This window comes from Malaclemys terrapin, chromosome 1 (genome assembly GCF_027887155.1).
Source record: "Malaclemys terrapin pileata isolate rMalTer1 chromosome 1, rMalTer1.hap1, whole genome shotgun sequence".
Classification (NCBI taxonomy): Eukaryota; Metazoa; Chordata; order Testudines; family Emydidae; genus Malaclemys; species Malaclemys terrapin.
Genome location: NC_071505.1, coordinates 43,706,360 through 43,994,717, shown reverse-complemented (window position 1 = coordinate 43,994,717; position 288,358 = coordinate 43,706,360). Strand labels below are relative to the sequence as shown.

Here is a 288,358-nt window from a genome sequence, read left to right as displayed (position 1 = left end):
CGTGGGTACCTGGATGGAGGCCTGAGGCTGGATCATTTTAAGGGAACTGTGTTGTTTGGATTTCTGAGTAACCAGTAAGGTAATAAAGAAACTGTTTTATGCTGTTTTAGTGAATCTAAGTATTGGAATATCCACCAGCTTTATGGGGATTGTCTGCCCCATTCTTTGCAGTTCACCCTAATTGAGTGACCATAGCTGGCCCCCATTAGGACTCCAGTCACAGATGTATTAGAATTTGAAAAGATACAGACAATGGCAACAAAAATGACTAGGGGCATGGAATAGCTTCCATATGAGGAGAGATTGAAAAGAATGGGACTTTTCAGCATGGAAAAGAGATGACTGAGGGAGGGCTATGATAGAGGCCTGTAAAATCATGACTGGTTTGGAAAGTGTTATTTGCAAACAGGAGCAGTTAACAGGGGAATTTTGCGATGGAGTTTAGAGGAGGAATGTGGGGAAGGGAGGCTAGATACACTTAACATTTTTTAAACTTAAAGCCAAAACCACCCCCTGACAAAAACAAAACATCAACAAAGGAACGAGCTGCAGGAGTAAAAAGATAATGCGGGCAGAAGTTCAGCAACAGATTGGGGGCTATCCAGTTTATTGCATCCAATGCCGCATGTATGATCCTATGGGCAGGTGGCGTATGTATGCATTCGGTGCAAGGAGCTCCTGGCCCTCAGAGACAATGTATGGGCTTTGGAGACCAGAGTGGCTGAACTGAAGGAGCTAACAGAGACAAAGAGGTACATAGATGAGACTTTCTGGGACACTGTATAACGGTCCCATCCCTGATCTGATAGCCTCTGTGCTGTTGAGGAGGATGGTAGTCTCAGGGAAGGAGAACATCAAATGGGATCAGAGGGAAATGATCCCATAGTTGGGACCCTCCTTCCAGATGATGATGTGGTATTCTCTTGCACTGAGGATACCTGTCCGGGGAAGGGAACTCCAGTTATTAGGAAGGGACAAGTATTAATAATGGGTGATTCGATCATTAGAAACATAGATAACTGGGTTTGTGATGACTGGGAGAACCACATGGTGACTTGCCTGCAGGGCCGGCTCTAGGTTTTTTGCCACCCAAAGCAAAAACAATTTTGGCCGCCCCCCCCCCCCCTTATTTAATTACCCTACCCCTGGCCCCGCCTCAACTCCGCCCCTTCCCCAAATCCCCAGCCTGCCTCCTCCCCCCAGGCCCTCAAGCCTAGGAGGGAGGGAGGGGGAGCAGCGGCGCGCGAAACGGCCGCTCGGGATCTCCCCCTCCCTCCCAGGTTTGAGAGCCTGGGAGGGAGGGGGAGACCCCCAAGCCGCTGCTCCCCCTCCCTCCCAGGTTTGAGAGTCAGGGAGGGAGGGCGAGTAGTGGCGTGCGAATCAGCTGTTTCGCGCGCCGTGGCAGCAGCAGCGGAGGTGAGCTAGGGCGGCCGGGGCACATTTTTAGGGGCAGCATTCTGGCGCCAGCCATGCCGCCCCTAAAAATGTGCTGCCCCAAGCACCAGCTTGTTTTGCTGGTGCCTAGAGCCGGCCCTGCTTGCCTGCCTGGTGTAAAGGTTGCGGATCTCCCGAGACATCTAGATAGACTTATGTGTAGTGCTGGGGAGTAGCCGGTAGTCGTGGTACACGTAGGTACCAATGACATAGGTAAGGATTGGCGAGAGGTCCTGGAGGCAAAATTTAGGCTGCTAGGTAAGTGATTGAAGTCCAGGACCTCCATGGTAGCATTCTCTGAAATGCTTCCAGTTCGACACGCAGGGCTAGTTAGACAGGCAGAACTGCAGGGTCTCAATGCATGGATGAGATGATGGTGTAGGGAGGAGGGGTTTCGATTTATTAGGAACTGGGAAAGCTTTTGGGAGAGGGGGAGCCTATACAGGAAGGATGGGCTCCACCTAAACCAAAATGGAACCAGATTGTTGGCACTTAAATTTAAAAAGGTCATAGCAGTTTTTAAACTAAGGGCTGGGGGAAAGCCAACAGGTGCAGAGGAGCACGTGGTTCGGACAGAGGCATCCCTTAGGGGAGGATCTATTAATGGAGATTCTCTATGTCCTAGTAAGGAGGAGAGGATGGAAAGATGACAAAATACAGGTATCAGAGGGGTAGCCGTGTTAGTCTGGATCTGTAAAAAGCACAGAGTCCTGTGGCACCTTTAAGACTAGTAGATGTATCGGAGCATAAGCTTTCATGGGTGAATGCCCACTTTGTCGGATGCATGTAATGGAAATTTCCAGGGGCAGGTATAAATATGCTGGCAAGAATCAGTCTGGAGATAACGAGGTTAGTTCAATCAGGGAGGGTGAGGTCCTCTGCTAGCAGTTGAAGTGTGAACACCAAAGGAGGAGAAACTGCTTCTGTAGTTGGCTAGCCATTCACAGTCTTTGTTTAATCCTGATCTGATGGTGTCAAATTTGCAAATCAAGTGAAGCTCAGCAGTTTCTCTTTGGAGTCTGGTCCTGAAGTTTTTTTGCTGTAAGATGGCTACCTTTACATCTGCTATTGTGTGGCCAGGGAGGTTGAAGAGTTCTCCTACAGGTTTTTTTATATTGCCATTCCTGATATCAGACTTGTGTCCATTTATCCTTTTACGTAGTGACTGTCCAATTTGGCCAATGTACATAGCAGAGGGGCATTGCTGGCACATGATGGCATATATAGCATTGGTGGATGTGCAGGTAAATGAACCGGTGATTTTGTAGCTGATCTGGTTAGGTCCTGTGATGGTGGTGTTGGTGTAGATACGTGGGCAGAGTTGGCATCGAGGTTTGTTGCATGGAGTGGTTCCTGAGTTAGCGTTGTTATGGTGCGGTGTGTGGTTGCTGGTGAGAATATGCTTAAGGTTGGCAGGTTGTCTGTGAGCGAGGACTGGCCTGCCTCCCAAGGTCTGTGAAAGCAAGGGATCATTGTCCAGAATCTCATCAGTGATCTACAACCCATCGTGGACAATGATCCCTCGCTTTCACAGACCTTGGGAGGCAGGCCAGTCCTCGCCCACAGATAGGGTGACCAGACGTCCCGATTTTATCGGGACTGTCCCAATATTTCCTTGTTTGTCCCGCGTCCCGACCAATGTTAGGTCGGGACACTGGACAAAGAAGCAAATACTCCGGAGTCCGGAAGTGCTCGCGACCCTCCCCGCCCCGACTCCGGCCCCTCCTTCCCCCATTGGCTCCCTCCCTGAATCCCCGCCTCTTCCCCAACTCGCCATTCCTCCTCCCTTTGGTGCTTGTGGAGGGAGGCCCGGGAGATGTAGGGGAAGCACGGGGCCAGGGTGAGTGAGAGTCCGGCCTGGCCCCGAGCGCAGGCAGGACTCAGTTGGGTGGTAGGGAGAGGAGGGGGGCGGCCTGCGGGGCCAGGCAGCGACTGTTCTCTCCCCCTGGGCAGCGGGACTCGGGAGCAGCCACTGCTGCAGCTCCCACTGCTGCGGGGGGAGGAAGCGGCCGATGGCCAAGCTCGGCGGCTGAGGCTCTGGAGCCCCCGAACCCCCTGAGCCCGGGCCTGTTGCGGGGACCCAGCAGCGCGCACGCTGCGCCTAGCCCCTGGCCAGTCGCGTCTGGGCTGCTGCCCAGCTGGTGCAATCCCGCGGTGGCCCCGGGGCGGAGGCATCGGCAGCCCAGCCCCGTTCGTTCCCCTGTGGGACCCGAGAGGGACGGAGGGGCTGGGGCCTGCTGCCCCCATTCCAGGGCCGCCGCAGGATAGCACCAGCTGGGCAGCAGCCCAGACGCGACTGGCCAGGGGCTGTGCGCAGTGTGCGCACTGCTAGGTCCCCCCAGCAGGCCCAGGCTCGGGGGGTTCAGGCCCAGGCGCCAGAGCTGCAGCCGCCGAGCTTGGCCATTGGTCACTTCCTCCCCCCGCAGCAGTGGGAGCTGCAGCAGCAGTCCCACTGCCCCAGGGGGAGAACAGCTGCCCCTCCTCTCCCTACCGCCCGACTGAGTCCTGCCTACACTCGGGGCCAGGCCGGACTCTCACTCACCCCAGCCCCGCGCTTCCCCTGCGTCTCCCGGGCCTCCCTCCAGCGCTTGGGGAGGAAGGGGTGTGTGTGTGTGTGTGTGTGTGTGTGTTTTTTTTTTTGCCTTGCCCCCTCCCGCCAAGCCTCCCCTCCTACCCCCCCACAGGTCCCGATATTTGACTTGAGTGATCTAGTCACCCTACCCACAGACAACCTGTCAACCTTAAGCATATTCTCACCAGCAACCACACACCACACCATAACAACTCTAACTCAGGAACCACTCCATGCAACAAACCTCGATGCCAACTCTGCCAACATATCTACACCAACAACACCATCACAGGACCTAACCAGATCAGCTACAACATCACCGGTTCATTCACCTGCACGTCCACCAACGTTATATATGCCATCATGTGCCAGCAATGCCACTCTGCTATGTACATTGGCCAAACTGGACAGTCACTATGTAAAAGGATAAATGGACACAAGTCTGATATCAGGAATGGCAATATAAAAAAACCTGTAGGAGAACGCTTCAACCTCCCTGGCCACACAATAGCAGATGTAAAGGTAGCCATCTTACAGCAAAAAAACTTCAGGACCAGACTCCAAAGAGAAACTGCTGAGCTTCACTTGATTTGCAAATTTGACACCATCAGATCAGGATTAAACAAAGACTGTGAATGGCTAGCCAACTACAGAAGCAGTTTCTTCTCCTTTGGTGTTCACACTTCAACTGCTAGCAGAGGACCTCACCCTCCCTGATTGAACTAACCTCGTTATCTCCAGACTGATTCTTGCCAGCATATTTATACCTGCCCCTGGAAATTTCCATTACATGCATCCGACAAAGTGGGCATTCACCCATGAAAGCTTATGCTCCGATACATCTATTAGTCTTAAAGGTGCCACAGGACTCTCTGTTGCAAAATACAGGTAGGATCCGATGAGAAACAGTAAATTAAAAAAGGTCCCATTCAATTACATCATGTAATTGAAGACAGCTAAAAAGAAGAGTTTTTAAAGTGCTTATATACCAATACTCGACTTCTAAATAAGTTGAGTGAACTAGAGTGCCTCATATTAAATGAAGATACTGATATAATAGGCATCATAGAAATTTGGTGGAATGAGGATAATCAATGAGACACAGTAATATCGGGCTACAAAATATATCAGAAGGACAGAAGAGGTCGTGCTGATGGGGGAGTGGCACTATATGTGAAAGAAAGCGTAGAATCAAATGAAGTAAAAATCTTAAATGAACCAAACCGTACCATAGAATCTCTATGGATAGTAATTCTATGCTCTAATAATAATATAGCACTAGGAATATATTACCAACCACGGGAGTAGGATGGTAATAGTGACGGTGAAATGCTCTTGGAGATTAGAGAGACTATTAAAATAAAAAACTCAATAATTATGGGGGATTTCAACTACCCCCAAATGTTATGCTTATACAAAGCACACGAGATTTTTTTATAGGGGAGAAGACAACACGCCGCATTTATTTAGAATACAGCAGTTCGCATATGCTTTTTAGTCACACATATACATGCCATGCAAACTGTCCTGCCAGTCGATGTTCTAGTTATAAGTCCGGATCAACCTAGTGGCCAGCTAGGTTGATCACCGGTAGGGAGAGCCGGGTTCCGTCGGTCGCAACACGATGCTTTGGGGAAGTCTTGCTAGGACGAAACGAAAGTTTCATGGCAAGGCAAACTGTTTTTATAGTGATTTTTCTTCATCGGGACCAATGAGTTTTGCTCAGTTATGCTGTAATTAATTGTTGTTTGACAAGTGCTTGTTTTCTTAAATTGTTCTTTTTATTTTTTTATTACAGCTATTTTGTCCCCATTGGTAGGTGCCTGTCTCATTTTTAGAGTTTTAATCTGCCCTTCTCTGACATTTCAATAGGAGTGTGGTGCAGCCTCCTCGCGCCCTTGCGTCTGTCTCTGGTTCCCTTCTTGTAATCTGGTTCAGCGATGGCCTTTACATTTATTTCTAAACACATACATTCCTCATTTACACACAAAACAGAATTAATTTACACAGAACATTTTGAACAGGAACATCAAATTTCAATGCAAAAGAAAGACAATCATTGCATTTTTTTACTTATTTTAAAATGCTAAACCTACAACAAATTGATGACCCTCAAAGATCTGCTACTGCCTTGAAATCAGTCCAGACACAAATTCTGGCTGATGTGTTCTGTCACTATTTTAGCCACTGATCCTACCTCATTTTCACTGGCATTCACTATGTTAGATGTCCAATAACCACCAACCTTCTTGGTGAAAACTGAAACAGATAAGTCATTAAGCATCTCTGGCATTTCCACATTTTCTGTTATTGTTCCCCCCCACCCCCACCCCACATTGACTAACAGGCCTACCCTGTCCTTGGTCTTCCTCTTGCTTCTAATGTATTTGTAGAATGTTTTCTTGTTACCTTTTATGTCTCTAGCTAGTTTGATTTCATTTTGTGCTGTGGACTTTCTAATTTTGTCCCTGCATACTTGTGTTATTTGTTTATATTCATCCTTTGTCATTTGACTTTTTGTAGGACTCTTTTTTGAGTTTCAGATCATTGAAGATCTCAGGGTGGTCTCTTGCCATACTTTCCTACGCAGTGGGATAGTTTGCTTTTGCACCCTTAATAATGTGTTTTTGAAAAACTGCCAACTCTCTTGAACTGTTTTTCCCCTTAGACTTGCTTCCCATGGGATTTTACCTACCAACTCCCTGAGTTTGCTGAAGTTTGCCTTCTTGAAATCCATTGTCTTTATTTTACTATTCTCCCTCCTACCATTCCTTTAAATCATGAACATTACCATTTCATGATCACTTTCCCCCAAGCTGCCTTCCACTTTCAAAATCTCAACCAGTTTCCCCCACTTGTCAAAATCAAATCTAGAACAGCCTCTCCCCTAGTAGCTTTCTCCACCTTCTGTAATAAAAAATTGCCTCCAATACATTCCAAGAACTTGGTTAATCTGTGCCCTGCTGTGTTATGTTCCCAACAGATGTCTGGGTAGTGGAAGTCCCCCATTACCACCAAGTCCTGTGCTTTGGATGATTTTGTTAGTTGCTTTAAAAAAGCCTCATCCACCTCTTTTTCCTGGTGAGGTGGTCTGTAGTAAATCCCTACCATGACATCACCCTTGTTTTTACCCCTTTTATCCTTACCTGGTAGAAATGGTTTCCTCACACACAACTTGAAATTGCCCCATGACAATCCCCCAAGTCTGTACAGGAACTCCTCACTTAAAGTCGTCCCGGTTAACATAGTTTTGATGTTAAGTTGTTAAGTTCCCTGATCAATTAGGGAACATGCTCGTTTAAAGTTGTGAAATGCTCCCTTCTAACGTCCTTTGGCAGCCACCTGTTATGTCCACTGCTTGCAATCCGTTGCAGCTAGCTGGTGGGTGGTTGGAACCAGCGTGGACCAGCAGCCCCCCCCCCCATCAGCTCCCCCTATCAGCTCCTCACTCCCCTAAATTCCCTGTGCAGCAGCTGTCCCTCCCCCCCACTGCTATGTGCTGCTCCTGCCCTCTGCCTTGGAGCTGCTCCCAGAGACTCCTGCTTGCTGTACAGGGGGAGAGGGGCTTATGTCAGGGTGTCTCCCCCTCCCCTCTGCTCCTGCACCCTACTTACCCCATCTTCCATGGAGCGGGGGGGGGGACACACAACTAGGGTGACCAGATGTCCCGATTTTATAGGGACAGTCCCGATTTTTGGGTCTTTTTCTTATATAGGCTCTTATTACCCCCCACCCGTCCCAATTTTTCACACTTGCTGTCTGGTCATTCTACACACAACAGACACGGAGGGAGCTTCTAGGCAGTAGCTGCCGGTCTCAGGTCTCAGCAAGCTGATTTAATTAAAAAGGCAGTGTACTTAAGCCAGGGGTCAGCTACTTAAAGGGGAAATGAGCATTTTTTCTCTCACACACAGGGCCTGTGTCTCTGTCTGCCCTCCCTCCTTTCCTGCTGCCTTGTAGAGTGTTGTGAGGGCCCTCCCCCTGAGGGCTCAGTCAATTGCTAGTTCATTTAGCAGTAAGGCATTCCCCGGGAAATATCCCACCCTTTTCCACTCTCTAACTTCACCACCTCAACCAAACTTCACAATCATCACTGCTGTGTACCAGTATTAAATTGTTTATTTAAAACTTATGCTGTGTGTGTGTGTATATATTATTTATATATATAAAATTTCCCTGGAACCTAACCCCCTCATTTGCATTAATTCTTATGGGGAAACTGGATTCGCTTAACATCGTTTCGCTTAGTCACATTTTTCAGGAACATAACTACAACGTTAAGTGAGGAGTTACTGTATTATGTCCCTAGCCCTAAATATCAGAAATTGCACTTGGAAGACTGGATAGCTCAGAGGATTGGAGTACAGTACTTTTCATCTCTAAATCTTCTGGTTGATAGTGACTGAACGAATTACATATATCAAATGTTAATGTACCTATATGAAATTAGTTGATGGTCTCAGACAAATATCCACACCACGACAACCATAGCTGGCACTAATTGTTACTTGTTCACAGACTAGCTAAAGACAGAATGAGTATGGAGACTGATCACCTAACTGCAATCCTTCCTGAAAGAGCTAATGCTCATTGTCAGGGCAGCATGGAGACGCTTCTATGGCCCATGGTGATATAGAACTCTTCAAAATTACTTAGCTTTTTATATATGGGCTTGGTAAATGTCCTTTTCTCCCCCCCAGTAAATGTCAATTTCACCATACACTAATAAATCCAGGAAAAAAATACTGTATATCCATTAATGATAATTGAAACTTACAGATAGGTAATATAAGAAAAATGATGCTTGAGAACTTATTAGGTTATGATTTAGGGATATTTACTTTGTATATTTTGACCTGTGATGTTAACAGTTTGTATTTTAAGTTACAAAGCTTTAACTTTTTGAATCTCGTCTGTCATTAAATAATTATTAACATCCCTTATTGTTGGATCCCTTTATAATTTCCTGTAACTGTGAATTGTGAATAAAAATAAAAAATGCTTGAAATAAACAAATATCTATTGAAATGATAAAAAAAAAATTCTGCCAAGCCTATATTCATGTAACTGAAATCCAGCTTTGAAGGGTTTCCACTGAAATTTTCATTATAGAGCTCTTTACCCCTTCTTTTGATGCATTTGGTACAAGTCACTGGACGGAAACAGGATAATGTACTGGGTGGACCACTGGTCTTGCGCTGGTATGGCAATTCGTATGCTGCTAACAAACCAATACCACTTGCAACTCCTCCCCTCCCCCGGCAAACTCCAACTATTTACATTGTAAGTTGTTTGGGGCAGAGATCATCTTTTTGTTCTGTTAGTACAGTACCTAGTGTAATGCGGACCTGTTACATGACTAGGGCTCTTAAATTCTCTGGTAATAAATAATAATTAATAATAATAATAATAGAAGAGCAAAACCCAGTGTTCTTTTGACTGAGATGAAAACTTCATTCCAAAATAGCAACAAAGAGTCCCGTGGCACCTTAAAGACTAACAGATGTATTGGATCATAAGCTTTCGTGGGTGAATACCCACTTCGTCAGACACAGCACCCACGTATTCACCCACGAAAGCTTATGCTCCAATACATCTGTTAGTCTTTAAGGTGCCACAGGACTCTTTCTTGCTTTTTACAGATCCAGACTACCATGGCTACCCCTGTGATACTTCATTCCAAAATGACATTTTTGTAGAAAATGAATGAAAGATTATAGTGGAATTGAACAAGTTTTATTACCTTTGTGGTAGGACCATTGTTTCCTATACATAGGACCTGACCCAGAGCTCAGTGAATTCAATGGAAAGATTCTCACTGACTTCAGTGGGCTTAGGGTTGGGGCCATGTCATATTTTATATAATATCTGAGTATGGACAGTGGCAGTTTCATATTAGTCCATTCATGTGATAATATATGGAGTTATGTGCATAATACACTTGGTGCTTATACAGTATATTTATTTGTTACATATACATTGTGGACCCATGTGGGGTTAGCGCATTATTGCTAACTCCAAGTATTCAGAAATGAAGTCATGCCCTAAAATATCCCTAGTTTGGTTTAAAAAAAAACATGAGGTTTAAAATAAAATACATTTTTATTTGCCATCTGTTTTTGGGGCCTTTTGAGACACACCAAGGTTACATTGTCAACTTTTTTTTTTTGCCTGCAACCAGAGGGCGAGAACTATACTTTTTTAAATTATGAAAAAAGGCAGCTGACATTCTTATCAAATACCATGACTCCAGGAATCGAGGCTTTAAGAAAAACAGTAAATACCATGAGAGTTGGCAATGATAGGGCTGCCTCTGGCTCGCATAAGTTTTTAGGAGGGAACGTCAACGTGTGACACAAGCCTCTGTTTGCCTTGTGGCCAATAATGCCATGCACCCAGTGATGCCCAGGGGCGAGGAGGCACAGCGCTGCCCGTTCAGGTTTGGGCCGTGGCTCTCCGACAGCACTGAGAGACAAGAGAGAGCGACGGGCACTGGAACCTAGTGCACGAGGCTGGCGCGCCTGCTGAAGGACAGGGCGGGACAGCGAGCCGGGGCGCAGGCTGAGCGCAGGGGGACGGGGCGCTGGGGCCAGTGCCGGTCCGTGTAACGCCCCCCAGGGCTTGACACCGCCGCGCCACGCGCTCCTGATCCCGCCAGCCTCCTTCAACGCAATGGAACTTCTAGTTGGCCCCGCCCTTCAACCCAAGAGCGAGCCCGCTGCTGCTGCTGGCGGTGCATTGTGGGACATGTAGTCCCTGCCCCCTCCTTCACACGGCAACTACGTTTCCCAGGATGGTGCGGGCGGGCGCCAGCCGCGGCGTACGTCAGAGGCTCAGGCAGCCAATCGGCGCTGGGCCGGAGCGAGCCCCGTCCCCCGCCAATGTTGTTTTCGCCGAGTCGAGCTGCTGGTGTTGTTGGCGGCGGCGCCATATTGGAAGGGACGATCCCCCGTTAGCGAGAAGCCCCTTAGCGCTGGCCTCGCCGCCGCCATGCTGTACCTGGAGGACTATCTGGAGAGTGAGTGTGCGCGGGGCGGGGGTCCCGGCCGGCCGGGTGGCCGAGCGGGGCGGGGGCGGCAGCGCGGGGGGTTCCCCCTCCCCCTCCCATGGCGGTGATTGACTCCTCTCTCCCCCCTCCCCTCTGTGTCCCCGCAGTGATCGAGCAGCTACCCATGGATCTGCGCGACAGGTTCACCGAGATGCGCGAGATGGATCTGCAGGTGCAGAGTACGTGAGCCCCGCCCTCCTCGCGCCCACGCGCCCAGCCCGCCGGCGGGGGCGGACCAGCGCGCTCAGCCCCAGGCGCTGCGGGCCGCTGGCGGCAGTGTGACTCGTACCGCCTCCCGGGAGCGGCCCGGGCTGACCCCGCGGGGCTGAGCCGGCCCGGAGGGGGGAGCGCGCCGCGGGCCGAGCCCGGGGCACTCTCCTGCCCAGCGAGCGGTCGGCGGGCGCTGCGGGACGGGAGCCCGCGCAGCGCATGGTCCGCGCGGGGCTGGGGAGCAGCCGGGGCTCCTCACGCAGCGAGGGGCGGAGCGTGCTCGGCGGAAATGTGCCGAGCTGTTTCCCTTCCGTCACCGGCTGCCTCGTGACCCCGAGCAGCCCGCGGGGCCGGGCGAGCGCCGGGTGTGTGGAATTGGCACCGGGTTGAATTCGGGTCGCCAGATGCCCAACAGCAATGACAGTGGGCAGGAGTTTCACTGCTGGGTCTTGTGCTGCTCTCTAGGGCAAGACAAGGTGGCACGTCCCAAACTGCATTTCTGGCCCTCAAGTCCCTGGCAGCGGGCTGGAGCTTCAGCTGCCCCCCCACCCCAGCAGGAGGCTGAGTGAAGCCTCTGAAACTTTCCTGGCCATGCTTGGTGCAGGAGCTCCCTGCAAGTCCCCTTCCACTTCTGCTGGCACCCTACCTGTGCTTTGTCAGACATCCACACTTCTTTAGGTATCTTCTTGGTATTCATTTTTGCTGTCCACTTATGGCTCAGTCACTATATTTCCTTTTTTTAAGGCTGTCAAGTGGTCTAAAAAAATTAGTTGTGATCATGCAATTAAAAAATTAATTGTGATTAATCACACTGTTAATATACCATTTAAATATTTTTGGATGTTTTGTACATTTTCAAATATATTTATTTCAATTACAATACAGAATACAAAGTGTACAATTCTCACTTTATATTTATTTTTGATTACAAGTATTTGCACTGTAAAAAACCCAAAAGAAATAGTATTTTTCAATGCACGTAATGCAGGTACTGTAGTGCAATCTATTTATTATGAAAGTTGAACTTACAAATGTACAATTTTGTACAAAAAAACTGAATTCAAAAATAAAATGTAAAATTTTAGAGCCTGCAAGTGCACTCAGTCCTACTTCTTGTTCAGCCAATCGATCAGACGAAAAAGTTTGTGTGTATTTGCAGGATTTTGGAAGGCACTTCAGATTCTTAAATCTTCGGTCGAATGCTGTAGCTGTCTTTAGAAATGTGTGTCCCCTGCTCTGTTTTACCCACATTCTGCCATATATTTCATGTTATAGCAGTCTGGAATGATGACCCAGCACATGTTGTTCATTTTAAGAATGAAAAACTTTCACTGCAGACTTGACAAAACGCAAAGAAGGTACCAGTGTGAGATTTCTGAAGATAGCTACAGAACTCTACCCAAGGTTTAAGATCTGAAATGCCTTACAAAATCTGAGAGGGATGAGGAGTGGAGCATGCTTTCAGAAGTCTTAAAAGAGCAATACTCAGATGCGGAAACTACAGAACCCAAACCACCAAAAAATAAAATCAACCTTCAGCTGATAGCATTTGACTCAGATAATGAAAATGAACATGTATCGGTCTGCTTGCTTTGGATTGTTATCAAGCAGAATCCATCATCAATATGGACGCATGTCCCCTGGAATGGTGGTTGAAGCATGAAGGGACATAAGAATCTTTAGCGCATATGGCATGTAAATATCTTGCAATGCTGGCTACAACAGTGCCATGAGAACACCTGTTCTTACTTTCAGGTGACATTGTAAATAAGAAGAGGGTAGCATTATCTCCCATAAATGTAAACAAACTTGTTTGTCTTAGCAACTGGCTGAACAAGAAGTAGGACTGAGTGGACTTGTAGGCTTTGAAGTTTTACATTGTTTTTGAGTGCAGTTATATAACAAAAAAATATCTACATTTGTAAATTGTACTTTCACGGCAAGGAGCTTGCACTACAGTACTTGTATGAGGTGAATTGAAAAATACTATTTCTTTAGTTTATCATTTTTACAGTGCAAATATTTGTAATAAAAATAATATGCACATTGATTTCAATTACAACACAGAATACAATGTATGAGACAATGTAGGAAAACATCCAAAATATTTAATAAATTTCAATTGGTATTCTGTTGTTTAACAGTGCAATTAAAACTGCGATTAATCACGATTAATTTTTGTGAGTTAATTGCATGAGTTAACTGCAATTAATCAACAGCCCTACTTTTTTGGTTTTCCGGGCCTCTGCCTTTTGGACTCCCTTGAGCAGTGGTTGTCTGTAGGGCTTCTGTGACAGGATACCACAGAGAGATTTTTGGCATAATTCTTCACAAAGCCTCTTCTTTCTCTGTGACAAAGTTGTGAAGCATCGTGCTTTAAATAATTTTACTTTGATTTTTCAATATGTTGTCTGTTGATTCCTCAGAAAGGGAGGAAGACAACTCAGTAGCATCAGAGTACATCCTTGAGACAGACTGTAATGGATGAGCAAGTTAACTGGTTTGGGCATGCAGTGTAGATGTGTTAAATCCATTTGCAGATGTAACCAGTTAACTCAAGTATGGTGGGGAACATCACCTTGAGGCAGAACCCTGAAGATTTCTATAAGTCTAGCAATAGGTCAGACCATAGGCTCTTGAAGTAAAAGCCTGAGCCAGTCTTGATCTGTAAGCATTGGGACTTCATGTTGCCTGGTGAGTCTGGTTGGTCAATTTCAATCTGTTGAAGCATGCTGAACCAGCCCTCTAAAACCAGGGACTCTGAGGTGTGTCTCAGCCTTAGTGCTCTCTAGGCTTCATGGCTTGAAGGCATTGGTACAGAATTATGGCTTGTTAAGTAAAGCATTGCTTCTCCTTAAAATGTCAATAGGTGGCACCAAGAGAGAACCAGCAGCCCTTTGACTTGGGCAGTTTCAAATTGAGACCACAAATATCTTTCTCCCATTCATGATCAGGTGCTGCTTTGGAAGCTGGTGAATCTCTTCACACAGTTAGAGCATTTTTATACCAAGATTAGCCTCAGTGTTCTGGGAGTCAACAGAAAAAACTTTGACCCAGACCTTGGTTACCCCAGTGAGTCTTGTGCAGTTGGTGTCAAAGCCTCCCAAAGCATTGTAGAAATTCCAGGCACTCTTTTTCTCTCTTCCAGTCCAGCTGCTTGTGATCATAGTTGCTAGTTGGACATCACAGATAAACCAGAGGACTGTTGGAATGTGGCAAGACAGTGACTCAATGCGAGGGTCCCACTTTCCCAAAACTTTTAAAACTGCTGTGTAAGTCAGCTGACTTGAGTTGGTGCTGGCTTAGAAATTTACAAGAGCCACAACTGAGACATACCTGGGCCAGGAACCCCCTTCTGTTAGAGTTAAAATTACTCTTGCACCATATCTTTGACCTGGGGGACTGAGGACCTCTCATTACTAGGTAGTCATGGAAAAAGTATAACATGGCTGGCTGTTTTGCACATCACCCCATGTGAGGCAGTCATGGCCAGAGCAAAGAACAGCTGAATGGTGACCAGACTCCTGAGCCTCAGCATGGGAATTTGTTCAAAGTGAAGTGTTTAAAGTCTTTAACGTCAATCCTTCAAGTCATGGATTACCAGGCCTATGTAGCCAAAGGCCAACGTCTGGAAAATGCCTCTGCCCTGGTAGAATCCTTTACCCAGGAGAAGTGCCACAGCCTTTAAAAAGTTGGCCCATAAGGGCTGCTATCAGAGGATCAAGAAAAAGTTGGAGGATGTTTCCTGTACCAGGCCTCTTTGAGGACTTAAGAAGACAAAGGATGGAAAGGCCACCCTTCATTCTCTTGGGCCCCCTCCCACAAAGGAGGGATGGGAAAACCTGTGTTTCAAAAGCAGCCTTCTATAACCAGGATGGATTTCAAGGCAACTTAGCTTCACAGTGAACATCAGCTGTGGCCAAAAGATACTAAACAAGCAAAAAAGTTGGCTTTTTTAATGGTTCTGGAGTATTTAGATAGCTGGCCTCTTTATTCCTTTGAATACATTTATTGTCTTGGTGAGAAAGGGAGAATAAGACCTTTGGGTATATTGGTCATGAGCCATTGTTGTCTGGGCTATAAGACTAGGTTTTCAAAAGCCCTTAATATATAATGGGATATTGTCTGCCTGGCATCTTAAAAGCCATTTCCCCAAAGCATTTAAAAAAGCAAGTGGAAATTGTTTGGTTTACACATAGGCATGCATAGATCCCTTGATTTGCCCTGCACAGAAACTACTTGACTACATTTTTCTTCTATTTAAGTTCAATTAAAGGCTTATCCAGTCTGGGTCTATGTGGTAGCTTTTTCAGCCTGTGATAAACTGCTGTCTCTGCAGCTGCTTGTCAGGTTCTTGTAGGGCTTGACACTCTTCGGAATCTCCTTAAGAAAGGTCTGAAAAAAGCTGATGACGTTTCTTCTTGAACCATTCAGTACATGTGAGTCCAGTTTAATTATATGAAAGTTGACTTTCCTGATGGTTGTGACATCAGGCTCTGGTGACTGGAATACCTTACCCCAAATTTTAGAAGGTTGTGCTATAGACTCATGTGAGACTCCTTTCTGAGGTGTTGTCAGAGTTCTATACTGATGAGCCTCTCATCTTTCCAGCACTATTTCCAGGGCTCGTGCCCATCTTTGTGAGACTCTTTTCTATATGCTGGATGCCAAAAGATCTCTCTGGGGTTTTACATGGAGTGACTAAATCCCTTAGAAAGCCAGTTCCGCTTCATATTTTGACTCCATTTTCTGTACAATCCAGCAATTAGAGCTGGAAATTGTTTGCTGTGAGATCATATTTTGCAAGTGGCTGGCATGAAACTGGAAGTGTGTGGCCAAGGTTCATGCTGTTGAGACTGGGTGACCTCAGCTGTTGCACCTGAAAATGTTTCTATCTCAGATCATGTGCAAAGTAGTCACATTGTTCTTGTTCCATATGTTTTATCAAATGCTGTAACTTGGATTTGGCCTGTTGGTCTCTAGGTCTTGCAGAATCTAATTCCAAAATAAGGAAACCTGAACTTTTCTTGCCCTCTTGATTTTTGTTTGTTGTTTTTTTGGTGGGGGCTGTCCCCTATTTCAGCTGATCAAATGCTTTTGAAAGTTTTTGTTCGTCTAATCACTACCTGGGGCTGAAGTATTGAGCTTGATGCTTTTGGGAGATTTCCATTCCTTGTTTTAACAAGTAAACCAAACACGGCATTTTCCTTGTTCATTCTGATGGCTGTGGAATTAGTGGCTTTAGTTTTTCCTTTTGTGACTTTTCTCTCAAGCTGTAGATGTCACATAAGTCCAAATCCTTCCTCGGGTGGTATCTGGCAAGAATGGGGAATTACTTCGCAATTCTACTTCATTGAGGATACCATTCTGGCAGGACTTTCACATAGTTTCCCACTTCCTCGCATAGTTGGAGAAGAACTTCATTTGAAGGTGACGGGTTTTCCTCGTCTCTGTCTATTGCTCTACTTTTTTGAGGCACTCATTTTTAAATTATTTGGGTTTGTATCTGACTTGATTTCTTAGGAGGATACTTTGTTTCCTGCTCAAATTGTAATTGGCTGGAAAGTTCCAAGGTCAGCAGTTCAAAGCTGGGTGAGGAGTTTGGGGCTTGCTTCAGCTTGCTGCCACTGGTCTTAAGGACAAAAAAACCCTTTAGAACTTGGAGCCCTGCTTGTCTCATGCTGGAGAGCGCAATATCCTGGAGTGAGAATCCTACCCAAGTGACTTCCAAGAAGCAGAATTGCAAGGCAAATAATTCTCTCCCTCACTCGGCTGCTTGTTTTTTCTCTAGTGGCTTTGATTAAAACATGCCAATTCTTCTTGGTTTAAGGAAAAACCCACCAACCTGTACAAAATGTATAGCATTTGTATATGTGAGATCGTAACACGCTTTTAATCTTCTGTGTGCTGCAGATGCAATGGATCAACTAGAACAAAGAGTAAATGAATTTTTTATGAATGCAAAGAAAAACAAACCTGAATGGAGAGAAGAGCAAATGACGTCAATCAAAAAGGTAAGGACATTACAGGAGTGGGGCATGTTTTAAAAAAACATATAACTCAGAGATTGGTAGTTTAATATTAATTTCCCTTAATTTTGATTGTAAAGTGTTGAGAACCGTGACCTGAATTAGGCTTTGAGTGTGGCAAATTGCACTTGCTAAGAAAAGGAAAGTTAGCACTAATCAAGAAGCTTTCCTCCAATTTTTTTTGTCAGTACAGTCTAGTGTTTGTTTGAAATGCTAGGAATATGAAGTGACATCAGCCAGTCCGGTCAGTGATACGGTGATTATTAATAATAAGAGCCACATCATCTCACCTTGTTTTTTTTTTTCTCTCCGTCCCCCTGCTCCCATATGTGTAAGGGATGAAACAGAATAAATGGCCTGGCTTTCTTTGGAGGGACTTGTGCTGAGCTTTAGTAGAAGCGTCTTTCCTTAGATGCTTCAGAAACCCTTATGTAAGGTGGGGCATGGATGCTTTCTGTCACTTTTACTCCACCCCAAATGACATCAGTGTTGTCAGTGTCAGTATTACATCCAATGGGTTGTATTCTTTGCCAACCTTTAGATGGAGCTGAATTGCTATAGGGTGATACTTTACCCAGAAAGTATCTGAAGGGACATTTGGTGAGGACCAGACCCAGGATCCACGGGGGGGATTTTTTATGGACCTAAGGTCATCTGGGGTTGTGGTGGGCTATGCTTTCATGGGAGCCAATCTTGAGTCCCAACTGATTACAGATAAATTGCGTTTCAGCTTGTGGAGTTCCTTAGCCCTGCTTGGAACACAGAGGCCATGTCTATACTGCAGACCTGCAATGCTGCAGCTGTGCCACTGTAGTGAAGGTGCTTCTTATATCCACAGAAGGGGGTTTTCCATCCACATAGGTAATCCACCTGAGTTCTTCTGTCGACCTAATTACACCACAGTGGCAGTTAAGTTGACCTGATTAGGTTGCACAGGGCTCCCCAAGATGAAACTCGATTTATCCGTAATCAGTCAGGGATCGAGGTTATGAAAGCATAACCCACTCATAGCCCTGGATAACATGAGGTCCATAAGATTTTTCTCCTCTAGATCTTGTGTCTGGTCCTCACCAAATGAAATTTTTTCACAGCCCAGAGTGATGTAGTTAGGTCAATGTAATTTTTGGATGTGGACCAGGCCTCAGTGGTGGTTTGGTTCTATGCTTTTTTCACTGATGGAGTGAGAATGTCAGCTTCAGTGGTTTAGATAGAAAACCCAAATGTAAATATGTAATGAGACCACGTTGATCTGAGAGCAGGAAGCTAAAGGTCTTCTGAATTCTCTTTGTTCCTTAACTAACATGAATGGAATCCTTTATAATAGGGTGAAAACTTGATTCCATTGAAGTTAGTGGAAGTTTTTCCATTAACTTCAGTGGGGCCAAGACTTCACCCAATATGTTTGGCTAAGCAGGATAGTTTTCAGACTCTCTTGGACCTTTTTGCCGAGGAGGGCAGCTAAGTATTTGTGCTAGGAAGTTGCACTAGTTTAACAAATGTAGATTTTAAATCTGTCTAGTTAACCTGGTACAAATCCCTGTGTAAAGTTTACAAAATACAGCTAACTTGATAAGCAAGGCTTACACAGATTTTAAGTGTCTGTTTTTAGGGGTTTATACCAGTTTGACTAGATCAGTTTTAAACGTATTTAGTTAAATCAGTGCAGTTTTCTACTATAGACAGGGCCTCATGGCAAGTCTACACTACAAAATTAACCTAAGTTACGTCAACATACAGCCGCGGCAGTAATTAAATCTTTTTTGCATGTCCACACTATGTTCTTGTGTTGGTGTGCGCATCCTCACTAGTAGCGCTTGCATCGATGCAGAGAGCAGTGCAACATGTGTATCTATCCCACTGTGCAAGTTGCCACCATCTAGCGCAGGATGCTTTGGAAAAGCAATGCCTCCTGGGGCAAACAAATCACGCAGGGGTGAATGGGAACATGTTTTCAACGTTTAATGATACAGTTCTCTCCATCCCATAATTCTGTTTGCATCCCATAATATTTCGTGCCGGTTTCAAAAGCCCCGCAAACCTGCTTGTCTGCCATCTCTGTGAGAAGCATGGATCCTGCACAGCTCTACGCTTTTGTGATGAGGATTGTGAGCACAAGCCTGATCCTGCAGTATTTGCAATCTGCCAGTGGAGCTGTGGGGAACATGACGATTCCTTGGAGGCTAGCTTGCTGTGGGACATAGAAAGACACAATTCAAGGTTGTTGTTGGCATTCATGGAGGAACTGCGGACAGTGGAGCACTGGTTTTGGGCCCAAGAAACAAGCTCTAACTGGTGGGATTGCGTTGTTATGCAGGCCTGGGACAATGAGCAGTGGCTGAAGCACTTTCGGCCGTGCAAGGCCACATTCCTGGAAGTGTGTACGGAGCTTGCCCCAGCCTCTGGTGCAGCAATGCCAGAATGAGAGCTGCACTGATAGTGGAGAAGGAAGTGGTAATAGCTGTGTGAAAGTAGGCAATGCCCGATTGCTACCCATCAGTCAGAAATCAGTTCGGAGTTGGGTAATCCAAGTGGGGGTTGCTGTGATGCAAGTGTGCGTTAATCGCGTCCTGCTACAAAGGATTCTGACTCTGGGCAATTTGCAGGACGTAGCAGATAGTTTTGCAGCAGTGGAGTTCCTGAACTGTGGTTAGGCGATAGATGGCATGCATATCCCTATTTTGGCACTGGATCACCTTGCCATAAAGTATATCAACAGAAAGGACTATTTTTCTATCGTACTGCAAGCGCTAGTGGATCACCAGGGATGTTTTATCGACACAGGCTGGTCAGAAAAGGTGTATGAAGCATGCATAATTAAGAACATAGGCCTGCTCTGAAAGCTGCAAGCAGGGTCTTTCTTTCCAGACCAGAGGATTACCACTGGGAATGCTGAAATTCCAGTAGTGATCCTGGGAGACCCAGCCTACCCCCTTACTCCCATGGCTCATGAAGCTGTACACTGGCCACCTCGACAGCAGCCAAGAGCACTTCAACTAGAGGCTCAGCAGATGTAGAATGACTGTTGAATGTGTCTTTGGCTGGTACTGTCTACTCAAGAGATTAGACCTCAGTGGAAAAAAACTCAATGATTATAGCTGCCTACTGTGAAGCAAAGGGAGAAAAGTTTCCGCTGCGGTGACGGGCGGAGGTGGAGTGGCTGTCTGTTAATTTTGAGCAGCCAGATACCAGAGCTATAAGAAGAGCTCAACAGGGAGGCTTTGAAAGACCATTTTAATAGTGAGCCACAGTAATATGTGTTGCTGTAGTGTGCTCTGCCTGGCATTGTTTTTTTTTGTTTGTTTTTTATTGTTTTTTGTTTGGTTTTGGGTGTTTTTGCACCCTAGTATGAACCTTGTAATGAGTATGTAGTAAAATAACATTGCAAATGCACTTATTGCTATTATCTGTGAATCATGTTAGCCCCAGCCACCCTATATTGTGAATTAATAAAGATTAATTAAGTTTCCAAACCCATGCAAACAGACACATTTCTAACTGAATGAAACTTTGTAAACAGAGGGAAAAGCACCTTTGAGGGGGAAAGAACAGTCATTTTCATTTCCCAAACACATTCACCAACTGTGTGTGTCTCAGGTCAGTGTATGTGCAGCCGGGATAGTCTGTGATCTCCCCTGGGGTGGAGTGATACAGGTATTGCTGTGTTCCCCGATGCCATGTAGAATGTGGGGTGGGGAATAGGGAGGTTCTGGAATGCAGTTATCAATGGGCTGCAGAGGGAGACCAGGTTCAACAGACCCATGCTTAAGGTCAACAGGAGTCTCCAGCATGTCTGTTTGCCGCTAGAAAAGCGCTAGCATCTCCTACTGCATGTCTCTCTCTTTTTCCTGTGCTTTTCTCCTCTTCACTCTATCCCTGTCCATGCTGTCTTCAAGGGTGATCCTCCAAGCCCTGTGCTAGGTATCTGAAGCACCAGAGGCTTGCAGGTTCTCTTTGGAACATGTCATCCCATGTCCTCTTCTTTCTCTTTCTTATCTGGCTGAGCCATTCCGCTGGTGTGGATGGAGAGAACCACAAGACCACATTTCTAGCTGCAAAAGATACAGTGCACAGAGGGACTGTTGTGAGTGTATTCACAAGATAAATGGAAATGTGGTATAGTGAATTCACTCCCCTTGTTCCTGGGCATGAATATATGTGGATAGGGCAGTTGAACAATTTTCCGCAGGCGGTGGTTATTTTGCCTGAGGTTGTACTCCTGAGGGTAATGGAGGTTGAAAGGGAACAGCTCCTACACGCATCCGCCTGCACACCGGGTCCATATGCCGCTAGCCTGCGTGCTCCAATGCTGCCTGCTAAAGTAATTGCTCAGTGGTGTAAGAAAGTGTCCTACCGCAGTGGAAGAAATAAGGCAGCCTTCCCCAGAAATCTTCATCAGAGGATTACAGACTACCTCCAGAAAAGTTTCCTCAAGAACTCTGTGGAGTATTCATGGGGCATCCCAGTGCACATAAACTGTTCTGCAGGGCCCTTTCTACTGTACAGGGGAATGAGAAGCAGTGACTACCTCTGTTGGTTATTTCACCACCTCTTCTAGCATGAGTAAATGAACAGACCTGTCCCTTCAATATTAAAACAAACTGCATACTTACCAGAAGTTCCTTCCCCTGCATCAGGCTCGCCCGTGCTGGATTGTAGGGACTGGCTTGACTGCTCTGCAGTCAAAAACAGGTCCTTGCTCCCTGCACCACTGGATTCCCCAGTCGACTGTCCCCCATACTTCTCCTCCTCCTCTTCCTCATCCAACGCCTTCTCCTCACTGTTCACTCTGGAAGCCTGTGACACCAGCTACCCTGAAGTATCCTTTGGGCTTGGTGGGCCACCGAATATGGCAAGCAGCGCTTTGTAAAAGTGGCATGTCTGCGGCTCCACACCAGAGCGACTTAGCCCTCCATGCGTTCTGGTATGCCTGCTGCAGCTCTTTGGCTTTCGTGCGGCACTTCTGCTGGTCCCTCTTGTATCCCTTTTCAACCATGCCCCGTGCGATCTGATCGTAGATATACAGCGTTTCTATGGCTGGATCAGAGCTGTGCCTGCACAGCCTCTTCTCCTCACAGACTCTGGAGATCCACCACCTCCTGTGTACTCCAGACAGGAGTGTGTCTGCAGCGTGTAGCCAGCATGTTCAGCTGGGCAATTGCTAGATGAGCTCTCCAAGTGGAGGAAACAGAAAATGGAATTTAAAAAATTCTTGTGCTTTAAAAGGGGAGGGGCATGTACCTCTGTACCTGGCCTCTGGACAGCAAAATTCTAAATGGTGACCAGATTGGTCATAGGTGGGGCATTGTGGGACACTTCCTGGAGGCCACTAAAGTCAATGTAAGTAACGCAGTGTCTACGCTGACACTGCGTCGGCCTCACTGCATCTGCCTAACTACCTAAGCGCTATGCCTCTCCTGGAGGTGGAGTTACTAACTTGATGTAGTGGATGAGTTACATTGGCGGGAGCAACATTTTAGTGTAGGCGCTTACAAAGTTAGGTCAACATAAGTGCCTTGCGTCAATCTAACTGTAGTGTAGACCAGGTTTCAGTGATGAATGCAACTCCCTTCAAAGCTTTATTCAGTTTGCTTTTTGAATGGCTAGGGTGCGGAACATACTATTTTAGAGGGTCAATCAGCAATCTACAATGAGTGATAATTATTCACTTTTTTTAAAAGATCCTTTTTGAAATGGCACACAATTTAACATGCTGGATATTAGCTATTCTATCAGTTTATGTATGTGTTAATATAGAGTGGAACAAGTTGGCCCAGGTTTCCTTTCTCACAGCAAACTAACTTGTGTAATGACACCATAATATAGCAGGGAGAATACATCAGCACTTTTGATACCCTGGTTCTGTTCTGTTGTTTTTGCTCTAGAAAAGATTAAAAATGTCAAGTAGGTATCACTTAAAAATGTAGGTGAATTAATCGTTGAGAGACTTGTCTTTATAGAATATTTTTTAAAGGCTAAGCAGTAAATTTTATCGGATTTGTAATTCACTATGAAATATAAATCAAAATGAGGAATTCAGTAATTATTCATAGAAGAACCACTCAAGTTATTTTGATCATTTTACCAAAAATCTCTTAACAGGATTACTATAAAGCTTTGGAAGATGCAGATGAGAAAGTACAATTGGCAAATCAGATTTATGACTTGGTAAGTAAACAAAGGGATTAAAGTGAATAACATGATTGTCTTAAGGAATTCTAAACTTTGTCATATGGGGTACCCTTTTATTATCTTACCTGCACATTACAGAAGTATTAACAAAAAGTTGTTACTATAGTAATGTATGAAAGGTAAACCTAACTTGTTTTAAAAAGTGAAAGTCACAGTTACAACTTAAACATCCATGTTTCCACTTCATTTAAAATATTTTGTTCTGTTTTATGCAAAAAGTATAGTGGTGTGGGTGAATGATGGACTGTCTTGCACTCTCTCTCTCTCTCTCTCTCTCTCTTTTTGGAAATGCCTCTGTGAATTTTCATTGCATGTGTGCACAAGACAAACCTTTAATTATGGCTGTAATGTTGAATTTATACTCTTTAAATACAAAATAATTTAAAATCCTAACTCCATTAACAGAATAATATGGGGAAGATGAGGATAAATCAGATAAGTGCCTTTTTAATGTGTTGTGTGGGCTGGCAGAGTCTTAAATATCCTTATTATATATCCCTTGGAGGTACAAAATAAGCAAACTGAAAACCTGTACAATATGTTACAAAGGCACTTAATGATTTCTTGTCTGCCATTCTCTTTGCTGTTTTGTTAATGGATTTATAATCTTAAACTATCTTGGTGAGTTGATAATTGCTAAAATAGCTTTAATCTGCTAATATAATGACATACATTGTTTGTTAGTTCTGCTGTATGATTACAGATGGAATACGGTTTTTAAGTGCAGTGTTTTTTCTAAGGCATTGTATTATGCAGATTCCTTTTGTAAGTCCCTACATCACTGAAGTCTATCAAACTTCATTCTTCTAATGTATCTCATTAAATATTCAAAACTCTTAAATTCTCTGAAGAGTTGTAGAGTTTTATCACTGTTAAACAATTTCAAGTTTTGGAGGTCATCATTGATCTGCTTTAAAACAGGTAGACCGGCATTTGAGAAAGTTGGACCAAGAACTAGCTAAATTTAAAATGGAACTTGAGGCAGATAATGCTGGGATTACAGAAATACTAGAAAGACGTAAGTATACGCCATTATCTTTTGAAGAAAGTAACATTATGTTTGTCAAAAGAAGATCTTGCTAAAGGTTAGCAGTTTGTTTCTGCTTGTTTCCAAGATCTGTTTTGAGTTTAAACTTAAATGCTTTGTTTCTTATATTTTAAAAAGAGTTTCACGCCCTATCTAATTTTTTAAAACATCTTTATATGCTTAGTCATTGCCGCCTATATTACTATTTTAGTTATCTGAGAACTAGGTGTTTAGTTTCTTACATAACTAGGTTCAAATCAAGTTAAGCTAAGGCATTATCTATTAAATGTATCAGGTAATATGAATCATACATAAATAATAATTATAATAACATATAATGTTGCACAACTAAAAATTTATATTTGCTGTATAAATCAAATGTGTTATTAATTTAAGTTTTAAAAAACTGATCATTCTAGAAAATTCTACTGTCCAGAAGCTCAGGCCAATCAAACACTTCACTTGTCCAGAGCAGGTTAACTTACTTATTGCATATCAGACAACCTGCTCACCTGTACTTAAAATCCTAAATGCATTGACTGACTAGTGCATGTGACCCAAAGCGTAAAATGAAAACTAGCATTATGTCCATTTTTGTAAAGGGTGCTGAATGGCAATAGAAGTGGTTAAAAGAAATGCCTCGTTGGCTAAATTTCTTCTCTGGGTTGCCTCAAAGTTGTTATGCCCCCAAAAGCATTTTACAGAGTGCACTTGGGTAACTATTGCTACAAAAAAAAAAACCTCTAATAATTTTCTTTGATTATCAAACTTAAGCTCCAGTCTGTCTTTGGACAAGTAACTTTACTTTTTTCATTGACTGGACTTAATCCTTTATGTTGATACATAATGCTTTTTGCTAGATTTGTTGCTAATCAAATGCTTAACAAACAGTATAATAGTAGCAATTATTGGTCCAGGAAGAACACTACACTAAACCCGTTTTATATATTTTGGGAAACAATTTGACACTTACAGTAAAAGATAATTGTTTTGTTTAGCTTGCAGTAGGACAACGTATATTAAAATCTTAAATGACTAAATACAACTACAGTAAATCTTACAGGAAAATTACTGTTTTAATTGTGGAACAGTGATTCAACATCTGCTTCCTTCAATCCTAGAACTAGTAAGACAGTAACTTAAGACAGATGAGAGAGGGATCAGAAAGATGAGCTTTCTGTTACTCATGACAAAACTAAATATTAAATATTTAGAAATCAAAATGTGCTTTGGCAGGTTTTATATCTCAACTTTTTTACCAAGTATTCAAAAATGAAATGTCAAATGTTCTAGTATTTTAGTGACCAAAGAATAAAGATGTATAGTTGAGTGTTCACAAGAGGGCAAGCACTGAGCTAGTCCGTTACATGAGTAATGCTAGCATACCAAGAATATCCTAAAAATGTAACTTTGATGCTTAGTCCTGTCCTGTTAAAATGAATTCATTGGGTTTGTCTCAATCATCTGAGCACTGCTGTGTTCGTTCCCAAATACCTACATTTAAAAAAAAAAAAAAAAAAAAGTGGTGGAAGTGGTAGAGTAATTATTGAACTATAGTTCTTTTCTTGGATTATTTAGACAACTTTTCAGACTCTAATCTGTTGTCCTGTAATTAAATAAGTTAAAGTAGTAACTAACATTGATAGGATGAATAGATTCCAGCCCATCCAAAATGATATTGCATACATTTGAACACACTCAAATGTTTTTTATTTTGTATATCGTCTGAACAATTGCTTTGTCATAAAGCCTCCCCTAGCACTTGATCGTGTGGCTTCCTTGAAGTCTAGTGCTACAAGAAACTTTGAGTCTTAAATATAAGATCTGCATCCTTTAGTTATTCCCTGAACTTGGAAATTCTTCCTTTTTTGGACCTATCTTTCTTTTCCAGCCAAAAGCAGATACTAGCTGAAGGTTTGCCTTAAAAATGCAGTTGTGTCCTAGTGTTTATCCAGTTCAATAGAGATTTTGGCTTTTGAGTGGTTTTTAATGGATTGAGACCTCTGGGACACACTGTGAAAAGTATTGTTGCTAAGGTCCTATGTTTTTGTAAAAAAATCTACCACAAATAAAAAATCCATGACCTATCATAAAACCATCTCAGAGCAAACCAGCAAGTACAGCATAGTAAAATGGTTTATCTGAATCTTCCAACTTCTGAGGCCTGATCTGAAGCTCACTGTAGTTAGTGGAAAGGTTCCCTTTGGTTTCAATGGGCTTGGATCATTTCAGTGGTGTTTCAAATTCACTTGACCCTGAAGGTTGTCTATTTAGTGTTTTGGAGCGAGTGGAAACTCCTCACAGTTTGGATCAACAGACTTGTGCTCTCCTGGGGCTTGTTCTGGTGCTCTAAAAATAGCTGCATAGACAGTGCTTTGAAGTCCAACTCCTTTTCTAGGATTCCTGGCTAAAATGAATATAACTGTTTTTGTGGAGTTATTCTTTGTATTGTACAAAGAACAGGAGTACTTGTGGCACCTTAGAGACTAACACATTTATTTGAGCATAAGCTTTCGTGGGCTACAACCCACTTCTTCGGATGGGTTGTAGCCCACGAAAGCTTATGCTCTAATAAATTTGTTAGTCTCTAAGGTGCCACAAGTACTCCTGTTCTTTTTGCAGATACAGACTAACACGGCTGCTACTCTGAAACCTTTGTATTGTACAGCTCTTAAAGATGCATTTTATATCTAAAAGTGAAGATGACTTGAAAGAAAGTTAGCTACACTGCATTATTTTGTGGTTGGCATTTCAATTGTACTGCTTTTTTAACTGTATATTAGGTTCTCTGGAACTGGATACACCATCACAGCCAGTGAATAACCATCATGCCCATTCACACACTCCAGTAGAGAGTAAGTTTCTGGAATTGAACATTTCATCTTCAGTTTTACTACATGTGTTGGTGAAATATTTCAAATGTATAATGTTTTGTTCAGAATTAGGTATTTCCTGAGTTCTCCTCATAACCCTTGTTTGCCTACATTTCAAAAACCCCACCAGCATTTGGCACAACTTAGTGGTATTAATATTTGTTCCAGGGAGGCCCAAGAATGAAATGTCAGGGTTTTTCTGTTGGGACTGAAGTCAGTTAATAGAGTTGTATGGTTATAGTACCTGTTTATTCTTTCCCAGATTATGGTCAAGGCTATTGAGTTCTTCACTTTCATGAGTACTACCTTCACTTTCAAATCTAGTAAACATTACGTTTGTTTTTTTCATACAGAAAGAAAGCATAATCCATCTTCTCACCATAGTACAACAGATCATGTTCCCGAAAAGAAGTTTAAATCTGAAGCTCTTTTGTCTACTCTCACTTCAGATGCCTCTAAAGAAAATACACCAGGTAATCTAAATGCCAAATTCTATTTTATTATACTTCTTGGAGGAGGGACAGTAAAAATTTCAAATTGTGTATTCACAAAAATTAAATTTTTCTCACTTTGAAAGTAAAAATAGTCAAACATTTTTTCCTCAAAGTGGTGGGGAAGAGGTTGGACCACAGCTGTTAAATGGCAGGTCTGACCTGCTTCCTAGCAGCAGTGAGGAAACAATCCATTTGTTGGATTGTCAGATATTTTAATGTAGTGGAAAGGAAGCTACCATGTATACTGTAAATTCAAAATGTTTCTGAATTTCTATTCATTTTCAAGATGCGTGCATTCACAGTCCTTTTTTTCCTTGGGGTGGAGGAGTCAGCACATCAAATTAAGCTCTAACTGAACTGTTTTGAGTCATATGCAAAACATCAGATCAATTTCATTGCTGCTTCTGCCTTTTATCTCCTTTAATTTGAGCTTTGTTGTCTTGTAAACTGATCCTGGTTTTGTGAATAACACTTATCAAGCCTGCTGATGGGCTGTAGGAAAACTGTGTGGTCTTGGTGACATTATTTCAAGGGAAAGAAGTGGATTTGTAAATATGGACTACTTTTACTTAATTGTAAGTAAGGTTTGTGGTGTCTCTAACTCTTTGGTAACTATAGTATTTAGTGCTTTGCTACTTTTAATAGTCTACTATTCATGGTCATTTATTACTTTTTTTTTTTTAAATGCCCTGCTACTTTTGGTAAAGTGTATGGTAGCTAAATATTAGGAAACTGCACTTTCTTTACAAAGCGATTAATTCACAACTGCAACCAGCAACAGAGGGTCCTGTGGCACCTTTGAGACTAACAGAAGTATTGGGAGCATAAGCTTTCGTGGGTAAGAACCTCACTTCTTCAGATGCTTGCATCTGAAGAAGTGAGGTTCTTACCCACGAAAGCTTATGCTCCCAATACTTCTGTTAGTCTCAAAGGTGCCACAGGACCCTCTGTTGCTTTTTACAGATTCAGACTAACATGGCTACCCCTCTGATACTTGACAACTGCAACCAGGTATTGTGTTAAAGTTCTAGTCCTTAGCTGCTTGGATATATGATTTATTTTGCTTTTAAGAATGGTATGGTTGTTACAGTAGTATTAAATTGCACTTTTTTGAGGATGTGTACTGTAGCCATCAAAATTGCAACCAAAAGACTGGACTGGACTCGGATTACAGAGCAGCCGCTGCTTCTTAACTGGAGAGATTAGTGAGGATTGACATGAGGCACAATCCCTTCCACAAGACCACATTATCCTGATATGCAGTGAGGGGGTAAACAAAGATGGAAAATCAAACTGGCTGTTGTGCATGGCAGTAATAAGCAATGTGCCATGACCAGTCCTTCCTGTAGCATTGTTATAAGTTAAGAGAAGTTTCTAATCTTTGGTTGTTATATGTAACTTTTTCTGCTTACTAAATGTAAAGCAATTTTTAGTTTCACTTTAAATTTCATAAAAGTGTTTTGTTCATCCAGGGTGTCGAAACAGTAATTCATCATCCTCTTCCAACAATGCATACAATGCAAACGCTTCTCAGCCACTGGCATCATATAACCTGGGCTCATTATCTTCAGGATCTGGAGCTGGTGCTATTACCATGGCAGCAGCTCAAGCAGTGCAAGCCACAGCACAGGTAACAACCTCCCCATAAAATATCTTAAGGAAGTTGCCATCCAATTCAGTGGAGAAAGGCTTATGCTTTTATTTGATTTGAATTCTCATGATCACTTTTTCAGTTGACTTCTCTTTATGTTGTGGTTTCATGACATAAGACTTGCAGGAAAAGGGGGTTTGGTGTGGGCTTTTTCTCATTAGGCTGTTTGTACCATGATGTAAACTGGATAGTAGCTACCATTTTAAATAAAATATTTGCACAGCTAGTAGTTCATAACATGGTGATTTCTATAGGCCTATAGGACCTGTATAGTATCCCTTATTCTAATATCGGTGTTTCCTTTAGATGAAGGAAGGAAGAAGAACATCCAGCTTAAAAGCCAGCTATGAAGCCTTTAAGAACAATGACTTTCAACTTGGGAGAGAATTTTCATTATCCAGAGACTCAACTGGATATTCATCATCAGCTCTGGCATCTACATTAACACAAACATTAAGTTCATCAACCACAGATTCACGGAGTGGTCGAAAAAGCAAGTATGTTCTATTTTGTTCAGCTGTGTTTAGCATGTTATCCATCAGTTCAGATAATGGGGGGAGAATACTAAAATGTAGGGCCCAGATCCAGAAAGGACTTAGATACCTAAATTTTGGCACGTCTGACAAAACCCCTGTTCAGCTGCTGCTTAGCACTGGAGATGCCTAAAATGCCTAAACTTTCACTAGAAGTTCTCAACTGCCTAGTTTCAGCCACTGTGCATGTGCCCAATGCCTCAGTTTAGTTGCCCAGGCACCTATATAATGCCTAAGCCCCAGTGCTATCCTTAAATCAGGTGAAGATAGGCATGTCTCACCTGTGGAGCATTCTCAAAGCACAGCTAACTCCACGGAAAACGACCAGAGGATGTGGGGGGCAGAAGGAGTAGCACTTCCCTTTTATAATATTTAGCCCAATGGTTTGGGAATTCATCTGAGATTTAGGAGACCCCAGTTCAGTTCCTCCCTCTGCTTGATGAGAATGGATTTGAACATGTTTGCCATCTGCCCAGTGAGTACCCTAATCACTGGACTATGGGACATTCTGATGTGGGCCTTTCTCAGTCTCTCCTGTTGAAGCTGTTCCACGGTTTATAAATATTTAAATAAGTATTTGGACAGGGAGCAAGTGAGAGTGATTCTACAGTTCAGTGGTTAGGGAACTCACCTGAGAGGTGAGAAACCCATGTTCAAATCCCTTCTCCTCATCAGGCAGCTGGGGGAATTGAACCAGGAGTCCCATATCATGGGTGAGTTAAAATGAGATCTTGGTAGTTCAGGCTGTTTGTTAACTTGTACCTAAACATGCTCTCTGCTAAATTTGTTTTCTTTTGACATTGCAATTCTCTTTTTGTGGTGTGCCTTGGAATGCATACAAGTACTGCTCAGTTTACAATTCTCAGTTTAAGTAACAGCTTTTCTTATCTTCAAAGAGCTTACAAAGATCGCTTTTCTGCTTGTTGTAGAATGTCGGTTTTATTTCAGGGGAATGGATGTAAAGATGACTATTCAAAAAACAGCTGTTTGTTACAGATTACATGTGCAATATAGATTAATGTATATACAAATTCCCATTTATTTCATTGGTTACTTGTGTATTAACAATGTGTATTGTTTACATTGACCTATGAAGGCTATTGATGCAATGATTGTGAAGTATGAGCCAGTTGTTTTTGGCAGCTTTAACACGTTAAATTCAATCAGTTGGAATAATTGGCCTCCTTCTTGTAAGGATACCAGAATACAAAGTTGCTCTTATTCTCTGGCAAAGAGAAGCAACATATCCATCTGAACTCACAGTACTTGCTGAATACAATCTGTTTGAGAATGACACTTGATTACTATAGCATGTGGGCCCCTCATCAACGATTCTTCCCAGCACTCTCCTGAGCCTTGTTTCCTCATATTTCATTGAGTTGGCAATAGAGTGAACAGGTCTTACTTCAGAAAGTATTTAGTATATTTATTCATTTTTCAGAAACAACAACAAGTCTTCAAGCCAGCAGTCCTCCTCCTCCTCATCATCTTCATCTCTGTCATCGTGTTCTTCGTCGTCTGCTTTAGCACAGGAACTATCTCAGCAAACAGCAGCAATACCAGAGTCTGATTCTAACAACCAAGTTGATTGGACCTATGATCCAAATGAGCCACGTTACTGCATTTGTAATCAGGTAAGTGCTCTGTATATACGAGTCTTAAACTCAGCAGCTTCTCAACAGATGCGCTGCTTCACTATAATTCAGCATTTCAGCCCATAAATGTTAGTTTGTAAAGTGTGAAACTTGTATAGTTTCAGTTAATTGATGGATCTCAGCTCAGTTCAGATCTTTGTATCTCTTTGTGTGTTTGGTTATTTTAAAAGTACAATGTATACATATTTGTTCTGTGTTGCCCAAAATCATACTGTATACTATAATTAAAATAAAAAAGTGCAACTGAGGATATGTAGGATATACTGCTTATTTGGAATAGCCAATATTAGTTTACCCCTGCTTCAGGTTGTCAAAAAAAAAAAAGTATAAACTAAATCACAATGACGTTAGGTAATTAGTAATGGCCATGTAGTACTTCGAAATGGCAGATATATTCAAGCATACGAGGACCAAATTTTAAAACCTATCCCTTTTTTTCAGTTGCTTTTAGTCATCCCCATGGGCACTGTAGGCATCTACTTTGATGGGGTTCTGAAGATATTGTGGATAGGTAGCTTTCTGGGAATTTTTCTTTTATGCTTCTGAAACAGTTCAGAATTCCAGGGCTAGAATGCTGTCAATATACACTCGTAAGTGACATGAATAATGGAATTGACTACTGAATGACTTTATTCTGTGACTGTTCTCATGTGTGAAGCTCTCTAGATGCTTTGCTAATGGCTACATCAAAAACTTGGTCAAGCTGCCTTTTTACAAGGCACACATCCCCCTTTTTTATAGGGATGCACTTAATTTTACATGCTGAACTTGTTTAAACACACTTTGTTTACTAGTTAGGAATATTAAGCAATTTGTGCAGGTAAATTTCCCTTATATTTGATCAGTTTTGCTTTCAGGTTTTTGGATGATTTCTACAAGATTTGCGAAGTCCATTATTACTTAAAATAAGAGGGAAGGTTGGGGAGGTAGAACTGGGAAAATGGTCCAAACATATTTGTATTTCAGAGAAGTGAGTTTTTGTACAACTTAAGATTAATAGTTGTGCATCTAAAATTTTATAAATTCAAATGAAAACATTTGGTTGTGTTTCTATTGGTGTTTGTGTTTTGTTTTGTTTTTTTAAACAAGTGTGCCATTTGGTACTGTTTGAAATTCTTGACTCTGAAAGTGGAAACTGATCATAAACAAATGTGGAATGGACGTTATTGAGGTTTCAGGCAGATGTTAGAAGCGCTAAGCACTGAGTGCTGGCCCTTCATGTCCAACTTGAGACATGCATGAATTTCACTGTCTTTTTGCATAAAGACAAGCAAATTGGACTCAAATATTTATTTCTCTTTTAAATAATCTAAGGTTGAAAATAAATGTCATTGCAACATATAGGTTGTCAGTATCTTGTTGTTGTTTATTACAGAACTTGTATAGGAAAACTGCCATAGAATTATTCAGTAATTGAAGAGGCTGATTATTTACTATATTAATAGCTTGAATTTTATCCTTGAACTAGGTGTCCTATGGTGAAATGGTGGGCTGCGATAACCAAGATGTAAGTAGCAAAATGCTAAAGACTTGGGGGATGAGAATTTGTTTTGTTTTCTAAGATAGCCCAGTGAACATGCACTGGAAGTAGTTTTTATTATTTTTTTCCCTCTGGCTAAAACAACTTGTATATTCCAGTTTTCAGTTTAAAATGAAAACTGATAAAACTCTCAGTAATTTTTCAAGAATCTGTTTTGGAAAAGAAAAAAATTGGGTGCGGGAGAGGAAGAACCTGCAAAACTTCTTGAAAGGCACTTGTGATTGAACTTGTAGCAGCCAGTGACCAGAACGCAAGTTCTAGTCTGCATTCCATCTGGCTCATGTTCTCCATGGTTTGCTCCTTGGTCCTGTAGAAGTTTGGTAAGCAGCTTTGTGTGTGAATGGAGAGATTGCACACTTGGCTACTTAACTCTTGCTACCACTTGTATTTCATGCTGCTCCACTGTGTCATTGAGCATTCTGACACTTAACACAAGTGACAACCAGAGAGCTCAGAGGTTCAAGAATAAATAAAGCAAAATCAAGAGATTAGCACAGTAGAAATTGGGGCAGGTAATAGTGCAAATTCAGAGGTAATAGTGCAAATCCAGAGGTAATATAAAAGCAATGTGAACGAGATGTTTGATCACAATGTAAAGGATAGTCTACATGGCCTGCAGTTTGGACTTCAGGGTTGTGAATTGCATAGCATGCTGTACTATAACTCTCCCATGTGGATGCCACAGGCATGAAGTAAGAGGTACCAGTTCATGTTAATGTAGTGCTGTTTAAAGAGGACTACATTAATGCAAACTAGATACCTTCTAGTTCTCACCCAGAGTATCCACATAGTGGAGTTACAGCACAGCATGCTAGTTTACACTGCATTTTATAGTCCGAACTGCACAGCCACGTGGACATAGCATCAGACATAAGTAGAAATTCAATGTGCTTGTTTTTTTAAATGTATAATATCAGTAAATGTGTATGCCAGTTCAGTCACTGTTAAATCTTTTTTTTACTGTGTTTTTGTATTAGTTCCTCTTAGGAGTTGTTAGATTCTACGTATTTAAACAACTCACCTTATATCATTCTAGCGTAGTGCTATTTTACTTGTTGATGTCATGTGAGCTATCCAAGTTCAACTATTTGTTTTTAAATCTAAGATAGCTCATTTACTCCCCATACCTTTATAAAAGATGATAAATCATATGATTTCAACCATGCTTTAACATGGAGCTTGATTGTTTAAAATGCACTTTCGAAGCATGGTTTAAATTTTTACCTTTCTTGGTGCATGGGTCCAGGTTTGATGGTTCAAATTTTCTATCATCTTCTGTACTTATTATAGGAAGTGAAGTTTTTTCATTCATCTCTCTTGTTTTTGCCCTTCTTATTGTCGCTAGTAACTTTATGTGGAGGACAGGATGTCATTTTGCTGATTCCATTTTCATACTTCATAATATCCATTTCTTGCCACAGGTGCAATAAAACTTTCTCTGTATATTTGTTTTATAGTGCCCAATAGAGTGGTTCCATTATGGCTGTGTTGGATTGACAGAGGCACCAAAGGGGAAATGGTACTGTCCACAGTGTACTGCTGCAATGAAGAGAAGAGGCAGTAGACATAAATAAGTTTCTTCAATTGGAAAACAAATGACATCCTAAAGATTTTATAGAGGACTTTAACAAATCACATTTTGCAACCACTTAAAGAAGGATTAATATAGCAATCATAAGATCTTGAACTATTAGTTTTGCTAGTTGTGTTTTAATATTGTAAGTAAATTATTTATGCACTACTGATGTGCTATAAATATTATTCCAGTTAGCCTTGGATTCTTCCAGTGGCCAACATATGCAGACATTTGTACTCTCAAACCATTTTCTCAGAGCAGTGGGCATTCTACAATAATTCAGTCTTCAAAGAATTCTAACAGGAGAAGATTTTAAATGTATGTTTTATATTCAACAGGCATATTCTGCTGCATGTACTGTACTCAAGAGCTGTTATATAACAGTATGTATATAAATGGTGCAAAAAGTCAGTGTATCTAAAAAGAATATAAGGCAGTTGTTTTTATAATGCCTTTATAGCTTTGTTTCTTTGTGAAACTAAATTCAGCAGGCTGAAGAAAATGGTTCTTGTATAAAGCGGGCTGGTGTCCTCTAGAGTACTTGGGTACATAAAAACAAACTCCTGTAGAGTAAAAACAAATTTGTGCCATTAGTCTTTATATGTCTCTGCACCGAACAGGGTGCAGATCATAAGAAAAAGGGTGTTAAAGTGATAAATTTTTTATACCAAATGTGTTTATTTTTTTGTGCAAGTAATCCTTTAAATTGGAATTGTATTAGGTGTTAAAATTAAAAAAAAAACAACAAACTCAGATGTTGATATTGATGCTTTGCATACTTTGTTGGAAAAGAATAAAATCTCAGAATTAATCTGTCACTCTGTCTTTGAAGAATATAATTTATATAACCATTCCTTCACATACAGCCCAAAAAGCCTAGTTGAAGGAGTTATCCTTCCTCCAAATTCCATCATATGTCAGATGAGCCTTTAAGAGGACTTCTTTCTGTGGATTGGCACGTAAGCATTACAGTATTTGGCCATATGACTTAAGCGTTTGAGGTGAGAGTGTCATGGGGTCGTGGCTGGAGATGCAAGAGAAGTATCAGGAGCAGCGACACAGCACATAACACTGTGGAGGTTCCAGGTTCAGGCAGCACTTCAACACGTAGAGAAGCCTGGGAGGCTGCTGTAACCTAGACAGGCCTCCAGGGGTTGTGTCAGTTCAGGATTGAGAGAACACAGATGGCTTAAAACTACAATAGCCCCACTCCCTCCCTCTGGACTGGAAGTTCTGTGCTATGCCTCTTGGAGAAGCAGTACAGAAACTCATTGCTGAATTTAATAATCATACTCTGTCAAAAAAGTTCTTTACCTAAGACACACAACTGAAAGAGAAAATGTCTGTATTTGTGTCCAATTGTTTACTTTCAACATAGTTTACATAATTCCTTTTACAGGCAATTTTCTCTTTTGTTCATGCAGCAGCAGGGAAGAGAAAAACATAAAAATAGAAAATGTGATTATAAGCCTCTCAAAACTCCCATCTCCAGAAGAGGAGTGTGTTTTACATTGGGATATCCCATACTTGCCTGCAGGCTTGAATATTGTGTTTTTCAGCCTTAATTTGTAGGATCATTGGTTATTTGTAGTGCAGTAGCACATGGATCAGGTCCCCATTGTGCTGGGCACTGTACAAATACATAACAAAAAGATGGTGCCCGTTCCAAAGCGCTTACAATATGTATCTTACTCTTCATTATATTATATTTTATATATTTTATATATAAATGACAGACAAAACACTTAATTTTTGCACTGCAGGTTTTACTCATGAAGGTGTAGGGACAGGGCCGTCCTTACCTGTACGCAGCTGCGCAAGGCACCAGGAAATTTGGGGCGCCAAATTTCCTGGTGCCCTGCGCAGCTGCATGCTGCTCCAGCCCCTGCTCCGCTCCAGCCCTGCCTCTTCCCCAAAGCCCCTGCCCCTGCTCCGCCTCTTCCCGCCCCCACTCCCCTGAGGACTGCGGCAGGGCTGGGCCTGCAGTCACCGGTGGCGGGAAGTGCAGCAACCTAGCCCCAGCCACGCTGCTGGTGAGTGCTGGGGGGTGGTTCCCCCTATCCCCCAAGCCAGCCCCTCCCCCTGCGTGGAGGCCTGGGGCCCCACCCACACCCCCCCATGGGGGGGCTGTATAGGGCCCCAGAATAGCTAGGGATGGTCCTGTGTGGGGATATATTTTGATTTACTTGCTCTCTGGGAGTGAAAATCCTGCCCAGGTGGTCTCTTTAGAGAACTGTAAAATAACTTGGGTTATCACTCTGCTTCTCTGCAGATATCTTGCAGGATCTCATTTGCCTATCTGCAATGTAGAGGTTACCCTTTTGAGGTTTTTCACCCCGCACTTGTTTTTCCATTTTTCAAGGAGGTAATTGTTCATGTTACATTGATTGTGAATTGGCTTCTCTTTCTGGAATCCTCACTTTCTGCCACATTTGAGCAAGCTGCCTGGAATGTTTGAAGGGTGACATTGATTCTCAATAGAGGTTGGTGTGTGACAGGAGGAGCAGAGATTCCAACCCTCCCTAATTTCCATAATCCTGATCTTTACATGAAATTACTAATTCAGGATTTAATTACTAATTTTGCATGCACATGCACTGTATGTGTGCGTGTTCCACTCACCACTACTGGGGTCTGACGAAAACAGCAAACAACTATATACAAGAAACCCATGGATCACCACACCTACCTTAATAAATCCAGTAACTACCCCAACAAATCTGTTATCTACAACCAGGCAGTCAGATACCATAAAATAGGCTCCGAAGAGAGAGCCCGGGATATACACCGTAACACACTCAGAACTGCCTTCACCAAACAAGGATGCTCTACCAGAGAGGTAGATCGCATCATGGAATGGGCCACCCAGTTACCCCGAGAGAATCTGCTTCAATATAGAAATAAAACCCCCTCTGATCGCGCGCACACACACCCATTGTCCCCTACTATCCCACACGGGACCCCATATGGGGTATCGTTAAACTACAACAACCCATACTTGATGGGGATCCCATCCTGAAAGAAATCTTCCTTGAAAACCCTCTACTGGCATTCAAACAAACCCCCAACCTTTCCAATTGTACCATCAGAAGCAAGCTCCCCACTGACAAGGATATACCAACTCAAAGCAACACAAGAGCCTGCCAGAGCAACAGGTGCAAAACCTGCAGACATATCTCCACTGCTTAAACGTAAACTGCTTCCAAAACAATGTAAGCTAAACTAGAAAAAGGGCACTGTATATCAGAATAAATGCCTACACAGGGAATTCTACCATATAGCTATAGCAATTTAAACTAACACCTTACCTTATACCTGTATAACTTGTGCAGACAAGCCCTAACTTTTCTTTCTATATCTCCTCTCTTTATCTGAGAGACAATCTGTTTGAGGATCTGAAAGTTAACAATCCAGAAGTGTGCTTGGTTACTTTCAGATTTGTTCTTACATTCAACATGCTTTATGTTCCAGAACAGTAAATTGCCCCTTCAAATGTTAGATTTGAGCTCTTCATTATAAACCTATTGTTTTAACAGTTTACTAATTATATTAGCTTAGGTTTATTTTTTAAATTCCTTTGTCACTAACACATTAAACTGAATTTATATATATAAAAAAAGTATAGCAATGGTTTATGTACTTGCACAATAGAAGTACACAACAGATTGCAAACTACAGGTCAGTGTTTAAATCAATAGCTGTTTTTAATAAACTTCATTGTCTCTCATACAATCTTTGAGAAAACCAAATATCTGGCCTTATACTCTTAAAAGTTCTGAGTGCTGGAAACAATACCCTCCCTTTTTTTAAAGATTTCCAACGATGTAAGGCCTGGTCTACGCTGCGGGGGAGGGGATCGATCTAAGTTATGCAATTTCAGCTACGTGAATAACGTAGCTGAAGTTGACGTACTTAGATCTACTTACCACGGTGTCTTCACTGCGGTAAGTCGACAGCTGACGCTCTCCTGTCGACTCCACCTGTGCCTCTCGCCCTGGTGGATTACTGGAGCACTCGGCGGTCGATTTATCGCGTCTAGACTAGATGCGATAAATCGACCTCCGCTGGATCAAGCGCTGCCCGTCGATCCAGCCGGTAATGTAGACAAGCCCTAATACACATTTAACAGAATACACATCCCTATCAATATAGTATTAAAAATAGCCAGTCAGATTAACTGGCAGAAGTAAAACAAACTTCATTAAAGAAGTGTACTCTGAAGAGTACGTCATGGCGCTCTTAACAAAAATATGAAATGCAATAGGTCTAATTATTGTTGAACTACCTATACTCTTGTTCAGCTAAACTCTTGCTTGTTTTTCTTGTGGATACACTTTACATTACTTGCACTCCTTTTTAATGTCCCTATACAGCTGTTTACTACTGAATACTATTGTTACTTATGATATCACCAGAAAACGTATCTTTCCTGAGCAGTATATCACTCAACTTTCTTCTGTAGAAATGTGAATAACTATTTTTGACCCCTTCACACATATGCAGATGAGTAAAAAATATGAGGTACAATGTAAAGGCAATTTTAAATTGCCTCCAAGGGTGAAATTCTGGGCCTATGATCTCAATGAGTGTGTTGCCATTTACTTCAATGCAATTACACCAAGCCTTGCTATGTATGTAATTATGTAATTGAGAATTTAATTTCCTTTTAAAATAAATGCTTATCATATATATATTACATATATATAACTCATGTTTAACTAAACCAAGTACTTAATGATTATTCTGTCTGGTAAAAATGGTAAAAATTTGTTGTGATTAATTTATCTGGATGTGGTATTCTTAACTAAATTATTCCTAAATAATTTATTGAATTACTCAAGCAGAAGTGTAGATGGCTGAATAATCTTCTATAGCTTTTAAAGTGAATGCATTCTAGAGATGGTCAAATTATTTGATCCATTTGTCAACTGTTGAATAAACTATTATTGACTATTTGTTACCATTAGATCCTGTCTAGAAAAAGTAGATTTTCAGCTGGCAATGTGAGGCATGTATGTTACCTGCAAGTGGTTGTATATCCTATTAATTTCAAATGGATTTTTCTTATTGCATACCACATATTGTATGGGGAGAGGAATCAGGAGAAAATACAAGCTAATATAGGAGATATTTATGTTTAAGGGGAAATCTAAAATTACTACTGAGTCTTACTTGCTTTGTGTGATAACTGTTTTAACCCAGTTTAGGTATTTCCTTAAAGTACTTCCAGATGTGCTGCTTTTTGTGTATGAAAGTATTTATTCCAAAAGTAATGATTATCTTTTGAGAGAGTAATTTCTTCATTCAGTGCTATCCAGCCCTTCCCTGCTATGTATTATTTTTGTTAATTCTTGCAATGCTTTAAGCCAAGCATGTAAAATATGGGCTATGAAAATGTACAAGTGATATTTTACGTAAGGAATCTCAACATTCAATGAGCTCCCGCATTCCTCTGTTAGTACACATACATTTGGAAAAACCTGAAAAATGTTATGGTGGGTTCTCCCACATATGTGCAACATTTAGCACATCTATCGTGCTTTCCATCTTTAAAACACTTTCCTAACACTCATCTATTTACTACTCTTTACTTTAACATTTCTGCTAAGTGGCTGAAAGATATGTGATGGGAACTTCTGTTGAGAGTGAAGGAGTTGAGGAGCAGAATAATGAACAATTTAAAGAAAGGATTCTAAATGTTAGTTCTTCCTATTGTATTTAAATGTAAGCCTGCAAATTTTATTTTGATGAGGGGAAAACATATTCTAGTTGTTTAACTGCAGCAGATCATTCTAAAACATATCATGGAACAGATTTCATATCTTGCTATCTAACAGCTGGAAGACTTTAAATGGGCTCTTAACTCTTTTCTTAAAAACTTAAAATACAAAAATCTTCCACGTTCCACATGTACATATAACAACTCATGTGGTTGACATCTGGTTTCATTTGTTTTTTTCTCTTTGTTTCAATATGCTTCTTTTAATGTAAACTTTTTAAAAGCATTACTATGAAATCTGATCAGTCAAGATTAATACCAAATTAAAACCAAAATAAATCTGTTCATCTAATTTGTGAATAAAAATCCATCATAATGTATTGTAAAGGGATCCTTTAAAGGTCACATTTGCCCATATTTTAGTATTTTGCCAAAGCAAGCCTTTGCAAAACATTTGACTCTGTGTTTATACAGTAAGTAGTGCATGTTTGTGGAGCTATTAAATGATTCCACAGTAGAAATAATAATAATACAACCCATAAAATGGTTCTATTAACATTTTCAATTCCACTTGTATTAAAACTAAGTATTAAATGGAGAAAAAGAAGGTAGGATATGTTTTAGGCCCACCAACCTTGATATACACCTCTTAGACATGGTTTAATCAAAAGACTCTTGCCTTGAATGACAACTTTACACATGTCCCATTCAATCAAACTGACTAAGATCACCCAGTGACAACTTAATGTTCAACTTCCTTGCAAGTATTATCTCTGCAGTTCAGCATGACATCACTCCATTCCTTTCTGCTTTCAGTCTGTTTTCTCCCAGCCAGGTTCAATAGCTGGGTAGTCAGGCATGTTGAGGGTAGCACTCTGTGTAATTCAACATACCCTCATTGAGAAGGCATGTAGTGATTTACTGTGGGACTGGAAACCAGGAACTGCTAAATCTAATGCCAGTTGTGCTAGTAACTTGTTCTGTGGCCATTGGTAATTTACTTACCCTGGTTGCTTCAGTTTCCTTATCTGTAAAATTAAGACAATAAAATGTAACATTCCTGTAAGGTGGGTCATTGTGAGGATTGATTATTTAAAATTAAAGTGTTTTATAAATGTAATATACCTTAGAGGATTATTATTTCTCCCCCAATAACCTCTATCCCATACATAGTTCTCCTATTCTATAGTAATAGTTGGATGCAACCAGACTCTGGAAAGAAACTCTATAGCTGTACAGAATGTTCTGATCCTTAAATCAGAACTCATTTTAAACCGATTACAAAACTGCTCACTAAATGTGGAAACGGCATTATCTTCCTTTGTTTGATCATTAGGGCGACAAAATGGCATATCCTGCAGAGTGATCTGTATCTCTAAATCTTGTTTCCTTGTACTATAACTTTTTTCCAATCCTCAGCTTCCTGTTCTTATGAAGATCTCTGAACTTTTTTTTCCCTATGATATTGGCCGTGTTTGTGGTATATGCTTGAGGCAAGCTTCTTAAATGCCTAACATATCAAAAGACACATTTTAATTATTATGCTTTGCTTACCTTATATTCTGATCATAATATGATTAGATACTTTAGATATCTTTATAGATAGGATACTGTTGGTTAATGCTGTAATGTGAAAAATAATAGCTTTTCATAAGGTTGGATGTACAGGTATCATGAGAGCTGGGGATGGATTACAGGAAAATATCATGACCATGTTTAAACTGAGCACAAGTAAGGTGAGCAATGGGGGGGCGGGGGAAAACATTCAGTGTGCCAGGAAAAAAAAAATCCCAACCTTGATGCTATCAGAAGACACTGCAAAAAACACAATGAATGGTGTGAAGGAGTACATCGGTGCAGAATATTTAGGCCCTTGTCCTTCAGAGACACACATGCAGTCAATGGGTCTACTGACATGTTTAAAGTTACTCATTTGTGTGAGTGTTTGCTAGATTAAGGCCTAGAGCATGGAGGATGGAAGGTGTCCTTGAAAATGATTGAAGCCAGTGAAGCAAAAAAAGTTTTAAAGTGGGAACCAGAAGAGTAAGTGTTATAAGATAACTCTAATTTTGAGAAGTTAGGTTATAAATTCTCTTCTTTGTACCAAATAAAAAGGTGATTAGATAATCTAAAGTCTTTTTTTCTATCGATTCTATGATGATTTTTAGGATGGAAGATAAATGGGTGACATCAGTGTCAGCCATGACTCGAGCCATAAGAATTGTTTATTTGGGATTTTTTCCCCCTGGAAATGGTGTTGGAAGAACTAAGAAAATGCAGGTTATTTGGATCAGAAAGTATGAAGTTTATTTGCCTATCTCAGCTTCTGAAAAACAAATGCTATGATGTGGATTAATTTACCAAGAGGACAATATAGAAATAGATGGCATTTCATACAAAGGTGTTCCATGTCATTTTATAACTATTACTTTTTATACATAAAAATGTGTGCAACCCAGACTGTATCCGTCTTCTGTTTATACTATGTTTCCTCCCTCCCATACCCTAAACAAAGCAGAGAATTACTGAGCACGGGGAGACCGGGATGCTAATTCAAGAGTTCAATGCTTTTATTTGGAAACACAATCTGCTAATGATGGGGAGGATGTTCCTGATCATGGGAGCAGTGAAGGAGAACAGACAGAAAGGCAATGGTAGATAGGTCAGAAAGAAATATGATATTCAAGGCGTACAGGGAATGAGCTGGTGAACAGGAAGAGACCAGGTCAGAAAGGAGGATGGAAGAGGAAAGATAATCTTGTTGTTTTTCTGCTTCAGTGTCTGATATATGGATTTCTTGAAGCAAAGCTATGCCCAGTGCTGGAGGTCCCTCGGGGTAATTATGTAGAAAGTCAAGTACTTGCTGGCATGGATTTTCTAGGATACAGAGCCGGCTCTAGGCACCAGCAAACCAAGCACGTGCTTGGGGCGGCACATTTTCAGGGGCGGTATTCTGGCCATCTTTTTTGGGTGGGGGGGCGTGCATGCGTGCGCGTGCTTCAGCTGGCAAAAGCCTAGAGTCTGTTCTGGCAGCAGCAGCGCATCATGTGTGGGGGGGCGCACTGGGGCCGCTGCGGTTTGCGCCACGGGGGGAGCAGCGCCCGCACCTTGTGGCTGGGCTGGCAGGCTCCAAGCGGGGGACACTTGGGCTGGCAGCTGCCTGCAGATGCTGCAGGGCGGCTGCCCCCCAGCGCTACAGCCGGGGCTGAGCGAAGCAGCCTGAGCCACCCAGAGACTGCGGCAGGGCGGCCAGAAGCAGCAGCGGGGCCATAGAGGGTAGGGCGCTGCCGTGCGGGGCCTGCATCCCACTCTCCGGGACTCCGCTCCCTCTGGGGCTACCCTGCCCTGGCTTCTCAGCCCCCTGCCGGAGCAGTCCCGGCCGGTCCTGGAGGCAGGAGTCCCGGCTGGAGGGACCCTGGGCTGAGGCGTGGCCCGGGAGCTCCGCTGCTTACCCCAACCCTGCCAGCGCTGGACCGGCTGGAGGCAAGGGGGGAGCGGGTGGAGTCAGCACTGGTGCAGGGGAGCCCAGGGCTGGGGCAGCAGGGGGTGCGGGTGGGGTGGAGGGGCGAGAGCCCAGTGCTGGGGCGGCAGGGCATGTGGGTGGGGGAGGGCAGTGTGTGTGTGGGGGTGAGAGCCAAGGGCTGGGGGGGCAGCCAAACATTTTTTTTGCTTGGGGCAGCAAAAAACCTAAAGCCGGCCCTGTAGGATAGCCTGAATTTTCTATATTTTTCTAGGCGTTATGGGACTCTTGTAGGGGCTGCCTTACTCTGCCTTTCACATTGCTTAGCAGAACAAGAGAAGCATAGGGGCTTGTCTGCCGTGTTGTTGTCCACTTAGACTGTGACTGAGTGAGAGTAAGTGGGGTGGAGTACCAGTTTAGTTAGCACTGGAGGAGAGAAGAGATGCATGATGTGCAACCCCCCTTTGAGCAAAAGAGGAAAGAAATCATCAACTTATGAGGCCTGTGTTTCATTGCTTTTCCCAGTAGCTGCTACAGAATGGGTGTTTCAGTGTGTACTTGCTCTGAGTAACAGGCAAGACAAGCTGCAAGGAGATGCTAAAGGGCTGCTGGGGGAAACAAAAACATATTTGGAGGTCTGCAAGAATGAAGAGGTTAGCAGGGCAGTTCTACACCTCATGAGAGGGCAGAAGGTAGTGGAAATGGGTTTGGGTGAAGAGTAGGAAAGCGGAAACTGGAGGAAGCTAGAGTTTGGAATTGGGAGATGAGATGCTACTAAGAAAACTTCGGGTTTATGAGCTTAAGACATATGGGGCTATCCACTGAGATAACAGGAGGGAAAGACCATGAAAGAAATATAGAGCTGGTGTTGGGGAAAAAGTATAGAAAAGGGCTAGAGGAAGTTATGAGAACAGAAGCCATAATGTTTTTCTCTGGTAGAAGAGGGAAGGAAGGAAGAGGATGCAAGAAGGGAGAGAGGAGATGTAGCATGGAGAAATGTAAACATTCACATAGAAAAAGACACATTAAGAGCTAAATTAATATAAATGCCAGTTGAGGGCATCAGATGCTTCAGTTCTTCAAGTGCTTGCTCATGTCGATTCCAAGTAGGTGTGTGTGTGCCACATGCACAGTTATCAGAAGGTTTTTTCCCTAGCAGTACCTGTCGGGTTGGCTGTGGAGTGCCCTGGAGTTGCACCTTCATGGCGGTGTATATAGGTCCCTGCCAACCCGCCACCTCTTCAGTTCCTTCTTACCACTAGTGACAGTCATTGGAGCAGCTCTCTTCTCTTGCTACGGCAAGCCAAACCCCTACTGGATTTGTTGAATCTGTAAATAGTTAAAAACTTAGTATTAGTTTTCAGTAGTTCATAGTTAAGATAAGTTTTAGTTGTGGGGTTTCCCTCACCATGTTTTTGCCTCCCAGGGACCGGGGCATGACTTGGTCTCAGGGGTTCAAACCATGCAGGTCCTGTCTGAAGCCTATGCCAAAGGGAGACCCACAGGACTCCTGCTTGGGAAGCCCATCAGACTGAGAAGTGCAGAATCGGCAGAGGCTTCTGCCAAAGGACTAAGAAGGAGAGGGACTTTAGGCTAAAATTGCTCCTGATGGAGTCAGCCCTTGTTCCACCGCTGGCACAGGAGGTGTCCAACGCCAAGCCCAGCACTTCAATGAGGAGCATGCCGGACTCAGTAAGAGAGGCTGCGGAACTGAGAAAGGACTCTGGCTCCAGGTACCCTTGGGACCACCACTCCCCAGCGTCGAAGACCACCTCCAGTGCAATGCCAGGCACCGATCCCATTTGCCAGTGCTGCACAAGAAAAGGAAGACTGGCAGAGGTCGCTCTCCCACTAGAGCAGTGAAGCAAGGAGGCACTAGCAGGGTGCGTCCTGCACCAGGACACTCTGCTGTGGCTCAGACTCAGCCGGCACCATCAACTCCAGCCTCACAGGGAGGTCCGTCAAGTCCGGTTCTAGGAGGACTTAGACCTTCCCTCCACGCCGGACACCTTTGGTGGCCAGGGACCGTATAGTGATGACAGCATAGTACCCCGCACGGGCACCGGCACCGTGCCTTCTAAGAGCAAGCCAGCGATGATGTGGCACTGCTCACCCTCACCTCAGCATCGCTCCCCGGCACTGTCTCACTCCACGTCGCCAAGGTTTGAGTCCTTGTTGGACTCGGAGGCAGAGTCGTATGCCTCTAGGCAAAGCCGGCACCGTTCTCGACACCGCTCCAGACAGGAGGAAGGGCAGCCATTGCCTATGATGCTGTGGCCACCGCAGTGGCAGGCGCCAGCTCAATGGCCCTTCTGGACCCTGGAGGCCTACCACCAAGCCCAAGAGCCGAAGTCCAGATCATTGTCGGTGGTATTGGAGGCCTGGGCCCCTCCATCATCGTCATCATCATCTGTAGCTCGGGAACCTCTGCGAGGCTAGAAGTTGGGCACAAAGGCCGGCACTGAGACCATAGTGAGACCCGGCACTGAGACCGGTACTGGTCCAGACACCATGCAAGATGTGTTGGCACAGGGGGGTCTCCGCAGACATCCTCCTCATCCTTCCCTGATGAGGCAGTGGTGGGCACATCCACTACACTGACAGCCATGGACAACAGAGCCCACCTGGAGTTACTCAGAAGGGAGGCTCAGAATTTTGGCATGCAGGCAGAGGAGGTGTTGGAGTAGACCAACCCAATGGTCAACATTCTGGTGCCTGAAGGTCCACCAAGGGTGGCTTTGCCCCTCATTAAGACTATCCAGAACACTACTAAAGCATTGTGGCAAACGCCTGCCTCCCCAGCCCCCACAGCCAAAGGGGTGGAGAGGAAGTATTTTGTGCCTTCAAAAGGGTATGAATACCTGTTCTCTCATCCTCAGCCTGGCACTTTGGTGGCGGTGGCTGCCAATGAAAAGGACAGGCAAGGACAACCAGGACCTATTCCTAAGTCCAAGGAGGTGAAGAAGCTGGATCTCTTTGGTAGGAAGGTGTAGTCTACTAGGTGGCTCCAGCTTCACATTGCCTACCAGCAGGCAGTCCCCAGCCACTACAGTTTTAACTCTTGGAACATGTCCAGATTCAAGGAGCTACTTCCGGTGGACTCTTGCTTGGAGTTTGCTGCTGTTCTCGAGGAAGACAAGGTGGTCGCGAGGATCTCCTTACAGGCCTCCCTAGATTCAGAGGGCTCAGCAATCTGAACTGTGTCAACAGCCATGGCTATAAGAAGGAGCTCATGGCTTCAGGTGTTGGGGCTCCTGCATGAAGTCTAGCAGAAAATTCAAGACTTGTCTTTCAATGGCTTAGGACTTTTCTTGGAGCAGACAAACTCTAAGCTCCACAGCCTTAAAGACTCACGGGTACCACTGAAGTCCTTGGGGCTTCATACACCAGCCCTGCAGAGGAAACATTTTAAGCTGCAGCCTACCCCTCACTTCTACCCTGCTCCCCCTACACAAGTCTATAGTAGGAAGCGGGGCAGGAGTAATAGACGGAGACCCTTTCAGTCCTCCTCTAACCAGGGCCATGGTTCAGCAAAGCAGCTTTCAGCTCCAAGCCAAACTTTTGAGGTGCGCCTGGGGGCAACGCACCAGTCCAAATCCCAGATCCTTCCCCTCCTTTTGTGAATCATCTATCCCATTTCTACCATGCCTGGGCACAAATTGCCTCAGATCAATGGGTCTTGAGCATGGTAGAATTGGGATATTCTCTCTAATTCTGTTCACTCCTGCCTTCCCACCCTCCTTCCCCGTCTGTCTTCAGGGACCCTTCTCATGGGCAATTTCTCATGCAGGAGGTGCAAACGCTCCTAAAACTTGGAGCAGTAGAGGAGGTCCCTCTGGAGTTCAGGGGCAGGCAGTTCTGTTCCCAGTATTTCCTAATCCCAAAGACCAAGGGTTGGCTCAAACCTATTATAGACCTATGAAACCTCAATAGGTTGATGAAGAAGTTAAAGTTCCACATGGTCTCCCTGGCTTCCATTATCCTCTCCCTGGATCCAGGGGACTGGTATGCCGCATTCAACTTGAATGACGTGTACTTTCATGTGTCCATAGTCCCATCCCACAGACGGTTCCTCTGCTTCGTGGTCAACAACACTCACTATCAGCTTACAGGTTTACTGTTTACTCACTATCAGTTTACAGGTGCAAGTATTCCTGTACCTAGATGACTGGCTAATCAAAGGCCGCTCCAAGGCCCGAGTGGAGGACCATGTGAGCCTAGTTCGGATGATGTTCCACAGGCTCAGCCCAATACTGAACATGGTAGGACAGAGTTCATCGGCATTCCTTCTGGAAACTCACTTTCTTGCCATGGGTGCCATCGTAGAGGAACTCAGGCGATACTCCACTACTATGGTACAAAATTGCCTGAAGCTGCTTGGCCATATGGTTGCTTGTACGTATGTAGTACAGCACTCCAGGCTGCAGCTCCGACTCCTTGGCTAGCCTCGGTATACAGGCCAAACCGAGACCGCCTAGACAAATTGGTCATACTCACTTCTCCAGTTATTGAGTCCCTCCAGTGGTGGCTCGACCAGCAAGTGGTGTGTACGGGAGTGCCCTTCTCTGAGCCCCAATGCTCCCTGTCTCTAGTAATAGATGTGTCAGCAATTGGTTGGGGGGTTCACTTAGGAAGAATCAGAACTCAAGGTCTCTGTTCCCAAGCAGAACTTTCGCTGCTCATCAACGTCAGGGAGTCACATGCGGTTTGCCTTGCTTGCCAGACGTTTCAAACCCATCTAGAGGGCAGATGTGTATCAGTATTGACAAACAATACAACAGTGATGTTCTATATAAACAGACAGGGTGGTGCTTACTCCTCTCCCCTGTGCTCACTCCTCTCCCCTGTGCCAGGAAGCCCTCAAGCTGTGGGACTTCTGCATTGCCCACTGCATACATTTGCAGCATTGCACCTTCAGGGCTGTCAATCAGCTCAGCAGGTCTTTTCAGAACCACAAGTTGTCCAGGTGTCATGATCAGCATCTTCCAAAGGTGGGGATTTCCCACTTTCGTTCATGACATGGCGCAACAGGAAGTGTCAGCAGTTCTGTTCCTTCCTGAATCATAGCTCAGGCTCGCTTGCAGATGCTTTTCTCCTTCCTTGGAAGGGGCATCTGCTTTATGCATTCCCACCCTTCCCTCTCATACACCTGGTCCTGCTGAAGGGCCAAAGGGAGGGAGCATCAATGATCTTGACAGCAGCAGCCTGGCCATGTCAATTCTGGTTCACCACGCTTCTAGACCTGTCATTAGACACACCTATAACACTGCCCCTAGTCCCAGACTTGATCCTGCAGGACCACAGCCGCCTCCAGCATCCCAATCTAGAGTCTCTCCACCTCATAGCATGGAAACTTTGTGGCTACATTTTTTGGAACTCACATGCTCAGACTCCATTAGGGAGGTTCTCCTTTGCAGTAGGAAACCATCCACTCAAACCACTTATCTGATTAAATGGAAGAGATTCTCGATTTGGTCACTGCAAAAGGACACTCCACTGTTACATCATTGATTCCTTTCATCCCGGACTATTTACTGCACCTAAAACAGCAAGGCCTGATGGTGTCATCAATAAAGGTGCACCTGGCCACCATCTTGGCTAATATTTTTTTAATTAATTAATGGAGATATCCTATCTCCTAGAACTGGAAGGGACCTTGAAAGGTCATTGAGTCCAGCCCCCTGCCTTCACTAGCAAGACCAAGTACTGATTTTGCCCCAGATCCCTAAGTGGCCCCCTCAAGGATTGAACTCACAACCCTGGGTTTAGCAGGCCAATGCTCAAGCCACTGAGCTATCCCTCCAACCAATGCTCTCTCTCCTCCCCTGGTTCTACTGGCTGGTCAGTATTCACTAACCCCATGGTTGGTCGCTTCCTCAAAGGACTAGATAGACTGTACCTTCAAATAAGAGCCAGTTCCCCCAGGAAATCTTAACCTGGTGCTCTCAAGACTGATGGGCCCTTCTTTTGAGCCCTTAGCAGCATGCTCTCTCCTCTACCTTTCCTGGAAAGTGACATTCCTGGTGGCTGTAACTTCAGCCAGGAGGGTGTCTGAGCTTAAGGCTTTGACGTCCAAGACCCCTTATACTGTGTTTTACAAGGACAAGATATAGTTGCAGCTACACCCAGCTTTCCTCCCAAAGATAGTTTTGCAATTCCACATGAATCAGGACATTTTTCTTCCAGTGTTCTTCCCTAAGCCACATGCTAGTAACCGGGAACGGATGCTTCACTCCCTGGATGTCAAAGCGTTGGCTTTCTACATTGAGCAGACAAAGCCATTTCAAAAATCAACACACGTCTTCATTGCAATTGCTGAGTAGATGCTCCCAGTGTCGTCCCAAAGGATCTTGTCATGAATCACGGCCTGTATCAGGGCCAGTAGCATAGCTGGGGGGGGGAGCCGGGCAGCGGACACTCCCCTACCGAGCACAAGTGGCGCCTTTTTAATTTTACTCACCCAGGAGTGGAAAAAAAAAAGGCGCCACCTGCTGTGGCACTTTTACTGACGGGGCGGCGCTCCGGGTCTTTGGCGACACTTCGATGGTGGGCCCTTCACTAACTCCGGGTGTCTTTGGCGGCATTGAAGCTTCATCGCCGAAATGCCACTGAAGACCTGTGGAGTGAGTGAAGGTCCCGCCGCCGAAGTACCGCCGAAGACCCAGAGCGTCGCCAGGTGAGTAAAATAAGAGTGCCGCAGCGGGTTGCACCTTTTTTTTCCGCTCCCCCTGTTCCCTCCACCTGGTTATGCCCCTGATCAGGGCGTGCTATGATCTAGCAAAGATACCTGTACCAGCATTGACAGCGCACTCCACAAAAGCGCAGGCTTCCTTGTCAGCGTTCCTGGCGCAGGTCCCCATTCAAGACATCTGCAGGGCGGCAAAGTGGTCATTGATCCACACCGTTATGTTACACTACACCATTACACAGCAGGCTAGAGATGATGCCACATTTGGCAGGGTGTGCTACAGTCTGCGATCTGACCCCTCCTTCTGGGAACTGCTTGGGAGTCACCTACTTGGAATCGACATGAGCAAGCACGCAAAGAGGAAAAAACAGTTACCTATCTTTCATAACTGTTGTTCTTTGGGATGTGTTGCTCATGTCCATTCCAGGACCCACCCACCTACCTCTCTGTTGGAGTACTCCGGCAAGAAGGAACTAAAGAGGTGGTGGGTTGGCAGGGACCTATATACAGCACCATGGAGGCGCAACTCCAGGGTGCTCCACAGCCAACCTGATGGGTACCGCTAGGGGAAAAACCTTCCAATGACTGTGCACGCGGCACTCACGCATCTACTTGGAATGGACATGAACAACACATCTCGAAGAACAATAGTTATGAAAGGTAGGTAACTCTTTTTTTTTCTGCTTGTAATCAGAGTATGCTCTGGACTTCTGGTTGGCTCCTTTTGATTGTCTCAGTCGTTCACCAGCTCTTTGTTACAAAGTAAGAGTGGTTACCCCTCTCTGAGACCCACTACTCCCAAAAATCCCAGTTCACATATAGTTATGGTGACTTCCCAAGTGTCACTAGAGGAATTGTGGGTAGGAGTGTATGCAAATAAAGTTCTCTACAGCAACACTTTCCCCTTTTTGCTAATAAAGGATGTCTGGAGCTTCTGGTCATAGGGCTTTCAATAGTACATACTCTGCATAATGCAACTTCATCGTCTTTGGTCATTTCCCTTTGTAACAGGAGTTTGAACCTGTGTTGATTAGTGAGTTCACTACTTTTAAGCTGTTGTGAAAAGAAGTAGCTAGAGCAAAGAGTCCTGTGGCACCTTATAGACTAACAGACGTATTGGAGCATGAGCTTTCGTGGGTGAATACCCGAAGTGGGTATTCACCCACGAAAGCTCATGCTCCAATACGTCTGTTAGTCTATAAGGTGCCACAGGACTCTTTGCTGCTTTTACAGATCCAGACTAACACAGCTACCCCTTTGATACTTGAAGTAGGTAGAGCTGAACTTGCCTTCTGCATCTTTGAAATCAAGTCTCCATTACTGTCTAGTGTGGTTAACAATCCAGGTTGAGAAATATATGGACAAATAGGGAGGAGTTTATTTTTCCCGTATGTACCAAAGAAATCAAGTTGTGGGATTGGTGCCTCCAGCATGACATTCTTCCAGTAGATCTTTCTTCTCCTTTTCATTGACAGAAGGGGTACAGAGAAAATTAAAACAGGATGGAATCAGAATGATTTTAATTGCTCTGACGTGGCTGAGACAACAGTGGCATACGGACTTACTTCAGTTGTTGAAGGGAGGTTACAGGATGCTTCCAATATTACAGGATTGACTGTTGCAGCAACAGGGCAAGATTTATTATCCAGATCTCCTGTCTCTCCATCTTGCAGTGTGGGCTACAGCATTTGAATGGACCTTGAAAGATCTTTGTCTTTTAGAAGTGCAGAACATACTAATTAATTGTAAGAAAAAATCAACCAGAAGATGTTACCAACTGAAATGGTTAAGGGTTGTGATCTGGATGCATAACAAACCTGAACAGTGTGGTACCAATTCAACACCTTCTGGAATACTTACTTCGTTTAAAGACTGGGGGGCTATCAGTTTTCTCATTGAAGGTTCATTTAATGGCTATATCAGCATATTGTGTTCTTATAGATAATAAATCTGTATTCTCATATAGTATGGTAAAAAAAAATTATGAAAGGGCTTTCCAACTTGTGCCCACCTGTAAATGACCTGGTTCCATCATGGGTTACCTATTTAGTCTTAACACAATTGGTGAAGTCATACTTTGAGCTCTTTATTTTTCTGTTACATCTGCTTTTTTAATAGCTATAACTTCAGCGAGGTGAGTTGGCGAATTACACACTGTCATGGCTGGACCTGCCTTTCACTATTTTGCATAAAGATAAAGTTGTACTTAAGCATAACCCAAGGTTTTTACCTAAATAGTAACAAACTTTCATATCAATCAAACCATAAATTGACTAGTTCTTCCCTTTCTCCTACAGTAACATGGATGAATTGAGTTTACACACTTTAGTTGCTAAGAGAACCCCATCTTATTACCTGAATGGAGAACTAAGAGATTTCACATATTTACTTATCTTTTTTTCCTCTTACAGAGACAATCGTCAGGGCCAGGTGGTATCCGCACAAACCATTTCTAGATGGGTTAAACAGTGTATTCAGAAAAGTTACAAGTTAGCAACTTTCAGAGTAGCAGCCGTGTTAGTTTGTATCCACAAAAAGAACAGGAGTACTTGTGGCACCTTAGAGACTAACAAATTTATTTGAGCATAAGTTTAGCCCATGAAAGCTTATGCTCAAATAAATTTGTTAGTCTCCAAGGTGCCACAAGTACTCCTATTCTGTTTTTGAAGTTAGCAACTGTGTCTCCCCATTCTGGTACCAGATCACATTCTACTAGGACAATGGCTCTGGCCTTGACTTGTCTTATACTTTTGGAACTGGGATATGTCTGTAAGGCTGCCACATGGAGATCTGGGCATAAATTTAGGAAACATTACACATTAGACCAGGCATCTTCCATTTATCTATTAAGTTTAAAATGAAAATGGTGTATAAGTCTGTCATTCTAGTGAATTAAGAGTATATAAACTTTGTTGTAAAATATTTCTCAATCAATGCTTTTTACATATTATTTGCTGGTATTTTTAGTAACTACCACCCCTTTTTCACTTAAATTATTGTTATCCTAGTTGTTCTGGAAAAGAGTTGTGAACATGTCTTCAAACCTATTCTCTCCCTAGCAGTTTTGTCATGGTGAAACATTCATTGCTGCAAATGAGCTGTTATTAGTGACTAAGGCCCAATCCTGAAAGCACTTATGTATGTGCTTAACTTGATTCATGTGAAGTTAGACTACTCACATGAGTAAAACTAAGCTGGTAAGTGCCTAAATGCCTGAGCCTGCAACTGCCCAGTATGTGCAGATCCCTCTGCCCATCTGGAACCCCCACTAAGTCTTTTCAGAATCCCAATCCCACTGCTGCCAATTCTTGTGAATTGTTAGTATGTCCTGTGATTTCCCCTTAATTGTTATCAGTTATTCTTGGCCTCCGATTTCAGGCTGAGTTAGATGTGGATGGAATTCCTGCTGGGGCCACCAGAGGCCACTGCTGGCAGATTTTGGGAGCAGAGGCCTCTAGGCCCAGGAAACCTGAGCTGTCCACTCAGTGCAGAGGAGGGAAATAGACTGCTGCTGGGGGGAGCAAACAGCAGGAAATCCCAGGTGAAAGGGGGTGGGGGGAGAGAGAGAGGGAGCCAGCCGAGAGAGCACCAAGCAGGTGCAATAGGAGCTGTAGCAGGAGGGAACTGCCCATATTAAGTGGAACAGCAGCTCCAGCTTCTGTCTACAGTTGACCAAATTTTCAACATCAAAATGGTAGGGGTTAGGGGCTAGCCTCTTGCTAAGAGTTTGGAAACTGGATGACATTACATATGCACGGGTGTACATATAAATAATGTCTTCTAATTTCTGATCTGATTTGTCCTCTGATGTTATTTATATACCATATTGTAAAGCTGTGGGCAATCGCTCGCAGCCCCATGTGGTGCTGTGAGCGTGACCCACCTTAATTTCCCCTCGTTGGCGTAGCAATAGGTTCACTTTAACAGCCCAGGACAAGAAGAAGCCAACACACACTAACAAACAGCAAGTATCAGGGGGTAGCCGTGTTAGTCTGTATCTACAAAAACAACAAAGAGTCTGGTGGCACCTTAAAGACTAACAGATTTATTTGGGCATAAGCTTTCGTGAGTATAAACCTCACTTCTTCGGATGCATAGAAGAAGTGAGGTTTATACTCACGAAAGCTTATGCCCAAATAAATCTGTTAGTCTTTAAGGTGCCACCAGACTCTTTGTTGTTTTTTAACAAACAGCACATTCCCTTTTAATAGGGTTTGAGGACAAAAGCAACTTTAATATGCAGTTCATAAGGATCTCACCTCAGGACTCTGGTTCGGCTCCGAGACTTAAAGTTCACAAAATCTCTAGTTAGGTTGTCTGAGACTAGCCTAAGAGGAAACAACTCCATGGCTTCTACTCCCCTCTCTCTTGCTCAGCTAGTGTCTTCTTTCTGTTTATACAGCCTAGCCCTAGGGTGGGGCAGGGATTCCTTGATTACAACCCAATCTGCCACTTAATGGGGTGGTACAAGCAGTACACTCCTTCACACATATATCTAATAAAATAAATCTTGTGATGTTTGGACTCCCGAGGCCTGCTTCTGATTGCACTTACCCCTGTTATCTATGCTCCCCTGTATGACTCCAGTGGAATTACCCCTAATTTACATTTGTGTCAGTGTAATATCTGAAGTGTAAAAAAATCAAAGAAATAAACAAGGTGAGAACCAGGCCCATGGTGTGGAGTTGGAATCCTGTGGGCAGCTGTAAAAATAACAAGAATCATGTTAGTTTCATTCTGCTGCTGGTTGAGATTGCCCTGAGCAGCACAAGAGGCAGGCACTCAAGCTCTTCTCTGGGAAGGAAACTACAAAAAATAGAGAGAGAAATATTGGAGATGCTAGCCCACTCCTTGCTCCAGCTGGACAGAGTAAATTAGCAGAGAACTGCTCCACAGCAGAATCCAGGAGGTGGAGTGGTCCAATCTGTTCTCTGCTCTTCCCTATCCCCATCATTGCAACACCAGACCCGGGAAAGGGGAGAGGGAGTGAGTAACCCCTGCAGTTGTCCCCCCTACCAAGCCTGGAAGAGAGGACTGAAGAACACCTGGAGGAGCAGAGGTGCACTGAGGGGTAAGGAGTTGCTGGGAGGGGTGGATATTTAATTAATGGGCTGGAGGAGAGAGAGATGGGGAGGGCAGAAATGATGTGGGGGTGGGGAGAGTGCATAATTGCTGGGTCAGGCAGATATGGGGTTTGGGGAGCAGGGATGACACAGAATTAATTCATTAGAATTTTGGGCTTTGGGGTGAAGCTGAAAGCTCTGCCCCAGCATTTTATACAGATCATTGTCATTTGATCACAGATGGGTCCTCCCATTAGAAAACCTGCCGCAGAGGCCGAAATCACCTTACTCCATACATTTGGGAGAGCTGGCAACACTGTAACTACCACACACACATTCGGGGTGGGTAGGGGGAGTTCAAAAAATCAAAAGACGGACCAAAAAATTAGATTAAAAAATCTCACGATTTCTAGGGCCTGACTCATGATTATTGAACTTTTAGGATTGGCAATATTGCTAACGAGGATTCTGTATATAGGGACAACATGGAAAAAAGGCACAGGGATTGGAGAGAAAAATGAACAGTGCATCAAGGGTGGCATTTTGTTCCTGCTGCTGGGGTCTTATAACTACAGTGACAGGTTTCAGAGTAGCAGCCGTGTTAGTCTGTATCCGCGAAAAGAATAGGAGTACCTGTGGCACCTTAGAGACTAACAAATTTATTAGAGCATAAGCTTTCGTGGGCTACTGCCCACTTCTTCGGATGCATATAGAGTGGAATATATATTGAGGAGATATATACACACATACAGAGAGCATGAACAGGTGGGAGTTGTCTTACCAACTCTGAGAGGCCAATTAAGTAAGAGAAAAATTTTTTTTGAAGTGATAATCAAGCTAGCCCAATACTAACAGTTTGATAAGAAGTATGAGAATACTTGCAAGGGGAGACAGATTCAATGTTTGTAATGGCTCAGCCATTCCCAGTCCTTATTCAATCCTGAGTTGATTGTATCTAGTTTGCATATCAATTCCAGCTCAGCAGTCTCTCATTAGAGTCTGTTTTTGAAGTTTTTCTGTTGTAAGATAGCCACCCGCAGGTTTGTCATTGAATGGCCAGACAGGTTAAAGTGTTCTCCCACTGGTTTTTGAGTATTATGATTCCTGATGTCAGATTTGTGTCCATTAATTCTTTTGCGTAGAGACTGTCCGGTTTGGCCAATGTACATGGCAGAGGGGCATTGCTGGCACATGATGGCATATATCACATTGGTAGATGTGCAGGTGAACGAGCCCCTGATGGTATGGCTGATGTGATTAGGTCCTATGATGACGTCACTTGAATAGATATGTGGACAGAGTTGGCATCGGGCTTTGTTACAAGGATAGGTTCCTGGGTCAGTGTTTTTGTTCAGTGATGTGTGGTTGCTGGTGAGTATTTGCTTTAGGTTGGGGGGTTGTCTGTAAGCGAGGACAGGTCTGTCTCCCAAGATCTGTGAGAGTAAAGGATCATCTTTCAGGATAGGTTGTAGATCTCTGATGATGCGCTGGAGAGGTTTTAGTTGGGTAGTTCAACTATAGTGAAATCTAGTGGTCTTGCAGTATTTTCTGGAAATGCTGCAAGAAGACAAACACCCAGGTTCTTAGTCTGCATCTACCAGAGTGCAGCTGGAGGAGGAAGGCACAGAAGAACTTTGAGATCCTGGGGCTAGGTCTAGGGCACTCAGGGTTTCTCCCAGGCAAGGACAATCCCCAGCTAGACGGATTCACTGGCTTTCCAACTGTTTGGCTGGAGCGGCATAAGGCATCTGGAGGGAGTGGCTGAGGATCTGAGGCTGTAGTGATATACTGCAGCAGTGCACTGGAACTGGCATTAGGAATGTTTCCCTGGGGAAGAGAAGGGTGTTCTTTGTATGGAGGGAAAACTTTCTCCAGTGGAGAGTGTGGATGACCTTTAGAATCCTTTTCTTGTTCCCAGTAACCTGGGAATCAATTTAAGACAATCTATATGATTATAATGCCAGAAATGAGACTAAAAATTCACATAGTGTCAACACACCATGCAGTAAATATTACAGGAATTGCTGTGACTAAGAAATAAACCAGAGACATCAGTTTTTAAATTTGCTTATATGGCATTTTTTAATATGCAAAGTGATTGCTTTAACTCAGGCATTAGAAAAAATAGACTCCAAATCCAAATAAACACAACTACTTCAGACACAAGTATAAACATCACTTCCCACAGCTGCACAAAGTGCTAATCTCAGTAAGATACTAGAAAGGTGGTATTGCTGTTCTGTATAACAGACTGACTCTCATTTTTCATATATATGAGAGAGTTTGGGTCCTGGGATTGTCCTTGTTTCTTTTTTTCATATATAGTTAAGAATACAGAACAAAGTGCATGCGATATATATGCAAATATTTTTAGCAAAAGGAACGTTATCATATAAGCAGCTTAGGTTTGTGATGATAATGCTGAGCCCCTAAACTGTTTGAGTCTGTTCAGCCCTTGTCTTGTGTCAGCAGGGGGAAGTAGTAACCAGGCACTTCTGTAGTTGAGATACTGAATGCTTTACTTGGAGTCTTTCAGGCTGTCTTCCTTTCTTTCCGTCTTTTCTATTAAATAGGGGACATTTTCATGCAGTGATATTAAATACACCGTACACCACTGAGGTTCACCACATATTGCCATGGCAGTGCTGGAAGTGATAGACACAAGTAAGGCTGGCTTATTGAAATGTTAACAATATGTTTGTAAAATTGGATTTAAATGCTGCATGTGATGGTCAGATTCTCCACTACCTGCAAGGTTCTTTTCAATCGGAGTTGTTACAGTAACAGAAGACTTTTAAATAACTGTTGTGTGACTGTAATTTGGAAATACACATTTTATATGAGCAAGGACACTTCTTGTTTCTGATTCAGAGCTAACATTGCTTCTCCAGTTCCCAATCTGTGCCTCTTCAGAGCTGAGTGAAGTTAGCCCCACCCCCTGTGCAGTCCAGCCTTTCTTTATATGATGTCTGTGGCCCAATTGAGTTCAGATGGTGTATGCAGGGCTGTGTGTATGTCTGTCTGTCTATGTGAGATGAGCTGGAGTCATAAGGCTGAGTTGTTCCAAATGGTTTTAATCAGCAACCCATTCGGGGAGAATGGAAAACTTCTGTCAGGATAAGAACTGAGTAAGTAAACATAACTTTGAACTCGAATTGGAACAAAACAAACCCAAAGGAAAGTCTTCATAGTCTGGCAGATGCCAGATAAATGCTCACTGAGTGCGGTGCGTGCTGACAGGAAAAGGGAAATTTAAAAAGGACTTTGGAATGAAGGAAACGGTAAAAACAAAGTGGGGATTGAAAATATAATAGAAAAAAAAATCATATGATTGCTGGCAAAGCCTGGACAGTCTTCAGCTATGCAAGGCATATGTTAAGTTTTACTTATTGCTTCCTTGGATGCTATTGTGTGCCTGTAGTTTCTTCTGCAGAGCTGGAGTAAAGATTTCTGTTCCTCAGCTGATTGCGCGTAGGTCTATTCTGCAAACTATGCATTGGAGAAAGGCTAAGTCTGGCTCATTAGTGTGACAATGATTGCTATTTGTTTGTGTTTTGCGCAGGTTGGATTCTATTCCTGTAACCTTTATGAAGAGCTCTTTGGAGTGCTCTCTGCCTTTCGGACCTATGACTTCTTGTTCGGTACCATGGGGGAGTTCAGCAGCAGGAATGGGAAGAACTTGAATTAGTTGTGGAAAAACACTCCTTTGTCTTTTTTGTGCCGATGGAAAGTGGCTGCTGCGAATGTTCCTGTGATGTGGAAAAGGGCAAAGTGAGAAAGGCGAAGTGGTCATGGTTTGTTGGCAGATTCCCTCTTGCCGCAGGCTTTGTCGCCCTCGGCCCTTCCTTCTGGTGCTGGTGGTGGGTGTCTATCTTTTCTACCAGATACTTCCACCTATACGGACCAAACGATTCTTTTTGGCAGTTGATAATGGGAGTTCACCAAACAAACTAGCTGCGACACAGCAAGAGAGATACAAGGAGGTCTCCTCAAGGAACACTCATTGCTTCCTCCCTTCCAGTAATTCACAAACAGTGAATAAGGTAAGTCAACCCAATGGGTGTGCTGCAATTAGGGTTGCCAACCCTCCAGGATTGGCCTGGAGTCTCCCAGCATTGGCATCGATCTCGCGGTCACTATTGAAAGCAATCCAGGAGATTTTAATAGGCTATTTTAAGAAAATGACATTGTCGAGTTGGGAAAAAAATCTCCCGGAATACATTCAGTCAGAGTTGGGAACCCTAGCTGCAATAATGGCCTGGGATGAGTCCAGCAAGACCATTTATGTCCAACTAAAATTAACATTGAGTTTGAAGTGTGTACAAATAAGCATGTGAGTGACCTAGTGACAATGAAATCCTTGTAAACACAGCCCATTAACTAGTTCCTCAGCACACTTTTATTGTCAAATGAATCCCTAATGCTTTGATTGAAGCATTGCATTATTTTTTGACTCCATGGAAACTTTAGTCCTCTTCTACTTGCTGTGCAGCACATATTTTGTTTAGTCTTTAGAAATGGGGTCAGGAACTGTACAGTACAGACACATAAATCAAATGCCAGTGGGACTTCATAAAAATGACTGAGGCTATTAATTAGCATAGACTCTTTCACTCAGACATTTATTAGCACTGAGAACATGGCTGTATTGTTTTGAAGTTATCTGCTGGTGCTTTTTGAACTTCGCTGGGATTCCACTGAAAAGCTAAAATAAACTGCATTTCTAATACTTGTTTTCAAATTACATGGACATTATTTACTCAGCAGTCTTTTGAACAGCAAATTTCTCTTTGACCTTATGTTACCTGATCACATGTTTATTTTGTATAGGGTGGCTGAGATATTAAATATTACATATTAAAACATTAGACAAATGCAGACCCTGTTACTTTTTTTGTTGGTGGTTATTAAATACGGCTTGTCAAGTGGTCCAGGCTACGCTAGTTGTATTTATTTTGAAATCTGTGATTAGCACTAGCACAATTGTATCAGGTTTTGTTGAATCCTGGAGGGTGTTGGTAATAGTTCAGGATGGATTTTGTTGTCAAATTACCATTATGGCAGCACTCAGAGTATAAATAGAAATTATTATTGACTGTAAATATTATTCTAGGATGTATCTGTTGGGCGGCATCTGCATAAAGCAGTATAGCTCAGATCTTTAAAAATAAAATATATTATTTAGAAGATCTTTCACTGGTTTGCTCTGTTATACTTTACTCTGAAAGGTCAAAGAATTGACTTTATGACATCTGTTGTGACGATTAAAAACAGATATGGCCCAATAGCTTGTTTGAACCTTTTACCCACATGTGTGGAAGAATCTTCAAATTTATTTTTCAATTGTGAATTCAGATTTTTCTCATGGCTTCCAGAAATCTAGTCCAGAATTTAACTGCCATAATTTTATATTTTAGTTGAATTTTAACTACTCTCCCTAGGTTTTCTGCAGCTATGTAACAAATACAATTAAACTTACAAATGGAATTAGTATATTTTGCAATGTAGTTGCATCATCTTCTATTTTGTGATTTCACGATTACATATCCATTCTCTTTTGATCACTGTATCTATAAACACTGATGATCATTTTATTCTAAACAGCTTACTATTTGTAAGAGCTGGCGGAGCAACTGTGAAACTTCGTTAACATGTTTGATTGATATTTCCTTTCCTGTTTTGCTTTAACAAACATGCAGACTTAGCAACGGCTTCTGTGCTTGGGCTGTTTGGTTGAGTGAGAAGTTTATGCTATTACAATATGCTGCATTTATTATCTTCCCATATCCATAGATGTGAATACTGCATGCACATACTGAACCTATCGTATTTATTTAAATGCATCTTTTAACTCATAAAAATGTTTTTCAAGCATGTGCTGTTTTAACATATGTTCTCCTTATTATTCAGAAGAACATCCACAGCTTGTTGGCTACACGTCTAAGAAGTTCCCTCGTGAGCCTTATGGAACGAAATGTCTTGCATGTGTGGTGGATGTTCTCGGTCTTTCTATAGAACATCTTTAGATTGCACGACTAATCTCAGAGACTAGGAACAATGAAATCAGCCTTCTCCAAAAAATCTGCCATTGTGCTGCTGTGGTGTACTCACAAATTGTGTACACATTTTTAGCCGAGAACAAATTGTGATGGATGAACTTTTACATTGGTTTATTATGATAAGTACCTGGAGGTACCCAATGCAAATTTGTTATACTTGAAATGTTACACTGGTTTATTATACAATAGTATGTGCACCCATGGTAGTTAAGGTTGCAAAACAGTTTCAATTAAATCCCCCCTATTTTTTTGCATATTCATGAATAAAGCTGGGCAAATACTGCAAAATATTGTCCACATGCTCAATCACATTAATTAATTGACTTCAGTTGTGTGCACTTACTGTGAATATTCTAGAAAATTAGCTTACTGACAAGAAACTTATGTTCACTAAAATGGCAATTTTCAGCAAATATTGTAAGCAGGACCCTTCGTGAATATCATGCATAAAACTGAAAGAAAATAAAAACTATGCCTGTGATGTTGTCCTTTAAATAATAGCAGGTGATTCTGATGCATCTGGGATGAGGAAGCATCTTGTGTTGTGCTGCAGAATCTCCTCTGGCTGGTTTAGGGATAGTGTAGGTATTGGGTCATACTTTTCTTCAGACAGAAAAACAGCGTGGTGTCGAACCTGGGTGTGGCAGGTTGGGCCTTGGCTTGTTATTGCAGCAGAGGACTCCCCTCCCCAAGTGTTATTAAACAGCAATGGCAACAATTCCATTTGATTACTACACATGCTATGAAATGTTACCTTGATTTTTGGGTACGGTTAGCACAAATGGCTTTAAGATGAAACCTGGCATCTTTTATGAACCAACCAGGGAAGGGCATTGGCAGATTTCTGGAGATGTGCAATTTTGCTACTTACATCTCAGAGACTGGAATCTCTCTCATTGTTTAAAGCTGTTGCTTCCAAAAATGTGGATCAATATGATGCTAGAAAGTTGATGTGTCCATTTAGTATGTAAATATGTCTTTAAACCCATGCAATAGTCACTGATTTGGAATCACTACTGCCTGTCAGGTACATAATGCAAACTATTTTTTTAAATTGCCAAAACACAGATTTGGGTAACAGTCTGGAAAGCTTGCCAGATCTCAAAGGCTGATCCTGTAGACCAGCGTTTCCCAAACTTGGGACGCCGCTTGTGTAGGGAAAGCCCCTGGCGGGCCAGGCCGGTTTGTTTACCTGCCGCGTCCGCAGGTTCGGCCGATCGCTGCTCCCACTGGAGCAGCTGGACAGGGAGGGAGAAAGCAGGTCTGATCTTGTTCACTTCACTCATGTGAGTAGTTCTATTAAAATCCATGGAACAACTCTTGTGAATAAGCCAAGTAGTATTTGGCCTGTAGTCTGTCTGGGGTATAGCACTGGAATTTGGTTCCATGATCTGTATACAATTGTGAAGCAAGGGAATTTTGAATGAGAGCACTATGCTTCCATCTTGGTGATCGACTGTGCCAGCAACTCAAGCTTCACTTTTGTGGCTTATGATATCATCAGAAACCAACTATCAAAGTAAATCCCCATAATTTACTTGCCTGTTCTATATTTATTCAGGAAACAATGGGAAGCAGAATCACATTCCAACCATTTCAATCCAAAACCCACTTCTTCCTGAGTGGGAAATCTCGTAGCATGTAAGCCAAAACATTTTAAATACTTCCAGAAAGTGAAACAGGAAATTAACTTCTCTGTAACAATGCAGGAAGTGTTTGAACTTAAAAGTAAAATAAAACAGTAACAAGAACACCTTAGTATTTGTATGCACTATGGGGAAAGTCAACAAAATGTGTAGAAGACTCCTTCGGAATTAAGGAAGACTTTCACCATCCTGTAGGCTGAGCATTTGGGGTGTTAGAAACTAATTCAAAGTTTTCTGTTATTTATTTATTATTATTTGTGTTGTGGTAGTGCTTAGGAACCCCAGGCATGGACCAGAACGCTGTTATACTGAATGCTGTCTAAAAATCTAGATGGATCCACACTTACGCTGCTGGTTCTGGAGCTTAGTCAGTTCTCTGACCCCCTGTCTGTGTAATTGAAAATACTGTCATTGTTCACATAGGGCTTGATTCTCTTTCACAGTATGTTTCTTTCAGCAGTTCCCGGTGTGTAAAGGGCCCATAAAGCCTATTTAACTGGGTGACATACAGCTGGCACAGAGGATCTTTGCCACCCCTTTGCAGTATCCAACTCAGGCAGCATGTCAGGCAAAAGGGAATGTGGCCAGAGTGCTACTGTGCTCAAACTATTTCCAGTTGCTGGAACAGTCCCTGGAGGTTGCGAGCAGCTGGATGCCAGAGAGAGCAATCCTGAGGCTCCCTGTAATTTACATTGTGGGGTAAAGTAGCCAAAATCAGGTAGTTGAAAAGATGATGGGTCCTTTGGGTCCTGCACTGAGAGCAGCTCAGCCAGACCTGAGAATCGGGGCCATTGTCTTCAGAAGAAGAGTTTACTTTGTCAAGATGAAGTCATGATCAGTGAAATTCTGTAGTAACCATTTCAACTGTTTTTGCTTGCCTGCCAGACATGGACAATGCCTCAATATTTATGGTGTTACACAATAAGCCAAGAATCTCAAAACCTCCAACGAACTGATTTCCCCTTTCAACTTTAAATATATCAGCTAATTTCTTTTTGGCCAAAACAACAACAGTATTTATATAGTGTCTGAGCTAATTGCTGACCAGATTTCATATTTTAAACTGGAACAGCTTTAGGGTTATGTAAGCTAAAGAAACAATCTAGTGTATTTTTACACTAGCATAACTTAAAAGAAGCCAAACCAATTTAAAGGAAAAAATGACAAAGGATTTTCTCCAGCCATTCTATAATACACATAAAGTAGATACTCATTTTACAATAGAAAATATTTACATCATTTAGAGCTTTAGTATTATGTGAACTTAGTTGTTTTTGTAGTTCATTAAAATGCTAAGCAACATACATTTTATTTTGGTTTTTAATCGAGCATAAACTTTTGAGAGTTGACTGAATAGGACACAATATTTTCTTTCATTTCCATCCCTCCCCCCAGTCCATTATGTACATATAAAACATAATTACAAACTCTTCTTTTTACATGCATTTTATTTACTTGATAGTCCATCATGGTTTCTTTAGAGCTCACTTTGCAGATCATCTAAAACTGCATATCAAAGCCAAAGTAGGTGTCAGTGACTGAGAAGAATGTAATGGCTTTGTAAGGCTGTAACACCAAGTACACCGTGTCAAAGCTGTCAGGGTGGTTAAACACTGGAACAAATTGCCTAGGGAGGTTGTGGAATCTCCATCTCTGGAGATATTTAAGAGTAGGTTAGATAAATGTCTATCAGGGATGGTCTAGACAGTATTTGGTCCTGCCATGCGGGTAGGGGACTGGACTCGATGACCTCTCGAGGTCCCTTCCAGTCCTATAATCTATGAAAAAAGCTGACTTCAACCCCATCCTAAATCATATGGGCAGACCTATGCTCCCATGCAGAGCCTCATTAATTTCAATGAGTCCATGCCATCCATGTTGTTCTCTTTGTAGAACTGGGGCCAGAGATGCTGTTCATTAGTTCCTTATACATGGGTGCCCTGCATGTGTAGTAAATACACTTGCTAACAAAGAACCTGACATTTCTAATTTGGGAAGAAAAATCTCTATTAAACTAGCTTTAAAACAGAAACTTGTCTTCATTTCAAAATTATTTTTAAATATTCCATTTATATTTAAACATTTATATTATATTTAAATATTCCAAAGGCAGTTCTGGACTAATCCCCCACCACACAGTCAAGCTATCAGAGTACCAAAAAGAGTCAAAGCAGTAAAATGATATAGTATTTGAACAGATTATTTTAATTGGTTGAGTTCTGCTCCTTTTATGCCAAATCTCAGCCCAGAATGAATTTTTATGGCTGAGAAAAAGGGTTTATAAAAGCAAAACTGGCAAACCTTAACTCTAGAAATATGAATGTTGTTGCAATAATATTGGAAATTCTGACGGACTCCTACTGGTAACTAGATCAATATGGATAGTGATGTAATGTATTTTATATAGAGTACTGGAAACAAATATGGGATCACTTGCTGCATAAAGGAAACATCATTTAATTTGGCCAATTTGTTTTTAATACAATGCAACTAAAGTATAGTTTTAAATAAAAAAACATCCTCACTTGGTAAGAAAACAGAGAGGAAATTGTACATGTGTATAGGAATGCAGAGCGCTCTGAAAATACAGGGGTGAGGAAATACATTTGGGAGCACTGCACATGGGTCTTGAAAAAAGGGTGGGAAATAGCGTTGAGCTTTCTCTTATATTATTGAATAGCATCAGCTTAAACGTCAGGTCATGCTGCTACATTCAAAAGCCCCAAAATCTGACTCCCACAGATCCCATCATCCTAGACTGAATTTTTGTAAAAGTCAGTTGACAGAAGTGCCATTTATTTAATATTTAAACAACAGGAGTTGGGGAGGGCTGCACTTCAGAGCACATCACTAGCTAGATTCACTTGGTTCTTGTTGCTTCAGTTTTGGCTGTACGTGTGTAGTGGGAAATGTTAGCGACCAACAACCTGAAGGACTTATTTTTTTGAAAGTTTCTCTGATGTGTGTAGCCTGAAAAAGATCTCCAAGGCAACTGGACATGTCTGTGGTGGTAGATTCGGTTTGTGTGGAAGATCAATATCAGCACCCTTTGGATTACTGGTTTCCAGAGGCAGCAATGAGTATGGAAGGTTTCTGTCTAGGTACTTTGGAAAGGCAGTGCTGGATGTTTTCCCCAGAAGTGCTTTTTTATGTAATGGTTGTTGTTTGAACTGTTTTTGATGAGTATCCGTGTCCCTAATGAGCAATAGGAACAGTGTCTGGCCATCTTCCAATTACAGCACTTAAAAAAACCATTTGCCTAAGAACTGAAGCCTGCCTCATTGCTCTGTTGTAACTGCAGTCTTTCTTCTCTCTCTCTCTCTCTCTCTCTCTGACTGTATTGTGTTTAATTGGTGTATTTGCATAGTTGTAAGATTAGTGTGTTATAAATATTCTTGCTAATCCATAGCCTAGGAAAGATTCCATGTGCATTATAGCTGAAGTCCAAGAGGGAGGGAAGAGAAGTTTTGCAATACCAGGAGCCTGCTTGCCCCTTCTGATGGGAGCATATCATTATAAGGAGGGTTTAGGATGGCATCAGAGTTGACATGGGCTGAGGTCTCCAAGCCCGAGGATCAGGGAATTCACCAGAAAGAAACTCCTAGATCTATAGAGACAGAAGATAGCCTGTCTGTGTCTACCACACTGGAGCCCTCTGCCCCTTGAAGCATTGCTCCTTCGGGAGCCATGTGGCAGACTTCCCATGTATCTGTTTCATAGCAGACATAGAGCGGACTCTGCAGAAGCATAATCCTTCTGTGGGAGTTTCAGACAGAGCTCTCCTGGCTGAGCAGGGAATGGTGCTACACAGATTCTAGTCCTCTGCCCCATTCTGACTGAGCAGTGTTTGATACAGGCCTATTCATTTTCATTGCCCTCCGCTGGAGACTTTCCAATTTGTCCACATCCCTTCTATAGTGGGGGGACCAAAACTGGACGCAATACTCCGGGTGTGGCCTCACCAGTGCCAAATAGAGGGGAATCATCACTTCCCTCAATCTACTGGCAATGCTCCTACTAATACAGTCTAATATGCCATTGGCCTTCTTGGCAATGAGGGCACACTGCTGACTCATATCCTGTTTCTCGTCCACTGTAATCCCCAGGTCCTTTTCTGCAGAACTGCTGCTTAGCCAGTCAATCCCCAGCCTGTAGTAGTGCATGGGATTCTTCCTTCCTAAGTGCAGGACTCTGCACTTGTCCTTGTTGAACCTCATCAGATTTCTTTTGGCCCAATCCTCCAATTAGGCTGGAGGGTAGGGATAGGTTCCAGACAATCTACCTCTCCCCCCAGCTTAGTGTCATCTGCGAACTTGCTGAGGGTGCAATTAATCCCATCATCCAGATCATTGATAAAGATGTTGAACAAAACTGACCCGAGGACTGATCCCTGCGGCACTCCCCTTGACACTGGCTGCCAACTAGACATCGAGTCATTGATCACTACCTGTTGAGCCCGACAATCTAGCCAGCTTTCTATCCACCTTATAGTCCATTCATCCAATCCATACTTTTTTTAACTTGCCGGCAAGAATACTCATTCTCAGATCTAGCACTAGCCACTGTTCTCCCTCAACCACATCCACAGATAATTCATAGATCTCCACAGGTATCTAACATGAGGTTACATCACCCAACATAACACTCATCCAGCACGGGGGATAAAATACGGAAGCTTTACCATTGGTGTAGCAGATAGAAAGTAACAGCTCTATGCTCACTAATGTTGGTCAGTAGGGCTTAAATTAAACAGCATAAATAACATTAAAAGAGAAAACAGTTCTCAAAACTACCAGCTAATAATAGTTGGCTTTCTGGTTTAGTATCTAGAGTGGTTCAGACTCCTATATGACCACCTTCCCCTTCAGAGGGCATCAATGATTTAATAATAGGTTACACCAAAACATCTTGGTCAAGTGGATAGGATGCTAGACTCTGAAAACTTGAGTTCTGTTCCTGTCTCTACCACCAAGCTGATGGATGACTGGGGCAAGTCATTCACCTCAGTGTGCTGCAATCTTCAAATCTGTAAAATGGGGATAATGATATATAGTCTTCTTTGTCAAACTCTTTGAGATCTCTGGAGGAGAGCAATATAAGGAGCTAAATATTATCAGCATCATATTAAAAAGACCTCCTTAAGCAGAGTTTCTGAAGTGTAAGGGCTCAAAGTTCCTCTAAGGAACTCCTGAACAATTGTTGGCAGGGGCATCAGAAAGCAGGGCGCAGCAGGGAAATGCAGTGTGAGGTCCATGTCGACTGTCATCTGTGGATGTGGTTGAGGGAGGACAGTGGCTAGTGCTAGATCTGGGAGTGAGGGGAATAAATGGGCGATAAGGAGAGGGTAGGATCTGCAGCTGGGACACTGGAGTCGGGCACTGACTGGGAGGAGGAGGTGCTGACTTGGGGAAAGGACACTGGCTTTTTAATAGAGAGCAGGAGGAGGTTCTGAATGTGTGGAAATGGAAGGAACAGTAGTGCTCCTGAAGACAAGAGAGGCTGCCCAAAGTATAGGGTTGCCTGGCATATTAGTGGAGGTAGGGGTGGACTGTGAGGATGAGGTACATCCCATGCAATATACCTGGAGTACCCCTGAATTTCAGGTTAAAATAGTTTTGTACTTGGGTATGTGGGAAAAACTATTAAAATCTGCTTTAAACAAAATACTAAAGGCATCCTCTGGTGTTGCTGCAGGGGAATTACCTTCCATTGTGAAAGGGAGAGAGATCTTATGGTAGGGACGTGTTCAGAATGTCCTCTGATGGAAAGCACACAAAAGGGCATTAAATAAATGTTATTTCTTGAGCACTGGGATTGTGTGTGGTGGTGTCCAGACAGAGGAAGACATAATCCTTACCCAAAACAGCTACCAATCTAGATCAGAAAGGAATGGACACAAACTGAGAGAAGACAGTGATTCCAAATTAAGTGCCAGATCCTGAGCGTGGCTCTGGATCTGGCCCCAAAGCTCTCTCTCTATCTGTCCTTAATTCACCTTGTTGGGTTTACAGTGGCATGGAAAATGGTGTCCTTGTACAAAGTGGAGCGAGGAGTGGCTCCCTTGCATTATGTACATGAAATGGAAGGAGTAGGGGATGACTGGCTTAATTACCTCTGATGTTAACACATATTGGGCAGGAGTAGGGGAGAGACCCAGTGTACAAAGCAAGAACCATATGGTGGGTGGGGAGGGGATGGAGGTGGGGAAAGAGAAAATGGGGAGTCAGAAGGAGTAGAGCAGCCACAAGGGGGAATGTGGGGAGACATGACTTCTAATAGTTACTGTAATTATATAGGAAGTACAGAAGAGAAAAGATCAAGAGGGAAAGATGGAAGAAAAGAAAACAGAATGGGGGAGAGGAGGAGGAGAGAGTGGAAGGCGTATTATAAGGCAATGTAGCACAGGTCATGCCAGTCTAACTGCTAGACTAATATGTTATAAAAATACTACAAGGACAGGAGAAGGATCTATTACAAGTTTATGTAACATAATTCTTCAGACCTGATCATTTCCTATGTATTCTTGTTCCTTTATGCATGTGATCCGAATTTGTTATCTGAATATTCTAACATCTAAAATGTTCTTGGATTACACGTTCATTAAATATATCTAGATGACTCTCGTAGTATTATAGACATATTTCAGCATGTCTCGTTATCAGTTATGCTCAAATCACTCATAGGGTTGTGTGTTCTATAATAAAAACAGAAGAGTACTAGTAATTCAGGGATCTAAAATAGTTTATACTTCTCACTGCTGCAAAGAATTTTACACTTGAGCCAAGTGTAACATAAAGCTACATCCTGTGATTGGGGAAGAGACTGCAGTGAGAGTGACTTACCAGATCCATAAACAACTGGAAGCATCTTGAATGACATTTGTTTATACCAAAAATCTGTCCCTTTTTTTTCAGCATAGCCTCTTAATAAAGACTGATGACTCTTCAATTGTATAGCACTTCCTGTGTGCATTCCAATGTAAACTTACTAAAACTAGACAACTTTCAGTTTTTAAAATAGATTCTTTTTTTCAAATGTCAACTTAAAATTCATGTACTTGCCAGTAGATAACTTGATAACCCTGCATTAAAGCCCTCTAAATAGAAATACTTCTCACAGGGAGAACAACCAGTTTAATAAAGTAACTTTGCTATTATCCTTCTGCAAAACAGCATCTAGGAAGCTCCAAATACAGTCACATTTTTTTCCATGCAGAACATGCTATTTTTATGTATCGAGTGACTCTCTCAGCATTTGTAGTCCCCCCTCCCCACACATATTGCTGTGCACACACAGTGTGTTACTCAAATACCAATAGAATCAGATTGCTATCGTGACATTCTGACACATCTGGGTAATGTTAGAACAATGAAACATTCAGCCAGTTGGGGAGGTTCATGAGTGCGGGACACTGAACTTTCATAGGAGCTGGCTCTAGATTAATGAAACTCACTCCTGCAAGGGATAAGAGTGACCATAGAATGAACTGCTTCCAAAACAAAATGCTAAACTCACAACATAAGTCTTAGTCTATGGAGGTGAGGGGGAAGTTTCTCTCTCCCCAGTCTCCAGGTACCCTGGCACCTAGATTATTTATTTGAGTTTAGCAGAGGGAGAGTGTTTATCCCTACATACTGCTGGCACCAGCCTCTGTGTAGAAGGATGTCAAACATCAGAAAACCTGTGAGGGGTGTTGCCTGTGTTTCACGGGTGATACTATCCTACTGCTCCTCTGCTGGTGCATACAGGACTCTCTGCTGCCCCTCCATATGACTAAGGGCATGGAGCACATAGGAAGCATGGCTAGCCTATGTGGAAAGAGGATGAGTCTGGTGACACCTGTCTCAGGTGAGGTTGCTCATTACCCTGTGGTGAATCCCCGATAGAAATGGCCCTCATGCTTTACTCAGGCTATTTTAGCATGGTTTCTGAGCTTCTCTTCTCCCTTAAAGTAAGTTACTTTACTGGCCCAGCACAGCTGGCATAAAGACAGTGTCACACTCTGGTGTGTCTGGCTGTTTGCAGAGTAGTGCTGCTGCCTAGTGTCCACTTGCACCCGCTCCCAGGTCAGCATCCTCCTCCCCTCAACCATCTTGAATACTAGTCTTACTTTACTCTCCCACTGCACCAACTGGGAAGACTTTAGTCCAACCTCTCCTTTCATCTGAACAACCACATCTCCTGCGCTAGTTCTCAGCCCTCCCTCCCCCCAGCTGCTCTCTCTCCTCCTCTATGCTGCCTGACAGACTTGACATCAGTGGTAGTGGGTAGAGGAGCCTTTCCTGGCTCCTTCCTTCTGCTCTCTTGACTTCACTTCCCAACCCCATAAAAGTTACATATCATGTTATTGTTTATTAAGCACTGGCCATATGCTTGTACAAAACACGAACAAGGACATAGACCTTGCCTTGCGAAGCTCAGTCTGTGAAGACAAAGTATGGGGCTTTTGAGAACCTCTTGAATTCTGAGAGATTGCGTGACTGAATCTTAGTGGACCAGCACCCATAGACACCTCCCATTGTCCTCCCTCCTCTTATTCCCACACCAGCTGATGAGAACAGAATCCCTTTTACTGGGCTCTTAGGCTGTTTGTACATCTTCGGTTTTTGATAGTGGAGAGGGGAGCAGTTGTAGAAAACTTTGCATTGGGTCTCATGCATTTGGTTCTACTTCTTTGGCCTGGTTCTGTGTGAAGATCCTGGGCCTCAGGAGCATTTAGCCCTAAAGATCTAGTGTTTGAGAACTAGACAATTAAGTACCTCAATCCTCACTTTTATATTCTTGAAAATCTCCATTTGGTTTGGTATCTAAGATGATAGCATGGTTTTGTGAAAAATAACAACAGTGTCTCATGATCCTACCTTGTCTTATGGGTGTTGTCTTTGCATTCTGTTTTCTGTTAGATCGAAGACTCCATTCTTAAGTACTTTGGGAGTCATACAAGAAGAGCAATTTTGTACGTTCCTCCTTCCCGTGGTAAAAAAGAACTTCAGCTATATCAGCGCATCCTAGCACAATACGGATATACAGTGACAGTCCTTGAAGACAGGAAACTGATTGTAGGCCTTGGACATGAGCACCACTACGAAGGTAAGAATGATGAGAAACAAATTATTACTGAAGTTTTGTCAGTAATCCCATTCATTCAGAATATCCATCATTGAATCTAATTTATAAACTTTATAAACCAATTTGACTAGGGGCTTAAAGTCACAATCTGGTCTTGTCCAGTCACACAGATGCTTACTTTTCCACATAGGGACGCTCCTTCTATCAATTGCTTGCTTTTTAACTCCACCCCAGCTCTGTTATTCATCTTAGCCCAGGAAGTCAGTTCTGCTGTAGTATCTGAGTGCCTTCCCTTACAGCATTAAGTGTCAATCTGTCAGGTGTGGTTCTTTCTCTTACCCCCTCACGAGGAGAACTGTGTGTGCAGTATACATTTGCTGTTTGGGTAGGATTTTTGTATGTTTTTAAACGTGCACACTGTTTTGTGTTTGTTAGAGATGGCAAGGTCAAAGAAATGTGCCTTGCACATGGAGTGGATGGTGGTGGGTTTTGTAATGGTCCTTAGTTCCTGTGGGAATTTGTTTCACAATTTGAGACTAGCCCTTGCACAAATGAGCTGTACTCTTATGGTAGAAAGTTTCATTGTGCCTGAGGGGGGGACAGCCACAGTCTTCAGCCTGAACCTTTGGATGGTATTTTAGGTGTGTGGGGCCCAGGCCATTGAGGGCCTTGAAGATAAGGATCAAGACTGTGATCTTGAATCTCTATTCTATAGGAAGCCAGTGTAGAAGCTGGAGAAAGAGATCACCCAGTACTCTGTCAATGGAAGAAAATGACAGTTCTGGTATTTTTATTATGTGGTTTGTTGTTCCTTATTGTAAAGAATAATTATATTCTTGTCATTCATACTTGCAGAAACTTCCTGCAGTTATCAGATACCTCACTGTTGCTTTATTATTTAACTAATCTCAGTTGGATAACGTGAAAATTATTCTGTATATTCTGTGGGGCTGCTTAGAACACACTGTATTGAACACAGCAAATTTCCAGTATTATTTTAGGTTAAGTTTTAAAGATTTTTTTTAAGGTAAGGTGTATACATTTTCCCTGATGAGCTGCCTCCTGTATTAGAATATGGAGCGTTAGCCATGTCTTGCTTTTAAAAAAAAAATCTGGTTTCTCAGCTCTGACATCTCCCACTCACTACCTGCCATCAGTACACATCACTTCAGTGACAAGACACAGCACATCTGCAGCCCACGCTGATGCCAGATGGATTTAGCTACAAAGTGGTGTGCAGTTCAGCCAACATCCCATTCTCTGGGGATCATGTAAAGCACATCTGTGACATCCTTTTTTTGGCTTAACTGGCTGATGGCGCAGGGTTCACTTAAAACTGCTGTAGAGGTAAACAAACCAGCTGCAGATTTCAGATTTTCTGTAGATATTTATATTTTTACATCCTGTGCCAATAATCCCTGCACTATTTTTTCCCAGTAATGGGAACAAAAATAGCAAAAGTGCTTTATACACTTTCCATCACTGTCCAGATGTACCTGCAACTTTCAGCATATGTTAGCGGTATAGAATAAATGGAACAACCAGCAGTTTAATGTAAAGAGTAAGAGCCTTCTAATTCCATTATATAGCAGCATAGACTATTTTAACTGCTTCCAGGATTGTATATATTCCTAGCTTTAAGGTTATGTTGTTATTGTTTTTAAAGTAAAAAGTAAAAGAACATGTCTGCATTCCAAACTGATGATCTTAGCCTAGAACTGAAGAAGTTATAACTGGAATTATTTTCCTCTTGCTGGTAAATGATGTTTTCTAGTGTTCTGTGTGGTGTAGTACTGTACACTGTATTCTGGAGAAAGCTATTTTGAATTATGTTATGTCATAACATTTTCCTAACAAGACTGCTATAATTTATAAAAATGTGTTCCTTGGAGGCACTATTAAAAAGATACAGATAATAGACTGAGAAATATAGATCACAAATATTGTGGAAAAATCTATAAAAAGAATCACTCCTCCTTGTTCTAATTTAGTACCGTGGTCTGGTGCTTTTATTTTTATGCAGTTTCAGGTTTTGAAAATCTGTGGTGTTCCTGTAACTTTCATAGTTCAGACTGATTTCTTTAGGATTTCTGTTTATGCTGGCTGTGAGCCAAAGGGCCTAGCGGTAGTCATATATGGAAAAAAATCACTACAAAACATTCCTAACTTTTTTGTTCTGATTAATAATTAATTTTGGGGACAGTTATACTCCCATGTGAAGTCCAAATACAGCTGATAAACTGGAACTCCATAAGGGTCAGAGTCCTTTTCAACACCTGGGTGGCAGTCGCTACTCCAGCTTCCTGACTGCTTCGTAGAGAAGGTAGAAAAAATGGTTTCTTTTTGTGGAAAAGTCTGGCTTTTTGTCAAAAACCAAAATGTCTCTGGCATCTGTAAAATATCTGGGTTTTGGACAATTTTTTTGGCGGGGGGGGGGCAGGGGGGTTAGGGTTTCTGATGACAAATCCATCAGATACTGCTTTCTGCAAAAAATGTTTATTTAGTCAAAAACCCAATTTTCCATTGGAAAAAAAGTTTTCAACTGGAAAGAAATGTTCAACTATCCATGCTGCACTAGCTTCACTCTTTTTGTGCCTCTAACCCCACATGAAGGGAATGGCCAGTGGATCCATGAAGTCAGGGATCCACTATTCTGCTTCTGCCCACGAACTGCTTTAAGTCTTCTCTCTGCACCAGCCCAGCATGAGCCCCTACACACGTAAAGGATACACACATCCTGAGTGAGCTCCTGCCTTGCCTCACTGCTGCTCTCACCCCATATGACCGGGCCCCCGGTGCTGCTGAGGAAGGGCAGAATTTGCTGTCTTGTTTCCAATGGGATGTTCAAGTTTTGTTCAATATGTCTGCCACAATGAGCTCGCCTCCCTTGCCTGTCAATCAGGCACATGGTAGTTGTTGTAGTAACCAAGCAAGGTACTAACAAACTTCAACAGGACTTTATTTTTAAAGTGAAAACCTCTTTACCAAGCTGCTGCTGCACCCTCGGTAGCTCTCACTCAGCCTCCTTCACTCCTCCCCCCTCCTTCTGTTTCCTGTCCTTTCAGACTCCCAACAGCCAGTGCTCCCAGTTCTAATAATTACAAGCAATATCTAAACACCACAGTAGTCTCTTTGGATAGAACTTTTCATTGCAACCAGATCTCCTCCTTCAGGCAAGTTACCTCAGTTACTTCTTGCCTCACACTGAAGGAGCAGCCTCTGGCTGAAGTGCCATTTTTGCCACAGCCTCAACCTGTGTTTGGAACCAGCATCTTGGAGCTGCAAGGAAAAGAGTAAAAGGATTAGAATAAGCAGGAGAGAGTGCTCCATCCATGCCTCTCCTCTCCAGCTTTCCACATTGAGCCTTTCTGCACTGTGTGCCAGGGGCCTTCTTCTCACAAGTGCAGAGCTGCTCAACTGCAGCGAATAGGGATGAACAGGGGACTGAACTACACTTCCTTCCCTCCCTTCCTTGTGGGGAAATCTCTTATCCTTGGAGCTATAATGAGAATTAACAGGGCCTGTGTGGACTCAGTGCTTAGTGATGTGCTGCCAAAATTTTAACCAGGACCTCCTTCAAAAACGCTCTGCCTCACACAGCAATTCATGAGACTACAATGCATTTCCATCCTCCATAAATTCATTTGTTCCATATTTTCCTCCTGCTACCTGAAAAAAATCAAATCTACACTCTCCCCTCCTGTCTCATCCCCTAAAATTAATAAATTACGTGAGTCCCTCCTCCCAAATCCATCAGTTTTTTCATACTTTGATCAGTACTTTTGCAGCCCCCTTTTTAGTCTGCTCCCTTCCTTTATCAATTTTGCACCCACAGATCAGACATCTGTGAGTTCACATGTCTCAGGTCATTTTAGGCTCAGAAAGGGAGACTGGATTTAAGCTGCCTGGCCCATCATTTTTAATGTACCTTTTGTAATAAGCTGCAAAATCCCCACATTATGTCTAGCCTTTGGATTGGTTGAGATGTTGCGTGTCCCTCATGTTAACCAGTCAGTTTGCCCATGCGAAAAAATGCATCCCAACTGACTACAGCTGAGTTTAGTGTAATTCTAACTTCATCATCTCCCCACCTCATTTGAATGTTAGTTTCACTAACCTGCAGGAAGTTTATGCAGTTATAATGGGTACCTTTAAAAAAAAACAATCAAATACCATTCCATGGTACTGACTTTACAATACCATGACAATTGACTATGGATGCCCGTCAAAAAGTAAATCTAAGTTAGGTTTACTTTATGAGTCCCTCCATAGTTGAGGAAATTCTAGCCCAGCTTTTGGAATGATTATTACAATTTATATATTGACTTCTTTGTTGGTTATTTATTGTCCTGTAAGGCAACTATTGACTTGAGCTTTGCTTTGATTGATATTTACCTCTTACCTCTTGGGTCATTGAATCTTGATGTTCATTGCAACCAAAATCAATATCTGCTTCAGATTTTATTAATTCATTTGGGGTAGTTCAATGGAGATTCCGCACCATATATATCTTTAAAATTTACATGTGTTGCAGACTGTGTTAGGGTTTTCTTTTCTAACTTTGTCCTTCCAGTGATTTTGTTATTCTCCCTCATATTTTCTTCCAATTTAAGAAAGCCCTGTATGACTGTGTACAGCAGCTTTGTACACAAGCTCTGCTTCTAACCACCAACTCTGGGGAAGATCAGATCTGGTGCAGATGGTGGGAGGAGTGAGATTGTGGAGCTTGCTCTGAGCAAACCTGAATTAATTTTGGCCTGTCTCCATTTCTGGCTGAGGCCATGGAGGTCGTTGTGGCTATGAGGTAGCAGTAATTCCCCATCTCTCTCTTGGTATTATTTAGCCCTTTATCAACATTATTACCCCTGTAGTAATTATTTAGCCCTGTGGTAGGCAAATGTTATTATTTCCATTTTAGAGATGGAGACATTAGGACAAAAGTTAAGACTTGACTAATGCCACAGGAGTTACTGTCAGAACTGGGATGAAAACACATGTTGAAAACACATCTTGCTCTAAACCTGTATCTTAGTCCTCTAGATTGCATCTCGTGCTACTGAGCTTTTCTTACCCTGGGGCCATATGGGCTACTCAGCAGAGGATCCAGTTTAGTTGCAAACATCTGGCCAGCGGCAGGGAGAGAGCTTGTAAAACCACTAGTTTCATCAGCACAGCCAGCGCAATGCTTTCTTCACAGCTGATGCTTAGTCTGGCAAGGGAACTACAGCCGGGGGTTTCACAAGCCCCCAACACCATCCCAGGGCAGCTATCAGTGGTACCATGAATAACCCATGGCCAGTTCCTCACTGTAGCACTCAGTTTACGTTTTCAAGGCCACATCAACAGCAAGAGGGCTAGGAATTTAATTTCTTAAATGAAAACTGAAATTAGAAATGAGGAGGGTAAAGGACTGAATGCATGCATTGTTAATGTGGGTAACAACATGCATTGTTAATGTGGGAAAACACAGTGGTTTCTAAAGATGTAGCTGATTCCCAGGATGATGAATAAACTGGCTGTGGCCCAGTACTTGGGCGCCTAGACAAAGAAGGGTCAAGATACATCTTTATTCTAATGCAAAATACATTAAGAGAAGAAATCTGTATGAATATGGTCCTGGGGGCCACATGGAAAGCTCCTCTGGATGCTCCCATCCTTTCCCCAAGTTGATGGCAGTTTCCCCACATTAACAATGCATGTTGGTAGTGCCACTACAAATAGAGTATAGATGGCCAGAATGGGAGAAGCCAGAAAGCAAATGCTCTATGCAACATGCTTCCCTGAGACAGGGACAATTTCAGCATGAAAACATGCCTAAAATAGTACCAAGAGTACAAGAAACATGGGCATAAACTAGTCAGATTAAAAGGATTAGAGCTACCCTGTGAGTTCAGACTTCATCAAGGACTGTAGGCAGGATTAACTGAAATCTTCAGTCTTTATTTTTAATTGTCCATAGTATTGTTAGGAACAACGTCTTACTTCTGGACATTCCAGTCACGAGTCAGTTTCTGTGAAATCAGGTTAATTTTGGCAAACAATTTTAAAGACACAAAAGGCCCAGAGGAAAACTGCTGTTCTGTAAACATCTGGTTGCCATTTTCAATTACAAGGACCAACCCACTTAAGGAAGTATAGTTTTTTTGGAACAGGAATGAGACACTGGGTTTTTTGTTCTTTGCACATAGTGGAGGGTAAAGGAAATGTCAGGACTAAAGAGGTCACTAGAAGCTCAGCTTTTATAAATAAGAAAGTCTCTGAGAAAATTAAAGTAAATTGAACCCAAGTTCTAGCACTGTAAACAACCCTGTTGAGTTAAGGTTAAATAAACATAACTAAAGACCCAAGCATGCCAATAAAAGCACAAACTCTCTCCTGTCATAAATAAATGAGTCATTTTAATATTGTGCAAAATAATGACAATAAAGTTGGCCACAATGTGACTGTGTGCGTGTCACAGTCTAAATAAAGAAAATCTTCTAAGGTTTCCTCAAAAGCATTGTAGGTTCGGTTAACTAATGGCTTAAAAGCACATCGGACACTGTACAAAATATATTAGTTTCTTTGGGCAAAATTTATGTCGTGTGTTCCTGGCAAAGCTTTGTCAAGTAAAAACATACACTTCAAATGTATACTGTTCTCCTGTCTTTCAGCAGAAGAACTTTGTAGACTCAATGCACAAAAAAGGCTCATAGAGCTGTAATAACATCCATTAGAGCTTACCAAATTACTAGCATATTTAAGGCGTTTGTTCCACTTCATTATAATGAAAGCTCAATGTGATTTGAGAAAAAAATATGTTACAAACACAAGAAAATAACATTTTGGTCATGCTTATGTTGCTTTTAATATTGCTGCTTGTCTGTTTGCTAACTACTACTAAGTGTGGGTCTGATTCCATACCACTGATGTCAGTGTAAGTATTGCCACTTATTTCAGTAGGAGCCATATTAGTCCCTAAAATACCCATATAATTTTTATTCTTTAATGGGATTCTGCATTATCATGCTAGTGTATACTAGCATACTGTGTACTTTTCAAAAACATATTCATTCTCCTTGCTTATTTTGAACAGAACATGTTGTTTCTTTAACCTAAGCGCACTGAAAACATTTCTGTAGATCATTGTTGAAAAAGGGTGGAAAAAACCCTCTGTAAAATAGTAAGTTTTTAAAAAATAAGATGAGCTGTTTGCCCCCAAAAGGGAAGGTGTTTACTGATTATTTCAAAATAATTTTGAATATTGCATTTTACCAAGTTAAAAACAAAATTACAAAAAACTGATAGTTACAATAACAATGTACATTTCTTGGAATATATATTCCAAACTTAATCACATGCATGAGTGCATCCCAGAGCCAGTACTGTGATAAATTTTTATGTTGAGTTATAGCTTAAAACAATTACAATATTTTAGCAGTCTGAATACACTAGCTAAAATTATTACTTTTCTTGAACAAATTATGCCATGTTAACAGAATATGAAAAACAACATTATCCAGGCTGTAAAGCGGGGCTATGGTCTGAGACTCCACTGAAATTAATCGAATTATACCAGGGATGAATTATCCTAGGTGGTGTAAATACATGTGATTTACCATGTGATGTTCATGTGAAAGTCCTTTAAATTGGGGTAAGAATTAAATTAATAAATGTAGCAATATGGTAAGAAAGTTCCAACAACAAATAGTATACTAAAATAGCATGGAGCTCCAATCATGTGTACTGGGACATGTGCTCTTCAGCATACTCAAATAATCTGGAAAAAGGGGTGCACAGTGAGGTGGCAAAATTTGCAGATGATACAAAATACTCAAGATAGTTAAATCCAAAGCTGACTGCGAAAAGTTACAAGGGAATGCAGTAAATTGGGTGACTGGATGACAAAATGGCAGATGAAATTCAGTGTTGATAAGTGCAAAGTAATGCACACTGAAAAACATAATCCCAACTATACATATAAAATGATGGGGTCTAAATTAGCTGTTACCATCAAGAAAGATCTTGGAGTCATTGTGGATAATTCTCTGAAAACATCCACTCAATGTGCAGCAGCAGTCAAAAAAGTGAACAGAATGTTGGGAATCATTAGGAAAGAGATAGATAATACAGAAAATATCATGATGCCACTATATAAATCTATGGTATGCCCACATGTTGAATACTGCGTGCAGATGTGGTCGTCCCATCTCAGAAAAGATATATTGGAATTGGAAAAGTTCAGAAAAGTGCAAAAAAAATGATTAGGGGTATGGAATGGCTGCCATATGTGGAGAGATTAATAAGACTGGGACTTTTCACCTTGGAAAAGAGACAACTAAGGGGGGATACGATAGAGGGCTATAAAATCATGACTGGTGGGGGATAGTAAATAAGCAAGTGTTATTTACGCCTTTTCATAACACAAGAACTAGGGGCCACCAGAAATGAATAGGTAGTAGGTTTAAAACAAACAAAGGAAGTATTTTTTCCACACAATTCACAGTCAACCTGTGGAATTCCTTGCCAGAGAATGTTGTGAAGGCCAAGACTATAACAGGATTAAAAAAAGAACTAGATAAGTTTATGGAGGATACGTCCATCAATGGCTATTAGCCAGGATTAGTCCCTAGCCTCTGTTTGCCAGAAACTGGGAATGGGTGACAGGATGGATCACATGATGATTACCTTTTCTGTTCTTTCCCTCTGGGGCACCTGGCATTGGCCACTGTCGGAAGACATGATACTGGGCTAGATGGACCTTTGGTCTGACCCAGTATGGCCGTTCTTATGCTCTTAGGGGTCAATAATATTAATAAGAAGCAGGTTTAAAACAATAAAAGGAAGTATTTTTTCCACACACTGCACAGTCAATCTGAGGAACTCATTGACAGGGAAATTGTGAAGGTCAAAAGTATAACTGGATTAAAAAAAGAATTAGAGAAACTCATGGAGGGTAGTTCTATCAATGGCTATTAGCCAAGATGATCAGGGACACAGATCCAAGCTCTGGGTATCTCTAAACCTCCAACTGCCAAAAACATCTGGCATTGGCCACTGTCAGACAGGATACTGGGCTAGATGGACCATGGGTCTGACCCAATGTTACTGTTTTTAGGTTCTTTTGTAGTGTATTTTTCAACATTAACTTTATTCAATATATGAACGAAAGCCAGGGCTCTAGTGTGGACTTTGCAAAGAGCCTGACAATGTTCTGTTAAACATATACATTCTTAAAGCGCCATATACTACCGATAAGGATGTTTATTTTTCATAAAATATTAAGTCCTCCATTGAACCATGTTTATTATAGTCTCACAAGCTGTAATTTTAAAACAGAATCCTGAATATTTTAATATTATATTGAAAATCATGTCAAAAACCCTGGACGTGTATATAGATGTAAAGCTGGCTTTCATAAACAGATTTTAAAAAAAGAAAAAAACTTGTCTAACTTATTTAGAAACCAGTACCTTTGAGTTATGCATGATGTTTCTCAGCTTTCTGGAAAAGTTTATTTATACAGAAAGCCAACTTTAATGAAAGTAATGGCAACCAGTAACAAAAAATAACTAATTATATCAATCAGTCTTTGCAGACCACTCTCCTGTGGCTCTGGAGCCGCATGCAGCTCTTCAGAAGTTAATATGCGGCTCCTTGTATAGTCACCGACTCCAGGGCTAGAGCTACAAGTGCCAACTTCCCAATGTGCCAGAGGGTGCTCATTGCTCTGCCACAGGCCCTGCCCCCACTCCACCCCTTCCTGCCCCCTCCCCTGAGCCTGCCGTGCCCTCGCTCCTCCATTGGTAAATTCTGGCTCCTTCGCAGGCTCAGGTTGGCCACCCCTGCCCTACGAGATTGATATTTGACGTGCTTCAAATTGTTAGTACTCCAACATAAAATAACCAAGCAAAAATGAGACAGATTGCTAGATATTTCGCATCTTATTTTTGAAAGGATCTCAATCCAGGCTTCAATTTTACAAGCACAATTAGGCAACCATTGGGGCCTTTTCTGAAAGTCAGCCCTTTCATATAAAACTAAATGTCCAGTCTGCCTCTTGTTATCAAGCAGTTATCCTCCCAGAAATGGCTGAAAGTTGAGAATGAAAACACACATCTTTCAACTGGCCCTTTTCAACCAGAACTCCATCCTGACGGAGGTGGAAAAGAGAGCCAGCTTTAGGAAATTCTGCAGTTGTCCAAATATGAAGAAAATCCACATTACTTTCAAGAAAATCCCAGGCAAAAAGTATAATATAGATTTGGGTGATGTCTACCTCCCTGCCTGCATACTTCTAGAGAGTTTGAAGATCACCTGATTTACAACATAAACCTTCAAGTATCAGAAGTGTTAATCAAGATCTGTAAAAGCAGCAAAGAGTCCTGTGGCACCTTATAGACTAACAGACGTATTGGAGCATGAGCTTTCATGGGTGAATATGTCGTGGTATTCACCCACGCAAGCTCATGCTCCAATACGTCTGTTAACATAAATATTATAGCCCAGATGGAATATTATGGAGGAAATATTGACAAAGTCACTCGTTCATAGCACTATTCAGATCAGTGGAAGTTTTGCTATTTACCTCCATGGTGAAAGATCAGTACCTAAGTTTCATTAAAAATTCTTCAGGGATGATTTTACTATAAAACCATGGAGTTCATATTCTATGGAAAATATGTATGTGGAAATAGCATCTACATTGCATAACTTTTGCATAAACAACCCCCCCAGAAAGATAGTTCAGAATGACAAGGAGGAGAGAATAAACTTAATTTAAAAATGTAACTGGGGAATGTAAGAAAAAATGGAATACAATAACTGGGGAGTTGTCTTTGTATTAGCCAACACCAACACTTGTGTGTAGCCTTGGTATAATCACTTGGCTTATCTGGGCCTGAGTTTTCTTATCTGTAAAATGGTGATAATGATACTTGCCTACTTCACAAGGATATTATGTGGCTTAATTATTTAATATTTGTATATTGGTTTTATGATGCAGTATGCCAATATTTTTAAAAAACATGATTTGCACGACCATAATCTAGGGTTGCCACCAAGCCATTTTATATTATCTTGGCTTCTTGTAAAAGTGATAAAGTAGCCAGCTTTTTGTTTTGAATCAAATAAAAATTAAGATAATGTATATGAATAAACCCCCCCCCCCCACAGACCGTGGATGTTATTTATCACTGGAGATCCTCGGTACGCTCTCGGAGGTGCAGTTTTCTCATCTGTGGGGCCTATTCCTTCTACCATTGAAGTCAGTTGCAAACTTTCATTGCCATCACTGGCACTTTCTTAGTTTCTTTCTGGAGAATAGTATCTTATTGATAAATGCTGTGCAGAAAGTAGTTTGGGAATGCCAATATGCTAAGAGCATACCATAGTAATCTGAAGGTGCTGAGTATCAGGATAGAAGTGGAATACCAGAATTGAGTGTTTGGCTTGCCCTGATGTCTTTGCCAGTGATTCAGTGTGGAATGTTTGCCTTTTATTTGCGATGAAATTCCTCTACAGGTCACAAAATATTTTTCATATCCATCTTAATGTAATGATGAGTTCACAGATAGTCAATGGTGGAGGCGACAGCTCAGAACAGTCCTCTCCTGAATATGAAAATTCATTGGTCATGTGATATAGGTAACGGGCTGGGACAGAGAAGAATTGGGTTCCAGGCCCGAGTCCCTCGGTTAGATTCAGCTGTGGCTTTGCCAGAAGCCCTGAGCAAGAGTCAGTATAGAGATGTGCTGGAGTAGATCAGGAACTGAATTGTGAATCCCCTTGCTCTGGGGGAGTAAGTAATCTGTGCCAGTCCTACACCAAGCACAGTACAGGAACTCATCACTTAAAGCTGTAGTTCTGTTCCTGACAAATGCCACTTTAAGCAAAACGATGTTAAGTGAATCCAATTTCCCCATAAGAATTCATGTAAATGGGGGAGTTAGGTTCCAGGGAAATTTTTTCACCAGACAAAAGACTATATTTTATCTATCTATTTATGTATATGTATATATATAGTGTGACAAAGTTCCTCCTCTATCTTGGTGGGTCCTGTGCTTATAGGCAGATTTTCTTGCCTCAGAGATTCACCATGTGGGTTGGGGAACAGCCCAGAGACCTTCCCCTCTGGAAGAACCCACAGTCCAAGTCAATTGGGAGGTTTGGGGGGAACCCAGGCCCACCCTTTACTCCGGGTTCCAGCCCAGGGCCCTGTGGACTGCAGCTGTCTATAGTGCCTCCTGTAACAGCTGCATGACAGCTACAACTCCCTGGGCTACTTCCCCATGGCCTCCTCCAAACACCTTCCTTATTCTCACCACAGGACCTTCCTTCTGGTGTCTGATAATGCTTGTGCTCCTCAGACCTCCAGCAGCACACCCTCTCAGTTCCTTGCGCCTCTTGCTCCCAGCTCCTCACACCACAAACTGAAGTGAGCACCTTTTTAAAACCCAGGTGCCCTGATTAGCCTGCCTTAATTGATTCTAGCAGCTTCTTCTTAATTGGCTCCAGGTGTCCTAATTAGCCTGCCTGCCTTAACTGGTTCTAGCAGGTTCCTGATTACTCTAGTGCAGACCCTGCTCTGGTCACTCAGGGGAACAGGGGAACAGAAAATTACTCATCCAGTGACCAGTATATTTGCCCTCTACCAGACTCCTGTACCCCACTGGTCTGGGACTGTCACAATATATATGTATACATATACATAAATAGATAAAATAAATATTTTTATATAGATAAATATATCTATACATAAATAGATAGATCAAATAAATATAGATTATATATATATATATATACACACACACACATATATACATAGTATAAGTTTTAAAAAAATAAACTAATATTGTACACAGCAATGATGATTGTGAAGCTTGGTTGAGGTGGTGGAGTCAGAGGGTGGAAGTGTGTGTGTGTGTGTGTGTGTGTGTGTGTGAGCAGGGCCAGCTCCAGCGTTTTTTCCGCCCCAAGCGGCGGAATAAAAAAAAAATGGCGCGATTGGCAGCACTTCGGCCGCAGCTCTACCGCCACCGCTTCATTCTTCGGTGGCAATTCGGCGGCAAGTCCTTCCCTCTGAGGGGGACTGAGGGACCCGCGGCTGAATTGCCGCTGAAGAGCTGGACGTGCTCCCCTTTTCCGTTGGCTGTCCCAAGAACTTGTTTGCTGCGCTGGTGCCTGGAGCCAGCCCTGTGTGTGTGTGTGTGTGTGTGAGAGAGAGACACACACACTGGCCCTTTAAGTACACTGACCCCAACTCTAAGTACATTGTCTTTTTAAGTAGCAATTTGAGACAGCAGCTGCTACTTCATCCTGAGCCCTGTCATGTCTCCGCCCTGCTCTGTGAAGACGGGGTACAGGAGCGGGGAGAGGAGGACACCCTGATATTAGCACCCCTCTTGCCCCCCTGCCTGCACAGCAAGCAGGAGGCTCCCGGGAGAAGCTCCAAAGCAGAGGGCAGGAGCAGCACATGGCAGTAGGGAGAGGGACAGCTAAACTACCCGGCAATTGATAGCCTGCTGGGGGGCTGCCGCACAGGGAACTTAGGGGAGCTGATAGTGGGGCTGCCGGTCCACCCTAGTTCCAAGCCCCCACCAGCTAGCTCCAATGGGCTGCTCTTTCTGCAAGCAGTGAGCAAATCAGGCGGCTGCCAAACAACATTATAAGGGAGAATTGCACAACTTTAAACGAGCATGTTCTCTAATTGATCAGCAACATAACAACGAAACAACGTTAACTGGGACGATGTTAAGTGAGGAGTTACTGTATGTCCTCAGATGTACCAGATTAGCTGGGCTGGGGGACAGAGGAGGTGTTGGACAGAGCTGAGGCACCACTCCTGCTAATCCACAAGTGTAGGAGAAGGAGTAGTGCGGGGCCTGGCAGAGGCTGCACTCCCTGGGAAGTAAGAAGGCTCTTTCTCCCTTCCAGGGCATGCAAAGCAGCTTCCAGTTTAGCCTGCAGTATCCTGGTACCTTAGCCTCTTCTAAAGGGTGTTTTCTTTCCCAGTCAGAACACTTCACTATAATTTATACACCAAGATTTCAGCCTGAGTTAATGGGTAAATAGATGGTGTTTAGAACTGAGTTAGCTATTTCAGTTGTACTAGAACGTTGCCTTATGGAAGACCACAGCGGAGTCTCAACAAATCAGATGGAGCATGTAGTGTGAAATCGTGAAAAATAATTGTGCATAGTTAAAGTCTCAGCTGGCACCTGGAATGCTAACAAATAATAAATATAAACCTCATAATGTTCCCTCAGGCTAATTTCCTAGTTCTCACCACTGAAATAACAACAATCGTTTCTTCATAGTCACTTTAGTGAAATTTGAGTTGATGATACTTGCAGACCTCTAATTTCAGTTGTCAAGTTAAAAGAAATCCACTTGGAAAGCAAGAATTCCCCTAAGTCAGAATTAATTTGAGGGGACAGTCCCCCAGGTGTGAAAAGTTCTTCAGAGGAAATTCTTCAGAAGGAAAACCAAGGACAGAAAATAAAATAAAATAAAAAAATATCAGGCCAGCAACAGTGAGAAAATCTGCAATCCAACAAATGGCATTAAAATCTTTATAAAAGGGATGCAGACAGGCCACCAAAACCAGCAATGGATAATTTTCACTGGACTGAATTCATTAAAAACTACACAGGGCATGTCTTCAAACGTGGACATCCTGTACCACAGAGAAATTCTTCACTTGAATCCCATAAACAAAGTAATTGGGCTTTATGTTGCTGTCTTGTCCGCCCCATAACCTGAAGACAGGCAGCAAACCAGTAATGCAGTCCCTCAGTAATCCTATCTGGTAACTACAGCAGTTTAGGGGCTTGAGTAACTGCCCATCCACCCCTTTGTGTGTGGACTTTGCTGCAGACCCAAGGCCTACCCCGTAAGAGAGATTTTTTTAAATGAAAGATTTTAGATGCTTAAATTTTGGCAACCTTCAGAAGAATGCATCCATGCACCGCCGTCTGTGAGCCAGCTCAGTTCAACCTCTGTCATCCACAGGGACAGAGGGTTTTGATTCCAATCAACTCTAGTTTTTAGGGAACCACTACACATTATTCTAAAAAAAAAAAAAGTTATTTTCAAAGAGAATGTCAAAAATGTACGTGAACATCTAATAGGGGTTTAATATGTCAGAGCTCAACACAAATAGCAAAAACAAAAATATTTTTTTTTCTGAAAACCACTGAAAACCACTTCTCAAGTCTCATGACATTCAAATTTGCCTGGAAAATTACCTTAAATGTTGGAGCAGCAGATTTTCTAAAAAACTGAAATAAACTGTTACTGTCTCCTTAGGCTTGTATGGAATCTAAAAGCCTCCAATTTATTTATTTTATATAACTAGTCTGAGGGGATATGGCCAGGTAGTGTAGGCCTCAAATGTAGCTTTAAAAGAGGGGGAGGGGAGGTTTTACAAAACTGTAACATTAGTAGAAATGTATTCATGTAATTTTTAATCATATATTTCAGTGGAAACAGATTTAAATGCTACTCCTGGGGGAATTCTGCACCACTGTGCAACGCAGAATTTGTGCAGAATTAATGTTCTGTGCAGAATTTCCTTTTCTCCCCACAGAACTGGTGCTGCAGAGCTGCTGGCTACCAGTAGGGGGCTGCTGAACCCGACAGAGCCCAGCTCCACAGCTCACAAATAGAAGACACTGCTGGGGAGAGGGGTCAGAGCTGGAGGATTCCCAGCAGCTGCAGTTACCTGCATGCCCTGAAGGAAGAAGGTGGCATGCAGGAAACTCCATAGAAGTCTGGGACCCAGCATCAGGCTGTTTCTTCCTCTGGATCCCTGGGCTCTGGGGAGAGGGGTGCAAAGTGTCTGGGGTGGGGGGCCCAGTGGCTGGGCTCTGGGGGGTTGCAGTGAAGCGGAGTGGTTCCCTGCTGTCCCGGAAAGAGATGAGCACCTTCGGACACCAGAGTGGGCGGCACTAGGGAGCTCTGAGCCCAGAGGTTCAGGTGTTGCCCAAGAAGTATAAAGGCCCAACCTCAGGGCTTGCTGGGGAAGCAGCTGCCGGGGACGCCAGATACATCTTCCTAGCCCGCGATTTGGAAAGCCCAGCAGCCTGTGGAAAACCCAAGAACTGGGCCGACCTGCCCCATGCCAGCTACCCAGAGGAGTTGCTGAGCCTGCCCTGCGCCAGCTACCAGGAGTTGCTGAGTCTACCCCTGGCCAGCTATCCCGATGAACCCATGGTGCTGGACCCCCCAGAGGACACCACCCTGACCCAGGTACCTCAAGAGGGGGAGTCTGGAAGTAGCCCGGGGGCAGCTGACCCTAGTCTGGCTGCAGCACTGCCAGAACTGTGTTACAGCCAGGATCCCTGCTGACTCTGCAGCGGGTCTTCTGCCGCTGATAGGCCCCCGGGCCGGAACGCAGTGAAGTGGGAGGGCCTGTCCCCGCCCCCTGACACCCAACTCATGGGTGGTAGTCTCCCCCTCTCCCAGGCCCTTTGGAACCTAGGGCCTGGGCCTACTGTTTATATACTGTTACTGCTCAGACCCTGCCTGAGGGTCCAAGTGCCTACCTCACCATTGCCCCGCCCTGACTTAGGACCTGGCTTGCCATTATATACTGTTATTGCTCAGCCACCATTGCCTTGCCCTCACCCAGGGCCTGGGCTCACTGTGTTTATTTGTACCTTCACTAAGGCCGTAGAGGAAGACTCCCGCGGCCGGACTAATTCCCCACAAGAGCTATTCCCAAAGGTTGTGAGGCGGTGTGGTTCCCTGCCACCCCAGAAAGAGATGAGTCCTGGCTAGCCTCTCTACAGGGGTGTGTGTCTGGGCGTGGGGATGCCCCATGGCTGGGCTCTGGTTGGTAGGGGGTGCAGGTGTCTGGGCTGGGGGGTGTCCTGCAGCTGAACTCTGGGAGGTAGGGGTGTGGGTGTCTGGGTTGTGGGGTCACCCCATGACTGGGCTCTGGGGGAGGAGGGGTGAGGGTGTCTGGGATGGGAAGTGCCCCACAGCTAGACTCTGGGGGAGGCGGGGGTGCGAGTGTCTGGGCTGGTGGGGCCCCGTATCTGGGCTCTGGGGTGTGTATGCGGGTGCTTGGCCCCCTAGCTGGGCTGGGGAGGAGGGGGCAGAGAAACAGAAACTGGTTTGTCGTAGCGGTTTCTTTAACTCTCTGTTCCTGGAGAATTTTTGTGTGTGTCTGGATTGTTACAGACATAGTTGCAACAGGTATTTTGAAATAAATTACCAAAATAATGTAAACTGGCATGGTTATATAGTGTTATTTTGACAAATAAAATATGCAGAATTTTAAAATATTGTGTGCAGAATTTTTAATTTTTTGGAACAGAAGTCCCCCAGGAGTAAAATGCAAACTTCTTCATGTAAGGCTTCAACTCAAATACAGCATTATTGTGACAATGCAAGAGAATTCAAAAGTGGAAAGTAATTGGAAACTATAAATAAAAATGTAGCTGGACTAGTCTTTTCATTTTCAAAGCTGAATGAACTGCAAAAGTAATTAGCATAAAGGGTGAACAGTATATTAGATTTTAAAAGTTCTTTCATTTTTAATAATCCAAGATGTTGGCAGTAATACAGGGAAGGCAATTTCAAAGTATATGATTTAGATGACACTTTCTCTTTAATTTAAAGCCAATGCTAGCTTGTGTGTGTGTGCATTTTGTATTAAAAATAGGCAGAGGCTGAGCTATGTACCTAACTTGTTAATATGTTTTATAGACCAATTTGTACCAATCTGGGCCCGTTTCTGCAGCCATTCCATGTTGAAAATCCTATTGTTTCCCATGGGATCCCATCTGCAGAATGTAAGGCCTTCAATGTGATTAGCCAAATGTGTTCCTACCCACAAGGCTATAATGTGATAATTGCAAGGCTGGGAGCCAATCAGATTGCTCCATTTTATAAATCCGCTTTCAACTTCCAGAGTTCTGACAGGTACCTCGCCAGTAGGGGGTCCATGGAATCTGTTTGCTTTAACCTTAAAAAAAAATTGTAGTAAGATTATTTTCTCACAGTACAGAGTCTGATATTCTTGTTCACTTTGACCTATGATACCAGAAGTCAAAGCTCTGTAGAAGTCTTTTAAAGCAAATGTTAATGTTTTCATTAGTCTCTGCATTGCTGTTTCCACTAGCTGCTTAATATTTCTTCTACTCTAGAAGCCCTTCTGATCAAAGCATGTTTATTTTTCTACTCAGATTAGTTCTTTATACATCTCTGCTTAATCACCATCATAGCAGTTCTAAGTGGTCAGTTCTGAGTACAACACTCATGAGAACAATGTTATCTTACTACCACCTACTCTCTGGATGAAAATGTGGATCTGTATACTATATCAACAAGATGGAAAGCAGGCTATTGGCTTATGCTTTGTATGGCAGGCACCCTGCCTCAGCAAGAATGAGACTAATTAAAGGGGGCCTTGAATGGAAGGTGTAAATACTTACTTACACTGAGCCTGATCCATGTGCTAAGCGTCTTTAACTCCCACTAATTCCAGGGGGAATTGAGGGTGGTTAGCACCTTGTTGGATCTGGGGCTGAATTAATAACATAAGACCTTCTGGGCCAGTTCTATGCACAAACTTGTGCTGGTTGAACTAAAGGTGTGATGTTGCACTGATGTAGTTAAATTGGTGCAACTTTGTGTCTGGACACTTTTACGTCTGTTTAAAATGGCTTAGAGCAGTTTAGCTTGTCCTTGTTAAATAAAAGGCAAGCTACACTGCCATAAACCAGATTTAAATCGATGGAGAATGTTCACACACAGTTGCATTAGTTTAACTAAATGGGTGCAGCATCACACCTTTAGCTAAAATGGTGCAACCTGTGTGATTAGACAAGCCCTTAAAAAGTCTGTTGTAGGTGCAATGTGAGCTTTGTTGCTCCCCAGTCAATGCAGTCACTCTTATACAACTCTTGTCTAAGGGAGAGAGACGAATGCATTCCATTACTAGTTAACAGGCCAAATGCTGCTCATCCTATGCAGATAGATCCACTGAAATCAGTTTAATGAGGCAAGCAGGATTTGGCCAAATGTGCATAAAGCCTTTTGAAGAAGAAAAGATCTATACAAATCATTAGTAGCTTTGTTACTGTTCAGTCTTACTCATATAGGTTTTAAATTATTAAAAAATTAAATATCTTTTTGAACCCTCTCCTTCAAATCCCTCCTCAGAACCACACTGTGATGCCGACAGGAAATTGCCACTGGATAATGGTTAGAGAGAGGGCTAGTGTTAATATTCATTTGTTTAAATGGTTTGGAAACATCAAGGTTATGCACATATGGCCTGTGTTAACATGGGATCATATTACTGTTACCCTTGTCCTCCCCTCTTCCTTTTCCTGGGTTGTTTGTTAACTCACGTATTGTCTTGCTTTAAATTAGATTGTAATCTCTGAGGTAGGGTCTGGTCTTATTGTGTGTTTGTACCATGCTTACCATACCAGCGCCCCATCCCAAATGGGACATTTGGGTGTTGCCGTAATAAAAATTGTAATAATAACCTCTTCAGTGCCCTGTTGCTTTACACTATCACATGTATAACATAGCAGCGGATCTATGGTCTTGTGTATGTATGCTGCACACCTTCATTTCCCACTGAAGTGTTTGCACGCATGATGGATGACATGGGACAATTTGCAGCCTATGAGTGTTCATATTGGATTCTGCTCTGGGGTGAAGCATCTGTAATAAGAAATATGTATTTTAATTTTTACCGTAAAACCAAACAAAAACAGCTGGTAAACTGTAGCTGACTAGAGCTTTATTGGTCTATCAGAAGGGCCAATGTCATCATCGCCTTTCGGTCTGAAGCCAAGTTACAGTACTAAATAGACACCCCTTTTGGGGAGTATAGTGTACTCCTTTAGGTAGGTCCTGTTTCAGTTCTGATTGTGCTGCTTTGAAGTAATGCATGCTTAGATGTCTAATTATTCTAATTGCAAACATAAATAATGGCAGGCATACAAAGCAGAAGCCCAGCTGAGCCTGAAGATTTGTCCCTAAATGACAAGAACTCTGTTCCTAGGCAGTTGGATTAGAAATGAGTATGGCTGGGGCTATCCTCGTCTGAGTCTTTTTTTTATTTTGTTTGTAAATACATCTGGATCAGTCTGATGTGTCCTAAAAGCAAACATTTTGCACTATAGTATCTTTTTGAGGCTGGGAGATGTTGCAATACCCAGAAACGGGGAGATGAATTACATCGGAGATCTGGTAATTCCTACTCCATCCCTCGGTTCGAACACATCTAGACATTGTTTTACATTCGGTTATAATAAAATGTGTTTTCTAGTCAGAGACTTATCACTGTGCTTATTTGATAATTATGACTGGTGAAGATCACAGTATTAGTTATTAATGCTATAAATCTTTTACTCTAAAACAAAGTATTTCTTAGTATGTTTTTGTTCTCTGAGTGTGAGTTTGTTTGTTAGTTATATACGTCCCTGGCGTATCTACTTTTTTTTTTTTTTGGTTTCATAAAGGGGCACCTACTCAAGTCTCACACCCAAATTTTACTTACCTCTAATGCATTATTTTTATATAGCATTATTTGTTTTCCTGATGTAGAAATAGAATCATTCTCCAATAATGGATGCAACATAAATAAAACCGGAGCTACCCTGCTGAGTGGTGGCAAAAATCTGGGGTCTTCTGGGTCAGCTTCCCAGGGGGGAAGGAAATCAGTAACTCAGAGCCTAGATATATTCCAAGTATAACTTGCTTGGTTTTATGCAGCAGTCCTGAAACAGAGATGGTGACAAATGGTATGCTGGCAATCTAATGCCCAGTTTCCAGGAAGTGTACTAAGAACTGAGTCTAGCAGAGCAAACCGTCTTGCTGCTTCCAGCAGCTTCCTCTGCACAGAACCTTACAGCCAAATCAACAACAAGAGAAGCGTTATTTGCAACCCTTAAAATTAGCTAACGCTCAAAGAAAAAGAACTTGGAAGATTATGTGTAACAATGACATTTGGCATAAAATTATACATGCTGGGAAGCTGGGTGTGGAAAAAGAGCAAATTAAAGCAGGAAGGGAGCTACTCAGCTTTAATTTAACATCTTCCACATCCTTAATGTATAAATTACACCATCTTAGATCCATGCATCAGGGGAGGGCTGTGAGAAGTTTTACATACACCTCCTAATGCATCAGCTCTGAATTTGTCCCAAATCCTGGAACTAACAAAAAAAAAAAAAAAAAAAAAAAAATGTGGTGCTGGATAGAAAGGCAAAGCACCCCACCCCTACTCCCGCACTTAATAGTATATTTAATACTCTGACAAGTCTACTAGTCCTCGTGATTTGGCTCTGTATATTTTTCTATTGAGGCTGGAATTGCATAATATTTTTTCTCAATATGTTTCTGTTCCTTTTCATAGGCAAATTAAGCTCTTGGGATCTTCTGATTTGCTTATCTTCCAGTAAAACCGATGATACAAACTGCTTTCCAATAGATGACTTCCATCAGTTAGAATTATTCCAGAAGGTAAAGTATTGACATGCCTTCTTTTGTTTGGAATACCCCACATTTTTCAGCACCCACTAACAAAAATAGTGTTCAATTATCTATTTATGGTCTAAAAATGTGGTTCATTAAACTGTAAAGCAGAGCTGTGTTTCCAAGTTCACTGCCCACTCAGGGATGTTTATCGTATATCATATTTGCATTCTTGTAGATATCCTATCCAGAGATCAAGAGCAATGTCTTAATGCTTTCAATTTGTGTGTAGTTTAATACGTTGATGTTCATAGACATTGAAAATTGTTACAGCTGGATGTCATGGTTTGCTCTTTCCAATCTGAGCTTCTGGACTCTATGCCATACTCAAAATTCAATTGTCATGCATCACAAGAAATATAGAAGTAAAAGAAAATTGTAACAAATGTCTCTTTGAGAGAAGAAACTTTAGGAATGCGGAAAAACAGCTAGAAAATACATTCAGAGTGTCAGAATGACTGGGGACCAGTTCAGCCAAATGTAAGCAGGGGTTGTGCCACTTATGCAAGGGCTGGATTGGCTCTAGGAATTAAATATATATATATATATATATATATACGGTGTTTATATATAATTGTCATTTTACAAACATAATTCAAGCATCTCTCCAAACAATGACCCTGGTCCTGCAACTCGCAGCGTGCAGATGGACTGCTGCGCCCATGTGGAGTCTGAACTGGAGTCCTTTTGGACCTGCATGGGCACAGCAATCTTGCACACATACAGTCAATTGCAGAATCAGTGCCAGTATGAGCTAGTCTTCTAAGCATGTCTATAATTGGCCCTCACTTTTTCCACCTGAATTTTGAATATTTTAAGCACAAGTTAGGTTACTTAGTTATCGAGGTACCTGATTAAATATCTGACTTGCAGGTGCAAACATCTAAGTGACTTAAATTGCGCAGTTATTTGCACCTGCAAAATTGTGGGAACAAAAATGCATGCCTAATTTGACTCATAATTTCAAAAATTTTGCACAAACAATAATTGCAGGCACAAAATTGCATTCTGAAAAATAAGGGTGCACAAGAATGAAAGGGTCTTCTGGAGGGGTGGATTTCTTCCACAAAGCTTATTAGTGATGACAATATCAAAACTGGATGTTTTTCTAAAATGTGTGCTTTATGAATTATTTTGGGATGCTTCTAGGGCCTGTGTTATACTGGAGGACTGACTAGATGATCACATTGGTCCCTTCTGGCCTTGGAATCTATAAATACCCTCACTGATTCAAGAATAGTTCTTCATCTGGCATGTTATACCAGTACATATGTACCGGTAATTTGTATTTACTATCTGATTGGGATCTTGATCCTGCAAAGGCTTATGCACATGTGTAACTTTACATCTAGGAGTGGGGCGACTCTTAGGACCAAGGGCAAAATTTTAAAAGTATTTATATGCCTAGAGATCCAGATAAGTGCCTAATGCAGTTTTCAAAAACACCGAGGTGCCTAACTCCCAACAACTTTTGCTTTGTAGGGTTTTGCCATGAGAGTTAAGCACCTAGGTGCTTTTAAAAATCCCCTAGGTGCCCATCTGCTTCCTTAGGTGCCTAAATGCCTTTAAAAATCTGGGCTGAAGCCCTTTGATTGCAAATTCCTTTAAGTGGGGACAGTATCTTCCTTTACATCTATGCAGCACAGAGAACCAGTTTGACACTCAATGTTTGTTTATTTAGATTTACAATAAATATGTACAGAAAGCACCTAAATTTGCCAAATGTTAAAAATATGATCAAATCAAAAGTAAAGGGGAAAAAAATAATGACCGTGGGAGGCCTATTGTTTGCGCCGCCCCATCCTACAACAGTGGGGCAGGAAAAGGTACTCAGAATGAACCTCATGTGGAGGTTGAGAGATGTACCAGCCACCTCTGCATGGTAGGTTTTGCCTGCTCTTGCCTAATGGGGTTTCAGCAAGTCTACCAGGTGACTCCCTGGCAGTTGATGATGAGGGAAACAGCCACCTGATTTATTCTGAAGATCTTGTGGGAAAAGAGCCTCCTCCCATGGCCCAGGACAACAGAGCTAACTCAGGAGTGGCTTGTATACATATATTCCTATTAATGGGAATTATGCACATGGTTATATAAACAGTTTGGCCAAGATTTTCAAAACTGAGTGCCAGAGTTAGGTTGCTAAATTGATATTTAGGGAATTAATGTACTGGCCTGGTTTTCAAAAGCCCTGAGCTTCTATTCTGCTGCTAGCACATGCTCTTGGAGTATAGTGATTTCCAGCACACCTAGAGAAGAAGCCAAGTGCCAGCAACAGTCAGCTGCCTTTAGCCCAGGGCAGCATTTCTCTATCAAAATTGTATTGCCACTTAATTAAACCGGAGTGGTACCCACTATCATTCATTTGAGCTATAATTGGCTTTATTGAAAGCCAATAGCTTGCTAGTAGTAGCAATACTGAATATTAGATATGTCACGGCACATTATGGGCCATCCTGCAACAAGGTAATTTAGGATGGGGAAAAAAATGAGCAGTGTTACTGATAAATCATTATCCATATAAAATCACACTGGAATCCGGTACCATGAATATGGTTATGTTCCTCTGCGAGCCGGGCTTAGCAGAAGGATGCCATCTGCCAACTGTTGTTTAGAGATGGAATGATTACCCCACGGAGTATGCTTTTGTATGACATTTTACTACTAATTCGTAGGGCCATAAGCCTAAATAACAGAACAATTAGCAATCAGAGCATTGGAAATATCTCTTGGGTATCAGGTCACTGAAGACAAACCAACCTAATGCCTTTGAAATTGTGATACATTTGCTTTCAAAGATATTTAGGGACATAGGAGTGATATCTCAGGCAACCTCATTGTATAATCCTGTTCATAAATTCACCAAGCTCCATCTTAAAACTAGCTAGGTTGCTTGTTCCCACTACTCCTGTTGGAAGAATCTCACTCCTCTGGATGGTTAGAAACCTTCTTCTAATTTCCAGCCTTATTTCTCCATTAGGTGCCTTAGTAAATACATGACTGCTGACACAGCCTATGAATCCATCTGACCATTGTAGTATTTATAAGTATCCCATTAGCTTAATATCGGAGTACCTCAATATCTTTACTGTATTCATCCTCACTACATGCCTGTGAGCTAGGGAGGTGCAATCATCCCTAATTCCCAGATGGGAAACTGAGGCATAGAGAAACTAAGTGATTGCCCTGGGTCACAAGGGAAGTCTGTGGCAGAGCAGGAACTTAGCATAGGTCTTCCACATCCCAGGCTAACACCCTAAACATTGGATCATCATTCCTCTCTATGTGCTCTTTCTGTGCTATGAATGAGGGTGATTGATAGACATGTAGAGGAGCAAGAAGCTTTGGAGGCAGAAACTGCGGGGGTGACAGAATCACAGCGTTCAGGAGGAGGAAAAACAGTCTGAAACTGCCTTGTGGTGATTGTGGAGAAGGAACTCCCACCTCAGAGTTCTATTTTCCAGGACACAGGGAGTCATAAATCAATGTTGACATCAATAGGAGTTTCACACATGAGGTGTCCCTGATAAATTATACGAGAAAACATGCAGGGCTTGTGAAAGACAGTGCATCTACTGGTGAACTCACTAGAACATCTCTGTATTATTTTCAGGTAAATACACTCCCAGAGATTCAGCACTTGCTTTGCAGAAAAGAAGGATTATGCCAGATAATTAGAGCGTTCCCAGGTAATCCTCTATTTTGTTTCAGTTTGCATAAATGTAGAAGATCCATTGACCTGCTTAGTAGTGAGGCTGATACTGTGTGTGTGTTGGAGGTTTCATACTTGTATATTCTTTTTTCATCAACTTTTAAAAACAAGACAGAATACGAGTGATAATCCATTTCAGACATCTCTTGAAAGTAAATTGTAGTAATAAAGGATCCTTTTAACTAAAGTTACTGTATCATTTAGCAGACTGGAAAAGTCATGTTTTTTTAGAATACAAATGTCCTATTTGTCAGGCTATATTGTGTTATTCCATATATTGGTGTTTACCCTTCACAGTTCTTGGTTCAATGAGATATGTTTATCCAGTTTTATAAAACTGTTGTGGCATGAAGAAGGAGTAGGAGTTGGAGCTTGGTTTCCAGCCCAACAGAGTTTACTGATAAAAAAAAAAGTCTTTGTACATTAAGTTCATCAACCAGAAAAATTCAAAGGTTACAGGCCAGCTGCCAGAGAATCCTAATTTACTATGGGTGAAATTCAGCCCAGAGCAGGGGCCCTGCACAAAGCCGTATGCTCTATGTTAATCCCTAGTTAAACCCTATGAGGCAAATTCTGATCTCGTTTACACCAGTGAATATCTAGAGTCTCTGGCACTATTCTGGATTTACACCATATAACTGAGATCACACTGGCCCCATGCTGAGTGCATAACTATGTCTTAAGTGACGCACTGTCCCTAGTGTGAGCCCTTTGCTCTGGGATGTGCATTAGAGGGTAGTCTGATGCAATACAGATTTTAGACAAATCAGAGTAGATTTGTCAAAGTTCCAAGGATTTCAGAAATTGAATTCATTTTGTAACAGTCTGGCTCTGAAACATTTTGGTCAGCTCTGTTATGCTGTTTGGGCAATGACCAATTAAAACAGTTTTATTATTTTGCTGCCACAAAACCACGAACATAAGAGGCACTCACCACACAGAGAGATTTCTCCTCCAAGTCATACTCTTTAATTGGTGTCCATAAATTGTTGTAATAGTCATCTCATCGCACACACATGGTGTATGAGACTGACCAGTGCTCTGCTTCTCTTGTAGATAAGGGCTATTTTTAAACATCTGATTGATTCCTTTCCATCTTTATATCATCATTACTTCACTAGATAAAGGGCCTGGTCTTGAGAGATGCTGAAGTCCCACTGAAGACACTGGGAGGTGTGGTTGCTCAGAATTTCTCAGGACTCTGGCCCTTACTCACATAGACTGTGTCCATAATGCAGGTGTGACTGCAGCTCAGGTAGGCATACCCACACTAGTTTTAGCCTCACCTAAAATGGCAGTGAAGACACGGTGGCATGAGCATCACCGTGGGGTGGCAACGTGAGTACATACCCAGGGTCCCAGGAGAGCTTGTACAGCCTGTGCTGAAGCTTGTGCCCCCATGTCTTGCCTGCTATTTTTGACCAGACTAGCTACATTCAAGCTAATGCAGCTATGCTTATCCAAGCTGCAGTCACACTCGCAGTTGCATTATAGACAGTCTCAGTATCTGATGATGATTTTGGCAGCTTATAAAGATACGGTCAAGTAGCGTAGGCCTCTAATTTCAGTTTTGTAAACAGATTTTTATCAAAACAAATACAAAAATACATGCCTTTAAGATTTTTTTTAAATGTCTGACTGTTTTTAATCTAAATGTTCCCCTGAGGATTGAGAAACCAAACAGAATAGCATTGTCCTGCTGCTTGAGAACCAGAAAGTGAGACCAACCAGTGTGGATTCACTGTCCAAGAGGAGCGACAGGCACAAAATAAACCAGCACCATAAATGGTGAAAAGAGAGGGGGTTGATCCACCAAGTTTTCAGATCCCTCCCTGCTATCCCAGACAGCTAGCTCTTTCCTGCTTCCTTTCCTTGTCACCATTTCCTGACAGACTTTTCCTCCCAGCCCAGACAGCAGAATTGCCAATAGTCTGGATTTGGCTGAGTTGGCGCCTGGATTTTGAAATTATCACAGGGAGGGACAGTTTTGGTCAATAGCCAGGCTGTCCCTATGCAGTAGCACATGGGACTTTGTTTTTTTTTAAATCAGAGTTGGCCTGCTGCTTCTGTCATCTCTGCCTGTGGGGGAACTCACCCGTGCCTGTTGGAGATGGCCAGTCAGCTTGTATTTTTCATGTATTCAGCATTTAAAGGGTGTTAGCTATGTAAGAGAACAAGTAAAATGCATGGTTGCTACCCAGAAGAGCTTACAGTCTACTAAAAGACAAGATGAGACAGGGCAAGGGGTGACAGTCAATGAGGCGGATGGGTTCACAGCTGTAAGATTGTGTTTCCGTTGAGAGGTTATGCCAAATAATGCTTATTTTCTTTTTTAAATGATGTATTTTAGTTATAGCTGTTACTAGACCAGAGGTTTAGCTATGTAAAAGGAGGGTTGTCTGCTGTTGCTTTAAGAGTGCCTGCAAGGACAAAGTCTCTGTGAGTTAGTTCAAATGTCTTGTTAACAGGACAAGACTCTGTAGTTCTTGTTTCTTTGTTTTCCCCCTTCACTATAAAATAGTGTAATCAAACTGAAAACACATTTGTTCTTTGTGTAAGGAAGATCATCAGGGGAGGGTTACTGGGGAGTTCTGTATGGGGTGGGAGAAGGGAGGCTGTGAAGGGAGAGGCAGGGGTGATAGGGAAGAGGTAGGGTGATGAGGAGGAGGAGGAGGTCACAGGAGTGTAGGAGGATGTGATCATAGAGAGTGGGTAGGATACAGCTAGAATGAGAGGGAAGGGTTGGGATGGAGCAAGGTGAGAGAGGAGGAGAGTTGCTGGATGCTGGGCAGGTAGGGCAGTGGGGGAGGGGATTATGCATAATATTGGCAGTGGATTTTGAAGTCCAGTGTGGAAGATGTTGGTTAATATCAGAAGGCTTGGGCTGGGAAGGCTGGATCCTTCTGCTCCTTTAGATGGTGGCGGCTAGTTGTAGGAGTCTCTGGGGAGGGAGCTTTTCAACCTGCTGCTCCTGCCTGCCTCCTGCTCCATGTGGATGTGGTGGGCTGGAGCCACACAGTTGTCCGGACACAGCTGCTGCATGGTCTGGTGGAGGTTCAGGAGGAGGCCCTAACACCTCACCCCTCAGCTCCATGGTTCTGCTGTTGCCGGATCTGGTAGGCAGCCACAGGGCTCTCTGAGATAGGTGCCTTTAAGGGCCACCTAAGAGGCTACTCCTGACTGCTTCTGGCTTCAAATTTGAGGATGACTGGGGAGGGTATTTAGGATTCTTGGGCCCAGTGCCCCATAGAAGCTGCTGTATGGTCAGAACTGGATTGGGTGCCATGGAACTCCCTCTCCCTACAAAAAGCTAGACAGATAGAGAAGGAGAAGACTCAGAGAAATGGAGAGAAACCCCATGCCCCACCCTGACAGTGGAGCCTGGGGAGACCCATAATGCACACACAACCTTCTGTCTTAGAGAGTTTTCCCTGGAAAAATATTGGGATTGTTGGCAGCAATGAGATGGACTCCCTGACATTCCTCTTGCCTAAGCAGTCCAGCCCAGCCCTCTGCAAACACACTTTACATTCTTTCCCCAGGGTCCAGCCTGTGCTGTTCCCATCTCTTTTTTCAGCCAAGCCAGTAATTGTGTTTAAGCAGTATCTTTGCCGCATGCAGGCTTGCTTACCTCCCTGATTATGGTGCTGTGTGCTGGGCCCCTGTTGGAGTGGCTGCAACATACTGTACACTTGCTTCCCCTCCCTCGGGACTGCTGGCAGCATGCTCAGGGTACTCATTCACTCATGTGGCATGTTTTCTAAACACCAGCTAGCTGCCACAGCCTGTTGGCCTTCCCCGGGCTCTTTGGTGACTCAGTGTCCAAAATGTTACATAGTGACATGACCAAGGGGTGGAGTGGGGCACACTGAAATCATGAAGCCCTCCACTATCCTCTAATGCTAGCTTCTCCTCCAATCCCATTGCTGTAGCAAGCAGGTGGCTAGTAAAAATTAATTGTGGAGTGCTAGTTGTTGCTTTTCCCTCCTTTCCCTTTGACTTGAGGCATGTTGCCACCTGACGTGAGTGGCTGAGGTTGGGGGGCAAGGTGGCATTCCTCACCTTCTTCTGTTATCCCTTGGGCCACAGTTGTGGTTTTGTAGCAGCAGGTGGTTGGCTAGCAGCAATTGTCTGAGAGGCATGCTGCTTATTGCTGTTCTGCTCTGACTCACTACCAGCTGCTCTGACTGTATGTGTGTTAGGTCCCCTCTAATTACTGGGCTTGGATCCAAAGTTCTGCCACAGATCCACCCTTGGGAGCTTTAAATTATAGATTAAACATTCTTTCCATTTTAATAATCTAAAATGTTAGTGACGGGAGTATACATTTTCAAAAATAGATTTGCTTTTGTTTGCCAATGTGCCTTTAAAAATGTCTCCATACAAGTAGGCATCACAATGTTGTGGCTGTGGGCTGTGTGCTATGATGCTCTTTTGAAACTCAGGAATGCTAAACCTGATCTATTTATGTATCTATTTTTATCTTATTTAGATTATAAACTCTCTGGGGAGGGAATTATCTCTTACTGTGTATCTGTGTATCTGTACAGTGCCTAGCACTGATCTCAGTTGGGGCATTGAGGCAAAACTGTAGTAATAATAAATAAATGTGATGTGTTTTGAAAGAAAATAAAGTTTAAAAGAGAAATGAGTTTAACTACTTGGTCTTTGCTCATGTACCATACAGTCATCTACTGGGTTATTAGGATATCATTATGCACGTGGCTTTTAACGTTGTGCCAACTTTTTCATTATAAGTCATTTTTTCCAGAGTTTAATAACTGGTCTGTAAACATTGGTTTTGGTATGCAGCATGGCTCACATAATCCTAACCTAAGAGGAAGTTGTTTTGGAAAATATCAAGCCAGTCAATCTCTCTTTTTTATTGTAGTTATAAGTGTGTTACAGGAAAAAGGAGAAGTTTGAATGTAAAGACTAATTTTTCCGCATGGGTCACTCAAAACAGAATTTAAAAACAACAAATGTGGCAGGTTATTAGTCCCTAAGGTGAAATAATTTGCTGATGATTTTTAGTAGTAGTTTTGAAATAATGAGGTAGTAGATAGTCATGGCTGTCTTTCTCACTCTGAAAGTTCACAAATATTATTTAGAATGCGGTTCAGTAGGTTTTAGCCCATGAGTTAAATTCTTTTCTATTTAGATCTAATTGGCTGCAAACTGGGTTTTTCTTCAGTCACGTTTTAGATAATGATTACCTACAAAAGTCATTTGAAGTGGCTCAGTTTTTTGGGAGCTCAACTTGAGATACCTTAAGGGGGGCAGATTTTCAGAGAGCGGGAGCTTTGCACTTTTTGAAGATCACATTGGAGTCCAAATCACTAGTCAGTTTTGAAAATTTAGGCTGAAGTATTTAAAATAAGCATCTTTTTTCTCCTGGCCTAAGCTACAGAAATGTGCACAGCACAAAAAGCTAAAAGCATGTTAAAGTAGTGACAAAAATGGTAAACATCAGGGGTTAAATACTGACCCCACTGAAGTCAACTGGAGTTTTTCCATTGACTTCATTGGGGCCAAGATTTACCACATGATTTTTTACATTGTTTTGCATACTCAGTGTCTCCTTAGTTTTCAGAGGCACCCATTCTTGTCAGATGTTTCAAGACATATGATATATTTCATCCTTAATGGTAGATTTTCTTTCACCACCTTAGGGTGCACTGTTGGATCATATAAAATCATAGATCTTTGTTTCAGAACAGTTGACTTCTTCATTGAACTGCATTGCAGAAGCCATTTGAGTGGAATGGGCCTTTTTTGCTTGATGAGCACAATCTACCCTCAATCCATTTTTATTCCTAGTAATTCAGTGCCTCATGGTCTCTGTAATCACCACTACTTTTTAATTTTTTGCACCTGAATATAGCTGTGCCGCCCTAGTAGCAAAACAGAGAATAAACTGCTAATCTAGGTTGCTTTCCCGCACCCACCACATCATCATTTTAGTATTCCCCAGAGTAAATTTCAGATAATTTGCACTCATCCGTGCCCTAATCTCACTAAAATGCTGGCTAAAGCAGTTAACTGCACTCTCTAGTAGGGTAAGCAGGTGTCCGGTTTTGTACCGGAACATCCGGTCGAAAAGGAATCCTGATGGCTCCAGTCAGCACTGATGACCAGGCTGGCAGGCTCCCTGCTAGAACTGCACCATGGCCCACACAGCTCCTGGGTCCGGAAGCAGCCAGCATGTCCAGCTCCTGGCCTTAGGGGCTGCCAACGGGTTCTGCTTGGTGCCCCGCCTCCTGCCCGTAGACACAGCTCCCATTGGCTGGGTCAGGGTAGGGGAGGAACTAGCACCACTCACGAGCGCTCAGCAGGCGGCTGTTGAGGGGTCGCGTGGCGCACTCTTCTCCCACTGCTGTCCAGCCCTCTTCTCCTCGTGCTCCTTGTATGGCTGGGCTGGAGCTGCAGCACGTGCCTTGCTATGAACTGTGGTCTGTTGCCCCATCGCTGGCACCCAGGAGTTGGAGGTATGTGTATCCCCGTCTCTGAATACTGGGCATGGGGCTGCACCCCATCCCCCTCAATGCATCCCTCCCCGTCCCAACCCAGCCACACCCCCATCCCCCTCAATGCATCCCTCCCCATCCCAACCCCCACATCCCTATCCCCCTCAATGCATCCCTCCCTGTCCCACCCCCATCCCCCATCCCCCTCAATGCATCCCTTCCCGTCCCAACGCAGCCACACCCCCATCCCCCTCACTGCATCCCTCCCCGTCCCAACCCCCCACATCCCTCTCCCCCTTACTGCACTCCTCCCTGTCCCACCCTCATCCCCCCACCCCCCTCAGTGCATCCCTCCCCATCCCAACTCAGCCATACCCTCATCCCCCTCACTGCATTCCTCCCCATCCCAACCCCCTACATCCCTATCCCCCTCACTGCATCCCTCCCTGTCCCACCCCCCCCCCCGCAGTCCCACCCTCGTCACTGCATCCCTCCCCATCCCAACCCCCCCCCGCACCTACCTCCTCACTGCATCCCTCTCTGTTCACCCCCTGCACTCCCATCCCCCGTCATTGCATCCCTCTCCCATCCCATCCTGCCCCCCACACCTACCCATCCCATCCCTGTACCTCTTACAGCACTCTCCCACCCATCTTCTCTACCTCCCAGAGCCACCACCCCCATGTCCCTCACCCCCCACACCTCTGCACCCCATTCGCCTCATACACTGCTGCACTCCCATTATGTCCCTATACACCTCTGTGCATCCCACATCCTCATGCACCTGTAGCCTTCTGCCTCCCCCTGCATCCTCATCCACCCCCCATACCTCCCCACAGCCCCTCTCACCCCCACCCTGCTCTCGTCCTTGGCCTCTTTCCCTCCCCACCCTCTCTCCTCCATCCCCACGTCTCCATCTTTTCCCCTCCAGCTCACCCTCCTCCTTTCCTGGCTGGATGATTTAGGCAACCCCTGGAAAAGTGTATGAAAAAGTGTCTCTGTGTAGGCAAGTGTGTGCATGCTAAGCATTGTATGTTTGTAAGAGACTGTGTGTCTTGGTGTAGGAAGGTGCGTGTATTGCTGCTTGTGTATATACCTGTGTGAATAAAATTTGCAGCCTAACTCTGACTTTTATTCCTTTTGCTGGCTTGCGAACAAAAGAATTGATGACATAAAATGTTATGACTTTCATAACAAGTCTTCGAAAGAGAAAGGAACTCTAAAAGAAATGTATTATTTCTTAAAGTGAATGTTGTTGACTAGTAATTGCAGAAGAGCCAATGGATCATACATGTCTCCCTACCTTTGTCTAGCTACATTATAAACTCTTTGTTGCAGACTCTCTCTTTTTATGTGTGTGTCCAGTGCTTACCAATCTGGAGCCCTGATCTTAGTTAGGGTCTCTACGCACTAAACAACAATTGTAATAATAAATAATGTGGAAGTATATGTGTTAGTGCATGTTAGGTGTGTACACATGAATACACATGTGTATCTGCAGGTAGGTGTGGTAGTCAGTTTCTACAGATTTATTTGTATAGTTATCTGGACAGGTGTGCATTTTTGTGGTTGTGCTCTATGGATTCATATTTGGGCTTCGGGAGTGGGACTTTAATGGACCCATTGCAGCTGTGATAATGTGTGGTCCTAATTTCACACATAAAATTACAGTAACTTCAATGAACAAAAAACATGGAGCTGGTTATGAAAAATGGGAAGGGGAGGGAAAGAATCATGAAGACTTTTGTGAAATTTCATTTTTTTAAAAATTGACTATTTTGACTATTTTGCTGCCAGCTCTAGCGTCCTGGAACAAATAAAATCTGAACTTAGCATAATACATCCATCAAAACAATAAATATGCCTGTTTGGGCCTTGGGTGGAGGTGAGCAAGTGACGGAGGGAGGGGGATGGAGTGAGCCAGGGGTGGGGCCTCAGGCAGGGACGGGGCCTTGGGGAAGGGGCGGGGCAGCAGGCAGGGCAAGGGTGTTCAGTTTTCTGGAATTAGAAAGTTGGCAACCCTACTCTCCAGGCTGAATGGAATACAGGTATAAAGCTGAGTATCCTCATACTGAAAGCATTCCAGTCCCTGTATCCTCACCTGCTGTCCTAACAACCTCACGTACTCCCAGAATAAGAGGGATGACAGCAGAGAATCTTGTAATATCCCACATTTCCTTCAGGCAGGAAAGTAATTGTCTGACACTAACCTCTGGGAACTCTGCGGGACAGGAATGAAACCATGGATCAGGAGTCACATCCACTTCTGATGGGCATTGTAGTTGCATCAACACCTCATAATCCATGGTATCAGAGATAGCTGAAGGATCTAATAATTATGGGTGCCTGATCTTTATCCATCAGCAGGAGATCTGCTACTTATGGTTGGAACCTGGATTGACAGGGTCAGGGAAGTTGGTGGCATAAAAATACTTTGAGAGTTGTCTCACACAACCTTTTCCATAGGCTTAACCAGAACTAGAAGCTTAGGTACTGCTTGGTAGTGTCAAGAGATGGCTGTTTGAATAAAGGCCAAACGTGCTTCCTTTAAAGCTGTTGGCTCCCTGCCCTCCTTAAAGGAGGCACTGGCAGTCTCCAACAGCAAAGAACTGGACCTCACCATTCATGGGATCCAAAGCACAAGTTATGGCATGAAGTTCTCCCAATACATTCAGAACCACTGAGAGAGAAACTGGCTGAAAGTCAGGCAGAGAAGATCTATCATTAGTCCCCTCCAGGTATCACTGTATAGATGCAGATAGCTCATTCAGGATTATTAGCTTGTTCTCCCTCTCTGTGCTCTGCATATAGATCCTGCTAGACTCAGGCTGCCATGAAGGCTGGTGAAGAGACGCCAGGAAGCAATGCACAAGGTCTCTATGCAGATGGCCTTGGTCTCCAATGAGTCTCCCAACAACCAGAAGCTTCTGGGGCTGAAATCCCTTCTTGTTCTATAGGGGCCTCCCTCCTGCCCCAAGAAAACAATCAGACAGAAACTGTGCCAGGTTCGATGTGCTGAGTTTACAGTCTCCTCTGTGGAAAAAAACAATTTACAAGACGTTGTGGCCAGAAGAAAGTGCGGCATTTTCAGTTCAGTTTCATGCTCCCTCCCCCTGCTTTGTGTTTCATTAAACAACCATGAGCTCCTGAGGTGACTCAATCGGTCTTGAAATGTTTCTAGCAAACCTGACAGTTGATCGACAGCTTAGAAACAAGACAGACTTTATCCTGCAGTAATAGAAGCTTTAATCATTCTTTGCCCCGTGTTTCAAATCTGTCACTTGTAGGTTGTTATGCCTTGAGCACAGTAAAAACAAATAAAAAACAAAACAAAAGCTTTGTCCCAAAAACTAAGGATAAAAAGAGAAGGCTAAAGGAAAGAACTGAGTTATGTAGTCTGTATAGTGCCCCATGTATCTCCTGCAGTTTGTATTTTTTAATTTGTTGTCTTGCCAGTTATCAGTTCAATATGTTGGTCTCTCACAGCCAGTTAATTACACTTACATATTACCTGAGGGCGATCATTGCAAACTTAATTCACTGTTACCTATAATAAGCAGAATTACTACACATGCATCTGCAGCTGTGATCCACTTATCACACCACGTACTGGCCATGCCAAGAGCCATGTAAACAGTGCCCCAGGTGTGCTTGGGGAGTCTTAATGAATCTAAAAGCAGTGTTACTTATTGGAGCAGATTGTTATCAGCTTTGCTGTTGTTCATACTTGTTAACTCAACAGTTCTTTAAATTGTTTATGATGGAGTCTCCTCTTGGACCTATGAACTCTGAACTATTAGGACAAGCAACAGATGGGGAAAAAGCTTAGTCAGGTAAATATATTTGAAAGATCACCATCAGGAAGTCTCATAGATTCATAGAGTTTAGGGTCAGAAGGGACCATAGTGATCATCTAGTCTGACCTCCTGCACATTGCAGATCACAGAACCTCACCCACTCCTGTAATAGACCCCTAACCTCAGGCTGAGTTACTGAAGTCCTCAAATTATGGTTTAAAAACTTCAAGTTACAGAGACTTCACCATTTATACTAGTTTAAAGCTGCAAGTGACCTGTGCCCAATGCTGCAGAGGAAAGAAAGAACTCTGCCAGCCCTAATTTTGCTTTGCAGGTTAACACTTGGTGTACCCCAGTTCCCAGGCTTCCCAGAAGCTTCCCCTTGCTGTGTCCAGCCCCTGTCACTGAACACTCACAGTAATTACCAAGTCCTCTGCCTCCAAAGAGACAACGTACTCACCAGCTTACTTGATTCAGCTGAGAGGCCACCCTCTACTTTAGATCACAGCACTGAGGTGACTTCATAATAAAAGGAGAATAAGTTTATTAACAAAGAACAGAGATTCACAGATTCAAGGGAGTACTGAGTAAGAATAATGGAAACAGTGAGGGTTACCAGTAAAATAAATGCATAGCACACTTCTAAGTGACTAATCATAACTTTTAACAGGCTAAAACATTTGTCTAAGATAAGTTTCTCACCTAAAGCAATCACTCAGCATCACCAGGACCACAATCCAACTTTCATGTATTCAGAGTGTTGTCCTTTTTGCTCCCTGAGAGATGGATAACAAAGGGGATCTTTCCCTTCTTCTAACAGTCCAGCAAACCTTTGAAATGTATCCTTTTGAAGTCTATCTCCAGATAAGATCCTTCTTCCCCGCTGCTTTGTGCTCAGGTGTGCTTACTGCTTTCTCATCCTCCCATTACCTTGTTCTTCCTGTTTACCTCAGATGCAAATGAACTCCTATTTATTTGGCTTTCCTGCTTAATTTATGTCAGAGATATAAGCAGACAGGTAAATAAACATTCCTTTGGGAAAAACTTTTTTTTTATCGATTCTGTCTGGTTACATAGTTGAAATGTATTTTTAGTATCGACCTGCAACATTTGGCATGATACCTGTTCGTCCATCTCACAGTGCTTGTGGTGACCAATATTGTATAAGCTTTCATTGGATACCTCACACGACATTCTTTATAAACACTATGACAGCAATGTGCTAGGTGTAGTGAGTTTGTCAGGCCTGATAGGAATTGCTGTTACATGACAGTGAATCCTTTGCCAGTTGGCACTGAGAGGCCCTTAGAGCCATCGTAGGTCCTACCTCCTCAAGCAGTTCTGTGTGTGTCCTAGGTCTGTCTCTGCTGTGAGTATAGGGCAATTGTGTGACTTCAGCAGAGAGAGAGGAAGACTGGGAACATGTCCCTTACCCAATATAATACCAGTTTTTTGAGGGGAAGTGGCAGTGAAGAGCTGTCTGCTCCTCCCCTTTGCCCATGTATTGGATCTTCAACCACACAGTTGCAGAGCTGTAAGCCAGAGAAACCTGCCCCCTGTTGGGAGTTCAGAGAGGGATTGCACACATTCACTGTCTACCTTTATGTCATTTCCCAGCATGGTCACCTTGGTCTATGACTTCTCCCTTAGGATGGGGGAAGAGATTGATCAGCCACAGAAGCACTATACAGCCATTGTAAAGGGGAACTTGCATTATTTTCGTTTATGCACTTGTGTCTATGTCTGCAGGGTTCAGACTCCTGAGAGTTCTATGCCACAAATGGCTGATACCAAGATCTGGCCCTACAAGAGAAAGAAAAATGATCTAATGATCTAAACATGAGACTGGGAGCCAGGAACTCCTGGGTTCCTACCATAGCTCTGACACTGACTCACTTCGCTAATTTTAATTGATAATAATGTTGATTAACAAATATACAGTTTTAACAAACATGATTTTTGTCTTCCAGTGGAAGAATAGGTGGACAGTTACCATTAGAACTGATTATGTCAAAGGTGCTTCTGGAATCCGCTAATAGAGACTGCTTCCTACTATTAACTATTAGTTATTATTCATTGTATTATGGTAACATCTAGAGACTGAGTTGTGCTAGGCACTGTAAAAAATTAATGAGACAGTCCCTGCCTTGAATACCTTAATCTATAAACGATGCCAAGTTGGTTTTTATTTGTTTGTTTTTGCACTCAGGGACTGATAAATGAGGGCACTGTGTTTATTAAATTTCCTCTGCTCTGAGGGACACCAAAGTCCTGATTCTCATTTACACTAGGATCACTTTATGCCACTTTGGCAGTGTAAAGAGGCCTTATAGTGAATGTATATGCCCAGCCTTCCTAAGGATTTCAGGGCAGTTCTGATTTTCAAACAATCCTGACGTATTTTTGTTAGATGAGGCTGCTCCAATAAATGATTCATAAGGTAGTAATAATAAAATATAAGAGGTTACATTGACTTTCATCTCAAAACAACTAACCACCTGATATTTAAGGGGAGAAGTTTAGACACAAGCACCATCATCTTGTTCTTTTAAAACTCAGCACTGTGCCATAATACTGTGCCTCGGTTAGATTAGGTGTTGCCCTAGCAACACAATTAAAACCACATTTTAGAAGAGAAAAAGCATTACATGGTTTCACTTGGGGAACATTAATAAGGGGAACATCCCTTCCCTCTGGTCCTTTCCTTGTTCCCATTGAAATGTTGACTTTATTATTATTATAATATTTTTCAAGTTCCCCTCTTCAGTGAGAGTACTGAATATATCTGTTGTGAACCCAACTTAACACTCCAACCGTCATTGCATGTTACCGAATAATTGCATTACTAATAGTTAATGCTTTTAATGGTTTATTTAAAATAGACCTTTAACATGAAAATAATATTTTCCAGATCTGCAGACTTAGGCCCATAGAAGTCAATTGGAATTTTGCCATTGACTTTGTGGAAACAGGATCTAGCCTTAAGTTGTAACTCGTCCTTCCGTCTTCCTCCTTGTCACCTGCAGCTTATTTCCATTCTCTTCAAATGTTATCTTCACCTGAGGAACCACCTCCTCAGGCCAGTGTACCGCTGCAGTTCTGTTTCGAGGATGCAACTACACAGCCTTTGCACTTGAATTTAGAAGACTCACAGGTACTCTTCCTTTGGTGGCATTATCAGTACATTGGCTGGCTGGAGCCCATTAGGTAGGCTTATCCCAGATATAGGCTCTGCAAGCACTTGATATCCATTGGTACTTCCTGGTACCCAGCAGCGTTCATCAAGGATCTTTCCTCTTCAAGAAGGAATAACAGTCTTCTGTTTTCTGTCCACTTTAACATTTCCAATCTGCCCCACAGGACCAAGGGGCAGATTGGAAATCTGCCTCTCCGCTCGAGCCAGTACTCTACTCAGCAGAGCATTCTTCTTAGAGTGCCCATGATGGTTCATCTTCCTGGTTCCTTCTCCTGGCAGCAGTAGCTCCTTCAGCTCACTAATGATGTTCATTCCTAGAATCCCTGGGACTCCTTCTCCCATATGGCTCCCTTCAGAGGCTTTGTCTTTCAGAATGAAGATGCATTTTCCTGGCAGTGTCTGGCCCATGTACTCTATGTCTGCTTCAAGGCATCCCACCACTGGGATTGCCAGTCCATGAACTGCTGTTAGATGTAAAAGCATGTGCTGTGCATGGTCAGCTCCTTGTCCTTCAAATATTTTTGAAAATGCGACTCAGTAATGGTGGTGACTTCTGAGCCAGTATTTAACAAACATCTGGTCTTTGCCCCTGCTGTACATAATTCAGCAGTTAGACAGTCTCCAAATACTTGCTTGCAGAAGTCACTAGATATGCTGACACTGCCCGCATTCCTATTAACACTGTATGCAGAGCAATTTTCCACCAAGGACAGGCCTAGGAATTCTTCTGCCACTGCTTGGCCTTCTACTGTAGATGGACCACTAACTCCTGGTGCCACATTGGTTTTGAGTGCCTGGGTCTCTGCTCTCCTTCTCAGTAGACATTCTCGGCTAGTATGCCCTGGCCTTTCACAAGTGTAACAAATGTACCTTCCCAGTTCATCCTTCAGTGGAGATCTTCAGGATCCTGGTGCCCTTGGATACTTTGGCATATTATTGGGGATTTTTTTCTTTCATCAACTCGGTCATCACTTTCAGCATCTCCCCTGTTGGATTGCCAGTTTTTGGACAGCCTCACTTAAACTTTCCAGTGCTAACTGTGTTTGGGGCAGGGTCTTTTCACCAGCAGTTGCATTCACTAGGCCCCCACTTCATGTACGGGAATTAGGCTTGGCTGTCTCTGCCACAGGAACTTCCTCTTCTTCTGACCACATAATGGTAGCCTGCCATGGAACTTCTTACTGGGCTCTTCCTTAAACCTCCTTTTCATTGCATGGCAGAGGGAATCATCCAGGAGCCCCAGCACCAACTGCTCTTTCAGAACCATATCTGGGTCTGGAACTCATCAAGGGTCTCGCCGCTCCACTTTGCTCATTCTCTCCTGGAGGTCATAGGCATATGCCTGGACAGTTTCACTATGCTCCTGCTTTCTCTCAAAGAACTCCTTTAGTCGGGTTCCAATAGGTACCTTCTCTCCATACACTTCTAGGATAAGTTCAAATACCTTTTCCATATCTTTCTTGTCTGCCATTGCCATGAACTTTACTGTGGCTTTGACCTAGCCCTTGAGGTGTTCCTCTATGAAGTCCACATGAGCTTCTTCAGGTACAGTTAGCACATGCATAGCCGCCTTCACAGACTTGACCCACTCCTCTACCGTAATGTCTTCTGGTCTAGTGAGGAAGCTGCTAAACTCTGCGACCTTCTGCTCCCATGGAACATAAATAGTAGGGGGTTTCTTAGCTTCTGCTGCCTGTTGGTCTATTACTGCCTTAGCCAATGATAAGGCTTCTCTCTGTTCAGTTCTAGCTTCTTGTAATGCCTCAGCTTGGTCTGATAATCTGCGCTGAAGTTCAACAAACTGGGCCCGTAGTTCTTCAATTCCACGGTAGGGTTCTCGACCAGGCCCGGACAATGCTACCAGAACTCAACCAGTAAACCAATGGGGTGGACCCTGTGGATAGAATCCTGTTCATGACGCCAATTATGTAAGTGAGGGAATGGTCCCGCTATTGTGGGGATCTTCCTGGGTTATACACTACTGTGTATAAGCCTGAGTCCTCGCTCCCACTTCCTTTACCCAGAGGCCTGCCTGACTTCGAGGGCTCCCCTTCCACTCTCCTGTGTGGCAGAGTCCTCATAACCGCAACAAGGCTGGGCCCAGGATTCCTGGGGGGCTCAAACCCCAACCTTATCATGGTCAATTAGGGCAGGGGCTAGGGTGTCCCCACTCCAGGGTGCTCTCTCTGCACTGGACACTTCCATGACCCACTGATCGTTACATACAGTTCAAAGCAAATACAATTTATTAAACAGCAATCAATTTAAAAAAAATAAGGAAAACATGGGAAAAGTTAAAGGAAAACACATAACCCCACTCTCTGGCAAGGGGACACCACAACCAGCAGTCTCTGGAAGATAAGGGCAATTCACAGTCTGTTCCTCACATGTCCCAGGCCTCCTTCTCAGGCCCTGGCTATGCTGTAGGGATACTGCGGATCGGCCACTTGCTCTGGTGGTGGCCAAATGCCTTCAGGCTCTAGGTGGCAGGGCCCTTCTTCCCAGCATCAGCCCGCTCATCGGGACTACGATCCCCCTCCAAGTCTGGTCTGCAAGGCTTCTTGGCTGGGGGCATCTCCCTGCGCTGGGCCTGCTGCCCAGGGTCTCCCCTGGCTCTTCCCAACTGCTCATCACATCTGGCTCCGGACTCCTCCGGCTCCACTCTGCCTCAGCACTGATGCTGCTCTGCTTCCAGCCCCCCGGGCTGCTTTTTCTGGCCCCTCAGGCTCTGGTTGCTACAGCTCTCCTCCCAGCACAGGTCTGCTTTCAGGGGTGTTTGTGTGGCTCTGCTCCCAGCACTGACCTGCTTCTTGGGTTGCTTCTTTGGTTCTCTGGCTGGCATGGCTTTGTCCCCCAGCTCAGCTTGGGCCCCTGCTCTCTCCTTAGCAGAGCCCCAGTCTGTTCCAGGCAATTCCAACTCACCCAGAGGACGGGACCCCCTGACCTCCTGACTCCCTCATTAGCCTGCTCACCCTGTCAATCAGGCTGACCTGGAGCATTGACCTTTCCCCATTGCTTCTGGGGACTGTCAGTCTCAGGGTCCTGATTTCCCATAGACCCTTCCCCTTTCTTTTGGTACTGGGAGCTAGCCAACCAAGCCCCTACTGAGTTTTACTAAGGGTCCAACAGTCCTCTTACATTTATCCATGTATCTGTTGAAATGTAAACTGAGTATTGTCTCATTCTCAATCACCAGTCTGAGCTAATTGCAGACGAAGTATTGTGAGATTTAACAGGAAAAGAACAACAGCCGCGGGAAAAGAGCCTCAGCTGGGGGTGCACTTCAAAGGTTTACTGGACTATAATTGGGGAACAAGGAAAGCACCTTGTTGCCCATAGGAAGGAAACGGATAGCAAGCACATTTACATTTATGAAAATGGGATCACAACCAGCCTTGGTTGGATATGCTGTAAAAGGCTTTGGGTGAGATATGACTGCTCTAGTCAGGTTTAGTTTAGTCTCTAGAAAGCAGGTTATGATTTTGTTTTATATGTAGCCCCTTTCCCCATTATTCTTGTTCAGTATCTCTTCAATTTTTGGTAATAAACTTATTGTTGTTTACACTATAAATATATCTCAGTGTTGTGATATTAAGCAATCCCGAGTTGAATCACACCAGCTGGTCTGTGCACTGTTCCCTTAGGGACAGCAGACCTGGTATTTCTGTGAGTTTTCATTGGACAAACAATATCATATTTGTATATAAGGTGGGCCTGAACCAAAAGCCTTGCTATGAACCTGTAGGCAGCTTGGATGTGAAGCAGAATCCAGCTCAGGATCTGAGCACTGTAGGTCAAGCCCATCTCTAATTTGTATCTAACTGACTCCAAACCCATAGGGGAGAGCCTCTGAACAGTTGAGTGAATCACATAATGTGTATGCAACAATTTCAAAATATAATAGGACAGGCCTGATTCCTCTCTTTCACCAATTTTACACTATTGTAATTCAAGTGAGTTACTCCTGATTTTCACGAGTGTAAAGGTAAATCAGAAAAAGACTCTGAAATCACCTGTGCTTTTTGGATACTTTGCACCAGTAGTGCGTCCTCCATTGGAGCAACCAGAGCCAGCCCTTCTCCCTACCCTTTCCATCCCTAACTGAGCCGACTGACTCCCTTTTAAGCCCCACCTCCATATGGAACATGCTTGACATGGATGGAGGGGCAGGGCCTGCTGAGCCCAGAGCTGCTCTTTCACCCTTTGCTGTCCAGTGAGGGGTTTGTACACCCCGTCACACAGCCCAAAAGTTATCCTAAGCGTGACCCTTGGAAAATTACCCTGTTAAAATGCTCCCTTACTTTGAAGAGTGAATATGGAAAAATGGGCCCTTCTTACTGATCAGATTTGATCTCTGTGTCTGTTCAAAGTCAAGTGAGTTTGACTGAGTTAAGTGACTACAATAAGAATTTACTGGGTTTTACTCTTGTCGGTGCTGCAGCACCCACACAGATGGGGAACTGTTCCTCGCTATGCAACATCAACATACTACTAATTGCTTATGAAGTTCAAATCAGTTACCCCTGTGCAACGGGGTTGCAAAGTCAACATGAAAGATATAACCTGAAGATGAAGGGTGCACACAGGGCTAACTCAGGGCCTGAATTTGACCTGCAAAACCTTTATTACTGGTGAATGATGCATGTGAAGCAAAGAACCAAAATTGACTTTTGGAGCCTAGTTTGAACTTGCAAGATTATAAACTGAGCCTGTTAATTAAGGAATCATTGAGAGACAATCAGCATGGACCCTCACAATGCTATTTTAACATAGGCACTTTTCAGAGATGAGCTATACGCTCAGTGATGGGCTGCTCATATCGCCCCACTAGAAATTCGATTTTGTTTTTAAATGATATATTGAAATGGAATGAGTCTGCATTAAAAGGGAAGTTATACAAATACCTTAATAAACTTAGCACAGTGTGGTTTTACACTAAAATGAGGTCTGGAAATAATATGAACAGCTTGACTTTTCCCTGAGTATTACTTAAGAGTTTGAAATGTCTAAAAGTGAAGTATGTGGGAGTTAATGAAAACCAGACAGGACAAAATAAAGGCACTGTGCTTTTTGTGAGCAAAGTAAAAAAGAAAATATACCATATATTGGCAGATATCACATCATGATGTTTTGATTATTAATAATATTTACTTCAGTACATCTGAGATCTCTGTTGCTTCAATATAAGGTTTGCTCCCACTCCCATTGAAGTCAATGGCAAAACTCCCATAGATTTCAGCAGATACAAAATCAAACCTTAAGTATGCTCAAAGAAAGAGTATCTTGTTGTTTGTTGTGCTCTGTGTGTAATTGGGCAGAGTCCTGCAGTCCTTGTTCAGACAAAGTTCCAATCAATATCAATTGTAGTTTTGACAGTGTAAAGCCCACAGTATTGGGCCCTATTACATCTGAGTTATTCTGTGTTGAGAAATGAGGGATTTCTTTTAATGGAGTGGAGGGAGTTGTGTAACACAGAGTTCTACATTAGCACTGTCTTTGGGAATGAACAGAATAACCAATACACATGTACAATGAGAACAATGGCTCTGGTTAAGGCTCTGCTCATGCAGTTGGATGGGGACTCCTTGTGGGCATAAGGGTCTCTGCTAGCAGATCCCAACACAGTAAAGGAGCCTAAGAATTTATCATTTTACTGAGTCATCTGATGATTGTAGCTCCGCTCTGCGTGTTTTTATATTTCATTGAACAGGGGGTGACTGCTCCTTTTAACAGTATGTTGACTTTTTAATTTATTTATTTGGATTTTTTTCAGGACTGCACCTTCCAATTACTTTCCCTGGATGCCTGGATCAGCATGTGTTGTCAAAGACAATCATTGCAAGTGGCCCTTCTCAGCCTGTGAAGTCACGTGAGGATGATGAAAGGACAAACTTTGCCCATCTGTGGTACTTGTGGAACCAGACCAATAGTGCACAACTGTAAGATAATGATTTTGTATCATCATGATCTGGATGTCTGTATATATCTCATAGCATGTTTGAGTGAGAGGCAGTCCAGCAGCATGCAGAAAGGAAGGATCAGAAGCCCAACAGCATTCTATCTACACAGGTACTTACATGGCCATCATCACTGCAGTATCTTAGGGCTTGTCTACACATACCGTGCTGCAGCGGCATAGCTGTCCACACTGGCGCTTAGGGTGGTGTAATTTATTTTGCTCTGATGGGTGGTTTATTCACACCCCTGAGCAACAACATAAGCTGTAGTGTAGACATAGCTTTAGTGCGTACACACACCTTCATATACTGAGATGATGAGGATCATTTAATCACCTAGGTAGATACAGATACACCTCTGAATAATATATAAGTCTGTACAGTGGCAGATCTATCATCCCATGCCCTGTTTGTGACCTGGCCTACCCCCCCACCCAACCCACAGGCTCTTCTGTGCAGAGAGCCCCCATAAAGCTGGGCTCTTTGGCATATTGGAGTATGCCCTCCCAGCACAGGCTCTCCAAATCCTGCCTCTGTTTCAGCAGAACCATACAGATTCTGCTGCCTGGGACCCTCTGGGAGTGATTCTGGCCACTCCATTAGGACTGCTGTGCAGGGAAGCCAAGCCTCTGTGCTCTAGATCTCCCAGGTGGATAAAGCTTCTGGAGAAGTCTGCAACACTGATTCCTCACTTAGCCTCTCTGGCATATTTCCTGAGCAGTGGCTCTCAGTCTGCTACCTCTTCCTGGGAATGGAGCTTCTCTGCCCACCTGCCCTAGGCCCCCAGGACCAGTGCTGACCCCGAGATAAACTAGTTGCTTAAACACACCCTGTCCCAGAACTCCCCCTACAAAGGTGTGGTTACTATTTATCTCTCTCAGGGTCACACAATAGGGGTAAAGCAGTTAAAACACACTTACTACAGAATCTAACATATTTCTGTTTTTACTTAATCATATAAAGCACAAGACAGTACAGCTCATACAAAGCAATATACATTCTAAGCACAATGCCCCTCACTAGCTCGTCCTTCCCCTGCGAGTCCGTGGGGGACCATCTGGGTTCAGGGAGGCAGGCAGGGAGTCCCCTGCGTCCTGGGGTGTTGCATGCTGGTGGGTTGCTTCTCCCTAATGGGCTGGGGAAAATAGCTCCTGAGCAGAACAGTTTCTGTCCTTTTAAAAACCTTAGTGCCCTGTGTCAGGGGACACCTTTGCCAGCTTTCCCACATGAGCACAAACCCCTGGCAGGTGACTTCATTGCCAAGGCAAGTTCCCCTCTGCTAAACCAATTCTTCTGGGCAGGGACCAATCTTTTGTCTTGAACAGCGGTTCTCAAGCTGTGGGCCGGGACCTCAAAGTGGGTCATGACCTTGTTTTAATGGGGTCACCAGGGCTGGCTTAGACTTGCTGGGGCCTGGGGCAAAAGTTGAAGCCCAAGTCCCACTGCTTGGGACTGAAGCCCTTGGGCTTCAGTCTTTGCCCCTCCTGCCCAGGGCAGTGGGGCTTGAGCGGGCTCAAGGTTCGGTCCCCCTCCTGGGGTCATGTAGTAATTTTTGTTGTCAGAAGGGGGTCACGGTGCAATGAAGTTTGAGAACTCCTTGTCTAGAATACATAGCTTTCCATAGACAGTGTCATTGAGGATCCAGCAGCACCCTAAATTGAAAACTTCCTAAATGAAAGAAGGATAGGAAGGACAATCACCCCACTTTCCCTTAACACACTATCAGTGCCAACATTATGTCCAAACTAAGCTTCTGCCAGCTTGCCTTTATCTAAGTATTGCTCTCCGTCAGGCACTGGGAAAGCAAAGATGCTGCACCATCTGGGTTTGATGGAAAAGAGGCATAGAACTGTGTGTGCCATGTACATCTTGATAGAGCTACAGCCCAAATTGTTTTATTATTTTCCTCAGCATGACATACAGGAGGGACAATCAAAATCAGCGTGGCAGAACATGCATGAGCACTGTCTCTGGACAGATGAGCAATTGATCAAAATCCCTACTTGCACTCCTGTTTATCACTAGATCACAGTCTAAACTATCCATCATTTTTATAGTCCTTTGTTTATGTAGTTAACTGAATTAACATTAAAATTCATAGTCCTTATTAGATGGAATAATGACTAAATCAGTGAATTTGCCCAAATGCAACGATATTTAGCTTTTAAATAATAATTTTCCTGAGTTTGAGTGGTTTGTCTATTGACCATGTCAGTTGCGATTTCTGAGTAAAATTAAGCCTCACTCAGGATCTCGCAATAGAACTCAGCCGTAGCTGAAAACAAAACCCTGACATTTGAGAGTTCTAAACGTGAGGCTTAGTTTTACTTAGAAATCCTGTCAGCCACCCCAGGTGTGGTGGGGACTCCTGTTGTCAGCCGCCCAGGGCGTGGGGAAGCAGGGCCAGGCTCCTGCTGTCAGCCCTGGGTGGCTGCTCCCCTGCGAGCCTGGGAAGTGGGTGAGGGACCCCACCACAGCCCCACCCCCAGGTCTGGGGAGGGCAGACCATGACTGATTTTGTCTCAGTACCTGATGGGGGACAATCCCTAGAAAAACAGGACTGTGCAGTTAAATACTTCACTAGTGGCCTCCCTACATCCCTATCACTTCCAAATCAAAGCCTGCCAGATAATTATTCACTAATTTATAAAGGGCTATTTCCTTGTATCATAGTCCTTTACAGTATTTTATGGAGGTGCTGGTCTTGACTCTCTACTGTTGCTAGCCCTCCAAATTGTCCTGAAGTCTCTGGGAATTAAAGATTAATTTTAAATTAAAGTTTATGTCATGTGATGAAACCTACAGAAATATGTCCAATCAAAACTCTGTTCAGTGATGTCATGCAATAATGACATGAGCGTGACAATGGCGTTTTAGTGTGTGTGACCCCACTTAAATGTAAAGGATCAGCGTTCATGTTGCACTCCCCATCACTACGGGGCCAGGGAAGCTAATCATTCAATCAGTGGACCAAATCTGGTGATGAATCCTAGTCATGTGCCACCTGAGGCACATTGTGCATATGTTAAGAAGACTTAAATGTAAGTAGTTTTTGTTAAAGATAGTATAGGTTTTCCAGGTGTTAGCACAGGGCAGAGTTAAAGTTGTTTGGGTGCCTTAACTTTGTATTTCCATTCCTTAACATGTTTGGATTTCTTTAAAATTGGATTTCTGGGTTGGTCATGCCTGTTTTTGCAATAATAACAACATTACTGTAATGTTTTTTACCTATACGTTCCTGATATGTGCTCTCAGCTGTGACTCTATCTTGCCATAGGTTTTATCTGGGAGTTACGATGAAATAAATCCTCCACGCAGTAAAAACAGACTTGGTGCAAAGCATTGTTCCAACCTACTTGGTTTAATCTCTTGTGTCACTTCACTGGGGAAGAAAGACTCCTATTTTCAGTATTCTTATACCTCATTTTCCTTTTCATATAGAGGAGGCAAGCACTTTCCTAACACGGTGGATTGTTCTTATTTTGCAGGAGTTCTATACCAGCTCCAGCTGACCACAAGGAGCTCTTTAAAGCTCAAGACCTTTCCATCATCATCAAAGCGTATGTCCTAGTGACATCCTTAACACCTTTGCGGGCATTTATTCATTCAACTGCCATTGTCCGGCTTCCTCCCAAGAAGAAGCACTTTTCTGTAAAGGTAAAACTCTTCTTTTCTAGCTGGTTCATTCACTCAAAGTGCAGTGGTAGAAAGGCAAACAATTTACTTCCTCTTTCTTCTTCCTTCATTATTAGCCATTCCAACTGAACACAAAATATATTTTTCATGGATAGCTTTCATGGATCAGACAAAAGAGCACTGTTTGGTTTGCAAAGGAGGAGGGAATATTGTCATGCACAATGGGATTATCAGGGCACTTCCAAGTTTTGGCTCAGCTGTGTAAGCACAGATGCAGAGCTGTTGTTACCCTTTCAAGCCCAACTGTGCATACACTGCAGTGCTGAAGCTTCTTCTAGATTGGTGTTAATCCACTATGGAAGAAAGTAAAATCAATATCTAAAATAAGGGCCAGTTTTGGATCTTTAATTTTTTGAACTAGAGATATCGCAGAGTTGCACTTCATGAGAGAAGTGGTCACAAACTAAGGAAAATGCTCTGTAAGGTGGAATGGGCCTCCAGTGTGCCACCCTTAGAATCCTAGGGTCTATGAAGATGGATGCTTTATAAACAGGCTTGAAAGGATTAGATTGTATCAGTAAATGCCAGTAAATGTTGCTTTCACTGCACACACACAAATCGTTGGGAAAATATTTCCGTCAGTAATAATAGAAATTTACAGCTAGGCAAAGTAAGAAAAATGCACCTTGAAAACTTATTAGAGTTTGACTTAAAAAGATATTCACGTTGTGTATTTTGACATGTGGTGTTGACAATTTGTGTTTTAATGGTTATAAAGCTTTAACTTTTTGAATTTCAGTGTCTATTGTCATTAAATAATGTCGTCCCCTTCCCCACACTCAATTTCATGCAATTCTCGAAACTTAAATTGATAAAAACTTTAAAAATGCATAAAGAAATAAAAATCGAATCCTGCCAAGCCTATTTATAAGGGCCTAAAATAGATTAGATCTTGTCATGTCCAGGTGGCTGGGGAGAGACCATCTGCTTTCCCCTGTCTATCTTGCCCAGTGGCACATGCCTCCTCATGGGTATCCTGCTTCTCCTTTGTTCAATTTAGTGAGAAACTGTGCTTGTGACATAGCAGCTCTTCCTGCAATGCCAGAGGATCTGCTGCCTTGTGGATCATTCCATCCTTCCTTCTGCAGAAGGGAGGCACTAGGGCTGCAGAGTTTTCTATGCAGGGCCGCCCAGAGGATTCAGGGGGCCTGGGGCAAAGCAATTTTGGGGGCCCCTTCCATAAAAAAAGTTGCAATACTATAGAATACTATATTCTTGTGGGGGCCACTGTGGGGCCTAAGGCAAATTGCCCCACTCCTCCTCCCCACCCGGGCGGGCCTGGGAAAAATAAACATTTCAAAACCTTCTGCATCTCGGCACAAACCCAGTTTTGAGAAAACTTCTTTTCAAGTCACCTTTAAAAGGTATCACTGGTTCTCAGCATCAGCTAGTGCTAAAAGGCACTAAAGCTCATTAAAAGGGTTGGACAAATATTTTCCATCAAAACTTTTTTTGGATCGAAAACTAGGGGTTTTTAAAAAGCAGGAAAAAATCACGGACAATGTCTGCTTTCCTTCAAAATTTTTGTGTTTTTTTTAAATGAAAAGCTGAAATTAGTCTGCCAAAAGCTGAACATGGTTTGGGGTTTCAGAAGTGTGTGGCCAAATATTTGCTGCTTGCTGTGTTTGATTGTTTAAAGAAACAATAAAAAAATTCTGCTTAAAAAAAATCCAAAACTTTTGAACCACCTCAGCTTGTGACCAAACGCCTGAGCCCATCCAGTCAGAGATTTTTCCAGGTTTCTGATATTCTGGTGGCTTCCTTGACTCATATCTGTCTCCATAACTTTGGGTTCATTTAGGTTAGAACATAAGAACATAAGAATGGCCACACTGGGTCAGACCAAAGGTCCATCCAGCCCAGTATCCTGTCCCCTCACCGCCCCCCCCCCAAGACCTCCCAAACACCCCCCCCGATCTCCACCCCCCACCAACCCTCCCTGCTCCCTGTCTCCCCTGACTGCCCCGATCCCTATCCATCCCCCCCCCCGCGCTGAGTCCTGACAGACCCCCAGAACGCCCACGATCCAACCCCCTGTTCCCCATCCCCTGACTGCCCCCTCCAGCAGCGCTGTCCAGGGCCGCTCCTGGGTTATCCCTGCCTCTCCCCTCTCTCGAAGCCTCAGCGCGCCGCATCCAGGAGCTGTCCTGGCCCCTGGACAGCGCTGCAGCGACGTGGATCTGGCGGGACCGAAGCTCGCAGCCTCGCCCCCTTACCACACGGTTCTGACTTGGAGGGAGGAGCTCAGGTCCCGCTGGAGTCACGCCCCTGCAGCGCTGTCCAGGGCCGCTCTTGACACAGCGTGCTGAGGCGCCGGGGGGTGGGGGAAGGTGGGGGCAGGCCCAGGGGAGCCTCAGACATTCTCATGGGGCCAGGGGCCCCTGCGGGGCCCGGGGCCTGGGGCAAGTTGCCCCACTTGCCCCCCTCTGGGCGGCCCTGTTTCTATGGGTCTCATCTGGAGTGTTGGAGTAGCTCAACTCCTGCACCATTGCTTGAGGGTGGAGGAAGCTGCTTCCCCACTTGCCCACATTATGCTAAAATGCCAGAATCCTACTATGATAATGCTAAAAAGTTGGAGCATATTGAAGCCTATGAGGTGATAATGTTACTAATTTTTACCATCTCCCTTGTGGAAACTAATTGGTCTTCCTCATTTAAGTCACCCACTGAACAGACCTCTGCTTCCTCCGAGTTTAATTTCATTTTAAGTTAACTGAAAATATTACAAGTGTCATCATTATAATCCCGTAACTAGGAACTAGCTTGGAGGATAATAATCATTAGTAATTGTGGCATTGCGCATCAGCCACCATTTACAGAACATGCTGGCAGCTGAAAAAGCTATAAAAGTGATTAATAATAAAAGAAGTAGCAGCACATAGACAGTAGTTCCAGTCTGGTTACTGCTTCTTCCACAGCTTTAGACAGAGTTGTCAGAACAGCAAGAGTTATACAAACAATAGTCACCAGAGAAAGCACTTCTATAGTAAGAAGCAACAGAGGGTCCTGGGGCACCCTTAAGACTAACAGAAGTATTGCAGCATAAGCTTTCGTGGGTGAATGCCCACTTCATCAGACGCAAGTGGCATTCACCCACGGAAGCTTATGCTGCAATACTTCTGTTAGTCTTAAAGGTGCCACAGGACCCTCTGTTGCTTTTTACAGATTCAGACTAACATGGCTACCCCTGTGATACTTGACACTTCTATAGTGATGTACATTTAAATGCAAATTAATACAACGATGGAGAACAGGATATATTAGGCTGCCTCTAACTATAAACAGTATATTCTATATAGAGCTTGAGAGAAGTCAGAGAGACTCCAAGAAATAACCATTAAAAGCAAGGCACTGTATAATCTAACAATAGAAATTCTCTAGGTGTGACCAGCTAGCATATGTGGAAAATACATAAAGGATTTCTGGGCTTGATACAATGCAGCATCAGATGCACTGTGCAGGAGAAGCAGAAAATAGCACCTTGTTCTGGAAATGATAGTGAAAAATTAAATGTTTAAAATAAGTATTTTTCTCCCTGTCTATAAGTCAGCTATAAACCATTTTGGCATGATCGTAGAGCATATTTTCAACAAACTTCACAGAATATTCAGCCAAACCTACAATGCCAGTTACCACCTACAGCAGACACAATGAGCCAGGACCTTTGAATGAAGTCAGTGGAGCTATGCCAATTGATGACAGCTGAGGAATTTGGTCCATAATAACTAGAAATATTCAACCTCAGCCACACGTTTCTGAAATGTGGGATTTCTTGGTGAAGTATCTCTCATGTAAATGAAGGAAAAAATGCTCATTACTTGTTGTGTAGCTCCAAAATGTCAATAGTTTACAACAGCAGTAAGGGTCTTCTGGGTCCTGTTGTTTCACGGATTGACATAACAGCCATTAATATCATTGGGAATTGAGCATTCATACAAAAGAGATATAGACCTGGAGAAAATTTGCTAGTAGTGTTGTTTACAATGTGTCTCTCCTGCATCCTCTTCCCAAATAGCTCAGTCTCTTCAATTTTAAAAAAAACCTTGGCACGGACAAGACTGATGTTAGCCCATGGACTGTCAGCAGGTTTCTTTCTTTCTTTATCCTCCCACACTCTCAGGTGCAGGGGCATTCACCAGTTTCTGCCATTTATTTTAGTCTTGTGCTGGTCCGTTCAGGCTTCTAGCATGGTGATGGATTGTCAGCCTGTATGAATTGCCTGAAATAATGTTGTACACCATTACTCACATATCTGTCTGATACGAAACTCACTAGCATGTTCAGAAACATATATAAACATTTCTCTGCTCTGCTGGTCTATTCTGCTATTCATTACTAGTAAGAAATTGACCTGGCACTGGAGTTCACCTTGCTAAAAATTTACTATTGCAGACAAAATATGTTTACGATATCATCTGGCCTAATAGGCACAAAAGTCTTATACTAGATGTAGTAAGAATGTGGCTGATATGTTGTTGAGAATTTTAAAAAGAACCGAAACTTATTACATATAAAATGCTTGGATCAGAGAAGACATATAAGAAGTTGAAGTTTAGTAAATTAAACAACATTGTATGATTGTGTGGAAAATCCCACCAATTTAAAAAAAAACAACTATTGTAAATAATTCTTATAAATCACTTTTACTCGTCCTGGTTATAGTGATTGCGGTTTACAGTGACTTTATCCACCATCTGTGCCTTAAAAAAAATATAAACCTTGTAAAATAATTGCATAAGGTACATACCAAGGAATCTATGTCCAATCAGTGTGTGTAATCATTCCTGTTCATGTTAGGGGACATTATGCACTCTCACTGAGCAAATAATTGACACCTAAATGTTTTCCTGTATATTGCCAGTGCTGATGTGTGAAATGCTCTTCACTAGTTAATTACTTCAGGGTTGACAGGCCATCCAGTATTCACCAAAAGGGAGACTCTTAGGCCCGGTCTGCTAGGTCATTGGGGGTGGATCGATCTAAGTTACGCAACTTCAGCTACATGAATAACGTAACTGAAGTCGACGTACTTAGATCTACTTACCGCGGTGTCTTCACTGAGGTAAGTCGATGGCTGACGCTCTCCTGTCGACTCCACCTGTTCCTCTCGCCCTGGTGGAGTACCGGAGTTGACGGGAGAGCACTCGGTGGTTGATTTGTCATGTCTAAACTAGACGCGATAAATTGACCCCCCACTTGATTGATCGCTGCCCATTGATCCAGCGGGTAATGTAGTGCTTTGCACTATCTTATGTAGTACTTGAAGATTGGACTTGTGTCCACGTGTGCACATTAGCACTTTAATTCTCTGGAGCAGTATTCCCCTAACTACTCTTCAAGATCCTGGTTGTGGCTGATTGGTAACCAAGGGTTCTGTCTTTTTTTTATTTTGGCAACACTTGCATAGCTTGTCATGTCCATATAGAATTTTTGTATTATATTGACAGGTTTTAAGAAAAAAAATTAACTGATATCGGTGCTTTAGAGTCTTAGAAAATGGTTTAATTACTCAGGTTAACTATTCAGATCTATTCACCCTCCTACCCCATCATCTTTTAGAGGAGGCATTTGCTTTCACATGGCTCCAGTCATGTTTCATGGGAGAGCAGTTGGCACAGAGCTCTGCATCATCTGGTGTTTTACCTTATGTAGTAGGTAGTATTTTGCACTGCCACAGGACTGGTTGAGAATCTGACTCCATGTATGTGCACATGCAAAACGGGTAGTTATGTGCATAATAGTTTTCTGGGTCTAATTACACATTTTGTGAACTCATGCAACTTTAGATGCTCATCTTAAAATATTGTTCAGAAGTAACTTTCAAAGCATGCAGCACACTAAAAAGAACTTATTGAAGTTAGTTGCTGTTGTGTAACAGTTCCATGGTGTAAGCCAAAATTACCAACCATTGAAATTGTCTCTTGTGTATTATGCATTTGAAAATTTTAATAAACAAGATGTTTTTTCCAAGTTAACATATGTGCAAACAAAACTGGAACAGTATGCTCTCAGGAAATATGCCTTCTAATATGATTTGGGGATCTCACTTAGAGCTGCACATTGTGAAAATCAGGTTATAATATTGCCCTCATGTGGCCTCTTTGGATATTGCCTCAGGACCTTCCAAAAATAATTTTTAATGTAAAATAGAATTAAAACATACATGTAAGTAAAGAGCAAAACTTCTGACACAACAGAAACTTTCAATATTCCTCCCCCCCTCATTTTATTTTATAAGGGTGTTTTAATTACCCAATTTTTTCCTTTATTTCTTTGGCAGAAGCAGATGTAAAAGAACTCTAGGTATCCTTAACTCTCGATTGGGTTTTGAATTAAGCTTGTGGTATAAATGAAATTAGGCCCTGATCATGCAAACACTTATGCCTGTGCCTAATTTTACTACTGTATGTTGTTAAGCACTCGCATATGCGCTTGCAGGATCAGGGCCTTCATTTGTAATGTTGCCATAGTTGTTTGGTTCTAAAGTCAAAAACCACCTCTCTCTCTTCCCACCCACTACCTCTAAACAATTCCAACATTTTAAGTGAGAGTGTATTTTAGACAGGAAAGTAAGATTATCATCTGACCCTCCTAACTCACTTTTTTATGCTCTTTTCCTCACTTACAAACTTCCAGGAGGCATATCTTTAATGGTAGAAGTCCAGGCCACCCCAAAACCTAGTGAGAAGCAGCTGCTTATTATTGGGAATTATATTTCCCCTTCCAGAAACAGAATCCTTGGAAGTTTGCCCCCAACCTTCTCCAATAACGGTATTTTGGGAAGGCCCATGTCTTCCCCCGAGGAACAAGAGGACCCATGAGGAATCCTGTTGGTGGGTCACCACTGCTGTTCCAGATCATCATTTCCAAAAGCCAGGACCATGATTAGGAGGCCATAGTTATTCCAGTCCCCACTCAAAGTACATTAAAGTCAATGGAGATCATTAGAGGAAAGGTTGTTAGAAGCCTTTTTTCACTTCCTCCCCACCAGCAGAAATTTAGAAAACATTCTCAGGAATTACTAGTAACCACTTAAATAAGTGGATAGTTTAAAATAAAATGATACTCAGAGAACATTTTCCACTTAAATGAATTAAAACAAACTTTAGGTAGGATAAATTTGTGGCTTAATCTATTAACAGTCCTCCTTTAAAACTAGTTTATGTAAGAAAAATATGCACAAATAGGAAATTTACTATACAAAATAGTTGAATAATGTCTTGGTTTCCACCTTCATCAAGTGCTATGTCAAAGGTACAGGAAAATGGCATCACATAATAATAAATCTGGGCTAGAATAAATAGACATATCCAATAGCCAGCACTATAAACTAATGATAAATTACTGCACTTTTTTCTCTGTGGTGTATTCTGGAACCATTGTTTTTGATTATGGGTACATTTTTCTCCCATTACATGTTACAACTTTTTCTACTGACAATGATTCATCAATCACTGTAGGTAGAAGACCATGTGTAGATAGATCTATGTGTGGCAGTGTGCAGTACTGGGGATAGAATTATTGTGGAATACGTTTCTTTGGCCTTTTTGCACAGATCCAATCTGTAGGTTGGGAGATGCATTCATTATCCTGGTTTTTCCTAATGTATTCTCAAAGAGGCGTGTGTGTGTGTGTGTGTGTGTGTGTGTGTGTGTGTGTGTACACATAAATACACAAATTGTGTGGACTTGGCAAAGAAATATCATTAAGCATAGCTATTTTCCATGTGGTGAAAAATAAAAGGAACAAATGCAGGAAAGCTAACTAGAGGTAGAAAGGTTTATGTTGGAAAAAAATGTATCCTATTAAGAAGAACTTATTCTTCACTAAAATAAAACACTCAGACATTTTCAAAGAAAAAACTGTCACATAATAAAGCCTCTGCAGCTATGCATATCCCGTTAGCAGTGAAACTACAGTGGGATCACTGCACAGTGGAGCACTGTGACCCTGGCACTCTGGTTTGCCAAGCTGTCTCCATATTCCAGCCCATTATTGCTTAAAATGTAGCCAACAATATGAAAAGGAGACATATATGTCCTCCCTTCGGGAAGCAATTCTTATCTCACAACATGTTCTCCTTGCATAAAAGGTATTCTTCAACATACATCCTCCCATACAACATACATTTATTGCAGGGTTGCTTAAAAGTTAGAAAGTAGATTCTACGTCACCTAAGATCCAACCCACCAGTTCGTACTGGTTCTTAACCTGTTCTGTACCTTTTCTTATTTCTGTTTTGATACCACATTCCAAACCAGTTGCCTATGAAGGTGCCTGTACTAGGACATTGAACAAATGTATCTTGCCTTTGACAGGCTTTATATTTGCTAATGCCACGTACGGTAGGGTAGAGAACCCCACTTGCCCCTCACCGAACCCCAAGCTCTTGTTTTTTTCCACAACCTCTGAAGAGGCAGGAACTTAACCAGAAGTAAATGCTGCACCCATGTTCAAGGCCAATGACTTTATCTGCCACCTTGCCAGGAAGGACACAACCACAATTAGTAAAAGGGACTAGCAAAGAGTTGCTATGAGAAGTCACATGTATAACCCCAACCTTAATATGAGTCCTTGACACTTAAATAACAAAATAGCCCTAACTTAACAACTAGTCCAAATGGCCCTCCAGGCTCCATTTTACAATAGAGTACCTCCTGCCTCTATCACTGTAGTGTGAGCTCGCAGTCCTAGGCTTGGTTGCCTCTCAAGGAATCTGTCCCCATGGTCACCATCTTGGTCAGGGCTGCTTCTGGACTGCTCTCCCAGCTTGGCTATGTCTGTGCACCTGATTTGCTGTCTGGATCAATCTCCCAGTGCTGGGGTCTGGCTGTGATTAGGCTTTTTCCCTCCATCAGCAGCAATGCATGCTATCTGTCCATGCCCTGTAGCTTTCTCCCAGAGACAATCAGGTGGCCTGCAAACCCCTTCCCTGTCCTTGCTTGAGTAGAGCTGAGCTCTTGCTCTGTAGCAGTTCTGCTTCTCCATTGGCAGGTGGGCTGGCCGCAAGTGGCATTTCCTTCCAGTCATCTAGCAAAGCAGGGCTCTGGGGACAGAGGGTCCAGCTCCTTTCTCAGCCTGCTGCCTAATCAATCAGGTCTTTAGGCTGGCCCCTTCACACTGCTGATGTGTTGAGTGGAGGCTCCCAAAGAGCCTCCTGTACTGAGATTCCAGCAGGGCTGCTACAGTTTGTACCTGGCTGCAACAAACCCCAGTTATGCCAGCCAGTGATCTCAAGAGTACAGCACTCTCTGGCCACATCATCTCCTCAACACACCCCTGATGTGGCTCTAAACTGGGGTTGGGGATAGAAGAGGGCAGTGTAGAGATGTCTAGAACAATTCTATCCCAGGTCATGGAAATCCTCAGCTACAGCGACTTTACGGGCCTTTGGGTTGCTTTGGTGGCACAAAGGGACCATAGCCAGCCCCAGAATCTGTCCCCACAAATTCATTCGTAAAGAATATCCAGGAGCAGAAGCTAGCTCAAGGGAATAATTAAATGTAAACAAGCTAAAGCCCTAGTTGTGCCACACGTCTGATCTATCCATGAGCATGCATGCGTGAAGATTGCAAATGGGAAGTATTTGATTAAATCATATGTCGTCTGCCTTTCAGGCCTTTAATTGAATATTCAAAACTCTGTGTGTGTTTTTGAGAAGTACAGTAGAATGAAATAATTTGTGTCACTGAGCCCACACAACGCTTATTTAACATGACTGGAGGTTGTTCGGTTGGTTTGTTTAATCTAACACCAAAGAGGAATAAGAAAAAGCATGTTATTGTTGGTTTAGCCAATTCATTCATTTTTTCATGACTTACCCTGAAGCAAAAGTACTTATAATATCACTGCACTGTAACGATGGGCCAAATGCAGCTCCTTCCACTGTAAGCCCAAACACCCCTAAAATCAGCAAGAATTGTATTGGTCCCACTATGTGGGGGAACTGTGCTCCTCCTGTGTTCTGCTCCATTACCCCTCTTTCTGCTGTGATGGGAAGGGTGGATTTGGGTGAGTGGTGGGAGTAAGTTGAGGGGGCAGTGGTGTACAGGCCAGTGGATATGCCAATTTGGGGATCCCTGGGGCTAAACTCCTCATGTAAGGCATATGCAGGAGCCCCATCACTATTACATGGATTGTTGTATTAGTAATGATGTGGCTGGCTACATGATGGGGTGTCGGTGGGGGAAAGATTGCTTTCACCCTGACTGCTCTTCCATCCTCTGCATGAAGCTTGTTTACTCAGGCTCATGGCTCATAGCCAAAGGGGAAGACATCAGCATTTGGCCCAATATGTTACCAAGAAGAAAGGATTTGGCTTTGAATATGTTGCTGCTGTCAAGTTTTTCTACTGCAGCAGAACTAAACATGAGAAGTTTCCACTTCATGTAATATGTTAATAGCAAAATGTTTTATAAAAATGAATTTGGGCTGTGGGACTTCTGTGTCTAAATGCAGTGCCTTCTGGTACCAATTAATTCACAGTTTATTTCAGATTTGCTTCTTTATAAATGCAAATAACTTCTCTGCTAGAATACCGAGAGAACATTTAATTTCATTCTTCATTTAATGTGGGACCTGGTAGAAAATAAAGCTGGCATTCTTATGCAATTTTGACATCTGCAAGCCTTTTAATGTATGGTCCTTAAAAGTATAGTAGGATAAGTATTTAAGAATTTGTGTAACATCTTTCACAGCTACAAAGATTTTTTGAGACATTCTTCAAATCCAGTTCCCCTCAGCAAGCCTTTGATAATATGAAAGAAACGATAAGTAAACTCTTACTGGTAGCTGAGGCATTCAGTGAATCACCCAACGTGGGACCAAAGACCTTCAGTAGGTAAGAAGCTACCAATAAATAAATGCTAAGTTATTGTCAAGTTCTTTAGAATATTATGGAAAGTAGTTGAGTACATAGATTCTGCTGTAACAAAGAAACTGATATTTCTTACTTGGTATTAGAGTGAAATAATGTGTTTGGCGAATAGAGAGCTTAAACAGCAGAGGCATCCAACTTTCTCAACTTGAGGGCCAAACATCATATTTCAAAAAAAGTCAGATTCTGTGTCCTGTTCTACTTCTTTTGTATTGCTCAGGCAGCACAAAGCAAGCAGAAACCTCCCATAAATGGGGGAGTTTCCAAAGGATGTGAAGCTGGCATAGCTGTCTCCTGTGCTTCCCTACTTTGAGCCCCTGATGTAGAGGGTGTTGAGGGATGAAAGAGTGAGTTGCTGAAGCTTATTGTGCTCCAGCTGTCTCCATTTGGCATATGGTCTTTTGGGGACTGTAGCTGACTGGTACAAATTAGAGCAGCCCCTGGCAGCTATAACCAGGGCTGGAGCAGGTAATTGCAACTGATCTGAATATTAGCACAATTTTAGAATACTGTTCTAAGTATTACACCTCATGAAATATGCCTTAATAATACTGTATCACTTTTTTATTGGATGATTAAGTCATTGCAGTCATTCCTACTGGATTTTTTAGTTTTGTATGAACCAGATACTTGACTTTTTTATAGTAAATATACATGTTTTATACAGCTACCTTAGGACCTAGTTGTTGAGCAGAAATAAAGCTCATGATTTGTCCTAAAGTAGTAGGAACAAAACTTTATAGAATATATTGTGTGTGTGATAGAGAGAGATGCTGTGACTATAAATATAGAGTTATTTTAAGAGTTGTGCAAAACCAGCTAGTTTTGGTTCACATCATTTCAACAAATCAAATTGATGGGTTGGCTGTTTTATGGGACATCCAAGTTTTCATGTAGTTCCAGGCTCGTATGAATCCAAAATCCCACCACGCAATTGCAGCAAAGACCATTGGGGTCACAATGAAACTCATGAGTTTTGCTACATACTCACCCTTATGTAACATCTATTTTCCCCAAAACATCATCCATCCAGTTGCAGAACCCCACACTCTCCAGCAGGCACTTCCTCCCCCTATATCGTTCCCCTCCCCCAACACACTTAGAAACCCTCATGTACCACTGAATGCACTAACATTAACAGAGGAATGCCTAGATTAAAAAGACCCCATAACATTAGAAATCCCCATTCCATCCCCTGTCTCTGCTCTGCTTGGTGCATCTGGTGGTGTATTAGGTCTCAGAGTAAAATAATGGGCTTCTGAAGCAACAACAATGGATAAGAGTGGCATTTCTCAGTGCAGCTACTGCTAAATTGGATAGGGAATGAGTGGTGGGCAAGACTGTGTTTAACTATATCTTTAAAGTAAAGTTAAAAATTGGCCAGTGTGTGTGTGTATAACTTCTCTCTACTGGATGGGATCAGTATTGTTAATCTATGTATCAGAAGTACTACATTGCTTACAGTCATGGAGGCTCTCCATTACTCCATTGCTAGAGGAACAGGGTTCTGTCCTCTCTCTCACTGTCCGGTCCTAGGTGGCCATGGATTTGTTACAATATTTTTAACACATAACCCATTTTACTTGGTCTGTTAAAAGAAACAACAGTGAAAATCAACCTAATGGCTTGAAGTCGATAGGCCAGCATCTCAGCTGGTGTAAATAGCATCACTCCATTTAAGTCAACGAAACTGTGCTGATTTTCACCAGCTGAGGATCTAAACCTATCTGCATGTAACTTTATTGACTTTTTCTCTTTTACAGTTATCTCACATGCCATATTCTTGTCATGTTTTATTTCAGATGCAGTCTATGTTTTCAAATGTTAACCTTTGACATTGGGTTCAACACCTCCATGTATCCAGTAGTTCTTGAGGTAAGCAAGTGCCAATCACATTTTTTTTAAATGTGTAATATTTTTTAAAGCAAGTAAGTGATCAGATGGATGGAGGGGATTTATTTTCAGTATTTTTTTAATTGTTTCCCCTGGGGTTCGTAGCTTTCCAAACCCAAAGGAAGGAACTGGCCCTTCCCAAAAGAGCATAGACTAAAAAGAAAAGTACAGTAGAGAATTGTCATTGATGATTGCCCCCAAACCTCTAAGCAACTATGCACAAATGTACAAATAAATGTGTGAATACATTAGTAAGTGGAGTCTTGGGAGTGGAAGAGTTGTTAAGGGACTATGGAATAATATTGACATCTACAGCACTAAGATCTCAACAACATCAGTAAACAACCTGGCTAGAAGGTATTGTGGCCTAGTGGAGCAGGGACTGGCTGTGGAATGGGGCTCAATCTTAGAGCACAGCTTGGCATAGGTGACTGGAGGAGGCCGAGGTCTCAGGAATGGCTGAAATGTCTCCCAGTGCAAGTCTAAATGCTGCCCTAAATTGTGCTGGCTTGTACTGCTCCCCTAGAGGCCATTATGCCTACAAAGATCTATGGAACATAACATACTCTGACCTCCATCATGCTGCCTTCCGCTTTCCAGACCACCCTGACATACCCTCTACACCATGAGGAAGAGGAATGTGGTGGAGAGCCCATTATGCCAGTTTTGTACCACCTACTATTCCCCCTCCATCAGAGGAATTCTCGGCTGTCCCTTTAGGGCAGCTTTCCAGCTGTTTTGCACTGCTTCAGGGAATTTAAAAAAGCTGTGTCTTCTTTTGTCTGCACAAAAGAAAATAAAAGGAAAAATATATTTTAAAAATACCCAGGGATGTTCCAGAAACAAAATTTAAAAAATAAATCTTGATTAAAAATAATCAATTTAGGTTGCTAAGTGAAATGGGTGTAGTTTCCTATTACATCATCTACAAAATGCAAAGAAATGAGTAGACATAGTAAACCTTGCACTGTCCACAAAATAAATATAAAGACATTGTTCTTATCAAGTATAAAGAAATGCATATTTCATCACAACTTAATAACTTCAAGTTGGACTCTAAATAAATATAGTACTTTCATCAGTAATCCTCAAATCAAAACCCTTTTGAAAACAGAAATTCTTTCTACATGCTATAGACACTTCTTGATCGCCCTCAAATGGAAGTCAAAATAAATACATATTTTAGATCATGTTCTAGTAAATCACTAGTGATAAATGCTTTCCTATGAAAATATGTGTAACAACATTATTCTAAAAAAAAGCAATTATAAGTACTTCTAAAAGAGATCTACTGTCAGCTACTAAATATTAACAGATATTAATACCGTATTTCTTAAGCACATTTGGATACAGAAGTAAAGAAAACAAGAATGTTATATATAAACCCTGATGGATGTGAGTTGCAGTTGTGTTAGGGTTGTAAAATGAATTTCTTTATGATTGATAGAAATGATGCGATTGTTTGTTATGTCTAATGTAAAATTTATGTCCTTAACTATTCAAGTTACTAAGCATTAAGAACTTGAGTTTTGTGTATAGCATGTAGTCACTTAGCAATCTTCACTCTTTAATTTTTTATATATATATAAAAAGGCTGGACATTTTTTTAAAAGTAGGCTTCAAAAACATTAATTTATATGACAGTGCTATGCTCTTCTCAGTGCACTAGAGGTCAGCAAACACTATGATGTGTAATTGTTACAGAAAATGAAGTACAGTATTTGCTGTGTTACAATTCTGCTTATTGTATCAGAAGTAATATACATATGTAAAATACTACTACTTTATTTGTTTACCATCTGTGTGCATTTGATTCCTTTTTTATTCATGCCCTTTATGATTCCTTTGAATAAATAAATAAATCCAGCTTAGATATATCAGGGAGCACTGGATTTGATATAAAAACTGTACGTTAATTCTTTTTTTTTTTCAAGGTGCATGAACACTTTGACTTTCAAGTTGATGACTTGAATTTTGAGGACCAAACTGTAAAAGAATTTCTTCTTGAGGATACGTTCAAGTTTCTCTTGTCTAATAAGTCTTCAACTTCCAGTGTCTTTGAGGCTTTACAGAACATTTACAAATTAGCTGTGATTAAGGTAAGAATGGATTTCATAAACATTTTTCTTATTACAAATTAATTGAAAATATTTAATTCTAAATGATAACCTTTTCTTTGAGGGTTTTTTTCTAAAGTACAAAATGAAATATTTGTTCAATCAGAACTTTTTGGGGCTAGTCAGAGTGGTATGAAACTGTGGAAAACATATTATGATGACACCTTGCATGGAATTTTCTTTCTTTTTTTCTTTTTTCTTTTTTTTCATTTTCCAACTCTCAAGAGTTCACTTTTTCAAAGCTGCAATAGTGTGAAATTCTGTGTGTTTTCAAGTAAAAGCACTTTTGCTTAATAATGGGACCAAATTCCCTTTTTAGTATACAGCTTTTGTGAAATGTTTGTGAATACAGAACTAATTTCAAATGATCTATAAAATGCAAAACAGTCAAATTTCAGCACATCATATTTCTCTACAAATACTACACATCCCTTTGTGCTAGTTATCTCTCACCAGATTCTCTCTTACACCAAACTAACATTGAACAGAGCAGACTTGGAAGAAGGAAGAGCTATCAGGGAGCTTGTTTGGTCTCCCCAATTCTTTGCTCCAGCCCTGGCTCAGGTTAGTGCAGCTAGGGCTGCTCTAACTTTCACCAGCGGGGTATGGTGCCCAAGGGACTACGTACCAGCTAAATATAGCCAAAGCAAATTGGTCTCCACCTAGGGTATGCAGCAGCAGCAGATTCACATGGCTATGATATAGCTGTGGTGATGGTGTGTAGCGTGGACTACCATGTTGAATGTTCCCTGCAAGTCTGCTTCTTTCAGCAAGAGTCATTATGGGAAGATTTAGACTTCTTAAATTCCTCAAAATTGCATCTTTCAGCCTGATTCATGGTTGGCTGCATGCTCAGCTTCCTTTGACTGTTGCTTTTTAAACCTATAAAATCATACCATCTTCTCTACACTGGTCATTACCCCATCATTGCAGTCGTCTTGTTCTCAGCTGGTGCAAGACTGCAACTTGCTGGGATTGTCTAAGTATCTCCTTATTTGTGACAAAATCAAACCTAACCAACAGATGTTAAGAACACGCTGTAAGTTTTGATGCTGAAAACTGTTCTTTCCTCTCCTCAGTTGTTATTAATGGCCATGTTTCTGCTCCATATAAAAAAGTTGTCATCACTTTTACATTGGACACTCTTGTCTTAGTTGTCACACAGACATCCAATCAGCTAAAGATAGGCCTTTAAAGATGCTGAAATGCCATTGATGCAAGATTTATCTGACCTGTGACTTCGGATATAGAACCTTCTGCTGTCAATCAACTACACAGATAAATTAAACTATTCACCCATTCAGTGTCAGTGCCATCTACATGCAGTGTCAGCAGGTCATTTGTTTCCATCTTATAAGAGGCATACATAGGTTTGGTTTTATCACCATTGATCTTAAGTCCCATAGATTCTGCAGTTTTTCAGAGTCTTCCAGCATCAGTTGTAGTTGGTCAGTAGTCTCTCCTAGTACGGCTATATCATCCGCATAATCGAGAGCTTCTAAAGACCAATCTTTAAATTTCACACCTTCTACTTTGGCCTCAATCAATTTGCCATCAGATCATCTATTAGAACATTAAATAATATAGGCAAGAGAATTTATCCCTGGCCTACTCCTGACTCAACTGGAAACCAGTCTGTAATACAGCCATTGACCCTCACACAGCTAAATGTGTGGTGGTACAGTTCCTCCACTCGCCACACTGTGTCCTCAGGCACACCCTGCTAGTGTAGCAGTATCCACAGTGCTGATGGATGCACTGAGTCAAAAGCGGCTGTAAAGTCTATACACATGTTGTTAACTTCCTTTTGTTGTTCTAGTCATTTTTCAGTAACATGCACAGCATGTGTGGCATGGATTGTAGATTGATCTGTACAGAAACCACAGTGACTGTCCCTCATTTTTGGGTTGAAACAGTATTTCAATCAATTCAGTACTATGGTCGTAAACACCTTCCCTGGGATTGACAGCAGTGTTATTCTCCTATGATTTGAGCAAGCTGATGGCTCTCTCATCCCCAGGGTATGTCTACACTGCAATTGGACGTGTGATTGCAGCTCATATAGACATACCCATGCTAGCTTTAAACTAGCTAGAGCATCTAAAAATAGCAGCGAAGATGCGGTGGCAATGATCCTGGCAGGGACACATACCCAGGTTTTCCAGGTGGACTTGTACATCCTACACTGAAGCTTGTGCCACTGCATCTTCACTATTATTTTTAGCTGCACTAGATAGATCAAAGCTAGCTTGGGTATACCTATACAAGCTGCAATCGCACATCCACTTGCAGTGTAGATGTACACCTAGTACACCAGCTACTGCTGTCTTTTCTTTTGCAGGAGGAAAACTACCGGAAGGAATATGAGCAATGTCTGTCTTTAGAAGAGATAAATTCAATGATTCATTTTATAAAAGAGCTGAAGAGTATGGGACAATTTGAACTGGTAAAGTAAACATTATTATTGTATATTTTTTTGGTATTGTGCAATTTCCTTTGATGTGATATCATTGGAGGGATATAGTAGTTCAACTGTAAGTTATTTAAGAAGAAAGTGTTTCTACTTTTTAAATCTTTGAAAACATTTTGGATTTATTTTCTTATTTCTTATTGAAATAACTGTTAAAGTGGTCAGAATCCAGGTACTTTTCTTTAAGACATCATAAAATCATGATTGATTTAATAACGATACGACAGAACAGAATTGTAGTACATCACAAGCTTTTTAATTTTTCAGAAGGATGCTATCAGGTGCCTAAAGTTTAGTACATGTGTAACTGCAATATTGCTGCCTATGCTTTAGCTATGAGGTGATGGTGTGATGCAGAGGGGGGCAGCAAACAGGGAGAGAGGATGGAATGGGAAAGGATGAAGTTTACAGCAATAACATCATGTGGATACTCAGTTTGGTCATGCATATGTCTTGTGGATTCTGCCAGTTCTTCCTAAAATAAAAACAAGGAGGATAACTGGGTAAGAGAGAATGTCAGACTCATTTCTCGTGGAGCTCACAGAAAAGGTGAGTGTTCTGAGGTATACAAATGAGAGAGGGAAAGGGCTTGATGAATCAAGTAGGTCGGAAATGTGTAGGGCATGATAGAAGGCTTGAAGACACTTAAGAGAAAAATGAACTAATGTGGCCCCAAGGCTGGCATTAGTAGTGAAATAGGCAAGAGGTGATGTGTTAAAAGATGAGGTCAGATAGCTAAGGGCGGTAGAGTTATGTAGGACCTCAAAGGTGAGGACAGGAAGTTTTAATTTAATGCAATGGAGAAGATGGGAGGGGGTTAGTGGAGAGATTGCAAAAAAAGCAAACATGATTCTGGGATGTATTAACAGGTGTGTTGTGAGCAAGACACGAGAAGTCATTCTTCTGCTCTACTCTGCTCTGGTTAGGCCTCAGCTGGAGTATTGTGTCCAGTTCTGGGCACCGCATTTCAAGAAAGATGTGGAGAAATTGGAAAGGGTCCAGAGAAGAGCAACAAGAATGATTAGATGGTCTTGAGAACATGACCTATGAAGGAAGGCTGAAGGAATTGGGTTTGTTTAGTTTGGAAAAGAGAAGACTGAGAGGGGACATGACAGCAGTTTTCAGGTATCTAAAAGGGTGTCATAAGGAGGAGGGAGAAAACTTGTTCACCTTAGCCTCTAAGGATAGAACAAGAAGCAATGGGCTTAAACTGCAGCAAGGGAGGTATAGGTTGGACATTGGGAAAAAGTTCCTAACTGTCAGGGTGGTTAAACACTGGAATAAATTGCCTAGGGAGGTTGTGGAATCTCCATCTCTGGAGATATTTAAGAGTAGGTTAGATAAATGTCTATCAGGGATGGTCTAGACAGTATTTGGTCCTGCCATGCGGGCAGGGGACTGGACTCTATGACCTCTCGAGGTCCCTTCCAGTCCTAGAATCTATGAGTCTATGAATTTAAAGAGGGGGTGACATGGTCAGAATGACATAGTAAGAAAATCATTTTGGAGGCCACATTCCATAGGGAGAGGTGGGGGCAATGTGGGTGTTGGGAAGGATGGAGAGGAGGTGGTTGAGGGATGAAATGAGGAAAACCTGGGAAGAAATGTCAGAGAGGCAGAATGAGGCATGAGATGAGGGATTGGAAGGAGGGAGATAGATTAGGAGTCATCAGCATAGCTATCATAGCTGCAACTGTATGAGCAGATAATGCACTTAATGTGTAATGGGGAAAAAAGGAGGCTACCATGGAGAGATCCTTAGGGAATCCCCCAAAGAGGGTGTGGGGGAGGAGGAAAGATTCTGAAGGACCAATCAGATGGGTAGGAAGAATTCCAAGAGAGAATAGTACCAAAAAAGCCGAAGAGGGATAGGGAGTCAAGGAATAGGGAGTGATCAGCAGTTTTAAAGGCAGTGGAGAGATCCAGAAGAATGAGCATGGAGTACAGCTGCTGAGATTTGGGTCGGAAGAGATGAATGGAAATGTTTGTTGGGTATGTATTCGCTGGGGTGGAGAGGGGGGTCTAGAATAGAGTTAGAGGAGGGGAAACTGCGGGAATGGTTGTAAATGGTCATTCAATGATTTTAGAGGTAAAGAGAGAGGGAGCTGGAGTGGTAGTTCACAAAAGTAATAGTTCCAAGGATCAGTTTTTTGAGAATTGAGGAACCAGACCATTCTGGTACTTGGAGCGGAAGGAACCAGAGGACAGTGAGAGGTTAAGGGTGAGATGGAGGAAGGAATGACATTGGTGCAGAGGTGGGGCAGGTGAAGGGATTGGAGAAAGTACAAGACCCATTAGTGACAGAAGAAAAAGGGTGCTGGGGATGAAAAGGAGGAGAGGGAGAGTGGGGAAGGAGTAGGGAGGTCATGACAGATGTTGTCAGTTTTCTTCTTGAAGTCAGTGAGATCCTGTGCATAGAGGGTGGAGGATGTAGGAGAGAGGAAGGTTTTAGGAAGGAGTCAGTGGCCATTAATAAATGTTTGGGTTTATAGGCATGGGACTCAATAAGGGAGAGGCAGAGCTGCTGGGCAAGAAAGGTGGTAGAACAGAAGGCTCAGAGGACAAATCTGTGTGTAGGAAGGCTGCATGGTGTCTGGATCTCCGCCAGAGAGGCAGGATGAACAACAAGGTCAGGGATTGATGGGCAAATTATATGTGGGGAAAGAGGGACAAAGGAGTCAAGGATAGAGAGAGTGGTGTGAATGGACTTAACAACTGATCAATGGAGGCAAAGGAAGAGGAGCAAGTATTGGGACACAGAGTATGAGAAATCATGGGCATTAAGGGATTGAAGGTCCTGGAAGGTCATGGGACAGATGGAGGTGAATGACGGTACAGGAAATGAGTTGGTAGCCACAAAGAGCAAATTCAGTAATGAAATATGAGAAAGGGAGCTGTGCTTAGTGATGGCAAGGTCTGTGGCATGGTCTTTTGGGGCAGGGAAGAGGTCATCTCCATTTGAGAGTCAAATAAGCAGGTGAGAGCAAGGACACAGAAGACTGAGAGATAAGGCTTCTGTTTCGGTACCAGTAAGCATGGTTTTGCAAGACACGATAATCAGTATAACTTTGGGAATGTATCTTAATATGAATGCTAGGATGTTCTATTAAACCCATGTAATCTGTTCCTAATTTTTCTTAGCTTCCTTGTTATGTTTTACATATATAGTATGCATCTCACCTATTGTAACGGTTTGCAGGATCAGACCCCGATATGTGATTTAGTCAGAGATATAAAAGGAAAATCTACGAGAAAGTGGTTTTGCCTTTATTAATCTGATCCATATCAACTTTCTCTCTTTGCAGCTTTTCCCATCTTCTGTACCCAAGATTCAAACTTTGCTGCATGATGTTTATCACATGGTAGACCCTATGGGAAAGCTTGGGTCAGTCCTGACAGTACATTGGTTTCTTTCCAATTTACTTGAGCAGTTCCAGTTCATGAAAACAGAGGCGCGTCCAAATCTTTCAGGATGGTAAGATGGCTATTGGATAATATTTCTAGGGCCAGATCCTCAGCTGGTGGAACCCAGTGTAGCTCCACTGACTTTAGGGGAGCTTTTGACTTAAGAGGGGCTATGCCAATTAACACCAGCCAAGGCACTGGCTCAGCGTGTCTTATTATGGTGTGTTGGGAGGTATTCCATTGTTAAGGTTGAACTGAATTTCCAGATAAATCCAGTTTGGGCCCCTTTTCTCCCCCTTCTAACACACAGGATTATTGGTGGCAAAATTAATGTGTGTGTGTGTGTGTGTGTGTGTGTGGAGGGAGGGGGGTAGAATTTTTCTAGCAGATTTGAAGTGAATATTCTGAATTACTATACCCTGAAAATAGGGATGTTTACTAGAATACAAAAGGGTCTCCCTCGCCTTGCCTGCAGTTTTGAAGCCAAAACAAGAAAGAAGGCAGGAGATAAAAACTTGGGCCAGGATTTTAAGAGGTGACCAGTGATTTTGGGTTGTCACAGATTTTGGATGCCCCACTTGAGACACCTTCCTCTGAAAATCTAATTCTAAATGCAACTCTAACTTTTAATGTTATTAAGATTTCAAATAATAATATCAGAATGGCAGGTCGACTGCAGTGGGCTTAAATTATGACCGTGACTGCCGTAGTCTTAAGCTTTCACTTGAAATAAATAAATAAATAAATAAATAAATAAGGATAAATCTTCAGCCTTTCCTGTGTGGAAACAGATTTTTAATGTAAGCTAATTGTTTGTCAGTGGAAAAAGGGACATTTTTTTCAACCAAAACTGAAAAAAGTTACTTAAACACAAGGTTTTGTGAATTATGATTTATTAAAAAATACCAGAGGTGTTCATCAGTGTTAGAAAATTCATCAAAGGTTTGGGGTATTTTTAGGGCTGTGAAGTGATTAAAAAAATTAATCATGATTAATCATGAGATAAAAAAAATAATTGTGATTAATCAGAGTTTTAATCACACTGTGAAACAATATTAAAATACCATTTATTTAAACATTTTGGGGGTTTTCTATATTTTCAAATATAGGGTCAGGGCTGGGGGCTCTGAGTGTCAGCCCTGCACGGGGTGTGAGGCATCAGCCCCTCTCAGGGCATGGAGTGCAGGACTCCAGCCCCCACGGGGCTCCAGCCACTCTCGGGGTTTGGGGTTCGGGGCTCTCGCCCTCCCTCCCACCACAGGGAAACTGTGGGCTGGGGCTTCTTCAGCCCCCCCATCTCCGCCATTGCCTCCTGCCCGCCCACAGGTATGCGATTAACGCATCAAAAATTAACATATTAATTTTGATTTCAGTTAATTGCGGGCATTAACTTGACAGACCTAGTGAGTTTTTTTTTTTTTTTACTAGATCATTGCTAGCTACAGTATTCTTGTATGGATTCCCACCACCTTCCTTAGTTGATGATGTGTACTTTCCATTTTAACATCATCTTAACAAAGTTTTTTGGCTGGAAAGAACAACAATAATGGTATTGTAATTTTGGTACTCTATATATTTCTTCTAAAATTGAAGAAATTCATATTTATTTTCCATACTCATTTTCTCCTTGCTAATGACATTGAGTGCAAGTGTACAACTCACTTACTGGTAATGGAGGTGACGCGCATGTATTGTATCCATTGTGAAATAGTGAGAGGTCTAGTTTCTGTTTATTTCATCCAACAAATTCTCAGTGTAATTGTGCAAATAAAAATAGTAAGATATTTCTTCCTACTTGGGGAATTTTGTCTGCAGAAGCGTCATAGGATAGTCACTGAACAAGGGGGATACTGTAGGGATTCCTAAATTCTAATTCTGACTCTGTCACTGATTCATTCAAGTCACCCATGACTTGCTTTCTGTAAGTCAATTATCTTCTGAGTCTCAAATTGCCCCTCTGTAAAGTGGGGATTAATACTTCCCTACCACATGGGGTAATTAGTGTTTTCATGTTGCTTTGACAAAGTACAGTGCTATATAAGTGCTAAGGATTATTATTATTATTGCTAGCTAATTCATGAACTGCAATTCAAAGATGCAGCTGCTTACATTCAGAAATAATCTCTTGCCAGTTAGCCAAAATATTTAGCCTTGCATACCAACCTTTAACACTTTCAGTTCTAATCTAGGCTTTACTACGCACTTGCACTCAGCAAGGCCCTTAACTTCTTTTTTTCTTGAAGTTGGACATTTTTGTAGGTGTGTATATATGTGCATGTGCCATTACCTGCTATTATGTGGCACAGGTCAGCCTTCCTGTTCATATATTTGTACTCTCTAATGGCTAATCTAGTGGAACTGTCCCTGTAGCTCACTGAATAGAGATTTGTGTTTTGGAAGTGGTAAGTAGGGCTGGAAAGAAAAGATTTCTATTTCACAACAAAAATTAAAGTTTCAACATTTGGTTCCATTCTGAGATGGAACAAACCCAACTTCTTTCAATTTTTTTCATCACAAATGGGGGGTAGGCAGCTATCCCCAGAATAGCCAATAGCCCACGTGTAGGTCACTCAGTTGGGATGTGGGACACCCAGGCTCAAATCCCTGCTTTCCCTGATTTGGAGCACGGACTTGAACCTGGGTCTTTCACATCTGAGCTGAGCATCCTGTCTATTCAATGAATTATAAAGTCATTCGCTGACTCTCTCAATTTCACCTGCAAGAAGTGTTCGGCTTTTTATAAATAAATATTGATTGGGCGAGCAAGGGAGAAGGAGAGTGACTCTAGCCCAGGGATGTGGGAGACCCAGGTTTGAGTCCCTGTGCCAGAATCAGGTGCAGGACCCGTCTCTTGGTTTTGACAGACTTTTGTGGGAGAGGCTTCTCAGATCCAGGATCGAATTTCTGGTCAAAACAGAAAGAGGCACCCGCCGATAGCCAGGTGGTTAGCGCAGTCACCTGGGGTATGGGAGATCCAAGTTCACATCCTTGCTCCAAATCAGGCAGAGACTTGAACTTGGAGCTTCCAGGGAGCGCCCTCATGAGTGTCTCTTTATCTTACCAGAAATTCCATCTTCAACCTGAGAAACCTTCCCAATGAACATTTAATTGAAGCCAATATGTTTCCGTGAAATTTTTCAGTTGTGACAAATTGGCATTTTCTCATGAAAAAATGTTGCCATGAGCAACCATGGACTCTGTTCCTCATTGTTGCGCTTACTCAACTTGTCCAACACCTGTGTGTCTGTGGGTATGTCTATGCGGCAAAAAAAAAAGTGTGTTCTTAACTGGGATTAAAATAGCAGTGAAGACACGGCAACTTGGCCTTTAACTTGGATTAGTAGCTAGTTCAACCCCAGGTTCCCCTACATGTTCACTAACCCGAGTAAGGAACACACTTCTTTTTTGGCAGTGTAGACATACCTACTATGTAAATGGCTGTGAATGCTTGCAAACGGAAAAGATGTGAGTTAAGTTTCATCCCAAGGCAGCCTGTTTAAGCATTTTGTTTAAACTTAAAGCTTTCCTGAGGTTCATAGCCTTGATGAGTTTTGTTCATAGGGACTGTTATCCTGGCTTTCACAGATTTGGGCCAAATTTTTAATGGGCTCCTTAATTGTTCCCACTTATCGCCATATGCAAGATCTATGGTTTCATGTGCAAATTGGCAACTGCACGACCAGTTACCCCTTATGGATGTGTAAATGAACAGTTATGGAGGCTCACTGAAAAATTTCCTCTTGATTTAGATTTTGTATCTTACTGCTCATGAAACCAGAGAATGAAGACCCTACTCAAAGGAGTTTACGGGTCAGCATTACTCATCCACATTTCCATCTACATGATTTATTTGCAATGTTAACATCCCCAGTGAAGTTAGTGAATTCTCTGCACTTCTTCCACAGGAAAATCAAGAAGAGTTCCAGAAACTCATCTCAGACCATAATGAAATGGTCAAAGCCCAGGTGAGAATGAACAAATAGTGAACTTGTAATGCCTATCATTACATCTGTGAACACCATCTCTGAAGAAGTCTGTGAATGTGAACAGCTGTAGGGCAGTTTCTGGGGAGCACAAGCCCAACACACATACACAGATCCGCTAAGTGCTGGCAGTAGGTAAATTAGTTGCCACTTTTCCTATGTCAGTGGGATAATCCTGAATTCTTTGTGTTTTGATGTAAGACTGACAATGATTCATTTTAATGGTCCTTTCTGCAAGTCTCATTAAAACATTTGTGGGGGTTGGCCACAAAGTAAGATTTCACCACCTTTCCCCCCTCCCCCCCCACACACACATAGAAAGTCGATTTATGTCTTGAAATCATAAACTGATGAACAGTAGGCTTCTCTGGCAATGCAATTCTTCAAGAGGACTTCAAAGGGAATGTTTGGGGGAAACATACTACTCCTGCAAGGAGAGTCCCTTTGGATCTCTTCATCTGTCATTTCTCATTGTCAATCTAATACAGTGTTTGCATAGGGAAGAGTCTATTGTAAATTTACCTTGCCAGCCTCTAGTCATGTCCAAAAATGGATTTGACTCATTGTAAGAGGAAATCTGCTGAATTAACAAATTAGAAGTTGCTGACATATTCCTGAGTAGTTGCAGATAGTTAGTCTTCATTTGGTAAAATAAGAAAGTGTATGAATTCTAGCTTTAGGCATATAATTTAGTTTTGGATTTGCAAGTACATAGTCTAATATTACTTTATCTACTTCATTCCAATGTATAAATCCATACTAACCTAAATTCAGTCATGTGCCAATTACTCAAGTCTTCACTTGTCTTAAAGAAATTGTTTTTGTACAAATTGTAAGCTGAAGTGCATATTAAAAATGGGTAAAAAAGTAATGAACAAGCAATCCGAAAACTTTTGTTCTTGGATACCCTTCCCCTCCCAGTTTTCCCTCCCTATTAAGCTGCTTTCTTGAGATTCATTTCTGCTTGTCTTGCTCTGGGCTACTGTTTATACGGGCTGTGAGTTTTCCATCATGCTCATTTCAGATAAGATTGCTGGTATTGGGAATGTGAGTGCAAAAGGTGCATCTTTCTGTTCATAAAACTACAGTATCATGCCCCATGCCAAGGGAGAGAGGAATTTTTAAAAAGTGTTTTCCATGGGTTCTGTTCCTCTCATTGATCTAGAAACATCTTTACTATTGCATTGATAGGAATTCTTTCCCAGAAAAAGAAGGTGTTAAACAAAGAACTCCTTTCAACGTAATGAAAAATCATAAAGGTAGGACATCAGACTGGTTTACTTGTAACATACCACATGCTTTTCCTGTTTGTTCCAAAAATCTGGGAATGCCTGTGGTTCAGATGCACTGATGTGTTTCTTACATTCGTACTTTCCATTTAGAAGGTTGTGGCTCATTTACTAAACATAAAAGGCCGAATTCTATCTGCCTAACTCACGAAAGTTGTTCCATGGACTCCAGTGGGAGTAGAGCAGGCAGCATATGGCCCAAACTGAAATGAATACAAGTGTCCCCTTTTATTTGTATAATTCAGTTATGTGTGGGGGATGAGGGTTGTTTTCTTTGTGTTCTGCAAATAGGGATTGCATGCAATGTGTACAGCAGAACATAGTTAATTGTTTCTGTCTGTCCTTTAGAATTGCATTTTTCCAATGAGACTAAAGAAAGGCATTGCAGTCATGGTAAGTCAAGATCTATATCTTTGTACTGACAGAACATGTGAACTTTATGCAAAAGGTGGCACTGCTTTAACAAATTTTATATAGTGTGTATGCAATTTTCTTTAGGGAATGGAGTACCATTAGGCCCTTAATAATGAAACATGGTTTATTAAGTAGCCAGAATTTTTATGAATCCATCAATAATGAGTCAGCTATGCAAAGTAAGCCTCAAGCACAAAGTTAGACATTGTTTTGTTCATATTCTAATGTTAATAGTTGAACATTCATTAATCTCAAAGCCCTTATGGTTTTTCTTCTGGTTATACCACTGACTGTCATGTAGACAGTTTTTCAAGGACAGATATAGTTTCTCCTTTTGTATACAGTTGTTCTTATGAAATGGCCTTTTAAACTTTAAATTTTTGGGTGCTCAATGGTCATACAGGATATTAGTTCAGTGCTTAACCCTTCCTGATCAAGTAATATCTGTTCAGGAATACAATATTTGTGGTTCTTTTGTAATCTAGAATGAAATACTTAAATATAAAATTAGACACACACTCAATAGTTTTTTTTCCCTTTCAACCTGCATTTACACTTGTTTTATATCCCTCACCACCATTAGCCATCCAGAATTCCATTCAACTATAAATATATCATTGTACAGGCAGACCTCTTTGTTGCTATATCCAGGTGAAATTATGTGAAACCCAGAACAGTGCACACATGGCTGCAAGGACATTTGGCTTATTCAGGGATACAGTCAGCTGAGTATCAGGCAAAAACAAAAGAAAGCCTTAGGGTGTTGCAGAGCTGCTCAGGGGATGAAGAGATCATCTAAATGAGCTCCAGGCATCCCACACCTTAGAACATTACTACTACCTTTACAGTGTCTAGTGCTCTTTTCCCCTCTGCCTAATTGAGGCTGTATTGTCTCTGAGAGTTATTTTGGGAGATGGAGACAAAGTGCTGCTTAGGGGTGAAGATTTTTCAACCCAATGGGCCTCATCTCCTCTCTGCTCCTCTCTAAGCTTGGAGGTCAGCCAGGGAGATGTCAGTTTCAGGCCAAGAACATTCCTATCCTGGCTGACTGACACCATGATTTCACCCCTCTCATAAGATTTTTTCTTTGAAAGGTTCCCCTCCCTCCAGCTGCTCTAATTCTTAAGGCTATTAGTGATTTCTCAGGGAATAAGCATACATCCTGAAAGGATCTGTACTTTACACAGGCCACATAGCATCTTGGGGAACTCAGGAGTGCTTCTTATATCCTTTGAACACTTACTTTCCCTCAACCCTCTATGCTGTACGTTTTGAATATGACCTGTTCTCTTGGGAATTTGGCCCAAATTCTGCTCTCAGTTAAACCAGGATAACTCTGGAGTAACATCATTAACTCTATTTACAACAATGTATCTGAGGACTGAATTTGGCCCTTTTGTGTTACTCTCCAGTTAAATTCACCCTCGTGGACAGGGCCCACACAGGACTCTATGAACTATTTAAGCCCCCGTAAGCCGTATATTAAGCTTCCAGATTTGCTCAGCTATTTGAGGGAAAGAGTTTACTGGCTGGAATGTTTGCAGAAGCAGCCAGTTATAATTGAATATTGGAGAATATTCAGAAAAAGCAAATCTTGAATTTGTAAACATGCCAGAAATCTGATTCTAACGGATCAGATTAAAATAGTTGCAAGAAACTTGTCACAGATGAGCTACAGGCAAATAATAATTCACAGAAATCATTTGTCAGATAATGCAGAATAATGAGTGTGTTTGAGAAAATCATGATCTTTATGGATTGTCCACAAACAGAAAAGAGATGCAATTTGTTGAATGAGGATTCTTTATAAATTATTGGCCCTGCTGTACAAATGACCCCATGAGTCCGGATGTCACCCACGTGATCAGTTCTTATGAGCAGTAAGGGTGTTTCCAACAGATTGATTTTTTCCTGGCAACTACACATATACATAAACCCTGCACACAGGCTGGTACATACCTAAATTGGCTGTGAATTTCTGTAATTAAACTCATGTAAATTTAAATTAATCCATTGGAGACAGGATTTTCTGACTTTAATCCTTAAACTTTCAACACCTTATTCAGGCTTCTAGTTTTGTGACTCCTACTAAAGTCATGGGGCAGAAAATGGTAAAAACCCTGCACAGGTCTGAAAATGTACCCCAAGTGCCAATACCAAATCCATTAATGCCTGGCAGCAACGGACTCAGCATGGCTATGAGTTAATAAATCTCACCATTGATCATTTAACAGCCTGCCAGCAGTTACTTGTTATTTTAAAATGTCCATATGTTTCACAGTTTTTTCTTTGATGCCTTCTTGGAACAGATAAAGATACCCTATCTCATATCAGGCAGATCTTCACTAGCCCACCTTTGGACCTGAATCCGAAATTTAATCCAAAGATCAAAGAGTACTACACTGAAGTCCCATTTGATGTGGTGACAGTGAAGATTGGAGCAGAACCCTCTAACTGTCAGTGCCAGGTGCACCTTGATGAGAGGAAAGGACCAAGGTATGGGGAAAAAATGATCCTGTAAGCACAGAGCTGATTCTTAATATTGGAGAAATGGCAAGGATGGCAGCCACCTCTCCATTTCCAAGAGAACAAAGTACTTAGGAATTAAGATTACAAAAGGAGATTTTAATGCCCAGACATTTACTCCTTTAGATTTGTATTTATTTATCAATGTATTAAAGATGTACCCATTACAATCACAGTCACTGTTAAATTCCAGTTAACAAAACCCCAAACTGTTAGAATCTCCCTCCAACTTCTACATAAAACTACTCACACCACCAATGGTCTGAGTGTAGACGGGGAGCATGGTTGTTGGTAAAATATTCAGGGTCCAAATTATATAAGCTAAACAGCACTGGATCTCATCAGTAACTGAACAGAAGATTTTCAAGGTGAACCCAGGAGCTGCTGGAAGTGGCTATGGTGATTCACTTGGTACAGCCCTTCTGTCTTAATCAGTATAGGGCCAGCATTCCACCATGGTGTAAGGGACCTATTGGAGGTGCTGCCTTTGGTGGTGTATAAAACAGAGGACCTGAGCAGTTGTGGTCATTGAAGGTCTTATGGTCCTTTCTGCAAAACTATGGGGGTTTGTCCTGGTGTCCTGGCCAATATCTTTTATTATTAATCTAATACTCTTCCTGTGATTTCTATTAGAGAAGTTTTTCTTGACTTCTCATTAAAAAAAAGAACGAACACAAAACCCTGTCACATAACATTTTTGATGTAGGCTGGCTGCCACAGGACACCCCAGAGTTGCATGCATGGAGTGATCGATACACATATAGACATGTATGCTATATAATAAGAGTTTTCAAAATAGTTTGAGAGCCTTCTGAACAAAAGAGGTTATATAAATATTTATTAAGAAGTAAAAGCATTAAAAGTTCAAATTCTGTTAGTTCCAACTATTCTTAGTTCATTGCAGAGCAAAAACCTCTCCGGCACTGCTCTTGTCTATCATGTTAAATGGTTTATTTGGGACTCCATCATTCTTGGACAGTGCACAATTTTGAGGGCTAGCTAAACCTTTCAATCTCATTTGTCTCCCTCCTCACTTCATCACTGATTTGAAACTTCAAGAAACGTTTGTCCCTAGTTGCATCATTCACAATTTTCTTGTCATAGTTGCCTGACTGATTTACCAACTCTGAAGCTCTCTCTTCTATCTAAGTTGCAAGCTAAAGTAACATGACATTTTTAGATTGTTTCTGGCACATTTTTGCTTTATTGCAAGATTTTTAAAAAAAATGCCTTTGCAAGCCATACTTTACACTGTTATTCATCTGAAACCATGGAAATGAACATTATTAATAGAAATCTTAAAAGCTGAGGTCCATGTAAATTGCAGAGGAAAGTACTGTTCAAATCTTGACTGATTTAACAATGGGCCTATCACTTTCTATTGTTGTTTTCCCTTGCAGTGTTGCTAACTACCCCCTCGGCCTGGGAATTAATAAAATCGCTATTCTAGTAACAGATAACTCGCATTCCAACTCCGAGGTTTTGAGCAGCTATAAAATCACTGTCTATCGAGAAGACCGCCCGAGTCTGCCTTTGTTTGAGGACTATATGGTGTGTGGTTTTGTGCAGGTACTGTTTGCTTTTTCTTCAAATATACACTTTATATATGTATATGGCCTGATTATGATCTCACTTACACTGGTGTAAATCAGAAGTAACCGAATTGAAGCCAACATGGAACCTGTTTAGATTACAACGAGGTCCCCTAACTCTTTGGAAATTCTCAATCCGTATTGTATAAAATAGGGGGATTATGAAGTTTTTTGGCTATAAATATAAATTGTACATCAGTAGCTTTTGTACTTTGTATGCATTGGAAAACTCCAAGCTAAGTTGCCATGACCTTGGTCAACTGAAATCCTACTTGCCACGATATTGTATCTTTCTTTGTAAGAAGCATCAGAGTTATCAGGACAGTAAAACAGATGTAGTAGAGTTTCTGTAACTATGATCATCTGTGGAGTTGATGGCAATGTTTTGATCGTTATGATTGTGATTATGTATTCATTTATTCTTTGCTTAGTGCTGACAGTGAGGTCAGTTCTGGTCAAGATACAGATGTCAAAATGATTTATGAATGAAAAATGTATAGTCTAGAAGACAAACATATAAAGTGTTCTTACCCACGAAAGCTTATGCTCCCAGTACTTCTGTTAGTCTCAAAGGTGCCACAGGACCCTCTGTTACTTCATATAAAGTGAAAACACACAGGGGAGGCCAAAGGAAGGAATGACCTTAGCTTAGATTTTTTTAAGTGTGTGTGTGTATGCAAATGCATTATATATGTATGCAAATATATATTGTATGCAAATATATATCTAATGTATATATGGATCCTTATGGAAGCATTGAGCCTTTAGAAGGGATCTGAATGAAGAAAATCTTAGGGTCTGTCACACTGCTGTTGGAAGGACATTTCATATATAAGGGTCAGCATAGAAGATGAGAGTAGGAAAATTAAAATAAAGGGGCACTGAGGTTTCATTGTTAGTGGAGCAAAGGTGGTAAAGGAGAATGTGCTAGGATATGAGATCTGAGATGTAGGTCAGGACAGCTTTGTGCAGGTCTTTGAAGGCTGAGCACTAGAAGTTAAAACTTGATATGGTGGGGAAGGGGAAATCAGTGGAGAGATTCCAAGAGGAAAGTGACAATAGGCAAGAAAGATAACTTGGTTTGTGGAGTTTTGAATAGATTGAAGAGTGGGGAGGTGTTATAGGGATCCCAGAGAGATTATTTCAATAGCGCTAAATTATATTATCGCAAGCGGGCAGGATTGTAAGCAATAGGGCTTTATTAAACTCAGCATTGTGGGCTCAGACTCTGCCATTTTTATTTGTATCACAAAACTTCTTGACTTACACCAAATATCCCCCTTTTAAAACCTGATTCTTTTTCTCCAGTTTTTCTCAACATACTACAGAGGAAGTTAGAGTAATCAAAGTGGGAGCTGACACATGTTTTAGATTTTGGGACAGAAAAGGGTGTAATTTTAAAAGAAAAGGTATTGTGAAGAAATAAGCAACAAGGCTTGCAACAGCAGCCAAGGAGAGGTTGTCAGTGTTGTTGGGAAATTATGTAGTTGGCAGTAACGAAGTCAGTCCACAGGGTCCTTAAAAAACAAAATCATCAACGCAAATGTATGGTAAAATTCTCTTCTCTGATTCTTATATGTAACCAATGCAAAATATTCTATAAACCCACACTATAGGTTGAAAGGGATAATTTTGTTCTCAGATTGAAATCAAATCCAGTCCCAGAGGAGAGTCTCTGATATGGAGCCAGAGTTCAGCCTGGCATGTTCAGAGATATAATAACCAAATCTTCACTGATCTTAACATCTATGTGTCTAATCTAATCTGTTGCTTTATATCATGTACCTGCATCATGAAACCCAGGCACTATTTCCACAAAGGTGAATTATGCCGGCTAGTGTTCCACACATTTTGAATTAATTTGTTGTTGGAGCTTTTGTATAGTTTTCAGGAAATCCAGTGATGCTATAGGAATGAGCAATTGATTGCAGAATATAAATAACCTTTTTCTTTATATTGCCTGATGAGGCCTCTTTCTTTGTAGGTGGTCTGTTCTACAATTAGGGATTGTTTTTAGTGTTCTTTTTTGGAGATGTGTTATTTTCTTAATCTTTACTAAAAAGGACCCAAAATTGATTCTGACTGGGTCTTCTTTTCCTCATTAAGTTTTGGCATGTTGAAAAGTATGATTATGGAAAAGTTTTGGCAATAGTTACTCTTTCAGTAACTAAAAACAGGTATGTAGTCTTGAAATAAGTTTAAATGCACAAGTGATATAAAAGGTGTGGAAGTGCGCCTATCAGTTTTCTTGATGTATAGTAGTGCCGATTTTCATAAATCCTACTTGCCTGAATTAAGGCAGTGATGTACTTTCATAAGTGATAAGGGTAGGGAGCAAATTACAGTCAGGAGAGGATTAAGAGTTGCTCATGAGATCTAAGCCAACAAAGCATTTGAAGGTGGCCCAGTGACTTGCCTGATGTCAGTAGTGAATCGGAGTAAAACAGGAGAGCAGCAGTGGGAGGGTATATCATATGCTACTTGGAAACCAGAATTATCTGTGAAGATGAGAAAAGCCACTCCTATCACCCATCTTGAGCATATATCTGGTTCCAGGAATAGGAATTTGTGCTAATGTATGTTCTCCCACATTACAGTTTACACTGTTGTTAAAGTTTTATTTTAGTATGTATGCGCCCTCCTGCCATATCTTTGAAGCACTGTTGAGAGATCTGGAATGCTTATCATGAAAAGTGCTGTATAAGTTCCTTTCGCTTGAACTGCATTTGTATGCTCATATGTGAAAAGTTTTTTCCTAATTAAATGTATCATGTAATTGTTCAGAGCTATGGAGGTCTTTAATAGCTAAAAATAAATATGAGAAGAAAAGCATTTTTGAGGTATCTAATGGGGATTGTGAAGATGCAGCATGTGATTTTAAAGAAGCATTTCTTTTTAGGTATGTTGAAGGCAAACATTTCAGAAACTATCTTATTAAATCTAAAAAACCCAAAGTTATTAAGGTTTTGAACTGGAGGTAAAAATGGCACCGTAAAAATGCCAAGATATTGCATTTCTTTTTTGCTTCATCTGTATTTGCTAGAGCAAACACTCTTTTGTTTATAGTGATTTATTGATAGGAAACATATTTTAAGTGCTCCAAATATTATAATTATATTACACTTTCTGTATTGGAGTACATTACACACACAGGCAGCATTTGTTATAGTCACTGTTCAGTGGCTTCCATGCTTGTTCTCTTAGTAACCAGACACCTGTTCCAGAAGCAAAAGGATAAATACACTGTGAACTGATGGATTCTCCTTTGGATACTTGACTATGCACAACTGGGATCATGCCTAGGAAGAGAAAGGTCAATGACAGTGGTGTGGTCTTTCTCACAGTAGGCTTCAGTTAGAATTCTAATCCAGAGACTTTTTTTTAAAACTTTCTTTTATGTTTAATCCCGTTAGGATATTCAGGTTTCACTGCAAGCTGATACCATGATGAAGGTTACAATACAAAGACAGAGCTAGAGATGTTGTTTCCAGTCTTCTAACAATTCTCATGCATCTGAGTAATCCTGGATTAAGTTCAAGGCTATTCAGTTAAGAAGTGTGTGGTTCCGAGCCTCACATTCCCTCGGAGTACCAAATTATTGTCCTTTCTCCTTATTGATAGCAGCCAGAATGTCCTCATTAAAACCAAATTAGTAGGGGATAAACTGTGGAGTCACTGCAGCACATTAAAAGGCTTTGCATCCCTTTTATTTGCATTCTGCTCTTCTGCAACGCTACATTGCCTGTAAATGAAAAGCTTGTTGGTTTGTTTTTGTTTGTAATTTCATTTTATTGGTGACAACATTCAAAGTATTTGAATTTGGTTGCGTGGCACCATTGCTATATTCCTAATGGCCTTGTAATCTCTATGTAGGCAATGTACAAAAAGAGCAAGTGGAACCAATAGGTTGTTTCCATGAGACAGGGATACCACTGTAACCCCCATACGGCAGAGCCTAACATTAGTTATGCACTGTCATAATGGTCAGAACTAATGTATGGAAATAACCAGAGTATCTCTCCATTTATTATGTTGTGCATTATCTTTAAAACACATAGCAATTTATTTATGTATTAGAGTAAAATGTTTTTAATGTTAATTACCTCTTTCATTTTTAATACTGGTGTAGCTAGAGTTCTGGACGGTGACTGGTGACATGCAAAGGTTAGAAGCCACTCTGTGATGCCCTGAAAATTTATATCTACAGTATCATGTTAATATTTTTTGTGCACGTTCATTTCCTTAATAGCATTAGCTATTCTTTTTTGGTTTTGTGCTGAGAGAAATGAATAGCCAATACACTATTTGCTAGTTACAGTGTATCATTATCCTTGCCCCTGCATTTCTGTGAAACATAATAATACTATAAAGAATTAGTATTGTACAGTGGTTCCATTAAGTAAGTTTCTATTAATTTGAAAGTTTTTACTGGTATATGAGAGATTTCCTATATTTATAATGAGAAATAGCAGCAGGACCAGTAAAATCTTTCCAGATGGTAGAATCTTCTTAAGTGCACCCATTGTATATAGATGCTGTTATATTGTATCAGTTTAGCTATATATAAACCTATTTACTTGTATCTGTTTACTATAACTCATATAGCATGACAAGTCTAGTAGGTAGTGATCATACAATATGATACAGTGATTACAGCTGGGTGGTTATACAACACTAGATGCTTTCAGAAACACACTGTGGGGCCAGACCTGCCCATTGAAATCATCTGCAAAACTCCCATTGGCTTGAATGGGAGCAGGACCAAGCCCTAAGAATAATAATACCGAGATCTTACACAGCACTGCCTGTAGGTCACTAAGTGCCTTACAAAGGAGGTGAGTACATTTGTAAATTCATTAAAATCATTTTGGTTGTTATGTTAGGTAATTAAACTATGTATATTTCATTGTCAGTCCAAACAGGGAATTACCTGGCAAGGCAGTGTGTTTTGCTACATTTTAAATGAAGCGTGCTTTTACAGATAGACAGCATAACCAAGTCAGTTATATAAAACAACAGTAATACTTTTCACTGAACACCTTTCAGTTGAAGTTCTCAAAGTGCTTTACTAATATTAATTCTCACAACAACCTTGTGAGATAGACAGGAGTATTATCCCCATTTTGCAGAGAACTTATCTGAGGTATAGACAAACTCAGGCCTGGTCTACACTACACAGTTAGGCTAACCTAAAGCAGCTTACATCGACCTAATTATGTCAGTGTACACACTACAGCCTTGTCCCACCAATGTAAGTGCCCTACTACACCGACATAATAACTCCACCTCCACGAGAGGCATAGGGCTTATGTCGGTGCAGTTAGGGTGACGCAGTGTCTGTGTAGACATTGTGCTAATATAGGTTGTAAGTTTTTAGTGTACCATATAAGTTTTTAGATACCATGCTCCTGTCAGCTAATTCCTAAGTTATCAGCGCCAAAAAGGCCCCAAAACCCTAGAATTTTCAGGTGACTTGTGTCTGATGAAGTGGGCATTCACCCACGAAAGCTTATGCTCCAATACTTCTGTTAGTCTTAAAGGTGCCACAGGACCCTCTGTTTCTTTTTACAGGTGCCTAAACAGTCCCTGGAATCACAGTTAGTTTCCTCCTCCCTATCCCTCCCCTCCCAAAATCTGAAATGGCACTCTAGTGAGCCAGGAGTGGCGAGAGGGCTGCAGGAGGAGTGAGGACTCTGGCAAGATGCAGCCCCAGTGTGACAGTGTGAAGCCTGCCTTGAGCACATGCCCAGCAGCAGCGCAGAAGTAAGGGTGGCAATATACCATGCCACCCTTACTTCTGCGCTGCGGGTGGCAGTGGCGTTGCCTTCAGAGCTGGGTGCTCGGCCAACACCCACCGGTATCAGGCCACTGTGCCAGTGCTTAACATGTGCCAGGGCTGCTTCTATTTCAATACAAATTAAACACTGGGGAAGGCAGCGGGGCCCAGAGGTGATTGCAGGGGAAGGGGGAAACCAGGGAGCCCCTGGGGGCCAGAGGTGATGGGGGGCAAAATACAATTTTTCCCAGAGCGCCATTTTCAGTAAGGCTGGCCCTGACCATAGTCTTCCTCATCAACATCACCAGTGACCATCATTCTGGCACCTCCCAAGGGCTCCCTCCTACTGCCCACAGTCTGGGATGCAACTTTTATAATATGTTACACTAACGCCCCTATATCTAATGCATGGTCAGAAGGGTTTTTTCCCCCTTTTCCTTATTTGTATTTCCTCATCCTACTAATGCTGAGTTGTCCTCCTTTTATAAGTTTGTATATTGATACATGTAACTGCCATTTCAGCTCATGATCCTATTCATCGCCCCTTGATTAAGTGGATTTATGGTTATTACTGCAATGTTCCTTGCAGTAGCACTAGTTGTTTCAGATCATATTATCCTTGTTTTGTTAGATGGTTTCACCTGTATCTTTGAGTTTTCTGTGTAACATTTGCCGCTTCTCAGGAAGTAGCATGCAGAGGGGCGTGATCCTGTGTGGAATATAGAATCATCACTATTACAGTCAAGAGCCTGCATGTGCCCTGGAACTAGTGTGCAAATAGATTGCTGGAAAGGATGGGCAAGGAATAACCTGCCACATCTTTATGGTTTTGGATGATCTAGGACCAAGAGTAACAATATGCTGAATATTCAGTGATTTTTCTATTGCTCACTAATGAGTGAAGTGTCATCAGCTAACTCATTTCACTTACGATCAGCAGCCAGAGAAAGGATTAACTCGCTTAGCTCATTTAAGTTATTTTAAAAAGAGATCCTTTGGTATACAGCTTTTAGTCTCCTTTTCTCCTCCACTCCCTTTTCTTAGGCAGCATTGTTGTAGTGAGGACTTATAATTAGCAATGATCTCACTCTTCATTACAGTTGAGCCCCGTGAGCCTCATTCCTTGCTGCACCTCATAGCTCAGTATTGCAGTTTTTTCTTAAATATCCCCTCTTCTTCCTTTCCCTCTTCTGCATGCCTCTGCTCCAGCATGCTCCCTGCCATGCCTAGTGATACTGTTGCTGAGACTCTTGACCTGACTGATGGTTTGGTTTTTTAACTTACATCCTTCTGCTGTTAGTCTTACGGTGCAATGTAAAAATATCTTTAGCATTTCAAGATGATGCATGAGAATGGGATCAGAAAATACAGATATTGAAAAGACCCAACAGATTGATTCCATCCTTTGGCATGCTCATGATATTGTCCCACAGATAAAGGATTTGTCAGATATTAAATAGATACTATACTTCATAGAATCATAGAATATCAGGGTTGGAAGGGACCTCAAGAGGTCATCTAGTCCAACCCCCTGCTCAAAGCAGGACCAATTCCCAAATAAATCATCCCAGCCAGGGCTTTGTCAAGCCAGGCCTTAAAAACCTCCAAGGAAGGAGACTCCACCACCTCCCTAGGTAACGCATTCCAGTCCTTCACCACCCTCCTAGTGAAACAGTGTTTCCTAATATCCAACCTGGACTTCCCACACTGCAACTTGAGACCATTGCTCCTTGTTCTGTCATCTGCCACCACTGAGAACAGCCGAGCTCCATCCTCTTTGGAACCCCCCTTCAGGTAGTTGAAAGCAGCTATCAAATCATAGAATTATAGAATCATAGAATATTAGAGTTGGAAGGGACCTCAAGAGGTCATCTAGTCCAACCCCCTGCTCAAAGCAGGACCAATTCCCAGTTAAATCATCCCAGCCAGGGCTTTGTCAAGCCGGGCCTTAAAAACCTCCAAGGAAGGAGACTCCACCACCTCCCTAGGTAACGCATTCCAGTGTTTCACCACCCTCCTAGTGAAATAGTTTTTCCTGATATCCAACCTGGACCTCCCCCACTGCAACTTGAGACCATTGCTCCTTGTTCTGTCGTCTGCCACCACTGAGAACAGCCGAGCTCCATCCTCTTTGGAACCCCCCTTCAGGTAGTTGAAGGCTGCTATCAAATCCCCCCTCATTCTTCTCTTCTGGAGACTAAACAATCCCAGTTCCCTCAGCCTCTCCTCATAAGTCATGTGCTCCAGACCCCTAATCATTTTTGTTGCCCTCCGCTGGACTCTTTCCAATTTTTCCACATCCTTCTTGTAGTGTGGGGCCCAAAACTGGACACAGTATTCCAGATGAGGCCTCACCAATGTCGAATAAAGGGGAATGATCACGTTCCTCGATCTGCTGGCAATGCCCCTACTTATACAGCCCAAAATGCCGTTAGCCTTCTTGGCAACAAGAGCACACTGTTGACTCATATCCAGCTTCTCGTCCACTGTGACCCCTAAGTCCTTTTCTGCTTGGAACCGGCTGCCAACTAGACATGGAACCATTGATCACTACCCATTGAGCCCGACGATCTAGCCAGCTTTCTATCCACCTTACAGTCCATTCATCCAGCCCATACTTCTTTAACTTGGCAGCAAGAATACTGTGGGAGACCGTATCAAAAGCTTTGCTAAAGTCAAGGAATAATACATCCACTGCTTTCCCCTCACCCACACAGCCAGTTATCTCATCATAGAAGGCAGTTAGGTTAGTTAGGCATGACTTGCCCTTGGTGAATCCATGCTGACTGTTCCTGATCACTTTCCTCTCCTCTAAGTGTTTCATAATTGATTCCTTGAGGACCTGCTCCATGATTTTTCCAGGGACTCAGGTGAGGCTGACTGGCCTGTAGTTCCCCGGATCCTCCTCCTTCCCTTTTTTAAAGATGGGCACTACATTAGCCTTTTTCCAGTCATCTGGGACCTCCCCCGATCGCCATGAGTTTTCAAAAATAATGGCTAATGGCTCTGCAATCTCATCTGCCAACTCCTTTAGCACCCTTGGATGCAGCGCATCCGCCCCCATGGACTTGTGCACGTCCAGTTTTTCTAAATAGTCCTGAACCACTTCTTTCTCCACAGAGGGCTGGTCACCTTCTCCCCATATTGTGCTGCCCAGTGCAGCAGTCTGGGAGCTGACCTTGTTCGTAAAGACAGAGGCAAAAAAAGCATTGAGTACATTAGCTTTTTCCACATCCTCGGTCACTAGGTTGCCTCCCTCGTTCAGTAAGGGGCCCACACTTTCCTTGACTTTCTTCTTGTTACTAACATACCTGAAGAAAGCCTTCTTGTTACTCTTAACATCTCTTGCTAGCTAGCAACTCCAAGTGTGATTTGGCCTTCCTGATTTCACTCCTGCATGCCTGAGCAATATTTTTATACTCCTCCCTGGTCATTTGTCCAATCTTCCACTTCTTGTAAGCTTCTTTTTTGCGTTTAAAATCAGCAAGGATTTCACTGTTTAGCCAAGCTAGTCGCCTGCCATATTTACTATTCTTTCTACACATCGGGATGGTTTGTTCCTGTAACCGCAATAAGGATTCTTTAAAATACAGCCAGCTCTCCTGGACCCCTTTGCCCTTCATGTTATTCTCCCAGGGGATCCTGTCCATCTGTTCCCTGAGGGAGTCAAAGTCTGCTTTTCTGAAGTCCAGGGTCTGTATTCTGCTGCTCTCCTTTCTTCCTTGGATCCTGAACTCAACCATCTCATGGTCACTGCCTCCCAGGTTCCCATCCACTTTTGCTTCCCCTACTAATTCTTCCCTGTTTGTGAGCAGCAGGTCAAGAAAAGCTCTGCCCCTAGTTGGTTCCTCCAGCACTTGCACCAGGAAATTGTCCCTTACACTTTCCAAAAACTTCCTGGATTGTCTGTGCACCGCTGTATTGCTCTCCCAGCAGATATCAGGGTGATTAAAGTCTCCCATGAGAACCAGGGCCTGCGATCTAGCAACTTCTGCTAGTTGCCAGTAGAAAGCCTTGTCCACCTCATCCCCCTGGTCTGGTGGTCTATAGCAGACTCTATAGCAGACTCCAACCAGGACATCAACCTTGTTGCTCACACTTCTCAACTTTATCCAGAGACTCTCAGGTTTTTCTGCAGTTTCATACCGGAGCTCTGAGCAGTCATACTCCTCTCTTACATACAATGCAACTCCCCCACCTTTTCTGCCCTGCCTGTCCTTCCTGAACATGATAGTACTTCAGTCATGTGAGTTATCCCACCAAGTCTCTGTTATTCCAATTGCATCATAGTTCCCTGACTGTGCCAGGACTTCCAGTTCTCCCTGCTTGTTTCCCAGGCTTCTTGCATTTGTGTATAGGCACTTAAGATAACTCATCGATCGTCCCTCTTTCTCAGTATGAGACAGGAGTCCTCCCCTCTTGCGCTCTCCTGCTTGTGCTTCCTCCCAGGATCCCATTTCCCCACTTGGCTCAGGGCTTTGGTCTCCTTCCCCCGGTGAACCTAGTTTAAAGCCCTCCTCGCTAGGTTAGCCAGCCTGCTGGCAAAGATGCTCTTCCCTCTCTTTGTTAGATGGAGCCCGTCTCTGCCTAGCACTCCTCCTTCTTGGAACACCATCCCATGGTCGAAGAATCCAAAGCCTTCTCTCCGACACCACCTGCGTAGCCATTCGTTGACTTCCATGATTCGACGGTCTCTGCCCAGGCCTTTTCCTTGCACAGGGAGGATGGATGAGAATGCCACTTGCGCCTCAAACTCCTTCATCCTTCTTCCCAGAGCCTCGTAGTCTGCAGTGATCCGCTCAAGGTCATTCTTGGCAGTATCATTGGTGCCCACGTGGAGAAGCAGGAAGGGGTAGTGATCCGAGGGCTTGACGAGTCTTGGCAGTCTCTCCGTCACATCGTGTATCCTAGCTCCTGGCAAGCAGCAGACCTCTCGGTTTTCCCAATCGGGGAGGCAGATAGATGACTCAGTCCCCCTGAGGAGGGAATCCCTGACCACCACCACCTTCCTCCTCCTCTTCATATGATTATAACGTTCCCCTGTACATGATGCTTTACAGACCTATAAGACCAAGAACTGCTCCAATGAACTTATTACCTGGAGCTTACAATTGGATGATTAAGTGCTTTCGAAATATTAGTGACCCAGCCTTGCTCCCTGCACCGCAGAAGTCTATGACAAAAATCCAGTTGGCTTCAGTAGGAGTATAATGAAACATTTAAGCCTCACAACACCTTTGTGAGATATGTTAGTATTATAAACCCCATTTTACAAAAAGGGAAACTGAGGTACAAAGAAAAATGTTACCCAAGGTCACACAAAATCATTGACAACAGTGGGAATTGGACTCCTGATTTTTCTGGTTCCCTGTCTTATGCTTTAACCACAAGACTGTAATTTCTCCACAAATAATGGCAATGAACCATTGTGGGTGGCTTTGAAAGGAGACAGACAGCAGTAAACAATGGGTAAGCAATACAGCTCTAGGGAGAATATTTTTTACAGGGGAAGCAGATCATATAAACTGGTTTTTGTCATTTCTGATAGCTGTGTGTGTCTGTGTGTGTGTTTATGGGGGGGTGTTGTTTGTTTTTAAATGATCAGGAAATTATCTTACATATCTGGAATAGATTTTTAGCTTTCACTGTTTTTATTAAATATTTTTATTAAATAAAAGACTTTTTATTAATCTTTCAATTGTGTGCATGTACATTACAGCATGTTTTAAGAACAGCTAAAGTGTTGCCATTTTTTATTTCATTTGGTTAAAAAGCAATTACGTGTTAATTTATTCTGAGATAGACTAGTAGTGCAATACACATTCTAGGTGTTGGTGCAGTGCACTCTAACTGTCATAGGCTGCCTACAAAGTCACATTATTCTAACTTGTATAATAGGTTTTCAATCTGAAATCTCTGTCAGGAGGCAATGAAAGGTTTTCATTACAAAGACTCTGTGCACGTCTTCAAGTAACGTTCAGAAGAAATGAATTGAGGCCTCCGGGGTCAACATTAGACTGGAAGAAAATAATTCCTATTAATAAGTGTGGCACTGGTTATCATCAGTCCAGCTAGTGCTGGTGAGGATTTTTAAAATAAGATGAGTCCTGTATATGGTGCAACTCTTAATGCATCTAGAAGGTAGATAAGAATTGTGTGCCACTATAATAACTGGAACCAAATGACACTTTTTTGGCAGTTTCATCAAAGAGGCAAAGGGCTGAATAATCACTGAGTGTGAGTTTATGCAGAGCTTAGGCATGTTACTGAAACATCGACCAAATTCTGGATTGGGCTATGGTTACCTCATGCCACACCACCAGCATAAAGCAGCTCTATAGCCTGGATCAGCCAGTATAAGGGTTATTCTGCACAGGGGCATGTACGTCACCTCCTCTTGATTAGGAACTAATAACATCAGTTGCCCCTACTTGATATATCAAGCCTTTATAGCCTTGCTGCCAATGGCAATCCTCAGCTGCCAGAACAGCCTCATGGATGCTCTAAGCTATGCCATCTGCAACAGTTCCCAAGGAGCTGTTCCAGCAGTTGTGGATTGTCAGAGCCAGGCCCTCTTAGAAGTCCGGAGAGGCCCAGGCCACTTCCAGCTTTTGAGGCCCCTAGCCATAATAAAAATAAAATTTGACGACATGTAAAAACAAAATAAGGCACCAAAAAAAAGTGACATAATTTGAATGTTTTTTTATTTAACAGATGCTTTTCTAGCCTTTTTCTGTGCAAATGCACTAATTATTGAGGAAAAATCTAGCTTTCGTGCAATGTCACAGTTGATATCAAGCATGGCAAGCCCATTCAAACGCTCTTGTCCCATAGTCAAATCATGATAGTTCTTTACCTGCTTCAACACGTTGACGGTGCGTTCTCCTGAAGCCACTGATGCAGGCAAACTGACAAAAATACGCAATGCAGTTGTGATACTAGGCAACACCTGAGAGAGTCCAAGTTCAAGTATTTCTTGAAACAATTCCTTTGGCTTGCAATCCAATTTAAAGTTTGTGGAATATATTCGTTTGAGGAAGATGACCGTGTCACTGAGATCTCTTGAGATTTCTTTGTTGTACTGTTGCTGAAATTGTTCAGCTGCAGAAAGTAGATCTTCATTTCTCAGTCTGTTGAACTGCCAAAGAAACCCAAAAAGGATACAAATTAGTCGCAGTGACTCAAATAGATATGTAAGACCTGATTGAATAGAGTCAATGATGACAAGGAAGACATTGACCTTATAATGCTGCTCGGCATCGGATTCAGTAGGTAAGCTGCGATTGGTGGAGAACTCAGATGAAATGCCAATATTCTGTGCTACTAATTTGGACTCAGATAGAATCGTATCCCATTGTTCATGAATCTGTTGAATGTCATTGATAACACTTTCAATGTTATCCCTCTCAACATCAAGTGTAGCATTGCGTGCTTCAAATATCAGATTAGTTTGGTGGATCATTGTACGTAGCTTCATCCACAAAGATGACATCAGAATGCATTCAAATTTGGACATGTGCTTCTGAATAGACTGATGTTCAGTTCAAGACTGTGCAGTGAGATTGAGAGATTCAAGCTCATTTAAAGCCTTTCTCACTGAATTCAAATGCTGCGCAACTGGTTGAACACTATCAGTCCATTCAGACCATCTAGTTTTGGACATCCCATACAGTGAAACAGGAAGATATTGCTTCAGAATTTCCCACCTTTGTGGACTGCTACGGAAGAGATTGTACATTCTCTGAATAGTTCCAAAGTAAGTAATTGCCTCCTTGCATGATTCAGCACAGTCAACACCTACAAGGTTTAGTGTGTGGCTTCCACAGCTGGAGAAAATACACTTTGAATTATGCTCAAGCAGAACAGCATATACACCTTTGTACCTCCCAGTCATATTAGATCCGTTGTCATAGTCTTGACCAATGCAGACTTGAAAATCTAACTTAACCTTCTAGAATTGCTAGTACTCTAGCAGCAATTTCTTTTCTTATGAAATTATCAAACAAAATAAACCTTCCTTCAATTGAAAATTTTGAGCTGTCTACAATCTTAACATATTGAATAACCATAGTAGTCTGTTCCTTGTGAGAACAATCTGGAGTGGCATCAACAAAGATTGAAAATAACCTGGCATTTCGAATCTCATCAAGAATGGTTGTTTGTACAAATGACCCACATAGCTCAATAAACTCGTTTTGTATGCGTATGGGGAGAGAATGGACTTGCATGCGCTTTTGAGTCTTGCGATTCTCGAACACATTTAACATGCTCTGATAAAAGTGGGTCATATTTGCTGAGGAGCTCAGCTATGCCTAGAAAGTTTCCATTTGCACGATCACCAATATGTTGACTGGAACCAAAGAAAGCCAGTCCCCACTCAGAAAGAAAAAGGATAACATTCAGTATGCGCTCAAGAAGTTTTTCCAGCTGTTAGTTTCTGTAGAAAGTTCAGTCAAGAGTAAATTCTCAACTGAACTTTCAGCTAGTGCTGCACTACTGGCTGATTTCCATGCAACATAGTTTTCTTGGTGTGACGCTGAATTCTCATGTGATGGTATTTGGTCTGTCAACTTCTTCCAACCTCTGTTGATGCTCCATCCTGATTGATCAGAGAGAACTGATGCATTTGCAGCACTCGTGTTCAAAATGAGGCAGGGTGCACAGTACGGAGATTGTTTTTCCGTAGGCCAGCATAACCAGCCTCTTGTGCAGGTCTCACCAGTTCGAAGAGTTTTTGTCAGAAGACGAGTAGAGAAAGCATGATTATCAGAATCTCATGGGATGTTACTTGGAATTTCAAAACAACTAATTTGAAGAAAAGATTGCATTTGGGCAGCATTGCTCTTGTCAATAATTCCAGTGTCAGTCACAGTCAAACCTGAAATACTCATGAATTGCTCTTGCTGCGTAAGATCTACATCTTCCTGTTGCTGTTGAGTTTCTTGATCGTACACAGGATCTTCTGCTGCATCTGTTACTGTTGGCACATCTCCTTGACTACTGTCCTCATGTTCAGGTATTGGCATTGAAATATGTAGTTGCGGAATTTTCATTATCTGTAGCATTGTTTGTTGGGTAAGGTGTGTTTTCCTGTGGTTTGAGAAATGAAGTTATTGTCATTGAGCTCTTAGCTGCTGCTTCCCTCAGTTGTTTTCGCTGTCTCTTGCTTGCACCACTTTCAAATCGCCTCTTCATAGTGATCTATCTGGTCCATATGTAGCCTATCCACACTCAAAATATTCTACTGTAAATAAGTAGCTTATCTACACTTGAAATCTTCTACTGTAAATATGTACACAAATGCGGAACGGTACACAAATGCTGAAAAGACTTAAAATGAAGGAATACTAATTAAGAACACAAAATGAAACAGTCAGGTTTTTATCCTTATCACTGAATCAAAACTCAAGCATGCAAGGTATAATATAACAGGCTGAGTTGAAGACAAAGGGATGACATATATATAGTAAACACAGACACAGATACAGACAGAGGGATAATGTCCAAAAATTTCAAATGTGTCCCCACGAAACTCACTGTACAAGACTGTCCTCACAATTTTCACCTTGAATCTGGGCCTATAGACTATGAAAGCCTATGATGATGGCCAAGCTACCAAGCTAGGGCTCAACCAACCAACCAGTCACCTCTTTTAGCTACCATATGAAGATAATAATGAGCAATTCTCATACATAAAGAATTCCTTAGTCAACTAGATGTAAAACTATAAAGACACTAAAATGTAACGATTCTCTGCCTTTCAACACGCACTTGATCCAGCACCAGCCAGTAGTAGTGGTTTGTTTATATAATCAGTTGATCCAAAAGGATACGTTCATCATGGTCTAATCTTGTGCCATCAGAACCAATATATTTTTATTAATATTTATGAAAATGTTTAACTCTTTAATACGACAATCTACATCAGTTAACAAAAAAATTGTCTTTTACCAAATCTCATCTCTTATTTGCTTAAATTTGCAGCTCTAAGCTGAGAGAGTGTCACATTTTGGTCTGATAAGGATGCACATAAAAACAAGTTGCAAAACTTATCAAATGCCAAAAAATTAACAAGTGTCTAAATTTGAGGCACCCCTTTGAGCTAGAGGCCCAGGCCAAATGGCCCTCCTGCCCCCTCCTCCTCTGATTGGCCCTGGTCAGAGCACAGCAGTGCCCCACCATGCTCCTTTTCTCCTAACCATAACCCCTGCGCCAGGGACAGTGGTCACATAGAAGCTGATTATCACCTTTACACCAGGGGATTTCCCAAATCCTACAGTCTCTCAGGCCTTTGTCGGAGGGGTTGGTCTCAAAATCTTTATGAAGATAAAACACAATTTCACCAGACAAATGAAGAAAATATTTCACTTTTCCATAATTGTGCTGATGGGTCTTTTCTGAAAATCTGCTTCATACCAGCTCTCTCCTCAACTTGTGGTAAGGGCAAGAGGCTTTATAAAGCGTCCTTGTTTCCCAGCATTCTTTGCTCCAAGCTATAACTTGTATCCAGTCTGCTCTGTTCTCAAGGTTATGAAAGAGAGTCTGAGAGAGGCTGGTTTGAGTCATACAGTTCGATCCCTCACCATGGAAAGGAGAGTGGAATTTCAGCCTACCTTGCTCATGAATTCTGGCTTTGGGCAGTACCTGGGGTAAGCAGTGTGGAATTTTTTATACACCCTAACCTCTTCCCCCAAGACCATATCCTCACACCTCAATGACCCCATATCTTTCCCCCTGGCTATTTTCAGAGGCAAATCTGATACAGGATAGTACTAACTGAGGAGGGACCCTTTACAATCTTGAATTTATTTGGGCTGCACCATAGAGCTCTGTGTAAGCCAGGAATCGGCAACCTTTGGCATGCGGCTCGCCAGGATAAGCACCCTGGTGGGCCGGGCCGGTTTGTTTACCTGCCGCATCCACAGGTTCGGCCGATCCCACTGGCCGCGGTTTGCCGTCCCAGGCCAATGGGGGCAGCGGGAAGCGGCAGCCAGCACATCCATCGGCCCACGCCGCTTCCCGCAGCCCCCATTCTATATGTACTGTCACTTAATCTCCTGGGCCTCAGCTTCCTCCTCTGTAAAATGAGGATAATCAGGGTGTTGTGAGAATTAATTCATTAATATTTGCAAAGTGTTTCAAGATCTTTAGATGAAGCACACTGTGAAAGTACTGCTAAGCGTGAGTCTGGCATCTCTCCTCACAATCCCGTCTAGACCCAGGAAGTGCAGGGGTATGTTTAAATGAAAAATATTAGAGGGTGTGGGGAGAGGGGAAAGGTCATCCAAACAGAAAGATGTAATGTGTGTTTGGGGTAAAGGATTGTGTCCGTTTTTGTCTTTTCTCTTTCCCCAACCTATTTGATTCCTGGAGGGAAAGGTAATTAATCAGAGATGATTTTAAATCTATGTCAATAATCAACATGTTGTAGTTATGATCAAGCTGTCAGCTCGTAGGTAACCCAGACAAATCAATATGCATGTTTCAGGCCTACCGTTTTTACCAAGTACATACAGTAATATTACTGTGTGTTGCATAATGCACTGGAATTTTATAACTACTCATTATGGTACATATTTAAGCAAAGCTGATTTTTTTTACAGTACCTACCTTAAGTTGATTTGTAGGAAAAGCCATGTTTTTGTGGGATTTCAATTGTTTTTGTGAGTGAATGTGAATGTTAGTACTCATGGAATTGAGGGACTGCAGAATCGCTCTCCAGAGCTAGGTATAGGTCAGGACTAATGTTACACATTATGCCAGGCACAACTTTGCAAGTGGTCCTCACCCTCATCTCAGGCATTCTAGTCTAGGGCCTCTCTTGAGCATGGATTGTCATTTGTGTTAAATTGGGTGGTGGTTTTGTGATGTGGAAAAATGTAGGCTGAGGTTATGTCCCTGATCCAAAGCCCATTGAAATCATGGAAAGACTCCCATTGGTTTCAATGGACTTTGGTCAGGATTTATGACCCCACCACATTTATTTATTTAACACATTTATTTAACTGCTGGCCTATATTAAAATTTAAATTTGGATCTGCAGAGGTGAAAGGATAGTTCACTAACCACCGCACCTCCAAAAATATCTATCTTCTGATACTCTCAGAGCTTCCTCATTCCAGTCAAAATTCTCCATCACATTTTGCGGTAGAAGATTATGGCCTGTTATTTTGATGATATAAAAGGAAGTATGGATAATGAGAGAGCGAGCTCTCCATGCTAATTAATTTTGTCTCTTAATAATAACTTTATAATTATTTAATTTGTTCTGTGGAAGGAAGGGAAAAAGAAGTTGTGATCTGGATAATTGTATGAATCAGCCAGGTTGTGCAACAAAACAATGTAAGGATGATTGATTTGTTTCTGGTACACTGTGTAGGCATTAGCTGCTATTCAGGTTTAAGTTCAAGACTTGAATTCCAAAGTCAGATGTCTTTGTTCAATAGCACTATATGGTTGCCTCTGAAACATCAACCTTTTATAGAGGTTTATAGAACTTAATCATAATGGTTCTGAGCCTGATTCTACTCTCGCTTTCACTGGTGTAAATCAGAGTAACTCCACCGAAGTCAGTGGAGTTACACCTATGTAAAACTGGGGTGGGGTCAGAATCAGGCCTGCTGAACGTTTATGTATTTTTAATTAGGATTTTTGAAAGCTAATCAGGTATATATGGAAATCAGCATTTTGCTTTAATTTACTTAGTTGTTTGTGTTTGGCACCATTGTGGTAATTCAAGAACAGCAAGTTGTTTCTTTCATTAACATATTATGCAGATTCTCTGCTGTTTAGCATAATAGAGGTTCATTGACAGTTTCGCTGCTGTGTTTGCCTATGTTTTGTATACTTAAGGCATTCAGGCTTATTTCTAAGCTAATAATTTAATTGGTCTGGCTTTGTGTTCATTTAATAAGTTGCAAAAGGCAATAAAATAAACACCTTGAAAGCTATTTGTCTTCAGGCGTTATGCTTCTGTTTCTTTGACAAAGAAACTTCACTAACTAAAGAACCTGATTCTCTGCTCCCTTGTGTTTTGTATAGTCAAAGTGGGTGTAAAACACAACCTCCAATGTAAGTTGAATGGAGAATTTAGATCAGATGCACTTACTTTGCACAGGTGGAACAAATTATTAACCAATCAGTTTTTAAGCATCTGGAGGATAATAGGGTTATAAGGAATAGCCAGCATGGATTTGTCAAGAACAAATTATGCCAAACCAACCTAATTACCTTCTTTGCCAGGGTTATTGGCGTTGTGGATAGATGAGAAGCAGTAGATGTATCTTGATTTTTAGTGGAGCTTTTGACACAGTCCCATATGAAATTCTCCTAAGCAAACTAGGGAAATGTGATCTAGATGAAATTACTATAAGGTGGGTGCGCTATTAGTTGTACTCGAAGAGTAGTTATCAATGGTTCCCTGGGAAAGCATCTAGTGGGGTCCCACAGAGGTCAGTACTGGGTCTTGTACTATTCAATATTTTCATTAATGACTTGGATAATAGAGTTGATGAGTGCTTATACAATTTGCAAGTGACACCAAGCTGGGAGGGGTTGCTAGCACTTTGGAGCACAGGATTAGAATTCAAAATGATCTTGACAAATTGGAAAATGGTCAGAATTCAACAAGATGAAATTCAATGAAGACAAATGCTAAGTACGTCACTTGGGAAGGCAAAATGCAGAACTACAAAATGGGGAATAATTGACTAGGGGGTAGTACTGCTGAAAAGGATCTTGGGGTTATCATAAATTGAATATGAGTCAGTGATGTGATTCAGCTGCAAAAAAGGCTAATAATCTGGGATGTATTAACAGGAGTGTCATATGTAAGAAATGTGTGGTAATCGTCCCACTCCACTCAACACTGGTGAGGCCTCAGCTGGAGTACTGTATCCAGTTCTGCGCCCCCCCTCACACACACACACTTTAGGAAAGATGTGGACAAACTGGAGAGAGTCCAGAGCAAAGTAACAAAAATGATCAATGGTTTAGAAAACCTGACCTCTAAAGAAAGGTTAAAAAAACTTGGCATATTTAATCTTGAGAAAAGAAGACTGAGGGGAGACCTGATAATAGTCTTCAAATACGTTGAAGGCTCTTATAAAGAGAACAGTGATAAATTGTTCTATGTCCACTGAAGGTAGAAGAAGTAGTAATAAGCTTAATCTGCATCAAGGGAGATTTAGGTTAGATGTTAGAAAGTTTTTCCTAACTATAAGGGTTGTTAAGCTCTGGAATAGGCTTCCAAAGGAGGTTGTGAAATCCCCATCACTGGTGGTTTTTAAAAACAGGTTGGACAAACACCTGGCAGGGATGGTGTAGGTTTATTGGGTCCTGCTGCATCACAGTGGGGTGGATTTGATGACTTCCATCCAGCCCTGCATTTCTATGCTTCTGTATCAGTGGTTCTCAACCAGGGGTATGTGTACCCCTGAGGGTACTCAAAGGATTTCCAGGGGGTACATCAACTCATTTAGTTATTTGTCTAGTTTTACAACAGGCCTCATAAAAAGCCCTAGCAAAGTCAGTACAAACTAAAATTGACTTGTTTATACTGCTCTGTATACTAGACACTGAAATGTAAGTACAATATTTATATTATATGGTAAAAATGAGAAAGTAAGCAATTTTGCAGTAATAGTGTGCTGTGAAACTTTTGGGTTTTTTAGGTCTGATTTTGTAAGCAAGTAGTTTTTAAGTGAGGTGAAACTTGGGGATATGTGAGACAAATCAGAATCTTGAAAGGGGTACAGTAGTCTGGAAGGGTTGAGAGCCACTGTTCTATATGACTACCCAACTTCCAAGATAGAGGAAAATCAGGTACATGGTGTGTAAAGTCATTATTTTTGTCTGGATCATTAGGAAAAGCGGGATCTCCAATTCTCTTTACCCACCCACCTGAAGAGATTGGAAGTTTTGTCTCCAAAGATGAAATCCAGTGCATTAACTATTAACTGTGCAATTCCTGTAGCTCTTACGGTCCACCTAAAGTTATTGCTCTTGAACTCATTGGAGAATGTAGAATAGCCTGTTGCATTCTTCCCTTGATGATACACACAATAAATGTGAAAGAAGATCCTTTAGTATGAGACTTCCTAAGTGTTAACAGATCATGAAAATTGGCAACAACTGTTGTGCCAAGTATCATAATCTTCAAGCAGAGGGTGGATAATTCCACAATGATGAGAAGAGAGTGTCTGGTGTTTGAGCTGTGGTCACATTTGCCTTTCATGTCATTTGGGCCTCCACAACACTCTTTGTGGGAGAAGAAAGCTAATGCAGCTGCCTTTACTAATCAGTCAGTATGACCTAGCCCCCCCAGGGAGGCAAGCAAAGGCAGATATATACTGAGACACACAATCCTTGCTGATTAACAGTGAAAGCTGGTAAAGTTACTCTCTAAGCCTGTCTGGTCCATCAGCCCCAGAAATGTAATTTAGATGATTATCTGTGTGCCCATTAAACCTTGTGACCCATTGCTAGTCTGTTTGAAGTTTGCCTGCTTAAACTTGCTAATAGGAAGAATAGAAGGATTAACTCAGAGGTCATGAAATAAGAGAGGAGCAAAGAAGACGACAAAAGAGCAGAGGAAACTTCCTGCTGCATGTGTTTGGCATAGGAAAAAAGCTACAAGAACACCAGGTCAATAGATACAGTTATTTTATGAAGAAAACAAGCCATTCACAATTCAACCAACATTCCAGTTTATATAGTTGTTTCAACCTGTTTTGTCAGGCTATATAAACATATTCTACCTCTATGGCAGTGGTTCCCAAACTTTAGCAACCCGCAAACCCCTTTCACGAAAATATCAAATCTCGCAAACTCCCTCCTAAAAATGAATATTTCCAGGGATTTTCTCCCTTACCTGAGCATAAATTATAGAAGCAGTGATCTTGGTAATAATTTGTTTTTTGTGACACGTCTTATTACCCACTACTTATTATTACATTATTAATTTTATTACATTATGAAAACGGAAACACTCTTCCAAGATTTCACTTTTGTAGCTCGTACCACTTCGATTAAGCCTTCTACATGTTTCATCAAGGAGTACCAGATGTGAAACAGCAAGAAGGTATTTAAGAAGACAACTCAAATAAAGAGTTCTTCCCACAAGCATTCGGGTCTTGAGCAGTCCAGGCAAACAACACATGACTACAACAAAGCTTAAACTTGTTCTGCCAGGAAGTCATGGTCATGGGGCTCGGGCTGCCGGCCCCCGTGCCCCGTGGGGCTTGGGCTGCTGGCCCCGCACCCTGTGGGGCTCAGGGTTCTTAGGGATGGCTCCATCTGCCATTACAGAATTTTTTTCTGAGAATCCCCGATACATTTCGCAAACCCCCAAGGGTTCACGAACCCCAGTTTGGGAACCACTGCTCTATGGTGAGTCATGGCTTGATTTTGCTCTGAGTTGCAATACACCAGTATAAATCAGGAGTCACTTCATTTAAATCAGTGGAATTACAGGGGTGAAAGTAAGAACAGAATCAAGCCCCATGTTGTGCTGTTTGCCAGTCCCACTTTAGGGTACGCATGCACAATTGTTACATTGACTCACAAACTTAAAGAAAGGAAATGAAAAACTACACAAGAGATATTTTTCAATTAACTAAATTGAAATAAATATAAAAAAGTATAAGCATCTGCAGAAATCACTTGCATGCTGTTGCAATAAAACTGGTTACCAGTTTAAACTAGATTTATAGAGAAAAGATGGGATTCATTATAAAGAATGGATTGGAATGCATGAGTACATAGGTAAGCGCAAGTAGGGGGTATGACTAGCTATTGGAAGAAAGCTATATTGACCTCTTAATGGAGCTAGAAATCCATTTACATACCTTTGCATAACTTTCAAATATACACTAACATCCTTGAAATGAACTCTTACCCTTTTGCTGTCTGATTCTTGCAAGGATGGGTGAACTTGGTTGCTGAATATCAGGGTTGGGGAGTATATATTTCACTAGACTTCAAAGAAGAATAAAACATTTTAGTGGGGCTGTCTCCATTTCTTTAGGTTTTATAGCTTGATGTCTCCCCAGTTCTGAGCTACTATATTGTACTTTTAAATATTTTTGGCAGATTCTTCTTTTTCACTTTCTTAATGTTATTTATTGTTACATTTATGATAAATTTAGGTCTGTTTCTCATTTTATTTTATTGGATGAAATATATTTTCCATTTTTGAATATGTTTCCCTCTTAGTTGTAAGTTTTCTTCCCCTCTGCACAGAGCTCTCTACATGAGAGAGGTAACTAATGATAATGAGAGAATCTGCAACAGTATCTAGAGCTTGGGTAATTTTAAAATTTTATACTTGTAATTTATTTGTCCAGTTCTGTCTGAAGTTATTAGTGGGAGAGAGCTTGGGAACCAGACAAGTTCCCACTCTGGAGCTGACGTCATTACAGTGAATTAATGAATTTCGGAACTCAGCTGCTATCATCTTACTTTGCTGGAGACTCATTACATCATAGTCAGAGTGTGAGTATTTCCCACTGGTCTAGAGCATCAAGCTGCTTGCAGCATTATGGTCTCCAGTCAGGAAACATATTTCTACATGCCAGCAAATAGGCAGTGGTTCTCAGCCTGGGTAATTTCAGTTCCCTAAGGGTTTAGGGAGGAGTCATGAGCAAACTTGCATTCCCTATCTGCAGTCTTCCTCTGAACTGAATTTGTTCAGCCACTTGCAACTGGTCGTCTTCAGGTAGCATAAACATGATTCCTACAGCGCTTTCTGCAAAACACAACATCTTTTGTGAAAGCCTTGTGGAAACCAGATCAACAGCTCGGAGAGTATATTTGAGGAAGACCAATTGTGAGTGAGAGCCAAATGCATGCAGAACGCCCCTTGACTTCGGTAGGAATATGAATAGTGTGTAATAAAGGTGAATAAAGTTTTTCCCAGCAATTCGTTGGTTTCTTTACCTGTGAATGAACATTGCCGCCTTTACTAATCTAGCCCTTTGTCATCAATGGAAGATTTCTTGTCAGCGAGATTGTGGCAATGGACCTTCCTAATTTACAAAGTGAAATGCTAGCTGAAAAGGCTTCATCCTCTTGGGCTCAGGTAGTTTAAAGGGAAAACTGTTTCCATTAATCTATGCAATCTGTTCACTATTTGGGAATGACATCACCACCATCACAGTTAGCGGTAATAGGCACTCTAGTTGATAGTCTTGATAGAGAGGCCAAGAATAACAAGAATACCCTCTTGTCACTAGGACCAGCGGCTGGCCTGGTTCCTGACTAACTTCGCTACTAGGCAACCAGTGAGCCCAGCTGCGCTGCCGTAGAACTGACAGAATAGGCACAGCACCTGATTGGCTGCTGGTTTAGCAGCCCTATTTATAAGCCTGGCACCTGCAGCAGATCAGCAGCTGCTCAACTTGTACTGCACCCACAGTTGTGCTCGCTCTGCTCCTGCCTCCAGCCCTTGCTCCATTTTGCATCCAGTCCCTGCTCCTGTCCTGCTCCAGCCTTGTTTCGGAACCTGCTCCTGCTATGCCTGTGTTGTCTTATGGATTCCTAAGAAGGAGGCACAATCTGGGCTCTTAGAAGTAAGGCTTCATTAGAACTAAAATGGAATTATGTAGGACAAAGGAGAACCATGTGCTCCTAGCTGTGTAGCTCATGAAGTTGCCACTAAACTGCTTCCAGCTGGTTCTTCCTAGCATGTGCCCTGCTCTTAAAGGCCCAGTACATACTCTAACTAATCTCCCCTTTCCAGCATAAGCAATCCCAAACAATATAACATACAAACCAATTGTCTCTCTACAAATACCATAACTTTGTTAGTATTGCTTAATGAGTCTTCCAGGTGCTCTTCTCAGTTTATTAGATCTACAAGGCACCACTTCTGTCCTGCACTCACTGAATCAGCACTGTTCTGCTTGCTGATCTGAAGGGTCTTCAGTGATTTTCTCAGTGCATTGTCGTATAGCTGTCAGTGAAGTATCTGCCTCCTTATCCCCCTCTTCTTAAGGAAGATGCTGCAGATGTCTCCTGTTCCTCAGAAATGTTTGTCTGTAGTTCAAGAGGTCATGGAGAAACCGCACGAGTCATTACAGCCCCCTGCACCCAGCAAATACCATCATGAATCCACACAGCATATCTGGGCTTCAAAGGCTCTAATACACTGGACTCTCTGTCATAATACATCTTTTGTTTACACTTATGTTGCTTATACACACCTTAGTAGTAGTCCCTAATTACAATACTGACTTAAGTAGGAAGTCTTGATCTCAACTGCCTGCCAAATATCTCTGCATGTGACGGTCCATGATGCATTGGTGCTGCCCTATAGTGCAGTATAGCCACATATGGCTCCGTATCTGAGTCAGTGGCTTTTTTCAAAAGTTTTTTTTAACTGTCACACTATTCTCTACAGGACTGTTGGATTGAGGATACCTGGGACTCAGAGTTACATGCTTAAACCCATATTCTCTATCAAATTTTTTAAATTCATGTCCATCAAACTGCGGACCATTATCAGATATGATCATTTCAGGGATTCCATGCCTGAAAAATATGGATTTTATATGCATTATAACATAGTTTGATGTGTTTTCTTTTTTAATAAAACCACCTCTGCATAATGAGAATAATAATCCAGAATCAAAACACCTGAATACGTAAACAAATCCACAACAACTTTAGACCATGGCCTTAACTGTTCATTGTTTATCAACACAGGCTCTTTTTCCTATTTAGAAAGGTGTTTTAGACATCTTTCACACATTTTAACAGGTTTTTTCCTATCTCCTTGTTCATTTGTGGCCAACACAGTATTTCTCTTTGCCCATATTTCCTTCATGTGTTCTTGTGAGCATGTCAGCTTGTAACATTTGAGGCATAATTATTCTATTTCCTCTCTACAATATGCCATCAATAACAGACAGTTCTGCTTTGAATTGGAAATATGGGTATGGTATGTAGTGTCCTGGCCACCCTGTGTTAAATACTTTAATTACTGTCTATGGCATCTTATCATTTCATTCCACTTCCTTTTTGAGACAGGACAATTCTTTTGTATCAGGTTGACATGCACTCAGTCTGACTCATGCTGACAGAACAAGGAGCAATGGTCTCAAGTTGCAGTGGGGGAGGTCCAGGTTGGATATCAGGAAAAACTATTTCACTAGGAGGGTGGCGAAACGCTGGAATGCGTTACCTAGGGAGGTGGTGGAGTCTCCTTCCTTGGAGGTTTTTAAGGCCCGGCTTGACAAAGCCCTGGCTGGGATGATTTAGCTGGGAATTGGTCCTGCTTTGAGCAGGGGGTTGGACTAGATGACCTCTTGAGGTCCCTTCCAACTCTGATATTCTATGATTCTATGATTCTATGACTCCACCTCTGTTTCTACTACAGTTTTATTACATGCTCTGGAAATGTGTCCACCCCCACCAATCCTTTCCCTGATTTATATGCTATTGTTTAAATCATACAGTTGGAGCTGAAAAAACAGTCACATTCTGGGCTGCCAGCAACAATTGGTCTTCTGTAAATGAACACATGGAATTTTTTTACAACCATGCACCAGGGCTAAAGCTTCCTTTTCAATTTCAATTTCCTTTTCAATAGTGGCATTCTCTTTTTGTAAGAGCCCTGGATGCATATGCCCCTGGTCTCCAATGGTCATCATACTCCAATGGTCATAGCAGTGTTGCCCTTATGCCGCCTTTGGAGTCACCAGTGGACAATCTGGTCTGTCTCCTGCTGTCAAAATACCTTAGGACAGGGGCTTTCTGAATCAATTGTTTTAAGTTACCAGACTCTGTGTCCAGGTTAGCATCCCATGTCCATGAGTGCATGAGTGCACAGAGGTAGCTGGTTTGTGCAGCCAAATCAAGTATAAATTTACCAACAAACGTAACCATTTCTGTGAACCTCTATATTCCCTCCTTATTTTCTGGCATGGTTTTTATAGCTTGTGTTCTGCTAGGATCAATACATACCCCTCGTTAGTTAACCTTTCTGCTAAATAGGTAACTTCTCTGAGCCTGAATTTACATTTTTGTTTATTTAGCTTCAGGCCTACTGATCTAGCCCTGTCCAATGCTCTCTTTAACCTGTAATTATGTTCCTCTGTTGTGCTGCCCCAGATGAGAATGTCCTGTGTCTGTGCTTTTGTGCTTTCAAGTCCCTCAGCTATTTGCTGCACAGCTCTATGAAAGACTTCTGGAGTGGATTTTAGACCAAACAGTAATCTGAGAAAGCAATATCTTCCATAGGGTGTAATAAAAGTATATATTGTGGAGCACCTTTCCTCTAAGGGAATCTGCCAGAATCCACATGATGCAACTAAAGTAGTAAAATACTTTGCACCAGCCATATCTCCAAAAAATGTCTTCTCTGGTAGGTAACTGAAAGTGTTCCCTCTTGATATATTTAAGTTCTTTAGAGTCTAGACATAATCCCAGTGTTCCATCCTTTTATTTTTCTACTATTACAAATGAGTTACACCCATTTTGTAGGCTCTTCTACTCTACTGTTGTTACTAAATGATCCAATCCTTCTTTGAGCCACTGCCTCCCCACCCTTCCCCCACACACACTTAGAGGAATATTTCTAGGTAGAACAATTTGGCTCTGTTAGTTCAATTCTATATTCAATTGCTAGTTTTCTTCAATTGCCTCAAAAACATCTTGATGCTGTTCCTCTATGCCTGTGTCCCTTAACTCCTTTGCCATGGGCACTCTTTGGATCAGCCCAAGGCCTTGGCATGTTTTTAAACCCAATATGGGTAATTTGTTCCCTTTATCACAAAGTTTATCAATTCCATTTGATCTTTTACCTTCATTTCTAGTGCATATGTACCAGTAGGAATGAGTTCCCCATTATAAGCTTTGTTTAACCTGTTTGGTCACCATGTTCCATGTTTTTTCTTCAACCTTTTAACACTAATATCTGAAACAACATTTACCTGCACACAAGTGTCCAATTTGTAGGTTATAAAAGTCCCATTAGTTTCTAAGGAAATTGTCCATTCATCTGATCCTCCCTCTTCGGATATAGCTCCTAGATAAACTCCTCTTCTGTGCTGTTGCCTGTGCTCTCTTCTTGGATTACTGCATCAGCATGCATGCTTTGCTTTCTCTTCTGCAGTTGTTGATTCTGGTTGCAGACTTTGGCAAAATGATGGTATTTCTTACAAATATTGTGACACTCACCAAAAGCTGGGCATTGATGAGGCCTGTGTTTGTGTGCACATCTTGTGCAGTCCTTGAAACTCTTGTGCTTTGCTTTTTTTTCCATGCTTTCCTGTGTTTTTTGTTCTGTACTGACTTACTGCTCCTTCCCTTTTTTTCTCGTCACGCTCTCCAGAGGCAGGGTGGGGGTGGGGACTTGGGGGAAGGGATGGAATGGGGGCGGGACTAGGGGCAAAGGGGGGGTTGAGCACCCACCGGCGGGAGCAGAAGTCGGCACCTATGGCCCCACCCCGGTATACCTGCAGCCAATGCCAGGCTTGGAGAGGGGAGAAAAGAAGGGAGCCTGGCTCAATTAGAGGCTGACTGGCGAGGAGGCAGGAGCTCTCTGTTTCCCTGCCTGAAGGCATAGACCAGCAATCTGCCATTCAACACAGCCACTGGAGGCAAATAAGCCTTCCCCTGCCAAGGGGAGCCTGCAGGTATGCCCCAACTGTAGAGTAACTGGCCCAGCCAGGCCACACTCCAATCTAAAAGGACTTTCATAGGAAGCAGCCCAGGAAAGCAGCCCAGATCCTGAATTTCTACCCCGGCTTGGAGAAAGATCCATCTCTCCTGTTTAGGGTGTTGCTCAACACAGGATCTTAGGCCAGAACCTGGTGGAGAGGGAGGAGTCAGGTCCCCCAAAAGCCCCCCCCCCTTACTAATGATCCAGCCACTAGGCTGCCCGGCAACTGAAGGCTTTATCACAGCAAGCTTATCAGTTCAGTGTGTTTCTACCTACTTTGTTGATTATAAACATACCCGCAATAGTTAATTTAGTTTCTGCCTCCCTTACTTACTAGTTAGTTATTTCAGCAATTACTTGTTTGGGCTTTTTCAGCAACTATTTGTTCAGGCATGTCTTGTCTTGACTTGGGTCTATTCATGTGAGCTAAGCTAGCCCTACAAGCGTTTATTCAGCTGTCCGCCACTCCCACCGGGCCACAATCATCTTTGTTAAAAAGGATGGATCCCTGAGGCACTGCATTAACTACTGGATCCTCAATAAGGTGACAGTTCAGAACCATTACCCAGTTCCTCTGATTCATGAATTCCTACAATGATTATACTCTGCCCAAACTTTTATAAAATTTGACCTCTGTAGGGCCTAAACCTGTTGTGGGTGCAAGAAGGAGATGAGTGGAAAACTGTCTTCTGCTCTGGTATGGACACTTGAAATAGCTGGTCACGCCATTCAATCTGTTTAATGCTCCCTCAACCTTCCAGCATTTTATCAATGACCTATTTAGGGACATGCTGGATCGCTTCATTATTATCTATCTTGATGAAATCCTTATTTTTTCAAGTGACCAAGCACAGCATGACCAGCATGTATGGAATGTTTTAGAACGGTTTCACCAACGCTGCCTGTATGCCAAGCCAGAGAAATGCCAGTTTGACTGGGACACAGAGTTTCTGGTTACATCATCTCCCCTGAAGGACTGGCAATGGACCCACACAAAGAGACAGCCATCACCATGGACATCTGTGTAGTGCAATGCTTTTTGGGCTTCACCTATTTCTATAAATAGTCCATCAAGGGTTTCTCCGGGGTGGATGCCCCATTCACAGCCCTCCTGCAGAAGAGAGCCCATTTTTCTTGGTCCTCAGAGGCACAAATGGATTTTGAGTGCCTAAAGAAGAAATTGATCACAGCCTCCATTTTGGTTCAACCCAACTCAGGCCAGCCATTTATGAGAGAAGCGGGGGCCTCAAACTTCACACTGGGAGCAGTCCTATCCCAAAAGGCAGCCTCTGATGGTCAGCTTCACCCTTGTGCTGTTTACTCATGCATGCTCACCCAGAGGAGCAAAACTGTGACATTCTCAATAAAGAGCTTCTGGCCATCAAAACAGCCTTTGAGGAATGGTGGTATCTGCTGGAGGGTGCCAGGTTTCCAGTCCATGTCCTCACCGACCACAAGAACCTGAAATAGCTGCAGACAACTCAGCACCTAAATCAGCAACAGGCACGCTAGTTCCTCTTCTTTACACAGTTTGACTTTGTGGTGACCTACCACCCTGGGACCGAGAATGGGAAGGCAGATACATTTTCCTAGAAGTGGGAGTATTGTGGACCTGACCAAGAGGCTCCATCCACAATAGTCAAACTGCCAAATTTCATCATGACTACCACTGTTCTTGACCGGCTACTCTTCATATGTTCCCTCCTGCCCAACAATTCCTTCACAATTCAGATCCTCCAAGCCCTAGACTATGCCAATGGCCAGACTGCCTCAACTTTTGCCCTTCCTGATGGAATTCTGGATCATAAGTGGCACATCTATGTACCCAATGGCAGACTCAGGCTGCAAGTCCTACGAATTTGCTACAATACTCCTCTGCTGGGTCACATTGGTCAATTCAGACAGAGGCTCTGGTGTCGGAGTTTCTGGTAGCTGGCCCTCTCTGCTTTGGTAGCAACTTGCATTCAGACCTGTGATCTCTGTGCCCCTAGCAAATCCCCCCATGTAAAACCACTTGGTCTCCTTCTGCCCTGGCCCGCTTCACCTCAGCCTTGGGGCATCATCTCAATAGACTTCATTGTGGAGCTATTGTCCTCCCAAAGGTACACCACAATTCTAGGGATAGTTGATCTCCTGATGAAGATGACACATATTATACAGTGTTCTGGCCTCTCTATCACTGAAGAGACAGCCTGTTTGTTAGAAGACAGCATCTTTCGACTTATGTGTTGCCCACAAGCATAGTATCTGGGGTCCTAGTTGTTTCCTATATTTGGCAGGAATTTCTAGGCCTCCTTGGCCAAACTTCATACTACACCCACTTACCATCCTAGTACCAACGGTCAGGTAGAGAGAGCCACTCAATTCCTGTAACAATACCTACGCTGCTTCCTAAATTACCACCAGGACGATTGGCTGGCACACTTTTCCCACACTGACTTTGCCTACAACTCCACACACACTGCAACCCAGCAGACCCCTTTTTTGTGAATTATGTGTTCCGCCATCAGTATCATCCTCAATCCTCTTTGACTCAACAGTGCCCACTATTGCTGACCTCGCTGAACATATCCACCAAGTACATCAAGAATTCAGACTCCAGTTAGAAGAAGAGGCTAAGACAGCATCCAAGCACAACAGTGACTGACACCATCCGCTGAATTCATCCTCACAGTAGGGGATAAGGTTTGGGCTGTCTGCCCAACACCTGCGATCCACCAATCCATCCATGAAGCTGCACCACAAGTACTTAGGGCTGTTTGCCATCACGGAACAACTTAACTCGGTAACCTTTCGAGTGCAGCTGCTTGAATCACATAAGATCCACACCATCTTTTGTGTCTTCTTCCTGAAACCTTTCATTGAGAATCCCTTTCCACACCATACTCCTCCTCCTATCCTGATAACTGTGCAGGTCCATCTTCACAGGCTGTCAGCCAGCACCTTTCATGAATACCAAATTCTCCATAAAAATTAAATAAATAGTTTTGAAAAAACATCCCCAATGTTTTGCTGTGTACCTGACTATGAAGGAATGATCAAGGTGCAAGGGCAGGTATCACTGCAATCTGTTTATGGTTGTCATGGCAGTCATAAATTGCAAGATTTATTTTTTGTGCTCTTGCTTTTTCCGCAATGTCCAGACTGACCTTTTGGAATGTTTCTGTCTGAGTGGTTGGATATGATGGTAACAGCTGAACCAATTTCCCAGAAAACCTTGGAAGCTGCCATGTTAAATCCTGGGCAGGATGGAGAACTAATAGAACACAGGAGCTCAGCAACAATACTATGTTAATTCAGGGACCCAGCAAATTTTTATTCCCTGTAAATTGATGAGACTTCATCTGCAAAATCTGAAGTTAGGCCCTGATCCTGCAAAGATTGATGCATGTGCTTAACTTTACGCATAGTGGGTATTTCCATTGAAGTCAGTGGGACTACTTGCTATGAACAAATAATGCACCCTTAAATCTTTGCAGGATTGGAATTTTAGGTAGGATTTAGTAAGGCTGGGTCTTGTATGATTACATCCATGTTCAGATCTGTCAGCTGCTATCATAGAACAAGCACAATTCTAGTTACTGCATAGCAACAGGAAAATATTTGGGGTGCAAAACAGTGGTTGGGACTATTGTCATCTGATTTTTTTTAAATTATAGTTCCATGGCAATTCCCCATTTCACTATGACTCTCTGATTTTCCCTAAAAATTATCTTGAAAAAAGTATAGCCTTTATGGTGGACAAATCAGAAGTTAATTTAAAGATTTTTGGGTAAGACATAGATTCACTGGTGACTTGTAGAAGCCATAAATATGGCTTATCTGGTCCTAAAAGTTTTTGGGCCTCATTCTCCACGCCACTGCACCAATTTTACTTTTGACTTTTAAATTTTAAATTTAAAATTGCACTTCATTTTGTAATGTGCTAAGGCCCGAGTTAGTACTATCTAAATGGTGAGGGAAATATCCATTCTTGTTTTTCTTTGCTTTTCATGAACACTGGTGGATTGATATGACTAAAGTTTTGTTTGTGTAAAAGTTTGTGGCAAATGTAATTTGGGATGAAATTAATTTAATCATGAAACAAAAATGTGCTTCTGTTGGATATTGTAGTATAACGTTCATTGTGGAAATATAATTGGTTTTATGAGTGAAGGGTAGGCAAGGTGGAGATATAGGAGAGGAAAGAGTGGTGAAGGAGATAAGGGAGACCGAAGAGGAGTATAAATATGAGGAAGATGCAGAGTTGGGAAGACCCACTCCTTATTGGTGTTTGTGACATAGATCAGGGGGAATGATAATATGATAACAGAAAATGGGGAAGTATGATTTCAATCAATGCACTTGGTAAATTATGTGGTGGGTATGAGTGTGTGTGTTCTCAGGACCCACCTGGCAGAGATATGGCACTGGGGTAACTAATTAAATTGAGAGAGACAAAATTATGTGTCCATAATCTTTGCTGACAGAACTAAACACTTACGCACAAGTGCCAGATTTAGGTGACCATTCTCATAACTCGAACTTTGACTAATATTGAAATGAATAGTTGCAGGAAACATAGTGAGTGCAAATCATAAACTGAAATTTGTTTGCATGAAACATTCCTCAAACTGTTTTGAATAGCAAACAAATTCATAACAATCATGCAAACAATTCATGAACAGAATGAAATAATCATGGATTTTTCATCCAGCTTGCAGTCATAACACATGTACAGCATAACCTTTTAAACTTCTTCCTAAATTGGATTGGATCAAATGCTTTCAATTATGTTACAATAATTCTGCTGAACACACCAAGGTAAGGACTATGTTGTTTAGTGAGGTCTTTATCTAGTCACTCGCTGATTGAAGTGTTTTCTTTTTGAGTGGTAAAATGCCTTAATGCATTTCACAATGTACAGTGTGTATTTTGGCAATTTTATTCTTTTCCTCAGTTCCATGGCGTATTCACTCACCCTGTTTGCTGCAACTATTCATTTCAATATTAGCCACTCTTATCACTATTCCTTTTTATTTGCAATTAAATTCTTGAAGTTTTCCTCTGCCAAACCCTTGTATTGTTTACAGTTCATGAATTAACTAGCCTTGCTTAGTTGTAAACAAAGCACCTGGAATTATGTAGATGATTGTGTGATGAGGACTGAGGTCTATATTAAGCCCCAGGTTCATTCATTCTGCTATGCTAGCATATGTAAGGATATTTCTGCAGCAAAGAGTAACTACTGTCACCAGGTATTGCCGCTGAATTTAGAAAAAATCACAGAATTCCTGTACACAATGCAGAAGCTGGCTTTAAATCCTCACATTAAAATTCAAATCTAAAAGTTGGAGGGTACTGAGATGCAGAGTTTTGGTTGAAGCCCCAAACTTTGGAGAATTCAAAATTCAGATTCTTCTCTCATGGCTGAGGCTTGAAGGCCAAGTTCTTCTTTATGGACAGGAATGCTATATTGGGCCAGCCATAAGCATTGGGTCTGGATCCTGGTTTGGAATCTGAACTCCCATCGCCCAAAGTTTGCAGCAAGTTTGGATAAGTGTTTTGCTTAGGTACCACTCCACTTTTAAGTGCAGTATAATTTCATAGTTGTCCAGCTTTTAAACATGCTTTTTTTGATGCCTGTCTTCACAAAGTGTGCTTTCTCTATACCCACCCTGAGCATTCTTTTAAAAGGTCCAGAGTGTGCCTAAACTGTTGTAAAAAACTAAACTCTTCATGTTGAAAGTGTTCTAATGCAATGAGGATTTCCTTTCTTTCTTTAGGTATCTCCAATAAAGCAATACTTATATATACTAAAAAGAACATTTTACTGGGAAGCTTTTGGGCACCATAAGGTAAAGAAATATATGATAACCAAAGATACTAGAATGCATTTTTCCATGGAAAAATGCAGAATTTGCATTTTTACAGAGAATCTTATGGGGTTGGGCTGTCAGATTTCATTTTAATCATGGAAAAATGCAGATTTTTATGTGGTGGGCTGCTTTTTTTTTTTTTTAAACCTGAGAATTTTGTGTTTTTCATCATGGAAAACTACTATCCCCGATGATAACATCATTGAAGTATTTTAACACAAGCGGAGTGCAGCATGGCTAGAATGATGATTCACACTCCTGTTCTTAAAAACAACAACAACTCTGGTGCCCCAAGGTGGAAAGTTTTTAAAGTGTCTCTTCAGTTTTATAAAATTAAATTTAATTTGTTCATTTAACCTTAAAATTGTTACTGTGAGGCAGCACCAAAATATCCCCTCTGCTAACCTCTAATGGATAAATGTAATGTCTTACACGGTTGGTTTTGCTTATAGGCATGTAATGCTGGATTTGTCTCTCGGGATGATAGGAAAGGCACAGTGCTAGCAAGAACGGAGCTGCTAGGAAGACACTGCTGTAAAAGTCTGGCTTGTGCTACAGACTTCAGATTTTCTTATTTTGTAACCAGAATAACATTAACCAAAATAAAACATAAGTCAATGATTCTACTAGAGCTGTAAATATGCAGCATAATTATATATATATAATAGAATATACTGTATGCCATAAACAAATGACAGAAACCCATGAATGAAGAATTTATATTTCAGTAACCTTGGGATCAAAACACTTGAGGTGGGGTAGAGCACTGAAGGAAAATACAGTTGGCTGCGTATATACACACAGAGAGACAGCAGATCCCAGCTATGGGCAGGTGTACTAGTGCTGGTATTTCAGTCTTTTGTTTCTGGTATTCTAAGCTTTCTCCCTCTACCACAATGATGACCTTCATTACGGCTGCTCGCCTCCCGTTAATTTAAGCATGCTGTATCCCACAATGGACAATGCCATTTTGATTGCTAGAAACCCCAGTCTTAGAACTACAAGACGGGGTTTGGAAAAGCCCAAATTCACACCTGGAGCAAACAAAGAACTATTTTTCTCTCTCGCCTGCCTCCAGTCAGCTGGGATTGGAGTTTCTTTGCTTTTCTTTGCTTGTTTGCTTTATTCTGAGGTGGTGTTAGAAGCCTTTTGGTAAAGCAGTAGATTTTGCTTCTCTGAGAGTAAGTTTGAGATTCATGAGCCAGTCACTGAGAAAGCTCCATCTTCTTCACACAATTCCATACTCAGGTGGAAGGTAGCTGTCATGGGAGGTTATATGCACACTGGGAAGGTGGTCCCTCAGTTAACTCAGGATAATCCCATGAACAGCTTGAAGATAAGCACTAGAACCTAGGGTAGGACCCAGTGTCTAATGGTGAGCCAGCAAAAAGAGTAGAGCGCTGGGGTGATGTTCTTTTGCCAGATTGTGTTGCTGAACCAGTAAGCTTCTGCCTTCTGAACTGGCACATCAGAGAGCCCTGCTCCGTGCAGGCTGAATCTGTACACAGCATGCCAGGGATTTGGGAACAGAGTTTGTAAATCCATGGCTGTGCAGATTCTCCTTGCACAATGGAGACACACAAGTGGTGTAGAAGCTACATCAGTCATAAGGAGTTGCTCCCCCTCCTTGCACCTGAGCCTCTGGCGAACTCCCTAAGGGGCAGACTGTCTGCTCAGGCTGCGCACTGGGGTCCCACTGTAAAGGGGAAAGAGACCATGGTGAAAGCTTGTAGAAATAAACAATTCCACACCTTCATGTGATACTACCCCTCCCCATCCACTTATAATATCAGCCTCTTGAGGAGATCTAGGGCCAAGTTTGCAAGACATCCATTAACCATATTGAAGAGCAGCTCCCAAATGGCTGGCAAGACATAGGTTGTGGTGGGAGAGGCTTGTTCTATTGATCTGTTTCTGACAGCTGTTCGCCTGCAAGGAAACATACAGTTGTTTGCTGCTGGGTATGGGCCTCTATTTTCAACTCACCAGACCCCGCTTCTCTGCTCCTACCTGCCAATAGCTTCCTGCAGCTTACAACGAACATAGGATAATTGGATCTTGCTCTTGTACGGCGGTGTTCCCTTCCAAAACAAAGAAGTGGGGTCATTTGTGAAACTCAACCATTAGAATAAAGGCCCTGGCCATGGGGCGGCAGAGCTCAAGAATTTCAGGAAAAATGTAACTCTTTCAAGCTGTAAATAAAAACACAGCAAAATGACTGACAAGCATCGTTTTTTATTTGCCACAGTGCAAGTGCCAATGTTCACAAACACATTACTGTGCGATGTAGCACAGCAGGGCTAATGGAAACAAGTTCCCTTTCTGAACAGTGATAGTAAAACATCAGGGCGCTCGTCTTGCAGAACTCAAATCAGTCTTCAAACCCTTTTTCTGGCTTTGATTTCACCTGGGTGCTCAATCTTGGGCCACACAACTCCTGGGCATTTGTCATGTTGGATTTTCAAAGCCCAGTAGAGCATTAGAAAATCTGCATGTGTGCCAAAGTGCGCAAATACAAATTCAGGCTCTCAGACCTGAAGCTTTGAAAATTCCAACCATGGTACGGACAGCACATTCCATGAAGCATTTGGGTTTGGGGATCAGGGAAACACTAGTCACAGGATGGCAGCTTAGAAGGAGCTTGGCATAGCTGTTTGTCTTTTATTTTATTTTTTTACCTATTATTTTGTGTGGTGTATGTTCTGTTTGGTTTGTATGTTTTATGTTAATGCCTCTGAACCAGTTCTTTTTTCTCAAGCTGTTCTATATTTTCTGTTGTGAGGACCAAACTTGTATTTATAACATGGGTGCCAATCTGGAGTAATGCCACTGAAGTAATTGAAGTGCAGTCTGTTGTAAATGAGCACAGATTGTGGTCTTGTGTGTTTTGCAAGGCGTCTTGAAACTTTACTGGATGGGGGCCAAAGAAATATAATTCATTATTGTTATTCTGTGATGATTTTACAATGTGTAACCCAAAGCCTAATTATTTCATCAAGAAATTATTCTTTCACTGGAAAGCTGTTGTAATTAATTTCACTGTGTCTGTAACATTAGCCTGTCCCCGATCTGGGCAGAAGTATTATTTATAAGATTTAGGTAAAAATGTATTGCTTAGAATTTGAGTCTACTGCTCATGTACTTAAGTATAACTGACTTTTAACATATTACATAGCAGTTCAGGCATGCAGGGCAGCTTCCAAGAAAAGGTTCGAGGGCACTGGAACGCACCTGACCTTGAATGATAAAAGACAGTCAGAAAAATCCACTAAGGGCTGAGCCTGTTCTGAATCAATCATTCGTTTTCTGAAAGACAGAAAGCTACTCCCTTAATGAATAGAATTTGTCCAGTAACTTTGGAATCCCTATTTGAAACTAACTCAACTGCAAAATGAATGAAGCAAGATTAATCACTTTTTTTTTGTTTCATTGGTTTTCTTTAGGAGTACTAGTAAATTTAATAGATCTTCGCTGTTTTTATTAATGTTTTTGGTACTGTCCCTAGTTTGGCTATTTAATGAGGTATAATTATTTTTAATTTATACATTTAAAATATCTGGATTTTCAGCAAGCTGTTTGCAAAATGTCACTTGATGGATTATTGTATAAATTCTCCGAAGAGGGGCTCAGTAATACGTTGGTTTCTATAGAAATTGAATCCTATCCATCAGACCTTACAAGGAAAAGTCACCCAGTATAATCCTCCCTTGAATCTGTACTGCAGGATTCAGCGATCAATGTCTATGGAACCTCAGTACCTCTTCAAATTAGGCCACTTGTCTAAGTGCCCAACTTTAGGCTCCTTGGTTTGAAAATTTTGTCCTCAGTGCTTTTGGTTCACAGAGGCTCAAGGAATCTTTTATTGGGGGGTTGGTTTGGAGCCTTTGGGTACAGCGACACTGCAAAAATAAAACCCACGACAGTGAGTCTGAGCCCAGGTTAACTGATGTGGGCTGGTGGGACTTGCACTGTGGAGCTAAAAATAGCAGTGTAGATGCTCCCTGTCAGGCTGGAGACCGGGCTCTGAGACCCACCCGCACCCACCAGATTTCAGAACCCGGAGTTCCAGCCTGAGGGGGGACATCTAAATTCTATTTTTAGCCCTGGAGTATGTGCCCCGCAAGCCTGAGTCAGTTGACCCGGGCTCAGAGACTCACTGCCGTGGGCGGTTTTTTTGCAGTCTAGACGTACCCTTTCTGTTTTGCATTGTGTTTTTGGTTTGAATTAATCCGAAAACTTAAACTGCCAAATAAAAACTTCCCTGCAGTGAAGGGAGCAGTAACTCCATGGCCCCTTTGCTCTCTTCTTCCAGAGCAGTGGCGTCTCAGCACCTCTGTTCTCTGATTGACCCCCCCAAGCTGTTTCTCAACCCCTCTACTCCCCAGCTTTCCTCTTGCTGTGCTTCAAGAAACTCATTCGCTCTTCATCTTCCCCTTTCCTCTCATGAGGAAAGCAGCAGTGACTTCTTGCTTTGTGCCAAGTGCTTCGCTGATAGGATGGGTGGGAAGAAGAGCCATGGATTTACTCTGCAGTCCAGCAAGTGGCCTCACCACCAGGTAAATGGCAGTGGCTTATCCAAGCCTGGTTCACCTAAATATGCTACTACACTTTGTGGGTAGTGGGCCTTTTCTACAGGAATTCTGGTAATTCCCCCTACGGAGTTGTGATGTTCCTGTTGGTTGATAATCTTCAGGTGATCATGGATGCATGTCACCTACAACAAAATTATTTGTCGCTTAATTGCTAATTCAGTTACTAGTTCATGGTTGCCCAGTCCTCTAAATAGAGTGTGAGTCACGAATCCACATGATTATCCAAAAGCACTGGATTTTGCCTTTGGATCTCTGATTTAGCTGGATGATGGGTGCAGTTATATGCAGACAGATCCCTATTCCCTGTGCTTTTTTAATTCCTAACTTCCTAATCAAGCAAAATTTAGATTCATAAACTTTAAGGTCAGAAGGGACCATTGTGATTATCTAGTTTGACCTCCTACACATTGCAGGCCAGAGAACCTTACCCACCCACTCCTGTAATAGACCCATAACCTCTGGCTGAGTTACTGAAGTCGTCAAATCATGATTTAAAGACTGCTAGTTTCTATTCATTGGTAATTTTATCTGAGCAAAGACTTCAAAACTGGGCTCCCAAGAAGCTTCTTGTGCATTGTTTATTCCAGCAGAAGTTTGGCATAGCTGACACTGGAGAAAGATATTTCTGAAATTCTATATTTAAAATGGAATACAAGAATAACCTCTTCTTGTTCTGGTCTAAGCACACCTCATTTGGGGATCTTTGACTTGTAACACATTAACCAAACATTTACTCACTTTGTAGAGACCTGAAATATTCTGGTGAAACTACAGTTTAGTGCAGAGGCTGCTGAGGTCTCCTCTGATGCATGGATTATTCCATTCTTTGGTGAAGTGTGCACATCTTAGGGCAGAATCAGTCCCTTTGTTTTACTTTTCCATCTCAAAATGCTTCATTGCTATATAGGCACATGAAACTAAAACTTGTCCTTGAATTCACTATTACTTAACTGACCACAATGGATGAGGTCAAACACATCACCACTTTACCTTCCTGTTATCCCTGTGAATGCAGTTTTACAAGTCTCCTGGCTTCTTTTGTATCTTTGTACCACATATGTATGTGATTAAGCAAATAGCACTGCTGACTTCCACTACATCTGGCAAAACTTTGTCTGTCTTCAGAGGTTTCCAGCTGATCGTAACATTATCACTTTGCTAAATGTTACAATAATGCATGTTGTGTCTGCTGGTGACCAGATGTAACTAATTAGTGGAGACCTCATCTGGTGGCTGGACTTGCTATATGCATGTCCTTCACCTTACAGCAGCTGAGTTTTGAACTAGGACCCTTGTGATCTGTAAGGCAGCAGTGTAACCAGCTGAGCCATAATGGAACTTCTCCTTGACCAGGATATGGGCTGTGCTAAACTTGCCTTAGTAGAAGTTGCTCTTTGTATGTCTTACAGTGCACAGGTCTGCCTAGCATTTTAATGCAATATATGTTTATCTGAGAACCAAGAATGTCTTCACTAAGAAGATGATTACTTTTCTATCATAACATGTAATAGAGAGACAAGATGGCTGCAGTTATATCTTTTATTGGGCCAACTTCTGCTGGGGAGAGACACAACCTTTCGAGCCACACAGAACTCTTGCAGTTTTCTACTGTGCCTGTTTTTTTCCTGTAAACTTATTCTACCCTCTCATTCAAAATTATACTGTGTTTGATCCCAAATGATGCTTCAGAAGTAAAACAAAGCTTAGGTTCCAATTTTGTCCTGTTAAGGATCCGCATGGATCACTCTGAAACTTTTGTGAGAGTGCCATTGAGCACAAAGATTCATGTAACTTACGCGATACTGTATTTGTCTTTCAGAAGATCTAAGCTAGAGAATCTGACTGAGTGAAGTTCTGTTGCCTAGTAGCTTCCTAATGAGATTAAATATGATCATATTTTAATCCATACTTTAAAAAAATGATTTCTTCTGCGTCAGACTAAGACAGAACAGGAAGTAGAATGAAACAAAATGTTTACTACCCTTGTAGCTAGTCAAGGATTTAATTTTTTTAAGCCTTGTTATTGCTCAGTGTATAAACTTCTTCATTGTTTGCACCAGTACAATTTCTGAAATCCATTCAAATAATGTAGGTACTTTGTTAGATTTCCATTGCTGAGCATTATATAATATTGCACAAGGAAAAAATGCAAAAATGTTTGGTTTTGAAGAGAAATAGAAAGAGAGAGACCCTAGAGAAAACCATCCTTAGACCTGAATCCGGAGGAAAATTTTCATTAGTTTCCAACAATTCACCCACAGTTTTTGTGTATTTTCCCAGTATTTTTATAATTTTGCACAATTGATCAATACTTCTGCCTTATTTTCTTTGTATTTACTTATATATTTTGATCTTGAAATGTTGTTCAGCCACAACCTCTTGTTATGGCTTTCAATCATAGAATAATTTTCCTCACTGTTTCTTTACAATAAATAGCATTGTTGACCTTAGTAATGGTGACTGCCATTCTCAGTTTTAATTATCAGACTCTTGTAATTGCTGTTCTCCTGAAACTCCAACATGTACCAACAACTAATCTCAAGTCATGTTACTACATGGAGAATCCTGGATGATAGGATGTCACTTCTAAAAGATGTGGCAAAGATCAGGTAAATCTTCTAGGTTTGTCGCTGAATAATGTGTTTTAGGATTAACTCTTAGGCCCTATTTTTATCAAATGAATGTTTGATAAATAATCTATTTGTACAGAAGTCTAAGGTAGAAACATAATTATGCTATTGCAGGTAATTAATGTATATTTCCAATAATTATTGGAAGATTATAATCTTATGGAAACCCACGTATATCTTATTGTCATCTCTAGTGTATTGCTGTTAAACTATTCTTATAATGACATATCTGGGGGTGAATCCAAGGTTTTAGCTTTGTGTTTTATTGCCTTTTCTTTGAAAGGTTAATTAGATCAGTCAGCGAAGCAATGGAAGATCTATGAGAAGAAAGAGAACAGATTAGAAGTAGACATTTTACAAAGAACATCCATATTATTTGCTTTTCATATCTCATTGTTCTTTACACTTTCATGGGTAGTAGAGTACATGGCTTCCCTTAGCTCACTTTCTTTTGCAAACAATTGAGCCCCATCCTCAGCTGGTGTAAATTGGAATTGAACTCAATGGAGCTTTGCTGATTTAGATGAGCTGTGGCCTTGTTATCTCTGACCTTTCAGTGGACACACAAAAACTTGTCTGAGTCTAGGAACTTACATCCTTCCTGATTAGTTTTACAACAGTGAACCAGAGTGACAGATTTCAGTGTGAGACTCGTACAAAAAGAAATCTCTGCAAACTTGCTGCTTTGTAGGTAAAGGTTAAGAAGGTTTTAAATTACAATTGCCCTCAATAGCTCTTTGTTGGTGAAGCATCTCAGGAGGCAAAGAATGCAACATAAATCGGATCTGAATCTGGTTTGGGAAGATGCTAGCGACAAAGAACTTTGGCATATTGGCAGTTTCCACTTTCTTGTTCAATAGTCATAAATGTGGACAAAGTCATGAAAGGCTTTCAGATGAAAACATTTTGAAAGATGGCAGAATTTGAGGGACACATGAAAAAGCTATCATCATACCATCAGTCACTGAATTTACCATGAATACTTAGTACAGATCTGATGGCAGAATCTCAAGCTCCAAGCTTGAGAATAAAGGCTTCATCCGAGACAGCTAAAGAACTAGGAAGTTGGTGAGAAGGCAATAAATGAACAATGTTGTGATTTACATAAAAGGAATTAGAAAATCGAGACCAATTATCTTAATCCTTCCAAAAGAGCCTGTTATCTCTAGCCTTTTAAATTAAAGGACCCCACTGTAACAGAAATTGAAGGAAGGGAAATTGTCAGATGGGGTTGTGTACTTGCTAATAAAGTTGACTCAAAGTAAATATTGCTGCCCTGATGCTTGCCCAGGAAAACAGTTACAGAAAATTAAATATCCATATTTAATCAATTTATGGTACAAATGTGGGAAATTTCAGTTTGCCAGAAAATATTTGTATAAATCATATATTGGATGTAATATTGAATTAACAAGATTGCCATATGGTTTTCTTAAAATACTACTTTTTAATAAGTTTTAAACGTGCTATATACAAGCACATCAAGTCTTCATTATTTTTGCAGAGTATTAGTCTATTCTTAGCAAATGAAGTGTCATTTTTATGATATGAGTTCCCGTTGTTAATAGGAAGAATTGAACACACATCTGCTTCATCTCTGGTCAAATCTTTGTAAAATTAAAGAACTTGATCAACAGTTTTTCCTCAATAATTGGTAAAATAAAATCCCTTTTCTGTCTCAGCAATATTGCGTGGTGGTTCTGGCTAAAAGGAAGATACACTTGTTGCACAAAACATGTTTTAGACACACAGCTGTTATTACATTCTAAGCTGAATTTCTATGGAAATTGCCAGCGTCCAGGGACACAAAAAGGGTAAAACATCTGTTCCAGAATAAATGTGGAAATCTACTTTAGACCACATTTATGTCTATCAACATCAGCTGAGTCACATGTTAACTCTAAATGAAGCTCTAGTATGCTGAACAAATCCAGAGTGTGTAAAAGTTTCTGTTCTTCTGAGGCAATCAGGTAGAACTGAAGTCATAAAAATCTGCTATTAAAAACTAAAGGGGGGAAAAAACAGACCCCGGTGATCCCATGTGACTACATAAATGATGGGTATTTTTAGTTTTAATGGTGCTATGGTTTCCTTACTTGAAAAACATGTATTAATATGTATGTATCAGAACCGCTAAATAGATCATATCAAGATATTTGCTAATTTTATTGACAGCAGAGCAAGTTTGAGTTTGAAAATGAAATTGGCCTCCAGTTACACTTAAAGCAAATGTATAAGGGGTAGTAATCCAAGCTGCCTTTATTTCTCTTTGAGTGCTTTTTTGGTGTAACAACCCGAGTGTAGTTATACATATTCTCTTCTACCTCAGGTAGTGTTAAATCAATCCAGCAATCAAGGTGTCCTAGGAAAACACTCTGAAAAGTGAGAGCATTTTGACTTATTTTTTAATTTATAAAATATCCCCATTTGGCTAATCTCCAGCTACATGTAGAATGTTCAACAAAAACAAAATAGATTTCAAAAATAAATGGATGATTTTTCTCTTTATTTTATGTTATACTATGTGGTAAAATACTTCCAAGTCTCTAGATATGGATGTTTTTGTCACAACAATTTAGTCAATTTTCCCTTAGTGTACTACTTGGTGCTCAAGGGGCATGGTAGTATTTATAAATCCACCTCAAAAGGATTGGCATTTGAGCGTGGATAAGCATTCTGAAATGTTCATAAATATCCAAAACTGTCCATCTGTCCTTTTGTCTGATGAGCTGAAGTGTTCTGGGAAGGATGATTGTGTAAACCATGAGACCCAAAGGTTGTCTGGAACATGCTGGGACAAATCTGTGCTGATTTATAGAGAGACTTCTGTGGAGGAGACTGTGGCAATGCATCGTAACTGCAATCTCCACTGTGCATACTGGGACTCTAAGTCCAGGAAGGCAGTTTGGCCATGGATGCAGCATGCCAACATAGCATCCTTTGTCAGTGGGGCACTTATGGAGCCCTGGCCATAAACTAAATCTCCCCCCTCCTGTGTCATGAACATGAAGGGAAAGGCAATGGTGACAACATCACCTGCCGTCCTTTGGGAAGACTGTCAGTCTGTCTGGCTGTTTACATCGAGGCTTAAGTTTAGGAAGAAACTCTCAACTCTGTGATTTAGGTTGGCAGGGTCTGGTGCAAGACAGTCAACTACAAAATGAGGGATTATGGAATATGTCCTGTGCTGGTATCAGTTAATGATGACTGAGATCACTGCTGGGGCAAAACATGGTTTAGGAAAAAAAGGAATGAAAAATTGTAATTGTTTTCATTCCCCTTGAAGAATTCTGTACTTTGTGGCTGCTTTCACTAAAGAACAGAAAGAGAATTAAATCACAGATTAAAAATGTCAGATTTCATAGGGATTTGATATTAATTTTATTTTTAAAGGCATAATCATAAGTCTTTGAAGAAAATATAAATCTACATGAAAAAATGTGGAAGGGCATCATCTGTTAAAAGTGCATTTTGTTACAGTGCTATTCCAGTTCCATAACAAAGCAACAAATCTAAAATGTTACAATTTTCCAGTTTCATCTCAAAGCTCTGTTTTTCATTGTCACTGTTTATTTCTATCATTAACTGTTTCTAAGCTTCAAAGTTCATACAGTCTTTGACTGCTTCTGCTACAGATTTTTTTAGAGAAACTGCTATATATTATTTGTTATCCGTTCAGTTATATGTTCAGTTTCCTGTACAAAAAACATGAAATGGAACTTTTACTGCTTGTACCTTTGACAGTAGTTTGGATTCCTTGTTATGCTTTGCAGCAGACTGAAAAGAAAGAAATGTGATGATGAGGTGCCAGAGAACTGTGATGGCATCCTAAGAACAAGCATGAGCACATTTATCTCTGATCCTGGTGTTTATTGTACGCATATGTTCATCCTCATCATAGTCAATGCTACATCTTACTCCCTGCTCATTACCAAAGGAAAAAGATGGCGAGAGAATGGATTAGAAAGATATTCTCTATACCCTGTATAGTTTTCCCAATTTGCGCGCTCTGTAACTTTTGTATCTCAGTAGTCCCATTGAAATCAATGAATCTGCTCATGTGCGTAAAGTTACACATGTGCTTAAGAGCTGGCAGAAGGTCTGTGAGCCAGCACAAACTCTGTGAGTGGAATTTGGGGTTATCCATTGAAATGCAAATATTTGAATTTGCTCGAGTGTTATATCTCTTATCAAAACCCCATCCTCATACCAGTATGTCCTTGGGGCTTATGAACATCTGAAGGCAAAATACCCATGCACAATATAAATTCCATGAGACACATAAGATGATTTGTAGGGTACGCAATATATCTGAATCAGAAGGATAAGGTCCTAAGTGGTTCAACACACTTAAAACCTGATCCTTTTTCCACAGATGTCAATGTCAAAACTCCCACTGACTTTAATGGTGTAGTTTGAAGCCCTTAGTAATTTTTTTTCACATGAAAGTTGGTTTGGGGACAGAAAGTGGAAGAAGGAGAAAAGACTCAGGACTAAAGAGAACAGTAAGAAGCTGAAATAAATAAAACGGGTATATAGTTGAATTTTCCAGTTTTTCTTTTATTTTATTGGGGTTTTTGGGTCAACATTTGGGTTTTGTCCAGGATTTTATCTTTTAGGAATGCTATTTTCAATGTAAATAAACAGTAAAGAAAGAAAATCACTTCAGATAAGACTTCTGTGAGATCATGGCCTCTAAGTGATTGTCCTTCGCCTTCTAAAGTTTTAAAATTTCCCTAATGTCACAAATTTGTGTCACTTGTTTATACAATGAGACGTGAAACAAACTCTGGCTTGGTCCAAAACAATTAAAACATAGGATCTGACCTGTGACTGTTATGGTGTGTTTTATTGTACTGTAGTACAGTAATGTGAACAACACCGCAAATTAACTTTCACATACAATTCAAGGGCACAAATAAATAAATAAAATCTGTGTAATTTCCCCTCTCTCCCCTGCACACACACACACCTGTGGTTCTTTCTGAGTTTTAAAGCCCCAGCCTGGCCTGGCTTGGCTGTTACAAATGTGTTCCCTTAGCCTATAAATATCAAGTTTTGCTGGAGGTGAGGGGACCCTGAGTTATGAAGGGAAAGGGGAATGGACCATGCAACCTTGCTGCTTCATGTTTCTGAATCTTAGGGCATAGGTGTGTGTCAAAAGGAAAAAAATCCTCTTAGTATAGCTTTGTTGTGGGTGTGGTTTCAGAACTTGGCACTTGCTGCCCCAGTGAAGTCCTTTCGAGAAGCTAGGAGACTTGATTTAAAGAGATGAAGGGATTCAGTGTACATGGCAGTAGATGTCAATTTTTCACCAATAACGCTGGAGAAGAGGGGGACTAGGCAGAAACCCCTTGTCAGCAGTTAGTTACCGCAGTATTCTCTTATCACAGTGTAAGAAATCTGTGGCCACTTAGAACTTCATGACTATCACTGCTACATATCAAAGCTACTTGCAACTTCACAGTAAAAACCTATGCAGAACCTAGATCCTCCTCCAAGAATACAGACTCCTAGACTTTAAGCTAAAGGAAACTCTCATTAGCTGTTGGCAGCAGTTCTGATTCTATCCAATAGAGGGAGATGATATACATACTAGCTATCTTGTTCAATATAGTATTCTAAACTAGAGTAGGAAATGTACTAGAAAATATATAATAGGGCAGCAGTTTCCAATCTTTTCCATACTGGGACCTCCTTGTCTGTACCAGGATGATCCTAACCTTCCCCTCCAAGTACTAACCTAGCTGAATCTAGCCATTTAGCAACATCGGAAGGATGGGGTGGGTGGTCATGACCCCCAGGTTAAGAACACTGCTGCAGGGAGCAACCCTGAAGTGGTAGGGTGGTGAACTAGACAACATTTCTTATCTAATGGCTCTTTTCCAAAAATATATCATTGAGGATATAATTTTATGTTTGTATTCTTTCAGTTTATAAATTTTTGTCTTCCTTTTCTTAGGTAAGAATTGTTTGTATTGTTGGCTCTGTCTGATGACTTGAATACAATTTTACATTAGACTGAATTTTATATTGGTTGATTCTTGTAGCTGTTTGATGTTGTTCTAATTATGGGAGGAGTTTCAAAATGTTTTGAGTTCAGTTCAGGTAAGCACCCCAGAATTTATACTCATCCAGAATAAATCCAGACTTATCTCAGCCTTTTGTGCCTTTAAAATTGGTCAGGAAATCTCATGGACATAATGTCTGCTGTAGAAATTCTGATACTGCTTGCTTACAGTCAAGCCAGAAATGCTTCTAGATTAGTCTTTTGGGGTGTATTTCAGCTTTCCTGCTTCTGGTCTCAAAGAAAACCCAGAAGCACAGAGGGACATGAAAATGAAAAATAAGTTTAAAACAAAAGTTAATCAACCATTTCAGATTTAAGGAAAGGTTTGGTTTAGCTTTTTGATGGTTAGGGATAAGGAATTATTTATCTGAACCAGTTCCTACTCGAAGGCCAATTCCTGAGGTCCCTACAGCGGCAAACTCCCTGAGAAGTCATTGGCAGCCCACATCCTTCCCCTTCCAAAGGGTCGGAGATCACGGCCACCTTTAAAACCAACTGTCTTATATGGCAATTTGATGATTAGTTAGGAGAGGCACTGTGCATGTGTACTGTATTTCCAACAGCTCTGCTGACTGACTTGCAGCTTCAGAAGAGATTTGTGCACCCTGAGGAGAGAGTTCCTGGCTGACAGCTCTGAAATGGAGCTGTCAGCCAGAGAGAGAAGCTAGAGAGAAGACTCTGCTCTTGGGGACAAAGAATCCCCTTTCCTCACACCAGCAGCAGGGGGAAGGCTTGATCCTGCAATGTGCTGAGTGCTCTGACCCCAATCCAGCAAAGCAGACTTATGCCAATTCTCAGCCATAAGCATGGGAGTAGTTACATCGATTTCAAAAGGATTGATTTAAAGGGGAACACTCACTTGCTTAAAGTGCATGGGGCTAAGTGCTTTTCTGGGCCAGAGTGCTGAGCACCTTGGACGACCAACCTCAGTCTCTCTCAAAAGAATTTAAGAACCTTTGTCCCATCTCAATTCTCCCTCCTGCTGGAGGCACAGGAGTGTTACTGCAGTTATAGAGCTGAAGTACGTCCCACCACTTACCCATCCACCATGAGAGAGACTGGACATAAATTCACATATGGTTGGTTGGGGCAGGGAGACCACCTCCATAAGTTCCCTATTCCCCCAATAGCTGCACACCTGCCACCTGCAACTCCCCTCTACCAGTCCAATAGGTTGGCCCAGTGAGCTGTGTTTTAAAGATGAATAGTGCCATATCATTAGAAAGGTCCACTTGTTGGGTGTTACTGTTTTGCTGTTTCTGTTTCCACTTCATTTGTGAGCGCCATTGGTTAGTTCACCCCTGTAAATGAGAATTTCGTTTCAGTGGATTTTGCTGTTGATTTGTTTGCTTTCCTATGATGGCTCCCTATATGTAATGGTGTAATATTGCAGAATGGAATTCAAATAAGTAGTTTGAGATGGGCAGTTTTAAAAAATTCTTGAACAACAAAAAGTAAATGATCATAGATTCAGTTATAAACCTCCCCTGCCCCCAAATCTCATGAGACTGGCAGAAGCTAATGTAAATCAATATTTTCATTCTATTGATGCTAAAAATATCGTGTCTTCACATACCAAAACTGTGACCAATAACCAGGCTATAAGCTGAAAGTGCTAAATTATAGCTGCTATTTCAGTTGAAGTTGTCAAGTTATTTAACTGGGAGTGTCTTCAGTTCTGATTGAAAAATTTAAACACTCCTAGCAGCAAATAGTAGACTTGACACACCCGCAATCCTTTAAAAAAGTAAATCCCAAAACCTAAGTTTATTTTAACATTTGTGTTATAGAGTAGGGGTGACGTGACATTTCTCTGCAGTCTTTTGGAATATTTTGAAAAATATATGAAATGTTTGCTTGAAACTGATTAAAGTTTTTAGTTAAGCTGTTTGATTATTTACTCTTGTTTAGGCAGTTTGCCTGTAGGTTAAAGTTATAGTATGTGGGAAAAAAGTGTCTAAGTCAAATTTTCAGCATATCTTTGCTCATCGAGCTGCAATAACTGTCCAAACATTCCAGATTCAGCCTTTTCACAAATGTGGATCTCACTCAATGGATCTATCTGTCAGAGGGATTTGTAGAGCTAATCTTTGGAAGCACTTGGTCATTGTTAGGGCAATTACTATACCAATATATGCAACTGGATTTAAGTTTTTTTTATATTAACCCCAAATCCTTCATTCTGGTCTCAGAGAACATAATGGCCTCTCCAGTAATTTTCTTACCTTCAGGTCATGTATAGCAATCACTTAACAAGAAATAGAATTATTTGTAGCAGATTAGTTGGTACTTTAAAAAAACACAAAAAAACAGAACTTCATTGCATAGTCTGGACCATGGTTGCCCTTCAAAGTGTGAATATAGTTGTGTAAGGGATATCTTAGTATTTTGGACCTACGGCTGTGATAGGCTTGTGCCACAGTGTCTGGCCATCGTACTGTCAATGTTTTCATCATCTGATAATGAGGATGCTTCTAAATTTTATACCTCAGCAGCATAATATTACCTGAGTGACTGACTGGAATATTATGCAGTAGGCTCTGTTGCATAAGTTGTGCATTTCAGTGAGGTATAAAGTAAATCAAATGTGCTGTTTGGCTATGGTAAATCATAGTGATGTGAAGGATTAAAGGATATCTGTTTGTTAGTATATTCCTATTTAGAAGTGCTTTTTGTTTCTTTTGAAATTCTATAATGCTGGTCTGAAATAACTAGTATGGCTTTCTTTACATAATATGAACAGTATCAGAGTAATGGCATATAAAGCACAGATGAACATACTCCAGTCTCAAGGTAAACCATTCCTCGCTTTATGGGCCCAAAATGCTCAAGGGAGTGTCAGAAATCCACATACTGTTCCAGAGTGCTGCATTTTGCAACCAGATCTCTGCTTTAGTTGATAGATGTGGAGCAAAAAACATATGGTCAGACAACTCCCCAGTGACTACACATGTGGATATTGAAGAACGGCAAGTTATTCCAGATAAAAATCAGTATAAAGTTTATGCTCAACATTTTCCTCCCTGATCTGTGTTTTTTTTTCCCTTTGAATAGTCTAAAATGGCTTAGCATTGTGTTTTTATGACCCCATCTGCTTTGGGTGAGACTACACCTTAACTTGAATGCCATGCTGAAATCTCAGGTACAGCTGAAGAGCTGCCCTTGTTACAAGACTTCATGCCAATAGCGTTTGTGGGATGGATCTTGCAAAGTGCTGAGTGCCTCTTGTGAGGTGCAATCAGTGGGAGTTGAGGGGACTCAGCAACTCGCATTAGATACTCAGCACCTCCCAGGATCAGGCTCTTTAAATGCACAAGTACTGCAACATTCAAGAAACCACGGTGCTGTATCATACAGTCCAAAATATGCATTCAAAGATCTCCTCATCCACATTATCTGTTGCGCATCTTCCAGAATTCCATTCAATCAATTAATGACACTCCCTTTAAAAAACGTTCAAGATAAATGTTCGTCTGGCATTTAGCATGCAATTGCAAGTTTAATATTAAGATCACTTTAAAAATGAATATTGGCAGGGATTACAAAATTCCTTTTGGAACTTCCTGTGTTTGTTTTGCTGAGGTGCATACTAATCTTACCTCGGCTCAATTCTGGGCAGTTGTGTGTGCCCACACGCTTCACCCCGAGGTCAATGAAAGTACAGGACATTCAGTACCTTTTTGGAAGGGATTCCGCACCTTTCAGGATCTGACTATATGACTGTGCCAAGCCAACTGCCAGCACACAACAAATAATGATGACAACTGATGAATAACCTTCTATTTAGCTTTGATTCACCTGGGTTTCCTGCCAATGAAACAACTTCAGTCCATTGTCCAGAGCATCAGTTATGGCAGAATAAAGCCACAACTGTTTTTGTTTTGTTTTGCAAGAAGCACTTTACAATGGGCCTGCTTCTTATTTACACTGAAGGCCCCTTTTACACAGCTCTGATAGTATAAAGGAGCCTGAGTGGATGCAGATTTCATTGCCAGAGCAATGAAGAGCCAGTTGTGGCCCATAATTGAGATATGTGAATCAGCACATTGTGAAGTACTCTAGGACAGTGGCTCTCAATCTTTCCAGACTACTGTACCCCTTTCAGGAGTCTGATTTGTCTTGCGTACCCCCAAGTTTTACCTCACTTAAAAACTACTTGCTTACAAAATCAGACATAAAAATACAGAAGTGGCACAGCACATTATTATAAAATAAATTTATTGGAATATAAATGTTGTACTGCATTTCAGTGTAGTCTATAGAGCAGTATAAACAAGTCATTGTCTGTATGAAATTTTAGTTTGCACGGACTTCGCTAGTACTTTTTATTTAGCCTGCTGTAAAATTAGGCAAATATCTAGCTGATGTACCCCCTGGAAGACCTCGGCATACCCTCGGGGTATACGTACCACTGGTTGGAAAATCACTACTCTAGGAAAATGATGCAACTTCTTGGAGAAGGGGGATGCTTAGCCATATGAGGGACTACTCCTGTGAGGTGCTGAGATTCCTAGTTGCTCATGACCTTGCAGAATCAGGCCCTCATTTGGTGGTTATTCTGGTACTGTAGAGGTAGCATTTTATTAAGTAAGAGTGTTTTTTAAAGTGTCCTTTTCCCTCAGTACTTAGCTTGCCCAAGGGTTTGTTCTTCTGATCTCAGTATTGAGTAAAGTGAAGTCGCAGTTCATTCTCATTGATCAGGGTCTTGTGCAGTAGACTAAGTGCTGCCACTGAGCACGTTATTCAGTTTTCAAAAATAATTAGTTGCCTTTGTGGTGCTGGGCTAGTTCAGCTATCAGCTGCTTGATTACTCTGAGTGAATAAAATGCCTAAGAAGGAGTTAGATTGCTGTGAGCTGTCTGCTGTGGAGCGCAGGAGTGAATTCTAACTTCAGTCTGGTCATTTGGCACTAACTGCATGCAATCTGTTTCTGTCCATGTGTGAAATCTACCTGCATACAGTCTGCTGTTCAGTAAGCCATCAAGCTGTAAGGAAACTATATTTTCAGTCTGCTATGCGCCATAAGGCAAACCTTTAATCAGTATCTTTTGAAAGAGATGATGATTAATAAAAATCTATGAACTCAGCTTCTGTGATTAAAACAGCAAGTGTGCTGAAAATCTAATAGAGCCAATTTAGACACCATTATAGTTTTAAAAAATAAATTACTAAAAGGTTAGATTCCTAGGTGCTCTAGGAAAACAGATTTGTCTGTTTTATTCCTGTCTCCCAGCTGTTTGTGTTAAATGATAGTTGGTCTGGGAATATGTTAAATTTAGTTCAGGATGTAGTTATAAGACATCAGGGGGAAATATTCTGATTGAAAGGCTGCAGTTCTCTTATACAAAATATGTAATGTTTTTCAAAGGCAAAAAATGCATCACTTCAATCTTTTCATGTTATCCTACAAAGGCTGCTGTATGCTAAAAAGGAAGTATGCATGTTGACCAGGCACCATCTATAAACATCAATGTATTCATTTTCTATTATGATGCAGACTTTGTTTGGATTCACCAGAGCCTTTAATTTTAGGATATGATCATTGTCAAATTTCCTTTCAAAGTAGCTTATCTTTAATGGTGGTTTCACTGGATAAGCAGAGACGGGGGGGAAAGTGTTCCCTTCTCAAAGCGGTATAGTTTATATACACACCCACAGCCAGGGTGAAAGTCTTCCTCTTCCCCACCCAAAGGCTGAGGGTTTATACAAGTGCTTATGTGCCATTTATTGTAATCCAATAAATGTAATCCAATGGCTGGAAGCTGAAGCTAGATGAATTCAGACTGAAAATAAAGTGTAAAATTTTAACGGTGAGAATAATTAATCATTGAAACAATTATCCAGGGTCATGATGGATTCTCCATCACTGATGATTTTTAAATCAACATTGGATGTTTGTCTAAGAGATGTGCGCTAGGAATTATTTTGGGGGAAGTTCCATGGCCTGTGCTATATAGAAGTCAGACTAGATGACCATAATGGGCTCTTCTGGTCTTGGAATCTATGAATTTAAGGATCATGTTATCAACTTAAGTTTAGTTTATGGTTAAAAGTGGTGTGGGAGACCCTACACAAGCCCTGCATACTGAGGTGAATTTCCCCTGGAATATATGCTGCATACATACACTGTGCAATTGTGTAGAGTTTTGCCCTTGTTTCTCATTCTAGTCCGTCATTACTTGTCTCTTGTTTTATCCTTCAAATTCCCATACTGTGCAGCAGGATTCTAACCCTGTGTGTCAGTAACAAGGATTTGAATAGCATTTGACAAAGCATTTTGAAAGATTGATGTAAATACTCCATTGAAAAAACTATATAATTTACAAGGAATTTGGCTTCAATCCTGCCCTCATTGAGGTGAGTAGAAAAATTCCCACTGACATCGGCGACAGGGGATGGATCACTTGACGATTACTTGTTCTGTCCATTGCCTCTGAAGCCCCTGGCATTGGCCACTGTCAGAAGACAGGATACTGGGCTAGATGGACTATTAGTCTGACCCAGTATGGCTGTTCTTATGATAGGAACAGGATCCGGCCTTCAGTTGTGTAAGCAGGGGCTTAATGAGCTCTCCCCTGATATCTAGTGATGTAGTCTTTTCCTTCAATTCAAATACAGTCTGCTCCTGAATAGACACGCCTATTTTGTCTAGGTGTCCAGCAGACACAGCTACTTTGTCAAAGTTATCCATTTTGGCTGGGTTTGGGTTACAATTCAGTTTAGCACTGAATGCAGAGGTAATAAAATATTGTTCTTCTTGTATGAGTAGAGGGCAGCAGAACCGTACTTAGCATGCCCTGATTGGGAGAAAAAACAACAAGGAGTCTTTGTGGCACTTTAGAGATTAACAAATGTATTTGGGCATATGCTTTCATGGGCTAGAACCCACTTCATCGGCGTCACCCTAAACTGAACCTCACTGGGGTCAGAGGGGGTGTGGACAGGTGTTCTACCTGGTGGTGTAGACTGAAATCACTGATGAGCATGGCGAGACTTCGACCTGGTGTGGTGACAGTGTTGCAGTGAAAGATAATGAAGAGGCAGCAGCCGAGAGGTTCCCCACTATGCAGTGAAATCACTATGAGCTGGGCTAAGTGGTGGAACCTCAGAACATGCCATCGCAGAAGTGGCAGTGTGCGGCAAGCAGCAGCAGTGAGAACAGTGGCAGAGCTGAGCAGCAACAGAGATAACAGCGGCAGCAGTGGTGAGTGGTGGAAGAATACAGTGGCAGAGGCAGCAGTGAGCAGCAACAGTGAGCTAGCTGCCACCACCTCTGCAACAGCAAAAGCATTGCTCAATTTCCCCTTTCCCTGCCCCCTTTCAGGAGTGTGAGGTGAACGCACCTCTGAACTCTGGGTCTTCGATGACCAAGGACAGCCTACTGTGAGTGGGATGCAGCAGAGGGAAAGGGGAGTGATGCGTTGAAGGGACATTGGTTCATTGGAATTTCACATTGCAAGGTGGGAAGTGAGGCAAAGGACACTGCCCAACATACTGTGTGGTGGTGTTTGCTTATGGTCACATGCTTTTGAGTTGTGGTGTTTTCCCAAATTAATGCTGGGTTCCCTTTCCCTTTTAATGGACGTTTTATTTTGTTATGCACAGACTCGGTGCTTGCGAATGAGGAAGTATTGCCTCAGAGAGGGGCCAAAGGTGGTGGTTAGTTTTCCCATATTATGGGGTGGGGGAGGGGGCTTGAGCCAGTTCTCTTTTGCATTGTTAAGAGGAACCCCATGATATTGAACCTGGCCCTTGTTGCTTCCAACTCTACTTGGCAGAAGGGTTACAGTTGGAAAAGCCTCACAGATATACTATGTTGAATGGTTTCTAAAGTGCAATGATGCCTTTACCCATGAGACACAGAGAGTCTTTAGCTGATTTAACAAAATCAGTAATACAATGGAAGATCATTGATTGTCTCCCTGCTCACTTGCAAATTTGATAATCTACTCTTTCTTTGTACACTGCCTTGTACAATGGGGTCCCATTCTTGGTTGGTCCTTAGGCAATACTGTAATAAATGTGATTAATAATATCTGCTGAAAAGCTGCCTCTCACTGTATTCACTTTTCTATGGAGACCCTCCATAGTTTATTCCCTTCGCAGGAACCTTCAGTGGAAAAATAGCAGCTGGGGAAGCCCCTGGCAGTCAGGCGCCAGTGGAGCCAGACTGTCAGGGAGCAGGATAGGGAAGAGAGAGTCAAAATGGGACAGTTTAGAAGCACACAGTCTCTGGCGTATGGCTGTGGTCTCCAGCTGATGCATGGATCTTGTGGGACAAATCATTCACTTGTTCCTTTTTAGTTGGACAGATTAAAATGTAGTCAAATACATTTACAGCTTTCAGAATGCTGGATGGCTAGTGAGCTGCTGGGCTGCTATCAAACTCAATATGAGTTGTGTACCTCCAGACCGGTACACTGCTGGGATATATAAGGGGTGAGGGCTTATCATTGTTCCCCCAATACATGCGCTGTTGCCACATATCTTTTAAAGGCTTCTCCTCACATGTACATGCACAAGTACCTTACCTGATTTTCCTCTCACCCCACTTATGCCGAGAGTTATTGCCAATTAATATGCATTGTATAGAATCCACAGCCCCTATGTTGGCTCAGTCCTACCCTCTGCTCCCATATCTGTGTCCCCATTGCAGTATTTAAGGGAAGCGGAATGCCTCAGACTGGCCCTCCACACCGGGAGTGATATTTTCGATGAAAGAGAATAAAACAATTCCACACTCCTGAAAATAAAGACTATCCTTTAAACTAGAGTTGGCTATTTTTATTTCAGAGCAATCCTGGGTCCTTTTCACCAAGGTTTGACTTATAGTTCATTCATTTTGCATACTAATTTTCCACACTGCGAGTGAGGGACATACAACCTAACAAAGTTCACTTGAATGAGTCTGGCGTTCACCAGTGTCACTGATAAAGAATCTAGCCTTATATAGTTTCTGCATGAGTGAGAAGCAACGTCAAAATACATGGCCATACAGAGTCGGTCCTGTTTAGGGTCTGTTGAAACTTGTGCTTATGTGCAGACCTTAAATACAAGCAAAGGGAAATGCCTCCTGTTGCCTAACAGAGTAATATGCTTTTCAGATATGATCTCTCAACACATATGTAGCTGCTGTCTTTGCATGAAAGGCAGGAACAAATTGCACTTGTGGCATTGGGTGGAAGAACAGCCTCAGAACAGTCTGATCCTGTTGATGTTCCCGGGGCTGTTAGCTGCCTCCTTGATATTCTCCAGACCTTATGTGATTCAAATGAAATCCTCCAGGTATCCTCCAGGTCCTTACATGTCCTGGAGCATAACCCAAGTTTCCACATAAAAGTATTTGTGCAGAAGTTCACTGAACACCAACAGTTGTTAATACGCACTGCAGACCTGTGAATCTTGTTTTTTTTTTTTTTTTAAGTCTTCTGCATGATGCTCAGCAGCTCCCACTTTTGTTGACTTCAGCTCATATTGCCTTGCTGCCAGTCCCAGTATGCCTCATGAGCACTACACATATTGAAAACAAACAAAACAAAACAACAACCAGGAAGTCTGATAGTTTGCCTCCATACCCTCACATGTTTTATAGAACCTTTTTAATCCTTCTCAAAATAAAGGGACAAATCCTGCTGTATTTTACATCAGTGTAAACCCAGAATAACTGTTGAACCAGATTTACACCAGTGCAAGAGTGTAGAATTCCAAATTCCACACAGACATTATGTATCCTTCCCAATGGCTGATCCAATGCTGTTTTAGAAAGTGAGAGGTTTGTTGCTTTTACTCATTTTAAAATTTCTCTTTTCAAATCCAAAAAAATACAGGGCATCCCGGTTTTTTTGAGCTATGCTTAAGTATTTTAAAATAACTTGATTTAGCATTAGCAAGTGTAAAGAGAACACATGCTTTTTCTAGATGATTCAAAAGACACCTCATTTGGCTTGATTTTATTTTCATTCTGTGTAATTTTTATATCCTCTAAGAAACTGAACAAAAATTATTTTTCTTCTATGACTATAAAAAATAATATTTTGTTACAAATACAGTTTTCCAATATTTGTTTTTAAATGTATTGGTCATATCTAGTACTCCATTTTGCAAAAACAGACATTTTTCATGTCATAGATCAAATAGTTTTTGCTTATTTTTAAAATGGCAATTTGCAATGATTATATGGCAGGGGATGTAACCAATAAATGGCTGGAAGTTAAAACCAGACACATTCAAATTGGAAATAAGGCACAAATTGTTAACTGTGTGGGTGATTAACTGTTGGAACAAACTACCAAGGGAGATGATGGTTTCTCCATCTCTTGAAATCTTCAAATCAAGGCTGGAGACCTTTTTTATAAGATATCTGGGCCTAAGTTCTGCCCCTTTCATCTGCATTTGCTATTGGCTAGTTAAGGTGGCTTACTGCATGACTTGCTGGCTTCTGAGAATCCCTTTCCCAGGGAACTAACTCTCCCCATATATTATATTGGGAGCCTGGGGGCCTAACTTGGGGCTGAGAACTCCACTCGGCAGCTGGGCATCTATGGGGGAGCTATATGATATGGGGCCTAAGTCCCTTTGTGAATCTAGCCCATGGTGACTGTTTTTACATAGAAAAATTAAGACTTATTGAATTAGAAATGCATGGTTGCTTAGAAAATGTCATAGAAAAGCCCATGAAAATGTTCACTTTTTATCTGAAGAAAAAAACCTGTAGCTAATTACTTTTTTTTTTTTTTACAAGAAACATGAACAGCTTGAAATGTTTTGCAAAACACATGTTTACAGGTTGATTTTTAACAAAGTGAGGTTGATTATTCACATGCTCCAAAGTCAAATTTCTTTGTTTTAGTCACTAGTGAGATGACATCTGAGCTTTTCAGACTCTTAAAGTTCTACTAGTGTAAGAGTGATGCCTCACTAATCCTTACCTGAATTATTTTTACTTGTTCTACTCTTCATAAATATGGTGTCATGAATGAACCTAATTCATACAGTATGTACCTATGAACAAAAGACAGTTACACTGTCAAAATGACATATTACTGAGAATGACAGAGGTCTAAGAACTCAGTGATTGAGGGTCAGGGACCGGACTACTTCGGATGAGCTGCTGGCCTGCTCCCTGACTAACTTCACAGCTTGACAACCTGTGAGCCCAGCTATACTGCCTTGGAACTGACAGAGTGGCCATAGCCCCTGATTGGCTGCTGATTTAGCAGCCCGGCTTATAAGCCTGGCCCCCACAGCAGATCAGAGGCTTCTCAACGCATATGGTGTCTGCAGTTGTGCTCTCCCTTTTTCCAGTTCCTGCTTCCAGTCCCTGCTACTGCTCTGCTGCAATCCCTGTTCCCTTCTGGGTGTTAGATTTCTGGCTTTGAGCCCCAGCGCTGCCTCTGGCTTACATCTCTGTTTGATTCTCCAGCTCTGGCATTCAGCTTCTGTCCCTCCGGTACTGACCCTCAGCTCGTTTCCTGGACTCTGTCACCATCTGGACCCAGCTCTAACCAGTAGACCAAAGTCTCATTTCCACCCTACGCCTGACTCCCATGCCCGGTCAGCTATAGTTTGAGCAGCTCAATACAAAGATTAGGGGCCCACCTCACTGCAATGGACCCCAGTCAGGACAATTTTTCGCTGGTGGATCTGGTGAGGGTCATACAGAACTTGCAGGCACAGATGTCCACCCTGCAGGCACAGAATATGGCCATACAAGCCCAGGTGGCTTCACTGGAACCCCTGGCTCTTGCCCCCCAGAAACCAAAGGTCTCATAGCCAGGTAAATTTAATGGTGATCGTGATCAGTCTGAGGTTTCTTAAACCAATGCCAGTTCTTCTTGCTACACCCTCAATTGTTCCCCGCAAAGCAGAGCAATGTTCATCATTAGTCTGTTCATGGGAGGCCTTGGCCCACACTCTTGGAACAGTCCAGCCCCATCCTGGGCCAGTTGAAGCAATTCATTCAGGACATGTCAGTTATCATTAGTGACCCTCACTGAACCTGAGCTGCCGTCCTGTCTCAACAACCAGATCGACCTGTGTATCAGAATTGGTGATCACCTTGCTGAATGGCATCATGAACGTAACCCAGGCACTTGAGCCCTGACAGTGCCCCCGCCCCCTACCTCTCAACCACACACCCCACTCCAGGACCCAAAACCCACGTATGTTGACCAGGCCTGACCACATCTTTCTGAGGCTGAGAAAAAACAATGCCGAACTTCAGGCCTGTGTCTGTATCATGGTGGCAGGTGACACTTCACCTTGAGATGGACTGCAAAGGTCAGATCAGTTTCGGGGTCAGGAAACATCAAGCCTAAGCCTCAGTAAGGAGGTCTAGGCTGCACCAATCTCATTCCCTTCAGAGACTCTTGACCTCCATGCACCTGTCAGGACAACAGCAACTGCAAACCCACTGTTGATGTATCTCCAACTGCCATTGCAACTTCTACTCCTGATGAGCCCAGTGGTCTACTTGGAGTCTCTAATCAGCTAAGGAACCTTAGGTAATGTTATGGACCAAGATGTGGCTAAGGCCCACGGGATCCCTGCCATGTATAAAAATTCCCCAGATCCACTGATGTGTTGCTCCTACCCTTGGGGCTGGTCACCCACCATACCACCACTTTAGGGGTTATTACCCCCTAGAACAGCGGTTCTCAAACTTTAGTAACCCAAGGGACTCCATTTTGATTTAAAATTTTGCCATGGACCCCCCAAACCCCCTGCTCAGCCCCAGGCCCCTTCCCCTCCTCTTCCCCACCTCTTTCCGCACCCTCCTCCGAGCGCTTCCGTACTACCTCCCCCCCCCCTGCCTCCAAGTGCCTCCTGCATGCCGGGGAACAGCTGTTCTCTGATGTGCAGGAAGTGCTGGGAGGGAGTGGGAGGAGTTGATCAGCAGGGCCAGTGGCCCCAGTCATGATTCCGCCCCCTCCCCCGAGTGCGCTCCATCCCTGCTTCAAGCTGTTCCCCGGCATGCAGGAGGCAGAGGGGGAGGAGTTGATCAGCAGGATCCGTGGATCCCTTCGAGTTCCCTTGTGGACCCCTGTTTGAAAAATGTTGCTCTAGATGCACTGGGAGACTCTTTAGTTCAGGTTGACTCAGGTCCCCCACTCTCTGGTCATCCTGAGAATACTCTTGTTCTCTGCCCATGGTTCCTGTATACGTTGGTGATAAGAGACAGTATGCTTTTGCTCCCACTACTGCCAATGATTCTGTCTTCCAGAGACCAAAGCGAACTGGTATTCTCTGCTGTTCATGTTGTTGTTTGGGGAATCTCTGCAGCGAGGGAATAGACCCATGGGAGTTGGGCATGCCCGCAACCATCCTGCCTGCCACCATTGAAATACCTCACAAGTACTATGACCTTGCAGATGTATTTAACAACAGAAATGCAGGCACCCTATCCCCACCCCACAGCTACACCTTATCAAGCTTCATCCAGGGCTGAAATTCCATTCAATCGCATGTACACACTTTCCAAACTAGCGCACCAGTCTCTTAACGTCTATCTGCAGGAGAATCTGCAGAAGAGCTTTATCCAGACATCCAACTCTCCAGCAGGGGCCCTGATCTTCTTTGTTAAAAACAAGGATGGTTCCCAGAGGCCCTGCATTGACTACTGGGCTTATCAAGAGGGTGATGGTTTGGAACCATCACCCACGTCCCCTCATTCTAACTAAAATAAATAATTAATATTAATATTAATTAATTAATATTGTTAATACATGACATGAAAAGTCATTGGAATTGTTGTATGAAACTTGAAATGTTTCTGTTGATAAGCAGTTCACACTCAGCAAAATAATTTCTTGTTTGTTTCCTGAGCTTATCATTCTCATTATAGAGGAAGCCATTTTACATCTGCTGTAGTCTCAGGATGAGATGCATTTGTGACCACAGTTCAGTCAACGGGTGTTTAGGGCCAGATTTTCAAAAGTATTTAAATGCCTTAAGTTGCAGATAGGTATCTTAGGGGGATTTTCAAAAGTGTCAAAGTAGGTTAGGTGCCTAAATTCCATCAAAAGACACCCCAGGCTAGATCGGACATTCTTCCTTTAGTGTTTAGAGCAATGGAGGTGTTATTTTGTAGATATTCCAAGTGAAAAGAAAATGGCATGAAAAAAATTTACATTATATTCCTAGACAAAAATTAAAATCCAATCTGAATTGTCAATCGTTGTATGCAGTGTTGTTGTAGTACCAGGATATTAGCGAGACAAGGTGGGTGAGGTAATATCTTGTATTGGACTGACTTCTGTTGGTGAGAGAGACAAGCTTTTGAGCTTACACAGAGCTCTTCCTCGGGTCTGGGAAACATACTCAGAGTGTCACAGATAAATACAAGGTCAAACAGATAGTTTAGCATAAGTAATTAGTACCTGTGATGATAAACTATCTGTTTGACCTTGTATTTAGCTGTGATGGGCTGAATACCTTTCCCAGATCTGAAGAAGAGCTCTGTGAAGCTTAAGAGCGGGTCTCTCTCACCAACAGAAGTTAGCCCAATAAAAGACATTACCTCACCCACCTTATCTCCCTAATTGTCAATCATATCATTTAATTTAAAACAATATGAGACGGCACAGCTCCACCTTACTCACATTTCAGCTCTTGTTTCTTATGTTCTGCCTTTCCCTGCCAATATTGTCAAACTCCCAGCATTTCATATCCTCCTCCACCTCCCAACTTCAGGCTGCATGCTGTAAGGAGCAACCTCCAGATCCTAGCTTACTAGCTTCCCTCCTTTTCTAGTTATGGTATTTTTTTGGCCCCCTATTACTGCAGAAGCTGTTTTCCTCACAATGTATTTAATGTAATTGTCTTCACAACACTCCTGGCATATTATTCCAATATTACAGATGGGGAACTGAGGCACAGGGAAACTAAGGCCCAGATCCATAGAAATATTTAGGTGCCTAACTCCCATTGATTTCAAGTACTTGAAATTTCTCAAGAGGCAGCCACTTGCATGAGATTTCCATTTTTGCAAGCCTAATAGGTTTTCATTTAAGCAATTACATTTTTGGGTGTTGAGCTGAATCAAACTGAACATCTGAATCTTTGGTGGTTCATCTATCACTGATTAATTCAGCCAGATATAGAGAGCAAGTTTAATAGAAGTCAGCATGCTGACTGTTCCCTCATTTGTTACTGCAATATTAATAAAGTTGATAGAGCAATCTGCTCACAATTTATTTCCTCCCAAAGAACTATAATTTCACTTTTTATGAGCTCATTCTTTGACTAATTTTATTAGCATTCCTTTCAGAGTTCCATTTTTAATCATTTTTCATCAAGCTTTAGCTATGTATAAAAAAATAGAGCTAGTTTGGCTAAAAGGGGGAGATGAAAGGACTTAATGAGAAATATGCCTTAGCTTAAATAGAACCAGATCAAGTAGCCCCAGTGAGACTAAAAAGACTTAGAGAGCATTCAAAATAGCCTGCTTCACAAGAAGTTTGATTCTGTCATTTCTAAAATGTAAACAGAGTTAAATGAAGTAGGGCAGTACTGGCAACGTTGTAAAGGGAGGGCAGGTATGCCACAGGCCACTTAAAGGAGATCTGATCAGCTGCAGCCTGCTCATGATTGCACAGTTTGTAAGGAGACAGAGCTAACTTTTTTGTTTTTTTTACTGTTTCTGTGCTTGTTTCATTTAAATTAAGATAGTTAAAAACAGCATTTTTCTTTGTCATAGTAAAGTTTCAAAGCTGTGTTAAATCAATGTTCAGTTGTAAACTTTTGAAAGACCCACCATAACGTTTTGTTCAGAGTTACTGTACATATTGGGTTCCGGGAAGAGGGTGGGCGAAGCTGCTAAAGGTTCGCCCCCCAGCCTAAGGGGAGGACCCACAGGGCCTAAAACCCAAATGATTACGGGGGACAACTAATGAAAAAACAGGGACAGGAATGCGGTCAAAGGGTCAAAAGAAGGGAACCTGAGAGGGACACCGAGCAGAGAACCCCGGATAGCGCCCACTGCTCTTCAAAGGTGTCAAGGGAGCCAGTGGACGCCGCCCAGAGGAACTCTGCCCGGATACGTGAACGGACAGAGGATCGGAAACAGGCCCCACAGTCACAGGAACGTCCATCGGCCAACCTCCTCTCCCTGGTTTTATAGATGTCCTGTTTAGCCAGGGCCAAGAGGAAGTTGACCAGGAGGTCCCGTGACTTTGTGGGGCCACGGATAGGGAGTGCATAAATGAGAAGGTGAGGGGAAAAGTGCAACCAAAAACGCAACATAATGTCGGTGAGGAGACGGTGTAGGGGCTGCAACCTGGCACACTCTAAGTAAACATGAGCCAGGGTCAAGATAGTGTATCTGGGAGTTCAGGAAACGAGTGGGAGTCGTGCAAGGCCTCTTCTGCTCCATTTTGATGAACAAAGAAGGTTGATCTCTTCCACTGTTCTGGACAAGCTTGGGTTTGTGATAGTAGAAGGAGGTGAGATTACATTTCTGAGTACTTATCCATGGTATTTAATGCTAAAAATCAGTTGCCCATGAGCTTAGTTATATATTTCTTATTATTTCATGATAAGCTCTGATATCCTGCTCCTTTATTTGTTCAGTAGGACTGGCAGGGAATAAGTGTTCTGAGCACTTACAGTGAGAGCCAAGAAAGTACTTTGGTGCTTAAACCCCAGACGTAGGTGCATAAGTTCTTGTTTGAGGTGTAAATCCCAGTTTTGACTTCATTGCGGTCCACAAAACTCCCACCAAACCCTGTAAACACCTAAACTCGCTGAGAACCTAAGTTTTTCAGAGTAAAAGTTGTGCCTACATTTCTGCCTCTGAGCGTGTATACTGCTGCTTCCCTCTAAGTGTCCCAACACCTACCTCCCTGCTTCAGCTTCAAAGCAATTCACACACCACAGAAAGATAGGGGTTTGTCCACCTAACTTGCGTGTGGGTCCTGATCCAGTAGGCGTGCTGAGAGTGCACCTACCAGATTAGGCCCCATTCAAAATCCAAGAGGAGAAAGTGCCTACTTTATTGGGTTTAGTCCAGTGGTTAGCACTCTCACCTGGGAAATAGAAGACCCAGCTTCAATTCACCCATCTCTGCCAGGGTGGGAGAAAGGGAGAGTGCTTTAACTACTCTGGGCTAAAAGTTATAATGTAGGCACTGGTAACTACATAGTAACCTGTGGCACCTTAGAGACTAACAAATTTATTTGGGCATAAGCTTTCGTGGGCTAAACCCACTTCATCAGATCAGGTTGCATCTCATGAAGTGGGTTTTAGCCCACGAAAGCTTATGCCCAAATACATTTGTTAGTCTCTAAGGTGCCACAAGTACTCCTCATTGTTTTTGGTGATACAGACTAACACGGCTACCACTCTGATACATAGTATCCTATTATTATTTCATGCTCTAGGTGAAACAAAACATCCAGAGTTATTAGCGCTAAATTAATAACTTGATGTAGTTGTATGGTAACATGCTGAAAATCTAGGGTGATACAGACTAACACGGCTACCACTCTGATACATAGTATCCTATTATTATTTCATGCTCTAGGTGAAACAAAACATCCAGAGTTATTAGCGCTAAATTAATAACTTGATGTAGTTGTATGGTAACATGCTGAAAATCTAGGGTGATACAGACTAACACGGCTACCACTCTGATACATAGTATCCTATTATTATTTCATGCTCTAGGTGAAACAAAACATCCAGAGTTATTAGCGCTAAATTAATAACTTGATGTAGTTGTATGGTAACATGCTGAAAATCTAGGGCGATTGTTTAAAGGGTGTAATTGATGCTTCTTATGAAGCAATAATCTCACTATAGACTGTTTTAGAGAGAGATGATTTCCTCTTCACCCAACAGACCTTTTCCATGGTTGGGGTTAACAGAAAGCTACCTAGATATACATGAGAAAGCTTTGCTATCTTTTTGTTTGCTATTGCCTCAGAAATTTTCTGTAAAGATAAAAGTGAAGTTTACTAATAAAATGCCAAACCAGTCGTATGAAGAATCAATTCTAGCTATGTATTGAAACACGTATTTCAGTGGAGCTTTCTTTTGATTTCAGTCCAGGCATTCAAGGCTCTTTTTTTGTCTGCCCTTTAAAAATGAGTATGCACAGGAGCAGACACCAAGGGGAAAGTATCATTTAAGTTTGCTTGGCTGCCTCTCATCTTTGCAATGAGTGATAGCTTGTAAACATACTTAAGATCACAAGACGTTTCATCTTCGGGCACGGCAAGAGGGGTGTCATAGCACTGTAGTACCTGTGGGGAACTTGACAAATCCACAAACTGTTAATAAAGCCCTTAATGTACCATACATGGAGCTAGAGTAAATGTTAGTTCCTGACCTCTGGCTGCCTCAGCTCCATTTTTATATAGCAATATTAAACATGTCTTTGATCATAAAAGATTTGACCTCTGTAAAAGCAAAAATAAGCCTCCCTCAAGTACTGCAGGTACTGCGACCTCTCAGATGCTCTGAGTTGAGAATTCTGCTATTAAACAATCTGTGTTGTATTTCAGACCACGTGCTTTTTAACAAATGAAATGGACCCCGTGAATATAAGCCTGCCAGACAAAATTTGCTCTTCATGGTATCACCCAGTGAATTCAATTAAAATCAAAGAATATTTTTTTTGTTTAAACGCCTACACTGCACAAGTCTGAACAAGAAAATCCTTGTTAAGTTATCTTATGGCACTGTGTTGAGAGCAAAGAGCAGGCTAGTCAGGAATTTAGGCCTTCCTTGTGAAGCCTTGTGCAAATTGTTGTGCTGCAAGGTCGAAGCTTTCTGATGTTACTGTTAGCTTAAGTAATTCTGTCAAATATCTGTACAGTGTGTCCAGACCCTGAGACTCCAAGAGGACATCACGGTTTGACACTAGAAGAACTCAGTGTCATTCATTTGCTTATATCAGCCTTCTTTAACTGTGAAACCCTAAACAGGGAATACGGTGGTAGTGCAAAAAACCACAAATATACTGAGTCTCCCTGTGCATTAAAATGGTCCAAAACACTTTGAAGTCAATGACAGTCTTTCCACTTACTTGAAGGGGCATTGAATCAGGCCTTACATGAGAGAGCACTTTGCTTTTGTGTTTTGGGTGTATCCCTAGAGTCATCTTAGCAAAAATTAAGGTACACTAATATTTAATGATTTCAAGGGTGACTTCATGGCTCCATTCAAGTCAGTGGCAAAAATCCTATTGACTTAAGTGGAGCTAGGATTTCACCCCAACGGTCTAAAAACCTAATTGATTGTCATTCATTCATGGTTCTAATTTGAAGGTGGAAGCAAAGTATATTATATTAAAAACATTGTTCTAAATAGTTTGATTGCTGTGCATTTTAGAAGCAATAGTAAATACATGTCAGTAGATGTATTTATTTTAGTATCATTTAAGAAAAATAAAAAAGAATTAAACAAAAATCAGTATAGTTCAATGAATAGGGGAACTATAAATTCACTATCTTCTTCTAAACATTTCATTTTATTCTCTTTTCAATGTGAAAAATCTTTTTATAAATGTCCATTCTTTATATGGTTTATTCTGTCTATTTAAACTGTTTGCCACTGTATAGTATGTTTATAATTGGTTAAAAGTAATAATCCTATGAAAAATTAAAAATCAACCTACAGAGTACTGAAATTGCGATAGAATAATGTTTAATTTAACCAGTGTATTTAAATAAATGGCTTAATGTATGTTGCAGTCAGATTTTCATATTTTTCCATGTCACAAAAACAACATTATTTTGATCTCTATAGCATGTCATATTTTTCTTTTTCACAGTTATAATACAAAAAATGTGAATGTATTATGGATACTTGCTGCAGTATCATAGTTATAGCTGAGCTAAGCATTTAAAGCAGGGATTCAACCACCTTTTTAAACATGAAGGAAATTACAATATAGTAATCTGATATCAGAAATAGCACAATACAAATTATACCAGTTATACCATAGCACAGATAGTTGTATATTATATATGCAAGAACAATGTCAGTACAATACATTATTTAAAATATAAGGGATCAAGCCTGCTAAGTCTTAATAATGCCAGTAATCGTTGTGCACCCGAATAGTCCCATTGGAAGTTGGTGGTGCCTCACAGGATCAGACCCCTAAAGCAATTTTCAGACAGACTCATTTCCTTGAAGCCAATGAAACTCATTCACCCACAAACTTTAAGGCTTTTAATTTTAAAATGATTGCTATGCCAGATTGTTACTGCCAGATCTCTAAAGTGCCAAACATTAATTAAATTCCACTATACAGGTTTCTAAAGTCCATAACATTTAGTAGAAATGATCAAATTGCAGGAAACCAGGCCGTTCAACAAAATGTGTTTACAGTGTTTACCCTTCCATCAGTGTAATTTAGTGCTTCGGTATTCTCTGTGGATTGAATAATTTCTCTTTATTTCTAGATACAAAGATATAATATGTGTATTAATTGTAGATCTCAGTGCACACACATATTTACTATAAATATGAAAAAGAAAAAATCAATACTATTTATAAGAATATTTTTTAATTCTAAGCATTCTTTGGCATAGAGTATTATACATGTTAATAAGGTATATGGACCGTTATAGGGTCTTCCTTTTGTCTATAGTATGCGTGACCCAAACTCTTGAGGTAAATTATATTTCATTATGTTCATATCCCACCCCAGGTAATAAGCTTTCCAAGCTAGCCCCTCTGGCAGCTCAGTCATTTCTTCCTCTTGAGATTCCTCTTTTCTCTTTCTCTGTTTGTCTTTCCTTTGCACATGAGATTGTGGGGATACATGTGTTTCTTAAAGCTAAACTGGCACATATAATCAAGTAAACATGTTCTGTTTGAGTGCAGGTTTTCCATATAAAATTAATGTGGGCAGCAAGTAAGAATTAAATGGAGATTACAATTTAAAGTATATTTATTTTTATACAAAAATGATGCACAGGGAACTGCTCAATGCAACCTTTTACACATTGATTGTAGGTTGGCAAAGTTTGTTACAAATCACTGGTACATTGATACACATAGCACATTTGAAAGTGTGTTGAATGGAGGACAAATGGATTTCAGAATCAATCAAATATTTTTTTCCTCTCATTAGCTGTCCTTGACAAAAGTTTTTTACACCATGCATATTGTTAAATGCTTTGGATATGGTACTGTGATTTTAATTAATTTCATTGTAATTCAGGACTGTGGTTCGCTAATTCAGCCGGAGGAATCCTGTGGATTACAGCCTCTGTCTCCTGAGTACCTTTCAGCAGTTTCACAGACACCGTTTAAGACTTGTGAAGCTGGGGACACAAAAGGTTGGTTCTTAACATATTCTCTCCCTTTTAAAAACAAATACCTGCATCCCGCTAAAGTAAAACACACAAAATCTCCTTGTCCTTTCTCTATGCACACAAAACACACAAGCGAAACTATGATTTTGTTGCTATACAGACTGTTTTATTTCTATATATTTACTTATATGAGTCACACAGGCAGTTTAGGTTTGAGACATTTTTTTCTGAGTGGAACAGTTTCCTCAGAGAAGATAGTTTGCCTGTATAATTATTATTTGCAGAGCTCATTGACAATTTTCCATCAAAACCATACATTTTTAAATGGATTTTTTTTTTAAATTTTTCAAGTTTTTGAAGAAAAACCTAGAACAGTTAGTTTTGGGGGTTTTTTTGCAAATAAAAAAACCTATTGGCATTTTTACCAGCTGTAGTCTTATGTTTCCAATTCCATGTTTTGAATACACAAAAATAGTAACCAAATTTTTAAATAAACTACCTAACCAAAATATCTCCCTTTTATATAAACTAGTGCACAGAGATTTAAACATCACAATGGACAAGCCAAATAGCATGGTTTAAATGTCTTTTTTATAATTATTAAGATATATGCTGCTGGTCAATATGAACAAGCTCTCTCTTCAGTTAATAGAAGGAATGCAGTTTTGAATGTGAAAATATATTGGCCCCAATCCCACAAAAATTTAAGCTTGTATATTTTTACAAATGTGAATATTCATTTGCATAAAATTAGGCACATGCTGAAGTCTTTGCAGGATAAGACCATAATTATTTCTATATCTTCCTTTATTAGACAAATGGAAAATAAAATCATACTACTATATACACTACTAACAGAAACATAGGGTACGTCTACGCGGTTGGCCTGCACCAGCTGACTCAGGCTTGCGGGGCTCGGGCTAAGGGCTGTTTAATTGCTGCGTAGACATTCTAACTTAGCTGCAGCCTGAGATCTGCCCCCTCTCAGGGTCCTAGAGCCCAGGATGCTTTGAATGCTGCATATAGCTAAATGAAGAACAATATAAAATACATTAGACCCTTCTGATGAATAACATCTGTGGCGCAAATGTTTCAGATGGAAACAACATTCAATATATAAAGAGTCAAAGGTCACAGCTAACAGAAATGGAAGTATAATTTCTTGTTAACAAAGTGAAGGTAGCTAATACCATCTAAATGACAACGTTCAGCCCGAGTGCTGAGTGTGTGCAATACTTAGTGTTTATATATTGCTGTGTAGCTTTCATAAGGTTTACAAATGTTAACTGCAAGTAGAATAGTTTGTCAATTAGTTCCATGTTTGTAACTACTGATTGAGATCCTGATCCTGGCAATAGGAGCTGTGCAGATGCCCTTAGGAGAAAGCCTGAAGTCCTGACTAAGGCACAGATCCCCTTGCCTCCCTTTTGATTGTTAAACATATTAAGCATTCAAAGAAACAGCAAAATCCTGACTCTTCCAAACCCCTGAAGAGGTAGGATGGTCTTTATGATCAGGAGGACTGGGAGTCAAAGACCTGGGGTGACATACAGGCTCTATTGAAATTGATGGCAAAACTTGGAAGTTTTCCACTGACTGCAGTAGGTACAGGATTTCACCCCTGGTTTCTATACTCTTGGTTGACCTTGGGCAAGTCCTCTAGGATCTGATCCAATGAGGGACTAAGCCTCCTTAACTCCTATTTGCTTCAGTAGATTTGAGGTGGCTCAGTGCCACCCAGGAGGCACTTGGCATCTTGCAGGACAAGGGCCTGAACTGCCCCATTTCTGTTTTTCATCAGTAAACGCAGAGTATTAATGTCAAACCAGGGTAGTTGCCTGCAGTCTGTCTCAGTTTGGAACCACAGGATTGATAAATGATTCCAGTGATAGTAAGAAAAATCAACATACATAATTAAGGGTTTGATCTAAAGCCTACTGAAGCCACTGGTAAAATTCCCATTGATTTCAATGGGCTTTCAACCAGGCTATAACATAATATATAGTTACATGTTCAGTATTATTATAATATTACTTATTAGTTTTAAGTGCTGCCCACATGCTTGGCACTTTGCAAAACATAGAAGAGACACAGTGGCTGTCCAAGGAAGCTTAAAAACAAGGAAACCAATTCTGAAAAGCTTTTGCATATGAATCAGGCCACTGTAGTCTATGGAAAGTCCACAAGAACTTGTGTGAACAAATGTAGCCCTAACAGATCATAGCTTAAAGTTTAATATTACTGTGGCGTGGTAGTGCCACTGTAGTTAAGCTTGCCCCATAATATCTGTTCAAAGACTGACCTTTCAAAGTCCTCTAAAATTGACATGCTTTAGTTAGATGTCTTTGAAATTTGGTTAGCCTCTGGAGGGTACTGGGTAAAGCTAGTGACCCAAATTTGGAATCATTTGAGCTCAGGGTTGCAAAGGTAAAAACCCTGAAAAAATAGCCATTTTAAAAAAAGCTTCTAGGGCAAGCTTTTTTGGGGCAGAGCTAGAAATCAAACTATTGATGTGGTGCAAGTCAAAATGATCTCAATCTGTCTAATTTTACCCCAGGTAGTGTGAGTTTCCCACTAAATTTTTTGGGGACCCAAAATGAGAACAGAATATAATAAAATGTACATTTTTACACTGCCCATGCACCCATACAATATACTTTAAACTTGACATTTGTAAGTTCTCTACAATCCAAATGGATAATCAGATCACTTTGAAATTTGGTGCACTTCATGGGGGTGTAGGGTAGCATTAGTGACCCAAAGTTTGGGGTTATATTGCTGAGGGATTCCTGAGTTACAGCCACCGCAAGGAAACTGGTTTCCTTCTGCTGCCTTGTATTGTTAAACTGAGAGGTAGTAATCACACACCTGGCAGAGATTGATGGCTGTGAGCTCATCCTTCAATGAACAGAACTCAGGAGAAGTTAATCACAAGCCCCCTCCTAAAACAAAAGGAGCTTTGGACTGAATGGTTGGAGGTTGCTGTGATTTGTGAGTCATGGGTGGCAGTTTGGGGGGTTAGGGAGGGGAATGTAATCAAAGTATTTAGGGGTGGGTGGGAAATAGACATGTGAACACCTCCTGGGAGGGGAAGAGAGGTATAGTGGGGTAGAAGAGTGAGGAAATAAGGTGAGAGAGGTTTGGGGCTTCAGCCAGGGGAGGAGGGTTATCAGGAGAGGGGTAGATGCAGATGGATGGTAGGGGAGAAGAAAGAGGTTGGGGGTTCAGGTGTGGAAGGCCCCCAGCACTGCCAGTGCACCCAACTGCACCCCAACCTCCTGCACTCCACAGCTCTGCCAGTGTACCCCAACTCCCTGCATCCAACCCTCTTCCACCTCCAGCTCTGCCAGTACACCCCAACTCCTTGCACTCCTCAGCTCTGACAGTACACCTCAACACTGTGTGAAAACTATTAATAAGTGTTGGAAGAACATTTATTAGAAAATTGGCAGGTTCCTGACTGATTGGAAGACGTACTGTATGGCATAGAACCATTCCAAGCTCAGTACCTCAGTGTTTCTCAGAGTTGGGTGTGCATGTGTGGTGGGGTGGACAACTGGCTCAATATACTAATTGCAATGCTTTGGTATCATTCAAATGTCAAAAAGGCAAAATCTATGGCTATTTTGCGTGATGCCCTTTTCATTCGGTACCCATTTCATCCAATATTACTAATTCGCAGCTGGTAAAGGGCATAATTATTATATACAAAAATATATGAAGTTGCAGCTTTTTAAAAATACATGAGTTATAACCACTCTTAATTCTATAGGTATCCTGTTGGCATTGAATAATGCTTCCTATAGACAACATTTGTTATTACATCATCATTCACTCAAATCTTTAGCATATGTTTTAGCAGCGGTTCTCAAACTGGGGGTCGGGACCCCAAAGTGGGTCATGACCCCCCAGGGCTGACATTACATTTGCTGGGGCCCAGGGCTGAAGCTGAAGCCTGAGCCTCACCCCCCAGGGCCAAAGACAAAGCCCGATGGCTTCACCCCTGGGTGGAGGGGCTCAGGTTATAGGCCCCTTGCCTGGGGCTGAGCTCTTGGGCTTTGGCCCCTCCCCACCCACCCCCCCCCCCCCGTCCATGGTGGTGGAGCTCAGGCTTTGCCCCCCCCCAGCCCAGGGCAGGGGGGGTCAGGCAGGCTCAGGCTTCAGTCCCCCCTCCTGGGGTCGTGTAGTAATTTTCACCATCAGAAGGGGGTCACAGTGCATTGATCTTTGAGAACCCCTGTGCTATAGGATCAATCTACTTATTTTTTAAATATAGGGAGAGCGCTAGTAATTATAGATCACACAAACGGTTTGAAGAAGTTTTTCATATGGTACTTATCATTTTCAGTCACCAAAGTTTAACTTTTATTGTTCAGACATTTCAGTTCTTCAATATTTTGCTTTTTTAGTTTCTGATTTAAAAACACAGCAGCTCATAAATAGATGTGATATTAAGAAGAAAGTTCTGTAATGGAAGAGTGATCTCAGAAGTTACAGTTACTGCCAGAAGTTTTATGTATTTGATTTGCAAGAAGAAATTGAAATGTCAGGAAATTAAATGCCCAGTTTTTATACGATTGCTAAATTTAAACCACTCCTCCCCCAAAAGAAATTACCATTAGGGATGCTCTTTAACAACTTTTTACATTGGGAATCTTTTTTAATTCTCTGTGAACAAAACTCCCAGGCCCTAAATATGAGTCACAAACCAATGTAGGTCAGGAAATTCAAAGTAAGACAAGCATTCTGTTCTTACTCTGTTATTCTAAAAGGGAGCATAGCTAGATCTTGTGAGGTACTAACATGGCTGCCATTACCATAGTATTTGAATGCCTGAGAATGTTTAATGTATTTGCCCTCACAACACCAAGATGAGGTAGGAACATTTTACAGAGGGGAAACTGAAGCACAGAGACTTCCCAAGGTCACACAGGAAGTCTGCGGCAGAGCAAGGGTTTGAAGCCAAATCTCCCAAATCCTAGGCTAGTGTCTTAACCCACAGAACCTTCCCTCCCTATGCTGCATAGTGGCAGGTCACCTGCCTAATGAAATCCCTAAATATATAAACACCCCCACCAGTTTGAACAGCAAAAGCTAGAACTTTAGGGCCTGATCCATAGCCCACTGAAATCAAAGGAAACATGCCTGTTTACTTTAGCAGGATTTGAATAAGGATCTTTGTGCATCATTCACTAATAAAACCTCTAGGCATATGTGTGTATGTGTACAGTACATAGCAATGTGAGTTAGGTAGTGCATTACCTTGCACAGTGGCAGGATTATAGGACAAATACTGACCTTTACATGCTCTTGCAAGGGCTTTCCAAGGGCTGACAGAAAAGATTTATGCCTGTTTTATGTGGGAGGACTCTATACTTATCTGTCTGATAAGCCAAAACACCCTGCCACCTACCAAATATATTTGCTTCCAGATTTCCTCTTTTATGTTTGGGGCCACCCCTAGGCAAATCCTCTTTCTCATCAAGGTGTCAGGAAGAAACTCTCAAGGATCTAGGACCCAGCAGTCTTGTTTTCCACTGTCTCATGCTCAACCTCTGCTATATTTTTATAGATTAAAATTAAACGTGTCCATAGCAGTGTCCAAAATGTTCCTAATCCTGCAAGGGGGCCTGGCACATAAGGCTAATGGGGCTTAGGCTACCTGAATAAACTTGTGCTTCCAAAAGCTGGGCTAGTGTAACCAGAGCCAGAAAAGTGACAGGCAGATCTTTAGAAGCCTCATTCCTGTTGTTCTGCCTTCCCTGCTGTCCACAGCCTCACACCCTAGCGTAGTGGTGACAGCAGACAGTTCAAGCAGCCGACCATTCACCACGACTCCTCCGATCTATTACCACAAGCTGCAAAGCACACGGTGACGGTGGCAATCTCTGACATGAAGGGTTCTCGGAGGCAGAGCCAAACAGAGCCAGCATTTAGTAAACAAATGAGAAGTCAGTGCGGAGACTCAAATGCATTACGTTCTGTTCGAGTCAAGTTGAAAGTGGGTTGACAGCAACAGAGACTGAACTGTTTCTCCTCAGAAGTAGTAAAGCATGGGTGTAAGCAGTGGAAGATCCCCCCTAAAACTGTCTTACTTATGTGCCTCAATGCCTATTTGGAGAGACCATCTCCAGGATGGGGTTCTGCAACCATTTCGTCCGTGGCCTCTCTGTCGAGATTGACAAATCTGCCAAATGTGACAGTAGTTTTTCTGATGTGTCCACTAGAAATCAGACTGAAACAGCAATCATATCACATAGGCCATTGAACAGCCATTGGATAGCAGTGACGTGGAATCACTACTGACCTATGCAGGACTTGCGAAAATAAGATTAAAAGCTTTACATCTGGATTCCATTGCCAATACCCCTAAACCTCCTAGTCCTTCTGATTTAGTGTGACTCAATGCCCTATATGCTGTGGATCTCTTTGGGCTCTCTGGTTTTTCTTGAGCTGACAGATGCCCACAAATATGTAGCTATTGCTCAGAAGTGCCCTGAAAAGCATATCCCCAAGCCTACAATTTTAAAATAAACCATTCAGTTAAATCAGCACCGAATGAATTCCTGTCCTCTTAACGAACAAGAAAAAAATGTACCAAGCAAGGAATTGAAGAATCCACAGGCATTTACTTATCTGCAAAGATTCCTCCTCCACACTGCACAACCAATACATTGACCTTAGTCTTATCAGGATAGACTTGAAGCCAAGCCTTCATGCCATTTATCCTTACTGGAGTAGCAATATTGAACCTGATCCAACCTGTGTTTGCTGAGTCTCTTTACCCACTTGACCCACCTTATAGCAAGTTTCATACCTTCAATTTGTTTGAACTTACAACTCCTATGTCACTTGCACTTATCAATGTTAAGTTGCCAATGTGTCTTCCAGATAACTTGGCCCAGAGATGCCCAATTATGGAAGGTAGTGCACGTATCTGAGGTGTTTCATCAGCTCTGGCCATATAACTATTGTAACCGGCCCCACTGCAGGGAGTCACTCTGGGTATGTCTACACATCAAAGAAAAACCTGCAGCTGGCCCATGCCAACTGACTTGGGTTCACCTTGGGTTTTTCTTTGCTGTGTACCCTCTGAGTGCTGTGGAACACCAGTCCCCTAGATGGCTGGTAGAGTGCTGGGCGTACCACAGGCTTAGTGGCAAGTGCTAGAGAAGCTCCAAGCACTAGGCCCTTCAGTCTCTAGCCCTTGGTGTGTTTCCATAAACCCAGCATCTGAGGAATAGCGAAGGATGCCAGCAATAAATGGTGCAATTAATGATTGCTTTAAGTTACATTAAGTTAAGTTCCTAACACAGCCCCTGAGGACAGTCCAGTCCAGGGGTAAGGAGGTGGGGCCTGGTGCCAAAGGTACTCACTCCAGGCCACTGCTCTCCTGCAGGCAGTCACACACTGGCCTGCAGATCCCCCAGCCAGAGCCCAGTCCTCTTGTCCAGCACCTATACTCTTAGTCAGGCCTGTCCATATGCCCACTTTCCCTGCCCACCCTGCAGGATACTTCTGGGTTTCTATCTGGTACAACTGCCACTGGACCCTTTGCCAGCAAGAGGCTGCTTTCCAAACTAGCTCCCAGATCCCAACCTGTCTGGCCTTCTCTTTGCCATCAGCTCCCAGCCTGCTGCCTCCAGCTGGTTGCTCTTTATCTAACACAACCTCCCGGTCCCCTCTGGCCTTTAGCAATACTTCCCTTTCTTGTGCTGGAGGGGTTATGGATCCCTCTATTGGCTGGATGTTGCATTTTAATATAGTCAAATGCAAGGTCATGCCTCTAGGATCAATGAATGCAACCCATACTTCCTAAATGGGCGACTGTAATCTGAAAGCAGAGACTCTGAAAAGGATTTAGGAGTTATAGTGGACAAGCAACTCAAGGTGATTGGCCAGTGTAGTGGTGTGGCAAAGAAGGCTAATGGGATCTATGGATGTATAAATGGGAGCACTGATTGGGAGTAGGGTGCTGATTTTACCTCCGTTCACAGTATTAGTGAGGCAGATACTGGAATACTGTGTACAGTTCTGGTGTCCACATTTTACAATGGGTGTTGAAAAATTAGAGAGGGTGCAGAAAAGAGTCACAAAAATTATTGCGGACTGGAAAAAATGCCTCACAGAGAGAGATTAAAGAGCTTGAGAGGTGACTTGATTATGGTGTATAAGGTACCTTCATGGGAATAAAGTACTGGGTTATAAAGGGCTCTTTAACCTAGTGGAGAAAGATAGAACAAGAACCAGTGGCTGGAAGTTAAACCCAGACAATTTAAAAATAGAAATAAGGCACAACCATAACAACAGTAAGGGTGATTCACCACTGGAGCAAACTACTAAGGATACGCCATCTCTGATGTCTTCAAATCAAGACTGGATGCCTTTCTAGAAGAAGTGTTTCAGTTAAACATAAGTTATTGGGCTCAGTACAGAAGTAACTGGATGAAATTCTGTGGTCTATACAGGACGTCGGACTAGATGATCTAATGATCCCTTCTGGCCTTAAAACCTAAGAATATATGAAGATATTTGAGCCTCAATTGCATCCCAACTGAAAATGTAGAAGGGCTGATCTCAGCCCTAAGGGAATCTTCTGGGAAAGATGAACCAATTCTAAATAATAGTTTTTCCTGTTACTGAGAAGTTAGAACAAATAAAACAATAACCGCTTACAAGGCTCGGTTTAATATTCTAAGCCTGCCACTGCAGAAGCAGCTGCCAGCACCTTCTACAGAGAGGATGCTGCAGTAAGAGAAACCACCATTGTAGAAAAGAGGCTGTCAAATACTGAGGACCAGGACTATACTGCAAATTTTTGCTGGCTGGTTATGTTAGTAGGGGGTGTGAAGAGGTGTGACCTGTGCCCAACACAGCTGTGCCAGCAAAAGCCCACTGTAGATATGGTTAAACTGGCAAAGGTGCATTTTTACTAATGGAGTTTGTTTCTCCAGAACAGGGATGGGTGGGTTGCAGTTGGCACCAGCAAAGTCTTCCTAGTGTAGAACTGGCCTCATGAGGGCTGAGCACTTTCAGGTCTCTTCAACTCTCTTCAGAGCCTGAGGGCTTCTCTATATGGCAAGTTAGTGTGGAGCATGATTCTGTAGCGCACTGGTTGACCATACACTAACTCATCCTGTAGATCCTGCTACTAGGCACTAAAAGTTTTGTAGTGCATTTTGACATAGTGCATTTGAAATAGGAGTATGTCAAAGTGCACTAGGAAACGTTTAGTGCCTGGTAGTAGGGTCCACACAGAGAGTAAGTGCATGGCAAGCTGGTGTGCTGTATAGAGTCACACCCTGGCTTGCTGAGCATTAACTCACTATATAGATATGCCCTTAGTTCTATAAATTTTCACTAAGACTTAGGGGTAAAATTTTGAAAAGCACATAAGTAACTTAGGGCACATCTACACTTAAAACGCTCCATCGGTGTGGCTGTGGCACTGTAGTGCTTTAATGAAGACGCTCTAAGTTTATGGAAGAGAGCTCTCCCATCAGCTTAGTTAATCCACCTATCCAAGAGGTGGTAGCTATTGTGATAGGAGATATGGTGCTGTCTCCGGGGGGTTGGGGGAAGTAGGTCATGTGGATTTTTCACACCCTTGAACGATGTTGTTATACTGATAAAGGTCTGTAGTGTAAACCACATCTTAGGAACCTAAGTCCTAGTTTCAAAAAACGACATAGGCATTTAAGAATCTAAATCTCATTGACTTTCAGTGAGACCTTAGCACCAAAGTCATTTTTGAAAATGGGACTTAGGCTCCTCAGTCACTTAAGCACTTTTGAAAATTCTACTCCACATCTTCTTCTCTGTCTCGTTTTTGTGCATTACCCACTTGAATCATGCTTCCTTTCCTAGCAAGGATTGGCTGGTACAAGGAAGGAAAACTAGGAATGAGCCCAAATTAAAACACTGGATCTGGACATTCCCAAATTTTTCAGACGAAGCAAAAATACCAGTGTTTGCTAACTGGAAAAGGAGCTAGCACAGAAGCAAGAAATACTATTTTCAAGCTTCCAAAATAACAGAGAGTTAAAAATTATTAAAACCTACATGAGACAGAACTAGACAGTGTCTCATTAATTAAGTAGTAAGAGTACCTTAGCCTGCTGACAAAAATATGTAGGAAAGTCAAAAGACATTTTGCTGTTTTCCAGGGCAGTGGATTGTGCCTTGCCTCAGCTGTGCTGACAACAGAACCTGTGACTGGCGAGAAATAACATGGCAGCCACACAACTGTCAGTATTCTGTCCTGACTAAGCCAGAGCTCCAGCAATGTGTAGAAGGCAGAAAGGTATGCAACCAATTTATCTTTTTTGCCTGCTGTATCTGTAACAGAAGATAAATCATCCACGTCTATTCACACTGAACTTTATTGTCCTGAAGTTCTTTACAAATGTGAAGAAATATGCATTGTGATTAGTGTATAAGAAAAATCACTTTTTATAACATTGCTAGAGGAATGTTAGAAGGGATTCAGATCACGACAAACAATGATTATGTAAAATTGAACCCCTTATAATGTATTTTTTACACTGCCATTTGACATAGACCTTCAGTTGATATTAATTAAATTTCAAGACATAACAGATAGATGGCTATGAAATACCTGTAGTGCATTTGGCAGTAGTAAGCATGTAAGCCTTACAAGTGAAAAATAATTTGCATTGTTGTTCGAGACTGACACATACTTTGCATGCAAGCTTTGTTTCTTCTGCTGTATACCTAATGCATGGCATTGCTTGTGCATACTAATCTTACAAAGTCTTCTTGCACATTCTTTTCTTATAGTGAAACTTCTAAGGTGATTGCTTGGAAATACAGTGTCTTCTTAATAGGCATGGTATGACTGTATAACATTTGAGAGAGATCTCTGAGCTGAGATTCAGGTACAATTACTGGGAATACAAGTGTCCAGAAAGTAAGTAATGGTTATAAAGATTTTTGACAATATATTTCCTAGGTAAAAAAAATGTCTTTTGGATTAAACCAGAGACCATCTCTATTCAGAAAAAAATAATTACTCTTTTGTATTTTTCTTCCTTCCTTTCTTCTTAACTGGCCACTTCTCAGCCAGCACAAGGTCCTTCATTGAAATCTGGCTTCTTTCTCCCTTTGTTTCTTTCCCTGAGACAGGGGCGCTTCTGGATTGTGCAAATCCAGCTGCGGGACAGATTCTGCTGTCAGTTACACCCGCATAAATTGGAGTGGCTCCACTAAAGCCATTTCATTTCTGGGCCAGGTGCTAGGGAGAATACTTGACCCTAATTTACGGTGCATCTAGCTCCAAATGTCCCCTTTATTAAAAGAGAAGAGAGCCTGGGACATTGTAGACAGTTCCCAACAGAATAACAGTCTGATACTATCTTGGAGCAATCACTGCTGAATAATCTAGGACAGGCTCAGGACCCTCACAGCTGGAGCAATGTCATAGTAATACAGGGACAGTTTGCAAGGGAATGGGATTTTTTTAAAGTTAAAATACATTTTTTATGCAAGCGTGAATGCACACTTTGTTGCTGAGTCCTTAGCCACTGGGCCCAATTCCAATCTGAGTTACACTGGTGTAAATCCAGATTAACTTCATTTCCATGGGGAAAAGAGGAATTCACTGCTTCAGGCAGTGGAGCAGTACTGAAGTAACTCCACAGAGCCTTCAAAGCTCTAGCACTCCCTTTCATAGAGGGCATGGACCAGAGACAGTGCATCAAATTCTCCAGCTCACCCCCAGTTTACTGCCTGTTGCTGCACTCGGCGCCTCCATGAAATTAGACTCCATATCAGGCTGTGGGTGTGGATGCCTTCCATGGCTTCTTCAGATCCTTCTCCCATAAAGGCTCCCAGACAGCAAATGTGAAAAATCGGGACAGGGGGTGGGAGGTAATAGGAGCCTATATAAGAAAAAGATCCAAAAATTGGGACTGTCCCTATAAAATTGGGACATCTGGTCACCCTACTCCCATATGAGTAGCAGAACTGTGCCAAAGAGTGGGAGTTGGATTTGCCCCCATTTACAACACAGTAACCTTTGGAGTGGTTGAGGTCACAAATGAAGAGTTTGATGGTCTCAGCCTAGTCCTTAAGGTATGTGGCTATTTGTTCACATCAATAACCCACCACAAGTTGGCCAGCGAATCAAAGGCTGTAGATAACAAGGGAGCAGCATATCCCAATGAAGATGCATTCCCAGAACCGAGTTGGGAAGTGTACAGAGTGCCTAGTCACCCAGTGCATGACTGACCGTACAACACTCCCTCCCTCTCACCAGCACCAAAATCAGTCCCAACATTTGTTAAAGGGTCCATTAAAATAGAAGAAGTATGCATGCCTGAAGTTCATGAGCCTGATTCTAATCTCAGCTCTGGTGGTGTAAATCCTGAGTAACTCCATTGAAGTCAGTGATTTACTCCAGTGTCAGATCAGAATCAGGCCCCATGTAAACTACAGTGACTCTCTGTTAATGATAAAGACAATACAAAACAGGGGGAGTGCAACCGGGTGGCTCACCCCTTAATGGCTGGAGGTTAGCCCCTGCCCTGATTACAGAATGAACCCCTCTGAAAGGAATCAGGTGATTCCAGGAAATGGTGGCTGTCTCTGCAGAGTATGTAAAGAGAATGAAGGCTCCTGCAGGGCCCTGAGTCAGTAGGTAGGAAGGCACCAGTGGGGAGGGCCTGTAAAGAAGGACAGTCTCCAGGCAGGAGGCAGAAAGCCAGACCCTGACAGAGGACAATCTGTGCCCATCTGAAACTGGGATGAGGGCTGGGAGAGTTTGTAGGGTTGCCAACCCTCCAGGATTGTCCGGGAGTCTCCAGGAATTAAAGATTAATTTTTCATTAAAGATTATGTCAGGTGATGAAATCTCCAGGAATTCCTCCAACCAAACTTGGCAACCCTAGGAGTTTGTAGTTCTCTTTTGAAAGGCTGTGTTATTTTGGATTATCAAGAGAGAGACACTGAACTGTGGTTGGGGCCTGGAGGGCCAATGGACCTGAGCACTGAATAAACTGGACCCCAGGGGGTGTGGAGCGAATCCTTTGGACTGTGTGGAGTTTAAATCCTGAAGAAGGAGCAAACAGAGGCAGGGCAATGCTGAAGTACCCCTGGCCCCAAGGGGGTGCTCTGGAGGCAGTTGACTCTATTGTAATAAGTAACTAGAAAACTCTGTAAAGCTAAAAGATTTGTCAAATAACCTTCCATAGGGCAGAAATCTGTTGACTGGATGCTCTTGTCTCAGCACAGACATTTGTTTGAGACAGTTCTTTTAATGGGTCTGTTCTTTGTTAATTTCTGTGGCATTTTAGCTTTTGCTATATTTCTCTAGTACACCTTAATTTTTCTTTCCCTCTGGTATTATTTTTATTTTGACTTTGCAATGGGATTAACTCTGTGAAGCATTTTGGGATAATTTGAGCATAAGTGACTAAATCAAATAAGGGCAGATCCTGGCTCATGTGAGTAGCTGCTCTGCAGTAGGAGGGACTTGTTCCCATGTGAGTTGGCTGAGCGGGAGTGGCCCAAAAGTTGTATTACATTGGACTGGCAGGGACTGATCACATTCAGGTCCCTTTGTACCACTCTGTAAAAGAGCCTTGCTTAAATGAGAATCAGGTCCTAAATACTGTGTTGTTAATTAGGTGTTCTTCAAAAAGGACTTTAGTAAATGTTCTGCATATTTTAATGCATTTATACTTTAGTACTTTTGTTCCTTTTGAAAGGTGGTTAAGTGGGGTGTATCAGTACTGTGCATATTTGTTGTGAATGAACATGTTTATATCACATGACATCATGATAACCATCATATAAATATTTACATCTCCCAAATCCTGGGAGATTAATTTCAAACTGTTATGTACATTAATGACTCCACAAGTGCTCAAAGCTAAATTCCACCCAGACTAATGATATGATTATTTCTATAATATAATAAGCAAAATATTTCAAAGCTGACATGTATAGGGAGATTAGAGAAAAAAGAAAGGAGCAATATACATATACTATACTATACATATAAAACAATGGGGTCTAAATTAGCTGTTACCACTCAAGAAATAGATCTTGGAGTCATTGTGGATAGTTCTCTGAAAACATCCACTCAATGTGCAGTGGACGTCAAAAAATGTGAACAGAATGTTGGGAATCATGAAGAACGGGATAGATAGAAAATATCATATTGCGTCTATATAAATTCATGGTACACCCACATTTTGAATACTGCATGCAGATGTGGTCACCCCATCTCAAAGAAGATATATTGCAATTGGAAAAGGTTCATAAAAAATGCAATAGAATGCAGTTTTAACTTTTTTTATTCACATTTCTAAAATACAATTCTATTGTATTGTGTCCATCCATGCTCTATTGTATTGTGTACATCCCATAACTTTGCTATAAATAAAACGTAGAGAATAAATGGGTTTTAGTTTAGTTTTTCTTACTTCAACCTAAGTTGGAATAAGTAATTATTTCTTGTATTAAAATCTGTGCATATTTCAGAGATAATTTAAAAAATATATTTGGTTCTTTATAACAGAAATCTAATTCACCCTGGCTATGTTTTCCAGGTGTCTTTGTTTTGTCATTTAACTACTTTTTAACTTTTGTATGTGTGAGTTAGTTCTGTTTCATGTGAACTTCAGACCACCTGTGGTGAAAGAATAAGACACAAATTGGTTGTGACATGAAACAGGATATAAATCCCCCAAAACCGTTTATAAGGGGCCTTATTTTACTTTATGGTGTGTTAGCAGCACTAATCCATCACATGTTTGCATTTCAAATACAACAAACAGGAAAGTGATCTAAAATATTGAAACTGAAGGAGATTTCTGCAGGGAGGGATTCTCATTCAGCTAGCCTCTAGTATCTGTAGTCTCTTTGCCTTTGAACTCCTGGTTAAGGCAAATTGAACGCAGGCTACATTACACTGTAGATTCTAGTCACTGGGGGAATTACGTACGCATAACCTAATTATATCAAAGAAATGTGCAATCAAAATAGAGGATAAATTTGTATTACATCTGTGTGACACAACCCCATATAACTGTATCGTTAATGAGCTTTCGCTGTAAGATTTATGAGACTTATTAAAGCATAACACTAATTATTATACAAGATAACTTTTTAAAAGATGTCATGGGAAAGAGATTCTAAGAGCTAACTAGCCATTCAATTAGCAATGCACAGAAATCTGACCTAAATAACCAGGAAAAAAGGTTGTATTTTGTTTATCATTCTAACATACTATTCTGAGTTTAGCCCGGTAATAAAATACCTGTGAGCCATGTGTAATTAAGAACAGGAAATATGAAAAGGCAATATTTGTTGAAGTACTTGAAATTCAGCTGTTAAAACAGGGACTCTAGTTTATATTTTCTGAATAATGTCTTAGGGTTAAGTGGTGTTTTGAACTTAAAGATGTTTAAATTTCGTAAGTGTGGTTAATTTATAATGATAGGTCTGGCTAAGAAGTGGAATTCCACTATTCTTACACCATTTATTGAAGCCTGTTTGGTCGTAATGGGAATTTTTCACACTAAACCTCTGCAACCAAAGACACTGTCTCTGCAGAAATGTTGCACTATATGAAGTAAAAATGTGATCCTGTAGTCCTCATGCAGATAAAGTTCCCATTTACTTGAAGACTGCAAGGCACAATTGTAAAGAAACCAAGATATAGCACATTGTAAACACTGAATCATTCATTTGTGAATGTCACACAGCTAAGCATCCGATCTTATACACATCCCCTCTGCTGAGGTATTTCCATTATATGCTAAAGGCCAGATGCAGAACTGAGGTAAACTGGTGCAACTGAACTGAAGTAAATGGTGCTATGGCTACTGCACATTTGATTACATTCAGGGCTTAAATTCAGCTGGAGCTGGCTGGAGCCCAGCTCCAATAAATATATTCACAGCTCTGGGGGGCCACGAGCTGGTTTCAGGGGGTCCACAGGGCCCTGCACCTGAAGCCTGGTGCACCTCCCACAAGGATGAAGAACCAAGCCCCAGCACACCTCCCACGGGGTGGAAACCCCCAGCCCCAGAATCTCCCGCAAGGCTGAAGCCTTGATCCCTGGCACTCCCCAGCCACCCCTGTGAGCCTAAAGCCCTGAGACCCCTGCTCTGCAGCTGAAGCCCAGAGCCCCGCCACCTCACAAGGCAGAAGCCTATAGCTGCACCTCCCCCCCAACCCCTCTGGGCAGAAGCTTTAATAAAAATAATTATGTGACAATTTATTTTTGTGAATACTGTGCAATTTTTCATGGTAATTATGGGAAATTAACATATTTACGTACTGTATATGGAGAGCAGATGACAGATACGGGTAGCTGACGCAGAATGTGAGCAAGCACGTCTTTCTGACATAATCAACAAGGGCGAAGGTCCTTAGGTAATCACACCTGATTTATGTGTATGGTTAACTTCTGTGTACAGTATTCAATTCCCCAGCATGAGTCCAAAAAATTAAATGTCTGTTTTTCACAAGAAAAGTAAACTTTAAAGTCTCTGCCCCAGGGTTGCCATGGAAGATTTCACATTCTGCTTAAGCAAATGCTCTGATATTTTGCAAAACCCGTTTCCAAAAGATTTCAGTTCCACTGTGAAATGATTAGCTGGAATGAGAACAGCAAAACAAGGACACTGGACTTCAGAAAGGCAGATTTCAACCGACTCAGAGAAATAGTAGGCAAGGTCCCATGGAAAGACCAGTTAGGAAGAAAAGGAATTGAAGGGGGCTGGCAGTTCTTAAAAAGAAGTAACACTAGAGGTTCAGCATCAAGCTATTCCAACACAGAGAAAGATAAGAAGAGTCACAGGAGGCCCATGTGGCTCCACAAAACACTTTTTAGCAATCTAAAAACCAAAAGGCATTCATACAGGAAATAGAAGGAGGGGCATGTCACCAAGGAAGTATACATGGGAATAGCCATGTAGGGACAAAATCAGGAAAGCCAGGGCAAAGAGTGAGTTATAGCTGGCAAGAAATGCTAGAGACAACAGGAAGGGGTTCTTCAAATACATCAGACAAAAAAGAAAGATCAAGGATAGTGTGGGGTCTGCTGCTCCATGGAGAAGGTGGGCTGGTAATGGAAGATGATAGGAAGGCTCAATGGCTACTTTGCTTCAGTCTTCTCTAAAAAAAAAAATGTGACCGGATGACTAGCAACATTACCATAGACAATAAAGGGGAAGGGATGCAGATTGGGATAAGTAAAGAAGATGTCAGCGATCTTCTGAACAATTTGAATGAATTCAAATCAGCGGGGCTGGATGCTATTCACCTGAGGATACTGGCTGAATTAGCTGAAGAAATCTCAGAGCCAATGGCAATAATAATTACAAACTCATGGATGCTAGAAGGGATCCTGGAAGACTGGAGAAGGGTTAATATAGTGTCTAACTTTAAAAGGAGCAGGGAAACTATAGACCAGTCAGCCTGACTTCTACACCTGAGAAGCTACTAGAGCAATGTAAAAAACATTCAGTTTGCTAATACCTGGAGGATGAAGGGGTAATCACTAGCAGCCAGCATGAATTTCCTTCTTTGACAGCGTAACTGATTTGGTGGATTGGGGGAATGTGGTGGACATAATATACCTGGACTTCAGCAAGGCTTTTGACACAGTCCTACATGATATTCTGATATGTACGCTGGAGAAATGCGAGCTCGACAGAACTACCATTAAGTGGATACATAATTCCTTAAACAACCAAATAAAGAGTAACTATTAATGGAATGATGTCGGGTTGGAGGGAGGTCTCAAGTGGGGTTCCACAAGGATCTGTTCTGGCTCCAGTGTTGTTTATATTTTTATTAATTACTGAGATGTATGTATAGAGAGTGTACTGATCAAGTTTGCAGATGACACAAAGCTAGGGGTGTTGCCAGTACTTCGGAGGATAGAGCTAAAATTCAGAAGGTTCTTGGATAAATTGGAGAACTGGGCTATAGGCAACAAAATGAAATTCAACAAACACAAATGTAAGGTGCTACACTTAGGGAAGGAAAACCATATGCACAAATACAGAATGGGGGGAAACTGGCGTGGCAGCAGCACTGCTGAGAAATATCTGGGAGTTATGGTGGATCACGACCTCAACGTGAGTCAGCAATGTGATGCTGTTGCAAAAACAAATGCAATTGTAAGTTGCATTAACAGAGGCATAGCATACAAGTCATGAGAGGTGATAGTACCTCTCTACTTAGCGCTAGTTAGACCAGCTGGAGTACTGTGTCCAATTTTGGTCACCAATGTATAGGAAGGATGTAGAGAAACTGGAAAGGATCCAGAGGCAAGTGACAAAGATGATCAAAGGGATGGAACGCAAGCACGGTTCTGGCATGCTGCAATAAAACTCATTTTCCTTTTCCTTTGTACTCTTTGGCATAACACTCTGCCTTGCATTCTCTCTTATTTGGGAGGGCACCATACAGCCGCAATGGGTTGGTGACCAGCTACACTATTAATGTGATGCACTAGGGATAGACGAGATTAAAATAAACACCCATACAAACCCTATAGCCTCCATATATAGAAGAGCTCAAGGGATTTGTAGGTTGTTGCTGCAAAATCAGTACAGGGGACCATTAGTCAAGTAAGAAATCCTGGGCCAACCTCTGCTCTTTTACACCACTGTGAATCCAGGGCAGGGCCAGCTCTAACTTTTTTGCTGCCCCAAGCAGCGAAAAAAAGCGCCGCCCCGCCGAGCCCCCCCCCCCCCCCCCCCAGCCGAGCGCCGCACCACCGGAAAACCCCCCCCCCAGCGCTGCGCCCCGTGCCGCCCCCCCGCCGAGCGCCACGCCGCCGGAACCCCTCCCTGAGCGCCGCACCCCACGCCGCTCCCCAGCCGAGCGCCGAGCGCCGCGCCGCCGGAGCGCCCCCCTCCCCGCGGAATGCCGCGCCGCGCTGCCCCCCGCCACCCCAAGATTGGCCACCCCTTACCAGGTGCCGCCCCAAGCATGTGCTTGGTTGCCTGGAGCAGTAACAGATCCAGGGTAATGCAGGATTCTTGAAGTGTCTTCTCTGTCATTGTGGAGCCTCTGCCCATCTTTGAGCAGTGATGCTTCCTGCTTGTTGTGTCACACTCCAGGATACTCTCAGAGTTTTCAGAAGCTTTTTTGACCTTCATTTTTCCTTCAAAAAAACCCAAACAAACAAATAGCATTTCTTTAAAGCTAATGCAGCTACTTCCTTTCTTTGTTGGGTGTTTCTTTGGTGTAAATTCAACTATGATCAAATTTGAGGATGACACCAAAACTGATATTGTAGGAAACACAGAGTACAGGGGGGAAATACCTGTAAAATGACCTGGAGATTACAGCAAGAAGATGCAAGCAACAGAGGGATTTATAAATGTAAAGTTCTACATCCAGGGAGAAGAAACAAGCAGCCAGAATGAAAAATGTAGGGATGTATCCAAGCAGATACAGCTGTCACAGTAAGCCAGACTTACTGTCTCCTTAATACTATTCTAACATTACTTTTTATTTAATTATAATAAATATATTTTGATAGAGAAAATTGTATTGGGAGTAGGAGTCTGGAGGGGGTATTCCACAGTCTGAAAGAGGTTAAAATGTAATGTGATGCATGTAATGTTCTAGCTAGATTAGTGATTCTTAGATGGCCTAATGTACAGTGTATGAAGTGTATCCTCTTTTATTTATATTTAAAGGTTCTTTTCATTGGAGACTCAACTAATAGAGGGATAATGTACTATCTGATTGAAAGAGCGAATGAGACCCTTCAGGAATGGCAAAAGGCTCACGATGTTAAATTTTATCATAACATAAATGATGGGAAAACATTTATCAGTTATTCCTACTATCCCCAGTTTTGGATCAATGTAAACCAGAGGCCAACGTTTGAAAAAGCGCTAGAACAGCTGTTACAAAGGTACAGTCTAACTTCTATTGATGGGTTGTTTGTATTCTTCTTCCATTCACAAATGTGTTCAACAGACCTGTACCATTAAAATCAGTAAAGAATTAAGCACCAGATGTACTGGCCATATTGTGTGGTTAAAAAATAGTCAAATGACATCACACGTCCGATCAGGATGCCAAATACAGTTCATTGAAATGTAATGCGATGCTGTTAAAATGTTTACCATCTGTTTTAAGGCTACATGTGGTGTGCTTTCTTTCTTGGTTTCAGATCACATCCTCTTGAGAACACAGACCAGACTGTATTAGTTGTGGGTGGTGTTCAGTGGCTTAATTCCAATCACCTGCAAATTATTCAAAAGGTGCTGAAGAGGTAAAGTTTAGTGCTATATGTTTCTATTATCCCATGTAAAACATTGATACGATAAATTACAACTACCAAACTTAACCAGTAGTTTCAGATACAAACATTTCATTTTTCATCATTGTGCATTTAAATCTGATGTTAAAAGAAATAATTTTGTAATGTCTCTTCATAGATCTGTAAATAAAATGCATGTGCTTTATTTCACTTGTTAAACAGGGAAAATCTATCAAATATCCTGGTAGTTATCAAATCCATAGGAATGGGATTTCATCTACCAGTGGATGGGATACATTCTTTATCGCAGGTGGGTCAGATTTTGACTGCATTCCCATGAAATGCTTACTGCCTAACTCAGGGGTCGGCAACCTTTCAGAAGTGGTGTGCCAAGTCTTCATTTATTCACGGTAATTTAAGGTTTCACGTGCCAGTCATACATTTTACATTTACAGGGGCCAGCGGTTGGACCCCAGACTGGCAGAGGGCTGAGCGGCTCAGCCCATTGCCGGTCTGGAGTTATGTCCTCCGGCCTCTGCCAGCCGGGGTCCCAGCCACCGGCCCTGCTCAGCCCGCTGCCAGTCTGGGGTTCCGTCCATCCAGGCCAGCAGCAGGCTAGGCGGGGCCGGCGGCTGGGACCCCAGGCCAGCAGCAGCATGCCACAGTAAATCAGCTCATGTGCCACCTTTGGCACGCAAGCCATAGGTTGCCGACCCCTGGTCTAACTGATGATTTTGCTCTCTCTTTAAAATACATTGCCACCTGTGCTGAACAAGCTTTAAATGGACCAGCGAGAGAGAAACATTTGTATTTGTAATATGGTTTGCTGATATGGACTTGTGCCAATTACCCTTATTTCATGGATTCCACAGCACTCAGAGCTCTGTTCAATGCTTCATACTAAACTGGTTGTTCCAATAACTAGAAGCACCTACATTATTATACATAATGCCAATTTGCAGAGCTGAGTTGGAGACAGATTGCTCCAGCCACATGGATAGTTGAACCTCCTCAGTCTCCCTTTCTACAGGGAGGTGGTGACTATTGGGACAGGTTCATTGGTACACCATAGGCTACTTTGCACTGCTCTCCATAAATCCAGCTTGACCAAATCAGTGTAGGCTGCTTTGCATCACCAGAACATTGCAAGGCAGCTGGAATGTCCTAGTGAACCTGGCCCTTTAATTGTATGTTAATAGTGTCAGATGGTTATTCTAAATAAGGTCAAAAGCACCCACATTAGCAGCCGGACACATTTTTTACTATGTTGGTTATAAACTACCATAGATAATAGTGTGTAGATGGTAATTCTCACTTCTGTAAAAGGCACAAGTAATGATAGCTCCTCCCTCAAGGATCTTGCAGTCTAACAGAAACAGATAAGACAATAAGAGGTGGTAACTTTAAACCATTCTTTTGTCATAATCATGATTATCATGTCTTCCCAGTTCTGTAACATTTGAGGGGTGGAGGGAGGAGATGAGGGGCTCTGAAGGAAAGAACAAGATCTGGGTTAGGTCAATCACAAAAATTCATTTCAGGTGCAGTTTTGAAGGATGGACCTTCTTCCCTAACCAGTGTAGTCCTGGAGGCAGGGCAGAGGAGTGGAAGCTGGAAGACCTAAGTGCTATTCCCAGTTCTGCCAATGGCTTGCTGCATGACTGTAGGTCTTCCAGATAAACACACACTCTCTCTCCCTCTCTCTCTCTCTGTGTTTACAGATGGGGAAAGTAGGGGTGTTATTGTTCACCCTTCTTTGTAAAGTGCTTTGACAGCAACAGCTGAAAAGCAATAGATTATCCCTAAATATGGCTGTTTATAGTCAGAACACCTTGATTTTTTTCCCCAGTTCTGCTACTGACTCAGTGTGACCTAGGCAAGTCACCTCTCTCTGCTCCAGTGTACTCATCTGTAAAATGAATGTAATTGTCACGACTTCCATTTGGACCCAAGAAGGGGGTTATTCCATTTTAGGGGGGAAATGAGTGGACACAGGAACAAGAGCAACAAAACTGTCCCAGTCTACCTTTATTTGACTCCTCCCTTTATTTACCCCCTGTCATGCCTTTGAATAGAAATGAGGACTGGGTGGGAAAACCAACATAATTCAGGCCTAAAATAGGTAAGGGGAAGGAGGATGGGCCAGTGGTTGGGGCACTGGCCTGGGAATATGGAAGATCCAATTTCAATTCCCTGCTCTGACACAGACATCATGTGTGACCTTGGCAAGACACTTAGCCTCTCTGTGCCTCAGTTCCATATCTGTACAGTACAAGAAGGGTCTGAGAGGAGACAGGCACCACCAGGATAAAACCACCAATTAAAACATCATGAAAAATGATGCCCCAAAATCAATCACAGAATATATACAAGATAGGTAAGATAAGACCCTGAAAAAAAGCCTTCTCAGGGACAACTTTGTGGTTTGGTTTTATTTATTAGTCAGCAAATCCACAGAACTCCGGAAAACAATCTGATTTAACTGCAGTCCATTGTTACTGCTTCTGTCCAAACATTCCTCTTATTTTCAATATCTGAGTCTCAAGCCAATTCACTAGCATTGTTTGGAAGTGTTGGACAAGAGGATTACCCCGCCTGAGCTCACAAGCCTCTCTATCTGAGATTGCTGTACAACGTAAAATGCAACCACTTGACAACTTACAGCTAACGTTTTCTATTCATGGCCTTCCTGCCGTGTCTTGACAAATGCTAGGCTGCTCCTCAGTGTCGCTGATTTGAGAGGACTCATGGGACTGCAGAATGTGACAACTCCTGTCAAAGACAATGGTCTCAAATATCTGTGATTTTTAAGCCAAACATGTCTTTTACTGGACAATAACTACTTTATAATAGGACCTTGAATGATTTTCACTTTAGTGTTATGAGACTTAATTTCTTTCATAGGAGGGCTTCCACATATAATTATACAAGTGCCAATTACTATTGTATTAATTAATTTTAAAGCTTAATTGTTTTTAAAATCAGCCTGACTTCTTCATTGTACATGATATACTCTTTTGAATAAAGAAGAGCTAATTCAATAATTTCCTTTTAGTCTTTGGATGCACCAATACATGTGTTGAGAAATTGCTTCAAAATCTAACAAAGCCTTGGAGCAATAGCAATTTTCACTAATTCAATTGCTATAATTCGTGTAGAAAATAGTATAATTATTTTATTCAATATTGGCCCAATTCTGCAGTTTTGCCATTACTTTAGGGTCAGATTCTGCTACCGTTGAAATCAGTCAGTGTACTACTGAATAACTGATATTTTTTTGCTTTGGAATACAGACTGAAGTGCAAAGTTTATGGAATGAAAATTTGGTTATTCTGGATACTGCAAAAAGATATGGCTATGAGGTGGTTGATACTTTCATCATCACAATGGGACGTTACAAAGAATTTCTGCAAGGGAAGTGTGGATGTCATTTCCATGAGGTAATCATTTATTGTTTATATTGGTCTCATTTAAGTATTTAAAAGGGGTTCTAACTATCAGATGCTATAGTGAAAATATGTACAGCATAGTGTATAGTAGTGGATCAAAGGTAGACCTAAATGAAGCTTGAAAAGGTTTCTAATGCATGTGAAGATATATGTAGCTCACCATGGAGGGGAACAGAAGCTGTGTAATGGCTAACGTTCAGATCCCCAAAGGTATTTAGGTACCTAACTCCCTCTAGGTTAGGCACCTATATACCTTTAAGAATCTAGGTCCAAATATGAAAGAGAAATATCTTAAAAATGGAGTCCTATCCTTGTAAACCCAGTGGAATCACAAAAGTGCTGTTCCGAAAATATACTTCTAACTAATGGAAAGAGGTTTCTCTGTGCAGGGCTTTGTTTCCAGGCTCTTGAGCTTCTCTACTCTGCACTGTATTATCTTGTTTCTTCTGGATCTGTTCAGTCTACCTACTGTCACCGTGCTCATCGACCTACCAGTTGTTTGTCTCAAGTCTTCCTTAGCTGGTTTATTAACTTCACTCATTCTGAATCTGCCACTGCATGTTCTCATGTGAGGGCGTGGGAGCTATGAGTATGTTGTTTGATTAGACCTTTCCTGGAGCAGGGTGTGTACAGGGAGAGGGGTTGCGAGGAGGTACCATAACTGCTCCTGTCTGTGTATAGTCATACTTTTGGCCCTAGTTTTCTCTTCTGGTTGTATACCTGAAGGAATTCTCTTTTCCATTTTACACTTACTGGGCTAAATTCAGCTTTGTGATGGCACAGGAACAAGGTCTTGGCAATGGAAAGCCCACCAGATGGGTTGCTGCAGTTGTGCAAAGGGTTTGTAGCTTCCCCTCCACCAGAGAACTCAAACGCTTCCAGTCAGCCCAAAGAGTAAATGATGCAGGCTGGGGAGGGGGCATGGCCAGGGTAGCTCATGTTCTTAGCAGCTGCCCTGGCTGAAAACTGAACTGGCTTCCCTGGAAAACCCTGGGGAGGTCTGTAGCATACCACACCCTGCCCTGCTTAGTGAATCCCCCAGACTGGCACAGAGAAGGGTAATTAACTCATACCTTCTGGTGTCACCTGTACTGAATCTGGATGCAAGTGAATTAGCATCATTTCAGGCTATCACTTCAGCTAACAGTATGTCACCCCCTTTGAACCTTTTTAGTGTTGGGTTTGTGTTAGGACATGTTCAAAGTGTGCTGCATTTCATTGCCCCAAGGGACTGTTAGAAGCTGGTGCAATGTGGAGCAGCCAGAGGAGCTCCAAGTTCCACCAAGGGTCAAACCGGCAAACCCCAGAATTGGGAGGGGTGCAGGAGAATTGCATAAAGCCACCTGCATTCCGGTACACCTGAAGGCTTATTAACTTCAGGATGCTATACTGATCCCTGTTGTTTGAATTAATGCACTAAGGCTCAATATTAAATAATTATTGAACCTGTGTATCCTGCATGAGCATCTATGGAGCACCAAATAAACAGCTAAACTCTTGGCCTAACATTTTACAATGTGCACAGTTAACGAGATGAGCGGCAGTTGAGGACAGTTTCTTCTTCAATTGTTTACAGTCCTGGTTAGGAACTTCAAGGGAATCTTCTCAAGAAATTTCAGAGACAGCAGCCCATGACTTAAATCAAAAAAGAACAAGCAAGCACACTATTGAAACTAGGCACAAAATCAACCTGGAGGCTGCCAAACCAGTATCCAGAGAAAGTAGGGAATTTGAAAAACAAGATATTTAAAGTTGTTCTGGTTTCCTTTCCGATATATTTTGAGTGTCTGCTGTGTCTTTTCACAGTTAGCACTGTTAGAGGAGGGGTCAGTTTTGTATTTGCATTTTTAGTGCCATAAATATATGAAACAGAGAAGTGCTCCCTTGATTTCAAGCATTGCTCTGAGTGAAACCAGAAGACGTTCTTCTCTTATGATCATACAAAGGTGCACCCTCTGCCTCACAATTGACTATGATAATTCCAAATGAGAGACTTGATTTAAGGAAGTTCCCTTGTGTCATCAGGAGAAGTACCATCGAATTCCATTAAGATCTCACCAAAGTTTCTGTGAAGCTAATTTGTTGGTATGAGAGGCCTGTGCCAGGATTCCAGAGTTGAATTATTAATCTGCTGGGAGTCTGAACATTCCATCAAGGCATTTAGCTCTAAAGGAGTTTCAGTGAATGTCTATGTGCTACTTCAAAGCATTTCACCATCCTACTCCTAGGAATTTAAGAAACACAATGAGCAGTACAGGGAGCTTTGGGTCATCAACTCATTTCCCTTCAAGTGCTAGACTCTGACTCCAAATCAAAATTATTTCTGCTGTGAAAATCAGGACTACGAACTCAAAAACAATCAGTAACACTTGGCCTCAATTCACTGCTTTATTTCACTAAAATCTCACAAGGGGAATAAAACTTTCCATTTTAAAATTGTGAACTTTCATAAATCAAGAGTCAACTTTGTGTGGACTGTTTATATTGCACAATTAAAACGGAGGTCAAAGATGCAATAAGTCCACAATAATATAAGTAAACAAAGACTGGGCTGAAGTTGGTATAAAAAAGTCAAATATATAGGAAAATAGGATGCACCAAAAGATGTGATTTTTTTTCTGTAAACCGAGAGTCAAATTAATTTACAAGGCTTCACGGGTATCTAGGAAAACCATTCAAAATGCTGAGGATATTCAGGGACTTTAGGTCAGAAAGAAACCAGCAGCTGAAAGAAACCCCTGCAGTTTCATTACTGACGGTAATGGTGCTATAGCCTTGCCTGATACAACATTTAGACATAGGAATCTACAACCTATTTCATTTGGAGAAAATCCTAGATAAGTTTTGGAGCTCAACTGCCACCCCAACCCCAGACAAGATTTCTGGAATTTGTCTACCGTCAATACAAGCAGCTCCAAATTTCAGGGACTGCTAAATGCCTTCTAAATGTCTCAAGAAAAGAATAAATGTAACTTGCCTTTGGTTAAAGTGACACCTGTTTTAATGTGATCCTCACTCTGGGGTCAAACCCTCTCGCCAGATATGGGTATGTGCATAGGGCTCCCACTTCAGTGGATGGGAGCTGCATGCTTATAAAGACTGGACATGGCCTTGAGTGCTGGGTGAAAGTGCTGATTTCTGCTGTGTGGAAACACTGGGAAAGCTCTGATTCCTTCTCCCCCCCCCACCCAAAGTTCCACAAAAAGTGAATCCAAAAATAAGGTTTCCTTCATTGTACACTCGCTTCATGCGGCAAAAAAGTCTGTGGCTAATGAAACCTAAGAATAGCTGAAAATCAAACAGAAATCCAGGGTCACAATAGTTGAAGACAAAGATTAAAGAGCCTCCATATCGTGTAGGGTTGCCAGTTTGGGTTGGATGTATTCCTGGAGGTTTCATCACATGACACAGTCTTTAATTCAAGATTAATTTTTAATTCCTGGAGACTCCAGGACAATCCTGGAGAGTTGGCAATCCTAGTGTGGTGCTATCCTGCCACCCCAGTTTTCTACCTAATGATTCTGACCATTTCCTGGTGGCTAATGGAGTCCATTTAATCCTCTCAGCTGCAGCATCATAAAAATACTGTCACCTTTTAACCATGAGCTCTTGTTTTTCTGCTCAGGCTTCACTGAGGCAGATGCTATCTCTGAAACACAACAGCCTATAGGACTTTTAATGTGCTTCTGAAGGAGACAGATGCTGGGATCAACTTGGCCTTTGATTCTTTTCTGGGGTCATTGGAATTCATGCTAGCAAATTCTGATACCGGGTCTGGGCCTTTTGTTTCATGGAATTCCATGAGTGTTGCAGCCAACTGAGGGTGAGGAGTCCCTATCTTAAGAATTCACTCCCTTCCCTTATGGCTCAATCATGGCAGGGGAGATGCAATAACTGCATTGCCCTAGGAGCAGCCCAGGAATCAGACAGTGACTCTGGGTCACAATCTGCCTTCCGGTTCCACCTCTTGCTCTGGGACTGATGTATTCGACATCAGTCCTATACCCAGTGCAGCACGTATCCTCTGGTGAGCCAGTGCAGCAGTGCTCACAAGCATGGTCTTGTGTGGGTTGGAGCCAAGAATCTACCCATTCCCCCATCCCTTGCTTCCCATGTGATTGGGGGAAGGACACAGAAATCCCACAGAGACTTTTTCTCCTTCCCACCCATCCCCCACCCCATATATATAATTAAGGCTGCGAGTCTGTCATGGAGGTCACAGATTCAGTGACTTTCCATGACCTCTATGACTTCTGCAGCGGCTGGTGCTGGCTCAGGGGCTGCCCGAGCTGGGCAGTCCCTGGGCCAGCAGCAGCAGTTTGGTTGTGAGGGAGGGGGCTCAGAGCTAGGGGCAGTGGGTTGGAGGGATGCTTGGGTGAGGGGCTCCCACTAGCATGGCCCTACAGCTCCTAGGCAGCGGAGGGGCTGGGGGGGGGCCTCCGCACCGCATGCTGCCTGCGCCTGCAGGCCCAACCCCTGCAGCTCCCATTGGCTGTGGTTCCCTGCCAATGGGAGCTGCAGCAGCCGGCGCTTGTGCCCCTCCGCTGCCTCAGAGCTGCAGGGAGGCAGAGCCGGGTAGAGAGCCCCTGCCAGCCCAACCAACCATCCCCCCCAGCACCAGCAGGGGTCCCGGGCCACCTCCCTCAGCACCCGCAGTTCCCCCGGACTGCCCCCCATTCCGAGCTTACAGGTATTTTTAATAAAAGTCATGGACAGGTCAAGGGCCGTGAATTTTTGTTTACTAAAAATACCCGTGACTAAAACGTAGCCTTATATATAAAATATACACATCACTATGCAGATGTGCAGCAGCACAAGCCACAGTCTGGCCCTTAATGAGCTAGAGCTCAGATGTGGTGTTCTTCAAGGCCCACTACAGTTCCTTTTTGTTTCCCTAGTTTTTTGCAGCATGGACCCTGTATTGTAGTCTTATTAGCTTTTGTAGCCTAGAATGGGGAATATCTGGGTGAAATGCTTCCAGTCTGCTTTGTGCAGTATTGGGCAGACAATGTCAGTGGTGGTGGTTGTTTTTTTTTAAAGTAGTTCTGGGTGAGCTCCCATACAAATTAGCATTACGGATTAAATTCAGCGATGCCCAGGGACTCCAATGAACTGTGTAGCTGCAGGAGGTATAAGTCAAGGTGGAATTTGGCTGTGTTTTTATTTTAAAAATGCTATTATTGACGCTAAGAGGCCTTTGTGACTGGAACAGGAGAGGTATACCCAGGAGGAGGTTAATATGGGGTCCACTAGCCACCAAGAAATAGTCTAGGTCACTGAATAACATCCACAGCAACCCTCTGAATGGTTTTATACCTCATTAGTTTTAACAGCCTTGGCCTCAGTTCATTTTTGCATCATGGCAATGGGTTGGGGAGGGGGAGTATCCTGGAGTTCATAAGCAGTTTGCGCTGTGAAAATGGCATTTTGCCTCAGAGGACCAACACAACAACACTGTGTAGAACTCCAGAACTTTTCAGGCTTTATGAAACCAACTGAGAGATTAAAGGCACTGCTTGCTACTTTCATTTTTTCACTTAAAGTGACTCCTACACCCCTAGTAGAATGCTCACCCGCATCCCGTGACATCTGAACTCAGCTACAGCTGTTTGGGAGGCTAGGAGTGGAAGGCTGGCCATTTTGTGAATTTTGAACAAGAGAAATGGATTGTATTCAGCAGGGCCGGCTCCAGATTTTCTGCTGCCCCAAGCGGGGGGAAAAAAAAAAAGGCCAGGTCCTTCACTCCCTCTCTTCCTCTTCAGTGGCACTTCGGCGGCAGCTCAAAGAGGAACAGAGGGACCTGCCGCCGAATTCCCACCGAAGACCCGGACATGCCGCCCTAATACCGGACGACTGCCCCTTTGTATTGGCCGCCCCAAGCACCTGCTTCCTTAGCTTAGGGTGACCAGATGTCCCGATTTTATAGGGACAGTCCCTATTTTGGGGTCTTTTTCTTATATAGGCTCCTATTACCCCCCCACCCCGTCCTGATTTTTCACACTTGCTGTCTGGTCACCCTACCTTAGCTGGTGCCTGGAGCTAGCCCTGGTATTCAGCCACTCTCATTTAACCTTTAGTCCCTGTTTACACTTGCTGGGTAAACCAAGGACCTGATCCTGTGAGGTGTAGTGCACCTGGAATTCCTGTTAACTTCATTGATCCTTCTGAGAGGCCCCAGAGCACAACAATAGCTTGGAAGCCCATAGCACCATGGCTACAAGCCCTGCTGTGACTGGGGAGGGAGCTGGGAACTACTGTAGAAGAAGAATCTCTCCATGTGACTAGTTTGATCTCCAGGTGTGAGGGCTCAGAATCTTGCATCTCCTGTCCTTGCCAGTCTACAGCCACTGCTAGTTGCAGGGGCCCAAGGCAACATATGCAAACTGATCTTTAACTAGTTTGTTCCGCTCAACATGCTTAGGAAGGCAGCAGATGGGTCAGAGGACACAAAATGACCCTACACCTTCATGGCAGCAAGGGCTGATGTAGATTTATTCTATAACTTAATGGTAGTGGAATAATGTATACTAAATAGAAACTGGCAGCCTTTGGATTTGGGTATTTTAATCAGTGGCTAGCTGTAAGATGAATACTAAATTGCATTCCTTGGAGATTACTCTCATCAGGAATGCAGCTTGGGTGATTGGTTCAAGGTAGCATCATTTCAGAATAATTACTTGATCTAAGGCACTAATTTAGAAAAAATGAACCTCTGCAGGAATAGCATGAAAACAAATTGCTTCTCTTAGCTTAGCTGTATCAAATAGTCCTTAAAATATGTTAGTGTCTGTAGAGGAGCAGACTCACCCCTGCAGCACCTCCTGCTGGTGACTTCAGGGAATTAGCTCTTCCAGCATCCTGGAGCGCCCTCTGCAGGCTGGTGGTCCGCCTGTCCTCTGGCCCCCTATGACCCTCCTGGACCCCAGTGCCTTTTAGCTGGGTGCTGCCCCCTGGCAGTACACCCCTCAGTACTAGGGTCTCCCCTCCCCAGGGAACCCCCACCCACTATCCCTACCTCACTTCAGAATAAGGCTACTGCCAGTCACCAACTAGCCCCCACTCCCTGGGGCAGACTGCAGTATAGGCCACTCATCACAGGCAAGGTTGGGTTTGGACCTGCAGCCTTGGCCTACCCTTGGGCTGCCCTCTGCAACCCCCAGGACCCTTGGTCTCCTACTAGGCCACAGCATGGGGCTTTCCAGGCTGGAACTCCCCAGTCTGTCACCAGCCCTGCTCCACTCAGGGGGTACTCTGTCTCTAGCTCACTGCAGCCAAGCCCTTCTCCCTCTGAAGGCAGAGAGAGACTGCTTAGTCTTGGGCTCACAACCTTTTTATATAAGGCCAGATGAGGCCTGATTGGGGTGTGGCCCAGCTGCAGCTGCTTCCCAATCAGCCCAGTTTAGCAGCTCCCAGCCACAACCTTCCCCCAGGGCTGTTTTAAGCTCTTCAGGGCAGGAGCGGGGTAACCACGCCGCTACAATGTCCTAAATGGATACTACTTGCTCTGTTGCAAACTTAGACAGCCCCTCTCACTCACCCTGCTCAGCCTTTATAATTTTCACATGCTTTCTCTCCCTTCACATTTTATTTTGAACAAGTTGCTGCTGTACATGTAGTATGACCTTGGTTAAATACGAACATTGGTTTTAAGTGTCTAATAGAGAGGTGGGCAAACTATGGCCCATGGGCCACATCTGGCCCACGGGATCGTCCTGCCCAGCCCTTGAGCTCCCGGCCGAGGAGGCTAGCCCCCGGCCCCTCCCCGTCTGTCCCACCTCCCCCGCAGCCTCAGCTCGCTGTGCCGCCAGCGCTCTAGGTGGCGGGACTGCGAGCTCCTGTCAGGCAGTATGGCAGCGTGGCTGGCTCTGGCCAGGCCGTGCAGCTGCCAGTCCTGGTGCTCTGAGCAGCATGGTAAGGGAGTGGGGATCAGGGGAGTTGGATAAGGGGCAAGAGGTCTCAGGGGGCAGTCAGGGAACAGGGAGCATAGGAGGTTGGATAGGCGTGGGAGTCCCGGGTGGCCTGTCAGGGGGTGAGGGTGTGGATAGGGGTCGGGGCAGTCAGGGGACAGGGAGCAGGGGAGGTTGGATAGGGGGTGGGGTCCCAGGAGGGCAGTTAGGGGTGGGAGGTCCTGGGAGGGCACAGTCAGGGGACAAGGAGCAGGGAGGGTTGGATAGGTCAGGGGCTCTAAGGCTGGCAGTCAAGGGGTGGGAAGTGGGAGGAGGTGGATAGGGGGCGGGGGCCAGGCTGTTTGGGGAGGCACAGCCTTCCCTACCCGGCCCTCCATACAGTTTCGGAACCCCGATGTGGCCCTCAGGCCAAAAAGTTTGCCCACCCCGGTCTAATACATGATTCCAAACATATTTCATTTTACAAAAACCCTATGAAGCACATATATAAACATGAATGCTGTCCGTAGCCAAGTGTGTATCTTGTTGCATACAAAGCAAAGCTGAGGACCATTAGACCTACATCAAACATGATTTGCTCCTCTTTATTTTTAAAACAGATTAACAACTCAGAGCTCCCTTCTGCCAAATCAAGCAACCAGATATAGGGATCCTTCATTTCTAGAACTAAACTCAGTAGAATGGGCTAATAACTGTGCCAAATGAATACTGTTTTGCATGAGAACCTTTTTCTGATGCTTGTTTACTTTTCCTTTTATAAGTAGGGTGACCAGATAGCAAGTATGAAAAATTGGGACAGGGGGTGGGAAGTAATTGGCACCTATATAAGAAAAAGCCCCAAATATTGGGACTGTCCCTATAAAATCAGGACATCTGGTCACCCTATTTATAAGTAACATTATGTAGGCCCGGGGATTCTGTAGCATAGCTCTGTTTCACTTTGGGGATGCAGCAAACCTCTGGAATCCAGTCCATTTTCTGTTTTTTTTTCCTGCAAGGATCCTGCTTTACGATGATCTATCTTGCCAATGAAGAAACCAACTCCTAACTTACCTTTCCAGCCAGCTTATATGCAGCTCCCGGGTGGCGGTGGTTGTCGTGGTTGTTTATTTGTATTACCATAGCACCTAGAAACACTAGTTATGGACCAAGGTCCCATTGTGCTAGGTGCTGTACAAACCCAGAGAGCTTCCAGTCTAAGTTGTTTAGATCCCCCATTTCCACACAGGCTAAACACGCCACTTCCAGAGCAATCCCAGACTATTGTAATCCAAAGAGCAGGGGATCTAATCGGGGATCTCCAGTACTGTGCTGCCACCAAGCAACTGGTCCAGCCTACAAAGAAGGTCTGTGCCTCAAGTACTAGGATTAGAGACGGACCTGAGCTATGTAATTCAGATACTGATCTGGACCTGAAATTGCCCACAGTTCAGGGGTGTCCAGGGTTTAATTTGGCCCACTGTAGACATCCAGGCAAGCTGAAAAGATTGAATCTGGAGGTTTAGTTCAGGCTATCTCTAGTTAAGAGAGGACACAGTCTAAAATATACCGTGTTGAAAGGGCTACAGTATCAAGTAGATGAGTTCAGTTGGTTTAAGCATTTTGGGTTCCTTGATCAGTAAGGGCCGGATTGAATAGTACCTGACATACTGATTGCAATCTTACACCACAGCTAGGCTCACTATAGGGAATGGGACCAGCTGTGAGTTAGGGTATCGGAGTCTGGTCTTCAAAGAACCGAGGTCTGATTACCCCATGAGTTGTGCACATGCAGCTGACAGGATAATAAGACTCATCTCCTTTTAGGTGCACATAGAAAACATTCACAAATGTCACTCTTCCTTTGCAGGTGGTGAAATCCAAAACATCCAATGAAAGTCCTCCCATTACAATGAAGCTATCAAGGCCCTATGCTCTGGGGAAATATTTCAACAGCCAAAGCAAACGCTCACAGCTGCAAGACTATGCAATGAATTCTCAGTCACCGTATCATGTCAGAGGTCCAATAAATCAAGTCTATTCTGAAATCCTCCTCAGCAGGATCTGTGCAAGTAAAAGCAAGGCTACTGACTCATAGCCTCTATCAGATGAAGTTTTAGAGCAGGAGACTTCCTGCTTCCTCAAATGACAATCCAAGGACCACATTCAATTTATTTACATGCTTCTCTGATTGGCTGCACACATACCGATGCCACTCAAGACGTGGCGCTTTTCCTAAAGCTTTATGATGTCAAGATCTGCCCTTTCGGATCTTAGGTTTCGGAATGGAAAGATGGAGAGAGGCAAAAAAAAAGGAGGTGGGGAAGTTACTTGAAATATTGCCAAATACTAGAACAGCTGCAGGCCAAGCAACTGTGTACTGTGACAGTAAAGAGAGAGAAAGATATACACTTGACGTATTTGAAAAGGGCTGCTTTATTTCTTAAGCAATAGATAGACTTATCTATTTATAGGTACATACTTTAAAATTATTCCATAGAGACATTCCATTCCATTTTAAAAAGCATTATTACATACTCATAGGTTCCCTTTCACTAGCAATATAGGAATATTTCTATTTCAAACCTTGCCTGTCATGTATTGCAAAGACAACTTATTACCATTTTATCTATAGTGCCAACTCTTAATTCTAGTGTTTACAGCTAACACGCACATTTTCATCCACATCTGCAGTAGATCACGTTTTAACAAAAATAAAAAGGAAAGTTTGCAGTATTTTTCTGCATGTTCTAAATCCAAGAGACAGAGGTGACTTAGAAGAAAGCCTGAATATAACTATCCTCACCTAACATGGATAGATAATGAATACCTTAGTATATCCTTGTTTATGAACCTGATTCAGGAAAATATCCCTATTGATGAAAGCTTCTTTAGATATGTTTAAGCACTTTTCTGATTGGGGGCCCATAAGCCTAGCTGGTACTTTCCCCTGTATATAAAGTCCTCTCTTTCTGAATTTACATAAGATGCCTGATACCTAAGAGTCCAATCCTGAAGTCCTTGTTCAGAAAAAACTCCCATTGCATGCATAAAAGGACTGCAGGATTGACTGTAAAAAATGTGACTGTAAACAAATACTTAAAAAATAACTAATTCCTGATGTCTTCTGACACAACCGTATATGATTTAAGAGAATATGATGTGGGTTTATATGGTTAAAAGCACCAGGAAATGTAAGGAAAATTTTTAAAATTAGATTCCACTGTCAGAGTTAGTAGTCAGGACTCTCTGCTTCCTCACAATGTGTGTTGTAGAAGGAAGCAAAAGTATAGGTTCAATCTGAGTCATGCTCCCCTCTGTGTCCCCACTCTTTAGAGCTGCTTGTACTCCTCCACGGGCACATTATAAAATGTGCCCCTTTTGTGTGGGGAGGCAGTCCAAAGCAGCAGAGCTAAGGAGCAGTTGATGGTGTGCTCTAGTAGCAACTCACTACACAATTGACTTGCTCCTTTGTTTCAGCATTAACTCCCCCGATGTGGCTCCCACTCTCCTCTGAACAGGTTGGCCATGCTGCTGAAGTGGAAAGTCCTGAAAGCAAACAGAGGAGCTGCCACTATTCACAGGTAGCTCTGGAGATTCATGAGGCTGGATCTAGGATTCCCTATGAATTTTTGAGCTCCACATGGTTAGCAGCCCATATTCCTAGCTACTTACGTATTGTGATCCGTCCTTCCCACAAGAAGGAGCTATGTGTTAGATTGTCTGTGAAAAAGTATCTCTGAATTTATACATAAGCTTTTTTCTGCCATGATCCTTCACGTGAAAGGGGAGAATATAAGCCTCCTTTGTATCTCTGGTAGATGTCTCAGTGAATTGACAGAAGCTTTTGTGTTTTGAGCCAGGGACACTTCACGAACGTTGAAAGGATCCGTATTTGGTTATCTCCAGTATTTTGCAGGATCCTGTTGTGTACACACCATGCAACTTATGCTCTGCAGGTCCATAACGCCAGGGCACAGTGAAACACAGCCTTAAAATGCAGTGGCTTAATTTTGCACCACTAAAGTCAAAGGAAGCTTTTGCCATTTGCTTCAATAGATGCAGGATCAAGCAGAATGTCTTATATTAAGCTAATTGTATAATTAATGTATTGTAACTTTGCTTCAGATGTTTGTGTATCACTTGAATCCACATGCTGGTGGTTTTTTTTGTTTGTTTGTTTGTTTGTTGGTTAGTTGTTGGTTTTTTTTGCTTTACACAGCTGTAAACTGATCTAGAGGGTGTGTGTGTGAATGTATGTGTGTGTGTGTGTGCGCGCATGTGTGTGTGTGTGTGTTTGCTTTAAATCAAAGATCATTGTTAAAGCCTCAGCTAGAAAAGCCCAAACTTAATTCTAGTTATACTGCAGCTGATACTGGCAAATGTGCAATTCATCACCTCCAGGTTCACCACTAGATTATTTTCATGTTCTGTATTTCCTTGTGTCTCAATATTTTTCATGTGTAGAAAGTTCAAAATAGCCTTTTAATATTTTATTTATATATATTTGTAAAAAGCTGGTGGTATGGTTTGCAAAATGACCTATTTTTAAATAGTTCCTTCAGATCACCTGTCTCCATCTGTCTGAGTTCAAGCTGTACAAAGAAAAGCGCAATAAAATACAAAGGTACAGAGTTAAGTTTTCTTTATTTCGAATACCTACTGGTATGTGAGGGGAAAGAACCAAGATGTGGCCTGGGGAAACACCACCGTTCATACACCTTAAACATTTGCAAATTGAAACCATCAAAGCCAATGAAGATACATCTTTGTCATTTTGTATTTCAGAATTATCACTGACTGTGAATGATCTTCTGCTCTAGAATGTCCATAGTACACTATCAGTGAGTCATAGTTCAGTTATTTTTTCTCCTGTGTCTTTAACTTTGCTAATTATTCTGAGAGATGACAAACACAGAGCCCACTGCTGAAGTGCTCATTCAAGGTGAAATTCTGCCCCCCAGTACAACTATGGAAGGCCCTATTGCAATGGAGCTGTTGCAAGCAGTACGGTGATCAGGCTGCCGTGGAGCATTATTTCCTGTCAGGTCTCTCTACGCAGTAAGACGTGGCTCAGCAGAAGTTTGGGGTGGAACAAGGGAAAGGGTTTAGGCCAGTAGGTCTGCAACTATCCAGATTACTTGCAAATATAAATTCATGGGACACAGGGAACAGTGCTCATGGCCCCTATTGTATCGCTGGGAGTTTAGCTGGAGCTGTGGAATAATGAACTGGAGTCCCACAGACTAGAAGGGGAAGATTCTGTCTCCCACATAACCTCACAGAGGTTGCCTGCACAATACCAAGTTATTTAGGCTTTGTGCAGAGGCTCAGAATTTGGCCTTTGGGCCTTGGGGTTTTGTGATTAGGTCCATTCAAATGAGTATCTTAAGAATGATGTGACATAATATAGCATTATTTTACTAAGTGTATCAGTTAGTATTGTCTTGAAGTATGGGAGGGGTCGCCGTGTTAGTCTGGATCTGTAAAAAGTGACAAAGAGTCCTGTGGCACCTTATAGACTAATAGATGTATTGGAGCATAAGCTTTTGTGGGTGAATACTCACTTCGTCAGATGCATGCACCCACGAAAGCTTATGCTCCAATACGTCTGTTAGTCTATATTGTCTTGAAGAGTCCTTCTCCATCAGAGATGCTGTATTTCAAATAGCCTGTATACAGAACTGAAATAGTCAACTATTAATACCATTTCTTTATACCTTATAGCCATTTAAACGTTAATTTTCAGGATAATTTCTTTCACTCCACTACATATAAACCTGTTGCACTTCTCCAGTTTTCTATTCTGTGATAAGATAAATAATAAAATTACAGCAAAATATATTTACTCATGTACTGGGTGTGAAGTGGTGGGCATGCCATTACCTTTAGGATGAAACAACTACTACTTAGTCTTCTATCGCTATGCTGAGCTAAAGAGAATGCTTTGAAGAAGCAGATATGTATGACATTAAGTTGACTGCGGTCCAGAGATCTTTCAGACAACTTTTTAGAGTAAGGCAATTTTTTAACAGGTGCGGCACGCTATTTGGCAGAGAATCAAACTGTTGAACAAAGTCCTGAAGACACACATTAGAAACCTAGTCTTACCTTTTTTTTGTTTGCCCATGAGGCTTGCATCTGGCTCATTTTATCTTGTTATATTTAAATATACCTGCTCCGCACCCAACACAATCTCTGGCCCATACTAGACATCACTCAGATTGTGCCTTGAGATGCTCCTGCTTTGCCTTGAGAATAAGGTTTGGGATAGGAGAGATTTTTGTTGTAAATATTGGGTGAGTTCAGCCTTCAGGATATCAGTCTTGGGGATTGATCCTGCTTCCAATGATACCAACAGCAAAAGTTCCACCAACTTCAGCCGGAGCAGGCCCTTTGTCTGGAACACTGAGCTGCGTTGGTGAATTTAAAGCAGTGATATTGCAACAAACAGCCACACTTATTTAAGTTTTGTATAAGCTCGGAGCCAGAGAGCTAATTTTTGCTGCCACTTTTACCAGTGTAATGTGGAGTAACTGTAGGGAATTCAAAGCATAATGCAGGTGTACATATTATCTATCTATCAAAACATACATGCTCAGTCCTGAACCACCACCTAGCCTCCATTCCAGAATGCATTAAAGCTTAAACTTAAGCATGTGCTTAAGTCTCAGTGGATTTAAAGTTAAGCATGTGCTTAAGTGCATGCCTGATCTGGAGTCCCTGTGAGTATGTCTACCCCATAGCAGCAAGTCTCAGAGCCTGCGTCTACAGATTGAGGCTCACAGGAATCTCACTATAGCACTAAAAAGAGCCATGTGGATGTTCAAGCTTGGGCTCTGAAGCCTGGGGAAGTGGTGGTTTCAGACCCTGAGCCCGAACATCTATGTGGCTATTTTTAGCACTGTAGCATGAGCCCCACGAGCCTGAGTCTGTAGCGCCGGGTACTGAGACTCATTGCTGCAGGGGGTGGAGGAAGGGATTGCTATAGAGACCTACCCTGTGAGATGTCCAGCATCCACCGAGCTCAGAATTCCATTGATTTACTCCAGATTTACAGATGTAATTAATAAAATTTGGTCCCTGTCATTTCAAGTTATGTCATCCTGGCATGTCCAGTTGTTTTTTTCCCAAGCTTTGACCATTTTTTTCCCTGCATGTTTAAGTGCAATATTATCATGTATCCTTCCATGCATGTTCCTGCAGAGATCCTCCATGCAGGTTGTTGGGGGAGAATTTCCCTTATTGCTAACGCTCATGCAGCTCCACCGGTACTAGTGCTAGTCTAGATGAAGCTCCAGCAACCACTGGCAGTTTTAACTTGATGTCATTTAGACCTATCTTAGACAGGCTTATAGGACACTGAAAAATGCCACTGTCTGCAGGCCTTGTCTACCCTACTGCTTCTCCAATGGTGGGAAATTATGCTCCCAATGAATCCCAGTGTAATACAACTGTACTGTAAGGCTGGGCTAGGAGTTCAAATACTTTTGATGCATCGTGGCAAAGTAAGAGCAGTTGTGAAGAGCTCGCTGCAAAGCAAATGGGTGAAATGAAAGTTGTCAGAAGCCCTTTGAAGTCAGTAAATACTGTGGGATATTGCCAGGGTTTGAAACCCAGTTCTGTGTTTGGCACAGCTTTTCACTTACCATGTTGTGAGAGTGGCCTTTTATCTTTTCATGCTACTTGTTATTATCTACTTCCGTGTTTCCCTTGTGATTCATTGGTTTAAGGAGCTTATAGCAATATTTCTGCTCTGGCTGCTAATGGCTAGGCAGCCTCCCCAGATGGTAATCAAATTGTCTTATAGTCACTAGGTCAGAGACACTTTAGTATTTCTACAAAGTATTTTTGCTCTATTGTCCTATGCTATGCCAGATCTAAATATTATAGATATTTAGAGTGGGTCACATGTATATGACCTACCATAATTATAATAGGGGTTTTTTTGCATCTAATATATTCAAATTAACCCCCTGGATCAATTTACATGACAACAAACATTTAAAATCTAAGAGCCCTGATCCTGCAAGGGGATGAGTCCCTGCAGCACATGAACCATGCAGCACCTAACAGGATTGGGCCCAGAATCAGTTTCCTCAAAACAAAAACAAAAAACCCCTGCATTAGTGAAAGCAATGCAGCCTCTTCCTCATGGAAGCTATACTAGATTGATTACAGGTTGGAATGTGATTTGTGATGGCTGATTTTTTTACATACTAAGGCTAAATATTTTCCAGCTCTATAGAACTCTGTATCTCTGCGGCAAACTGTTTCCATTTACTTCTATAAAATCCTATTTTTTGTAATACATCTTGCCAAATTATTATAAAATACATGCTTATGAGGGAAGAAAGATATTTAGTCCTTGTAACTATGGTTTTCCCTCTGGAGGTTGATATGGAGCATCATGTTATTCTTTCTATTAAATCAAATTTTAAAAAGGAAAACTGAACTAGTACCCCTGAAAAAATGTTCTTCTTTGAGTGATTGTCCACACAGATTCAGGAGTATCTGGGGCGTATGTGTACAAAGCCTGGTATCTGTGTGGACAACACATCTTGAAGAGCCACAGTTATTGTAAGGTAAGCAACTAGCCATTCTTTTTAAATGATGTAAAAAAAATAGTGTAGTTGATGTTATAATAGGTTTATTATGGTGTCTTATTTTAGTAGTAAATAAGGTGTTTATATAAAGGATACACATTAAATAAATTCTTAGATTATCCTGTCTCTTTTTTTCTTATTATTTCATGATTGGCCAATGAATGGCATTTGGCAAATGTTGGCCTCAATTTTGTAATCCTTACACAGCCAAACTCCCACTGTTTGTATAAATCTCAGACCCACTGTATACACTTGATATAGCTTTTAAGTAATATGCTGAGCCTGTGCTTTCATTTTGTGCTGCACATTCTTGATTCTAATATAATAAAATAATAATACTTTTCCCTTCTACAGTGATTTTTTCCAAGCATCACAGTCATCTCTACAAGCATGCGTGAGTTAACATACACAGCATCCCATTTTGCAAAGGGGGAAACTGAAGCAGAATATGAGTGATAAGTGACTTGCCCAAAGATCACATGACAAGTCAGGCAGAGCCAGGAGCTGCTGTTTCCCAGTCACATGCTCGTCTTACTAGAACAGGTGCTCATATATTGATGACGACAGGGCCATATAAAGAGGCAGGAATACAGAAAAAGCACACTACCTTATTTGAAGATATTTATTGCTTCACAATTGTTCCTTGTCTGCTATTTGCAAGTGCACCTAACTACTTAGAACACAGAGGTGCTGTGTACATTTTTATCTGAATATGTGGGGGCAATAACACATGAAAAGCCCCATCCATTGCATTGTGAATATTTCCTGAGCAGGGCCAGCTCCAGGCACCAGCTCAGCAAGCAGGTGCTTGGGGCGCCCAAGGAAGGGGGCGGCAAGTCTGGCTCTTCGGCGGCAATTCGGCGGCGGGTTCTTCACTCCCTCTCGGAGCGAAGGACCTGTCTCCGAATTACCGCTGAAGAATGAAGCAGCAGTGGTTGAGCTGCTGCCGAAGTGTCGCAGATCGCGATCGTGGCTTTTTTTTTTTCTTTTTTTCTTTGCTGCTTGGGGCGGCAAAAACCCTGGAGCCGGCCCTGTCCCTGAGGTTTTTTCAGTATAAGGTGTGTATATACAGGTAAATTACTTCTTCATATTAATTTATATCTAAACAATGTACTGTAGTTACATCTTAATTACAGAATTATGTATGAAAAGTTAACAGTTAAAAATGTGTTAGTTTCAAATTGTTGATAAAAATACTTTCGTCTCTAAAAGTGCTAATCCTAATTGCTTTGTACAACCACATTAGATTCAACTTTCATGCAAGCTGCAGAATAAAATCATATACAATTGTGGCAAACCCAGGAGAAACAGCTACAAGGGGGGGGGGGTAGTAATCAGTCCCAGGGGGTTAAAAAGGCCTCTCCCAAGCCACTGAGGAGAGAGAACCATGGGGAAATAAGGTTCAGCTGGGCAAGGGGTTATCAGGGAACTAATTAGGTTCAGCTGGCTCCAACTGCATGTAGGGTGACCAGATGTCCCGATTTTATAGGGACAGTCCCGATTTTGGGGTCTTTTTCTTATATAGGCTCCTATTACCCCCCACCCCATGTCCCGATTTTTCACACTTGCTATCTGGTCTCCCTAACTGCATGGGATCTTTTTAAACCCTCCCCAGCATGGAAGGGAGGGGGGGAGAGAGTGTGAGAGAAGCAGGGAAGCTGCCAGTAAGCTAGGAGCAGCAAGGCTCTGAACCCTTCCTGCAAGGAAGGCCGCACTCTGTCTCCAGAAGGGAAGATAAACAAGCACAAGGGACTGACTGAGGGAAGGAATAGCCAGACCCTGTGCTACCTACAAGGATTTGCTTCGCCCAAGCCTGTGTCTCCAAGGCTAAAAAGGACTGAGCCTGCTGAGGAGAAGAAGGTACTTTGCCACACAATGCTTCTTTAGAGTACTTTACACAAAAATGAAATTCAGCATTCTTACATAAGAATGGCCATTCTGGGTCAGACTAAAGGTCCATCTAGCTCAGTATCCTGTCTTCCAACAGCGGCCAATGCCAGGTGCCCCAGAGGGAATGAACAGAACAGGTAATCATCAAGTGATCCATCTCCTGTCGCTCACTCCCAGCCTCTGGCAATCAGCAGCTAGGGACACCATCCCTGTCCATCCTGGCTAATAGCCATTGATGGACCTATCCTCCATGAACTTATCTAGTTCTTTTTTGAACCCTGTTCTAGTCTTGGCCTTCATAACATCCTCTGGCACTCATTACTGGGTGCAGCTGAAAACTGGACCATAATGAGGGTGTGTACTTTATAAAAGACAAAATAAGTGGAACTAAAGAAAAAGTACTAGAATTATCATGATTAAACCAACATCACTAAGAAGTTATGTCCTTATCTAGGGACAAAAATGTAGACGAGTCCCTGAAAATGTGAGTGTTCGTGTTAAGCTAATTTCAAGACAGGATATATCCTATGCTATTTGGAGTCTAAGGACCTGATTCTGCAAGATACTGAGTGCTTTCATCTCGTGTCAATGGCAGTTGAGGACAATCAACACCTTAGAATAGGGTAGAGTAGCGTACTATGGCAGGAAATAATCCTAGATGTCAGAGACATCTAGAAGAGTAACCGGTCTGATTGTCAGCTGGTGTAAATCAGTGACGCTCCATTGACTGCAAAAGTAGGTTTATCATTTGTAGATGGTTTTCCTCATCTGGGCATGTGAAGAATGAGATGTGAAGTGTGCACATTGCCCATCACCTCAGGTGATGCAATGGCACCAGTAGAAGGTGATACCATGGCAACAGCTGTAGGACAATAGAAGAGGCAACAGAATAGAATGAGCAGAGGAGGTTACAATATTTTTCCCACCCTCTTCTGTCGCTCTCCCTCCCCTCCAGCCCTGTTCCTTTCTCTATGCACTGAGGAAGGCAGCATGTACAGTACAGATTCATGTGTGTATGCAATGGACTGAATTTTGCTCTGTCCATGCAAAATGCACAGCCCCAAAGAAAGACATATCACTGACGGCATGTGGACATGAAGCATTGATACTTGAGACACTTAACTTATAGTGGTGAGTGGGTGCATGTGTGCCCCATGCACTGAGCCTGGTTAGACTCTCTACATTCCAAAGTGTGTGGACTATGGCCTCCCAGCCCCAGTTTGCCCTTCCACAGCGCCGTGTGCAGAGCAGCTGCCCCATCAGCTTCTGGGGGAGCTGAACTGGTCCTGCCCCCTCCATTCCTCTCTTTTCTGGCACATGCATAAACAAAAGCACCAGACAGACCCTCTTCTGCAAAGGTAGAGGGAAAACAAAACTATGTTGTTTCTGTTTGAGTTCTGTGTATCTGAGATTAAATGAATATGTTTCAAAGGAAACTGATGAGGAAAAAATGCTTTATTGGATTTAAGATTTTTGACAATAATTCACTCTTGGACAAGTTGCTGGAGTGAAAAGTGTGGCAGATGTCCAAGCAGCAGCTAGCATTTACATAATATAAATGGCAAGAAAAGGCAAGCCTGGCTTTACACATACACTAGTGAAAGTTCAATGGCACAATACCAATAACTGACTTTTTCTACTTGTTCCTTGAAATCTTCTGCCAAGTAAATTTTACTGTTAGAAAGCAATCATTGTAATATGCGAGCTCTGTCGTCGCGCCTTTCGATTCCAACCTTGGAATTTTTGCAGATTTGTGTTCACAAATTAATGCAAATTATGCTGTAGGGATAAAAACATAGGGTCTAATCCTGCAGCCTTCACTCTCATAAGTAATGCCATTGACTTCCTTGGGAATTGAGGGTACTCAGAGACTTTAAGGCCAGAAGGGACCATCATTGTCATCTAGTCTGACCTCCTGCACATTGAAGGCCACAGAACCTTAGAATTCAGCAACTCAGAAAAGGAGTTCAGTATCAGGGCTGTGGTAGACTCATGGTCACTTACTGATGTATAGCATACTTACACTCTTTTACGCACCTCCACTTTTTAACCCAGGTTAGCAGCTTGAATTCAAATCAATAAGGGAGTTCTGGCTTGAGCTCAAGATGTGAATCCAAGTTAAAAGCCGAGTTGCTGTTTCTTCTCCGTGATTTTAACCTGAGTGAGCTAGCATTGATTAGCTAACCCAAGTTAAGGTCCTACCTTTTTTTGCAGTGTAGAGATGTCCTAAGTATAGTTTAAAATGTGTCGGGGTGGGGGGTTATCTATGCAGCAGTAGAACTTGGCTGCAGAAAGTCACATGGTGTAAGAAGCTGGAAGCTTCATGGGAGGAGTGGACTTCAGCTTACACCTTCTTATGCTCTCTTGCTAGCAGCTTATCTTTCCATACTCCTCTCTTCAGTCCTTCAGCACACAAGATGCACCAATAAACTTCCTTACATACCCTTATTGTTATAAAACTGTCTATTGGTGTAACCTGCAGGCCAAAAGACAAGAAGAGATGAGCATAGTATGAAAAGCTACTAACAGGTGGGGTATGAGACAGTGAAAATCAAAATATATCCCTTACCCTTCCCTGGGTTCAAATTCTGCTCCCTTTCCATGGATGCACCTTTCCTTTCATACTATGTTCAGGCTCAGTGAGCCTAATTCAGTGATGATGTGCCAAGGGGAGGTACATTATGCATTGGTAAGTGGGTGGGAGTCTGTCTGCCTTGATTTAAATGCATGGCCATTGTACTCATGTAACACAGAGCAGAATTTGGACTGAATGCATGACTTACACCATATTACATACCATAGCTCTCACATGTGTAAGTAGGTCTAAGGAGACTGAGTGCAAAGCAGTCTCACTTATACCACAGCATCTCTGAATTTGGGAGGGGCAATGATAGGTCACATTTGTTTAGATATTCTTCCTTTAATCCATGAATCTTTAAGTTAATTATTTTTTGGCCAGTCTTGGTTGAGTTTGGTGAATGATGTTTATCCAAAGAAGAGTTTAATTCTCCTTGGTAGCTTATATTCAGGCAATCAGAAACTTACCCCTAGTTGCTTTTCCTATCATGTGGAAGGACTTTAGCACCTTATGACCTGAGTTCTGCTGTCTCTACCCAGGTAAAACTCCCACTGGAATCAGTGCACATTTTCTTGCATAGAGACTACAGGACTGAGACCTAAGTGCATTGTCCTTACTGGTCGAAGCTACTCTCAGATCTTCAGCTAATATGCAGCAAGTTGGCTGAGGTCAGGAATTTAGGTACTGCAGTGGGGCCCTGTGATGGGGTAGTCTGCCCCTTAAGAGCAGTACTGCCCGCTGGTCAGTCCTCCCTGACACATGGCATGGCTCTTTAAGAATTTGGGGTGGTCTGATACACAAAGCCTGAAGAGATATGGGGAGAAAGAAAATGGCTCCTGGGAAGAAGTTGAATTTAGAAGGAATCCTGTTACTATATCTTTAAGGGTCTAGGTCTTAGAGACTGGCAGACAGGGTGGGGCAGGGCCACCCTCTCACCCAGCCAATAAGGAATGAGCTGGGAGAAGGGGCCAGCATAAATGCTGCCTCCTCCTTCATAGCAGGACAGATTCTTGCAGATGCTACAGGGAGCAAGATGGTTCCTGCAGGGCCCTGAGTCATCAGGGAGAAGACAGCAGCTGGGGAGGTCTGTCTGCTGAACCCTCCCAGCCTCAGGATGGAAGGACTGAGTGGGGAAAAGGGCCCAGCTGAAGGAGGAGCTGCCTGAGGCTCTACATTGGCCTAAAGTACAGTTCCTGCTCCAAGGATGAGAGCTAGGAGGCTCCTGTCTTAAGGAGTGGGACAGAGGGATTGTCTAAAGTACAACCCTGCTCTGGGAGGAAGGGCTGGGATTTCCTGAATGGGACTCTTTCCTGAACTAGGATTCTTATGTGAACCCAGAGTGGGCATGAACATGAGTGACTAAATACATGAGTTACCCTCTGTAGAATAGGTGAATAAACCAGACCCTGCAAAGAGGGATTGAACTTATCTAGTATGGGTAATGGGCTGCAAAGATTGAAGTGGTACTGAGGGGAATGAGCCTGCAGGGCCATGATAGGCCACAAGGGGGCATGTTGGAAAGGAATGCCCTATGACAGGCCCACACTTTTTCTATTTCAAAAAGCAACAACAAAAAAAGCAGAATATGCCTCAGCTAACAAATGCAGTTGATAGCAGGGTGTGTGCTAGCCTGCTGGGCACTTAGCCCACCCCCTGCCTGAGAGGCCAGGCCCTCAGGCCAGGCCTTAGTCCTTCTCTCTTGATCCAGGTTTCAGAGTGGTAGCCATGTTAGTCTGTATCAGCAAAAAGAACGAGGAGTACTTGTGGCACCTTAGAGACTAACACATTTATTTGGACATAAGCTTTTGTGGGCTAAAACCCACTTCATCGGATGCATGCAGTTGAAAATACAATAGGAAGGAGTACTTGAGGTACCTTAGAGACTAACAAATTTATTTTGGCATTAGCTTTCGTGGGCTAAAACAAGTACTCCTCGTTCTTTTCTCTTGATCCAGTTTCTGTAATAACGTGAGATGCAGACAGTCTTGTTAAGTTCATAATTTACTGCCTCATTTGAACTTTACAATGGGCCAGTCTGATAGCAACTGCTAAAGACTCTGGCTTGTGCTGCTATGAAAATATTGTTCTCTTAATCCTATTTTCTGTGTCATCTATATTACTAGACATCTTGGGAATTATGCAGAGATGCCTTTTTCTCTCCCAGAGAAACAAGGTGAGTGAGGCAATATCTTTTATTGGACCAACTTCTGTTGGTGAGAGAGAGAGAGAGAGAGGTTTTCAAGCCACACCAAGCTCTTCTTCGGCTCTGAGAAAGGACGTGATAATAGGAGTGCCAATGTGGCTCTAAAGCTTGTCTCTCTCACCAACAGAAGTTGCTCCAATAAAAAAAATTACCTCATCCACCTTGTCTCTAATATGCTGGAACTGACACGGCTACAACTACACTGCAGACTTTTTTCTCTCCCACTCACATAAGGTTTATAGTTTAATGAAGCATAAAAGCAAATGTCTAGAAGATACAGAAATGTCACAAGAGGTTGAAGTCAATAATTATTTATTTGTAATGATTTTATCTATTTATATTGTATGTATAGGAAATGTATTGATTGTGAAAAATGATTGCCCCATGTGTTTTAAAAAAACCCTCTAGGCCAATGTTATTTTCCACTGGGGGTAATTTTGTTAACCTAAATAGGGAAAGCTATTTACTACAACACCAAGGCTAATATTTTCAAACTCGGGTGCCTAAAGTTAGATTTGTATATAGGTGACCAGATTTTCTGAAGTTCTGAGCACCCACAAATCCAAATGAAGTTAACAAGAACTGCATGGGCTCAGCACTTTTAAAAATTAGACCACATATAATTACGTTGCAAACATACTTATGCTTGTTTTCACTTTATGCATTGTGACTAATTCCATTTACCTCATCAGAACTCATCACATATGCCTAGTTTTAACTTTACCCAAGTCTTTGCAGATCAGGGCCTTAGAAACCAGATTAAAACTTTCTCATAGTCTTTAAGGCCAGACGGGACCATCATGATCATCTAGTCTGGCCTCCTGAACATTGCAGGCCACAGAACCTCACCCACCATTCCTGTAATAGGCCCATAATCACTGGCTGAGTTACTGAAGACCTCAAATATTGGTTTAAAGACTTCAAGTTACAGAGAATCCACTATTTACTCTAGTTCAAACAGAAAGTGACCCATGCCCCTCACTTCAGAGGAAGGTGAAAATCCCCCAGGGTCTCTGCCAACCTTGACCTTGGGGAAATTCCTTCCCAACCCCAAATATGTCTATCAATTAGACCCTGAGCGTAATTCTTTTGATGAGAAAATTAGATACTTGCTTTCTAATAGACAAGTGTACTAATTTGTACATAAACATTTGTCATGGAATTTCCTTCTGTTTTATTTCTAATAAATACTTGCAGCTGAAGAGAAAATGTTGAAAAAAAAGGAAAATATAGTTACTAGAGCATTCGTCATAGCATAGCAATTTTGCTACCAGCTGCTTTAAGTTATCATATGTGTATTTCTCAGTCATGTGTATACTATATTCAAGTCAATATCAACATTGTATTAATAATGCAACTTTGAAATGATTGTTTATTCTAATACCATGCCGTGGGGTAGGGTGAAATTCATCCCAATGTAAAGGGCTTTCGCAAGACTCTCTGTACACCTTAAGCCCCATATTAAGTATTAGAGCTGATCAAAATTTTTTGAATGAAAAACGTTTTCAATGAAACTTGGCCTTTTTGTTATCACAACCCCTCCGCCCGCCCCCCCAATACCTTTATGCAAAAATACTTAAATTTTCTTAACACTTTCCATTTTGCGTTTGTACTGCAGAGTGAATCTCAGCCAATCTGAACATGTATTCTACTAAAACACAGGTAATGGGCATGGGAGTATCTATAGCTATATATTTTACACCCAAATTTCACAATCTGGTGCTAGCTCCTAATCACCTTTTTCTCCGACAGTATGTACATATGTGAGAGAGATTTAACAACAGACTTTCCGATACCCAAGGTACTAAGCACAACAGAGGAAGATTGATAAGAGAAAGAGTAATTTCTAAAACCCGCATGGGGTACTTCTCGAGGGAAAATAAAGCAGCTCAACACTTACACATTGCAAGTGAAAAAATTCTTTGGCTCTCTAACTGCAGTCTTCCACCAGTTACAGAGCAGGAAAGCTCTGAACCACAAAGTAATTGAATTTGCTGAGCAGTAATAGGGAGTGAAAGCATTCGCTATGCACGTACTGAAACTATAAAGATATTTCTAATTTCCAGACAAAATAAGTCATTAAACTGCTGTTAAGGCTGTAAATACATCATTCATTTAAGAGGCTGGAATTTAATACAATGTGTGCTACTAAAAACAGATATTTATGACATAGCAGTATTTAATTTACAACAGTGTTTGTGGGGTCTCTTATACTTAGATTGGGAAAAAAACTTCACATACCACTGTAAATGTAACTACCAAGAATTCTTAAACATCCAGGACCAGAAAATAACCTTTGGTAGGACAAACCATGGCAGAAGGGGAAATTATCTGGATTCTTTATTGGGGTCAGGGTTAACCATCCTCCTTGGAAGAAGCTGGGGTTCTTCACCCAGAATCAATATGATTTTGGACCATAATGGGTGAGACCATGGTCCATCTAGTCCAATATCCTGTCTCTGGTGGGGGCCAGTGACAAGTGCTTCAGAGGGAATGAACTGAACAGAAGGCAATCTTGAATGATCCATCCCCTGTTGTGCAGTCCTAGCTTTTAACAGTTGGAAGTTATGGGCAACCAGAGCATGAGGTTGCATCCCAGATCATGTTGGCTGACAGCCATTGATGGACCTGTCCTCCATGAACTTATCTAATTCTTTTTTGAACCCAGTTATACTTTTGGCCTTCATAACATCCCCTGACAATGAGTTCCGCAAGTTGACTGTGTGCTGTGTGAAGAAGTACTTCCTTATGTTTGGTTTAAACCTGCTGCCTATTAATTTCATTGGGTGACCCCTAATTCTTGTGTTATGTGAAGGAGTAAATAACACTTCCCTGTTCACTTTCTCCATTCCATTCATCTCCATTTTATAGACTTCTATCATAATTCCCTCTTACTTGTCTGTTTTCTACGACGAACAGTTCCAGTCTTTTTAATTTCTCCTCATATGGAAGCTGTTCTATCCCCCTAATAATTTTTGCTGCCCTTCTCTGCACATTTTCCAATTCTAAAATATCTCTTTTGAGCTGGGATGACCACTACTGCATGTGGTATTCAAGGTGTGGGCATACTATGAATTTATATAGTGGCATTATGATATTTTCTTTCTTATTATTTATCTTCTTCCTAACGGTTCCTAATATTCTTCACCTTTATTGACTGCTGCTGCACATTGAGCAAATGTTTTCAAAGAACTAGCCACAATGACTCCCAGATCTCCAAGATTAGACTTTAACAACAGCAACAACAGCCCTAGGCCTGAGTTAGGTTGACACAAGGCACCTTATGTAAACCTAACTCTGTAAGCATCTGTGACAGGCTCCCCCAGGGGCACAACCTGCAACTGAGGTACCACTGAGCCCCCCTGACCTACCAGCCTGGGCTCCCTTTATACTGTACTGCTGTGACCAGCCTGCCAAGCCCTCTCCCAGGCTCCAGCATGTACTTTTACTAGCACACATACAGGTAGGGACACACCCAGCTGCAGTTACATACAGACAGATTTTTAACCAGGCCCTGCATGGGAAGGCACAGCTAGGGCACCTTCCAGTTCCTAAGGCACACACCCCCCCATCTGGACTGTAAAACCAAAACTATACCCTCTTGTGCTGCACAGAGCCCTGTACAGCATACGCTCATGAAATTCGCCTCCTCCCTCAATGTGGAGAAGGATAGGCAACACAGCTTTCTGTCCCGAGTTATGACTCACACACACACATACACACACACACGCACACACTGGTTTTAGACAAAGCAAAAACAAGTTTATTCACTACAAAAGATAGATTTTAAGTGATTATAAGGGATAGCAAACAGATCAAAGCAGATTACCTGGCAAATAAACAAAACACGCAAACTAAGCTTAATTTACTACATAGATCAAATATGAGTAGCAAATTCTCACATTAAATGATAATGCAAGCAGGCTGCAGGCTCTTAAGAGGCAAGCTGCGCTGGATTATAGCTTAGAAACCCCAGATGTTTAATTCACAGACTAAAAATCCCTTTAGCGTGGGTCCAGCACTTCTCCCCAGTTCAATTTTTGTTCCTCAGGTGTTTCCAGGAGTCTCCTCGGGCAGGAAGTCAGTGAAGAACCACGATGATGTCACTCCCCTGCCTTAAATAGCTTTTGCATATGGCAGGAACCCTTTGTCTCAAAGCTTGGTTCCCACACCAGTCAGTGGAAAAACACTGGTATCCCAAGAGGGAGTCCATCACCAGGTGACCTGGCCATATGTCCCTGTAGTGTCATAGCAGCCATGAGTCAGAGGCTGTTCATAGCATCCCCAGCATGGCCCCAATGTGGGAAATAAGCTCCTTGTAAGGCCTATTCTTCTTCCTAATGGTTCCCTAACTTGAATGGGCCCTTTTGAGGCAGCCATCTAGACTGAGTGCATTCAGAGCTCACCTAGCAACTGTCCAGCTGACCATGCCAGCTCCACGTTGCAGACACACTCCTGCCTAGACTATACGGGAAGTGGTGGATCTCCTGGGTCTGTGCAGGCACAGCTCCAATCCAGCCATAGAAATGTTGATATCTACAAGCAGACTGCTCAGGGCATGGGGAAGAAGGGCTACAAAGGGACCTGCAGCAGTGCTGTGTGAAAGTCAAGGAGCTGTGGCAGGCATGCCAGAAGGCAAGGGAGGCTAAGTTGTTCTGGTGTGGAGCCACAGACATGTACAAAGTGCTACATGCCATCCTACGCGGAGACCCCCACCAGTACCACCAAGAGCCCCGTGGATACGGCAGGGTAGCTGGCGTCACAGGCACCTGGAGTGAACAGTGAAGAGGAGGTGTTGGATGAGGAAGGGGTGGGAGACGGGACCAGGGAAATCCAGTAGTGCTGCAAGCCAGGACCTGTTTGTGACTCCAGAGCAGTCGAGCCAGTCCCTACAGTCCAGCACGGGTGAGCCTGATGGAGGGGAAGGAACCTCTGGTAGGAGTGCAGTTTGCTTTAATATTGAAGGGACACATCTGTTCATTTACTCGTTTTTAATCATGTTAGACTAGGTAGTGAAATAACCAACAGAGGTAGAGGTGCTGCTTCTCATTCCTCTGTACAGTAAGGCAGAGGAGCCCCTGCAAAACAGTTTATGTGCACCAGGAAGTCCCCTGCATCCTCCATTGAGATCTCAAGGAAACTTTCTTGAAGATAGTCTGCAATCCTCTGATGAAGATTTCTGGGGAGGGCTGCCTTATTTCTTCCACTGTGGTAGGACACTTTCTCGTGTCACTCAGCAATTACTTCAGTAGGCACCATTGCAGCACACAGGCTCACAGCATATGGACCTGATCTGCAGCCGGATGGTGCAGAAGTTGTTCCCTTTCAGCCTCCATTACTCTCAGAAGTGAGATATCAGCTAAAATCACCACCACCTGTGGAAAACTATGCCAGTGTTCAATTCAATTGCCCTATACTCATAGCTGTGAGCTACCCCACCCAGTGTCCCAACTCTCCCCCTTCCCCTTGGGCATAATCACTGTGACACTGCACCCCATATTCTTCATAAACATATTGTTGTAATGTGAATATGGCATAATTAAGATATGTTTTATGTGAGTGTAGCGAGGCCATATTGGTTAACTGGGAGGTGGGCTGCCCCACAGCCCCACCGAGGGCCGAACCTCCCCTACTACCAAGGTGGGCGGAGCCACCGGATCCGGCGCCCGCCCCTCCGAGGTCACGGCCCCGACCCGGAAGTATAAAAGCCTGCCTGCAGAGCTCAGTGGAGCCCAGGCCAGCAGAGAGAGAAGACGTCCCTGGCTGAGCTCCCACTTGGGAAACAGCCGCAGGCCGCGAGCGGCCCACTGACTCACCGGGCTGGTCGAGCCTACCTCTCACCAGGTACCCTGAGGAGGACTGGCCAAGCCTGCCCCGTGCCAGCTACCCTGAGGAGGAGCCGAGCCTGCCCTTCGCTACCTACCCCGAGGAGCCCATGCTGGTGGAGAGCACCGACGACACTAAGACGGCCCAGGTAGCATACTAGGGGGAGTGTGGAAGTAGCCCGGGGGCAGCCGACCCCAGTCTGGCTGCTGCACTGTCAGAGCCGATGTCAGTGTGTTGCAGCCAGGATCCCCACTGACAGCAGCAAATGTCCGTTGCTGCTAGGGCCCCGGGCTGGGATGCAGTGGAGTGGGAGGGCCTGCGTCCCCCCTGCCACCCACTCCTTGGGTGGCAGACTCCCCCTTTTTCCCCTGGCCTAGAGAGGCTGGGTGCCTGCCTGACTATTTGATTATTGCCCGCCCTGACCTAGGGCCTGGGCTGCTACAAACTCTGACCCAGCCCCTGCTTAAAGGCCTGGGTATTTGCCTGACTGTGTGATTACAGCCCTGCCCTGATTGAGGGGTCAGGGCTCTTTTCTGACTGTAGCGAGGCGGTGGGCTACCCCACAGCCCTGCTGAGGGCCGAACCACGGCCCAAAACTACTACAGTGAGATGGATCATGTGAGGTATCATTGGAAAGGTTATGATTTGCTGAATGTGATTATCCAATTTCTATACATGTGTCAGTTCTGTATCTGAAGTTAGGAATTTTGACTATTTAACAATTACAACTGTATATGTACTTGGGGAATGCCCACCAGACAATAGGCAATCAGCCTGAATGGGCCAGTAGGAAAGACAATAGAATGGGTCTTTGAAGATGGTGATCTCTCATTGTCCTGGAAATTCCTTCCTGTGGATGTTACAAATACACCTTGTCTCATGGTCAGGTGATGATGTCACCTGGTATGGAGTAACACCTTGGACATTGTTGGTATTTTTCCACTGGAAACAAAGGATTCCCACCTTATGTAACCCCTATTTAAGGCTGGGAAGTGAGTCAATCACGGCTCTTCTCCATATCCTCCCCACCCAAGAAAGAAGACTGCTGAAAACACCTGAAGAAACAAAGGAACTAAACCGGGGAAAGGCAAGGGCTGAGTCCAGGCTAAGACAGAGGTCTGCTAATCTACTTAGTTTTATTTGCTATTCCTTATAATCACTTAAAACATACCTTTTGTAGTTAATAAACTTATTTTTTGTTTATTCCAAAAACCAGTTGGTGCAATTCATATTGGGGGGGGGGAGGGAGAGAGTTGTGCATATCTTCCTCCACATTGAGGGAGGAGGCGATTTTTATGAGCTTGTGCTGTACAGATCTATCTAAACAGCACAAAACAATATTATTTTGGGTTTACACCCCAAAGGAGGTGTGCATGTGAGTGCTGGGTAAATCCCCTAGCTGAATCCTCCCATAGATTTCAGTCTGTCTGTAGCTGGGTGTGGACTTACCTGTGTGTGTGCTAGAGAAGGCTTGGGGGGCCTGGCACAACAAGGCCAGGGTAAGGAAGCCCAGGCTGGTGGAACAGACAGGCTCAGTGGGACCCCAGCACATCCAGTGGCATCCCCGACGGGGGGAGGGGGATCCAACCCATCATACTCACCATGGCTGGGACTTCCACCATGTTCTATGAATCCCAAGGAGAAGTGCAAGTCATGCTTGCAGCTTGTGTGGCTCAAGGGGAGTGAGTTCAGTATACCACGTTTCCATTTATCTTGTGAATACACTCACAATAGTACCTCAGTGCATTGCATCTTTTGCTGCTGGAAATGTAGCCTTGAGGGTATCTCCATCCACACCAGCAGAGATACAGCCAGATTAAGAGAAGAAGAAAGAAGATGCAGAATGACATGTTCCAAGCGATCCTGCAAGCCTTTGGTGCTTCAGATACTGAGCACAGGGATTGGACGCTCATCCTTGTAGACAGCACGGACAGGGATAGAGTGGAGAGGAAAAGGCACAGAAAAAGAAGAGAGACATACAGTAGGATATGCTACTGCTTCTCAAGTTGCAAGCAGACATGCTGGAGACTCTTCTTGACCTTCAGGTTCAACAGACCCATTCTTGCCTCCCTCTGCAGCCCATAAAGACCTGCATTCTGGGACCTCCCTACATACAAACCCCCACACATTCTACATGGTGTCTGGGGCCACTGCACTGCCCCTACCACTCCAGCCCAGAGGAGAGTACAATCACAGCCACACATACACTGACCTGTGAGACACACAATTGGTGTATGTGTTTATGAAATTAAAATGACTGTTCTTTCCCCTTCAAATGTTCTTTGCATGGATTTGGAATAAAAAAATATATTTATGGAAACTTAATTCATCCTTATTAGTTCACAACATATGCTGTCTAGGTCTGACATCATTCAGAGATAATAGCAATAGGTGCATGTTGTCACGAAGTCCCCTGGCGATGCTCTGGAACTGCTCCCTACAAAGCCAATCAGGACTCTGGGAAGTCTCCTCTCTGTGAGCAGACTGTCTTCGGGGCAAGAAGCTCACACGGCTTCACCTTCCTGGGTCTGACCTTGGAGCATTCAGCATCCTCTGCCCCTCCGTGTGCTTCCCACAGTGAGTCCACCCAGGTGGGGTCCTGGGGAAGCCAGAGGGTCCTGCATGCACCCCAACTTCGCAGTCAGATGTGACTCTTAGCCAGCCAGTAAAACAGAGGTTTATTAGATGACAGGAACACGGTCTAAAACAGAGCTTGTAGATACAGAGAACAGGACCCCTCAGCTGGGTCCATTTTGGGGGGCAGTAAGCCAGACACCCACGTCTGCACTTCACTCCTTGTCCCCAGGTAGCTTCAAACTGACTCACCCTCCAGCCCCTCCTCCAGGCTTTATCCCTTTCCTGGGCCAGGAGGTCACCTGATTCCTTTGTTCTCCAACACCTTTAGCTATCACCTTGCAGGGGGGAAGGGCCCAGGCCATTAGTTGCCAGGAGACAGAGTGTCGGCCCTTTGCTCTGCAACAATTACATCCCATTATCCCACCACTTAGAGACTTAAGAAATGCATAGGGGAAATTGAGGCACCCCTATAGTATTCAGAGGAAACATTAAGAACAGTCCCACTTCATCACACATGTGCAATGTTATATTACTACACCCACAGGTTCAATACAATACAAGGTTCATACCAGGGTGAAAAAAAATGCCAGGCACAGCACACTACAGCAACACACATTATTGTGGCTCACTATTAAAATGATCTTTCAAAGCCTCCCTGAGCTGTATAGCTCCCCACTGAGATCTTCTTATACCCTTAGTACCTGACTGCTCAAAATCAGCAGACAGCCATTCCACTGCTGCCCTCCACCCCAGTGGAAACTTTTCCCCCTTTGCTTCACAGATATTATGAAGCATACAACAGGCAGCTATAACCCATTGGGATATTTTTTTTCACTGAGGTCTAATCTCATGAGTAGACAGCACCAGCAGCCTTTCAAATGGCCAAAGGCACATTCAACTGTCATACTGCACTGGCTCAGCCTGTAGTTGAAGCGCTCCTTGTTGCTGGTGAAGTGGCAGGTGTGTAACATTACAAGCCATGTAAGTAAGGGGTAGGCTGGGTTTCCCAGGATCATTATTGGCAGTTCAACATCCCCAGTGGTAATCCTCTGGTCTGGAAAGAAAGTCCCTGCTTGCAGCTTTCTGAACAGAGCTGTGTTCTTAAATATGCATGCATCATGCACCTTCCCTAGCCAGCCTATGCTGATCTTGGTAAAATATCCCTGGTGATCCATTAGCACTTGCAATACCATATCAAAATAGCCCTTTCCATTGATGGCAAGGTAGTCTGGTGCCAAAATAGGGATATGCATGCCATCTATCGTCCCACCGCAGTTTGGGAATTCCACTGCTGCAAAACTATCCACTCTGTCCTGCACATTGCCCAAAGTCACAGTCCTTCATATCAGGATGCGGTTAATGGCCCTGCAGACTTGCATCACCAAACCCCCACAATGGATTTCCTAACTCCAAATTGCTTTCCAACTGATCACTATCAATCAGGAGTGGCCAGCTTCCACACAGCTATCACCACTCACTTCTCCACTGTCAGTGCAACTCTCATTTTGGTGTCCTTGTGCCAGAGGGCTGGGGTGAGCTCCGCATACACTTCCAGGAATGTCGTCTTGTGCATCTGAAAGTTCTGCAGCCACTGCTCGTCATCCCATACCCGCATAACGATGCGAGCCCACCAGTCAGTGCTTGTTTCTCGGGCTCAGAACCATGCTCCACCATCTGCAGATGCTCTGTGAATACCTATATCAACTGTGAATTGTTTCTTTTTTTGTCCAAGAGCAAGCTAGCCTCCAAGGAATTGTCATGTTCCCCACGGCTCCTTTGGCGGCTCTGCAAATACTGCAGAATCAGGTGCATTGTGCTTGCAACGCCCCTCACAATAGTGCAGAGCTGTGCAGGGGCCATGCTTCTTTCAGAGATGATGGACGTGTAGGTTAGTGGGACTTTTGAAAAGGGACATGAAACATTATGGGATGGAGAAAATTACATCTTGGGGCATTGAAAACATGTTCGCAGTCACCCCTGCATGACTCATTTACCCCTATGAGGCATTGCAAACCCTTCCCAAAACACCCTGCGCTAGATGGTGGCAAGTCACACAGTGTGATAGCTACCAATGGTGCACTGCTCTCTGCATCGATGCAAGCACTGCTAGTGAGGATGCTTATGGCCGACACAAGGAACGTAGTGTGGACATGCAAAAGCAATTTAATTACTGTGGCAGCTGCACGTCAACGTAACTTAGGTCAATTTAAATTTGTAATGTTGATTTGCCCCTAGCTTGTCTCAATTAACTTCTTCTCTTTTCCCCGAAAGGAAAGTTATCATCATTAATACTATGTAAGTCTATGTCTACACTGCTCACCTTACAACAGTGCAACTGTGCCGCTGCAGCCACACCTTTGTAAAGTACACAGTGTAGCCACTCTTCATTGCTGGGAGAGAGCTCTCCCAGCAACAGAAATAAAACCACCCCAAATGAGGGCCGGTAGGTTTGTCGACGGGAGAATGGCTCCTGCCAACGAAGCGCTGTCCATACCAGCGCTTTTCGTCATTAAAACTTTTGTAGTTCGGGGGTGTTTTTTTCACCCCTGAGCAACAAAAGTTTTAAAGACTAAATGCAGTGTAGACAAAACCTAAGACTGTCAGACATGGAGATTTTCCTTCTAAAAATGCTCTCCAGCTAAAGGGAAAAGGGGATAGTGTTAAAATGAAAGTCTTATTTAATGTTTTACATTGCAAATGTGTCATCTGTTTTTCCCTTTCATTATCTTTAATTAAGGGCTAAAAGGATGTTTAATGATGTGTTTGCCATGGTACTAAGCAGGCTGAGGTCTCTTTATACCAACTCCCCGACCCTGTTTCCAACTGTTTAATGTTGGATAGTAAGTGGGTTATGTAACACCTTTAGCTCATTTATTCCATCTAAATTAATACAACAGTGTGCAGTGTTGCCAGCTCCAATGATTTTATCATGAGTCTTGTAATATTTGATGTAACTTACAGCTTTATTTCCTGGAGTCATGTGCTTAGATGCTTAGATGAGAATCTCAGCTCTTATTCTAAAAAAATAAAAAAGGACGTTTCTGTCCCTCATGACCGCAGAGAAAAGCTTGAAAAACTGAGTGCACCCTAAAGTCTCTGAAACCAGAAGGCAAACAGTCAGAGCCAAACATTTATTTATTTTGAGTCAGTCTCGTGATTTGGGGGGAAGGTGATGACTCATGATTTATGAATGTTCAGGATTGGCAATAACTTTGTCTACACTGTAAATTACTTTGGTATATCTTATGCTGCTCAAGGGTGTGAACAATCCACACCCCTGAGTGACATAAGTTATACTGACCTAAGTGCCGACATGGACAGCGCTATGTCACTGGGAGATGCTCTCCCACTGACATAGTTATCGGCTCTCGCAGAGGCAGGCGTTATTAAGCCGATGGGAAAGCTCTCTCCTGTCAGCTTAGAATGTCTTCCCCAAAAGTGCAACAGTTATGCCACAGTAGCTGCTGTAGTGTAGACATAGTTTTAATATGGCAATTCTTGTGTTTCAAAGCTTTGCCCTGGGTAGTCCTAGGGTTGCCACCTTTCAGTGAGGTAAAACATGAAGGAAACTCACTCTAACCCCACTCTTCCTCCTAATACCCCCTTTTCAAGCCACTTTATCAAATCTGACTCCGGGGGTGGGGTGGGAGGAAGGAAGTTAGAAGCAGCCTGGAGGATATGAATAAGTGATATGGCCTAAGGTACAGGAGGAGGGTTTTAATTTTTTCTCATGAGGAAGGGCTAGGTAGGGGATATTGTCCACTTACCTTCATTATTGCTGAGCTTAGTTTCCACCAGCATAAAGCTAGTGAAAGTTCTGCAGGGGAACAAATGAGCATATCGGTGAGGAATGTAGCATCAACTGTCCTTTTTTCTGGTTGCCACACCCTTTTGATTTTATACCATGAGGCTTGCAGATCTGCTGCTCTGCACAAACATCAGCATGCCAGGGAATAATATGACCTGTTGTACTCTAGTGCCTGCTTTCTCTGATTGCTGGCCACTGCCACTTGGTGGTATCTCCAGCCTTCTGACTGCAACAGGTTTCCACTCACTGGTAGTAGGGTTTTGGTCCTTTGTCCCATCAGTGCCTGTGCCAGACTGTTTTGGCACCTCTGTAATGGGATATTCCTGTATGCCAAAACTGCTAACAATGGGTCTGAACCAGAAGAAACAGCCTTGCGTAACAGTCTATTAGCTGTGTCCACCACTGATCCCACCTTATCATTATTCTGCAAGTATGCTGGTGTGGAGGTGTGGTGGTCAAACTCCCATTTGTAATACTTGCAAATACTTGAATGCTTTGAGGCAAATTGGGGTTCATTGTCAGTGAATATAGTATCTGGAATGCCATAGCTTGCAACATGGGCCTTCAGTTTGCCAATCATTGACTTGCTTCTTTTATGAGGCAGAAAATCCACCTCCCAAAAGGTTGACTAGTAGTCCACTGTCATCAAGTACTGCTTTTTCCCTGAGGGTAAATAAGGCCACTCCCACATTTCCCATGGTTGTGTGGGCGGCTCATGTGGGTAAGTCTTTCGGCTGGCAGTTATCACATGACCAGCAGTGTCGCACCCTTCTATTAAGGTTGTCTCTAGAGGTTTGTGGTTTGACTGCAGTATTATTGGTGGCCATAAATTTCCTAATGGAATCTCTCCACTCCAAATACCACAACCAGAAGCTTTTTTTCTATTTGAGTGTACTCTTGTTCAGGCTCTGACAGGGCTCTGCTCACCTAAGTGACCAGCTGCTCAAGCAAAAGAGCTACACCCAATTCTTTCTCTGATGCATCACATCGGAGTGTCAGTGACCCTCCTGGCTGGTAGAACTTCAAGACAGGGGCATCCATTACCTGTTTCAGCATGTCCAATGCCTCCTGTTGGAGACTTGTCCAATCCCACTCAACATACCCCCAAAAACCTTCCCAGGCTGCAGGCAGTTCTGCATCCCCTCCCCACCCCCACCACTTCCTGTCCCCATCGCTCCTCAGCCACTGGGGAAGGGGCCACTGTATAGGGAGATGCACCCAACCCCCATGCATCCAAAAATGATAGTCCCAGACCCCCACCCGCCAAGCCTCACCCCCCCCACCCAGAACCCCTCCACTGAGCCCCCCCTGCACCTGTATCCCCCCACTGACCCTCACCCCCTGCATCCATATCCACGTCCCTGCACCTTGACTACCCCCCCACTGAGCTTCCCCCACTCAACCCCCCATCCTGATAAGCTCCATCCCCCCTGCACCTGGATCACCCTGATAAGCTCCCTGCATCCAGACTCCCATTCCACTGAGCCCCAACCAGCTGCACCCAGATCCCCACTCCACTAAGCCCCTCTCCCCAACACACTGACCCCCCCGCTTAGTCCCACACACCCAGACCCCCCCCCGTTGAACTCCATCATCCAAACCCCACCTGCTGTGCCCCAGCCACTTTCATCTGGACCCTCCTGTTGAGTCCCATTACCCCTTAACCCTCCAATGACACCTATGCATCCAGATCCCCTCCACACCCGGACCCCCCCCCACACACACACAAGCTGCCGGAACCCAGATTGCCCTACCCAGAGTCCTCTAACCACACATCTGGATCCCCACACAAACTAAGCCCCTCCACTCTTGGATCCTGGCAGGCTGAGTCTGCCTGCCCATTCCTGGTGTGCATAGTGTGGAGGGGCAGGACCCTGGGATGTCTCTTGGGCAAGCCCAGCCCTTGCGCTGTGTCAGGGTCAAGTGAAGCCTCACTGCCGAGTCCATATTCTGAGGGGGGAGGGGAGGCTGCTGGGTGATCTCTCACCTCCGTGCAGCCATGCTCCCCACTGCCATGCTGGAGCCTCCACATTTATTTATTGACAAAATTTGCACAATTTTAAAATAGTTTTAATTTTTGGTGCAGAATTCCCTCAGGAGTAACCAACATATGCAGTCACCTGTCCCAAACAAATGGTTTTGCAAAGGTTGTCAGCATGTTGGACTTCTTATCCATGTTTACGTGAAAATACCTGTTCTTCACATCACAGACCATAAAGTTCTGGCTTTGGAAAGTTCTGGCAAGATGTCATAACTGTGGGCGGTGGGTAATGGCATCTTTTCAACGCCTGGTTCATTAGCTTTGGGTCTATGCAGATGTGTAATTTGCCTGATGGCGTCTTTACCACCACCATGCTGCTTACCCGGGCTGTACTGGCCTCTGTAAATACCATGCGTCTGACGAAGTGGGCATTCACCCACGAAAGCTTATGCTCCAATACATCTGTTAGTCTTAAAGGTGCCACAGGATCCTCTGTTGCTTTTTACAGATCCAGACTAACACGGCTACCCCTCTGATACTTGTAAATACTATGATACCCCAGCTCTGCAGACTTTTGAGCTCCTTTAACACTGGATTACATAGTGCCACTGGAATTTTTTTCATTGTAAGCACACAGGTTCCACTATGGGGTCTACTTCCAGTCACAGCTTACTTCAAGGCACCCATCACCTTTGAAAAGACTGCCATATGCTTAGCTGGCTCCATGGGACTCCCCCTTTTGCTTCTTGCACTGCAGCTATAAAATTCTGACACTGCATCCTGATCAGAGCCAGGGCTTGTATGGCTGTGTCAGGGCTGATTCCCCACTCTGGCACTTTGAGTGGAGAAGGTGGGGGCCTGCAAGGTTTCTAAAAATTAATACTGACCACTCCAGGCTTGTATTAAACTCCCAAGGTTGTATTAAACTCTGACCTTAGATGGGTAGATGCTGCCACCACCCAAGTGCAAAAACTCCCATTTGGAACCCAGGAAGGCGCACTTGGGAATTCCTTCCTGTGGGTTACCCTCAAGCCCTTTCACCCCCGCTCCGGGGAAGAGCTGAGAAAGAAAATAAAGGAAATCAGCTGTTGCCATCAGCTAATTAAACAACATATGCACAGATCTCTTAGGACACAAAAATCCAACCCTGTTCTTAAAAAAAAAAGGTAACTTTTATTAAAAACAAAAAAGCAAGAAAATACATCTGGAACATAGGCTTTTTGCTAGATTTAAAAAAAAACAATTAAGCATAAAGATAGCTCTCTTGAGGTCCAGCTTAAAGGTTACAAGCAAAACAAAAGCACCTGGGGTTAGCACAGAGGAGTCCACAAGCCATAAAGAAATAAAAGAGATAAACCTAATTGCATCTTCCTAGATATTTCCTGATCTACTTACATATCTGGGGTCTCAAATGAGTAGTTTCTAGGTATGATCTGGTGATTTTCATACCTGGCCCACAGCTTTTTACAGCATAACTCCAGCCCTGTCTCTGCTCTGTCCCCTCTCTCCAGAGAACAACAACAGACAGACAAAGGGAAAGTTTTTTCCCAATTTTAAAAAGTTCTAGCCTTCCCATTTGCTTTTTTGATCAGGTGCCCACTCCCTTTCTTTTAACTATTGACTTTTTTAACCCTTTGCACGTAAAGCAAGTAGAAAACAGCTGCTAACAGGGATTTTATAGTTAACTGGCTGGATGGATGTTCATAAGAGGGAGTTACCTCCCGCTTCATTTATCACAGACACTACATCCTGATCACAACCAGGGCTTGTATGGCTGTATTCCTCAAAACGGGACTGTGGGGCTTGCCATCCACTACCACAAACTTCAGTGGATGCCATCTGTTATTTTTCATGTTAGTTACTAGGAGGTCACTTTTTTTCTAAGGGGTGAATTATGGTCTCAGGTACATTATTAGATTGAGCCTGCTTTTTGTAATGGTTGTGGCTCAGTCCAATTCACCCCAAGGAATCTTGTTGCAGGAGGCCCTGCTATCCAGCTGAAATTGCACAGGGCATTTCCCTATAACATTTTTTTGCATGAATGGAGGTTGGTATTGACTGTTGTTGCTTTCCTGTCCCAAGAACCTGAACCTGATATACTCTTGGACTCAAGGACAGAGTGACAGAGTCATGATGTCATCACTGCTGTCTGATGAGCCATCCCCTTTTTGTACAAGTCTGATGAATTTTTCTGAGACCCTCCTCTGCTCTTGCACACACAGCTGAAATGGTTCAACTTGCCACATTCCTTGCAATGTTGTCCTAGTGCAGGGCACTTCTCCTTTACCCGCTCATGCTGTATCCCACAGTAAATGTATCTCACTATGTGTATGGAACCCTGACTTCTGCTCTCCTCTGCTGTTGTCTCACTGCATGTGCTGCTGGGGGGCATTGCACCTCTTTGGGCTTTCACCCTTTTTTTTGAGTCTGCCACTGCATGCCTCATGCCTAAACATCTGTCTATTGTGAGATCACCTTACTGGAAGTAGCTGCTCTCATAGGTGGTGATCTGAAATGCCACGGACTAGCATGTCCTGAACACGGGCAGCAGGTATAATGGTCCAGAGGAGGCTATGCCTCCCCTAAGTCAAGCCCTGGCCCCGCCCATACTCCGCCTTCTCCCTTAAGCCAGTGCCCAAGCCAGTGGGACTGGAAGTTCAGTTCCACTGCCAGTTGGAGGCCAGTGCAGCCTGCTGCTGGGGGCTGGTGCTAGGGACAGCCCAGCGCTGGGGGTGGCCCAGTGCTGGGGGCCGGCGCTGAGGCTGGTGACCCGATGCTGGGGGCCCGCACTGAAGCCAGCCAGCGACCTGGCACTGGGGGTCAGCGTTGAGATTGGCCTGACACTGGGGCCAGTGCTGAGGCCAGTGCAGTTCAGCTCCTCTGGCCATGGGGTGGGGGGGCAGAGTGGCGCGCAGGACATCAGTGGACGGGGGGCACTCAGGACTCCAGCAGACGAGATGGGGTAGGGGCGGGTCCTTGGGTGGAAAGGGCGAGACCGCATGACTAGCCTCCCCGAAGGGGAGCTCACACGCTGCCCATGGTCCTGAATTAGGAAGTTTGTCAAGTCCCCAAAATGTCATGCAGCAGACAGTGTGTGTAAGGCAGTAACATAGGTCTATATCCTCCCTTCAGACTGTTCTCCAGTGAAAAGCCTGTACTGCTGCACACTTTCATTCTTGTGATGCTCTGTACCTCGGGGGAACACCCTGCACCCCATGTTCATCCTTGTAAAATGATTGTGTGGTATCCAATGCAAAGTTTGTCCCATTGGGTGTCTTCAGAAGGCTCATGATGCACTGAGCATTGTTGTTATTATAGTGATGTTATAGTAATTGTTGTTACAGCAATGTTATTGTAATGTTATAGGTTGTAATTTCATGTATATAGTTATGAGGCTGAAAATGTGTCTTTATGGCTTAAAATAAGCCCAGGCAAAAACTCTCCAAGAGCAGAGAGGCAGTTCACACCTTACCAGGGCATGTATGGGACAAACACAGCCCTATCTCACAGGAACAAAGGACGCTGGCCTAGGCAGCAACAAAAGGATCTGTTGGACTCTCAAGTGAGTCACACCCCTTCCTTTGGTCAGTTTGGGACTGCGATGAGGTAATGCTCACCTGACTCTTTGGGGGGGGGGCAAAGCCAAGAGGGAAGAAAGGACATGATAAAAGGGAGAGACGTTTGCCATGCTCTCTTTCTCTCTTCCACCTACATCTACAGACACCACACCAAGCGACTGAAGCACTGATCAAAGGGGAGAGCCTGGCTGAAGGGCAACCAGCCAGCCTGTGGTGAGAAGCATCTAAGTTTGTAAGGGTACTGAAAGTGTTAAGATCAGCTTAGAATGCGTTTTGCTTTTATTTCATTTGACTAAATCTGACTTGTTATTTTTTGACTTATAATCACTTAAAATCTATCTTTCATAGTTAATAAATCTGTTTGTTTATTCTACCTGAAGCCGTGTGTTTGGTTTGAAGCATTTCAGAGACTCCCCTTGGAATAACAAGCCTGGTGCATATCAATTTCTTTGTTAAATTGATGAACTCCTATAAGCTTGCAGCGTCCAGTGGGCATAACTGGACACTGCAAGACGGAGGTTCCTAGGGTTGTGTCTGGGACCAGAGATATTGGTTAGTGTCATTCGGGTGCAAGTAGCTGGGAGCAGCTTACATGCCAGAGGCTGTGCGTGAACAGCCCTGGAGTGGGGGTTCTCACAGCAGAGCAGGGTAAGGCTGGCTTCCAGAATCGAGGATTGGAGTGACCTAGCAGATCACTGGTCCAGATAACACCAGGGGAATGTCAGAATCCTCCCTTCAGACCAGTCTCCAGAGAAAAGCCTGTACCCGCTGCACACTTTCAGTCTGACCATAGGGCTCCTAGGACTGCAGGGAGGCTTGTGGCACTGGTTAGTTTCAAAATGGTGCAGACCTCTCTGCCTTGTTCCCCAATTAAGTCAAATAATAGTCAAATAATTTACTTTACTACTGTTGTCGTACTCCTGCATGGCCAGGTCTGTGTACAGTGCAAACTCCTCCATCCACAGTGTCCATCCCTGGGCTAGGCTTGCATCTGCAAAGTCCAGGCCTCCCAGGGGGCTTCAGCGCAAGTTTCATAAATCATGCTGCCAGTGGTTGCACTTCAGAGAACTCACAGCTTAGACCCTGCCACCATGGTTCATTAGCACAGAGTGAAGCTGAGGTGAACAAGTGGAACTTTATTAAACCCTGTAGACAGCTCTGTCCATGTGGCTGAGTTGCTTTCAGCCCAGCTCCCTGGTGTTTCTGATGTCCCCTCAATAATAGTCCCTTCAAGTAAAACTGACTTTCTGACTCAAATTCCACGGATCATGATACAGTTCCCATTTTAAAGATTTCAAACCTAATCTGTAAGGTCATCCCTCCTCCTGAGTCTAAAAGCTCAGTAGCTATGTCTCTCATTTTCTTCTGTCTCAGAAGGAAACCTTTCTGAGAATTATTCTTCCCCCCGCCCCCCTCAATTTAAACACCTGAGCTGAATTCCTGGTCCCAATTAAATGAATGGCTGTGGTACAGGAAGGGCTGGTTATATAGGTTCTCCCCTATGCATTGTAGCATTCTGTTCCTCCAAGCTGCAGGAGTTACCCATACACTTATAAAGCACCTTACATTTCATAACACATGCTCACTATGAGGCTGAAATGTAACTATAACCTCTGAGTGTAATCACATTATTACACTCAGAGGCTCCTGTGCAAATATAAACTTAAAAATAGTCCCTGCCCCAAACAGCTTACAATCTAAGTGGGGGTAAGACACGACAGGGGGTTATAGAATGCAACAGAAGGAAAAGAGTAGATATTATTGTTCCCATTTTAGAGAGCGAGAAATAGAGAAGTTAAGTATTTCATAAGTCCATGTCAGAAGCAGGGCTGGAACAAAATTCTTTGACTCCCATCTTATGCCTAACCCACTAAGAACACAATGCCTCTCCACACCCATCTATACATCACTTCACCTCTCTGTATGGGCAGTTTCCCTTGGCAACTCTCCAATACACATGCTATCACTGCCCCTGATCTAACCAACCTCCAGCTTTTGATAACAGACTCCAACTTCAGCTGTGCTCTCCAGCTCCCAGGATGTGTTTGTTGAATTTCCAGATTTTGCCACCCCTTCTCAGGTTGGGAGGAGCTGGTTTCTGAATCTCATTCTTTCCCCTGTTGTGCCATCCAATCAGACTGCATCTCTGCCCTCCATCCCTCTCCTCCAATAAGAGACCCTGCTGGTGCAGAAGCGGGAGCCCAGAGAAGGGTATACTGAGTTGGAAGCAGTAGGGGGTGGGGGAGTAAAAAGAGAGAATTGCTGCAGCACTAGGTGAGAAAGGAGCCAAGGCCTGGATGTGTAGTACTGTGTTTGGGGAAGAGTGTAGAGCAGGGGCTCTCGAACTGGGGGTCGGGACCTGTTAGGGGGTTGCGAGGTTATTACATGGGGGGGGGTCAGCCTCCACCCCAAACCCCACTTTGCATCCAGCATTTATAATGGTGTTAAATATATTAAAACGTATTTTTAATTTATAAGTGGGGGTTGCACTCAAAAGCTTGCTATGTGAAAGGGGTGACCACTACAAAAGTTTGAGAACCACTGGTGTGGAGGGACTGGATGGGGTGAAGGGTTGAGGGACTCTGAAGGGGAGGACAAGGACTGAAGAGGGGGTGAGCAGGGGAGGATGAGGACTGGGGAAGCATAACAGGGTGGAGAACTGAGGGAGTATTAATGGGCTTTAGCAAAAGAAGGATCTGGAAGTGGACAAGACTATTTGACTAGGGCAGTTGGAACAGGGAAACTTGGAGCATGGGAATGATGAATTAGTTGGAGTGGGCACTGGGGACTAATGGAGTGCAGGAGGGACAGAATTGATGAAGGAGAGCAAATTACTGGACCGAGAGGAGAGGAAATTAATGCATTGGGAGGAGAGGGAAGACTGCTGGAATAGAGGAGAGGAAATTTGTGTGGGGATAATTGATGGAGGGTGAGGTGAGGTGTCCATTTTTGGAATTTTAAAATGTGCACATGTAAACTTCATGTATTTTTCTCAATGCTAATTTAGGCTGCTCTGCATTGGTCCCATTGTCTGAGGTGTGAAACCAGAGGGAAGAGAGGCACTGGTTAGCCATTCATCTATCACCCCGCCCTCAACAGCTTACATATAGTATGTGATTTTTGGAAAGTGCACATACACCATGTGGCATACTGCTGGATGCTGCTGCAGTACGACCCCCGCCCATGTCTTCCTGTCCAAGATTCCTTCTCCTACACCTAGCCAGGTGGGTAAGTTTACATATATAGTGTCAGTGGTCTGACAGTCACACAGCATGTTTGGTGTGTGGTGAATAGTCTTTCCACACACCTTCCCTCTGCTACACACCAATAGACTGAGTGCCAGCTTTTCATTGAGGGCCAGAGGGTGTGTGCTCCTGTGAGGTTATTATCCCCATTTATGCCTAAGGGACTAGTGCCACAGACAGTAGTTCATAGAATCATAGACTCGTA

The 288,358-nt window shown here is 42.4% G+C and overlaps 2 protein-coding genes across 5 annotated transcripts; both read left to right on the top strand.

Annotated features, from left to right (window-relative positions):
* The first annotated feature begins 10,876 nt into the window (after positions 1-10,876).
* ING3 (inhibitor of growth family member 3) lies at positions 10,877-35,649 on the top strand. The gene is made up of 12 exons (XM_054023420.1): positions 10,877-11,024; positions 11,162-11,233; positions 17,178-17,278; positions 23,393-23,458; positions 24,404-24,500; positions 27,293-27,364; positions 27,736-27,855; positions 29,349-29,506; positions 29,834-30,024; positions 31,502-31,694; positions 33,184-33,222; positions 34,713-35,649. The coding sequence occupies exons 1-12, from the start codon at positions 10,997-10,999 to the stop codon at positions 34,827-34,829; spliced, it is 1,254 nt and encodes a 417-aa protein (XP_053879395.1). The 5' UTR covers positions 10,877-10,996; the 3' UTR covers positions 34,830-35,649.
* Positions 35,650-58,760: 23,111 nt separating this feature from the next.
* CPED1 (cadherin like and PC-esterase domain containing 1) lies at positions 58,761-256,495 on the top strand. Of its 4 annotated transcripts, none has more exons than XM_054023380.1 (24): positions 58,761-58,889; positions 59,324-59,804; positions 72,370-72,556; positions 93,900-94,006; positions 97,629-97,704; positions 116,961-117,126; positions 120,633-120,801; positions 131,538-131,680; positions 133,519-133,591; positions 135,544-135,708; positions 138,068-138,172; positions 141,502-141,671; positions 145,507-145,566; positions 146,776-146,843; positions 147,222-147,266; positions 149,597-149,783; positions 151,214-151,382; positions 220,170-220,287; positions 230,430-230,566; positions 239,955-240,175; positions 240,437-240,538; positions 240,749-240,836; positions 243,820-243,966; positions 253,732-256,495. In XM_054023380.1, the coding sequence occupies exons 2-24, from the start codon at positions 59,553-59,555 to the stop codon at positions 253,957-253,959; spliced, it is 3,183 nt and encodes a 1,060-aa protein (XP_053879355.1). In that variant the 5' UTR covers positions 58,761-58,889; positions 59,324-59,552; the 3' UTR covers positions 253,960-256,495. The 4 variants fall into 4 exon arrangements, with proteins under 4 accessions (XP_053879355.1, XP_053879381.1, XP_053879366.1 ...); XM_054023391.1 differs by lacking the exon at positions 58,761-58,889 and adding an exon at positions 58,968-59,042; XM_054023399.1 differs by lacking the exon at positions 58,761-58,889 and adding an exon at positions 59,097-59,232.
* The last annotated feature ends 31,863 nt before the right edge of the window (positions 256,496-288,358 follow it).

Coding starts and splice junctions, on each gene's coding strand:
- ING3 (XM_054023420.1), top strand. CDS start 10,997: ATGCTGTACCTGGAGGACTATCTGGAGA. Junction 11,025..11,161: donor CCTGGAGGACTATCTGGAGA/GTGAGTGTGCGC, acceptor GTGTCCCCGCAG/TGATCGAGCAGCTACCCATG. Junction 27,365..27,735: donor TTCACACACTCCAGTAGAGA/GTAAGTTTCTGG, acceptor TTTTTCATACAG/AAAGAAAGCATAATCCATCT.
- CPED1 (XM_054023380.1), top strand. CDS start 59,553: ATGGTTTGTTGGCAGATTCCCTCTTGCCGCAGGCTTTGTCGCCCTCGG. Junction 97,705..116,960: donor GATAATTAGAGCGTTCCCAG/GTAATCCTCTAT, acceptor GATTTTTTTCAG/GACTGCACCTTCCAATTACT. Junction 117,127..120,632: donor CAGACCAATAGTGCACAACT/GTAAGATAATGA, acceptor CTTATTTTGCAG/GAGTTCTATACCAGCTCCAG.